A 251,393-nucleotide genomic window follows, 5' to 3' on the forward strand; every position below is an offset into this window, starting at 1 on the left:
CTCTGTTAAAAACATAAACTAAATTAAAACTTTTGCATTGATTATATCAATCAATTTAATTTGTGATATGATTTGAAAAAATTATTTCTCATTAGTTTTATTAAATTTGATTTAAAAATATTTATTTATCATATGTTAAAAAAATAATAATATATATAGTTTCTCAAAAATTAAAGAACTAAATATGTATTTAGGTTGGTGGTCGACATTAATATTTTAAACACGATAAGAATCATGTCATTGTCTTAGGGTAACACAATTAATCGACATACATTTATATTTAAGAATTTTTTTCAAAATTAGGGAAAAAATAGTTTCTTATTTTTTTTATAATTATATTTTTTTTACAATTTAAATATCTATTATTTTTTTATAATAATTACTTTTTAATAATATCATCCCGTGCATCGCACGGGTTAAATACTAGTATATATAGATACAAAAGATGTAGAATACAAAAATCACCATTTAGAAAACTGTAAGGTTGATATTTTTTAAAAATCATAAATTAAATTTTATATTTGATATATATATATGGTTGGTTCCCATATTCGTCTCTAAAATCTACGACCACGTAGCCTCCAACCTCATGTGAATTACTGAGTTGAAGTAGCCATACATATAACAGATTGAATTATCAAATTGATTACGTAATTTCAAGTCATAAAATAAGATGTATTTTTGGTTATCCCGAATATATAATTCAATTTTTTATATTTAATTATATTTTTCTTATTTTTTTAGTAATACATCGCTATTGAATAAATCTTGGAAATATGTGCAAGCATTTTATAGATGAATTAAATAAATATAAAATATAAATTGTTATCTAACGATATTCTTAATTTTATTAAAACAAAAACAAAAACAGACAAATACGTTGGAAATAAGAGTTGAAATTATTAAATGTTGAAAATAAGAGTGGTAAATATTAAAATTTAATGTGTGATGATGTATGTAATAATGTATTTATTTTTGGATTGTTTCCAAAAAAAATTCTATAAATAGGTCTATCAATTTGTGAAGAAAACATACAGTTGAATAAATTTTTTTTTATAAAATTTGTAATTTAATATATTTTGTGAGTTTGAGATTTTTACTTTTACCATAAATTTTTACTTTTAACACGTTATCAGCATGACATTCGAAGAACGATACTCGAAGGATCTCCATTTTTTTCCAAGCTCCAAAACACAAGAAAAAAGGTAACAATATTAAAAAGTAAAAATATTTATTTTACTGATTATTTATTTTTATTGTGTATATATTTAATATACAATATCATGTTATTATATAAAAGAAGTTTATGACACCTCATTATAATAACTTGATGTGATTATGTTCTTACACTGCTTATATATTTTTATTGTGTTACTGTTATTTATTGTATATATTTATCTGAATAATATCATTTTATTACATAAAAGGAGTCTATGACACGTCATTATAATAGCGTGGTTTTATTGTGCTATATATATATATATATATATATATATATTATATAATATCATAGTATTATATAAAAGGAGTTTATGATACCTCATTATAACAATGTGACGTGATATACATAATTATTTAAATATGATTAATATTATATACATAATATTATTACCATAAAATTTACGTATACATATATTTTTTTAAGATTTTGTAACGGTCATAAACGGTAGTTTTTACCCTATAAATATTATTTTACAAACACGTTCAATCACTTCAAACTTACTTTTCATTCCTAAAAATTTTCCTCATCAAAATTTTCAAAGAAGATAGTTCTTTCAAGGTTATTTTGTATAATTATTTTTGTTATTATACTCATTAGTTTAATATTTATTGGAAAATAAATGAAAAATGAGAAATATGTGTCTTATCACATATAAATCATGAAAAAAATATGTAGTTGAAAAACTATCAATGCTTCATAATGGATTGCATTATACACATATATGTCCAATTGAACCAAACATGGTAGTTGATATGATCAATTAGGACATCTTGATTCAATAATTATACGAATAATTATAGAAAATACAAATGGTCATCCGCTGAAAGACCAGAAGATCTTTCAAAATTATAAGTTTCAATGCAAAACATGTTCTATTGAAAAAATTATTATAAGATTATCACCAGGTAAAATCCAAACTGAATCACATATGTTTCTTGAACTGTATTCATGGTGATATTTGTGGGCCAATTCATCCACCATGTGGACCATTTAGATATTTTATGATATTGATCGATGCCTCCAGTAGATGGTCACATGTAAGTTTATTATCCATGCAGAATGTGGCATTTGCAATATTACATGCTCAAAAAATAAAATTATGAAATCAATTTTCCCATCATACAATCAAGAAAATTAGACTTGATAATGCTGTTGAATTTACTTCTCAGACTTTCAATTATTATTGTATATTAATATGAATCACTTTTGAGTATAATGTTGCTCATGTACATACACAAAATGAATTAGCTGAATCATTAATTAAATGTCTACAATTGATTGCTAGATCAATGATTATGAAAACAAAACTCTCTGTTTTTATATGGGAACATGCAATTTTACATGCTGCTGCAATTCACATCAGACCAAATGCATATCATAAATACTCCTATTGCAGCTTGCTTTTGGTAAAGAACCAGACATTTCTTATCTGATAATTTTTGGATGTATGATATACGTGCCTATTGTACCACCTCAACGGAAAAAATGAGACCTCAAAGAAAGATCGTAATTTATAGGAGTTTACGTGACTACACTCTTTTTCTCTTACTATAGTTTTTATCTCAATAAGTTTTTCCTAGTAGGTATTTAACGAGACAATATAAAAACACATAATGAAGGCAATCATTGCATCATGATCATCATCACAAGAGGAGAGTTGAAAATAAGAATTGAAATTATCGAAGGTTGAAAATAAGAGTTGTAAATATTAAAATTTAGTACTGTGTGATTGTGTATGTAATAATGTATTTATATTTTGATTATTTCAAAAAAAAAAATCTATAAATATGTCTCTCAATTAATGAAGAAAACACACAATTGAGGAGACAAAATTTTATAAAATGTGCAATGTAATATATTTTTTGAGTTTAAAATTTTTATTTTTTTATCATTAAATTTTACTTTTAACAAAATCTATATATTTCAAACAAAACGATTGTTTTTTTGGAAGCTTGGATATTTTGACGGTTGGGGTGGTTGTCCGTTAAGTGGACTAATAAATACTTAGGCCCTCTTTTTCATGAATATCATGGCCAACAAGTAACAGCTTTCTTTTCAATTATTTATTTAAATAAATTAGAAGGTCGTAAATTTGAACATGATTTCTTACACATTCCATAAATTTAAATATAATATCAGGTTAAGCATAAAATTTATTTATTTTCTTATATATATATATATATATCTCTCTCTCTCTCTCTCTAAAATTAAATTTGTAGGTTACAGATATAATGAATATTGGGAATTATTTATTTGTTTTTTTTTTAAGTAAATCTGAAAAATTATTTGATTAGTTCATTAATTAAAAGAGGCCACGCTAGCTAGGTTCTGCATCCACTAACCTATCCTTCCCACAACTAATTGAACGTTATTAATTCCCTTTTTGTTGGAAGCTAAGTACCATTTACTTATCTACAACCAAAACTTGTATTGAGAGGGATTGATAATTAAATTTAATTATTAGCTTCACATAATAATTGTTGAATTAAATAGTACTCCAATTTGTTTAATTTTTATATTTATTTTTTTAAAAAAAAATTGTGGTCCGGGAAACTATACATACACCAAAAGATATGTTAGATGACGAAGTGTTCGAGTTGGTGGAATATGTGAATATTTAGTCAATAGTTATGAGTTTGATTCACACTACCAACATTTTATCGGACGATCCCGTAGCACAAGGCTTTTTCATTATGGTTTACTTAACTAGCGTAGTTTGCATGTTATTGCATTAACTTAAGATTTATCTAATGTTTATCAGAGGACGGATGCTACGAGTTCTCACGTCATAAAAAAAACATATATATCATACCATTTTCCATCGGAATTGAATGTCAAAATATTTAATACACCGATTTATGTTGTTTCATTCATATATAGTTTGCCTATTTAAAATTGAAAAAAAATACATTAATTTTGAATGTTTGGTTTGGATTTGTGGAAAATAAGTGATCAGAGCCAACATTATGTTACGATTTAAATATAAATGCATTATTCATATAAGCAAATTAAATTCGGACTAACTACATACATTCAATATAGCAGTTTAGTTGAAACCAAAACGGAAGGATCGTCCATTTGCCGCTTTATCGAAAATTATATTTTGTGATAATGATGCAACTAAAATCTTTTAAATCGTATAGCAGCTCAAGCATCAAATTATCGACTGTTCTAACAAGTAAATAAAATTATTGCATCTCAATAATTTTTATCATAATAATCGCACTTCATGCGATCAATGAAAATCGAACACGTGACCTTGACAATGTTATCAATTGTAGGATCGAGTGCATATCGTTTTACCAAAATCTATAGATAGTGGTAATAGTACAAATTAAATCTTTTAAACGTACAATAGTTCAAATGATACGGTTCAATTGTTTTAACAAACATAGACAATTATTATACTCGACAAAAATTTTATGCATTCATCGATTATTTATAGTCTAGCTGACACCAAAGTTCAAAATTTGAAACGAAGTTTTGGGTTCGAGGCTCGGTTGGAACAAATCTTATCGGAGTAGAATAATTATTTCAACAACTCAAATTATCAATAATTTAATTTTATACCTCTGAATCTTGATTAATTGAGACTATATAAAAAATACTTAAACCCTGAGGTTTTTTAAAATAAAATAATATGATAAATTAACATTTAGACTTCTTAACTCACTAATTGAGAATGGAAACTTGTGTAGAATTAACAAATTTGAGTACTGTTTTTAAACAAAACATTAATACACCTTTCTTTTGTACATTACATTATTTTACACAATTTTGTGATTAGCTCACTTCCCTTGCATCACTATAATTTTTCACATGAAATTTTGTAATATTTTGCAAAAATTTAAATTCAATTAACTCTTATTTTTTTAGCTCTTATTTTTTAGCTTTTGTGTAATGTGTTGTCCCTATTGGTATAATATTATTAAAGGACCAAAACTAATTACCTCAATTAGGGGATTAAATATAATATTTTATTTTCCTCACATGAATAAAGTTATAATCATTTTTAAAATTCACAACAATAATAATTTACCTTTTATTCAGATTTAAATTCTCATCAGAAGTAATCTTGATGCATAATAAAGTAATTAATAATCTCAATAATTTTATAGGAAAATTGTTTTTTTGGTCATCTATGTTTTCTTCTTTGCGATTTTATTCATCTATGTTATCAAATTTCAGTTATTATATTATATTTTTGTGACGCTGAAACTAAAACTGAAACTGACAATATAACCGACTAAAATCACACACAATTAAGCAAACATAGCATGCATTTTACATTTTATTATGAGTTAAAAATTGAAATTATTTTTGTGACGTCGGATATAAAAATAAATTTATTGAATTATATTATATTTAAAATAAGATAAATAGTGTGTACACCGAGGGGGATTAAAGACAAAGACATCAAATCTGGCGAATGACCTAATACGGATGTGATTACTTATCCGCTGTTCAACTTCCAACCACTTTAGGCACTTAAATGAGATTATCAACAGCTGTGTTAGGATAATATTTATTATGATTTAAAATATTTGAGTTATATATATATAATAATTACATGTTTTGATTTAATAATTAATTTTTTAATACGAAATTTTTTAATGAAAGATGTCATGTGTATTAATTTTGTTAAATTATAGATTTTCATAATATAAAGTTAGTTAGTTTAATGGTATGTGCCGGTATTTTAATGTTTTAAAATTAAGATTATGTCTCTTGTTAGACGGTCTCACGAATCTTTATTTGTGAGACGGGTAATAAAAAATTCTTTTAACAAAAAAAGTAATATTTTTTTATAGATGATCCAAATAAGAGATCCGTCTCACAAAATACGATCCGTGAGATCGTCTCACACAAGTTTTTGTCATGTTTTAGAATGATTGAGTACATATCGGAAATATAAAAAAATCATGTTTATTTTTGAGATAACATTGAAGTTTATAATTTATATTTTTATTTATTTATTTTGCAAAAATATAAAAAAAAATTTAGTGGGGTAAAAAAAAGAAGATACCTATGTAGCCATTATTTGTACGAAATCGACCATTATTTCTTCACAAGTTGTCTATCCTAGAACAAATGACATCTGTGTTCTAAATTCTTCACATATTTATTTTATTGGTTACGGTTATAAGTCTCCACCATTTTTAAAATATTAGGTACATTTATTAATTTTGATTTTAACGATATCTAGTTATTTTCAAATTTCGAAATATATATAGTATAATTTATATTTTTATTTTATCAAACCTAATTACATGTGTTTAAATAGAATAAAATTATTTTGTCACTGTTTGGTTCGTGGTATGAAACAAATAGTATGGAGATAAATAATATGTTTTTAATAATAAAATATATAAAAATGACAGTTAATATAATGTTTGATTTGATTGATTAATTTGTTTAAATTTGAGATAATATGATATTACTGTTTTAGTTTTTTTGAAAATATTAACAAAATATTTATAATATTATTTATTAAGACTGTGTTTGGTTTAAATGATAGGATTACAGAATGATTAACACATAAATGATAAAAAGAATGATTGAAGTAGATAATGATAAAATAATATTATGTTTGTCATGATTATTAAGAATGTGATAAATAATAATATTTAGATGAATTGACGAAATTGCCCTTCCACTTTTGCGGCGGTGGTTGTCGGCCAGCGGTGTGATTGCCGGGCGGGAGGGAGTGGTCGGCCGCGGCGACGGCAGGTAGGGGTCGGAGGGGGTGGTCGGCGGCTGCCGGCGGGGGTGGTCGGCGGCTGCCGACGGGGGTGGGTCAGGGTGATCGGCGTCGGCGGAGTTGGCGACGTCTGGCGACAGTCGGCAGCGGGCGACGGCGACAGTCGGCAGCGGGCGGCGGGGGTGGTCGGTTGGCAGTCGGTGAGCGGTCGGTGGAAGGAAGTGGTGGTGAGTTTGGATTTAGGAGAAGAGTAAAATTGGAAAAATAGGATGGATTAAGAGTAGGATAAATAATCCTAAGAAGTGAGGATTGATTATTTTATCCCAGTTAATATAACATATTTATTCATAGGAGGGATTGACTTGGTTAAATATAATGTTTGATTTGATTGATTAATTTGTTTAAATTTGAGACAATGTGATATTATCTTCTTGTTCTTTTGAAAATATTAATAAAATATTTATAATATTATTTATTAAGGGTAATATCGTAATTTCAAGTTAATGATTTGATTGATGTGAGATAAATTATTGATAATTTGATTGATATAAGATAAATTATTGATAAATATATAAATAATATGGTACAATCAAATATGAGATTAGATTAGATAAAAATATAAATAAATAATCTAGCGAACGGACATGGTGCCATTGAGCTTTTCCTACGTATGCGCCGCATGATATCATAAAAAAGTTTTTGTCACATGGACAGGACTCACATTTTCAAGAAATCAAAACACATATACTCACACACACACATATATAGCTTATATATGATGAACGAATATCATGTACAGGGGCGAGGACCCACATTACTGTGACATCCGGGCTTGAGTCCGGGTGTTCTAATTTTTTTTAAAAAAATTTATGTGTAAATTTTTGGATTAATTTGATATTAGTCCGGGTAGATCAATTTAAAATATTAAAAAATTATAGAGTTTAAAATTCTAGCCCAAGTATAATCATATTCCTGACTCCGTCACTGACAACGTAGGCTTGTCATAAACATATATGTGAAAATCGCTGAAATAACTTGTCATAAACATATATGTGAAAATCGCTGAAATAACTTATCTACATCGAATAAATGGACGACATCTCTCTAAAAGTCGTCATAATAGTTGTAAATTAAGAAAGGGACAAGTACTAATGTATATACCAGATCATAAATCCATTTTCAGTACTTCTATATTGACTTACAAAAAAGACAAAACAACTATTTAGTTGTGGGTAAAAATAATAAATAATAAGGAGAGTGAATGATATTATTGTCGGTTTATTTGTGATTTGGTATTTTATGTTATTCGATTTTAATTTTAATAATATATTTTTAATTTTTGACAAATTTTTCATTAAAAATATTGATCTAGCACTGCATATATCAGCACAACGTCAAAACTACGTGCCACAGATTTGCCACATCAATGTCACGTTGGAAAAAAATTAAAAGTACAAAAAAAAAAAACAAAGATAATATATCAAGACTTAAATTTGATAATATCAAGGATTAAATTAGCATAGAAACACATATACATGACTATTATTGCAGTCCTTGAATAAAATGAGCTAGAGTTGATATTTCCACTCAATTTCTTGTTATTTGTACTCTATTTATCAACTTCCTAATAAAATAATACTAATAATTAAAATTTTGTACGACTTGTTTCCCGTCCGACGCTGAAAGGAGATAAATCAATAATTTTCATAAATTTATAAAATAATGTGTTTTCTTGAAAATCATAGCGTAAAATTTGGTGGCACCATGAACATCATAACTTGATAAAGAATATAAAAATAAATTAGATAATATTGCATATTTCTTATTCCACTTGTTTTCTTTTTGTCTGACATTCAAATGTGAAATTAATTAAAGTACAAAAGTGTAAATTCATATTCATTTGACTAACTCAATCAACTCATATATATGAATCTCCTTAAATACATTTCATTTGAATTTATTAGGATCGACACAAGCGTACAAGAAAATGGTACACATGAAGGTGTCAATTACCCAAAGTAGATGAAACACCCCATGTTTATCTACAGTTTAATACAAAGTTTTGGGCTACCACAAAAAAAAAAATTAAAAAATTATGATTTTGCTAAAAATTATAGTTTCCGACTCGATAATAAATGCTTGATGTTAATATAAATTTAAATCCATCGTGATAAATTATTGATTTTAAATGGATATAACAACGTATACTCGAATCGTCTTATAGAAGTTTATTTATGTTTTGAATGAAAAAGTGTAATTTCAATCTTATAAATTAAAATTTAATTATATTTAATCATGTAATTCGTCAAAAGTTTAACGTAAAACACGTACGTTAAATAAACAATAGTGAGAATCATGGACTCAATTGAACTACTAGATGTGGGGCACGTGTGGACCACTGCCAGCTTTATGGAGTAAATGTTATCAATCGACAAGGCAAATTAACATGGCAGTGTTTGTATGTCGATATTGTGAGCAGGTGAAGTGATATTTTCTATTTTGTTTTTCCCATTTTAGAAAAAAATATTATAGAAAATAAATAAAATTTGATAATAACATAAATATATATTTATTGTGATAATTAAAATATTATTAAAAATTTGAATATTAAATAATGGTTAAAAACAATTATAATATTATGGTTAAAATAATATAATAATAATTAAAATATGATAAAAAATAATTAAATTATTTATAATATTAGTAAAATTAAAAATTATATCTAAAAATTATTTGAATTTATAATTATTTTAAACTTTAGGATATAGAAAGAAAATTTAAACTAATGAAACATCATCCTTTCTCCCCCAAAGGACTATATAACCATCAACAAGAGGATAATAATGCATACAGTATGGGCCGGGTGCGGGCTGAACGTGTCTATCACAATTTTAATCATGCACACCAAACACATGATAAGTAAAATATTAAAAATCAATCACCCCTTATCATGCACACTAAACTATGGCTTAGACTTAAATATTTGTCTCGAGGATGAAGATATAGGATTCTTATAAATTAGAAATTACAATTGAATGTCTTTCTCCATACTATTCCAAAAAAAAAATTTCTAATTTATTTGGTGAAGTCTCCTTTAAAATGATAATTATACCTTCATTATCATTTTATTGGTGAATTTTTTTTCATAAAATAAAATTTGTTTTAAATTTTTAGTCATAGTCTTGGGGATGTAAGATAGTTAATTATTTCTGAAATTATAATTGAAATTTATTTAAGTTTTTTCTATGTATAAAAATACTTTATATTTGCGTGTGATAAAATGCTATGCATTAAAAGTGAATTATGGTTTAAAAATTACCTAATGCTTGTGAATAACTGAATAATGGTTTTAAGCAATTGAATTATTCTATAAAATATTTAAATAAATATCATATAAGCCTTGAGCCAAAATCAAATAGCTCATACTACGTCCATTGCTTTGAGCTCGAATATATAAATATCAAGAGAAAATATTATTTTTTATGTCAAGAGTATTTGTAAAATTTTATGTATCGTTTTTGTGAGACGAATATTTTATTTGGGTCATCCATGAAAATTATTATTTTTTTATGTCAAAAATATTATTTTTTATTGAAAATATGAACAAGATTGACTCGTTTACTAATAAAAATCTATGCGACCGTCTGATAAAAAACCTACTCAAAATTATGTTTGTTAATTCAATACGATTTTGATTGCTTTTGAAAACAAAAAAACAAAAAAAAAAAAACTCTGTGAAACCAGTAAATTGATTTTTTCAATAGAATTTACTTTTATTGGATTCAATTTTACATTAGATATTTTTAATATTAATATATTTACAAATGTATGTCTGAAAATTGTTTCTTCAATCTCATATTTTGACGTAGCTAATATCAAATCATTGTATTTTAAAATAATTTGATTAATTTCGTCATTGATGATAATTATTATTGAAATGCCGAAAAAAGGCTTTGACTGGTCAATTGCCAGCATGTCGCCATCACTGGCATGCCTCCAAATACCAAACTCCGCCTCGACCCACCACGTGTTTTGGGATAAGCAATGTTTTGGGGTTTGGGATATTACATTGTGGGTTGAACCTGAAATTTACCAATGGTTAACTTTTTACCAGTATTTTATGACACAAGGCACGAACCAATCCTCGTGTAACTATCCATAAGAACGCCTTGGAACTGTTCTTTTTTATTTATAATTTGTAATGTTACACTTCCTGGAATTTGCACAGGTTTGAATTCAATTTATCACGCAAAACATATCTCCAGCTGATTCATCGCGCGAGGAAAATGTGTACATGGCCATCTGACAGTAACTTTATGGGGAACATATAACGTTGAATTGTTGCTAAGCCTCGGTGAACATCTAACAGTAACTAGAAATTTCTGATTTATGGCCCTGATAGAAGTATATAATACACCAGCATCATTGACAAGTTCTATTTCTCACTTCAGACAAGAAAAGTAGTAGAAGATAAAAATAAAGTGAAATAAGAAGCTGGTATTGCAGGGTAAAAATGCATACTCAAGTAGAGAGCAGCTATACATATATTTTTATTAATATAACTACAAGATTACCTATACACAGTATCTACACTGCATTGAGCAGTAAAATCTTGGTTGTTTGTATCTTTACTCTATCAAATCGAGTGGAGGTTCGATGATGAAAAGCAGAGAGCTCAGCAGCAACATGAAGACGGAAAAATACACGAGTGATTTGCAAGGATCCACATACCGTCGAATGAGTATCATCCCATCTTCTTCACCAGTTCCTGATGATGCATCCTTCACTTGTAAACTAGGACAAGTCACATAACCATATGCTATACCTGTAAAAACTGCTGCGAAATGTGCCCTGTAAACCAAATTAAATGACAACTTAATCCGTTATGCATAACGTGAAGCATTTATATGCTTGATAAGAAGAGTTTTTGCAACAGCACTTCTCTTCTTCAGACTTCACAAACAATTTATAGTTATTTTCCTGTACAAAGTTGAGCCTGTGTGAACTCAACACGCTACAAAAGTAATATGTCCAATAAATCCTGAGGGAAAGAGCCGGGCTTACCAGTCATCAATAGGACCAAAACTGCTGACAACAAAGCTCAGAGCTGTAAAAATAATGGCTTTACGAAACATTCTTTCAAAAGAATCTCTTGCAATGAGATCTTTGTTTTGAACTTGATAAATAAGCCAAGCTCCGATCAAAGCAAACCCAGGTCCCTGAACAAGAACAGTCGCATTGGAGTTTACACAAGGTTTGATGGAAACAATAAGAGCAAATACGATGAACCCCTTCTCCTTACCATGATGTCTATTCATGGAAGCTACATTGAATTTGAAGCTGATTTAAATATTTGGGGGACTAATATTAAGTGGAAACAACAGCGATCAGTTAATCACCACTAATTTGAAACGATTAAACAATGTAGTAAGTACTAGCATACCGTCCCACCAACAGTTGGAGATGGCGTGTGCAGGAAGCTGATCAGATTTCCAGAAATTCCTCCAAGAAGATATATTAAGAGACAAGTAAATGAGCCATATTCTCGAGATACTTCAAGCCCAAAAGTGAAGAGAACCCAGCTACTTAGAGCTATATGAAAGATTCCAGAGTGCTGAAAGTAGCCAAAATATTAATTTCTAAACAAAATTTGGAACCATTTACGGTCATTTAGAAATCTCAAGAACTCAGACTCAGCAAAACCAACCAAAACTGTCACAGCACTGGCTTCCAAAAAACAAAACATTCTAATGAGAGGAAGTTTGGATTCTTGGAAGCTTCTATAAAAATAATTAGCCAATCACAAGTTTATTTTACTTCTCATACGAAACAGAGTGCTAAACTAATAACAGTATTGAAGCACGAACCAATCATCGATCTTGTACCAGAAATATTGGTGTCACTAGCCTCCACCATTCTCCCGTTAAAATCAAGTTATTGACTTTTGCTCCATAAACCGAGGGGATAGAAAATAGAGCAAATTCAGAGTTTTTCACGGGAGTGGCTATCTCGAACAGAAGAACCGCTATATTTATAGAAGCCAATACACCTCTGCGACATAAGCAAAAGTCAAATGAGAATTCAGATGGCCTTGCCTCAAAAAAAACTCATATAATGAAGAAGGGAATGTATATTACATTAAGTAGAAATCGGAGGCATGGTCTGCTGAATATCTGTCGCCCTTAGCATCATCAGATTTCAATTCCACAAAACTTTTCAGTGATAAGTCCCTTCGAAGTCCTTCAGCATTCTCAGCATCAGTGCTTAATGAGGCCTCTAAATTTTCCACGATGATCTCCGGTTCTTCATCTGAGGGAAAGGGGTTGTTATCAAATAGATTAACATTTTCAGTCAACAGGGGCACACCCAGGATATTTGGGGAGATTGAAACATGAGTTTTTAGAAAATTTAATCATAAGATTTTAATATTTGTGAAGGACTGCCCTTTTACACCCCCGACCCACCCCACCATTGAGTCCACTAAGGACAGTAATTAATTCTATGAAAGCATCAACTAATTATCATGCCATCCAAAACAGTGATACTGGCAGATTAAACTTATTACCACTTTTGACTTTGGTGAGATAATTCTCAAGTGACTTGAGACCATTTCGAAATATGAGCTTATCACTTCTATCAACTGCTTCTGTCCTCTGCTTCTCAATTTTCGAAGAAAGATACTTGGCATCGGTATGAAGCTTTCCGAGATAAGAATTCAAAGACTTCAGATGTTTCTCAGTCGTGCTCGATGCCTTCACAATCATGCATAAATTCCGACTCTGCGAATTTGAAGAACCAGTGTGATGACTAATGTCTTTGTGCTTTCCGAGAAAAAAAGATGCTTCAAGAAAGGTCTGCTGTGATATTGATCCAGATTCCAGCATTCTCATTTTTCCTTTTACAGGTGGAATGATGGGATAAGAATTTGTGTTCTCTCTCCTGCCTGAACCATTTGGTATTTAATCAAAACTCTCATTTATTTGGTGAAAGAAATAAAATTATGAACTAACAAGCCTTGTTCAAGTCTTCAACCTTTTACAATCAAAGGAGTATTGACCGTGTGGAACAGTTTATGGCTGCTAGTAATTGCCATCAGGTATAACTGAAAAAACAACAATAAGTAACATTAGTTCTTGTCAGCTCACATGCAGTGTATGCTATGAGTAAAAACATCATACCATAGTTTTTTAAATTAAAAACAAAAGGTTTTCCACCATAACCAATGTTCACTAAAGCAAGAAATCTACTCATTGCACAAAATTGTAACTACAAGTGTAGCGTTTCCCACATCGGTTTAACCACAAAAACTATAGTGACTAATAAGCTTAAAATACTCTCCCAACTAAACAAACAGGATTTTTGGTACCTGAATCAAAACAGCATGTCATTGATCGTTATAATATATATCGTGTTAACATTACATGCTGAACAGATTTGCAATATACTCTACGCTGAGTTGAGTAAAAACCATCTAGAATGGTGGCGGAGGCTTCGGTTTTGCTAAACAACGGGCAACGTTACTTACACCGTTTCTGTTTCACAAACAACATATTAGAATGGCTAATGAGCGTGAGGATTCTACCAGAAGTATAGTCTATGGGTTTAATACATACTCTAGCTCTTACAGTTCTATTCCACTTCCCTCCATAAACGGTGACATAAAAAGATTTCATTCGAACATTGCATCAAACAGTTTATCGTCCCCACATACATTCTCCACTGGAGAAAAATGTTCAGCTTCTAAACCACGCAAGAAAGTGTAAACAACCCCATTTCACACAGATATTCACGAGCAAATCCTCGTACCTTAATCTACTAACACTTGGCAAAACAAGTGCGTGTTTTCCAGATGCTCGCAGGGGCCGGAGATCGGGAGATTGCGCTTCCATTAATGAAGTTTCCTAGGTAACTGGAACTGACTTCATTGATCGCATCTAAGGACCGACCTGTACTTCGATAGTTGATGCTGGCCAGTTGTTATGCTGCGGAAGAGTCCAAAAGAAATTTTGTACCTTATCCACGTTGTCCCAATGATACCTAGCCACGTGTACGTGTCAGATACCGACCACAAATTTTGCTCTTATCATATATTTCTTTTAAAATGAAAATGATCGAAGATAAATTAAACATACAATATTTGTTATTTTATCAAAATTTATAAACAAATTTATTGAAAATCATAACATTTAAATTTGATTTTATTTTTTTAATAAAATTATCTATATAAAAAAATTGACTATATAAATACACAACACATAATTAAAAAAATTATCTTACATGGAGGCAATGTGTGTGTAAGCACTAATAATAATAATAATAATTCACCCATCAGTGCCCCTCATGTGTATTCGAATTGATAAAACATGTGAGTATTTAATCAATAGTCATGTGTTCGATTCTTTATATCAGTATTTTCTCAACTGAACTTGTTGCAAAAAGTTTATAGAATATGATTTACTTGAATATAATGATTCGCATGCTGAAAAAACAAGACGACGATTTATATCATCAGAAAAAAAGTAATAATAAAAATAATTCACCCACTAGCATTTACCAACTTTATTATTAAAAAAATTAAATAAAAAATCTAATAGAAAAGAATTAGAAACCCATTTCAAACAAGTCATCATCAACCGCCTATTGGCAGGAAACACGTTATGCCAATGTTGAGGCATAAAATATTTTGCTTTTAACTTTTGTCTTTTTTTTTCTTATTTTTGGGGTTTGTGGGCGGGCCGACAAATTGCTAATCTCCCAATAAAAATCAAAGTTTCCAAAAATATATAAAAGTCACATAGGGTTTGGTTACGTTAACGGGAAATTGGCCTTCAGTTCTCAACCGTCGATTTTTTTTATGTTCAGTCCCTGGATACTTTTTTAGTACCACATTTTCACATGAAGTGTACCACATTTTGTATGACATAGTACCACAATTTTGTGGGTAGGGAGTGAACCCAAAGAAATGTTTTGATTAGGGATTTTTCACCAACTTTCCCTTGTGTTAACCCCTGCCCAACCATCTGAATTTATGCATAATTTTAGTGGATTAACCTACATCTCATGGTAGGAATGGTATAAAACTCGATTTATCTTGCCTAATGCTCAATTTCGAGTCTATCCAATAACTTGTTCGCCATGACTCGACTATATTCGACTCGACTCGAGATTTTTTTGGACTTTATATATATACATATATACATAAGTGTACTATAGTATTATTTTATATTCTAATTAATGAGCACGGTCATGTATTATACTATCTTTTTTTTTTAGTGCAAAATCAAATGTGGTTGAAACTTGTATTGAAAATAAACATTTGTGCGACCGATTACCTGTCATAATTTTGGACACAACAATTTATATATTTAATTGAGTAGGTCTCTTGTGAGACGGTCTCACGAATTTTTATCTGTGAGACGGGTCAACCCTACCGATATTCACAATAAAAAACAATACTCTTAGCATAAAAATTAATAATTTTCATGGATGACCAAAATTAGAGATCCGTCTCACAAAATACGATCCGTGAGACCGTCTCACAAAATACGACCCGTGAGATCGTCTCACACAATTTTTTGTCTATTTACTTAAATGAGGTGAGGTCAATTATGTTATAAAACCAAATCAATAGGTTATAATTTTTTTTTATTTTTTTGAACGTGATCAATACCTTTTAAAAAATGGAAAAGTCCACCCTATAATTACCAATCAGTAACGAAACATATCAGTAATATTCATATAACTTTTTGATACAATGTCTATGAATCTGAGACACTTTGGTTTTGGATTTTTTTCGAATCTGGCTTAACCATTTGGGTAGGGGTCAACATTTTGGATAATTAAAATATTTCTTAAAAAATTATTAAAAATGTATTCTTTTTACAATTGTTTGTATTTTTAATGTAAAAAATATATTTTTACAAAATTAATAAAAATTAGATTATAATAAAAATATTTATATTTTTAAAATGTAAATAATATGTTTAAGTGATTATTCTCTTTTAGATAACGAAGAACTTGTTATTCTTTAATTCTTTGGATAAAAGATTCGTTATAATATAATGTAAGCGATACGGTCAAAGCTTTTGCGATTTAAAAAAAAATTCTAAAAATGAGATTATAATGATAAGGATAATATATATATTTTGAGTTGAAAATAATAATTATGTTTGAAGATACACTACATCTAATAATAAAACATACACCACTAATAATTTAAATAATTATTATCATCACTCATCAAACAATCAATTTGGTAGGGGCGAAAAGTTTATTCCACAGCCAAACACGCCCTAAACTCCCACACTCCCCTCTAATCACTGAAATTCGGAACAGTAGAGCCCGGCTCACAAGCTTTAGCAGCGGCGGTCGGTTCCACTTCAGGCGACGGAGGCACCGCCTCCCCCATCAACTCCGCCGGGAGATCAGGTATGCCCTTCAAGTGGAAAGTGTAGAACAGCTTGAAAGGATAGACGAGCTGTTGGAGCTTCACCTGACCGTACACCCCCTCAAACACGCCGGATCCGCCGGTCACGGCGAGATACGAGTCCTCGTGAGTTAGGTACGATCCTTGCACAGATATGCTGCCGTAATCTCCGAAGTAGAAACTGTAGATTGCTTCGAAGCGAATACCGTTCTTCTCAGGCTCGTTCTTGATCAGCACGCAGATTCCGGCTGTTATCCCAGCGCGTTTCTTCAGGTCCCCTGTATACACCTGAAGAAAGAAACGAATAATTGATTCAGTTATTTCTGATGGGTTTGATTTGGAATTGCAGATTTGATAGTTTTCCTGTATTTTTTTTTCACCTTGTTGCTGAAAGGGACGAGATCGCCGAGCGAAGTGACAGGCTTTCCGCTCAGCCGAAGAACAGCAGGGCTGCAACGGTCCCGCTCGTTGATCTCGTACACTTTCAGTTCTTGAACTTTACCAGAAACTGCAAGGAAATTAACCCAGAAAGTTGATTAATTCTCACAAAAACTACACAGTAATTTGAATTTTCCAATTTATTTTACCACAAAAGGACATGTACTTACCTGATCTTGACTCTGTTGGGTTGATCTCAGTCTGGATCTTGCATGAGAATGATCTTCTGGTGGGAACTGCTGTGAGTTTCTTGGAGATGATTAATGGATTAATGTTAGATGGGCTGAAAGAGACAAGCTTTTGGAGTGAGGAACCCGTGGCGGCGGGCGGCAGCTTGGTGGAAGATGGAAGGAGGTTGGCCTTGAGAACGACGGAAGCCGATGAAGCTGCCATTGCTATGTCGGATCGGAGAAGTGGTGAAATTATTCAAGATTCGTATGCGAATTTGATACTTGAGCATTGATGCAACTTCGTGCATTATATATAGAAGAATACAATGACACATTTTTTATGCGTGCGAGTGCTACGATTTGTTTGAATATTACATACAACAAATGTGTTGGTTGAGTGCGTGTCATGTTCGAATTCCTGAAAAACATTTGTCGTTCATCTGTGGTAGTTTTTATCTGAGAAGCTCTCTTGTGAGACGGTCTCATGAATCTTTATCTGTGAGACATGTCAACCTTACCGATATTTACAATAAAATTTAATACTCTTAGCATAAAAATTAATAATTTTTCATGAATGACCTAAATAAGATATTCGTCTTACAAAATACGAACCGTGAGACTGTCTCACACAAGTTTTTGCCTTCTTATTTTGTATAGTTTACGACTTACTGTATATGTACAAATGGAGGTTATATTTCTATATCCGTGAAACAGTTTGATCTGATTTATACATGCAATGAAAAATGATATATATTTATATAAAAATTAATATTTTTTTTTTGGATTGGGTCAGATATATATCATAGAATTAATCAATAAGACGGTCTAATATAAATTTTTATGATATATGAGATTAAACTCGTGCAAATGATATTAGTCAGGAATGCATCGTCATAAAAAAAATATTAAATATTTTGAATTCTAACTATGTCTTGAATGGGAAAGGATTATTAATTTCAATATATTATTATTTCAATGTATTGGGTGTGAAAGTGTGCTTGAAATGTGGGGATTATTGGGGACGGTGTTCTACTCTTTGCTTCATATGCCTAACAAGAGCATCCTAATATGGACACATAAATAATATATTATCAAAGAATTTATTATTCTATATATAATTGACTATAATAATCAGTTGTATTTATTATATTGATTTCGTCCACACCATCATTTACATCGTTATGAATTTATTTATTTAGTGGTCAAAAAATGGGTTGACTACTCCCTTTTCCTCCATCTTTCCTAGTCTTTTGTAGTTGAAATTTTTTCAGCAAAAATTTTGTGAAACGATCTAACAGGTCGTATTTTATGAGACACTTCTCTTATTTGAGTCATCCATGAAAAAATATTACTTTTTATGCTAAGAGTATTGCTTTTTATTGTGAATATCGGTAGAATTGACCGTATCATAGATAAAGATTCGTAAAACCATTTCACAAGATATCTACTCAACTTTAAAAATATATAAAAATCAACACTAAATTTATGTGAGATCGTTTCACGAGCTAATTTTATGATATGTGTCTCATTTCATATCATTGGATCCATCCATAGAACATATCCATAATTCATACATCTACAATAATAAAAAATTAGTTGTGTGAAATGGGTGAAATTTAGTTAGTGTTTGTAAATGATTAAAAAATGATTATGTATTTTTCTTTTACAAAGTTTTATACTTTTTTTTAAGAAAATCTATAATCATTTTTTAAAAATATTTAAATATGTTGTGAAAAAGTAAAAATTTATGGTAAAAAGTAAAAATCTCAAACTCTCAAAATTTACCAAACTACACACTTTATAATATTTTTCTCTCTACTCAATTGTGATTTTCTTCACAAATGAGAGATCTATTTATAGGAAATCTTTACAAATAATCCAAAAATAAAATACATCATTACCTACATCATCACACACTAATTTTCAATATTTACAACTCTTATTTTCAACATTCAAATATTCAACATTCAAATATTCAATACTCACATTTTAAATATATTTTTCAACACTCCCCCTTGTGATGATGATCATAATGATTGTCTTCATTACGTGTTTTTATACTGCCTCGTTAAAAACCTTACTAGGAAAAACCCATTGGGATAAAAACCATAGTAAGGGAAAAAGAGTGCAGTCACGTAAACTCCCCCTCATGTTGACACGAACAATTCTTCACAAATTTCGTAGATTGCGCATCCCAATATTATATATGTGCTTTCTGAATATTGACGTAGGAAGTGCCTTTGTGAAGAGATCTGATGAGTTTTCACTTGATTGAATGTGACGAACATCAATACATCTATTCTTTTCAAGCTCCTTGGTGAATGCGAAGAACTTAGGAGGAATATGTTTAGTTCTGTCGCTTTTTATGTATCCTTCTTTCATTTGAGCAACACATGCAGCATTATCTTCATATAGTATCACAGGCTTCTCATCAGATGATAATCCGCATGAAATTTGGATATGTTGGGTCATTGATTTTAACCACACACATTCACGACTTGCTTCATGTAGTGCAATAATCTCGGCATGATTTGATGAAGTTGTTACGAGCGTTTGTTTCTGAGAACGCCAAGATATTGCAGTGCCTCCACGAGTAAATACATATCCAGTTTGGGAACGTGCCTTGTGTGGATCAGATAAGTATCCAGCATCAGCATAACCAATTATACTTGGATTAGCATCTTTTGAATACAAAAGTCCCAAGTCTGTCGTTCCTCGTAGATAACGGAATATATGTTTAATTCCGTTCCAGTGTCTCTTTGTTGGATATGTGCTAAATCTTGCCAACAGATTCACGGCAAAAGATATATCAGGCCTTGTACAATTTGTAAGGTACATAAGGGCACCGATGGCACTTAGATATGGTACTTCTGGACCAAGAATATCTTCATCATCTTCACATGGACGGAATGGATCCTTTTCTATGTTTAATGATCTAACAACCATTGGAGTACTTAAAGGATTTGCTTTATCCATATTAAAACGTTTAAGGATCTTTTCTGTATAATTTGTCTGGTGAACAAACATTCCACATTCTTTTTGTTCAATTTGTAAACCCAGACAATACTTGGTTTTTCCAAGATCCTTCATTTCAAATTCTTCCTTCAAGTATGACACAACTTCTTGAATTTCTTTATTCGTTCCAATGATGTTTAAATCATCAACATATACAGCAATAATTACGCATCCGGATGTTGTTTTCTTAATGAAAACACAAGGGCATATTGAATTATTTACATATCCCTTTTTCATCAAGTGATCACTTAGTCGATTATACCACATTCGACCTGATTGCTTTAACCCATATAATGATCTTTGTAATTTCACAGAATAACATTCCCTGGGTTTTGAACTTTGTGCTTCAGGCATCTTAAATCCTTCAGGGATTTTCATATATATATTACTATCAAGTGATCCATATAAGTAAGCTGTAACAACATCCATAAGACGCATTTCTAAATTTTCAGATACCGCCAAGCTAATCAAATACCGAAACGTAATTGCATCCATCACAGGAGAATACGTTTCTTCATAATCAATTCCAGGCCTTTGAGAAAAACCTTGTGCAACAAGTCGAGCTTTATATCTTACTATTTCATTTTTCTCATTTCGCTTTCGAATAAAAACCCATTTGTATCCAACAGGTTTTACACCTTCAGGTGTAAGGACTATAGGTCCAAAAACATTACGTTTATTTAGCGAATTTAATTCAACCTGGATGGCATCTTTCCATTTTATCCAATCCTGCCGATTTTTACATTCACCAAAAGATTTTGGTTCTTGATCTTCGTTATCATTTATGATGTCGATTGCCACATTATAAGAAAATATATCATCAATTTCATCTATATCTTTTCGGTTCCATATTTTTCCAGTATTAATATAATTGATAGAGATTTCATGATTCTCGTCAGTTTGTGGTTCTGACAGAACATTTTCATCATCATGTGTTTCTTCAGGAACACCATTCTCTATTTTGTGATCATCATGTGTTTCTTCAGAAACGACATTCTTTATTTTGTGATCATCGTGTTTCTCTATGAATTTTCTTTTTCGAGGATTTTTATCCTTTGAACCGACTGGCCTTCCACGCTTCAGGCGTTTAATGACATCATGAGTATCTTCCATTTGTTTCTTTGGAATTTCAATTCGAGCAGGGGCATTTGCAGCATGTATATATGATTTAGTTACCCCTTTTGTGTCTGCAAATGCATCTGGTATTTGATTTGCTATTCTTTGCAAGTGTACAATTTGTTGTACATCTTTTTCACATTGTTTTGTTCTTGGATCCAGATGTAACAATGATGATACATACCATGTAATTTCTTTTTCGGTATGTTTCTGTTCTCCCCCTAACATTGGGAAGATTTCCTCATTAAAATGACAATCAGCAAAACGTGCTGTGAACACGTCGCCTGTCTGAGGTTCAAGATATCGAATGATTGATGGACTATCATAACCGATATAAATTCCAACCTTTCTTTGAGGTCCCATTTTCTTTCGTTGCGGTGGTGCAATAGGCACATACACCATACATCCAAAAATTCTCAGATGAGAAATGTCTGGTTCTTTACCAAATGCAAGCTGCAATGGGGAGTATTTATGATATGCACTTGGTCTGATGCGAATTAATGAAGCAGCGTGTAAAATTGCATGTCCCCATATAGAAATAGGGAGCTTTGTTTTCATTATCATTGGTCTAGCAATCATTTGCAGACGTTTAATCAATGATTCAGCCAATCCATTCTGTGTATGTACATGAGCAACAGGATGCTCAACAATGATTCCCATAGACATACAATAATCATTGAAAGTTTGGGAAGTAAATTCACCAGCATTATCAAGTCTAATTTTCTTGATTGTATAATCGGGAAATTGATTCCTCAATTTTATTATTTGAGCAAGTAATCTTGCAAATGCAACATTTCGAGTTGATAATAAACATACATGTGACCATCTGCTGGAGGCATCAATCAATACCATAAAGTATCTGAATGGTCCACATGGTGGATGGATTGGTCCACAAATATCACCCTGAATACGTTCAAGAAACATTGGTGATTCAGTTTGGATTTTGACTGGTGATGGTCTTATAATAAGTTTTCCAAGAGAACATGCTTTACATTGAAACTTATTATTCTGAAAGATCTTCTGGTCTTTCAGTGGATGACCATGTGTATTTTCTATAATTCTTCGCATCATTGTTGAACCAGGATGTCCCAATCGATCATGCCAATTGGTTAATATCGAAGAATTATCAACTACCATGTTTGATTCAATGGGACTTATATGTGTATAATGCAATCCAGTAGGGAGCATTGGTAGTTTTTCAATCACATATTTCTTTCCTGATTTATATGTGATAAGACACATATATTTCTCATTCCCTTCATTCATTGTTTGAGTATCATACCCATGGGAATATATATCATTAAAACTCAACAAATTTCTTTTCGATTGTGGTGAATATAAAGCATCATTGATCAAAAATTTTGTACCATTAGGTAACAAAAATTGTGCTTTACCACATCCTTTAATCAAGTCTACAGGACCTGATATTGTATTCACCGTTGTTTTTGTTGGTTTTAGTTCCAAGAAATATCTTTTATCTCGGAGGATAGTGTGCGTTGTACCACTATCGGGTATGCAAACTTCACCTTTGCTCATAGCATTTTCCATATTTCAACTTCAAAAAATATATGCAATGAAATAAAATTACTGACAATAAAATGCAAAAATATAGCACATAATAAAACATTATCATATGGGCACATAAAATATTTTACATATTTATTCCACCAGCAAATTGATCATTGTCTGAGAAATCAATCAGAAAATCTCCAGCATCAAAATGAGTTAAATCACTCAAAGATTCACTTTGTTCAGTGAAGTTGGTCTCCTTTTCTTTCCCCTTTAATGATTCTTTATAAAGTTTACAAAGATGCTCAGGGGCTCGACAAATATGGGACTAATGTCCTGGAGTACCACATCTGAAACAAGAACTTTCATATCTTTTTGAGTGATTCTCATTAACACTCATATTTTCATGATGCCTTTTCTGTGGATGGTTTGGGACGTTCTTTTGAGATGAGTTATAAAAGTAACTATCTCGATTATTTTCAAAACCACGGCCGCGTCCACGACCACTTCCACGTCCACATCCACGACCACGACCACGACCAAGATTTCGTCCACGACCAAAATCTTGTTTATAACTTTGATTTTGGTTTCCAGATTTAAATTCATTTTTGCTTACGATATTTACTTCAGGAAATGCCGTTGAACCAGTGGGTCGTGCCTGATGATTTCTCACTAAATTCATTTGTTCGAATCTTTCTTTTAATCCCTTCCACAAAGCCATGGGATGCCAACGCAAAAATATCATGGCTTTTGCCTTTTCTTGGGATGTCGATATGCCATTTTCTTTTATGGTCTCATTTAGACTCAATGACTCAAGATGCATTTATACATCGAGAGTCCATGGCATATAATTTTTTTTCCGTGATATCAAGAGGAATGAATTCGAGTTTTGCCAAGTTTGACATGGTGGTACTAAAAAAATTACGATGCATTTTATTAGTTAATGAATATTGCAATACAAAGTAATGGATAAACAACAAGTACAAGTATTTGTAAAAATAAAAAAAACACACGAGGAGGATATTCTCCGATAAATAAAATACTCGTGAGTATGATAACCAAAATAATTAAAAATAACTTTGAGAAAGTCATCTTCTTTTTTCTTCGAAAAATTTGATGAAGAATAATTTTAGAGAAGAAGAGAAAGTTGGAGTGATTGAATGTGTTTGTGAGATGATATTTGTAGGGCAAAAACTAGCTGTTTTGTTACCGTTTATGACCGTTGGTGTACAAAAAAATAAATGTATGTATTTGTATAATTTTATGGTAATAATATGGTGAATATAATATTAATCATGTTTAAATAATTATGTATATCACATTATTATAACGAGGTGTCGTAAGTTATTTTGTTTAAAAATCTTATAGGCTTTTATACTTGTCGTATCCCTTACCGGGAGTGTGGGATGTCGTCTTAACATCCTCCCAGGATTTATAACAAGTTTTTGAAAAATTTATTTTTATTATTTCTAATAATAACATTATATTGTATATTAAATAAATACACAATAAATAAATAACAGTAAAATAAATATAATTATTTTTGTTACCTTTTTCTTCTGTTTGGAGCTTGGAAAAGTATGTAGGACTTTTAGAGCTTCGTGCTGATAACGTGTTGTGAAAAAGTAAAAATTTATGGTAAAAAGTAAAAATCTCAAACTCTCAAAATTTACCAAACTACACACTTTATAATATTTTTCTCTCTACTCAATTGTGATTTTCTTCACAAATGAGAGATCTATTTATAGGAAATCTTTACAAATAATCCAAAAATAAAATACATCATTACCTACATCATCACACACTAATTTTCAATATTTACAACTCTTATTTTCAACATTCAAATATTCAACATTCAAATATTCAATACTCACATTTTAAATATATTTTTCAACAAAATACACTATCTTAGTAAGTTCGCTTTTATTGAATTAAAAGTCATAGTTCCGTCCATCCTAATACGCACGTGGTCCTGGACCTTGGTCTGAGAGTCATGTTAATTAGTAAGAAGATGACCGGCCACCGGCCAAACCCATACGTGGTTACATAAGCCCATTATTGTCATCGAGTAATGGCACACTGGGCCCCCTTTTTATTGCGAACGGAGCCCAATTAGATCTAATAATGGATCCAGTATCCAACCACAAGGGTTAACCTCTCTCTCAGGCCCAGTCGACTAACCCAATAAGAGCAATTTTGAGAATATTTATCTTACTTTCTATGTTAATTAATTAGTTTAGAACTCACATATTTCACTTATAGGATTAACATTGAACTCAATTATAAATAAAACGACAGAAAAATTTAATTTCGAAAATTATCAATTCTAGGACAAAAATTTGTGTGAGACGGTGTCGCATGTCGTATTTTGTGAGACAGATGTCTTAACTGGTCATCCATGAAAAATATTACTTTTTATGCTAAGAGTGTTATTTTTATTGTAAATATCGGTAGGATTGACCGATCTCACTGATAAAAACTTGTAAGACCATTTCACAGTATACTTGTTCCAATTCTAGATTTCTAGTGCCTGCATATCTCACTGTTATCAATAGGAATGGCCACGGGTGGGGTTTGGGGCGGGTTTTTCAAACTCGAGACATGAAACTAATGAAGCCTCCAATAGAATTCCAGTTTTATGCATGTGGATGTATTCCAAATGTTCCAGCCTTATTTCCCCACTCATCCCCTCCGAATCCAGGTCCGCAATCTGTCCCTCGGGGATTCCATTGAATCTGCCACAGCGACCCAATTCCCCCATCACACGGATAACTCTTTATGCCGGGGCATTTTTGGTAGCGGTGGTAACACGCTCGAACGCAAGCGCCAGAAGCACGTTGCCGGCTAAAATGGCTAGCGGAACACCGAATTTCTTGTGGTTGTTCGGCTTCCCTCGTCTCAAATCGCTTTGTCTATGCATAGCAAGTCGTCGTGATGGTGTGAATCATTTATAAGACGCAGTCTGCTGGCATGATCGCCGATTCATCCCCGCCTACTAGCTCGCATGCGGCGAGACAAAGCATTGGCCTGATCCTTTTGCCCCTGCAAGAAGCGATCGAGTACCTGATGGATTCACGGATTTTCGATGCCACCTGCAAGAAGCGAGTACCTTGTTTACTTGAATCGCCTTCTCGAGCATGTAGGATTCGAAATGAAACTCGTTTCGCTAGCCCTTTTGGTGTGGAGGGATGATATGGGAATGGGAGGAAAAAGCTGAGGAATTCTGAGTTGGTTTTGGGATCGGAAGATTGTTTTCGAGTTGATGAGGAAAGATAAAAGGATGTGATTCTGAACCAGAGATGTTTATTTAAAATAGTTAATAAGTTCTTTTAAAATAGTTAATAAGTAATAAGTTGTTTTAAGAATTTATAATTTGTGAGGTTTTATTTTAAAACTAAGTTGTTAAAATATTTGAATGAACTTATTTTAAACTTAAAAATGTTAATATATTTGATATTATAAGATCTTTTTATTGTCAAAATTATTAAAAAATATATATAATATTATGAGTTAATATTAATAGTTATATATATGTTAAAATAATTTTATAATTTTAATATTAGGATAATAAATCTATTTTATATCTATGTTTAAAAAATTGATGCTCTTTGAACAAAAAATCTAATATTATTTTAATATATATAAATAAAATGTTGATTAAAAAATTATATTTAATAATTTATCCAATAAAATCTTTAACACTTTTATTTTATATATATAATAATAAAATATAATATAACTATATTTTAAATTCAATAAAAAGCAAAATGATAAGTGGTGATTTAAGAAGTGGGGAAAAAGTGAAGATTTTAGAAGATATATAATTATATAATAGAGAATTGAAATATTAAAATAAAATTTTGTCAAAAAACTTATTTTGATAGTTTATAAGTTGTTTGTAACTTTTTTTATCAAACAAATTAGGAAAACTTACAAGCTCTAGATAAATTGTTGGCAAAAACCTGTGTGAGACAGTTTTACGGGTCGTATTTTGTGATACAGATATCTTATTTAGGTCATCTATGAAAAAATATTATTTTTTATGCTAAGAAAATTACTTTTTATTGTTAATATCGGTAAGATTGACTCGTCTTTTTATCTTGCAAATTAATTTCATTTACGTACATCTATCTACAAAAATGATTACTCTAAATTGTTTAGCGAGTTCTAATAATCTCTTCTTATCTTGCAAATTAGTTTCATGTACGTACGTCTGTCTACAAAAAATGATTACTCAAAATTAGGGATGACAATGGGTAGGGTATGTGTCGGATTTCATACATCCATCCCCATATCCATTTATTAAATTCATCCTCATACCCATTGGATATTGAATTTCATCCTCATCTCCATACCCATCGGATTATCGGATACTCATACCCTACCCAAATACCATATTATCATATACAATTGAATTTTTTCAAATTTAAATTGTTTCATTGAAGTCATGAATATTTAAAAAATTATTTAAATGAACAATAAGAAAAATTATTAATGATAAAAATTTGCAAAATAAACTTTATAGAAAAAATAACAAAATATTAAAAATAGTTTATATTAGTTGAACAAAATTACTTGGATTTGAGAAGATGAATATTTAATAAATATAATTTATATATATAGATATATATATATATATATATATATATATATATTAATTTAAACGGGTATTCGGGTCGGGTGTGGGTCGGATTATATCAAACTCGTCTCCATACCCAAACCCGAAAATCCCCATACCCAATTATCCAATTATTTAATCGGGTCTAAAAATTTCTCCATACCCTCTTCTATTCAGGTCGGATATCGGATCTTCCAACGGATTCGGAGGAAATTGCCATCCCTACTCAAAATTGTTTAATGAGTTCTAATAATCTCTTATAAATCGTTTGGAACATCCTTTCTCATTCTCGTTCATACGATGAATGAGAACGACTAGTGTTCGGATCACACAAGAATCCAAGCAACGCACTTTCCATTTCTTGCATACCCCATCAAATCAATCACGTTTTCACCGAATTAATTATTCCATCTTTTCGAGGGGCATCTCAGACATAAAGTCATACTATCAAAACACATAATAATCGTAGAGTCATTTATTTTTTATATCAAAATTATATAATTTCAAAACATACCAACAAATCAACCGATACATAATAATGAAATATGATTTGTGGGAATTGTTTTATTTGTAATTTTTAAACATGAGACTTAAAAAATAAAAATGATAAAAATTTTATTCTATTTTTAAATATAGATCGAAAAAAATTAAAATTTAAAAATAACAACTTAAAAAAAAAATAGATGGGGCTGGAGCCCACACTAACCCAAGGGTGGCTCCGCCCCTGACCAAACATATCTCGATAATATGCGAGAATAATTAATGATTACAATGATTTGGGTTTGGTTACGATTCTATATCTTTTTTCATCGTCTTCCTTTATTATATTATTCAATCATCCCTGTCCGATATTCGATATCATTTTCATTCCCATACCAGTAAAAGGATTTGAAATTCATATCTTATCCAAATATAATATCACCACATATAATTGCATTTTCTCAAATTTGAATTACTTTATGTGAACAATGAATATTTATTAAATTGTTGAGAACAATAAAAAAAATTATAAAAATTAACAAATTAAACATTATAGAAAAATAACAAAACATTGAAACAAGTAATGATAACATAATTATCCAACAAAAACTACACAAACTTTATACTAATAATTTTTTTCTTCTCACCCAATTAATATCATTCAACAAAACATATTAGAATTAACACGTAGGCGATATATTTATTCGAGTCAGATACAAGTAGGATTCTTTAATCCTATATCTGATTTTTCATCGAGTTGAGGAAGAAATCATCATCTAGTTAATCATAAATGGCGTTATTGGCAATCCCATCAATACCAAGACCCAAATCCAAGCATCTGGCTGTATAAATTGAAGTCATTCAATTCACTCTCTCATTTCCAAGGTCTTTTCAATATTCCTACTGCACAAAAACATACACACAAGAGATCAAAACGAGACAGGAAAATCAAAGGTGATGAACCCTCCAGAGTATGATCCTCGAATGCTACTCGACATTTCTCGGTTCTATTCATCTGAAACTTACCGCCGAATTCTACCAGAACAAGGTCAGGAAAATGCTTTTTTTTCACAAGTTTCAAGATATAGATCATCAGATATATGCATACATATTTTCTGTAGTTACATCATGTGTGTGCGCGTGTGTTTAGGGAAGGAAAATATGGTGAATGCGCGGCGGAGACGTAAGAAGAGCAAGAATATCGATGGAGAAAATGGTGGGGTGATGATGTTGAGGAAGACGAAGCTGAACCAAGAGCAAGTGAATGTTTTCGAGAAGAATTTTGGAAGTGAGCATAAACTGGACTCGGAGAGGAAGGATAGACTGGCGACGGAACTGGGGCTGCAGCCACGTCAGGTGGCGGTGTGGTTTCAGAACCGCCGGGCCAAGTGGAAGAGCCAAAAGCTGGAGGAGGAATATTCCAAGCTCAAGTCCCAACATGAGTCCGCCCTCGTAGAAAAATGCTGCCTTGAAACTGAGGTATTTTTCTCAGGAAAAAAAAGGAAAAGAAATTTCTTTAGTTCTTGAAATATAACATCGGCACCAAATTGCGGCGATATATATATATATATATATATATAACGTAAAACCCAGAAAAAGAAGTAGCATTTATTGGTTTGTTTGCACTCTCAATTATTTATAGAATTTCATCTACTAAATTTTCGATGAGGTCAATCAGGGAGACAAAAACTAAATATAATTTATATTTCACATAAATTTTAGACATGAGACGTTATCGACACATTTCGACACATTTTTGTAATATTGACGACGAATTGTGCGACGTGTGACAGCTTCTGAAGCTTAAAGAACAACTAAATGAAGCAGACAAGGAGATACAGAGGTTATCAAGCAATAGTCCAACTTCATCCTTCTCAGTGGAAGCCATGGATCCATCTTGTCTTGGGGAATTCGGAACACACGGATTAGAAAGCGTGTGTTACTTGCCAACCAACGATTGTGTGATGTAAGATTGTAAATTAAATATAATTAATGGAACTTACTTTGTACATTTTGTCGTGATTCTTAATCCGCAAAAACTTGAGTGATACGGTCTCACGAGTCGTATTTTGTAAGACGAATATCTTATTTGGGTCATCCATAAAAAAATATTACTTTTTTGCTAAGAGTATTATTTTTTGTTATGAATATTGGTAGGGTTCACCCGTCTCACATATAAAGATTTGTGAGACCGTTTTACAAGAAACTTACTATTTTTAATTAGAACGCTTTTATTAATTTCGAGTACTGCTCGAATAAAAAATATATAAACAAGCATGCATATAATTTGTCAATGATGTTACAAATTAAGCCCAAAAATGAGAAATCAGAGGTAGCTAATCAATATAATTAACACTAATTTAAATTTGGTTTTTTACTAGTACCCGCAAAACCACTATATTTTTCTGTGTTTATTGAATAAAAGCTTGAGCAAAATGCAAAGTCTATAAATCACGTCGATACAACGTACTCGACCGAGAAAGTTTTAGTAACGTGACCATTTAAAACTATGTTCACTTGCTATACTAATTCGGACAGATAAATTAGCACTTCATTTGAATGAACTCCACCAACGTGTAGAACAAAATGTTAACTTTTATATGTAAATGGTAATTTTAGTTACGTGAATTGGTCTATTTTCGGCCCCTATATTTGCAAAATGAACTAGAATTCTTGGTTCCCATCCAACATATACATGTTACAGAACGTGAAAAAAAAAAAAAAAAAAAAAAACAGAGAATCTGAGATCCATCTTTGTTCGGTGAGCCAAGTAATTCAACGCCACGTCACAAACAACCAAACCGGAAAACAAACTCATCCAAAATTTTCATATTACACACTAAGGAGTAAGGGCCTATGAATCATCCAAAGCAGCATCAACTTAGAAAAAATATGAAGGAACGAGTGGACTAACCTTTCGGGTTTCTCGGTGTACCAATTTCGAATAAAATCAGAGTGAATCAGGGGTCATCATTTCACTGCCGTAGCGTGCGAACCCAGATTCTTTGACTCCCCATGAGGGCTCGAATCTCACTCCTACAGCTGATCACAATATTGAACAGGCCATTTGAGAATTTCCCTTGTTTTTCTTTTGATTGGGTGGCTGCAGGACGACTTTTGTGATAACAGCAAATACTCCTTTGACATTTTGCAACAAGAATATCTTGCAAAATGAATATAAAAAAATGAGCCAAAATCAAAATAAAGAACACAATCCACCTGAAGTCCTCGTAAACAAGAAAAAAGTCTCATCTCATACAAACCTGTTGTGTTTTTGAACTACATTCAATATATGAAGGTGCCCCCAATCCTCTTTTTCAACCCCTCACCCTAAAATCTGATAGTTGGATGTCAAGAAATCAAAGGAAAACACATGTTATTCCCATACAAATATGAATATTGAAAAAACAGAATAAAAACACAAGATTGATAACAATATAATTGAGGTAGAGAGGAGAGAATCACCTGGGCTGTAGTAATTGGTACAACACATGGATGATCAATGAAGAATTGTTTGGCATCCCGGAGATCTAAGTCCTTCAATTATCGAGTTACAGAACATAAGCTATCTCACACTGCAATTACTCTTTATAGCATTTATTTTTGGTATTGTCTATGGAGCTGATGGTGGTAGAAGAGATTGAAATATACGAAAGGATAGAGCACAATGACTGGAAGCAACTTTTATTGATCTCAACGATAGAGACCACCAATTCAAAGAACTGGGAAGATTACTACAACCAACATCTTACCAAGTTTTGTGCCAACTAGAACTACTGGGACACCAGGGGCACAATGCTTCAATTCAAGAATCCACTGTAAAAAGAGAGTCCACGAAAATTCATCAACATAGAAAGACCGACGAAAGCACAAAGTAGGAAATTGAAAGGAGAAAAAAGAGATTCTTTAAAAGTCACCACTCCTTGCCTTTTTGGAAACATTCTTGAAGCTAGCTTTTGCTGATGAGAGAAAAGGCCAAAATGAAAACATCAGCTCCCAGAGAACTCAGAGGTCTCAATCTGTTATAATCCTCCTGTCCTGTTTCCAAAAACAAAAAGTAAACATTTGATTTCAGATATTATAGTACCAATTACATGCAGTATCCAACATGCCTAGATTAACAGTGGCACCATTCACAACCACGTTTGCACTGAAATTATCAATTATAGGCACATAATCTTGTTTCATCAAAAAATCAAACCAACATAAGGGGAAGCCAATATCATTCCAGGGGAAAAGAGAAGTAGCGTAACATCAAAAATCATATATTCTAGTTACCAGTGGCGGAGCCAGGTTTTTTTCCTACCCAGACTAGAATTTTCTAAACTATCATTGAGATAATAATGACAAATAGAGCCCGGACTACCGGAAAATAAGACAAAATTTTAAGTATAAAATACCGAAAAAAACAAGTCACTCGGACTATTGCCCGGATCATGATCCGAGACCGTAATTAGCACGGGCGGAGCCACACATGATTGTATCCACATGATAACTAGTCTTTTAGGAGCACATTCTAATCCTAAGCGATTCAACTTATTCAACCAAAACGATATGACGCAAACGATATCTTTGTAATGTCATTGATGAAAAAAATCTCAAATTATGACAATATCTTAAAAATAGTAGGTCCTATCTTTTTCAAATTGGGTTCATACAAACTTTTTTTTAATTATAATTGATACAAAAATTATAATATCAATATTTTTAAATTTTATTATCTTGTATTATTTTGCTAAGTAAAAAGAATATGTCAAATCAAGTTATTGTATAAAAAATAAATAAAAATAAAAATGCAGTTCTTAAATTTAGTATATAAGAGGCCAGACAGGCATGACACCTTAGAAATCATCAATTATTACAATTTCTGTTTCGCTATGCGGCGGATTCCAATAAGCACCCGCGCTTTTTCAAAACCTGGAGCGGAGAGTGTCACAAAATCGCTCGCCTAGGGTTTCAAAAATCCTCTAATGCTCCCTCCTTCCGATTTCGCAATCTCTTGTATTTTTCTTTGTTTCTATGAGTTTCCAAGTCGAAGGAAAGCTTAATTTATTTTTTTCCCTTCTGTAAACAGTATAATATTAAATTCGGAGTTGGTTTTTAATGGGCAAAGGAAAAAGGAAGCCAACAATTGTCATTTCATCATCCGATGACGATGAAGAAGACAAAAATGCCTTATTGAAAGCCAGTCTCAGATCTTCAGCTTCAACACCCACGCGGAAGAACTCGAAAAAGCTTAAGAGGGTTTCACTCTCCAGTTCGTGTCCGCGGTCGTTACGAAATCCAGAGTTAAATGGCTTCGATGAGGTAATTGATCATGCATTTAAATTGGGGAGGAACTTTTGTAATGTGTGTTATAATTATAACTTCAAAATGCAGTTTCATCAGCACGACCTTGTCGAGGCTTATCATAGTTTAAAATATGAATGCTAACTTTAATTATAAATATCAGAAGCTATCCATATTCCTTCTTTATCGTAATTTACAAGGTGTCGGTGATTCCGAAAGACTTCTGAGAAAGTGATAGCCTCGTGAAAGAAAACCATCTTGAAGATGATACAAAAATTCGACAATTAATGAAAGGCAAGGGGGACTGAAATTTTGCAAAGTTTCAGTTAGATTAGTGATTAAATATGCCACAAGGTTTGGTTGGAGTCAGTCAATGCATCAGATCCAGATAGGTTAGCGACTTTGTCTACCACAATGACTTGGTGGGAGCCAGCACATGACATTTAAATAAGAAATATACGATACAGTTTTGGCATTATGTATTGGATGCGCAAGCAATTGAGGCCGAAGCTAGTATTTTATGATGAGCTTTTCTCATGAGCTAAGGGCCTAATGTTGTTGCATTTGGTGAGGAATGACGATGCTATAGATGGGTATTATAGCAATTTCGGTAAAATGGTTCATGTTCTCATTAAAGGATGGATTAAGGTGCATGTACCTAACAATTATAATGGAGTGAAAACCGTCTAGAGTAGGTCGTTGTACGTGTCAGCTTTTTAAGGCCTGAGCAATATTGGATCTCACATCGATTTTGCAAGTAAATCTGAAGTGTCTAATAAGCTATAGGGGATAATCCACCTACAATGCTAGTGTTTTGGATTCTGGGCTTCACTGTTGGGTTATGACTGATTGCATAGCTGCGTGAAAAATTCTATCTTTTGTTTTTACTCATTCTTTCATCATCGAAACTATACTCCAGAGTTCAGTATTCACGTCGAGGTACTGTTAAATCAGGTCAAGCGCTTTTGCGAGGAATTTGACCAAGGGTTCGCACAGTTCAAGGTATCATCTGGTATGATATTTTTAAAGATTTTAATTTTGAGATATTCTTTCTTTGCCTTTAATAAAGCAAGAATGATTTTTATGCTTAAATATTTTTTTGGAGGTCTAAACCTTCCCCTGTTGTTTATAATTTTTGATACTATTTGTGTAATAAAATTTGATTAACCCTTGATTTAATTTGTTTGCTGTACAATTATTTCTTGTTCTTTATTTATTGTTTTACATGTTTCTTGTTGCGTGTTAACTGTACTGTCTGTACATTTCTTACTTCATGTAAATTTCTGCAAGATTGGCGTAATCACCTAAAATTCTTTCCTGGAAACTCTTAACTTGAAATATTTGAGTATGTTTGGAGATCATTTTCAAGACCTTATCATACCATTTTGTTCTGGTTCATATGTTAGATAGGCTCATTTCCTGCATTCTGTGGATGCAAAACTCCTGGCATTCATTTGTGGTTATTGGTCCATTTGAAATTGACACGACATAGGTTCTGGAAGGAACAAGGACCTGTGGGTTGACAAGTATAAGCCTATCTCTTTGAAGGAATTAGCAGTTCACAAGAAGAAGGTATTTACTCCTGAATCAAGTTTACCTTTACTCTTTCCATTGATAAATGATAGAATGCTTTATTTTTATTCCTTGCTTTTGCAGGTTGAAGAAGTTAAAGAGTGGTTCCAGGAGAGACTGAAAAATTCTATGGTATCTTTTTTTCCTCACTAAAAATACTAAAGCACATCACTTTGCCGATCCCTTCTTGGGTGCTGTCAGTTGACGGGTCTTTCATCCTAGTAACTTGGTGTGGATTTCGTCGATCATATAGAAGGTCTTATGCTAATTAGTTTATTGCTAATCACTTAATATACAGAAGCAAATAATTTAACAGAAAATTAATTTCATTGGAATTTTACTTAATGGTGGGTGATTATAGATAATGTCTTAACTTATTTCTCTGTACCATGTATTTGAGAGAGCAGTGAGCACGGTGAATGGCATGCGGTGATAAGAATGTTGAGTGTGTTGTGATTTCTTTTTACTGGAAAATGGAGGTGAAGATTACATGTTCTTCCTTGTAGTTGACCCATTATGCACGTAGATATCCCATCGAGCTGTTGACACTCGAGAAATGCTTAATTGAAACTGGCACATTTTCTTTTAGCCATTTTCCCTATTTGTTTCTGGCCAGTTTCTTAAAAGGTGGATATCCAAATGCCTGACAGATGCTACTGAGGATACTGTGTGATTTTTAGGTGTTCAGGACACAATAGTATTCCTTAAAATGTCTCAAAAGTATGAGAAATATCGAATGAGAGTTTTTATTCTGTGACCTGATGTTGATTAAACCCGTTGCCAATTACAACTTCTCAGAAAGTGGTTATTCACTTATTGATATTAATGTGTTACAATCTGAGTGTTTAGAAAGTGTAATCATTTCACATTCAAGGAACTATGGAGATAGGTATGACATAAAAAAACAGTATTGGCATTCTCTTGTGATAGTGCCTCATATAGTTGTTGAACAGCCTTATTTGTTCCTGTATTCCTAACGGCTGCACTCTCGGAATTATAAATTAAATTTAATCGATAACTTGACTACCAATTATGGAGCTTGCTGAACGCTGGATCATGCTTGAATCCTTAAACAGGAATCTTGTCAACTTAAATGTGTGTGGTTTTCTAGTTTTTTCCCGTGTCATTTCGTGATGTGTGGTGTCAATATGTGGACTGCTAATACACTATATTTTTAGTTACATACATTAGTGATTAGTGGTAATTATGTAATATGTCGCCCCGGTGACAATATCTAAGAATCTAACAAAAATCATGTTATATTATGATTTACATCTGGTAAATCATCAACTTAGGTTATTTTTCCCATTGTTATATTATTATATTAACTTTAACCTTGTCTCGACTCTTTGCAGAATAGTTTGCATAGTAATCTACTCCTCATATCAGGGCAAGCCGGAGTCGGAAAATCTGTATGTTACTGTTCTTCTACAATTTTTATGTTCAGCTACGAGGAGCACTATAAAATAATGATTTTTAATTTGTGCTATGTGACAGTTTTGATCGCATTAGATGACTGCTCAACAGTATTATGTACAACATATCCTACATTATTTTCCGTAATTGATTAATTGGATAATTTCTTCTTGTAGGCGACTATCTATGCAGTTGCATCTCATCTTGGAGCTGACGTTTGGGAATGGAATACACCAACCCCCACCATATGGCAGGAACATCTTTATATTTCTAATTCAGGTACATGGTACAATGAGAAGTTTTGGCATCTGTTGGAGCCACCTAAAGCACTTAACCTTGTACATTTTATTATTGATTAATTAAACAGTCATGATTCATCTCCTGACGAGTTAAATTAAGTTTTTTGCAGGGTTTGTTTTTATTACTTTTTTCTACCTTTTTTTTCTTATTCAACTTTGGGATTATGAACTAGGGATACGATATATGTCAAAGCTGGATGAGTTTGATAGTTTTGTTGAAAAGATAAGGAAATATGGATTGGTTTCATCACCATTGGACAGGGTCTCTCAGAGATTATCAATACTCTTGATTGATGATCTTCCTGTTGTAAATGGGAAGGTCTCTTATGGAAGACTTCATAGGTGCTTGCATCTTCTTTTGCGATCAGTTCATATACCAACGGCTATATTGATCAACGACTATGTCAAATCTGACTCTGCAGAGCACCACAGGTACTGGGAAGAGCTACAGTCTTCTCTACAAAATGCCGGGGCTTATAAGGTTGCCTCTCTTACCTTGTCCTGTCAGAAACTATCCCTTGTAATTTATGGATTCTTCGTAAATATTATATTATCTTTCAGGTTACATTTAATCCGATCACTGTCAATTCCATCAGAAAAACACTTTCCAAAATATGCAGAGTGGAACAATTAGAAGCTAGTGATGAACAAATTGATCTAATTGCAAAAGCCAGTGGAGGGGATATAAGACATGCGATTACATCCTTACAGTATTTCGCTCTGCAACCACATTTAGTGCGTTCTTTATGTATTACAGAGAGGCTTTCAAGTTATCCAGAAGAGAAAGAATACGGCGATACTCATTTGGATGATTGTTTTTCTTTACCATTTGGAAAGGATGCAAATCTATCATTATTCCATGCTTTGGGAAAATTTTTGCACAACAAACGAGAATCTGAAAGTTCAGTTGCATCAGATATATCTGCGTTTGTAGATGGAGATGTGTTTCTTTTAAAGGAGAAATATGTCAGATGTCCTCTCAAAATGGATGCTCCAGAGTTGGTTCTTTCCCAGGCCCATGGGCAAGCAAGGGTTGTTGCTGATTTTCTACAAGAAAACGGTAATGTTTTCATCTATGAGCATGCTATTTTTCTACAGTGTGCTATGTATGAAGAATAACCTTTATCTTTATTGTTTGTGTTACCCTCTGACAAGTTTGCTGGTTGACATTTGCCTGGGCCCATAATTAAATTTTTACTTGTAAACTTGATAGCTGAAGGTGGGTGCTAGAGTAGGAGTTTTTTTGCATGAGAATCTTAATTTTTAATTTGAATTTATGTTAGGTAAAAGTACGTCTTAGTAGAACCAACTGGAAAAACTGGCTATGCGTTAATTTGGTGACATGTTACAATTTATTGCTGTATTTGTTTCCTTGACAGTTTTAGATTTTGTGGATGAGGAAGCAATTGAGGATGCAGCAGTTGTTACCGGATATTTGAGTGATACTGACTTACTTCTTGCACCAGTAGGCGGAACTTTGAGTCGGAACTTTGAAGTTGAAAATGTTGTACAATCTGCAGCTGCTTCGGTTGCAGTGCGTGGGGTGTTATTTGGGAACACTCATCCGGTGTCTTCTAGGTATATTTTTTTGCCACAGATATGTGGTTTTTTAGTTAACAGTTAGCTGGTGATTTTTCCCTACTCTGTTTATCCAGGTGGCATGCTATTCGCCGTCCAAAACTCTGGCAGGTCCAGCAGTCTCAGTGGCAAAATAAGGTGTTTTTCCCCTCGAGAAAGCCTCGTGTATTTTGAAAATCTATGAAAATAAATTCTGATGCAAGCGCTCTTCCATGTTTTGTCAAAACTTTGGATTAACTATGCCATGCTACTGTATGTTGGAGAGCTCCTTCTACCCTAATATTACCAGTTATTGGCTTCCTTAGGAATTGCTGGAAAATTGTTCTCTTGTTTCAACAACCTTCAGTTCTAAATTGGCATTCTACATTTTTATGGTAGCATCATTTCTTTTCAATTTTATTTACATTATGTGATCATGTTCACCAATTGGCTATTGCATTGCCCATCTCAAATTCATACATTTTTGTAATAAACTCTTTAATGATGATCTCTAGACTTGAGTAATTGACATCTTATTTTCCACACTGATCTCCTCTGTTATAATGCATTTGCAGTGTCAAATGGCGAATCTACAAGATGATCATAATACTGCCTACATAAAAAATCTTAATCTCTCAGTTTTTGCGACAGAGTTTAAATATGCTCTTACTAGGCTTGGACGTAGAGCGCAAGAAGATAACGAAGGCCACCATTTATTCAATGAAGTTAACATGGCGGAAGATGAATACTTTGATGCATCTACTTTGGGTTACCAATATAATGAGAATGAGGACGATGAAATAGAGGATTGGTGAAGTTTGATTAGCCTAGTAATTAGCCCTCGTTATCTTTCCAGAATCTGTAAATAGCTGTAATATTTCTTGCTTGCTTTTTGTTCAATAATATTGGTACTGATATGTTACCATATTGTGTCATTGGAGAAGAGCCAACAAAATTTTCTACCTTCAGATTCATGCCAAACTCACTGGTAAATTTAATTTTTACTGATGGAGTGCGTTTAAAGTCTGGATTTTTATCTCGTTGTACTCAATTTTACAACTTGAACGAAATCTTTTATATTTTTTAAAAAATTGCCTGGAGATTTGAGATGGGATCTTGTTTTATTATCATAAAAGCTAGCCAAGTAGGCAAAAATTCAAATTATTTTACTCCAAGAGTAGAGTTGAGGAGAACAAGTTCATCTCCAACTTAACATAAATTAGACAATTAAATAAACAAATAAAGTCAAAACCGAGTGCTGTGTTCAGGCCCTTGGACTCAAAGATGGTGTGATTTCTTGGAAAACTTTCAGCCTCTTGTCAACCTTTTTCTGAAGTACACCAGTATCATCAGACTTGCTTTCATTCGCTGTTTTAGCTCCATATTCCAAACCCAAAACCGCTGCAATTATTGCCTCCTCAAAGTCCTCGCAATCTGGTAAAAAATCTGCCCATTTCTCACTGCTTGTCTGTGGTGGGATGGTTGGCTGCTGCTTTCCCGTTTTTACTTCTGGCTCGGTCAGGGGCAATGTTGTCTTTTTCAGTGGGTTCGCCATGTTCCCGGACCTTGTTCTTTTAAGGGTCTCTGAAATGGGATATTTTGATGAACAGAAAAATGGTGATGCGGCAACATTAAGCGAATTGGTTTCAGCAGATAAAACGCCACATTTCCTGAAACCTTTTTGCCCTTGGGAATGAACCGTAGAGCTGATATTTGAATGGGTATTTTCATCAGCAAATTCTTCTTCAAGTATCAAAGAATTCTCTGTGGTGCTGTTCTCTTTGCAAGGCTGAGGCTGCCAGATGGTGGAGGAACCCAAGAATGCATCAAAAAGCCTCCTTTGCTCGACTCGGTCACCACCTTTCTTCATCGTCTCCGATTCTAGATCCAGTAACATTTGTTGGGCTCTCTCGTATGCCTTAAGATGAGAATCGACACCTCTGGGGCCATTGGTTCCTGCTGGTTTCACTCTCTGAAGAGTTTCTTTTGCCTCCACTATCCTCCCTTGCTTCATCAAGCAAATACCAAGATTACACATCTTGTTATTGTCTGGTGCAAGCAAAAGGGCTCTCCTATAGGCCTCCTCTGCCTCTACATAATTGTTTTGCTGCATCAGTGCCCACCCTAAGTTCCCCTACAATATTTCAAGATTTCAACATTTTCTGGTCTATTATCGATCCTGCCGAATCTTAACCAGAGAAATAAACATGTAATATTCATAATAATTACCAGCAATCTTGTGGCTTCCTGCTCCACAGAAACCTGGAATTTCTTGCCTTGCGACCTTGCAGTCTTAGTGCGCTTCCCGTTGAAGGCCATACCTTGTTGAATCAGATACAATTTGTGCCTCAAAAGTCCTATTTGGTCATCTATTCTTCCACATCTCTAGACATGAACAATCCGAACATATGTCAGAGGATTTTTGTCATTTTATTTCAACACATGTTATTACAAGTAGTAAAGAAATGAGATATACCTTGTAGAGGTCTAATAAGATATTGTCAAGAGATTCTTGAGCCTGATCCGAACACCTACTGCGCAAGGATTTAATAGCTTCAATGGCTTCCCCTGCCCTATTTTGCTGCTTCATCACAATGGCCATATCTTTTAGAGCACTATCCACTCTATCTCCAGCATTAATGGCTGACCAAAACAAGGGAATCGCCCTCTCAGGATCCTTATCCACAAGCTTGACAAACAACACCATATCAATACAATTCATTAAAACAATTAAAAAGATCCCGAAAATTAGGAAACTGGAAATGAAAATTAGAACATACTTGAACATTCTTGGCTCGGACATAAGGAGTATCGCCAACTGGGACCTTGTGGGTAATGTGGAATGATGCAGAACTGGTTCGGGAGATTCCGAGTGGCTTAGCAGGTGAACATGGAGCCGATTTTGTGTGTCGGAAACCTGGCTGCCCATTCCACATTTCTTGTATAATTTTTTATGTATCTGTTATCTAACCGAAGTGATGGAAGTTTCGTGGTGGGATCCCAATTGGGAGACTAAGACCTAGCGGAAGTATGCAGGAGCTTAAGAGACGGAGAGAGGGCAGAAGAGACGAAGCGAAGATATTTGTTTTGAATTTTCGGACCGTTGGAGTTTACCGTTTATCATAGCCGTTAGAATTTACATTTCCTACCCAATATTTCTTGTTAATTAAATTTTTCGCCATTATATATTTTTTAGTTTTCCATGCCTTTATTCCAGGGGATTTTTTTTTTTGGGTAGTCCAGTCCTTTCTGATTTTCTCTAGTATTTGTGGAGCACCATCTGATATCCATAAAATATTTATTAAAAATTTATCTTTAACGATTAACGTTCGACACCTACTAAGGACTTTTTACAGACAGTCTGAGCAGTAAGTTCAACCATAAAATACTTTGGTCCAAAACTATCGATGATAAATCAAATTAAAGATCTTTTTATTGGAGCACGACTTTTTGGGATTTCATCACATGAGAAGACTTGCTAACCAGATTAACACATAAACTAGCTAGATTTGTTGCTTCAATTCTTCATGATGTAATCTCAAATCTCGATAAATTCTGGTTTTCCTTCTTGTTACAAGAAGTTGTATTAAATGATTCTCGAAAGTAATATAATACTCTTTTTCTCAACAACAAAAAAAAAAAAAACCTTGATCCATTTTTTTGCTTTTGTTTCCTAATTCCTAAATCTCAAATTTTTTCTAGCTTATTTATTTATTTATTTTTATTTGTTTATCCTCTTTTTTCTTTCCATATTTTTAGGGTTTTGATTCTATAAAAAAAAATTGTAAGACTGTTCACAATCATCATCATCTAAAAGTTTGAATCAATATATATATCACATAATATTTCTTCGTAACATAACTAACAAATTATCTTGAAAATTTTTAAATTATTTTTTGTAAAGATATTTTAAGATTAAAAATAATTTTTTTATACTTTATCTTAAGAATTGAAAAGACTAAAATATCCTAACAAATTTTATTATATCTCAAATTATCCTTATGGGTACGGAATTTATATCGTTCTTAAACTATACTCTCATACACATTTTATATTCAGTTAAAATAATATATCCATCAAACTTTGGTAATAAGTTTTTCATTGAGGATAAAAGATAGAGATGCAATTTTCTTCAAGGCATGAGAGAGCTCAACAGTGTTATTAGGCAAAAGGTATGTGACGATAAATTTCATCTTTTTTTACCACATAAAAAAGAGAGAAAATCATCTTCTTGGATTTTTATTTTTATTTTTTGAGAATATCTTCTTGGAATTCTATCAATCTAAAAAGTTCAAAAATTATGTCTCAAGGATAGTGCCATGTTTTTCTTGCCATAGATTGTATTTGATACCCCATGAATGACCTATCAAGATCAGACTCAAACCGGGCTTTGGACCCCCGGCTCATCCGTAACCAAGGTAGGAGGCCCATGATGAATCTCAGGTACTCCTATAAATATAAAGTTTGAGAGCCTAATTATGGATTCACTATATTGATTCTTAGCAGCGTCTTTAGTTGATCTCTAATTTTATTCTCAATACCTTACTTGAGCGTCGGAGGGACTACGCTGGAACACCCTTTCGGCCCTCTTCTAACGGTCTCATTTGTGATTTCAGGCCTAAAGTAAATTTGAGTTCTGCATTCGGGCTAATCTCACCTACTGGAACCGAACCCTATATTTCTAATGAGTATGTGAAAAGCTTGAAATATGTAGGGTGAGGGTTCATAGGGTTAATAATTTTCCAACTAAAGTTGGAGCCTAGTAAAAGAGTGAGGTTGTGAAGGTGAAGATTGGAGCCTAGTCGATGAGCTTGAGATGGTGAGGGTGAAGTTTGGACCCTAGGTAGAGGTGCTCGAGATTGAGGTGCTTGAAGTATGGAAGGTGAGTGAAGTACTTGTTTCTCCTACATAAAGCTTAGTAGATGACATTGAAGACGAGGACGAGATGGGCGAAGGCGAGGCTACGAGGGAGAAGGCGAGGCAATGAGCGAGGGGCAAGGAGGCGAGGCAATGAGCGAGGGGCAAGGAGGCGAGGCTGTGAGGTGCTGGAGCGAGGGTTGAGGAGGCGAGGCTACGCCGATGGGTGAGGGTTGGGCGAGGCTAAGGCCAGGGTGCTAGGTCGAGGGCGAGGTTGTGAACGGAGGTGAGGTGAGACGAGGCGTGTGAGAACCGAAAATCTTGCAATAATGTAATTAAAATTTAAAAGGAAATTTTATTAGCATAAGATTCTTTTTATTGTATTAGAATAAGATGGCCATGTTGAAATCTTTATTGCCAAGCAAATTTCGAATTTTGGGGTAGGAAATATTACAAATTAGTATATCATACAAGATGCAAGGAAACAAGATAAAGAAAATCTCGGATATTCATATAAATCAAGGATTTATATCTCACGAATTAGGAAGAGAAATCATCAGCAATGACAAGGATATTTGGAGTCAATATTAGGAGATTTGACATGAATTTTTGGTATGATTTTAGTGCCAAATTTAGCTCCACCCTCCTCCCCTATAAATAGTCCATCAACCCCACTCATTCAACACACATAATTTCGAAATCCTAGAGCTGAAAAACTCGAAAATTCAGCAACTCTCCCTAGCCAAAATACTGCACAAAAATCGTCCCGAAAATCGTCAAAGAAATCGAGCCGGAGCGCTACCCGGACGAGGAGCGCGAAGTGATCCAAACCAAGCCGTTCACTCCACGTTTTTTTAAGTACATCCAAACACTGTAAGTGGGCTGTTTTAAATTTTGTTTTATGCACATGAAAATTTCGGTTTTCTGGTTTAAAAATACGGTCGAGTACCGTCGTTTTGTCTATACGTTTTTACGAAAGTTATTACGTTTATGTTTGACACTGTGAGGATTCCCTGAAAATGGGTGGAATTCCAACATATGGCCCTTAACAGTGGGATATAACTGTTTTATGGCCTCGCCCCCTTAGAGGATTAAAACTTAGGGACTGACGTCAGTAAACCGTTAAAGGTGAAAAATCGCAGTGTTATTATGTTATGAAATTTACGTTACGTTTATGAAAAGCATGATGTACGTTTATGATATGTTTTGAAAATGTTATTAAATTGGTTATGTTGTGTTCAAAGTCCCCCATTTACTGAGTATTCCCAAAATACCCACCCCCCTTACAACCCTTCCCAGATAAGTCCGAAGAACAGGTTGAGGAAGAGGAGTCCGAACAGTTCTGGAGATGGTGATTCACGAGACCAGTAGTAGTTATGTTCGAATTTATGATTTAATAATTGTAAGACGCTTCCGCATTATTTACTATTTCGTTGGATTTCGTTATTGTAAAGACAATGTTTATTTCGTGAAAATTATGATATATAAACTGGTTCGGTTTATACTGTGCTACGAAAGACTTGTTGTTTCGATTGTGTGATTGTTAAACAATGCCGGTGTCAATCCCGAGTTTCGGGGCGTGACAAGGCGAGGCGAGACGAGGCGACACGTGGTCTCGGACGAGTGTGGAGTGAAGGCGAGGGCGAGGGCGAGGCGCGGATTGGAGGGAGGAGAAGCTGAAGGCCGAGACGAGAGGCAAGACAGGTGAGCGGGAGTGCGAGACAGGAGAGGGGAAGGCGAGAGGCGAGGCGTGTAGTGGGCGAGGGAGGAGCTGCGAGGTTGCATGAGGCAATATGTCGAACAAGTGGGGGGCAGGTGTGGGCGAGGCGAGGCGAGAGGTGAGGCTGCGATGGCATGGGTGAGGGGCTGGCGAGGGCAAGCGCGTTAGGGGCTAATTGATGGACGTCGTGTCTAGGGATATGGGAAGATAATTCAACTCATAACATTTTTTTTCCAAAGTTTTTTGAGACTGATGGACAGCAGAGGAAGAATGCATGACTCACATATGGTAAGCCAAAGTCAGTGCAATTAATCGAACTTCGAACCTGTGATTCAGTTAAACTTGGGAGGGGGAGACTCATGATACCCCATGAATGAGCTCATCAAGATCAGGCTCAAACTGGGCTTTGGACCTTTAGCCCATCCCTAACCAAGATAAGATGCTCATGATAGATTTCAAGTACTCTCCTATAAATACCAAGTTTGAGAGTCTAATTATAGATTCACTATATTGATTCTTAGTAGCGTCCTTAGCTGCTATCTCATTTTATTGTCAATACCTGACTTGAGCGTCAGAGAGGCTACTCCGAGACACCATCACAGCCCTTTTATAACGATCTCCTTTGTGATTTCAGACCTAGAGTAAATTCGAGGTCTGTATTCGGATTAGTCTCACTTACTAGAACCGAATCCTATATTTCTAGTGAAAATCAATATTCATTCAATCAATTGCATTTTGTTACACCAACTTTTCACACTTTACATGGAAATCCTCTTGTCCAAAAAGGTTATTAATCCTCTATATATGTATAAAAATTTACTCTTTAGATGGAATTCATTCCTCTTGTTCAAAAAGGCCATTGATCCTCAATATATTGTATAGCAATTCATTAGTACTCTATTTCATAATATCAGTTGTTTCTCATAAAATCTCATGCAAAGGACTAATCTAAATTCATCAAATGGTGTTCACTAATTTACTGTCCTCTTTAACCATAATCTTTATTGAGAGGTGAAGACATAAGCAACTCCCGAAGCGTATGATTGTGGAGAGATAATATTTCATTGGGTCTGAAGTGTTCCACCGGCGGATTCTGATCTGATTCCATGTGACCTTCACAACAAATCAAGGTATGATCATCATGATTTACTTCTTCGCCATCCACTATGGAGTCTAATGACGTGGTCAATGCTGTCCCTTTCAGCCCTCTCGAAGTTGATTCTTGTTTAGCTCTCACCCTTTTTCGCCAGCCATGAAGAGATCGCCTCACATTTTCAGAAACGATGGTTTTCTTGTATTTAGAGCCCATCTGTAGCCAAAAGCTGATAACTATTCTAGGATCTAGTGAATATTGTTATCCAAAAATTATAATTGATGATAACGATGTGCATAGCAAATGTCATGTTTGGATTGTTTGCTAGCTAGGGAACCCCACCTCTTCAACAATACAAAACAGAAATTGTAGCATAAATTACTATTAGAGGACATCTGTGTTTTATTTACCTGAGTAACAATGACGTAGAGTGGAAAAGTGACAAAGCTGCACCAGAACTGGGAGACAATCCTGCATACAAGTCGATTAAATCTATGAGTATTGTTTAAACTTGACAAAGTTCCTGACATGATATCCAACTCATGGTGGTATATGTTTCAGATTAAATGGTTGATACCCAAATGTCAGCTGAATTATCAAGAACATTTGACTTCCCGTGAAACACGATGCCCCTCTTATTTCCCACTGAAAAAAAGAAAACAGGATGAAGTTAGTAGTCAAGGGATTGAAGCCTCAGATCGCTAGCCATTATGGTTAATTCGGCAGTAGAATAAGGTAATCATGAGGGCGAAAATCACATTTTTACATAAGACGTGAAAATTGCCATTGTTGACAGAAAAGGGATCTAGTGAAGTTAGAAAGTTCTTACCAAAGACCATACAAAAGTTGCCATCTCGAATGCATTCTGCAACACCATAAAGAAATGAAGTGACTTTCTCTTTTTTCCATTTAAAGTAGGAAAAAATTATGCAAGTTCTTGTTGAACTGAAGATTTTAAGTCACCAAAAAGCCTTTTTAGGTGTAACCTGGAAGGATACAAACTGTATCAGGCGTAGCAGAAGCCGAGGTTTCCCAAACCAGAACAATTCATCCCTCAGGTTGAATTGATCAAATGATCCTGTCCGTTGACTCGAGTCCATGATTTCAACAGCCAACTTTACAACTATGCGGTGCAGTTTCGTTCCAATCAGGAGTATCAACTTGCCAAGAATAATTGAGACAATAGATAAACAGACAAATATATGTGGTAAAAGAAATTAAAAATATGTACAACAGACACAAAAAGTTGCTGCTTACAATTACTGGTATGAATGAAACCCAGAAATAGATATTAGTTCCTAAGGCCAAAAAGAGAAATACATATCATCGAGGTTTGTTTAAATAACAGAAGAGAAAGAAATAGAATTCAGTCTGATTTGACGGGAAATAAATGTTACCATGAAAACCAAGAATAATGCAGGAAATAGCAAATATCCAGAGAGGGACACTGCAATAAAAACATGGACGATCAGAAATTTAATTTCACACACATTACAACCATGGAGTTTTGCTAGAAACTAGAATGGAGCTCGGTGTACCATTTGACGAAGTTTCTTATGTATAAAAATAAATATAACCTTGAAAGAGTAGGTTTCCTTCTTTCTAAAAGAATCCATATATATCTTTCCTTCCACACATTATCTCCTCAGTTACAACTTAAACAACAATGTGTTACACTTTCTTAAGGAATTCAAAAATAAATCTTGATGTATATCGTACTTTTTCGGAGTTTTGAGAGCCACAGTGTTGCAGTACCTGATTCCAACAATATCTCGAAACTCTTCCTCCATACTTCGTAGCATGTAATTATGGAAATCATATGTTAAAGGTAGTTGATGAGTCTGCAATATGTACAGAAATAAAATAATGATTTCACACTTCATTCGAGGACTTTCATAGTAAAATTCTCAAAGTCAAGCAAACATTAGCAACAACCTGATCAGTATTTGTAAGAAGACAAAAGGAAGCAACGTACTCACAGTGATAAATCCTAGTCGCAAAGCCTTATAATCTGTTTGATTAATTGAACTCCAAAACTGGCGGCTGAAACAGAGCTAAATATAAAAAGGGCTTTGCCCGTGAATTCCAGAAGTTTAAAATTCATATCTGACACATGCATCTAGTTAAATAAAGGAAGCTAATTTATGTGCTATGATAATAGAAATGCTTGAGATGGACCCAATCGTTTCAATAATATTGACTATCAAAGTTGGGAAAACTTAATGAAACATATGCCTTACACTAGACTGAGGCGATTCTTTTGGACTATCCATTGTATTACGCGCATTTTTTTATCTTCGTTCAGCATTACGGAGTTAGTGGTACTAGCAATCAATAGGCGAGTTTCTTGAAAACCTTATAAGAGGTCTATGTAAAATGTATAGGGCAAGCAATCCTAATTTGTAATTCGAGCATGCTCTTGTAATTGGTTTATTTAAGAGATTTTAGTTTAGTATTATCCTTCACCAATAAACAGATACAGGTTCCACCTTAATCCACATCAGGTCACCAGAGACGTCGCTCCAGAAATGGTAATGGAAACACCAAGAAATTTTAAAAGCTTCAAATTTACTATTAGAATAGTCATCTACAAGGGTATACCAGCCAAACAAGAACACTTTGATGACTCCAACGGTGAGAAGCTCGGTGATAGATGAAACTTGATGGACGATTAATTTGCGCTCCATTTGATGCACAATTTTGAGACTCTATATGGAATTTTGCATGAAAATGACACATTTGTTAGCTAAAAATCAGCTGAATTTGTTCCAAGAGAGAGAAACAATGAGGACATATCATAGTAACTGAATAAATCACCACTAGAATCGTTTGCACGTAATAGGCCCCGAAAAGCCATTGTCTTGGCATTATTTTCCCATGCTCTCCAGCTATAGATCTGCATTAATCCTCCGGCTTTTAGCCCGATGAATTATGAAATAGCACATGTTTATTCAGATATATAACTTAAATACAATGATATATTGACCTTGATCATGGCAAGTGCAACGGCCAAAAAACTGTACGAGATGTGCATAACAACCAAAACAAATAAGAGACGGTGAAGCTGCTCAAGGCTCTCATGTGACGCAAATGGTTGATGATCCTAGAACAAAATATCGCACACAAGGAAAAATATTCTCAGATGTTAATTATTATTTTCATATCATAGAACTCGAATTATGTCAATAAAGGGGCTTATGCTTCCACATTCATAACTAAAGAATCATAAGATGTCATAATTCAGAAACCAACAAAAATACCTCGGGGCAAAAATCTTTATGCAAGTCATCCAATAAGCTCCGCGGGATCGAGAAGCTAAAATTATTAGGCCTTGTATCAAGAGCATGGTTTACAAATGCTTGACGCTCGAGGTTATATTGAGGTGCACATGGATAGAACCGGCTGCTCACTGCTGATGATTTTACACAAATTTTTGGCACAAAAACTAACCAATGGCCCATCAGCAACGATAGAAGACCAAACACCATTAGCTCTGGTTGAATCCAACAAAAAGCTCAAACATTCAAATCATTAAAGCATCAAACAACACAAATAAATCAAAATGCAAAAGCCAAAGTGAACATCCATTGACAAGCAGAAAACGAATATAACGGAAGCGACATAAAATCAAGCGTGAAATATAATTTTGGTGCAAGATATCATCGAAAGAATATAAGCATATCATCGTTCTTACCTTCAGTAATTTTGTTCAGCGCAGCGAGAAGATGCTTCCTTTTAGTCCTATCCAACCACTGTAACCAAGAAAAAGAAAAAGAAAACAAAAATTTCCAAGCTTCAAAATCCCAAATGGGTTTCAAGAAATACAAAATATAAAAAAATACATTTATAAATCAAGATTAACCTTTCCAAATTTCTTCAAACCTCCATGAATGAAAAACCCAGTACCAACCAAAAGTGTAGTGACAGTGGCAACGGTCCATGTGGGCGTTTCAGCCAAGGATCTTCCGTCCATTTCCTTTGTCAAATGCAATAAAGCATTAAGATTTTGTTTCCTAGTTAACCTTTGATGCTGGAGCTAGCTAGCTACTTGTTGCCTCACTTTCTTTTTCATTAAATTAAAATCTTTTTCTTAGCAAGTGAGAAAGATAGTTGCTCATTGATTCCTAGAAGCTAGGAATATTATATTTTATGTAGATGTATATGTATATATGTGTGTGTATATATAAGCATATATGTATCAATGTATATTATATTAAGAACAATAAAACAGCTTTCACCTGCCAACAAATAGTGGGTTACATTGGGGCTATGAAGTAGGCAAGGAGAATTTGAGGATGGCCAACTCAAGGAGTTCAATAATAATAATAATAATAATAAATGATAATAAGTGAGGCTTAAAAAAAATATATAGATCGATCATTGAGTTAAATGAGTGTTGATCTGATAAACCAAATTCCCTAACTTGAATATTTGGACTACGTGATTACCTAAAACAAAAAAATGAAAGTTATAAAAAGTCAAAGTATGCTCTGACATATCGCTCAGAAGATTAATACAAAGTATATTTATTCAAAACCAAGAACCAAACCTGATATTTAAAGTGAGGGCATAACACTATTCTTGACAAAACCTTTGGGTCAACGTCCTAGATCGAGGGTCATCCCCTTAATTCGAGTAAGTCCAGTGCCCTAGGGATACTCCTGTTAATTGATCGTCCTTGCTGGACTACGATCTAACAACCAATCTCAAGGGTGTTGGATAGGCCTTTTTCACTAATCGTTAGTTATTTGGATCACATATTGATAACTGATAATCACACAGAGTCTACCTCAACCAAGATCCTTATTTCCTACTAAAAGCATAGCAAGTACATTCATTCCATTTCCTAAATTGACACATCACAACTTTTAGTAATATCATTTGTTGGCTTGAGATGCACACATGATCTCCTTAAAAGGGATCAACCTTAGCCTCCTCTTGGCCAGCTCTGAGCCTCAATCCCTTGTCTTGGGCTTAGCTCGCTCTTCTGAGCTTGTTAATTAAAAGTATATACAAGCATACAACAAGTTAAGTTTATTTATTATACAAGATCAAATGTAAAGTCTACAACACATGATCAACTTGCAAATTTATTCTATTTACAAACCATCTAACTAGTGTTCGTTTTCCATCAATACACGTCTAGGAATAACCACCAGTTTCACATCTAGGCCCGGATCACCACGCTAATCATCACTCGTTCAAGCTCTTCTCGGTACTGATCCTGTCCCACTTGTTGCCATGCACACATACAAACACGACAACAGCCGGAAACTCCGGTGAGAAAAAATCCCAGTATAAAACATGTATACATGTAATGCATAAGATCATATACAAAACATAAACCATGTATCAAGAACATGAATCATGATTTTATAACACATTAGTGAATACAGATAAAACTCTTGACTCGACTCCCATCTAAGTCTAGGGATCCCGGTGTGAATAAGACGTAACAAATCTCCCACCTACTCTCCCAATCGAGGTGGCGGTACGTCTTATTCTTAGACTTCGGTCCTTTCTGTATCGAACATCTACAATAGGAATCGATCTTCTCCTATGCAATTCGATACTACCGAACATCTAGTAACTTGGCCGCTCTGCCAATGACTCATCTATCTCAAGTGCATTTCTATAATTCAATAGACAAATATATATACATCTCAAAGCATAAACAATCTAGTATGTGGTTTAGGGAAACTCCGGTCCAATCTGACTCGAGTCGTGTCTCCCGGTTCAACATTGATTTATACCTTTCTTTATTTGGTGTTTGGTTGGATTAAATCAATCCCAATATTCAAAACCTTCAATACTATGAGATCCCGAATATAAAATAGCATTGATGACATTTTCGTAAATAAGTTGAAAAATAATGAATTAATTTTAAGGCAAAATGGTAATTATGTTATGGATTTTAACATAATTGTCCGAATATTAGCCCAAATGATTTGAGATTTGGATATAACGTAGAAAACTCAAAGACAGAGAAGTTTCATGTTTTGAGTTTTGAAAAATTGGATCGTTTGACTGGTCAAAAAGAATATATCGTTGTTAAAATGTTAAATAGTATATATTATATTATATTATTTTATTAATATAATATAATATAATATTTAAAAAAATTAAAAAAAATAAAGAAAAATGTTGAGACGGTGAATGAATCTCACTTATCTCCTCCAAATCGAGAATGGCGAAAGGAGAGAAAATTCATTTTTATTTTCTTTTCGGTCTTGCGACGTAACGGTTTATCCAATCGACGAACCGACTTCAGTTCTGGGATCGTTGACACGAGGTCTTCGATTTGAGGTATAAATTTCATAGTTTTGATGATATTTGAAATTCGTCGATTTTTGGAATAAATCCGATAAATTGTGAAATCATACAGAAATTGAAGATTGTTGAGTAGTGTATGATTTTAACGGAGTAGAGAAGATTATAGTGATGTTATTTTGAATTATTCTCAATTTATTATAATTAGAGAATTTTAATCGTTGGATTGAGATTGAAGAAATATTTGTCAGTTATTATTAATTCTGATAAATATATGCGGTAGAATAACCGACAAGAAACTAAGTTTCGAAGTCGGAATTGAATTATATTATGATTTGGATTTGATATAAATTTTTGAAGTTTCAAATGCAAAATCATTAATATGAGTTTCAAATGATATTTGAAACTCATATTAATGATTTTGGAGTATGTTATTGATTGGAATGAGTATGTTATTGATGTAGATAAAGTGTAATATCAATATCTTCAGGCTACATCAACTGGAAACGAAGAATTGAGGTATGTTGCGACCGGGGTAACATACGACATGTATCTGTATTATATGATATATGTTGGATTGATTGGACTGATTGGATTGAGAATATGTGTCTATATGCCTTAATTGTTGAGTTTATGTGGCATACATGACATTGAGATTTGAATATCGATGTATAAAATAAATGTTTTGTTAAAACACATCGTTTGATGCATACATCGATACATGACATGCACGTTGAGCTATGATCCTTGGATACCCTGATATGATTTGATTGGATTCTGGGGTTTGTGAACACAATTCTATGTTTGGTATTATATGACCCTTAAAGCATAGACATTTGTGGCCTCGACGATTGATATGAGATTTGGGATTTGATGGCGCTTCGTCGACGCTATCATACGAGTATCCCTTATTGAGGCCGGTGTGCCAGCTCGAGCATTGATTTGATAGCGATTCGTTTGATTCTGACATATACTCAGTGGATGGGCATTTGACCTGATACCTCCACGACATACACGCATTGCATACCATATATCATTGTTTAGATATCTGTGGTATATATGATTGGTTGTTCCATACGGAGCTTTGCTCACCCCCAAGGGGGGCTGTTGTTGTCTTTGTGTGTGGACAATGGCAGGTACTCCAGGTTATCAGGAGACCGGAGAGGGTACTTCTGGAGGGAGTCACAGTTTGAGTTGAAGTTTATGCTTTGTTCCCAGTATATATGTATATGTATTTATATACCGGGGCATGTCCCGAGGATATGAGTTGTTTGTATATGATTGGTTTTGAATTCGTGTGGGCATGTTTATGATGTGAGACTAAATACTATTTTTAGTATTCAAATAAGATGTTTTGGGCTCATCGTAAAGAAATTTTAAACTCGTTTTCCGCTGTAATTAGTTAATCATAATCAGATTGTGTTGTAATAACGATTAGGAGCTAAGGGCCCCACACTAGATGGTATCAGAGCATAGCTGGGAATGCTCGATTGAGTCTTGTGTACACTTGAATAGGCACAAATGATTTGTGCAATTGTGTTTGATTTATTTGTATTACTTGCTCCTACTTGATTTGGTTTGAGTAAGTTATTGATGAGATTATTGATATGAGATGATGATGATGTGACATTGATATTGATTTGTGATATTCATCCTTTGATTTGTAGATGGATCCCACAAATGAAACTGCGAGTAGCAGTACTGAGAGAATAGTTGGGCAATTTGAAGGATTGTCCATGGATGTGGTGATGGCTCGATTCCAGGATCTAAAACCACCGAGGTTCTTTGGCACTGGGAGTGCTGAAAGAGCTGAATCCTGGTTGAAGGATATTGAGCATCTGTTTAATATTGTTGAGTATTCCAAGGCTCGGAGACTGAAACTTGCTCTTTATCAGTTGAAGGACCGAGCTAAATCTTGGTGAGAAGCCGCTGAGATTGGACTGAAAGAGGCCGGGATTGAAGTCACTTGGGATATCTTCAAGGCCCAGTTTTTGGAGCAGTACTCTCCTCCTTCCTATTATACTGCTCAAGAGAATTAATTTAATAAGCTGCAGCAGGGAACGATGTCTGTTGCGGAGTATGCTTCAAAATTTTCTACTCTATTGAAGTATGCACCTCACGTAGCTGGGAATGTGAGGGCAAAATATAACAGGTTTGTAAATGGATTACATCCTGCTTTATATACTTATGTTGTTTCTGGATTGCCTATCATCTACGCAGAGGCAGTTGAACGAGCCAAGGCAGCCGAGGCTGGACTTAGGCGAGGAGGTCCACAGTATACTCCTCCACCTCCAGTGTCAGCCCAGCAGCCTACTTTGCGGCCGAGAGGTAAGAAGTTCAAGAAGACTGGTTCTATTTCTTCGTCTTCTTCGAGTTCGAGTGGATCACAGCGAGGGAGTTATGTGATTGCTCCTTACTGTAGCCATTGTGGGGGTAAATATACTATCGAGCAGTGTCGAGGTATGTTTGGTACTTGTTATCAGTGTGGGCAAGGAAGGCCATTTCTCTCGAGTATGTCCGAACAGGGGTACGACTTCTTCCCAACCCCAGCCAGGATTTAGAGGTGGCCCCAGTATGATGAGACCTGATGTTCCTGTTCCATCCTTTCAGCAGTTGAGTGTCCCACGATATCGAGGACCGGGTGGTCAGAGTGTCCAAGTTTCTCCTCAAGTGAGAATGTACGCCATGACCGAGGATCAGGCGAGAGAAGCTCCTGGTGGCGTGATTGCAGGTATTTTCACGCTTTGCGATTATCTTGCACGTGTTTTATTTGATACAGGAGCATCTCATTCATTCATATCTCATGCATTTGTTGCATCTCACGATATTGAGTGTACCCCGTTGTATGATACTTTGTCGATAGCCACGCCAGCAGGGAAGATTATTTTGTCTGAGCAAGTTGTGCATAATTGTGTATTGATATATGAGGATAATGTGGTATTTCTGAATTTGATTGTCCTCCCAATGCACGACTTTGATTGTATTGTTGGCATGGATATCTTGATGACAAATCGAGCTACTGTTGATTGTTGTCATGGAGTGGTTCGATTTCGACCGATTGATGGACCCAAGTGGAATTTTTATGGCAAGGGTTCCCAAGCCAAAATTCCATTGGTATCTTCCTTGGAAATGTCCCGATTGTCGACTAGCGGAGATGAGGGTTATCTTATCTACGCTATTGATATTTCGAAGAAGGAGATTCCTGTTGCGAAAGAATTCCCGGATGTATTTCCCGATGAGATTCCTGATTTTCCTCCTCATCGAGAAGTTGAGTTTAGTATTGATCTTGTACCGGGAACTGCGCCTATTTCGAAAGCTCCTTATCGCATGGCACCATTGGAATTGAAAGAATTGAAAGAACAATTACAGGATCTTCTCGATAAGGGATATATTCGACCGAGTGTATCACCTTGGGGAGCTCCAGTTTTATTTGTTCGAAAGAAAGATGGTACTATGCGAATGTGTATCGACTATAGGCAACTGAATCGGGCTACTGGGAAAAACAAGCACCCACTTCCCCGTATTGATGACTTATTTGATCAGCTTCAGGGTACTTCTGTATACTCGAAGGTTGATCTTCGTTCCGGGTATCATCAAGTACGAGTTCGAGACGAGGATGTGCCCAAAACTGCTTTTCGTACGAGGTATGGCCACTATGAATTCTTGGTTATGCCTTTCGGTCTCACGAATGCTCCTGCTGTTTTTATGGATTTAATGAATCGTGTCTTCCGAGATTATCTTGACCGATTCGTTATCGTCTTTATTGATGATATTCTTGTATATTCGAAATCGAAAAAGAAGCATGCTGAACATTTGAGACAGGTGCTTCAAATTCTTCGTACTAGTCATTTATATGCTAAATTGTCCAAATGTGAATTTTGGATGGACAAAGTGGTATTTTTAGGCCACGTCATTTCGAGACATGGCATATCTGTTGATCCTGCGAAGGTCGAAGCTGTATTGAATTTGCCGAGACCTACGAATGTTCCTGAAATCCGTAGCTTCATGGGTTTAGCTGGATATTATTGTCGTTTTATTGAAGGATTTTCGAAAATAGCTAAACATATTACTCAACTGACACAGAAGAATCAGCGATTCATTTGGTCAGATGAATTTGAAGCTAGTTTTCTTGAATTAAAGACAAGATTGACTACAGCACCTGTGCTTACTATTCCCTCAGGTACCGGAGGATTTGTGGTGTGTACAGATGCGTCTGGTAAAGGTTTGGGCTGTGTTCTGATGCAACATGGCAAAGTGGTTGCTTATGCGTCTCGTCAATTGAAATCTCATGAAACTCGTTATCCTGTTCATGATCTTGAATTGGCCGCCATTGTGTCTGCACTGAAGATTTGGCGCCATTATTTGTACGGAGAAAAGTTTGTTATTTATTCGGACCATAAAAGTCTGAAATACCTCTTTTCTCAATCTGATTTGAATATGAGGCAACGCAGGTGGATGGATCTCCTGAAGAATTTTGATTGTGAGATTCAATATCACCTTGGATCGGTGAATGTTACCGCGGATGCCCTTAGTAGGAAAGTTTATGATTCTGTTCTAGCTTCTGTTTATGTCGCCAAAGTACACGAGGATATATGTACTTCTGGCTGGACTTTTCACTCGAATTGGAATTCTGTCACTGTCTCAACATTGCAAATTGAGCCGAATTTGATATCGAAAATACGAAAGGCCCAACGAAGCGATGCTCAGATCCAAAAGTCGAAAGAACTTGTATTTGCAGGACATCAGTCTGGATTTCAGATTTCTTCTGATGGTTCTTTACGACTTAATGGTCGGCTGGTAGTTCCTGATGATTCTGATTTGAAATCTGCCCTTCTTCGAGAAGCACATTGTAGCAAATACAGTATTCACCCTGGAGGTCGGAAGATGTATTTGACATTGAGACCTCAATTCTGGTGGAGACATATGAAGAAGGACATTGCTGAGTTTATTTCTAAATGTCTTGTCTGCCAGCAAGTGAAAGCCGAGAGAATGAAACCTGGAGGATTACTCCATAATCTCGAAATCCCAAAATGAAATTGGGAACATATTGCTATGGATTTTGTGACTCATTTACCTCGTTCGCCCAAGGGCTGTGATGCTATTTGGGTCATTATTGATCGGCTTTCGAAATTTGCACATTTTATTTCGTATGAGCGGACTTATCCTTATAAGATTATGGCCCGTTTATACATTGAGAATGTTGTGAGACTGCATGGTGTACCAGTCTCGATTGTATCTGATCGTGATCCCAGGTTTGCTTCTAAATTCTGGGGTAGTTTTCAAGAAGCGATGGGTACGCGTTTGGCTATGAGTACTGTGTATCATCCTCAAACCGATGGCCAGACTGAGCGTACTATTCAAACGTTAGAGGATATGTTACGTGCGATTGTGATTGATTTCAGAATGGGATGGCAAGATGCCTTACCATTGGTTGAATTTTCTTATAATAATAGCTTTCAAACGAGTATTGGTATGGCACCGTTTGAAGCTCTATATGGGAGACGATGTAGATCACCGTTATTCTGGGATGAGATTGGTGAGATTCAATTGACTGGACCTGAAATGATACAGGAAATGAACGATAAGGTTCAGTTAATTCTGCAGCGGATGAAAGCTGCTCAGGATCGTCAAACGAGTTATGGGAATAAACGAAGACGACCCTTGGAATTCCAGAAAGGTGACAAAGTATTTTTGAAAATATCTCCCTTTAGAGGCACTGTTTGATTTGACATGCGAGGGAAGTTATCTCCTCGATATGTTGGTCCATACGAGATACTTGATCGAGTTGGTGATCTTGCTTATCGGTTGGCATTGCCACCAGCTTTATCTGCCATTCATGATGTGTTTCATGTTTCTATGCTGAGGAAGTATAAACCAGATCCATCACATGTACTTGCACCTGATGAGGTTGAACTTGATCCTTCTCTTTCCTATGCCGAACAACCTGTTCGCATTATGGATCGAAAAGAAAAGATTTTGCGTAAGAAATCGATTCCTTTAGTTCGAGTGCAATGGACACGGCATGGTGTAGAGGAGTCAACGTGGGAATTGGAAAGCAAGATGCGAAAATCATATCCGCACTTGTTTGGTTATATTCCATCTGTTCCATTGTATTCAATGTATGATGATCCATTTACTGATTTTAGTTTTGATATGTACTATAACTGGTGACATATTATATGTTTGCCAATGTTATGTATATAGAGATGTTTGAGATTTCGAGGACGAAATCTTTTAAGTTGAGGAGAAATGTGAGACCCCGAATATAAAATAGCATTGATGACATTTTCGTAAATAAGTTGAAAAATAATGAATTAATTTTAAGGCAAAATGGTAATTATGTTATGGATTTTAACATAATTGTCCGAATATTAGCCCAAATGATTTGAGATTTGGATATAACGTAGAAAACTCAAAGATATAGAAGTTTCATGTTTTGAGTTTTGAAAAATTGGATCGTTTGACTGGTCAAAAGGAATATATCGATGTTAAAATGTTAAATAGTATATATTATATTATATTATTTTATTAATATAATATAATATAGTATTTAAAAAATAAAAAAAATAAAGAAAAATGTTGAGACGGTGGATTCATTTCAAATGAAATGAATCTCACTTATCTCCTCCAAATCGAGAATGGCGAAAGGAGAGAAAATTCATTTTTATTTTCTTTTCGGTCTTGCGACGTAACAGTTTATCCAATCGACGAACCGACTTCAGTTTTGGGATCATTGACACGAGGTCGTCTTCGATTTGAGGTATAAATTTCATAGTTTTGGTGATGTTTGAAATTCGTCGATTTTTGGAATAAATCCGATAAATTGTGAAATCATACAGAAATTGAAGATTGTTGAGTAGTGTATGATTTTAACGGAGTAGAGAAGATTATAGTGATGTTATTTTGAATTATTCTCAATTTATTATAATTAGAGAATTTTAATCGTTGGATTGAGATTGAAGAAATATTTGTCAGTTATTATTAATTCTGATAAATATATGCGGTAGAATAACCGACAAGAAACTAAGTTTCGAAGTCGGAATTGAATTATATTATGATTTGGATTTGATATAAATTTTTGAAGTTTCAAATGATATTTGAAACTCATATTAATGATTTTGGAGTATGTTATTGATTGGAATGAGTATGTTATTGATGTAGATAAAGTGTAATATCAATATCTTCAGGCTACATCAACTGGAAACGAAGAATTGAGGTATGTTGCGACCGGGGATAACATACGACAGGTATCTATATTATATGATATATGTTGGATTGATTGGACTGATTGGATTGAGAACATGTGTCTATATGCCTTAATTGTTGAGTTTATGTGGCATACATGACATTGAGATTTGAATATCGATGTATAAAATAAATGTTTTGTTAACACACATCGTTTGATGCATACATCGATACATGACATGCACGTTGAGCTATGATCCTTGGATACCCTGATATGATTTGATTGGATTCTGGGGTTTGTGAACACAATTCTATGTTTGGTATTATATGACCCTTAAAGCATAGACATTTGTGGCCTCGACGATTGATATGAGATTTGGGATTTGATGGCGCTTCGTCGACGCTATCATACGAGTATCCCTTATTGAGGCAGGTGTGCCAGCTCGAGCATTGATTTGATAGCGATTCGTTTGATTCTGACATATACTCAGTGGATGGGCATTTGACCTGATACCTCCACGACATACATGCATTGCATACCATATATCATTGTTTAGATATCTGTGGTATATATGATTGGTTGTTCCATACGGAGCTTTGCTCACCCCCAAGGGGGGCTGTTGTTGTCTTTGTGTGTGGACAATGGCAGGTACTCCAGGTTATCAGGAGACCGGAGAGGGTACTTCTGGAGGGAGTCACAGTTTGAGTTGAAGTTTATGCTTTGTTCCCAGTATATATGTATATGTATTTATATACCGGGGCATGTCCCGAGGATATGAGTTGTTTGTATATGATTGGTTTTGAGTTCGTGTGTGCATGTTTATGATGTGAGACTAAATACTATTTTTAGTATTCAAATAAGATGTTTTGGGTTCATCGTAAAGAAATTTTAAACTCGTTTTCCGCTGTAATTAGTTAACCCTAATCAGATTGTGTTGTAATAACGATTAGGAGCTAAGGGCCTCACAAATACCAATCTGAAATACATGTATAAGATGCACTATATCAATTTTCAACTCAACGTATGAATACCGATATGAATCTCGATGCATTTCTACGGCATAACGGTGTAGTCTTGATATACCGGCAATTTGCACATCATAAGATCAATATCACCAATTCATAACAACAATGATATGCATATCATAACCCCAAAATTCTGTACTACTCATACCATATAAGCTGGAAAATCGATAACAATCTTATACGATAACATTTCTTCGATCCGGTTTCGATTCTACGACGTCTAACATATCAATAACATCATATATGAATCATATCCGATTCTGACAATATCCTAATTTCAAGACATAACAAAACGTAATAAAACTTACGTCCAGTTGAAGTCTGCGTCGATAGAAACACAGTATCAAAGTCGGATTGCAAATCTAATGGACGGATTTCACACAATCACAAATCTAGACTCAAGGACTTTAACTTCTCTCGGTTGGTTTCGTTTCTCCTTGCTGGAAATCTGAAGGGAGGAATTGTACTTTGATATATATATATATATATATATTATACATGAAGAAGGGCAAGTGGCTTCACCCTAACACAACACGTCTCGCGCATATGCGCGAGACACTATGTCTCGGCGCGTGTATGTCTCGGCAGCTCGCGCATATGCGCGCCCTCATTCAGCGCATATGCGCGAGGTCCTTCACAATTCTTCACAACTCTCGGGTACCCTCGCGCACATGCGCGGATCCATGTCGCGCATATGCGCGAGGTGCTCTGCCTGCCTCGCGCATATGCGCCCTGCCCGGTCGCGCATATGCGCGAGGTGTTCTGTCCTCGTACATAATTCGGTCTTCTTTTTGTCTATCCCGGTCTGATCTGTTTCATCTATAATCACCTCAATTTATCCACAATTCATTTCAGATTACGATAATCAAATTCTCTGGCCTTACATTCGTAATGAAAAGTAATATTTTTTACGACAAGTTGAATATTCGTCTCAATAAATTAATTTATGAAACCATCTCATATAAGATTTTATTGTTATTATTTATTCAATAATATTCATCGGTTCTATTCAAATATTTTCCCAATCATCGTATTATTTATCTATGCATTCTCCATAGATATTAAGGCAGTGGCCCCACCAGTGGTAAGTGAACTAACACACTGACGTTTTAAATGTTTCATTGAATATAAGTTGGTAATGTTGTTCAGATTCAGCAGCGGCCTACCCCAAATAAATGCGGCCGAACAAATATTATATATACACGGAATGGAGAATGTGACATTTACATTATATATTTACCCACCACAACAATCGTTATTATGTTACATATTGCCTTTTTGGTTAACTAATTGTATCCCCAACATGAAATTTCTTATATATATTAGTTGATTTTCGAAACCTTTACATTGGTTTTTGCTTAATCAACTAATGATTTTATTTGAAAAATTAATCACAATTAGTCTAACAGTAATATTAATTGAGAGTTATATTCATCTCACATTTTTAATGGGGTGTACAAATTTGATTTTATTATAATAATCAATGGAGAATAGTTTGGTTTTTTCATTTTGATAAGTTGATTGCTAATTATAAAATTTTTGTGGCACCAACAGCAACAAAAAAGAGTTAGTTTTGTAGATTGTTCCACTTAATGAGATCATAAAAGAATCGTGTGACGGTTGTTTTTGATTTAATCGGCATGTCATCGACTGTTAACAAAGAATGTGGTTGGAACATGTTAGGCATGATCAGCACACACGCCCCGCATGAGCAGCAGACGTTTGCGACTTGGAAGGCATGTGTGCTGACCTCGTTGCAAAGATTTAAACATGGTTGGAGTTGTGCAGACTACGTGTTTTGATGCTGGAGCAAGCTCTCATAGCACACCATAAAGATTAATGTACTTATAATTTGATGCCGGGCAAGGGTTGGCGAAAAGAAAACGCCTTTGGGCTGGCTCTTTAGCCAACTCATTTGATCGTGTTTGTTTTTGGTAATATTTTCAAAGTTGGAAAGAAAAGAAACTACTTGGCCTTCAAAAAACATCCATTCAAAACATAAACCAGCACAACCTGAAGTACGAATCTGGGTCTTAATGAGATAAAAAAATATATGTACACTATGCAGCCCCAACCAAATCTGAGGTTTACATCCACTCAAGTATCCATGTTGAGGTCACCATCTTAGCAGTTAGCAGTAGAAGCAGCACTTTGATGGAAATGTTAAAAACAGACCGAAACAGGTGATTTTAACTATTAGCAGGCCAGAAAGCAAGAACGTTATAACAGATGAATCACAACTCAAACAAAACATTATACATTGCATCCCAGGGAGAAGTAACTTATGGTCCAGAAGATATCAAGTCTAAATTGGATAATGTAATATTGTATAAAGAGTTGTCACCTAGTAATAAGACTTGAATCATAAAATTAAGTGAAGTAGTCTCTTTAGATTCAAGTCCATCAATACCGAACATGGTCACTAATTATATACAGTTCTATTCAAAAACCAGGAGAAAAAGAAAATTAAATCGCAGTATTCGATTCTACTATATATGTACTTCTGCCCCACGTAGTTCAAAATAAACTTTAAAATTACTTAAAGATAAGTCTGAAAACAAATCAACGGGGAACAGAGCACAAATGAAAAAAATTCAGCAATACTAACAGGCAAGTAGAGGTGTTCCAACAAACTAAAATGCATAAGATAATACAAGATGCGAATTCGATCACAATTACAAATACGAATATTAATATTTTTCAAAATTCACAAATTAATACTCAAGAGGGCAGACGAACTCATTGCCCGGATACAGAAACTTAGCATTGGATGATATCAACCAAAGTTCTATTTCATTATATCTGCCTCTTGCTTTGCATTAGCCAATTTAACCCAAGTTGCATATCACCAAGATGCATAGGCAAAGAGAAAACACCGTTTAGACTTCAAAACATTAATAAATATTCGAAATAAGTAGAGCTTGCCAAATCTAGTGGCCTGATCAACAATCAGACTAAGACTCCATACAAGGAGTAGAAACACAAATTTGAGTCATCAAATCACCATATTTATAAAATTGTATACCACCGTTCAAAGGAAAGTTTTCCGGCACAAATCAGTTGATAGCATATCAAAACAATCATCAAAATCCATTCCAAGTTATGTAAATCACCAACTTACCATCCTATAAGCATAACCCACCAGATTATAGTGACAGCACATGAAAATATCCCAATGGAAATTACAAAAAGAGTAAAATAGAAAACTGAATAGCCAAATCGCCTCATCCACGAGGTGCTTCTGTGCATTCCTTGGCAAAGTGACCAGATTTCCCACAATTGAAGCACTTTCGTCCATCAGGGCCACCGCTAGACCTCCCAAAGCTGCCACCCCCTCTACTGTTCCCACCAACCACACATTCCCTTGATATATGCCCGGGCTCACCACAAGTAAAACAAACCCCATTACTTCCGTTCCCAAAGCCACCACCCCCTCTACTGTTCCCACCACCCACACACTCCCTTGCCATATGCCCGGGATCACCACAAGTAAAACAAACCCCGTTACTTCCGTTCCCAAAGCCGCCACCCCATCTACTGTTCCCACCACCCACACAATCCCTTGCCATATGCCCGGGATCACCACAAGTAAAACAAACCCCGTTACTTCCGTTCCCAAAGCCGCCACCCCCTCTACTGTTCCCACCACCCAAACACTCCCTTGCCATATGCCCGGGCTCACCACAAGTAAAACAAACCCCACTACTTCCGTTTCCCCGACGGTTCCCAGTAGGACACTCCCTCGCTATGTGCCCATACCCACCGCAGGTGTAACAACCACCATCATTCCCACCGATACTCCCGCCATTGCAATCCCTAGCCATATGCCCTAACTGTCCACAATTATAACACTCGCCACCGCCGCTTCGATATCCATAGTCATTCCCATTATTAGTCCTCCGACCATTATAACCATATCCACCACGGCTATCTCTGTCATTCCGCCTCCGGAAAGTGGAATCGACGGGGCCACCTCCAGGGGCCGTGACGTCAACAGCTTTGGTTTTGTCTCCATCCAGAATTATCGTGAACTCGACGGTTTGACCCTCGTACAGCGTGCGAAATCCCTCGGACTTGACGGCGGTGTGATGAACGAACAAATCTTCGCCACCTTCATCGGGTTGGATGAATCCGTACCCTTTTTGATCATTGAATCTCGCCACAACTCCTTTCGATCGAGTAACCTTCTCGTCCGCCATAACCAAAAGATGACCAGACCTCAAAACCCTAAAACCCTCTATAACGAATAATCCCCACCGTATATGGAGGCACAATTTTAGAGAACTTCAAGTAATTGCCAATAACCCCTCATATTATTCTCTAATTCTGGAAATGACCCCAACTGTTTTTAGATCAAAATATGTGTTATATTGGATTTCCATTTAATACTACTAGCAAAAAAGCACGTGGATCCGCACGTGAACCCATATTCTAAATAACTAAAAAATAAATTAATAGTAAAAATATTTTTAATCTTTGCATAACGAGATCAAATCCATGAAACAACATTTCGTTCGGAAAAAGATAGATCAAAACAAATTATAAGAATTTGGAATAATGATTTATCAGATTAAGTACTAAATTGAACTAAAATAACAATACAAATACAATGATGTGAAATGATTTGAATTGATTAAGCAATATAAGAGTGTAATAGAATTATATGAATATATTTTAATTAATTAAACAATATAAGAGTTGAAGAAAACATTTTAGTATATGATGTTGATATTTATCTACTCATTAAATAAATTAATTGGTAAATATGTTCCTAAAATGTAAAAATTACATCTTGAAAATCTAAAATAGTACTTGCTTATAATTTGGAATAATTAAGAACATATGACAACAATTTTTCATTTTAAGTTTTATTCTAAGAATATTAATTTTTATTGTGAATATCGGTACGGTTGACTCGCCTCACATATAAAAATCGTGAGACATTAATCCACACTTTTATAGGTTCTTTTTTTTCTTATTATCGTTTTCATTATATATTTCTATTTTAAGGTTCTTTTTTTTCTTATTATCGTTTAAAAAATAAAATCGTGTACTCTACTGATGAATTCTATATATATTGGACATTAAAAAGTTACTAAATTTGAATTAGAATAAAATATAATTACTTAAGTATAATAATATTTTCCAATTCAATTGATTATTATTAAAAGGCTATCAATACATTAGATTTATATTGTGCTTAACTTTTTCAAATTTTTCCTCTTTTTTTGTTAATTAAAAACAATAAAAAAACTAATGAAAAAATTGATTGATTTTCTACATATTTCTTTCTCATTTTATCAACTGTACAACAATATTTTTCTAGTATCATATCATCCAATGTATGTGGATGAACGATTCTTCGTCCTCACTTTTATATGCACTTCTGATTCAAATTTATTAACTCTTTTTATTAATATTATTTATATTCACAATTTAGGTTTATAAAATATTATATTTGTTAATGCATTTAAAAATTAATAGTTTGACAAAATAAATTTAAAATTTTGATTAAATATAATTTTATTTTCAATTCAATTCATTTTATTTAGTTTAAAAATAATACTGATTATTTTAATTTTTTTGTTTCTTCATTTATCAATATTAAATTTAGAACGAAAATTATTAAAATTTGAAAAAAATAATTGATATAAGTATTAAGTAAATTTAATAGTATGTTTATTTAAAATTAGCTCAAACATTTAAGAACATGGAGAATAAAGTCAAAAACACAAAATAATAATCATAAAATATGGTTAATTAGTATTAATTATTAATTAATGGAATAAATGTGAAATTACCAAATATGTTACCTAATAATGAAAATAAGTAAACATGTGAAGGGTAATAAAATACGTTCACAATGAGAAAACTTTTCTACTATCCACACTTTTATAGGTATATAGATTTGTGAATAAGCTCAAATTTTTATTTTTTTTTTTCAAATTAAGTGTTTGTTGATTTTTTTTATTTAATGTGTGCTTACCTTTTTGTCAATATAATTGTCATTATATACTTGTATGTAAATAACACTACAACTACAAATAAAATGTCATGACATTATTGTTATGATTGAGTACTATTTGATAATATATAAATATGAGGAGACTTAAATAAAATAGAATCTATGAGAGTAATTAAAACAATTAATCATTCAATTTATTTTATTTATTATCAAAATTAGTGGGAAAAAACTTATGAAAAAATTGATTGATTTTCTACATATTTCTTTCTCATTTTAGCAATTGTACAACAATATTTTTCTAGCATCACATCATCCGATGTATGTGGATGAACGATTCATTTGTCCACACTTTTATAGGTTCTTTTTTTTCTTATTATCGTTTTCATTATATATTTCTATTTTAAGGTTCTTTTTTTTCTTATTATCGTTTGAAAAATAAAATCATGTACTCTACTGATGAATTCTATATATATTGGACATTAAAAAGTTACTAAATTTGAATTAGAATAAAATATAATTACTTAAGTATAATAATATTTTCCAATTCAATTGATTATTATTAAAAGGCTATCAATACATTAGATTTATATTGTGCTTAACTTTTTCAAATTTTTCCTCTTTTGTTGTTAATTAAAAACAATAAAAAAACTAATGAAAAAATTGATTGATTTTCTACATATTTCTTTCTCATTTTATCAACTGTACAACAATATTTTTCTAGTATCATATCATCCAATGTATGTGGATGAACGATTATTCGTCCTCACTTTTATATGTACTTCTGATTCAAATTTATTAACTTTTTTTATTAATATTATTTATATTCACAATTTAGGTTTATAAAATATTATATTTGTTAATGCATTTAAAAATTAATAGTTTGACAAAATAAATTTAAAAATTTGATTAAATATAATTTTATTTTCAATTCAACTCATTTTATTTAGTTTAAAAATAATACTGATTATTTTAATTTTTTTGTTTCTTCATTTATCAATATTAAATTTAGAACGAAAATTATTAAAATTTGAAAAAAATAATTGATATTAATATTAAGTAAATTTAATAGTATGTTTATTTAAAATTAGCTCAAACATTTAAGAACATGGAGAATAAAGTCAAAAACACAAAATAATAATCATAAAATATGGTTAATTAGTATTAATTATTAATTAATGGAATAAATGTGAAATTACCATATATGTTACCTAATAATGAAAATAAGTAAAAATGTGAAGGGTATTAATGTTCGTTCACAATGAGAAAATTTTTCTACTATCCACAATTTTATAGGTATATAGATATATCATCAATTCATCATACCATATCGTTTACACTTTACAATATCATTGATACGAGTGAACATAATTTTTTCAAAACATAAAATTGATTTGAAACTTTGTGTAATATATAAAACAAAATGAAAGAATATATTTTATTTATTAAATCGATAAACAATTTACAAATTATTATTATCAACACACATCTTTTTTTAATATCGTAAGAACTCGCGGTCACTATCTTTCAGTGCACACCGGATAAACTCCGAATTTCACGTAATAATCTGCAAATCACGCTAGCTAGGTAAACTATAATGGGCAAGTCGATAAAATGTTAATTAAGATAATTGAAATCTATTATCATCGATCAAGCGTTCGTCTATTCCACACTTAAAACACTTTGTAAAAACTACTAGTCTTTGTTCATATTAAGTCTTGATACAATATTGAAACCCATTCAACCTAACACTTGCATAAATTATAGAATATAGTTTTAAACAAGAAAATCTTTGATGAGATAGTAGTATGAGAAAAAAACACATTCTTACATTTAATTATTTTTTTGAAAAATTAAATATGATAATATTAAAAGGATATTTAGAAAATAAAATTTATGAGTACAATCCCGTAAGTAATGAATATATTTTGGCAAAGAAAGCTCTTGAATCTCTATAAAATGATTGAAATTTGTTACAAAACAATTTTCCTATTTACACACTTCAGACAAAATTAAGCCAGAGACACGAGAATTGCTCATATCTGCACAAGAAAACCAAGAATCAGTAAACTTCCACATTCCACTGCTCTCCTTTCTTCAACTGCTTTTTATAATCGATCCAGTCGATACCTGGACATAAGATCAAATATATTAGATTAAACAGGGATACTATGCATGGAACACGGGCAGGGACGGATTCGAGGTTCTTAGGTGAACCCCTCAACCAAGAACGACATGAATAATTTTTTCAGAAATGTTGACACAGGCCTCCCTGTCCTTAAACAAAATTCAGGTCCTGTCCCTTACAGTGACAGGATCTGAGCAAAACGCGCCACAAAGATTTTCTGTAAAATTACCGTCTTTAGCAGCTAAAGAAACCATGATATCATCAATTCCCTTTTCCATGCCCTTGAGTCCACACATGTAGACATAGGTGTTGTCTTTCTTAAGTAGTTCCCATAGTTCTTCTGCGTATTCAGCCATGCGAGTTTGGATGTACATTTTCTCCCCCTGCGCATTCGCTTGTTCTCTGCTAACAGCAAAATCCAACCGGAAGTTATCTGAGAATTTCTCCTGCATTTTCTCGAATTCCTGCGCACCAGCAAAATGCTTGGTCTTTAGGAGTAACAAGAAGTTTATAACACAATCTGGGATACGTATTCGACTGACTTGTTCTCTATCAAATAGTTGGTTGCCACTTTAGATCGTTGATAGGGAACCTTTTTTCTTGGTCTACTCGGAAACACGAGAGAATACCAGACATAAAATTTTGAACTTCGTTTTCCATTTTAGAATCAATAATTTCGACTTGAAATCTAAACTTCGATCATTAACAACTAAGGCCATGTCCAGATGACCACCCTGGCTCTACTACTGACATGCATTATTTGTAGTCAAAAGATGTATTTTGGTACAGATCCAACGTAGAAAGTTCATTGGTATAAGTTAGTATAGATGTGAGTACAAATTTTATAAATTACCTCTTTGTAGAGCAATGAGCTGCTCGTGGGGACACCCAAAAACAACCACGCCAAACCATTGAACTGCAATAATAGAAGACAGGTGACTGTCAACATTGTGAAAGATCAGCTTTGCGATGCTTGTGATCAGAGATTGTTTGTTTTGATGTTCTTTTTTTATTTTTTTGTTTCAAGTCTGATGATATTCGAGGTTTTAAAAATGTAACAAGAATGTATCAAGAAAGATGAATCTTCAGGACTCAGAATATTGTGTACCTTGTAATCTTCGTGCTTCTCAAAGAACATTTTCCACAAGAATGCACGAAAAGGAGCAATCCCAGTTCCAGTTCCAAGCTACCAAAGAAATTAATGTCCAAGTTCAACAATTTTCAGCAAAAAGTTGACATGAAAAGAAGAACCTGGTATACAAAGAGCAGTAACGTGCAATATACCATGATTAAGTTAGCATTAGGATCTTTAGGCATGAGCATCTCTTTACCAACAGGTCCTGTTATCTTCACTTCAGATCCAGGTTTCAAGTCACCTAAGTCAAGAAGATTTTGATTTCATGCATCAAATGATCTGAAACTTAAAAATTCAAAACCATTGACAAAATTCTTTCTTAATCAAAGCCTTACACAAGAAGTTTGAGCAAACTCCTTTAACTACTTCCCCCTGTTCATTGGTATAAACAAGTCTTTTAACACACAAAGAGACCTGTATACCATTGAATTGAAACAACGATATCACTATAATGAAAGTATTTCCAAAGATCTAAATCATAATGGTCTCATAATTCATTTAGAGGAAAACCTACAGTCTTGGAATCTCCAAAGTCACCAAGGGCGCTACTTGCTATTGAATACAATCTTAACTTGTGAGGCTTCCCATTCTTGTCCACGCCTTCCGGAATCACGCCAATGGATTGGCCCTCACTATAGGGGACCTCCCCTGCTCAAAAAGACAAACTTCTTTGTTAGATCAGACCCAACAATCCCAATTGGATCAAAGAGGCACCAGCTCACACAAACGTTGAACCGAATGTTTGCCGAGGTACCAAATATTGTTCAGATGGTAACATTGTAACTCAAATATTTTAAGCAGTATAGCAACGCAAACATTACACTTAATCGTCATGTCATACAACTAGTCATGCAAGCGAACAACAATATTGATACTCTTCAACATTTTCTAGCAATAATGCGGTCAATTGCTAAAAATTGCAACATCGAAGATGCAAATAAATGATCTTGAATCTAATACAATTGTCATTATGACAAAACTCAAATTTTTTGTACCTTACAACTCTCCAAACACTATGTTGAAATTGCTGTGGTGCTTATCTAAAAGCACCAGATAGCTAGAGCAATTATCACTCCACAACATGATGCATACAAGTCCTGGTCAAGCATACGAAAGCCACCCTATACTCCAAGTTCATGGGCTCAACTTGATCCTATTAATCATCACATAATGAATAATTCCATATAGGGGAGAAATACCCTCAGTACTGAAAACCATGTGCCACGTTTCTCCGGGGGCGTCATCTCCCGTGATCTTGGTGTTGAAAAGGCACCGGCCAATATATGGTTCTTTAGGTTTAAACTTGTTTACAATCACTCCTTCTTCCTGCTTCTTGGAGATTTTCTCTGCTTTCGCAGGAGCCTCTGTGGTGACCTGAGCTCTGATGGGCACTATTTTTGCACCAGTAGGAACATTCCTGTGGTAAAAAGGAACCTGCATAAAAATAACCCAATTTTTTTTCTCAAAAATCGAATACTTCTTGTCATATTAAACATCGGATAAACTCAAAGATAACAAGGATCATCACCATACCTTTCTGAAATGAATTCTTTCTGAAGAAATAATGATGGAGGTCGCGGGAGGAAAAGAAACGGACTTCGAGGATGGCAAGGACACTGCAGAGCTCACCGCAGCAGCCATGGTAGAAATCCAATGAGTAGAGAAATTGATCTTGAAAAGTACAACAAGAAAAATGGCGAGGAGCTGTGAATTGGATTGTGTATTGAGTGGAAGTGAATGCAGTGGCAATAGTGAGGATAAGAAAACAATCTATAATGTATGACCGCCAATATTTCTGCCAAGCAAAATTCTCAGTTCGAGTGTGACACGAAAGTTTTTGTTGCATTTTGGCTTTTGACTCCCTAAATCAAATAATCGTTTTATCTTACATTCTTTGAAATAGAATTAATGTTGATAGCTTCATTTTTTATTTTTTTCCCAAAGCCCGAAAATCTATTTAAATTTTTTTTCCTTAATCTCTCGTGGCTGGCCATTTGTCAAGTCGTTGGTTTTTTCGAGAAATTTTGGAGAATAATTTTGTTGAACTTTTTTTAAAAGAAAATTTTGGTTTGACAGGATTGTTCGGTTCCATCCCATATTTGGTTCGAAAAAATCCAAACCCCATTCATCCAAGGTTACAAATCTATTAACCTCGATTGCAGAGCAGTTTTTTCCCATAATTATTGTTGTTGGCGCCATATAATATGTGGGGAAGATAAGAAACTAGCTGATATCGTGAAAAGTGCTCGGATCATTCTTGGATTCGGACGGAAAAAAACTTAAACGAGTCAAATTTTAATTTGTTCTTAGGAGTTGAGCATGTGTAAAATATGACCAGGATCCTCCTCTGGACAGGTTGCTCCAGCTCGACCAGGGTCCTTCAACCCGATCAAGGTTCGTCTGTCCGACCAAGTTCCTCAACCCGGCCAAGGTCCTCTCCCCTAGACAAAGTCCTTTTGCTCGACCAGGGTTCAGGTCACTGGGATAGAATGGGTCACCATATATCATTACCATGACAATCAGTATCCGTGACAAGACCAGAACAGTATGAGTCGTCATGTCTACTGACAGATGACAGGACATGGACAATCTTCACAAGATAGTGAATGATCATATGTCTAATCAGAAACAATGTACATGCACTATAATCGAGGTCATATTCTTCCATGTAAATACCTAGGTTTGCTCATTTGATAAACATTGAAATCTACTGCATTCAATAATTTTTTTCTTTATTTGGTGAATTTTGTATTAACTTGAGCGTAGAAATGGATACGCCGAAAAACCTTTCAACGCCGCACTTACATTATCTCGTTGAGTGTGTGTCAATTGTCTGAAGCCATACCAGCCGAGAGACCAAGACAGATCACCCAGAAAAACCAAGACGGATCATCAGAAAACCAGGTCAGACCACCCGAGGTCCCAGGATATACTGATCTCATCGTATCAAAATCTTTACTGCGAAAATACTCTGCTATGTTTGGTAGATTGTCCAAAGAAGCTCGCTCAATCTACCCGAGCTTCATCACTAACCTACCCAAGGTAATGGCTTACTGTTTTTTTTGGTAAACCCTTTATGTTTGTGTTAGAGCTGCTTCATCACTAACCTACCCAAGGTAATGGCTTACTGTTTTTTTTTTTTGGTAAACCCTTGGATGTTTGTGTTAGAGCTGCATCAAAGATTATTTTTTTGAAAGAATCTGTGTATATAATGAATGAATCGTTCTCAAATTTCGTCAAAAGATCAAGGAATGTCTCAGTTGAAAACTGAGATATCAATTGAATAATCTATTGAACAGAATTTTTTGGGGGAATTTCTCTCGCAAAAGACACTGCAAAATCGATTAACAGAGAGGTGGAAATGGAAGGTAGGATTTGATACAAGTTTACGAAAATTTATTGGTAAAACGTTGAAAAGTTTGATAGCTTTGAGATTGAGCTTAATTTTTTTAATTTTTTTTTCCAGTGACCCTTAATTGAAATGCTAGAATAATGGGTTTGCTCGTATTGCTATCTCGTGACATATCGAGTTAAGTGGCACAGATGTAACATTTTCGTCGGAATATTTTACCGGAAACGTCTAATTTGTGTGTGAATAGTTTTACATATTTGACACAAAATATAGGCAAGCATGTGTAAGATTCAACCATTTCCTGCAAATTGAAGGCACGTTTCCGAAACTTCGCTAATTGTTACTAATTTGCTGTGCTTCACTATTTTAATATTTGTTATGAAGTTCAGTTTTGTTTGCAGTACGTACGTGGGGACGTTTGTATGTGAAAATTGTGTATATTTGGGAGGTTTGTATATGAAAATCAGTGCAATGATGACGTCCAAAAATATAATGCACTTGAGATATTTGACAAATTGCTTGAATGAATTTTTTTCATTTTTGTATGATTTTTTTGCAATAATTTTACAAGACTTACAAATATTGATATATGTTGAATAGGAGGAGCTTCACGTCAAAGTTGATGTTGTACAATTTCTTACTTGATTGTTCATTTTCGATAAAATAAATTTCATTTTTTAAATGAAAATTGTTGTTCAATAACTACTGAACGCACATTGTGCCCATCATTTACAGTGTTCATGTTTCTTATCTGTGTTCACCTCCCAGGCATCTAATTACCTTACCTATTGTCGACGTAACAATGAGTTGTCATCACCAATAATAAGAATTGGACTAAATACTGCTGCATTAAATAAAAATGAGATGGTTGGAGATCACAACTATAAGTTTTAGTTTTGAGAAATATCAAATGACTAGAGGATGACATGCCTTGTACTTTTTAATGTAATGATAGTTGCTCATAGACAACTCATAGAATGGCTGTCGCCGAAGAATGCATAGAAGAATTTTGAATGTTTTGATATTTTTTCCCACTTTACTGAGCTGGAAGAATGGCTATCTTGTTTATGAGAAAATTAACTTCTGAAATCAGGCGCCATGCCTTGTTATTTTGATTTGATATGTGAGTAATCAATATTATATGAATTTTGCTTGCTTTAGTTCATGGGTATTCCTGTTAACCAAGGGATACTATTACTAGTTCTGAATTGAAATATTTAAGTGAGAGCCTGTTTCAGCCAAAAAAAAAAAACTTCAGTTTTTTTCAAACTTACGGTGATTTATTGTCATTTGGTTTCGTTTATACAGACGATACGTACGCATGCCAGCAAATGGCTTTGCTAGCTAGCAGATAGCAATTCCTTCTGGTGATGTACTTTAATAGGAGAGATTCAGTGTGTTATGTGGATGCTATGGATGTAGTGGCCCGAAAAGTTCGTCGCGTCTACACGGGTGTTGAAACATTCCCATCTTTAGTTAAGTTCCGCTCTCCTCTCCAACACCTTGAGAACATATCACAGGGAGCAAATGTGCCATCTGAAACTACCCCTGTGGCCCGAGAGTTACCTCAGAAAAGAAAGCATCATTGTCATGAATCTGTTATCAACTTGATAAAGCATGAAAAAGATCCACAACTAGCTCTACAATTTTTTAACGAAGTTACAAATCAGAAGGGCTTTAATCATAACCACAACACCTATGCTATCATTCTCCACAAGCTTGCTAGATGCAAGAAATATGAGCTCCTCGATGCCGTTCTTCATCAGATGACCTATGACACCTGCAAATTTCATGAAGGCATATTCCTCAATCTCATGATGCATTTCTCCAAATCATCTATGCATGAAAGAGTTCTTGAAATGTTTCACAGGATTCTGCCGATTGTACGTGCAAAGCCGTCTCTCAAAGCCATTAGCACGTGTCTTAATCTTCTGGTCGATGCAGATCAAATTGAAATGGCACGGGCTTTCCTTTTGACTACTCGAAAAGACTTTGACTTGGAGCCCAATACGTGTATTTTCAACATTTTGGTCAAACATCATTGCAAGAAAGGAGATTTAGGACATGCTTTTGAGGTAGCAAAAGAGATGGAGAAGTCTAAATTGTCTTGTCCGAACTTGATCACCTATTCAACTATGATAAACGGTCTTTGTGCAAGTGGCAGGCTAGAAGAAGCGATTGGTCTGTTTGAGGAAATGGTCTCCAAACATCAGATACTACCCGATGCCTTGACATACAATCTCTTAATTAATGGGTTTTGTCGTAGTGGGAAAACTGATGGAGCCTCGAAAATAATGAAATTCATGAAGAAAAATGGATGCAGCCCCAACTTGTTCAATTATTCAAGTTTGATGAATGGGTTTTGTCAGGAGGGAAGACTTGAGGAGGCCAAAGAAACTCTAGTTGAGATGAAAGGTGCTGGTCTGAAACCTGATATTGTTGTTTATACTACCTTAATTAACTACTTTTGCAGGGCCAGGAGAACTGATGAAGCTATTGAGCTGCTTGAAGAGATGAAAAGAAACGAATGCCGGCCAGATGTGGTTACAATGAATGTAATTCTCCGGGGACTATGTGAAGAAAGCAGATCGAATGAGGCTATCACCATGCTTATGAGATTACCTGTTGTCGGTATTTATCTAAATAAGGCTAGCTATCGAATTGTTCTAAATTGCTTGTGCAAGGAAGGTGAATCGGAGAAGGCGGTGAGGTTGTTGGATCTGATGTTGCGCAGAGGATTTCTGCCACACTTTTGTACGTCGAATGAGTTAATAGTTCATCTTTGTAAGGCTGGAAAAGTAAACGATGCTGCGATACAATTGTCTGGATTGGTGGAAATGGGGTTTGAGCCAGATCCTGATACATGGAGTGTGCTAATTGATTTGATTTTCCGCGAGAGAAAGCTATTACCTGCATTTAGGCTCCTTGATGAGCTGCTGATCAACCATGATTGATCTCAGATTAATACATATATACCATTTTGAAGTGTGAATTCTCATGTATATCTTTATCTAAATCACAAAGTTGTTTTCTTTCATGGCTTTTCTAGAAATTTTACATGCTCTATTTAATATATGACAATTAACATACATTGACTTTTATATGTTTACCATTGTATCTTCAAATCATATTATTATATTAATTTTAAAAAAAAACTCAAGTTAATATTTGACATAAAATAAATTGAAATTTTCTTTTATCTTCGTGTACTCAAATTATATTATTATATTAATAAAAAAAAAGCTCCAACTAATATTTGAATAAAATAAATTGAATTTTTCTTATTTATCTTGTATTCTCAAAACGGATTGTGTAATTTGTGTATTAGTATTTGAATGAGAAATTTTATGACAGTAATTTGTATAAAAGAATAAAGTGCTTACAAATGAAAATATGAGATAATTTTGGGTAAATTTCTAAATGGTTCGATTGGTCAACTCTTTAGAGTCTAGGATAAAGTAGAAGAATAAATTTTTAATCTTAAGAATAAATTGGGTGGGGTGGGGTGGGGTGGGGTGAAAACTGATCCATGTGAAGGGTAATAATGTCTATTCACAATGAAAAAACTTTTCTACTATCCACACTTTTATAGGTATATATAGATTTGTGAATAAGCTCAAATTTTTATTTTTTTTTTCAAATTAAGTGTTTGTTGATTTTTTTTATTTAATGTGTGCTTACCTTTTTGTCAATATAATTGTCATTATATACTTGTATGTAAATAACACTACAAATACAAATAAAATGTCATGACATTATTGTTATGATTGAGTACTATTTGATAATATATAAATATGAGGAGACTTAAATAAAATAGAATTTATGAGAGTAATTAAAACAATTAATCATTCAATTTATTTTATTTATTATTAAAATTAGTGGGAAAAAACTTATGAAAAAATTGATTGATTTTCTACATATTTCTTTCTCATTTTAGCAATTGTACAACAATATTTTTCTAGCATCACATCATCCGATGTATGTGGATGAACGATTCATTTGTCCACACTTTTATAGGTTCTTTTTTTTTAATTATCGTTTTCATTATATATTTCTATTTTAAGGTTATTTTTTTTCTTATTATCGTTTGAAAAATAAAATCGTGTACTCTACTGATGAATTCTATATATATTGGACATTAAAAAGTTACTAAATTTGAATTAGAATAAAATATAATTACTTAAGTATAATAATATTTTCCAATTCAATTGATTATTATTAAAAGGCTATCAATACATTAGATTTATATTGTGCTTAACTTTTTCAAATTTTTCCTCTTTTTTTGTTAATTAAAAACAATAAAAAAACTAATGAAAAAATTGATTGATTTTCTACATATTTTTTTCTTATTTTATCAACTGTACAACAATATTTTTCTAGTATCATATCATCCAATGTATGTGGATGAACGATTCTTCGTCCTCACTTTTATATGTACTTCTGATTCAAATTTATTAACTTTTTTTATTAATATTATTTATATTCACAATTTAGGTTTATAAAATATTATATTTGTTCATGCATTTAAAAATTAATAGTTTGACAAAATAAATTTAAAATTTTGATTAAATATAATTTTATTTTCAATTCAATTCATTTTATTTAGTTTAAAAATAATACTGATTATTTTAATTTTTTTGTTTCTTCATTTATCAATATTAAATTTAGAACGAAAATTATTAAAATTTGAAAAAAATAATTGATATTAGTATTAAGTAAATTTAATAGTATGTTTATTTAAAATTAGCTCAAACATTTAAGAACACGGATAATAAAGTCAAAAACACAAAATAATAATCATAAAATATGGTTAATTAGTATTAATTATTAATTAATGGAATAAATGTGAAATTACCACATATGTTATCTAATAATGAAAATAAGTAAACATGTGAAGGGTAATAATGTCCGTTCACAATGAGAAAATTTTTCTATTATCCACACTTTTATAGGTATATATAGATTTGTGAATAAGCTCAAATTTTTATTTTTTTTTTCAAATTAAGTGTTTGTTGATTTTTTTTATTTAATGTGTGCTTACCTTTTTGTCAATATAATTGTCATTATATACTTGTATGTAAATAACACTACAAATACAAATAAAATGTCATGAAATTATTGTTATGATTGAGTACTATTTGATAATATATAAATATGAGGAGACTTAAATAAAATAGAATCTATGAGAGTAATTAAAACAATTAATCATTCAATTTATTTTATTTATTATCAAAATTAGTGGGAAAAAACTTATAAAAAAATTGATTGATTTTCTACATATTTCTTTCTCATTTTAGCAATTGTACAACAATATTTTTCTAGCATCATATCATCCGATGTATGTGGATGAACGATTCATTTGTCCACACTTTTATAGGTTCTTTTTTTTCTTATTATCGTTTTCATTATATATTTCTATTTTAAGGTTATTTTTTTTCTTATTATCGTTTGAAAAATAAAATCGTGTACTCTACTGATGAATTCTATATATATTGGACATTAAAAAGTTACTAAATTTGAATTATAATAAAATATAATTACTTAAGTATAATAATATTTTCCAATTCAATTGATTATTATTAAAAGGCTATCAATACATTAGATTTATATTGTGCTTAACTTTTTCAAATTTTTCCTCTTTTTTTGTTAATTAAAAACAATAAAAAAACTAATGAAAAAATTGATTGATTTTCTACATATTTCTTTCTCATTTTATCAACTGTACAACAATATTTTTCTAGTATCATATCATCCAATGTATGTGGATGAACGATTCTTCGTCCTCACTTTTATATGTACTTCTGATTCAAATTTATTAACTTTTTTTATTAATATTATTTATATTCACAATTTAGGTTTATAAAATATTATATTTGTTCATGCATTTAAAAATTAATAGTTTGACAAAATAAATTTAAAATTTTGATTAAATATAATTTTATTTTCAATTCAATTCATTTTATTTAGTTTAAAAATAATACTGATTATTTTAATTTTTTTGTTTCTTCATTTATCAATATTAAATTTAGAACGAAAATTATTAAAATTTGAAAAAAATAATTGATATTAGTATTAAGTAAATTTAATAGTATGTTTATTTAAAATTAGCTCAAACATTTAAGAACATGGAGAATAAAGTCAAAAACACAAAATAATAATCATAAAATATGGTTAATTAGTATTAATTATTAATTAATGGAATAAATGTGAAATTACCACTGTTACCTAATAATGAAAATAAGTAAACATGTGAAGGGTAATAATGTCCGTTCACAATGAGAAAACTTTTCTACTATCCACAATTTTATAGGTATATAGATTTGTGAATAAGCTCAAATTTTTATTTTTTTTTTTCAAATTAAGTGTTTGTTTATTTTTTTTATTTAATGTGTGCTTACCTTTTTGTCAATATAATTGTCATTATATACTTGTATGTAAATAACACTACAAATACAAATAAAATGTCATGACATTATTGTTATGATTGAGTACTATTTGATAATATATAAATATGAGGAGACTTAAATAAAATAGAATCTATGAGAGTAATTAAAACAATTAATCATTCAATTTATTTTATTTATTATCAAAATTAGTGGGAAAAAACTTATGAAAAAATTGATTGATTTTCTACATATTTCTTTCTCATTTTAGCAATTGTAAAACATTATTTTTCTAGCATCACATCATCTGATGTATGTGGATGAACGATTCATTTATCCACACTTTTATAGGTTATTTTTTTTCTTATTATCGTTTTCATTATATATTTCTATTTTAAGGTTCTTTTTTTTCTTATTATCGTTTGAAAAATAAAATCATGTACTCTACTGATGAATTCTATATATATTGGACATTAAAAAGTTACTAAATTTGAATTAGAATAAAATATAATTACTTAAGTATAATAATATTTTCCAATTCAATTGATTATTATTAAAAGGCTATCAATACATTAGATTTATATTGTGCTTAACTTTTTCAAATTTTTCCTCTTTTTTTGTTAATTAAAAACAATAAAAAAACTAATGAAAAAATTGATTGATTTTCTACATATTTCTTTCTCATTTTATCAACTGTACAACAATATTTTTCTAGTATCATATCATCCAATGTATGTGGATGAACGATTCTTCGTCCTCACTTTTATATGTACTTCTGATTCAAATTTATTAACTTTTTTTATTAATATTATTTATATTCACAATTTAGGTTTATAAAATATTATATTTGTTAATGCATTTAAAAATTAATAGTTTGACAAAATAAATTTAAAATTTTGATTAAATATAATTTTATTTTCAATTCAACTCATTTTATTTAGTTTAAAAATAATACTGATTATTTTAATTTTTTTGTTTCTTCATTTATCAATATTAAATTTAGAACGAAAATTATTAAAATTTGAAAAAAATAATTGATATTAATATTAAGTAAATTTAATAGTATGTTTATTTAAAATTAGCTCAAACATTTAAGAACATAGAGAATAAAGTAAAAAACACAAAATAATCATCATAAAATATGGTTAATTAGTATTAATTATTAATTAATGGAATAAATGTGAAATTACCACGTATGTTACCTAATAATGAAAATAAGTAAACATGTGAAGGGTAATAATGTCCGTTCACAATGAGAAAACTTTTATACTATCCCCACTTTTATAGGTATATAGATATATCATCAATTCATCATACCATATCGTTTACACTTTACAATATCATTGATACGAGTGAACATAATTTTTTCAAAACATAAAATTGATTTGAAACTTTGTGTAATATATAAAACAAAATGAAAGAATATATTTTATTTATTAAATCGATAAACAATTTACAAATTATTATTATCAACACACATCTTTTTTTAATATCGTGAGAACTCGCAGTCACTATCTTTCAGTGCACACCGGATAAACTCCGAATTTCACGTAATAATCTGCAAATCACGCTAGCTAGGTAAACTATAATGGGCAAGTCGATAAAATGTTAATTAAGATAATTGAAATCTATTATCATCGATCAAGCGTTCGTCTATTCCACACTTAAAACACCTTGTAAAAACTACTAGTCTTTGTTCATATTAAGTCTTGATACAATATTGAAACCCATTCAACCCAACACTTGCATAAATTATAGAATATAGTTTTAAACAAGAAAATCTTTGATGAGACAGTAGTATGAGAAAAAAACACATTCTTACATTTAATTATTTTTTTGAAAAATTAAATATGATAATATTAAAAGGATATTTAGAAAATAAAATTTATGAGTACAATCCCGTAAGTAATGAATATATTTTGGCAAAGAAAGCTCTTGAATCTCTATAAAATGATTGAAATTTGTTACAAAACAATTTTCCTATTTACACACTTCAGACAAAATTAAGCCAGAGACACGAGAATTGCTCATATCTGCACAAGAAAACCAAGAATCAGTAAACTTCCACATTCCACTGCTCTCCTTTCTTCAACTGCTTTTTATAATCGATCCAGTCGATACCTGGACATAAGATCAAATATATTAGATTAAACAGGGATACTATGCATGGAACACGGGCAGGGACGGATTCGAGGTTCTTAGGTGAACCCCTCAACCAAGAACGACATGAATAATTTTTTCAGAAATGTTGACACAGGCCTCCCTGTCCTTAAACAAAATTCAGGTCCTGTCCCTTACAGTGACAGGATCTGAGCAAAACGCGCCACAAAGATTTTCTGTAAAATTACCGTCTTTAGCAGCTAAAGAAACCATGATATCATCAATTCCCTTTTCCATGCCCTTGAGTCCACACATGTAGACATAGGTGTTGTCTTTCTTAAGTAGTTCCCATAGTTCTTCTGCGTATTCAGCCATGCGAGTTTGGATGTACATTTTCTCCCCCTGCGCATTCGCTTGTTCTCTGCTAACAGCAAAATCCAACCGGAAGTTATCTGAGAATTTCTCCTGCATTTTCTCGAATTCCTGCGCACCAGCAAAATGCTTGGTCTTTAGGAGTAACAAGAAGTTTATAACACAATCTGGGATACGTATTCGACTGACTTGTTCTCTATCAAATAGTTGGTTGCCACTTTAGATCGTTGATAGGGAACCTTTTTTCTTGGTCTACTCGGAAACACGAGAGAATACCAGACATAAAATTTTGAACTTCGTTTTCCATTTTAGAATCAATAATTTCGACTTGAAATCTAAACTTCGATCATTAACAACTAAGGCCATGTCCAGATGACCACCCTGGCTCTACTACTGACATGCATTATTGTAGTCAAAAGATGTATTTTGGTACAGATCCAACGTAGAAAGTTCATTGGTATAAGTTAGTATAGATGTGAGTACAAATTTTATAAATTACCTCTTTGTAGAGCAATGAGCTGCTCGTGGGGACACCCAAAAACAACCACGCCAAACCATTGAACTGCAATAATAGAAGACAGGTGACTGTCAACATTGTGAAAGATCAGCTTTGCGATGCTTGTGATCAGAGATTGTTTGTTTTGATGTTCTTTTTTTATTTTTTGTTTCAAGTCTGATGATATTCGAGGTTTTAAAAATGTAACAAGAATGTATCAAGAAAGATGAATCTTCAGGACTCAGAATATTGTGTACCTTGTAATCTTCGTGCTTCTCAAAGAACATTTTCCACAAGAATGCACGAAAAGGAGCAATCCCAGTTCCAGTTCCAAGCTACCAAAGAAATTAATGTCCAAGTTCAACAATTTTCAGCAAAAAGTTGACATGAAAAGAAGAACCTGGTATACAAAGAGCAGTAACGTGCAATATACCATGATTAAGTTAGCATTAGGATCTTTAGGCATGAGCATCTCTTTACCAACAGGTCCTGTTATCTTCACTTCAGATCCAGGTTTCAAGTCACCTAAGTCAAGAAGATTTTGATTTCATGCATCAAATGATCTGAAACTTAAAAATTCAAAACCATTGACAAAATTCTTTCTTAATCAAAGCCTTACACAAGAAGTTTGAGCAAACTCCTTTAACTACTTCCCCCTGTTCATTGGTATAAACAAGTCTTTTAACACACAAAGAGACCTGTATACCATTGAATTGAAACAACGATATCACTATAATGAAAGTATTTCCAAAGATCTAAATCATAATGGTCTCATAATTCATTTAGAGGAAAACCTACAGTCTTGGAATCTCCAAAGTCACCAAGGGCGCTACTTGCTATTGAATACAATCTTAACTTGTGAGGCTTCCCATTCTTGTCCACGCCTTCCGGAATCACGCCAATGGATTGGCCCTCACTATAGGGGACCTCCCCTGCTCAAAAAGACAAACTTCTTTGTTAGATCAGACCCAACAATCCCAATTGGATCAAAGAGGCACCAGCTCACACAAACGTTGAACCGAATGTTTGCCGAGGTACCAAATATTGTTCAGATGGTAACATTGTAACTCAAATATTTTAAGCAGTATAGCAACGCAAACATTACATTTAATCGTCATGTCATACAACTAGTCATGCAAGCGAACAACAATATTGATACTCTTCAACATTTTCTAGCAATAATGCGGTCAATTGCTAAAAATTGCAACATCGAAGATGCAAATAAATGATCTTGAATCTAATACAATTGTCATTATGACAAAACTCAAATTTTTTGTACCTTACAACTCTCCAAACACTATGTTGAAATTGCTGTGGTGCTTATCTAAAAGCACCAGATAGCTAGAGCAATTATCACTCCACAACATGATGCATACAAGTCCTGGTCAAGCATACGAAAGCCACCCTATACTCCAAGTTCATGGGCTCAACTTGATCCTATTAATCATCACATAATGAATAATTCCATATAGGGGAGAAATACCCTCAGTACTGAAAACCATGTGCCACGTTTCTCCGGGGGCGTCATCTCCCGTGATCTTGGTGTTGAAAAGGCACCGGCCAATATATGGTTCTTTAGGTTTAAACTTGTTTACAATCACTCCTTCTTCCTGCTTCTTGGAGATTTTCTCTGCTTTCGCAGGAGCCTCTGTGGTGACCTGAGCTCTGATGGGCACTATTTTTGCACCAGTAGGAACATTCCTGTGGTAAAAAGGAACCTGCATAAAAATAACCCAATTTTTTTTCTCAAAAATCCAATACTTCTTGTCATATTAAACATCGGATAAACTCAAAGATAACAAGGATCATCACCATACCTTTCTGAAATGAATTCTTTCTGAAGAAATAATGATGGAGGTCGCGGGAGGAAAAGAAACGGACTTCGAGGATGGCAAGGACACTGCAGAGCTTACCGCAGCAGCCATGGTAGAAATCCAATGAGTAGAGAAATTGATCTTGAAAAGTACAACAAGAAAAATGGCGAGGAGCTGTGAATTGGATTGTGTATTGAGTGGAAGTGAACGCAGTGGCAATAGTGAGGATAAGAAAACAATCTATAATGTATGACTGCCAATATTTCTGCCAAGCAAAATTCTCAGTTCGAGTGTGACACGAAAGTTTTTGTTGCATTTTGGCTTTTGACTCCCTAAATCAAATAATCGTTTTATCTTACATTCTTTGAAATAGAATTAATGTTGATAGCTTCATTTTTTATTTTTTTCCCAAAGCCCGAAAATCTATTTAAATTTTTTTTTCTTAATCTCTCGTGGCTGGCCATTTGTCAAGTCGTTGGTTTTTTCGAGAAATTTTGGAGAATAATTTTGTTGAACTTTTTTTAAAAGAAAATTTTGGTTTGACAGGGTTGTTCGGTTCCATCCCATGTTTGGTTCGAAAAAATCCAAACCCCATTCATCCAAGGTTACAAATCTATTAACCTCGATTGCAGATCAGTTTTTTCCCATAATTATTGTTGTTGGCGCCATATAATATGTGGGGAAGAGAAGAAACTAGCTGATATCGTGAAAAGTGCTCGGATCATTCTTGGATTCGGACGGAAAAAAACTTAAACGAGTCAAATTTTAATTTGTTCTTAGGAGTTGAGCATGTGTAAAATATGACCAGGATCCTCCTCTGGACAGGTTGCTCCAGCTCGACCAGGGTCCTTCAACCCGATCAAGGTTCTTCTGTCCGACCAAGTTCCTCAACCCGGCCAAGGTCCTCTCCCCTAGACAAAGTCCTTTTGCTCGACCAGGGTTCAGGTCACTGGGATAGAATGGATCACCATATATCATTACCATGACAATCAGTATCCGTGACAAGACCAGAACAGTATGAGTCGTCATGCCTACTGACAGATGACAGGACATGGACAATCTTCACAAGATAGGGAATGAGCATATGTCTAATCAGAAACAATGTACATGCACTATAATCGAGGTCGTATTCTTCCCCGTAAATACCTAAGTTTGCTCATTTGATAAACATTGTAATCTACTGCATTCAATAATTTTTTCTTTATTTGGTGAATTTTGTATTAACTTGAGCGTAAAAATGGATACGCCGAAAACCCTTTCGACGCCCCACTTACATTATCTCGTTGAGTGTTAGTCAATTGTCTGAAGCCATACCAGCCGAGAGACCAAGACAGATCACCCAGAAAAACCAAGACGGATCATCAGAGAACCAGGTCAGACCACCCGAGGTCCCAGGATATACTGATCTCATCGTATCAAAATCTTTACTGCGAAAATACTCTGCTATGTTTGGTAGATTGTCCAAAGAAGCTCGCTCAATCTACCCGAGCTTCATCACTAACCTACCCAAGGTAATGGCTTACTGTTTTTTTTGGTAAACCCTTTATGTTTGTGTTAGAGCTGCTTCATCACTAACCTACCCAAGGTAATGGCTTACTGTTTTTTTTTTTGGTAAACCCTTGGATGTTTGTGTTAGAGCTGCATCAAAGATTATTTTTTTGAAAGAATCTGTGTATATAATGAATGAATCGTTCTCAAATTTCGTCAAAAGATCAAGGAATGTCTCAGTTGAAAACTGAGATATCAATTGAATAATCTATTGAACAGAATTTTTTGGGGGAATTTCTATCGCAAAAGACACTGCAAAATCGATTAACAGAGAGGTGGAAATGGAAGGTAGGATTTGATACAAGTTTACGAAAATTTATTGGTAAAACGTTGAAAGTTTGATAGCTTTGAGATTGAGCTTAATTTTTTTAATTTTTTTTTCCAGTGACCCTTAATTGAAATGCTAGAATAATGGGTTTGCTCGTATTGCTATCTCGTGACATATCGAGTTAAGTGGCACAGATGTAACATTTTCGTAGGAATATTTTACCGGAAACGTCTAATTTGTGTGTGAATAGTTTTACATATTTGACACAAAATATAGGCAAGCATGTGTAAGATTCAACCATTTCCTGCAAATTGAAGGCACGTTTCCGAAACTTCGCTAATTGTTACTAATTTGCTGTGCTTCACTATTTTAATATTTGTTATGAAGTTCAGTTTTGTTTGCAGTACGTACGTGGGGACGTTTGTATGTGAAAATTGTGTATATTTGGGAGGTTTGTATATGAAAATCAGTGCAATGATGACGTCCAAAAATATAATGCACTTGAGATATTTGACAAATTGCTTGAATGAATTTTTTTCATTTTTGTATGATTTTTTTGCAATAATTTTACAAGACTTACAAATATTGATATATGTTGAATAGGAGGAGCTTCACGTCAAAGTTGATGTTGTACAATTTCTTACTTGATTGTTCATTTTCGATAAAATAAATTTCATTTTTTAAATGAAAATTGTTGTTCAATAACTACTGAACGCACATTGTGCCCATCATTTACAGTGTTCATGTTTCTTATCTGTGTTCACCTCCCAGGCATCTAATTACCTTACCTATTGTCGACGTAACAATGAGTTGTCATCACCAATAATAAGAATTGGACTAAATACTGCTGCATTAAATAAAAATGAGATGGTTGGAGATCACAACTATAAGTTTTAGTTTTGAGAAATATCAAATGACTAGAGGATGACATGCCTTGTACTTTTTAATGTAATGATAGTTGCTCATAGACAACTCATAGAATGGCTGTCGCCGAAGAATGCATAGAAGAATTTTGAATGTTATGATATTTTTTCCCACTTTACTGAGCTGGAAGAATGGCTATCTTGTTTATGAGAAAATTAACTTCTGAAATCAGGCGCCATGCCTTGTTATTTTGATTTGATATGTGAGTAATCAATATTATATGAATTTTGCTTGCTTTAGTTCATGGGTATTCCTGTTAACCAAGGGATACTATTACTAGTTCTGAATTGAAATATTTAAGTGAGAGCCTGTTTCGGCCAAAAAAAAAAAACTTCAGAGAGCCTGTTTCAGCCAAAAAAAAAAACTTCAGTTTTTTTCTAACTTACGGTGATTTATTGTCATTTGGTTTCGTTTATACAGACGATACGTACGCATGCCAGCAAATGGCTTTGCTAGCTAGCAGATAGCAATTCCTTCTGGTGATGTACTTTAATAGGAGAGATTCAGTGTGTTATGTGGATGCTATGGATGTAGTGGCCCGAAAAGTTCGTCGCGTCTACACGGGTGTTGAAACATTCCCATCTTTAGTTAAGTTCCGCTCTCCTCTCCAACACCTTGAGAACATATCACAGGGAGCAAATGTGCCATCTGAAACTACCCCTGTGGCCCGAGAGTTACCTCAGAAAAGAAAGCATCATTGTCATGAATCTGTTATCAACTTGATAAAGCATGAAAAAGATCCACAACTAGCTCTACAATTTTTTAACGAAGTTACAAATCAGAAGGGCTTTAATCATAACCACAACACCTATGCTATCATTCTCCACAAGCTTGCTAGATGCAAGAAATATGAGCTCCTCGATGCCGTTCTTCATCAGATGACCTATGACACCTGCAAATTTCATGAAGGCATATTCCTCAATCTCATGATGCATTTCTCCAAATCATCTATGCATGAAAGAGTTCTTGAAATGTTTCACAGGATTCTGCCGATTGTACGTGCAAAGCCGTCTCTCAAAGCCATTAGCACGTGTCTTAATCTTCTGGTCGATGCAGATCAAATTGAAATGGCACGGGCTTTCCTTTTGACTACTCGAAAAGACTTTGACTTGGAGCCCAATACGTGTATTTTCAACATTTTGGTCAAACATCATTGCAAGAAAGGAGATTTAGGACATGCTTTTGAGGTAGCAAAAGAGATGGAGAAGTCTAAATTGTCTTGTCCGAACTTGATCACCTATTCAACTATGATAAACGGTCTTTGTGCAAGTGGCAGGCTAGAAGAAGCGATTGGTCTGTTTGAGGAAATGGTCTCCAAACATCAGATACTACCCGATGCCTTGACATACAATCTCTTAATTAATGGGTTTTGTCGTAGTGGGAAAACTGATGGAGCCTCGAAAATAATGAAATTCATGAAGAAAAATGGATGCAGCCCCAATTTGTTCAATTATTCAAGTTTGATGAATGGGTTTTGTCAGGAGGGAAGACTTGAGGAGGCCAAAGAAACTCTAGTTGAGATGAAAGGTGCTGGTCTGAAACCTGATATTGTTGTTTATACTACCTTAATTAACTACTTTTGCAGGGCCAGGAGAACTGATGAAGCTATTGAGCTGCTTGAAGAGATGAAAAGAAACGAATGCCGGCCAGATGTGGTTACAATGAATGTAATTCTCCGGGGACTATGTGAAGAAAGCAGATCGAATGAGGCTATCACCATGCTTATGAGATTACCTGTTGTCGGTATTTATCTAAATAAGGCTAGCTATCGAATTGTTCTAAATTGCTTGTGCAAGGAAGGTGAATCGGAGAAGGCGGTGAGGTTGTTGGATCTGATGTTGCGCAGAGGATTTCTGCCACACTTTTGTACGTCGAATGAGTTAATAGTTCATCTTTGTAAGGCTGGAAAAGTAAACGATGCTGCGATACAATTGTCTGGATTGGTGGAAATGGGGTTTGAGCCAGATCCTGATACATGGAGTGTGCTAATTGATTTGATTTTCCGAGAGAGAAAGCTATTACCTGCATTTAGGCTCCTTGATGAGCTGCTGATCAACCATGATTGATCTCAGATTAATACATATATACCATTTTGAAGTGTGAATTCTCATGTATATCTTTATCTAAATCACAAAGTTGTTTTCTTTCATGGCTTTTCTAGAAATTTTACATGCTCTATTTAATATATGACAATTAACATACATTGACTTTTATTTGTTTACCATTGTATCTTCAAATCATATTATTATATTAATTTTAAAAAAAAACTCAAATTAATATTTGACATAAAATAAATTGAAATTTTCTTTTATCTTCGTGTACTCAAATTATATTATTATATTAATAAAAAAAAAGCTCCAACTAATATTTGAATAAAATAAATTGAATTTTTCTTATTTATCTTGTATTCTCAAAACGGATTGTGTAATTTTTGTATTAGTATTTGAATGAGAAATTTTATGACAGTAATTTGTATAAAAAAATAAAGTGCTTACAAATGAAAATATGAGATAATTTTGGGTAAATTTCTAAATGGTTCGATTGGTCAACTCTTTAGAGTCTAGGATAAAGTAGAAGAATAAATTTTTAATCTTAAGAATAAATTGGGTGGGGTGGGGTGGGGTGGGGTGAAAACTGATCCATGTGAAGGGTAATAATGTCTATTCACAATGAAAAAACTTTTCTACTATCCACACTTTTATAGGTATATATAGATTTGTGAATAAGCTCAAATTTTTATTTTTTTTTTCAAATTAAGTGTTTGTTAATTTTTTTAATTTAATGTGTGCTTACTTTTTTGTCAATATAATTGTCATTATATACTTGTATGTAAATAACACTACAAATACAAATAAAATGTCATGACATTATTGTTATGATTGAGTACTATTTGATAATATATAAATATGAGGAGACTTAAATAAAATAGAATCTATGAGAGTAATTAAAACAATTAATCATTCAATTTATTTTATTTATTATCAAAATTAGTGGGAAAAAACTTATGAAAAAATTGATTGATTTTCTACATATTTCTTTCTCATTTTAGCAATTGTACAACAATATTTTTCTAGCATCACATCATCCGATGTATGTGGATGAACGATTCATTTGTCCACACTTTTATAGGTTCTTTTTTTTTAATTATCGTTTTCATTATATATTTCTATTTTAAGGTTCTTTTTTTTCTTATTATCGTTTGAAAAATAAAATCGTGTACTCTACTGATGAATTCTATATATATTGGACATTAAAAAGTTACTAAATTTGAATTATAATAAAATATAATTACTTAAGTATAATAATATTTTCCAATTCAATTGATTATTATTAAAAGGCTATCAATACATTAGATTTATATTGTGCTTAACTTTTTCAAATTTTTCCTCTTTTTTGTTAATTAAAAACAATAAAAAAACTAATGAAAAAATTGATTGATTTTCTACATATTTCTTTCTTATTTTATCAACTGTACAACAATATTTTTCTAGTATCATATCATCCAATGTATGTGGATGAACGATTCTTCGTCCTCACTTTTATATGTACTTCTGATTCAAATTTATTAACTTTTTTTATTAATATTATTTATATTCACAATTTAGGTTTATAAAATATTATATTTGTTCATGCATTTAAAAATTAATAGTTTGACAAAATAAATTTAAAATTTTGATTAAATATAATTTTATTTTCAATTCAATTCATTTTATTTAGTTTAAAAATAATACTGATTATTTTAATTTTTTTTGTTTCTTCATTTATCAATATTAAATTTAGAACGAAAATTATTAAAATTTGAAAAAAATAATTGATATTAGTATTAAGTAAATTTAATAGTATGTTTATTTAAAATTAGCTCAAACATTTAAGAACACGGAGAATAAAGTCAAAAACACAAAATAATAATCATAAAATATGGTTAATTAGTATTAATTATTAATTAATGGAATAAATGTGAAATTACCACATATGTTACCTAATAATGAAAATAAGTAAACATGTGAAGGGTAATAATGTCCGTTCACAATGAGAAAACTTTTCTACTATCCACACTTTTATAGGTATATATAGATTTGTGAATAAGCTCAAATTTTTATTTTTTTTTTCAAATTAAGTGTTTGTTGATTTTTTTTATTTAATGTGTGCTTACCTTTTTGTCAATATAATTGTCATTATATACTTGTATGTAAATAACACTACAAATACAAATAAAATGTCATGACATTATTGTTATAATTGAGTACTATTTGATAATATATAAATATGAGGAGACTTAAATAAAATAGAATCTATGAGAGTAATTAAAACAATTAATCATTCAATTTATTTTATTTATTATCAAAATTAGTGGGAAAAAACTTATGAAAAAATTGATTGATTTTCTACATATTTCTTTCTCATTTTAGCAATTGTAAAACAATATTTTTCTAGTATCACATCATCCGATGTATGTGGATGAACGATTCATTTGTCCACACTTTTATAGGTTCTTTTTTTTCTTATTATCGTTTTCATTATATATTTCTATTTTAAGGTTATTTTTTTTCTTATTATCGTTTGAAAAATAAAATCGTGTACTCTACTGATGAATTCTATATATATTGGACATTAAAAAGTTACTAAATTTGAATTATAATAAAATATAATTACTTAAGTATAATAATATTTTCCAATTCAATTGATTATTATTAAAAGGCTATCAATACATTAGATTTATATTGTGCTTAACTTTTTCAAATTTTTCCTCTTTTTTTGTTAATTAAAAACAATAAAAAAACTAATGAAAAAATTGATTGATTTTCTACATATTTCTTTCTCATTTTATCAAATGTACAACAATATTTTTCTAGTATCATATCATCCAATGTATGTAGATGAACGATTCTTCGTCCTCACTTTTATATGTACTTCTGATTCAAATTTATTAACTTTTTTATTAATATTATTTATATTCACAATTTAGGTTTATAAAATATTATATTTGTTCATGCATTTAAAAATTAATAGTTTGACAAAATAAATTTAAAATTTTGATTAAATATAATTTTATTTTCAATTCAATTCATTTTATTTAGTTTAAAAATAATACTGATTATTTTAATTTTTTTGTTTCTTCATTTATCAATATTAAATTTAGAACGAAAATTATTAAAATTTGAAAAAAATAATTGATATTAGTATTAAGTAAATTTAATAGTATGTTTATTTAAAATTAGCTCAAACATTTAAGAACACGGAGAATAAAGTCAAAAACACAAAATAATAATCATAAAATATGGTTAATTAGTATTAATTATTAATTAATGGAATAAATGTGAAATTACCACATGTGTTACCTAATAATGAAAATAAGTAAACATGTGAAGGGTAATAATGTCCGTTCACAATGAGAAAACTTTTCTACTATCCACAATTTTATAGGTATATAGATTTGTGAATAAGCTCAAATTTTTATTTTTTTTTTCAAATTAAGTGTTTGTTGATTTTTTTTATTTAATGTGTGCTTACCTTTTTGTCAATATAATTGTCATTATATACTTGTATGTAAATAACACTACAAATACAAATAAAATGTCATGACATTATTGTTATGATTGAGTACTATTTGATAATATATAAATATGAGGAGACTTAAATAAAATAGAATCTATGAGAGTAATTAAAAAAATTAATCATTCAATTTATTTTATTTATTATCAAAATTAGTGGGAAAAAACTTATGAAAAAATTGATTGATTTTCTACATATTTCTTTCTCATTTTAGCAATTGTAAAACAATATTTTTCTAGCATCACATCATCTGATGTATGTGGATGAACGATTCATTTATCCACACTTTTATAGGTTATTTTTTTTCTTATTATCGTTTTCATTATATATTTCTATTTTAAGGTTCTTTTTTTTCTTATTATCGTTTGAAAAATAAAATCATGTACTCTACTGATGAATTCTATATATATTGGACATTAAAAAGTTACTAAATTTGAATTAGAATAAAATATAATTACTTAAGTATAATAATATTTTCCAATTCAATTGATTATTATTAAAGGCTATCAATACATTAGATTTATATTGTGCTTAACTTTTTCAAATTTTTCCTCTTTTTTTGTTAATTAAAAACAATAAAAAAACTAATGAAAAAATTGATTGATTTTCTACATATTTCTTTCTCATTTTATCAACTGTACAACAATATTTTTCTAGTATCATATCATCCAATGTATGTGGATGAACGATTCTTCGTCCTCACTTTTATATGTACTTCTGATTCAAATTTATTAACTTTTTTTATTAATATTATTTATATTCACAATTTAGGTTTATAAAATATTATATTTGTTAATGCATTTAAAAATTAATAGTTTGACAAAATAAATTTAAAATTTTGATTAAATATAATTTTATTTTCAATTCAACTCATTTTATTTAGTTTAAAAATAATACTGATTATTTTAATTTTTTTGTTTCTTCATTTATCAATATTAAATTTAGAACGAAAATTATTAAAATTTGAAAAAAATAATTGATATTAATATTAAGTAAATTTAATAGTATGTTTATTTAAAATTAGCTCAAACATTTAAGAACATAGAGAATAAAGTCAAAAACACAAAATAATAATCATAAAATATGGTTAATTAGTATTAATTATTAATTAATGGAATAAATGTGAAATTACTACATATGTTACCTAATAATGAAAATAAGTAAACATGTGAAGGGTAATAATGTCCGTTCATAACGAGAAAACTTTTATACTATTCACACTTTTATAGGTATATAGATATATCATCAATTCATCATACCATATCGTTTACACTTTACAATATCATTGATACGAGTGAACATAATTTTTTCAAAACATAAAATTGATTTGAAACTTTGTGTAATATATAAAACAAAATGAAAAGAATATATTTTATTTATTAAATCGATAAACAATTTACAAATTATTATTATCAACACACATCTTTTTTTAATATCGTGAGAACTCGCAGTCACTATCTTTCAGTGCACACCGGATAAACTCCGAATTTCACGTAATAATCTGCAAATCACGCTAGCTAGGTAAACTATAATGGGCAAGTCGATAAAATGTTAATTAAGATAATTGAAATCTATTATCATCGATCAAGCGTTCGTCTATTCCACACTTAAAACACATTGTAAAAACTACTAGTCTTTGTTCATATTAAGTCTTGATACAATATTGAAACCCATTCAACCCAACACTTGCATAAATTATAGAATATAGTTTTAAACAAGAAAATCTTTGATGAGACAGTAGTATGAGAAAAAAACACATTCTTACATTTAATTATTTTTTTGAAAAATTAAATATGATAATATTAAAAGGATATTTAGAAAATAAAATTTATGAGTACAATCCCGTAAGTAATGAATATATTTTGGCAAAGAAAGCTCTTGAATCTCTATAAAATGATTGAAATTTGTTACAAAACAATTTTCCTATTTACACACTTCAGACAAAATTAAGCCAGAGACACGAGAATTGCTCATATCTGCACAAGAAAACCAAGAATCAGTAAACTTCCACATTCCACTGCTCTCCTTTCTTCAACTGCTTTTTATAATCGATCCAGTCGATACCTGGACATAAGATCAAATATATTAGATTAAACAGGGATACTATGCATGGAACACGGGCAGGGACGGATTCGAGGTTCTTAGGTGAACCCCTCAACCAAGAACGACATGAATAATTTTTTCAGAAATGTTGACACAGGCCTCCCTGTCCTTAAACAAAATTCAGGTCCTGTCCCTTACAGTGACAGGATCTGAGCAAAACGCGCCACAAAGATTTTCTGTAAAATTACCGTCTTTAGCAGCTAAAGAAACCATGATATCATCAATTCCCTTTTCCATGCCCTTGAGTCCACACATGTAGACATAGGTGTTGTCTTTCTTAAGTAGTTCCCATAGTTCTTCTGCGTATTCAGCCATGCGAGTTTGGATGTACATTTTCTCCCCCTGCGCATTCGCTTGTTCTCTGCTAACAGCAAAATCCAACCGGAAGTTATCTGAGAATTTCTCCTGCATTTTCTCGAATTCCTGCGCACCAGCAAAATGCTTGGTCTTTAGGAGTAACAAGAAGTTTATAACACAATCTGGGATACGTATTCGACTGACTTGTTCTCTATCAAATAGTTGGTTGCCACTTTAGATCGTTGATAGGGAACCTTTTTTCTTGGTCTACTCGGAAACACGAGAGAATACCAGACATAAAATTTTGAACTTCGTTTTCCATTTTAGAATCAATAATTTCGACTTGAAATCTAAACTTCGATCATTAACAACTAAGGCCATGTCCAGATGACCACCCTGGCTCTACTACTGACATGCATTATTTGTAGTCAAAAGATGTATTTTGGTACAGATCCAACGTAGAAAGTTCATTGGTATAAGTTAGTATAGATGTGAGTACAAATTTTATAAATTACCTCTTTGTAGAGCAATGAGCTGCTCGTGGGGACACCCAAAAACAACCACGCCAAACCATTGAACTGCAATAATAGAAGACAGGTGACTGTCAACATTGTGAAAGATCAGCTTTGCGATGCTTGTGATCAGAGATTGTTTGTTTTGATGTTCTTTTTTTATTTTTTTGTTTCAAGTCTGATGATATTCGAGGTTTTAAAATGTAACAAGAATGTATCAAGAAAGATGAATCTTCAGGACTCAGAATATTGTGTACCTTGTAATCTTCGTGCTTCTCAAAGAACATTTTCCACAAGAATGCACGAAAAGGAGCAATCCCAGTTCCAGTTCCAAGCTACCAAAGAAATTAATGTCCAAGTTCAACAATTTTCAGCAAAAAGTTGACATGAAAAGAAGAACCTGGTATACAAAGAGCAGTAACGTGCAATATACCATGATTAAGTTAGCATTAGGATCTTTAGGCATGAGCATCTCTTTACCAACAGGTCCTGTTATCTTCACTTCAGATCCAGGTTTCAAGTCACCTAAGTCAAGAAGATTTTGATTTCATGCATCAAATGATCTGAAACTTAAAAATTCAAAACCATTGACAAAATTCTTTCTTAATCAAAGCCTTACACAAGAAGTTTGAGCAAACTCCTTTAACTACTTCCCCCTGTTCATTGGTATAAACAAGTCTTTTAACACACAAAGAGACCTGTATACCATTGAATTGAAACAACGATATCACTATAATGAAAGTATTTCCAAAGATCTAAATCATAATGGTCTCATAATTCATTTAGAGGAAAACCTACAGTCTTGGAATCTCCAAAGTCACCAAGGGCGCTACTTGCTATTGAATACAATCTTAACTTGTGAGGCTTCCCATTCTTGTCCACGCCTTCCGGAATCACGCCAATGGATTGGCCCTCACTATAGGGGACCTCCCCTGCTCAAAAAGACAAACTTCTTTGTTAGATCAGACCCAACAATCCCAATTGGATCAAAGAGGCACCAGCTCACACAAACGTTGAACCGAATGTTTGCCGAGGTACCAAATATTGTTCAGATGGTAACATTGTAACTCAAATATTTTAAGCAGTATAGCAACGCAAACATTACATTTAATCGTCATGTCATACAACTAGTCATGCAAGCGAACAACAATATTGATACTCTTCAACATTTTCTAGCAATAATGCGGTCAATTGCTAAAAATTGCAACATCGAAGATGCAAATAAATGATCTTGAATCTAATACAATTGTCATTATGACAAAACTCAAATTTTTTGTACCTTACAACTCTCCAAACACTATGTTGAAATTGCTGTGGTGCTTATCTAAAAGCACCAGATAGCTAGAGCAATTATCACTCCACAACATGATGCATACAAGTCCTGGTCAAGCATACGAAAGCCACCCTATACTCCAAGTTCATGGGCTCAACTTGATCCTATTAATCATCACATAATGAATAATTCCATATAGGGGAGAAATACCCTCAGTACTGAAAACCATGTGCCACGTTTCTCCGGGGGCGTCATCTCCCGTGATCTTGGTGTTGAAAAGGCACCGGCCAATATATGGTTCTTTAGGTTTAAACTTGTTTACAATCACTCCTTCTTCCTGCTTCTTGGAGATTTTCTCTGCTTTCGCAGGAGCCTCTGTGGTGACCTGAGCTCTGATGGGCACTATTTTTGCACCAGTAGGAACATTCCTGTGGTAAAAGGAACCTGCATAAAAATAACCCGATTTTTTTTCTCAAAAATCCAATACTTCTTGTCATATTAAACATCGGATAAACTCAAAGATAACAAGGATCATCACCATACCTTTCTGAAATGAATTCTTTCTGAAGAAATAATGATGGAGGTCGCGGGAGGAAAAGAAACGGACTTCGAGGATGGCAAGGACACTGCAGAGCTTACCGCAGCAGCCATGGTAGAAATCCAATGAGTAGAGAAATTGATCTTGAAAAGTACAACAAGAAAAATGGCGAGGAGCTGTGAATTGGATTGTGTATTGAGTGGAAGTGAACGCAGTGGCAATAGTGAGGATAAGAAAACAATCTATAATGTATGACTGCCAATATTTCTGCCAAGCAAAATTCTCAGTTCGAGTGTGACACGAAAGTTTTTGTTGCATTTTGGCTTTTGACTCCCTAAATCAAATAATCGTTTTATCTTACATTCTTTGAAATAGAATTAATGTTGATAGCTTCATTTTTTATTTTTTTCCCAAAGCCCGAAAATCTATTTAAATTTTTTTTCTTAATCTCTCGTGGCTGGCCATTTGTCAAGTCGTTGGTTTTTTTCGAGAAATTTTGGAGAATAATTTTGTTGAACTTTTTTTAAAAGAAAATTTTGGTTTGACAGGGTTGTTCGGTTCCATCCCATGTTTGGTTCGAAAAATCCAAACCCCATTCATCCAAGGTTACAAATCTATTAACCTCGATTGCAGATCAGTTTTTTCCCATAATTATTGTTGTTGGCGCCATATAATATGTGGGGAAGAGAAGAAACTAGCTGATATCGTGAAAAGTGCTCGGATCATTCTTGGATTCGGACGGAAAAAAACTTAAACGAGTCAAATTTAATTTGTTCTTAGGAGTTGAGCATGTGTAAAATATGACCAGGATCCTCCTCTGGACAGGTTGCTCCAGCTCGACCAGGGTCCTTCAACCCGATCAAGGTTCTTCTGTCCGACCAAGTTCCTCAACCCGGCCAAGGTCCTCTCCCCTAGACAAAGTCCTTTTGCTCGACCAGGGTTCAGGTCACTGGGATAGAATGGATCACCATATATCATTACCATGACAATCAGTATCCGTGACAAGACCAGAACAGTATGAGTCGTCATGCCTACTGACAGATGACAGGACATGGACAATCTTCACAAGATAGGGAATGAGCATATGTCTAATCAGAAACAATGTACATGCACTATAATCGAGGTCGTATTCTTCCCCGTAAATACCTAAGTTTGCTCATTTGATAAACATTGTAATCTACTGCATTCAATAATTTTTTTCTTTATTTGGTGAATTTTGTATTAACTTGAGCGTAAAAATGGATACGCCGAAAACCCTTTCGACGCCCCACTTACATTATCTCGTTGAGTGTTAGTCAATTGTCTGAAGCCATACCAGCCGAGAGACCAAGACAGATCACCCAGAAAAACCAAGACGGATCATCAGAGAACCAGGTCAGACCACCCGAGGTCCCAGGATATACAGATCTCATCGTATCAAAATCTTTACTGCGAAAATACTCTGCTATGTTTGGTAGATTGTCCAAAGAAGCTCGCTCAATCTACCCGAGCTTCATCACTAACCTACCCAAGGTAATGGCTTACTGTTTTTTTTGGTAAACCCTTTATGTTTGTGTTAGAGCTGCTTCATCACTAACCTACCCAAGGTAATGGCTTACTGTTTTTTTTTTTGGTAAACCCTTGGATGTTTGTGTTAGAGCTGCATCAAAGATTATTTTTTTGAAAGAATCTGTGTATATAATGAATGAATCGTTCTCAAATTTCGTCAAAAGATCAAGGAATGTCTCAGTTGAAAACTGAGATATCAATTGAATAATCTATTGAACAGAATTTTTTGGGGGAATTTCTATCGCAAAAGACACTGCAAAATCGATTAACAGAGAGGTGGAAATGGAAGGTAGGATTTGATACAAGTTTACGAAAATTTATTGGTAAAACGTTGAAAGTTTGATAGCTTTGAGATTGAGCTTAATTTTTTTAATTTTTTTTTCCAGTGACCCTTAATTGAAATGCTAGAATAATGGGTTTGCTCGTATTGCTATCTCGTGACATATCGAGTTAAGTGGCACAGATGTAACATTTTCGTAGGAATATTTTACCGGAAACGTCTAATTTGTGTGTGAATAGTTTTACATATTTGACACAAAATATAGGCAAGCATGTGTAAGATTCAACCATTTCCTGCAAATTGAAGGCACGTTTCCGAAACTTCGCTAATTGTTACTAATTTGCTGTGCTTCACTATTTTAATATTTGTTATGAAGTTCAGTTTTGTTTGCAGTACGTACGTGGGGACGTTTGTATGTGAAAATTGTGTATATTTGGGAGGTTTGTATATGAAAATCAGTGCAATGATGACGTCCAAAATATAATGCACTTGAGATATTTGACAAATTGCTTGAATGAATTTTTTTCATTTTTGTATGATTTTTTTTGCAATAATTTTACAAGACTTACAAATATTGATATATGTTGAATAGGAGGAGCTTCACGTCAAAGTTGATGTTGTACAATTTCTTACTTGATTGTTCATTTTCGATAAAATAAATTTCATTTTTTAAATGAAAATTGTTGTTCAATAACTACTGAACGCACATTGTGCCCATCATTTACAGTGTTCATGTTTCTTATCTGTGTTCACCTCCCAGGCATCTAATTACCTTACCTATTGTCGACGTAACAATGAGTTGTCATCACCAATAATAAGAATTGGACTAAATACTGCTGCATTAAATAAAAATGAGATGGTTGGAGATCACAACTATAAGTTTTAGTTTTGAGAAATATCAAATGACTAGAGGATGACATGCCTTGTACTTTTTAATGTAATGATAGTTGCTCATAGACAACTCATAGAATGGCTGTCGCCGAAGAATGCATAGAAGAATTTTGAATGTTATGATATTTTTTCCCACTTTACTGAGCTGGAAGAATGGCTATCTTGTTTATGAGAAAATTAACTTCTGAAATCAGGCGCCATGCCTTGTTATTTTGATTTGATATGTGAGTAATCAATATTATATGAATTTTGCTTGCTTTAGTTCATGGGTATTCCTGTTAACCAAGGGATACTATTACTAGTTCTGAATTGAAATATTTAAGTGAGAGCCTGTTTCGGCCAAAAAAAAAACTTCAGAGAGCCTGTTTCAGCCAAAAAAAAAACTTCAGTTTTTTTCTAACTTACGGTGATTTATTGTCATTTGGTTTCGTTTATACAGACGATACGTACGCATGCCAGCAAATGGCTTTGCTAGCTAGCAGATAGCAATTCCTTCTGGTGATGTACTTTAATAGGAGAGATTCAGTGTGTTATGTGGATGCTATGGATGTAGTGGCCCGAAAAGTTCGTCGCGTCTACACGGGTGTTGAAACATTCCCATCTTTAGTTAAGTTCCGCTCTCCTCTCCAACACCTTGAGAACATATCACAGGGAGCAAATGTGCCATCTGAAACTACCCCTGTGGCCCGAGAGTTACCTCAGAAAAGAAAGCATCATTGTCATGAATCTGTTATCAACTTGATAAAGCATGAAAAAGATCCACAACTAGCTCTACAATTTTTTAACGAAGTTACAAATCAGAAGGGCTTTAATCATAACCACAACACCTATGCTATCATTCTCCACAAGCTTGCTAGATGCAAGAAATATGAGCTCCTCGATGCCGTTCTTCATCAGATGACCTATGACACCTGCAAATTTCATGAAGGCATATTCCTCAATCTCATGATGCATTTCTCCAAATCATCTATGCATGAAAGAGTTCTTGAAATGTTTCACAGGATTCTGCCGATTGTACGTGCAAAGCCGTCTCTCAAAGCCATTAGCACGTGTCTTAATCTTCTGGTCGATGCAGATCAAATTGAAATGGCACGGGCTTTCCTTTTGACTACTCGAAAAGACTTTGACTTGGAGCCCAATACGTGTATTTTCAACATTTTGGTCAAACATCATTGCAAGAAAGGAGATTTAGGACATGCTTTTGAGGTAGCAAAAGAGATGGAGAAGTCTAAATTGTCTTGTCCGAACTTGATCACCTATTCAACTATGATAAACGGTCTTTGTGCAAGTGGCAGGCTAGAAGAAGCGATTGGTCTGTTTGAGGAAATGGTCTCCAAACATCAGATACTACCCGATGCCTTGACATACAATCTCTTAATTAATGGGTTTTGTCGTAGTGGGAAAACTGATGGAGCCTCGAAAATAATGAAATTCATGAAGAAAAATGGATGCAGCCCCAATTTGTTCAATTATTCAAGTTTGATGAATGGGTTTTGTCAGGAGGGAAGACTTGAGGAGGCCAAAGAAACTCTAGTTGAGATGAAAGGTGCTGGTCTGAAACCTGATATTGTTGTTTATACTACCTTAATTAACTACTTTTGCAGGGCCAGGAGAACTGATGAAGCTATTGAGCTGCTTGAAGAGATGAAAAGAAACGAATGCCGGCCAGATGTGGTTACAATGAATGTAATTCTCCGGGGACTATGTGAAGAAAGCAGATCGAATGAGGCTATCACCATGCTTATGAGATTACCTGTTGTCGGTATTTATCTAAATAAGGCTAGCTATCGAATTGTTCTAAATTGCTTGTGCAAGGAAGGTGAATCGGAGAAGGCGGTGAGGTTGTTGGATCTGATGTTGCGCAGAGGATTTCTGCCACACTTTTGTACGTCGAATGAGTTAATAGTTCATCTTTGTAAGGCTGGAAAAGTAAACGATGCTGCGATACAATTGTCTGGATTGGTGGAAATGGGGTTTGAGCCAGATCCTGATACATGGAGTGTGCTAATTGATTTGATTTTCCGAGAGAGAAAGCTATTACCTGCATTTAGGCTCCTTGATGAGCTGCTGATCAACCATGATTGATCTCAGATTAATACATATATACCATTTTGAAGTGTGAATTCTCATGTATATCTTTATCTAAATCACAAAGTTGTTTTCTTTCATGGCTTTTCTAGAAATTTTACATGCTCTATTTAATATATGACAATTAACATACATTGACTTTTATTGTTTACCATTGTATCTTCAAATCATATTATTATATTAATTTTAAAAAAAACTCAAATTAATATTTGACATAAAATAAATTGAAATTTTCTTTTATCTTCGTGTACTCAAATTATATTATTATATTAATAAAAAAAAAGCTCCAACTAATATTTGAATAAAATAAATTGAATTTTTCTTATTTATCTTGTATTCTCAAAACGGATTGTGTAATTTTTGTATTAGTATTTGAATGAGAAATTTTATGACAGTAATTTGTATAAAAAATAAAGTGCTTACAAATGAAAATATGAGATAATTTTGGGTAAATTTCTAAATGGTTCGATTGGTCAACTCTTTAGAGTCTAGGATAAAGTAGAAGAATAAATTTTTAATCTTAAGAATAAATTGGGTGGGGTGGGGTGGGGTGGGGTGAAAACTGATCCATGTGAAGGGTAATAATGTCTATTCACAATGAAAAACTTTTCTACTATCCACACTTTTATAGGTATATATAGATTTGTGAATAAGCTCAAATTTTTATTTTTTTTTTCAAATTAAGTGTTTGTTAATTTTTTTAATTTAATGTGTGCTTACTTTTTTGTCAATATAATTGTCATTATATACTTGTATGTAAATAACACTACAAATACAAATAAAATGTCATGACATTATTGTTATGATTGAGTACTATTTGATAATATATAAATATGAGGAGACTTAAATAAAATAGAATCTATGAGAGTAATTAAAACAATTAATCATTCAATTTATTTTATTTATTATCAAAATTAGTGGGAAAAAACTTATGAAAAAATTGATTGATTTTCTACATATTTCTTTCTCATTTTAGCAATTGTACAACAATATTTTTCTAGCATCACATCATCCGATGTATGTGGATGAACGATTCATTTGTCCACACTTTTATAGGTTCTTTTTTTTAATTATCGTTTTCATTATATATTTCTATTTTAAGGTTCTTTTTTTTCTTATTATCGTTTTGAAAAATAAAATCGTGTACTCTACTGATGAATTCTATATATATTGGACATTAAAAAGTTACTAAATTTGAATTAGAATAAAATATAATTACTTAAGTATAATAATATTTTCCAATTCAATTGATTATTATTAAAAGGCTATCAATACATTAGATTTATATTGTGCTTAACTTTTTCAAATTTTTCCTCTTTTTTTGTTAATTAAAAACAATAAAAAAACTAATGAAAAAATTGATTGATTTTCTACATATTTCTTTCTTATTTTATCAACTGTACAACAATATTTTTCTAGTATCATATCATCCAATGTATGTGGATGAACGATTCTTCGTCCTCACTTTTATATGTACTTCTGATTCAAATTTATTAACTTTTTTTATTAATATTATTTATATTCACAATTTAGGTTTATAAAATATTATATTTGTTCATTCATTTAAAAATTAATAGTTTGACAAAATAAATTTAAAATTTTGATTAAATATAATTTTATTTTCAATTCAATTCATTTTATTTAGTTTAAAAATAATACTGATTATTTTAATTTTTTTTGTTTCTTCATTTATCAATATTAAATTTAGAACGAAAATTATTAAAATTTGAAAAAAATAATTGATATTAGTATTAAGTAAATTTAATAGTATGTTTATTTAAATTAGCTCAAACATTTAAGAACACGGAGAATAAAGTCAAAAACACAAAATAATAATCATAAATATGGTTAATTAGTATTAATTATTAATTAATGGAATAAATGTGAAATTACCACATATGTTACCTAATAATGAAAATAAGTAAACATGTGAAGGGTAATAATGTCCGTTCACAATGAGAAAACTTTTCTACTATCCACACTTTTATAGGTATATATAGATTTGTGAATAAGCTCAAATTTTTATTTTTTTTTTCAAATTAAGTGTTGTTGATTTTTTTTATTTAATGTGTGCTTACCTTTTTGTCAATATAATTGTCATTATATACTTGTATGTAAATAACACTACAAATACAAATAAAATGTCATGACATTATTGTTATGATTGAGTACTATTTGATAATATATAAATATGAGGAGACTTAAATAAAATAGAATCTATGAGAGTAATTAAAACAATTAATCATTCAATTTATTTTATTTATTATCAAAATTAGTGGGAAAAAACTTATGAAAAAATTGATTGATTTTCTACATATTTCTTTCTCATTTTAGCAATTGTAAAACAATATTTTTCTAGCATCACATCATCCGATGTATGTGGATGAACGATTCATTTGTCCACACTTTTATAGGTTCTTTTTTTTCTTATTATCGTTTTCATTATATATTTCTATTTTAAGGTTATTTTTTTTCTTATTATCGTTTGAAAAATAAAATCGTGTACTCTACTGATGAATTCTATATATATTGGACATTAAAAAGTTACTAAATTTGAATTATAATAAAATATAATTACTTAAGTATAATAATATTTTCCAATTCAATTGATTATTATTAAAAGGCTATCAATACATTAGATTTATATTGTGCTTAACTTTTTCAAATTTTTCCTCTTTTTTTGTTCATTAAAAACAATAAAAAAACTAATGAAAAAATTGATTGATTTTCTACATATTTCTTTCTCATTTTATCAAATGTACAACAATATTTTTCTAGTATCATATCATCCAATGTATGTAGATGAACGATTCTTCGTCCTCACTTTTATATGTACTTCTGATTCAAATTTATTAACTTTTTTTATTAATATTATTTATATTCACAATTTAGGTTTATAAAATATTATATTTGTTCATGCATTTAAAAATTAATAGTTTGACAAAATAAATTTAAAATTTTGATTAAATATAATTTTATTTTCAATTCAATTCATTTTATTTAGTTTAAAAATAATACTGATTATTTTAATTTTTTTGTTTCTTCATTTATCAATATTAATTTAGAACGAAAATTATTAAAATTTGAAAAAAATAATTGATATTAGTATTAAGTAAATTTAATAGTATGTTATTTAAAATTAGCTCAAACATTTAAGAACACGGAGAATAAAGTCAAAAACACAAAATAATAATCATAAAATATGGTTAATTAGTATTAATTATTAATTAATGGAATAAATGTGAAATTACCACTGTGTTACCTAATAATGAAAATAAGTAAACATGTGAAGGGTAATAATGTCCGTTCACAATGAGAAAACTTTTCTACTATCCACAATTTTATAGGTATATAGATTTGTGAATAAGCTCAAATTTTTATTTTTTTTTTCAAATTAAGTGTTTGTTGATTTTTTTTATTTAATGTGTGCTTACCTTTTTGTCAATATAATTGTCATTATATACTTGTATGTAAATAACACTACAAATACAAATAAAATGTCATGACATTATTGTTATGATTGAGTACTATTTGATAATATATAAATATGAGGAGACTTAAATAAAATAGAATCTATGAGAGTAATTAAAAAAATTAATCATTCAATTTATTTTATTTATTATCAAAATTAGTGGGAAAAAACTTATGAAAAAATTGATTGATTTTCTACATATTTCTTTCTCATTTTAGCAATTGTAAAACATTATTTTTCTAGCATCACATCATCTGATGTATGTGGATGAACGATTCATTTATCCACACTTTTATAGGTTATTTTTTTTCTTATTATCGTTTTCATTATATATTTCTATTTTAAGGTTCTTTTTTTTCTTATTATCGTTTGAAAAATAAAATCATGTACTCTACTGATGAATTCTATATATATTGGACATTAAAAAGTTACTAAATTTGAATTAGAATAAAATATAATTACTTAAGTATAATAATATTTTCCAATTCAATTGATTATTATTAAAGGCTATCAATACATTAGATTTATATTGTGCTTAACTTTTTCAAATTTTTTCCTCTTTTTTTGTTAATTAAAAACAATAAAAAAACTAATGAAAAAATTGATTGATTTTCTACATATTTCTTTCTCATTTTATCAACTGTACAACAATATTTTTCTAGTATCATATCATCCAATGTATGTGGATGAACGATTCTTCGTCCTCACTTTTATATGTACTTCTGATTCAAATTTATTAACTTTTTTATTAATATTATTTATATTCACAATTTAGGTTTATAAAATATTATATTTGTTAATGCATTTAAAAATTAATAGTTTGACAAAATAAATTTAAAATTTTGATTAAATATAATTTTATTTTCAATTCAACTCATTTATTTAGTTTAAAAATAATACTGATTATTTTAATTTTTTTGTTTCTTCATTTATCAATATTAAATTTAGAACGAAAATTATTAAAATTTGAAAAAAATAATTGATATTAATATTAAGTAAATTTAATAGTATGTTTATTTAAATTAGCTCAAACATTTAAGAACATAGAGAATAAAGTCAAAAACACAAAATAATAATCATAAAATATGGTTAATTAGTATTAATTATTAATTAATGGAATAAATGTGAAATTACCACGTATGTTACCTAATAATGAAAATAAGTAAACATGTGAAGGGTAATAATGTCCGTTCATAACTGAGAAAACTTTTATACTATCCCCACTTTTATAGGTATATAGATATATCATCAATTCATCATACCATATCGTTTACACTTTACAATATCATTGATACGAGTGAACATAATTTTTTCAAAACATAAAATTGATTTGAAACTTTGTGTAATATATAAAACAAAATGAAAGAATATATTTTATTTATTAAATCGATAAACAATTTACAAATTATTATTATCAACACACATCTTTTTTTAATATCGTGAGAACTCGCAGTCACTATCTTTCAGTGCACACCGGATAAACTCCGAATTTCACGTAATAATCTGCAAATCACGCTAGCTAGGTAAACTATAATGGGCAAGTCGATAAAATGTTAATTAAGATAATTGAAATCTATTATCATCGATCAAGCGTTCGTCTATTCCACACTTAAAACACCTTGTAAAAACTACTAGTCTTTGTTCATATTAAGTCTTGATACAATATTGAAACCCATTCAACCCAACACTTGCATAAATTATAGAATATAGTTTTAAACAAGAAAATCTTTGATGAGACAGTAGTATGAGAAAAAAACACATTCTTACATTTAATTATTTTTTTGAAAAATTAAATATGATAATATTAAAAGGATATTTAGAAAATAAAATTTATGAGTACAATCCCGTAAGTAATGAATATATTTTGGCAAAGAAAGCTCTTGAATCTCTATAAAATGATTGAAATTTGTTACAAAACAATTTTCCTATTTACACACTTCAGACAAAATTAAGCCAGAGACACGAGAATTGCTCATATCTGCACAAGAAAACCAAGAATCAGTAAACTTCCACATTCCACTGCTCTCCTTTCTTCAACTGCTTTTTATAATCGATCCAGTCGATACCTGGACATAAGATCAAATATATTAGATTAAACAGGGATACTATGCATGGAACACGGGCAGGGACGGATTCGAGGTTCTTAGGTGAACCCCTCAACCAAGAACGACATGAATAATTTTTTCAGAAATGTTGACACAGGCCTCCCTGTCCTTAAACAAAATTCAGGTCCTGTCCCTTACAGTGACAGGATCTGAGCAAAACGCGCCACAAAGATTTTCTGTAAAATTACCGTCTTTAGCAGCTAAAGAAACCATGATATCATCAATTCCCTTTTCCATGCCCTTGAGTCCACACATGTAGACATAGGTGTTGTCTTTCTTAAGTAGTTCCCATAGTTCTTCTGCGTATTCAGCCATGCGAGTTTGGATGTACATTTTCTCCCCCTGCGCATTCGCTTGTTCTCTGCTAACAGCAAAATCCAACCGGAAGTTATCTGAGAATTTCTCCTGCATTTTCTCGAATTCCTGCGCACCAGCAAAATGCTTGGTCTTTAGGAGTAACAAGAAGTTTATAACACAATCTGGGATACGTATTCGACTGACTTGTTCTCTATCAAATAGTTGGTTGCCACTTTAGATCGTTGATAGGGAACCTTTTTTCTTGGTCTACTCGGAAACACGAGAGAATACCAGACATAAAATTTTGAACTTCGTTTTCCATTTTAGAATCAATAATTTCGACTTGAAATCTAAACTTCGATCATTAACAACTAAGGCCATGTCCAGATGACCACCCTGGCTCTACTACTGACATGCATTATTTGTAGTCAAAAGATGTATTTTGGTACAGATCCAACGTAGAAAGTTCATTGGTATAAGTTAGTATAGATGTGAGTACAAATTTTATAAATTACCTCTTTGTAGAGCAATGAGCTGCTCGTGGGGACACCCAAAAACAACCACGCCAAACCATTGAACTGCAATAATAGAAGACAGGTGACTGTCAACATTGTGAAAGATCAGCTTTGCGATGCTTGTGATCAGAGATTGTTTGTTTTGATGTTCTTTTTTTATTTTTTTGTTTCAAGTCTGATGATATTCGAGGTTTTAAAAATGTAACAAGAATGTATCAAGAAAGATGAATCTTCAGGACTCAGAATATTGTGTACCTTGTAATCTTCGTGCTTCTCAAAGAACATTTTCCACAAGAATGCACGAAAAGGAGCAATCCCAGTTCCAGTTCCAAGCTACCAAAGAAATTAATGTCCAAGTTCAACAATTTTCAGCAAAAAGTTGACATGAAAAGAAGAACCTGGTATACAAAGAGCAGTAACGTGCAATATACCATGATTAAGTTAGCATTAGGATCTTTAGGCATGAGCATCTCTTTACCAACAGGTCCTGTTATCTTCACTTCAGATCCAGGTTTCAAGTCACCTAAGTCAAGAAGATTTTGATTTCATGCATCAAATGATCTGAAACTTAAAAATTCAAAACCATTGACAAAATTCTTTCTTAATCAAAGCCTTACACAAGAAGTTTGAGCAAACTCCTTTAACTACTTCCCCCTGTTCATTGGTATAAACAAGCCTTTTAACACACAAAGAGACCTGTATACCATTGAATTGAAACAACGATATCACTATAATGAAAGTATTTCCAAAGATCTAAATCATAATGGTCTCATAATTCATTTAGAGGAAAACCTACAGTCTTGGAATCTCCAAAGTCACCAAGGGCGCTACTTGCTATTGAATACAATCTTAACTTGTGAGGCTTCCCATTCTTGTCCACGCCTTCCGGAATCACGCCAATGGATTGGCCCTCACTATAGGGGACCTCCCCTGCTCAAAAAGACAAACTTCTTTGTTAGATCAGACCCAACAATCCCAATTGGATCAAAGAGGCACCAGCTCACACAAACGTTGAACCGAATGTTTGCCGAGGTACCAAATATTGTTCAGATGGTAACATTGTAACTCAAATATTTTAAGCAGTATAGCAACGCAAACATTACATTTAATCGTCATGTCATACAACTAGTCATGCAAGCGAACAACAATATTGATACTCTTCAACATTTTCTAGCAATAATGCGGTCAATTGCTAAAAATTGCAACATCGAAGATGCAAATAAATGATCTTGAATCTAATACAATTGTCATTATGACAAAACTCAAATTTTTTGTACCTTACAACTCTCCAAACACTATGTTGAAATTGCTGTGGTGCTTATCTAAAAGCACCAGATAGCTAGAGCAATTATCACTCCACAACATGATGCATACAAGTCCTGGTCAAGCATACGAAAGCCACCCTATACTCCAAGTTCATGGGCTCAACTTGATCCTATTAATCATCACATAATGAATAATTCCATATAGGGGAGAAATACCCTCAGTACTGAAAACCATGTGCCACGTTTCTCCGGGGGCGTCATCTCCCGTGATCTTGGTGTTGAAAAGGCACCGGCCAATATATGGTTCTTTAGGTTTAAACTTGTTTACAATCACTCCTTCTTCCTGCTTCTTGGAGATTTTCTCTGCTTTCGCAGGAGCCTCTGTGGTGACCTGAGCTCTGATGGGCACTATTTTTGCACCAGTAGGAACATTCCTGTGGTAAAAAGGAACCTGCATAAAAATAACCCAAGTTTTTTTCTCAAAAATCCAATACTTCTTGTCATATTAAACATCGGATAAACTCAAAGATAACAAGGATCATCACCATACCTTTCTGAAATGAATTCTTTCTGAAGAAATAATGATGGAGGTCGCGGGAGGAAAAGAAACGGACTTCGAGGATGGCAAGGACACTGCAGAGCTTACCGCAGCAGCCATGGTAGAAATCCAATGAGTAGAGAAATTGATCTTGAAAAGTACAACAAGAAAAATGGCGAGGAGCTGTGAATTGGATTGTGTATTGAGTGGAAGTGAACGCAGTGGCAATAGTGAGGATAAGAAAACAATCTATAATGTATGACTGCCAATATTTCTGCCAAGCAAAATTCTCAGTTCGAGTGTGACACGAAAGTTTTTGTTGCATTTTGGCTTTTGACTCCCTAAATCAAATAATCGTTTTATCTTACATTCTTTGAAATAGAATTAATGTTGATAGCTTCATTTTTTATTTTTTTCCCAAAGCCCGAAAATCTATTTAAATTTTTTTTTCTTAATCTCTCGTGGCTGGCCATTTGTCAAGTCGTTGGTTTTTTCGAGAAATTTTGGAGAATAATTTTGTTGAACTTTTTTTAAAAGAAAATTTTGGTTTGACAGGGTTGTTCGGTTCCATCCCATGTTTGGTTCGAAAAAAATCCAAACCCCATTCATCCAAGGTTACAAATCTATTAACCTCGATTGCAGATCAGTTTTTTCCCATAATTATTGTTGTCGGCGCCATATAATATGTGGGGAAGAGAAGAAACTAGCTGATATCGTGAAAAGTGCTCGGATCATTCTTGGATTCGGACGGAAAAAAACTTAAACGAGTCAAATTTTAATTTGTTCTTAGGAGTTGAGCATGTGTAAAATATGACCAGGATCCTCCTCTGGACAGGTTGCTCCAGCTCGACCAGGGTCCTTCAACCCGATCAAGGTTCTTCTGTCCGACCAAGCTCCTCAACCCGGCCAAGGTCCTCTCCCCTAGACAAAGTCCTTTTGCTCGACCAGGGTTCAGGTCACTGGGATAGAATGGATCACCATATATCATTACCATGACAATCAGTATCCGTGACAAGACCAGAACAGTATGAGTCGTCATGCCTACTGACAGATGACAGGACATGGACAATCTTCACAAGATAGGGAATGAGCATATGTCTAATCAGAAACAATGTACATGCACTATAATCGAGGTCGTATTCTTCCCCGTAAATACCTAAGTTTGCTCATTTGATAAACATTGTAATCTACTGCATTCAATAATTTTTTTCTTTATTTGGTGAATTTTGTATTAACTTGAGCGTAAAAATGGGTATGCCGAAAACCCTTTCGACGTCCCACTTACATTATCTCGTTGAGTGTTAGTCAATTGTCTGAAGCCATACCAGCCGAGAGACCAAGACAGATCACCCAGAAAAACCAAGACGGATCATCAGAGAACCAGGTCAGACCACCCGAGGTCCCAGGATATACTGATCTCATCGTATCAAAATCTTTACTGCGAAAATACTCTGCTATGTTTGGTAGATTGTCCAAAGAAGCTCGCTCAATCTACCCGAGCTTCATCACTAACCTACCCAAGGTAATGGCTTACTGTTTTTTTTGGTAAACCCTTTATCGTTTGTGTTAGAGCTGCTTCATCACTAACCTACCCAAGGTAATGGCTTACTGTTTTTTTTTTGGTAAACCCTTGGATGTTTGTGTTAGAGCTGCATCAAAGATTATTTTTTTGAAAGAATCTGTGTATATAATGAATGAATCGTTCTCAAATTTCGTCAAAAGATCAAGGAATGTCTCAGTTGAAAACTGAGATATCAATTGAATAATCTATTGAACAGAATTTTTTGGGGGAATTTCTATCGCAAAAGACACTGCAAAATCGATTAACAGAGAGGTGGAAATGGAAGGTAGGATTTGATACAAGTTTACGAAAATTTATTGGTAAAACGTTGAAAGTTTGATAGCTTTGAGATTGAGCTTAATTTTTTAATTTTTTTTTCCAGTGACCCTTAATTGAAATGCTAGAATAATGGGTTTGCTCGTATTGCTATCTCGTGACATATCGAGTTAAGTGGCACAGATGTAACATTTTCGTAGGAATATTTTACCGGAAACGTCTAATTTGTGTGTGAATAGTTTTACATATTTGACACAAAATATAGGCAAGCATGTGTAAGATTCAACCATTTCCTGCAAATTGAAGGCACGTTTCCGAAACTTCGCTAATTGTTACTAATTTGCTGTGCTTCACTATTTTAATATTTGTTATGAAGTTCAGTTTTGTTTGCAGTACGTACGTGGGGACGTTTGTATGTGAAAATTGTGTATATTTGGGAGGTTTGTATATGAAAATCAGTGCAATGATGACGTCCAAAAATATAATGCACTTGAGATATTTGACAAATTGCTTGAATGAATTTTTTTCATTTTTGTATGATTTTTTTGCAATAATTTTACAAGACTTACAAATATTGATATATGTTGAATAGGAGGAGCTTCACGTCAAAGTTGATGTTGTACAATTTCTTACTTGATTGTTCATTTTCGATAAAATAAATTTCATTTTTTAAATGAAAATTGTTGTTCAATAACTACTGAACGCACATTGTGCCCATCATTTACAGTGTTCATGTTTCTTATCTGTGTTCACCTCCCAGGCATCTAATTACCTTACCTATTGTCGACGTAACAATGAGTTGTCATCACCAATAATAAGAATTGGACTAAATACTGCTGCATTAAATAAAAATGAGATGGTTGGAGATCACAACTATAAGTTTTAGTTTTGAGAAATATCAAATGACTAGAGGATGACATGCCTTGTACTTTTTAATGTAATGATAGTTGCTCATAGACAACTCATAGAATGGCTGTCGCCGAAGAATGCATAGAAGAATTTTGAATGTTTTGATATTTTTTCCCACTTTACTGAGCTGGAAGAATGGCTATCTTGTTTATGAGAAAATTAACTTCTGAAATCAGGCGCCATGCCTTGTTATTTTGATTTGATATGTGAGTAATCAATATTATATGAATTTTGCTTGCTTTAGTTCATGGGTATTCCTGTTAACCAAGGGATACTATTACTAGTTCTGAATTGAAATATTTAAGTGAGAGCCTGTTTCGGCCAAAAAAAAAAACTTCAGAGAGCCTGTTTCAGCCAAAAAAAAAAACTTCAGTTTTTTTCAAACTTACGGTGATTTATTGTCATTTGGTTTCGTTTATACAGACGATACGTACGCATGCCAGCAAATGGCTTTGCTAGCTAGCAGATAGCAATTCCTTCTGGTGATGTACTTTAATAGGAGAGATTCAGTGTGTTATGTGGATGCTATGGATGTAGTGGCCCGAAAAGTTCGTCGCGTCTACACGGGTGTTGAAACATTCCCATCTTTAGTTAAGTTCCGCTCTCCTCTCCAACACCTTGAGAACATATCACAGGGAGCAAATGTGCCATCTGAAACTACCCCTGTGGCCCGAGAGTTACCTCAGAAAAGAAAGCATCATTGTCATGAATCTGTTATCAACTTGATAAAGCATGAAAAAGATCCACAACTAGCTCTACAATTTTTTAACGAAGTTACAAATCAGAAGGGCTTTAATCATAACCACAACACCTATGCTATCATTCTCCACAAGCTTGCTAGATGCAAGAAATATGAGCTCCTCGATGCCGTTCTTCATCAGATGACCTATGACACCTGCAAATTTCACGAAGGCATATTCCTCAATCTCATGATGCATTTCTCCAAATCATCTATGCATGAAAGAGTTCTTGAAATGTTTCACAGGATTCTGCCGATTGTACGTGCAAAGCCGTCTCTCAAAGCCATTAGCACGTGTCTTAATCTTCTGGTCGATGCAGATCAAATTGAAATGGCACGGGCTTTCCTTTTGACTACTCGAAAAGACTTTGACTTGGAGCCCAATACGTGTATTTTCAACATTTTGGTCAAACATCATTGCAAGAAAGGAGATTTAGGACATGCTTTTGAGGTAGCAAAAGAGATGGAGAAGTCTAAATTGTCTTGTCCGAACTTGATCACCTATTCAACTATGATAAAAGGTCTTTGTGCAAGTGGCAGGCTAGAAGAAGCGATTGGTCTGTTTGAGGAAATGGTCTCCAAACATCAGATACTACCCGATGCCTTGACATACAATCTCTTAATTAATGGGTTTTGTCGTAGTGGGAAAACTGATGGAGCCTCGAAAATAATGAAATTCATGAAGAAAAATGGATGCAGCCCCAATTTGTTCAATTATTCAAGTTTCATGAATGGGTTTTGTCAGGAGGGAAGACTTGAGGAGGCCAAAGAAACTCTAGTTGAGATGAAAGGTGCTGGTCTGAAACCTGATACTGTTGTTTATACTACCTTAATTAACTACTTTTGCAGGGCCAGGAGAACTGATGAAGCTATTGAGCTGCTTGAAGAGATGAAAAGAAACGAATGCCGGCCAGATGTGGTTACAATGAATGTAATTCTCCGGGGACTATGTGAAGAAAGCAGATCGAATGAGGCTATCACCATGCTTATGAGATTACCTGTTGTCGGTATTTATCTAAATAAGGCTAGCTATCGAATTGTTCTAAATTGCTTGTGCAAGGAAGGTGAATCGGAGAAGGCGGTGAGGTTGTTGGATCTGATGTTGCGCAGAGGATTTCTGCCACACTTTTGTACGTCGAATGAGTTAATAGTTCATCTTTGTAAGGCTGGAAAAGTAAACGATGCTGCGATACAATTGTCTGGATTGGTGGAAATGGGGTTTGAGCCAGATCCTGATACATGGAGTGTGCTAATTGATTTGATTTTCCGAGAGAGAAAGCTATTACCTGCATTTAGGCTCCTTGATGAGCTGCTGATCAACCATGATTGATCTCAGATTAATACATATATACCATTTTGAAGTGTGAATTCTCATGTATATCTTTATCTAAATCACAAAGTTGTTTTCTTTCATGGCTTTTCTAGAAATTTTACATGCTCTATTTAATATATGACAATTAACATACATTGACTTTTATATGTTTACCATTGTATCTTCAAATCATATTATTATATTAATTTTAAAAAAAAACTCAAATTAATATTTGACATAAAATAAATTGAAATTTTCTTTTATCTTCGTGTACTCAAATTATATTATTATATTAATAAAAAAAAAGCTCCAACTAATATTTGAATAAAATAAATTGAATTTTTCTTATTTATCTTGTATTCTCAAAACGGATTGTGTAATTTGTGTATTAGTATTTGAATGAGAAATTTTATGACAGTAATTTGTATAAAAGAATAAAGTGCTTACAAATGAAAATATGAGACTAATTTTGGGTAAATATCTAAATGGTTCGATTGGTCAACTCTTTAGAGTCTAGGATAAAGTAGAAGAATAAATTTTTAATCTTAAGAATAAATTGGGTGGGGTGGGGTGAAAACTGATCCATGTAGCTTCTGTTCGATCTTTCTTTCGGAAAATTTAAAGAATGATCGATCATACCCTTGGGACATCGGATCTTAGTCATGTAACCTACGATGATCGAATTTACCACAAAAAAATGGATATTTATTTACTACCCGAAGGACAAAACCCACGGTTTGTGATCTAGACCACAAATGAATCGATTAAGGGAGGCTATTTATATGGTAAAAGAGTACACCAACAAACAAATGTCATATACACTCCAGATTAATCAAAGCTGAAAACAAAAAATAAAAGCTAAAAAATAAAGAAATAATCAAGAAAACTTTATCATCGACACTATAAAAAAAAAAGTCTACAAACATATCGATTACACTTTATTGAATACCCTTGTTCCTCTTGACTGATAAAGTTCCAGCTTCCCAATGGCCTCCATTGACAACTCCTCAACGTGACCATCTTGCATCAAAACAGCTTGTTTTGACGCCCATTCAAGCACAGTCAACACCTCTGTTTGAGCAAATTCTTCACTGTCTGGCACATGCAATGCAATATAACTAAGCAGAATCAATGCCTGTTTCTGCACGATCTGTTCTCCTAAGTACACTAATTGAACCAGATGCTTGGCCCCTCCAGCCCCGATTATAGCTTTCGAATGATCAACATGTAGATAATTATCAGAACAAGCAAACTTCGTAAGCGAAACACAAGCTTCCTCTGAAACCTCGACTCCAGGATCATCGAGAAGACTCACTAAAGGACTTATCATTCTCGTTTCAGTGGCCTTGAAAGTCCTGGCCAAATTCCCAATAGATTTGATACATGGAACAAGTAGTTCAGATTCAGAATCTGCTTTCTCCATGATTCTGAACAGTTTATCGACCACAGCTTTACAAGCCGGCGAATTGGGCTTGAAAGCAGATTTTCTTAAGTCGGCATCTTCTTCCGCCACAGCTGTGATCTCCATCAACGCCATAGCTGAGTTGTACTGAACTTTTTTAGTCCCTTTATCCAAAAGAACCGCGAAGCACAACAAAGCTCTTGATTCTGTTATGATTCGACAAATCGGTGAGTTCCCTTTAGCCAGTTTCCAGAGGGCTCTTGCTGCCATTTCTTTCATGTCAGATTTAGTGTCAGGATTCTCCATTTCTCTAGCTTTGTTACTCGAAACCGAAACCGAATAAAGTGTCGGGGGAGGATGGTGGTTATTGTGCTTCCCATTGCCAGATTTAAGAGCCATCGTACTCGTAACCACATTATGCATTTGATTAGGATGCTTGTACCCTGGATGATGAGGAATCAAACTCTTTTCATCTTCCACGTGACTCCCCTTCAGTAAATCACCATCTTTGCCACCAAAATTAGTGCTGGTAACATTACTATTCTTGTTATTACTACTAGCAAGAACAACCGCCGCGTGGACTGACGTGGCCTTGCTGACGACAGCATACTTGCTATGCTCCTCCACGGTCTCGAAAGCTAGATGGCTGACGAGTAAACGTATTATATTGTGCTGCACGAAAAGATCCTGGCATTTGGGGTAATGGGATGCGAGTTCCGATGTAGCCCAGGCGACCACCGCCTGCACTTTCATGGAACCTTCTTTGAGGATTTTCACAAACACCGAGCAAACACCAGCGTGTATAAAGTGTTCCACGCTTTCTGAATCTTTTCCGAGGAGCCCAATGGCCCTTGCAGCATTCTCCTGGCCTTCTAATTTCCCGTCTTTCAGTAATTTCAACAAGGGTCCGATTCCTCCTTCCTCGATTATCAATTTTCCGTAGCGATCGTTGTCTCGGGCTAAGGAAACCAGTGAAGCTGCGGCGTCTGCTCGATCGTCGATTGTGCCTGTGTACAACATGGCGATCTGCTCCCATATGAGGTAGAGGATCGGTTCGTTGGCGGCGATAGGTGGTAGACCAAGGTACTCGTCGAGGCGATCGTCTGCCGGAGCGGAGACGCGGAGGAGCCAAGACACGTCTCCAATGGAGTTTTCCAGTTGGGCTGAAATCTTGCGGAAGGCGGCGGTGGGTATAATGGTGAAAACGCGTTTTATCAGGCCATTGCCGTTGCATTTCAGGACAAGGGACAAGGTCTTGTCCAGTGCCTGCTGGGTGTCCTCGATAATGCGGCGCGTGGGTCGGTCGTACAGTTCGTTGCTGGCACGCGCCACCTGGCGGAGGAGCCCGGCGAGCCTCTCGGTCTTAGACTTGAGTTCCGAGCATTCCTGCTTGAAGGACCCCGCATTTTCGGCAGCTTTAATCACTTGATCTGATAGCTGAATCGGTTTCGCTAAGATCTGCTTCACTAAATCCCCCATCAAACACCACAACCAAAATCTCAATATTTCGTGCAAATTCTTCAACGAAACCGACAGGAATCGAAACTTATTTCAAAACCTTTCTGAGTTTCAAGAATAACCTAATTCAAGATCGGAAATTCGGATCAAAATTAGATTTTGAGTGGCAAACCGAAGAACAATAACCCAATTTTTTGAGTTGTCAATGGGTTTGAAATTGAATCTGTAGACGTTTTAAAGACATCTCTCAATTCTTCGTAGATTAAAACTGAAGAAGTTTGACTGTTTACAAGGTCAAAGGAGTTCTTTCTATATTTTTATTGATTATATATATACATATTAATATATTATCTATTATTCGTGTTATTTTTATATTTTATTATTATTGAAATTACAACCTATCAAAATTATATATATAATTTCAAGCTTTTAAATATATTTTCAAAATGTATATTTAATAGTTTATCACAACTACTCTAATAAGTCTCACAAGTTGCACCATGTGATCAGGAATTCTATTGTTGGAATTGATTGTCATAAATAGCATGACATCAAAATTTTTGAAGAAAACTGAACAACAAACTCAATATATTATCCAAAAGTTTATAGACGGTGATTACGGTATACTTGAATATTTTAGATCGTGTAACTATTAATAAACGCAGTATTTCGGTCAAGGACGGACCTATGCTTGGTCTGTTCTAAGCTGTAGCCCAGTTCAATTTTTTTTTACAATGAGTTATAGAGATTCGTAGCCAATTCTAATTTTTTTTTGATAAATATATATAGAGATTTAAGCACCGTCTAATTTTTTTAAAAGATATCACGGTGCAAATAACTCATAAAAGTTAATATCTAGAATGTCCTATTTAACTCTCACAGTGAATAGATATAGATTTTCGATATTTCAAAGGGGGCTTGGTATAAATGACTCATAAAATGATAGATTATTTTATCAATTCTTTATTTAATAGAATTTAATTTTGAAAGTACATTTAAAATATATTAAAAGTAGTTTTAAAATGTAAATTTTGAATTTAAGTGAAACTTGTCTTATATTACACGAGTTACATATTAATTTAAATTATATATATATTTTGAAAAATGATATTGATTAAACTTATTTTTGAAAATTAAGTTTCCTATTTCCAATACGCTAGGTACAATAATTTTTTAAAAATATATATATATCAAGGTCATTTTGCTAATTATTTTCATATTAATATATCATATTTGATATATATACATTAACTTATTATATTAAGTTCAAGCACACCTCAACTTTAATTTCTGGATCCGGCCCTGATTTTGGTCTCAATGGAAACACATATTGTTCTATAAATAAATGCAATATTTCCATCTCAATAGAAGCATATATTGTTCTATAACAATCTTCATCCGTGTAACTATACAAGAAATCAAACAATTGACATAAATTATAACATCAACTATAAGATCGAACACATTGTTTTTCAATTAAATGTTATCGAAAACACGATATTTTAAAATTTTAATTTAATTCATAGAATGTTCAAAGATTATATATGAACACGTCACATCTGAAAATCATCAACTATCTATTTACCTCCATATAGATACAATCATTGTTTCGATCCAATCCATAACAACACGATTCCACGTGTCTTAATAGATATCATCATATTATGTTACGTTAATATGGTTAAATGTTAATATTTGTATCTTCGATATATATGTTAATTTTCATAAAATGTGAGGGATCTATATAATTTAATGTTATTGTAATATGAAAGAGTTTTTTTTTTAAATTAATGTAAAAAAAAAGAATTTCAAAAATAATTTAAAATTTTTTTTTTTGCATAACTACTGTAACTCCACGTGGACGAACGTCTGCGTTTTTTATATTATTATTTAATACTATTTATTATTATTTTATTATTATTCAATATTATTTATTATTATATTATTATTTAATATTATATATTATTATTTTGTGATTGTACACGTAAGTTTATTATTATTTTAAATAATTAATTTAATTCGAATATATTATTATTATTATTATTTATTATTATAATTTTTAATTATTAATTTAATTCAAATGAAAAATATAAAATATAAATATTTATAATATATGTTAATTATTAAATATTTTGTATTATTTGTTGGATGATTGAAAAATTAGAGATATTAGAGGATTGAAAGAAAATATACATAAAATCAATATTTTTAAAATGTTAGAGGATTGAAAAAATATTTATTGTTCTATTTTAAATTATTGTTTTATTTTAAAATATGAGAGATATGAGAGAATTGAAAAATATTTTTTATTTTTAAATTATTATTTCAAGAAAACATACATAAAATCAATTGGTCAAAAGGATATTTTAGGAAGATCCATTTCGAATTCTCTCAAAATTATATAAACACATATTTCATAAAAAAAAAAGTAATTGTAAAACATATAATTATATATAATCGGTTTATTATTATTAATAGATTTATTAAATAAATCAATCTATAAAAATGATAAGGCCAAAAGTGAAGGAAGCAAGCAAGCATTAATAATTACTTGTATAATATATTAATATTGTATTTTTATGTTGTGATTAATATTTTATTTTAATGTTGTGATTGAAATTCAATTAATAATTATAGCTTAAATAGAAAATAAACAATGTAAATTTACGAATAAAATGAAAATATTGTAATGCAATGTAAGTTTTATCGATAATATATGCTAAAGTTAAACATCTTATTCGTGTACTAATGAAAGACTACAATTTTTATTCTCCTTAATTTTCTTCATTCAATCCTCTCATATCTCTAATTTTTCAATCATCAAACCAAATAATACAAAATATTTAATAATTAACATATATTATAAATATTTATATATTTTTTTCATTCGAATTAAATTAATTATAAATAATAATAATAATAATAATATATTTATAAATATACTTTCAAGTCGTTTGAGTTTTTATGTTGTGATTGAAATTAAATTAATAATAATAATAGCTTAAATAGAAAAGAAACAATATAAATTTAATAATAGAATGAAAATATTATAATACAGCGTAAGTTTCATCGATACTATATGCTAAATTTAAACATCTTATTGGTGTACTAATGAAAGACTACAATTTTTATTCTCCTTAATTTTCTTCCTTCAATCATATCATATCTCTAATTTTTCAATCACCAAACCAAATAATACAAAATATTTAATAATTAACATATATTATAAATATTTATATATTTTTTTCATTCGAATTAAATTAATTATAAAAAATAATAATAATAATAAAAATAATAATATATTTATAAATATACTTTCAAGTCGTTTGAGTTTTTATGTTGCGAATGAAATTAAATTAATAATAATAGCTTAAATAGAAAATAAAAAATATAAATTTAATAATAGAATGAAAATATTATAATACAGCGTAAGTTTCATCGATAATACATGCTAAAGTTAAACCTCTTATTGATGTATTGGTGAAAGACTACTATTTTTATTCTCTTTAATTTTCTCTTTTCAATTCTCTAATATCTCTAATTTTTCAATCATCCAACCAAATAATACAAAATATTTAATAATTAACATATATTATAAATATTTATATTTTATATTTTTCATTCGAATTAAATTAATAATTAAAAATTATAATAAATAATAATAATAATAATATATATTAAATTAAATTAATTATTTAAAATAACAATAAACTTACGTGTACAATCACAAAATAATAATATATAATATTTAATAATAAATAATAATATAATAATAAATAATATTAAATAATAATATATATACGTGGATGAGCGTCCGCGCTTTGTTCACGTGGAGCGTCCGCGCTTTGTAAGTGCGGATTACAGTAGTTATGCAAAAGTTTTTTTTTAAAATTATTTTTGAAATTCTTTTTTTTACATTAATTTAAAAAAAAAAACCCAATATGAAAAGAAATACTCTTGATGTAGCATGTATTAACCTCACAAAGACAATGAGCTCGAGCCTGATTCATTAAATGTTGTTGATGTGATCCGGGTGAATCGGTATGAGATATGTGGACAATCCACCGGATAATAAGAATAATTCCGTGTTAGGAAATATGAGTAAGGATAACGGCTTCAGATAAAACCTGCAAATAAGGAAAATAACTCGTGAATGGGCGTCGGAGGGGTGTCAAGCGTGGCCACTCCGATGCTTAAGTCGGCAGGTTGAAGATGAAGAAAACAAGCGATATATGTGAGAATATATGTGAGTGCTTCAGAGTTCAAAATTCCAGAATCTGTATATGAGAAATGTACATGCTATTTATAGTAGCAAATCTCATAATTACCTTGTTTTCAGTGTCACATGTTAAATATGATAAGACGGCTGCCCATACTTTCTGATGACTTATACAACACGCCAAATACATGTTGTTCTGACAGATAATATTGTCCATATCAATATAGTCGAGTGTGGATCAATTCTCGAGTTAGTCCGGATGGTAAGGTACCCGAGAGCTTGTATGAGAGCCCGGGCTCTTGATTGCCTGGGAAGAGGATAAATACCCGGTTGATGAAGATAATACCCGGTGTATTAGCTCTGATTTGGACTATCCACTTAATACTACGGCTCGTCCATGATCCGGATCCTATCAGCTGTAGTCCGTTTGTCTTGGGAATCGGTCCCTTGTTCTGTTAACCAAAAAATTTGGAAATTGAAAAAAGTGCTCTATTGTGAAAATCGACCTTTGTTGGTATTTTTCTACGTTGTTTATGGAAAATCTTGAATTAGTTCGTTGACGTGGAATTTGCATTTTGAGCTTCAGCGGCAATTTTTTTATTATTACAATTAGTTGTTCCAATACTGAAATTTTTCATACCTAGCTTGAATTTCTCATTTTTCCTAAGCTTAATATCCTCCCCTTGAAGTATCGTATAGCTGAACTCTTGTATTATTGTATTACATCCCGCAGAATGGTACAATCAGTTCAATGGACTTTGATAGGACTTCAAATTATTTGGTAACTGCCAGTGACGATGAATCTATTCGTGTAGATCTCTTGTGAGACGGTCTTACGAATCTTTATCTGTGAGATATGTCAACTCTACCGATATTCACAATAAAAGTAATACTTTTAGCATAAAAAGTAATATTTTTTTATGGATGACCCAAATAAGAGACTCGTTTCACAAAATACGACTCGTGAGACCGTCTCACTCTAGTTTTTGTCATTCGGCCTGTATGATGTCTCCAGCGCAACGTAAGTATTTTATTTTGACTTATGTTTGCAGATCATTTGTAAGGACCGTGTATCGTATTATCGTAAATCTTATGTAATTATCGATAATCTATGAAATTGTCATGTGATTATGTATTTGATGTATATCGTGACAATGAAAATGAGAAAATAAGTATCGAATATGAATTGACGTTGTAAGAGCTCGAGTGGAGAAGCCGGACGCCAATATAGTACAAAAGTCAATATTTATACAAAACATGTGGCGCCCGGGCGGTAGAAAATGACCGCCCGAGCGCCAGGGTATGTAAAATTTGTGTTCGGGCAGAACACTCCGCGCCCTGAGCGGTAATGTTTGACCGTCCGAGCGCGTCACAACTCACACTCGGGGACAGAATGTCTCGCGCTCGGGCGCGAGAATTCTACCGCCCGAGCGCGAGAGCGGTGGGAAGATAAGAATAATTTTGCTGTTCGTTTTCTTCATTTTCATTTCAGAAGTTTCGAGAGAGAGAAAAAGATTTCGAATTCTTTCGTCCAAATCGACTTCGAAACGCTGTCTAAACGCGAAACAAATTATAGATTCGGAATCATCGCGTCGAGGGCTTCTGACTGAGGTAATTTTCTTCTAGTTCCAGCAGCTCTAAATATCAAAGTGCTGGAATAGCATATATTTGAAGTTGAAATTCTTGTATGTAGTAGAATAACCGACAAGAAACTCATATTCGAAGTCGGAATTAAATCATGATATGAATTTTTGAAGTTTCAAATGATATTTGAAACTCATATTAATGATTTTGGATTATGTTATTGATTGGAATGAGTATGTTATTGATGTAGATAAAGTATTATACCGATATCTTCAGGCTACATCAACTGGAAACGAAAAATTGAGGTATGTTGCGACCGGGTAACATACGACAGGTATCTGTATTATATGATATATGTTGGATTGGTTTGATTGATTGGAATGAGAATACATGTCTATATGCCTTATTTGTTGAGTTTATGTGGCATACATGACATTGTGATTTGAATATCGATATATAAAATAAATGTTTTGTTAACACACATCGTTTGATGCATACATCGATACATGATATGCACGTTGAGCTATGATTCTTGGATACCCTGATATGATTTGATTGGATTCTGGGGTTTGTGAATACAATGCTATGTTTGGTATTATATGACCCTTGAAACATAGACATTTGTGGCCCCGACGATTGATATGAGATTTGGGATGATGGCGCTTCGTCGCCGCTATCATACGAGTATCCCTTATTGAGGCCGGTGTGCCAGCTCGAGCATTGATTTGATAGCGATTCGTTTGATTCTGACATGTGCTCAGTGGATGTGCATTTGACCTGATACCTCCACGACATACATGCATTGCATATCATATATCATTGTTTAGATACTTGTGGTATATATGATGGTTGTTTCATACGGAGCTTTGCTCACCCCCAAGGGAGGCTGTTGTTGTCTTTGTGTGTGGACAATGGCAGGTACTCCAGGACATCATGAGACCGGAGAGGGTACTTCTGGAGAGAGTCACAGTTTGAGTTGAGGTTTATATTTTGTTCCCAGTATATATGTATATGTGTCCATATACCAGGGCATGTCCCGAGGATATGAGTTGGTTGTATATGATTGGTTTTGATTACGTGTGGCATGTTTATGATGTGAGACTAAATACTATTTTTAGTATTTAAATTGTAGAAGAAATATCTTGGGCTCATTGTAAAGAAATTTTAAACTCGTTTTTCGCTGTAATTAGTTAACCATAATCAAAGTGCATTGTAATAGCGATTAGGAGCTAAGAGCCCCACATCATTCTTTCTAGTGAATTTTGATTTTTTTTTTTATTTTTGTTTTTGAAAGATGGTGAATTTTGATTTGAGCATTAGTAGCAATATATTTTTTCTTTTTTAACTTTAGGAAATCCACAATTCTCTATCTTTTATTCGGTCTGTTGCGAACCATTGTAGCTCACAGTTTTACATTTTTCGTCTCAACACTCAAAGTTAGTCATATCGGAGAGAACTTAACCTGATTTACAATAACTAATGTTTCATCCATCACCCCTCGTTATCTGTTTGAGATGTTAATCCTGTTAGCTTTGATAAAAACACTAATTCGATCTAGCCTTTCAAACATCACTAGTTCATAGTAAGTGATGTGTCTTTCTGGAACTAGGCTCCTTCAGTCTGTGACGGCCTCAGGGTCACTGACTATTGCGTGTATTTGGAATCAATTGTAATGCCTAGTCATGTGTCCTGACAGAGCCTACTTGTTACTTTCAGTTGTCTGATGACAATCAACAGCTAAAAATATGGAGTTGATTTAGTTAGCTTCACCTCTCATCCAACTACTGTTATTTATTCCTCAAAGAATGGATGGGATGGTATGGCTATTTGTGCCTAACTGGATTGTTTAGAATCATATGCATTCATTCATATATTTGTTTAGTGATGGCAGAATCGCTGAGGCTTAAGGAAAAGGTGAACCCACGTGGTGAAATAAATTTTGGGACCTTAGATAATGTCAGTATGCTAGCATCTCATTAACCGCTAATAAGGTTTTCAATGGTAACTCTTCCATTATCTTTTCCTACTGCGGTCAATAGTTTATTTTCTCCCCCCCCCCCCCCCCCCCCGGGATATCGCTCTTGTAGCCTATTTTTCACCAGATTGTTTTTCTTCTATTCAGCTTTTTCTTGCTCGATTTGTTAGAGCATTTGATTGCAGATGAGATGATCACATAGGTGCTCCGTGTAGGTGCTGTATGTGCCATATGCAAGATTTTTTGGGCTTGATGGCTTGCCATTCATATGGTTTGCAATAACGAAAAGTGGTGGAAAACCAAAGTCTTCAAGCAAGATGTAAATGAGTTTCACTGATATATATAAAGAGAGGGTGTGGAAAATATGATATCTGGGAGAGGAACTATTGCCACAATTGCGATAAAATTATCATAAAACTCGCTGTCAAGGTTATGTAAGTTTTATGAAAAATCGTCTGACGTCCTTTTTTTTCACGTGAAACATGAAAGGTCTTTCGCTACATTGTGTTATGAGAGTGAGAAAACTTGAATTTAAGAATTGTGTTTTTATATGCTGTATTATATGTCCACTCCCATCGGTGGAAGACTTCAAACTACTTTATTTTTCAGATTCCTACGTCGGAAGTGAACTTCGTGTTTGTAGTCAGTGTTCTAAATTGCGATCGAGGCGCCCGTCTAAACGGTATGTGGCCCTTGTCCGCTCTGCATTTGTCTAATGAGGCTATCCGGCTGACGAGCAGGAGGTGGAGACAGTCTAGACGGTCAATAATTTTAAAATTTTAGTAAAATGTCAAAGTCTAATAATTTTAAAACTCAGTCAATTTAAAAAATCTTAGATATAAATTCATCACTTTATTTTGAATTTATTTTTGATTTCAAATGTCATCCACCATCAGCACCATCTGCTTTAAAACGTTTCCAGTTGCCATCGTCATCATTCATCATCTTAATTATCTTGTTAATTTGTATTTATATATTTCTTTGCACTTTTTCTAAATTGTATTATATTGTATGAATTTTTTATGTATAAACATTATTTAATTACATATATCACATAAAAAAATATGATTATTTTTAATTATATTACATTATTTTATAAAATTATTTATAAAAATTATTAAAAAAAATCAACCGCTTAGATGCCGAGATGATAATCGGTCTTTGATCGTTCCACCACCGCCTCCGCCTCTCCCATTTACAACATTGCTTGTGGTTACTGGTTAGTCATAGTCCTTTTAATGCAAATTTTGTATGCATTAAGATTTACTGATGAATTCTTTGAAGTGTTTTTAAAATTTATTATTATTTTAACCTTTTCAATAACAAACTTCTGATAAAACTTCCTTACTCTAAGGATTGAACTAATTTTTTTTTCGGTAATTTCTGAAAAAGAAAACGAAATTCATGGTATAAATTAAAAAGAAAAGAACAAGATAATTTTTTACAGGAAACAGCCCACTCTTTGATATGACTGACGGGGGCTTGTTTGATTTTTTTTTTTTTTTAAAAAAAAAAACTTATTATCCTCATTTCCCTCCCAAACCAAAAGATCCATTCTACACTTGTAAAACTATACGTTCTATCACGTTTCTCACTTTGCAGAAGTTTGATAAATGTAAATGTATATTTTGTAAAATTACTATACGTTCTATCCTCCAAATAACAAAGACCACCCTTGTAAAATTATACGTTCTAGCCTCCAAATTTCATCAGTTTTTTTCTGTTAAATAACAAAGACCACCCACCCACCCTACCTAGGTCCACTGCTGAAACCAATCTCACTAACATGAACTTCCCCAGATCATTTTCAACATAAAAACCACACACTTGAAGTTTAAAAACAAGCACAACTCATACGGCTGCTACAACTATATGCCAATCAAATGTTTTGCAGTGATGACCAAAGTGATACCTGATGATCTCTTGAGCGGATAACCAGTACATTTGGTACAACTAGGAAAGTGCACGTGCGTTACACGTGGTTGATTAACAATGAAAACATAATTACGAAATTTAGATATTGTTTAAAATCGTTTGAACAACATCATGTTTAAGACTATTTGTCAATCTAAACAGATCAAAACACAATAGATAAAAATACATGATGACGACAAATCGAATATATTAATTTATTTATATAACATTTTTCAATTCGTTTGATTATAACATAATGATAGCTTTATCAAATTAACAAAGATATTTTTCATCCAAATATTATTCACAATGAAAAACAATAAAAATAAAATTAATAGAATAATGAATATTACTAAAACCAAAATCACAAATATTTTTAAATGAAGTGCATATAGAGATTGTCAAATAAAATTCTCTTAATTAACTATATTATCATAATGATATTAAAATAAAACCCCTAAACTTGTTATTAAGTTAAATATCAATTTTGTTTTTGCTAACTTTTAACTCCTTGCGAATTTTGTTTAAGTTTCTCTTTTTTAAAAATATATATTATACATAGTTAATTTATATCATAATAGATCATTTGAAAATTAATAGTGATGATTAATAATTTCATATTAAATAAAAATTTAAAAGAATATCAATCAAATAAATATGTGTAGTAAAACACATATACGTGTTTAAAAATATCATATACAAAAAATTTAATTTCTAACAAATGATAATAAATTAGCACTATAATTCATATTTATTATAAAGATTATCTTAATTAAAAAATTATAAGGATTATCTCATAAATTTAATACAAAAATATAAAGTAACTTTCATTTTTTTAATTTCTCATTAATTTCTTTTTCTATGAATAAAATTGAAATAACTCAAAATTATCAAATTAATAACTCAAAATAATCAAATTATATTGTAAATAAAATATTAGAAAAATTTGCAAAAGAGCATATAGAATCTGCATGCTCTCAATATCCATTTTATTTGGAAAAAAACCATAAGAAAAATGACATTTTCTCGTATAATTTTTATAACACTTAGAAAAGTGTAAGCTTGAGATATATATTAAAACATTAATTAATATCATAATTTATTAAATTAAAAATATAAAAAAGTATCATACTAATGTATTTGTAATATTTTTCGTCAATTCAACTAAAATAATGAAATAAAGTTATTCTCATTTTCCATCTCAACTCTTAAATCAGAAAATTAAAAATTCACAAAAATTAATAAATGAAACATTAATTAAGCAATGTTGTATAAAAGTGTAAATACGAAAATTCACAAATTTAACTCATATATTTATAGGTGTATAGATCTGCTAACTTTTAACCCCTTACGATTTTGTTTAACTTTATCTGTTTTTTTTAGAATACATTTTATAGATAGTTAATTTTATATCAGAATGGATCATTTGTAAATTAATATTGATGATTAATATTTCATGGTAAATACATTTTTTAAATAATATCAATCAAATAAATATGTGTAGTAAAACACATATATAAATAAAATAATAAGTAATACAAAGTTAAAAAATATTATATTTAAAAAATTAATTTCTAATGAATAAAAATAAATTATCACTATAATTCATATTTATTAAAAAAATTATCTTCGTTAAAAAATTTTAAAGATTTCTAATAATTTAATACAAAAGTAGAAAGTAATTTTCGCTCTTTTTAATTTATCATTAATTTCTTTGTCTAATCGAAATAAATCAAACTAATCAAATTATACGAAAAATAAAATATAAGAAAAATTTGCGAAAGAACATATAGAATCTACATGGCCTCAATGTCTATTTTAATTGGAAAAGTACCATAAAGAATGACATTTTCTGAAGTTTGATATGTGTATTAAGACATTAATTAAATATCACAATTTATGAAATCAAAAATAAAATAAAATATCATATTAATGTGTTTGTAATATTTGTCATACATTCAACTAAAATAATGAAATAAAGTTATTTTTATTTTCAATATCAATCTTTAAATCAGAAAATTGAAAAATCACATAAATAAATAAATAAAACATTAATGAAGTAATGGTGAGTAAATGGTAACTAAGTAAATTAACAATTCAAACTCATATCTCACATAAATAAATAAAATATTAATGAATTAATGGTGAGTGAAAGAGTAACTAAATAAAATATTAATGAAATAATGGTGAGTGAAAGGGTAACTAAGTAAAACATTAATGAAGTAATTGTGAGTGAAAAGGTAACTAAGTAAATTCACAATTCAAAATCACATATTTATAGATAGTATAGATTGTATGCAAACTGCCTCCCTTTCTCACAAAAAAATGATAGAAGTCACTTGTTAGAGCTGTAATAATAATATTCACATTCATCAAATTTCCACATCTACTCAAAACTTTCGCCTACTGACTGAACCTCCTTGTTGGGTTTGATCTGATTGACTGACGAGCATCCAAATGTACACTATTTGATCCCCTACCTCTGTCTACCTGCTCTATTCCGCCAGCTGGCTTACTCAAAGAACTTCTGGATCTTGAAGCACTGTATTCCCTTGATTTATCCACGTGATCTGGCAGCGGTTGCAGCCCTTGCAGATCAGGTTCAGGGACATAATCGACGGGCCATTTAGATCTATCCATTTTCCTAAAGGTAATTGATATCCTGGCAGACGAACAAATAAGATTTAGCATGATTGGAAAAAAAATGAAAATAAAAGGTATATTTTCAAAGAATGGTACCTCTTTGTGGGAACTGCAGGCACAGAGTGTTTAGCCACATCAGCCCCATTTCCGTTGAGAACAAGAACCGACCTAGAGAGGTTTAAAACAGCTGATCAGTTGAGGACACAACCAAACACTTTAATTTATATAAAATAAAGGCTTACCCGACTGGTAGGGGGATAGAAAATGAACCAGCAAATTCACCAGGACCAAGTATTTTCAAGTTTGATCCAAATATTATTTTACACTCACTGAGAAATGAAACAGTACAAAATGGTCTGACAAAATCATGATTATCAATATGAGGTGGTATACAATCTCCTTCTTCATAAATATTGACGATACAGCTGTCAGGAACACAAGATGGAGGCATAACGTGCCACCTAACAAGCCTTTTTATCATAACCTTGAATAGATGAGGTAAAGGATCTACAATTTCATTCTTGAGGATGCCTGGTGGATTACCAACTTTATCCTGTCACCAGCGGAGTTAAATTGAGGACTGATGAAGTCAGTCGTATCACGTATGCGAAAACTAAAAAAAAAATCAACAGCCAAAGCAACGAGGAACTTACATAGGCATAATTGTAACAGCAACCAAATTGGAGTGTTACACGTCCCTTTCCCCTCATCCACTTTCGAGGCTGAGAGTAGGTGCGATCTAAAAATAGAAAGGAGAAAGCAGTATATCCGTTATAACTTTGAAAATAATGCATATAACTCCTTGGGTTGGGCCCACAATAAAAAACAAGAAAATAACAATTTAAGTGCCGAATTGCAACTTTAACATTACAACTTAATATCACAGTATTTGAAAGAATTTGATTACCTTACCTTAAAAGAATCACAAAATACAATCCAGGTTATACCTTTTAGATTGTGAGATCAATCTAGATCCTGACAATCATGAGTATCACTAACAACCAAAAGGCTAAGGTGCCTATTATTTTCATAACTCAAGGGCTAAATTGCAAGTTTGTGAAAACAAAGCAAATTGTGTTTCACCAAAGATGATTCATCCAATTCTTTGCATCTAGAAACATAAATTAAGTCCGTGCAACTAGATTGACTTTTCCTGATGGTAAAAACCAGCAAGTTAGCCACTCCTTCCGGACAAAAATAACATCAAAATTTATGCAGCTTAAACCAGACAAAACTGAAGCCATTAAACCAAACCCGCCATAAAAACCAAGCTAGCCAATCAAAAAACCACAAGGATGAAGTATACGAAAAGCATATACTATTTCATCACCAAACTTCTAGAATGTTGGAGAACTATATGTCAAGAACTTACCTTTCAACTTATCACTCCTCCCCATCTCTTGAAGCTGTTCAACATACCGAACAATCCGACTCTGTTCTGCAGCACTGAAAACACCAGTATGTAACTCCAGCCCATCTAGTACATTTACTATTCTCCCAGTAACCCTTTCCAGACATATGAAATCCTTCTTCCTCTTCACACTGCCAAAGCGAATGTATTCTCTCTGATCCCTGGACAATTTCACCTTCGGTTTTGCTTCCTTCGGTGACGTTCCATCCCCTGTAAAATCATTGGCATTGGCATTGGCATTGGCATTGGCATTGACAAACTTATTAATCTGTTCGTCCTCTTCGTCTTCCTCGAGCTCATCTTTCTGAGCCATATCAGCCCAAGACTTCTTCATCTGTGAGCTTTTAGCCACATCATCCCAAGACTGTTTCACCCCAGGGCTTTGAGCCACATTAACACAAGACTTCTTCACTGGAGTGCTCGTAAGATATGCTGACTGGATAAAGTCACTAGTTGATGACTCTTCAACTGGATGTTCTGACAACCCATCTGCCTCATCTTTCCAACTGCCCGATGAAAATGTTTCTGCGCAATCATTATCATCCACACTATCTTTCCTACTTCCAGTGGAATGGGTACTACAATTATCCTGATATTCCACGCAATGTTGATGATCCATGATAACAGGAGTCGAAACAGTGACATTAGCTTCTGTTTGTAAGAGTTCAAAATCAACAGATAATGCATTCATTGTCAGCATTCAATCCGATAATTCAAAATTAATAATTGAATGAAAGGAGATAAAAAGGATAATGATAAAAACTAGTTAATGAAAAGCACATTAACCAATGAACAAATCAAATTGTGAAGGGGGATTATGCAATGACAGGATAATAAAAAACAGGAATGTGGATAATTACTCAGCTGATAAGGTGGAGCAGCTATTACACCAGTGGCCACTCTGACGGATGATCTAGATTGATTCACCAGAACTGAGGTATCTAACCAGACCTTTATTTTTGTTGTCATTTTCGATTACACTTTCAAATTTTTATTTATTTAATCCTCCCATTTTATATTATAACATTATTTGTTGGTAAAAAATTCTAAAAGATAAGCTCTTGGATTTTGTTTTAAAGTCCATATCTATATCTCTGTTCAGTTGGCTTGTTAATTCATAAATCTACAAAAGAAAAGCTTAAAAGCAAATACATAATTGAAAATAAATTAAATCCTCATAAGCAACACGCCTACAAAGTGCACTGTACCAGTCCCGCAATTTTAAAGGGCAAAAAACAAATATATCTTAAATAACAGGAAGAAAAAACTAATTTTAACATTTATAGACCCTTGACACCAAAAACCCCGCATCGCAGATCTACTTTTGAAAACCAATTAAACCCCAAGATAAATACTCCCCTGATGATAGGAATAAAAACTGAAAAGAAACAACAATTATCCCAAAAGAAAAAGGGAAAAAAAAACCACTCGCAAATTTATTGTTTTTTTAAAAAAATTGATTCCGCGAAGGGGTCGCATAAAAAATCTTCCAATTTACATTAGTTGTGACCCAAAAAAACTCAACTTGCACAATTAAGGAAAAAAAAGACGCCATAAATTCAGTGAACGGGCAGAGAAAATAACAACTTAAAGGTGCGCATATACATAAGTTAGAAAGACTACAGAAATAGAGCACGCAAACCTGAATCAAGAGATCGGACGTGATCGGAAAGAGTTAGCGTGCAGGTCTTGCAGAGGCCCGGGGACAGAAAAGGCAGCCATTTGGACAAGAATTCAGCCGCAATTCGGAGTTCTTCAGCGTTGTATTTAAGCAGAAATTGGTCCATCTCTGAGGCCATTGATCGATGAAAAGCAAAAAAATTATGTCGGAGAAAAATCTAAAGGTGGTGAAGACTTCAATTTGAACTCCGATTTATTGTGAAATTTGACGCCGGGATTTTTGCCAATGTGGATTTAAGTATTTTCGATTTTACTGATTCCTGATTTGATGTATATATAAAGTTTATAAAGATGAATTTAAGATAACGTTATAAAATTTGATAAAAAAAATCTTTTTTTAAGTGAAAAGAAATAATGTATAGAATTTTTTAAATATAAAAATATGGTTGTTTGATTTTCTTAAAATATATGTATTATATAATAGTGTGGATTGATTATAATAAAGATTTTGGATAAATGATATCTTTTTAAAAAAAATAAAAAAACTTAAGATTTATAAGTAAATTATATTAATTTAATAATGAAATAATTTGATTGTTTTTAAAACTTAAATTTCATGAAATTCTATCAATTTTGTGAAGATTTCACTTAGTTAAATAAAAATATCATCAAATATCTATCTTATTTTGAAATAACAATTAATAAAACACTAAAATCGTATTTAAAATTCAATATCAAACCAAACACATTATTTACGAATCATAGTCGATCATATATATATATATATATATATATATATATATATGGAAGATTTCGCTTAAATAAAATATCATCAAATATCTATCTTTTTTGAAATAACAATTAATAAAACACTAAAATCGTATTTAAAATTCAAAATCAAACCAAACACATTATTTACGAATCATAGTTATATATATATATATATATATATTGAAGATTTCACTTAAATAAAATATCATCAAATATCTATCTTATTTTGAAATATCATTTTATAAAACACTAAAATCCTATTTAAAATTCAAAATCAAACCAAATTTCACGATGTCAAACACATTATTAACGAATCATAGTGGGTCATCTATATCTATGTCATATATATATATGTTTGTACATATTATTATTATTATTAATGGAAATTTTGAAGTTATATACCTAAATCAGAAAAGAATTATACCGTAATTAGAGAATTTAAATATGATTTTATTTCTTTTCTCCAAATCAAATCAAATCCATTTTGACGACTTCATTTAATAATCCTAACAAGTTGATTATTTAGTTAATCCAATACAAAACAGTTTTTTAATCAAAATCAAACAAACAAAAAAATGGTCTGAAATTTTTTACTTTCCGTGAATATTCCGATATTGCTTTGTGCAATTATCTTGAGTAAATCGGTTTCGTTTGGGAAAAGTCATTCTCTTAATGTAAAAACTACATACAAATCAACTACTTTTAAATAGATTTAATGGTATCAAGCTTTTAATTGCTATTTCGAAACCCATAATAAACTTACCTCCCTCGTTAAAGCGCAACTTTTTATGAAAGGAAAAAAAAAACCGTTCTATCAATCTATTGTCATAAATTTTCAACTATATATAAAAAAAAACCATATTTGATTTAGGAAAAAAACTTCAAAAAACAAAACGAAATTTAACGTACAACACACACCATCTTCCAAGAGTCCAAGTACGAACACTAACCAATGTCCAAGCTTCTAATTTCAAAACAATATAGTACAGAACTAATATTTAGCTCTTCACAACTTGTGAATTATGCAACACTCACTGCCTCAGCAATTGCATCATCTCTCTCAGTTTTGCACCTGCAAATTCAAAGCAAGAAATAATGGAGCTCATTTTACAGTATCACACTGAATCGAACGTAGCTATTATTTTTCTTGGCAAAATTATGAGTTTTCAATGCACAGAAGAAAAATGCCAAGAAATTTGAAAAACAACAGAAGCAAACCATGAGGAAAAGTTATCAATGCACAGAAATTTGAAAAAATATCATTGACTAGCGGTTGGGCGTCCCAGTTTCGTCATATTTTACACGATAATTTGTTGACTAAGTAGTTACCATGAGGAAAGTTACTAGTGAACCAAACTTTTTTCCTACTAATCCAAAATATGGATAAGTGCATGCAAAATTTACCATCCACGCTTTACTTTGCAACCAAAATGTAGCCTAATGATATTTCATCAGCGTGGAGTTCTTAGGTCATTCCATCATTTGACAAGTTGATGACCAAGTAAACATGCTAAGAAATAATCGGCTAGTGAAAATAAGTTTCAATTTCATCTCAATCGCTCACCTGTTGCACTGAGCTCGAGATGCATAATTGTGATTGTTACAATTTGAGCACATCCAATCCCCATTACGCCACTGCTTAGCTCTGCAGATACAACAGGCATATATCGTTAATACAGATTGATGGTGAATAATAAGTGGGATGGGGATATGTGCTTCTCTTCTCTATGAAACTTTCAGACGATGGATTTGATTAGAGTAAGATTTACTTTAATGGCAATACTATAGAGTTGAAATATTCCATGACCTAGTGATGTAACTTGCAAATCATACAAAACGAAAAAATAGTGGGAGAAGACAGACTCCATGTGGAAAAGAAGAGGAACAATAAGCACCAAAAAAAAAAAAAACTGGATGATGATCTCCTTTGAAAGTATACACAAATATGCTAGAAACAGTTACAATCTAATAGGATCCTGTTTTACCCTTTCCCAAGGAGCACGGGTGCTGCCGATACAGGCAACATTTGAAAATTGACTTGCAAATTTGAAGCCATCGCCGATGTTCCACTGGAAATGGTGGGGTAACCAGACACTTGGAATGGCTCCAGTGCAGAAGATGCTTGCTGCATCCCATATGCCTGAGAGTTCATCAAATAAAGCATGCAAGGGACCCACGTTAAAATTAAAGATTTCATCTTTCAGCGTGTGAAATGAATCCGGTGATCAAATCAGTCTCTTACTCGTCCTGCATTTAGTCTCTTGCTGTCCCAGTTGTGCGCAAATTCTTCAGATGCCACACGTTTTGTTCCAACAGCTTCAATAGAAGGAAAATGACATAAGATTGCATGCTTGCTTAGATGATAAGGCCCATCCAGATATGCAGTGGAAGAAGCACAGTTTTGAAATATTCAACACAATAGGTACAGAAGTGAGGAACTTGTGGTAAAGATAAGTTAAGGATAAATAAGATGTAGGATATTATATTTACTGTTTGGTATGATTTTAATAAGAGTGATTAAATTTATATATTAGATTGTAATGACAAAATTAACCTTATCATAATAAATTTTATAATTTCAAAGTTGTTGCTTGAGTTCATATTTTTTATCTGTTAATGCGCTGATAGTGCTTGCATGATTTATTTATTTTTACCTAATTTTATATATTATATAATATGATAATTGAGCCCTTGATTTTGTGAGTCAAGTCAAATATCAATTTTTAAGGTTAATCGAGTGATACTAATAATTTTATTGATATTTATAAAAATTATTTATATAATTATCTCGAATTCATTTATATAATTATCATATTATATAATATATAAAAATAAATAAAAATATTTATTTAATTTTAATTTCTACCTACTAGCATAGATTTATAAAAATCATTTATAAATTGAGGGCAATTAAGTCATTTGTAGTGTATTTTATCATTAAATTAAAATTATCACACCTAATAGAAGGGACATTTTATCCTTCTAAAAAATTATTTATCATGAGCCCATGATAATATCATGGGCTTTTTAAACAGTAAAGAGGATTATTTATCAATCCTTCCCTTATCCCATGTATCAAATTATGCCCAACAGTACAAGTGCAATGAAAAGTAGGCGAACATCACTGATTTTCCCTTACTTGTCTCCATCCCTACCCCCAACAAGAAAAACCTGACACACCCCATATCACGGATAAAATTGCCATTTACTCACTCGTTCTATAAAATGTAACCGCCACCTCCACGGCCTCAAACCACAAAAATATCATTCCTCCCTTAAAATCACACGGCCAAAAACCACCAATACCACAGCATACCTTTTTCAAAAGTTGCAAGAACTTCAGAAACCATATACATCTGACTCAAGAAAACTGAGGATAGGATTCCTAAATTGATTATTTTTTTGTTAAAAGTTAAAATAGTTGACCAATTGAGGATTATTGTTGACTATTCAGTTACTGACACATGTTGAAATCCCAGTAGTTTGTGAATAATCAAAATGTGTGTTGTCTATTCAAATGACCAACCAACTGATAATTTCAGTGAGGCAATATATACCTGCATCCCTATGAAGTGCAATGGCAAGATTTTAGAGGGAAGGAACTAGTAAACGGAATCAAACAACACTCAGCAAAAAAAAACATTTCAAATAGTTTCCGGGCAAGAAAAATTCACCACCAAACCCCCAAAAGCAAAAGAAAATAATTAAGGTTCTGATGTTAACAGGATATTCGAAACTAAATAATGTATCCAAAGCATCAATGACTTTACAAACCTCCTCAAGTATTACGTAACTATAAACAGACAAATTGAATAAACAAACCTGTAACCGCAGCATTCATGAGAGATGAAGGTGTCTCTGTTGGTGTAGGAGCATTGCACTTTTTGCACTAAAAATGACGGCAACCAATGCATATGAGAAATATAGTTTCATCAAATAAAGAACTTTTGCACAATAAGTAGATTAGTTAAATTAGTTTCACTCTCAGGAAACCAATCAAAAGTTCAAAAATGCAGCCTAGAAGGAGGCAAATTTAGGAATTGGAAATGCCTTCTTCAATACCTGTAGTAGCAACCTAGGCCACTAGTGACCATCAAATACAGTAGACTAAGATGAAATAAAATCTAATATCTGATCTAATAGAACAATGAGGATATTTGGTCCCACTCACAACTTTTGTTGGCCATAATCCTACCAAAATAGAACTAATCAAGTTTAATACTGGACTGGCGATTGCAACAGCAAAATGACTGAGACCCAAAAAGATGACAAGATGTTGATTATGGATCATCACACAGTAACAGTACTTTTTGGAATTTTGATCGCGGGTATGGTAAGAGAGTGTTTAACACTTGGAACTCAAACGCAGACAGCTGGTCTGAGTGCAGGGCATATTTATGCCACCCAATTCTCCAAATTCAGTAAGTTTAATGCCAAAAACCTTTTCTTAATGCTTCCCATTATCTTAAATGTTGAAACTCCTTATCATCATGGACCTATGATACCCAAACGGATCCCAAATCCTTAAAGATACGATATTTTAATGAGATTTAACGGACTAAAATTACACATCCTTTAAATTCTCCAAGCTATATACACTTGTAATTGGCAGCCTACATTAATCTCTTTAAACCGATAACCTTCCCTCCATCTTGACATCAATAATTAGCACATAATAATTTATATCTTCGTATATTGTCTGTCATTGTAGACTTTAGACTCTACATCATGAAAAATGATTTTCCGACACCACAACATATAACACTCTGCATACCTGTGCACGTGAAGAGTAATTGTGGTAGCCACAAGGGCACAACCAATCACCTGCACGCCATCCATTTGGAACATGATTCATGTTATCTGGTTGACTAGAAAATGGAACCATAGGCATGCCGTTCCCACCCAAAGACCACGTAGGCTGAAGACTATAGGGATCAGCAGAATGGATTCCATACTCATCAGTCCCTCCAAGAGGCCAACCAGAGCTCAAAGATTGTTGGAGAGATCCAACACCTAACATTTGTTCCACTCCTCTTTGAACCCTGGCAAAATAATTTGGATGAGTATGGACTGAAGCTCCAGGCATTGCAATAGCTGGCATTGCGGCTACCTCCTTTGGCTGTCCACACTTTTTGCAGTTTACTCTTGATGCATAATTGTTGTTAGTGCAACCTATCGATCCATAGTATACACACCCACACCAATTGTAGCCATGGAGAAGACACATGCGAAGAGATCACACGCCAAACCGCCATCCAATACCAAAATACACATTCAGAAAGCAGAAAACAACTCAACCAATTTGAAATCAAGTTTCTTGATTGACTGACTTGAATAGGTAACACGGATTGAAAAAGAGTTTCATCACATTTTCACACAGATTCTAAAAGAGATTCAAACCATTTACAGTCACACAGTTAAAAAATAACGTGATCACCAACAATATTTAGTAGCATGAAAGCAAGACATTTAAGTAGAGAAAAAAATACTGTGGTTTATATACCGTTATAAAGTTGAACTACTTCCACATATTTACTGATAAGCATGGAAAGGAGCAGTACTTCGGTGATTAATTGACGATCGTTTAAAGAAAACACACACACACAACTGACAGTAAATTAGCATATTACAAGCTTTTCCCAACAAAACAACGCTGCCGGACTAAAAGGCAACAAATTCGAAATGAAAGTACCAGTGCAGATCCAATCGCCGATTCGTGGAAGCCACTTGGAATCGGAGGGGGTTTTGGTATCAACGAGAAGGCGTGGCTGTTTGCACCGATTGCAAAATGATCTAAAGGCGTAGTTTCTGTTGCGGCAGCCATTGCACTCCCAGTCCCCGTCTCTTCCTCCTCCGCCGCCGCCCCCGCTTCCGCCTCCTGCTTCGCTACCCATCCTTTTGTTTCGTCTAACCTAAATTTTCCAACTCCTACCAAATTTTAAACAGCGGAAATTGATCGCTAACAACTGAGGTCTATATGTTTCCAATGTTTTTCAATCAGATCAGTGAAATCACTCTCTCATCTCGTTTTAAAATTAATGATTAATTATCTTCAGCAATTTGGAAAATAACCACTCATATAAAATAAACAGTTTTTATTTTAAAAATTTTTGTGTTATTTTTTTGTATTTTAAATTTTTTAAAATAAAGTTTACTTATTTATTTTGTGTTTTTTTAAAAAAAAAATAATGTGAATGGTTTTTTTATTTAAGAAAATTAGTATATTATAGTAATTTTTAAAATTGTTGATATTTTTATATACAGTGCCAATATATAGTCCATATTTTAGGTGGAGTATTTTTTTTTATCGCAAAACTTGTAGTATTATTGAGATTGAGAAATATCTTTGGTTACAAATTTTACAAACCAATAAGAAAAATCCCCAGGCTTCCAAGCAAAGGAAGTCGGGTGAGAAATACCAAAAGACGCTAGTAAATCTGCAATAGTGCTCGTCTTGCGCCGAATGTGATTTAAGGTGGCTCCGTTATGTTCACTCATATGTCAAAACCGACATGTCTTCCAGCAGCCTTTAACCACTGAGCAAGAGAATAATGCATGAGTTGTGTTATCATAACCGAAATGGCATAATGGACAGCTGCCAGTTACCGGGACGTGGTGAGCCATTAGATTGACTGATGTCGGAATAATATTGTGCAAAATGCGCCACCAAAATACTCGGACTTTTGGGGGTACCGACATAGTCCAAATGAATTTCCATCACTTCTTTGAGTGCATCTCCGAGCTATGGTCCGGTGGATCATAGAATCCAATTTCCCTCTTATAGCCTTCTCTGACTGAATATCTACCTTTTGTATCATAGGCCCAATATATGAAGTCCTCGTGGTTCGATTGGTATATCGGAATATCTAACACTTCTGCTGCCACATGAGGGGGGAAGGAGTCAAGCACAATATGTTCATTCCATTGTCCAATTCAAAAGAAGGGAGCTGACTTTGTCATAGGTACCACTGTACTGTGGAGGCTTTGGTTGCACACCCCTGCCAGGTATCCATCGACTCGCAAAAGTGTCAATTCGTTCCCCATTTCGTACGTGCCAATATAAGCCTTTTTCCAAGAGAGGCCGACTCCACAGTAGTGATCTCCATATATAAGAAGGGTTACTTCCAAGTGAGTCATGCAGGATATCTTGATGTTTATAATAACGTGCTTTAAGAACCCGGGCAACCAGCGACTCAGGGGATTGTAAGACCCGCCATATTTGTTTCGTTAACAGTGCTTTGTTGAACGTCTCGAGATGGCGGAAGCCCAGCCCACCTATACATTTTGGCTTGCAAAGAGCTTTCCAAGATTTCCAATGCATTCTATTTTTTCCGTCATCCACACCCCACCAGAAGTTAGCACAAGCTCTCTCGATCTCTTCACATATTGATGTCGAGATACGAAAGCAGGACATAGCATATGTTGGAATCGATTGGATAACTGACTTAATCAAGGTTTCTTTACCGCCACTTGAGAAGGTTTTGCTCCCCCAACCTTGTAATCTTGTCACTACCCTCTCCACAAGATATCGGAATTGTAGTTTCTTGTTACGACTAGAGAAGACAGGCAGGCCCAGATACACTTCATGTCCTTGCACAACGGGGATAGTTAACATTGATTTGATGGTTTCTTTCACTCTGTCATTCGTGTTTGGGCTGAAGGACAGCGAAGATTTCTCAAAATTGATTAGTTGTCCTGATGCTCGCTCATACATGTTAAGACAGTGCGGATCCCAGCACAGTTATCCATAGTAGCCTTGAAGAACATGAGGCTATCATCTGCAAAAAATAAGTGGGTTATAGAAGGACAAGAGGGTGCCATACGTACTCCAGTGATGAGTTTTCTGCTTTCAAAAGCAACAAGAGCAGATGATAAGCCATGAGCACAAATAACAAATAAGTATGGTGAGAGTGGGTCACCCTGTCTTATGCCTCTGCTTGGTATGACAGGGTTGCTTAATTCACCATTTATTGAAAAAGAATATTGGACCGTGCAGACACAGTGCATAATCTTCTCCACCCATGTATTTGCAAAGCCCAACCGATACATCATTCCCTCAATGAAATTCCATTATATCCTGTCATATGCTTTACTCATATCAAGTTTAAGCGTTGCAAATGATTTTTGTCCTCTTTTTTTGTTGCGTATCCAATGAAGTGCCTCGAAAGCCAGGACAATGTTGTCAGATATTAACCGGCCTGGGATGAAAGCACTCTGAAATTCATTAATGATATGTTGCATTATAGGTCTCAACCTGTTCGTCAAAGCTCTGGCCACTATTTTGTAACAGACGTTACATAGACTAATTGGACGAAAATCTTTCATTGTCATTGGTTGCTTGACTTTCGGTATGAGAGTTACAATAGTAGAGTTCCAGTCCTCCGTGATCGCCCCTGCATTGAGTATATGTAAAGAAGCCTCTGTGACCTCTGCGCCGACCACATCCCAGAATTTTTTATAGAAGAAAACTGATAGCCCATCAGGTCCGGGTGCTTTATTCGGATGCATGTCAAACACTGCTTTTCTTATATCTTCTGCCGTAAACGGGGCACAAATAAGAGCATTCATATCCCCGTCCACTTTTGGTTCAACACAGTCTAGAATCTGTCTTCTATCTGCTGCTGTCGGTGCATTAGTTGTAAACAAATTCGAGTAATAGTGTTCCACGATTTCAGACATGTTACGCGGCTCAGTACACCAATCTCCATGTGCTGTGAACAGTCCGCTAATATGGTTCTTCATTTTCCGGAGTGAGGCACATGCATGAAAATATTTCGAATTGCGGTCACCATTTGCGAGCCAGTTGACTCTACTTCGTTGCATCCAATACAGTTCTTCCTTGGTAGCTAGCTTCTCAATGTCACGTTCTAGCTCACTAATTTTTTGTACAGACAAATGCCATTGCTCATGAGTCCTGAGACGGTTTAGTTGCCCCCTCTTGGTTTTTATCTGTTTCGGAAGATCTTTAAATCGGTGTCCAGCCCAGTTCCTTAGAAATGTTTTAACACTCTGAATACGCTCTGATAATGTTAGAGTCTTGTCATCTTTTTTCCATCCTTGAACGACTATATCTTTACAATCGTTCTCTGTAACCCAATGAGGCTCGAATCGGAATAGAGGTCCGTGGCAAGTTATTTGTCTCTGTGGAGCGCCAATATTAATAAGGATGGGTCTATGGTCGGAATGAAAGAATTCCAAAGTTTGGGCTTATGCTGTTGGGTACAGTAGTCTCTTTAGGTAGAGTACTTTTGAAAATATATTTTGAGTACCAAAACCAAATAGTATAAAATATTTGATGTTTAATATATAACATGAAGATTTTGTAATGGTTTTAACCATGACTTATAGCTCATGTGATCTCAAATTTAGAATGAGTATTTAAATTTGAAACCAATTATAATAAACATTTCTTTCAACTCAAAAAAAAAAATGTATCTATACTATTACTATATTATTAAGTGTGATACCTTTAGAGTAACTAACTTTTAATGTGATGGTCTGTTTTAATAATTATATATATTAATAAAGTGTTAAAACTTTATTGCAAGACACATATAGCTTAGCGGATAGAGCTTTAATTTTCTAAACTTCAATTTGTAGTTCAATTTTATAAGTACATTTTGATCTTCATTTAAATATAAACCAAATGAATTATAAAAATATTGTATATAATATATCTACAGTGTAGTCAATAATGAATATATAAGAATGAGATTTCATTAATTAATATCTTAAATATTATATCAAAATTCAAATCGAAATTACTGTTTATACTTTTAAGTTCGTTAAGTGAGATTTTCAATTAACAATTTTAAACTCACATGCTTTTTTTAAAATGGGAATTTCGATTATCTTCGAAATATAATATCGATATCTGCCACTTTAATTGAGTTATTAAAGTAAATTAATTGAAACGTTTGTTTACCACAATTTAGAAAAAATATGAATAAAAAATACGGATACCCCCTTTGCATTTAGGCAAAAACATGTATGAGACGGTCTCACGGGTCGTATTTTGTGAGACGGATATCTTATTTGGGTCATTCATGAAAATATATTACTTTTTATTGTGAATATCGATAAAGTTGACCCGTCTCACATATAAATTTTCGTGATACTGTCTAACAAGTGTAATGCCTGAAGTAAATATCACAAGTAGTTGATTTAGTAATATGAGATTACTAAATAATTAACGATTTTTAAATAGAGAAATATGACATATTTTGGTCATATGAAGTCTAAATGATTTGAAATTTGGGTATAACATAGAAAACTGAAAGATATAGAAGTTCCATGTTTTGAGTTTTGAAAAATTTGATTGTTTGATTGGTCCAAAAGGATATACCGGTGTTGGGGTGCGACGTATCGTCGATGTTGTTATTCGTTCGACGATATTGCTGTCGCCGGTGTTGGGGTGCGACGTATCGTCGATGTTGTTATTCGTTCGACGATATTGATGTCGCCGGTGTTGGGGTGCGACGTATCGTCGATGTTGTTATTCGTTCGACGATATTGCTGTCGACGGAGTTGGGGTGCGACGTATCGTCAATGTTATTGTTGCAGTGTGATGTTGTTGAGGTTGTTGATGGCTGATTGTCCAGAAACGGCAAAGGGGGTATTTCTGTTATCATTTCAGTTATATCTTATGTTGTTGTTAATATAACTGTTATGTATTACGACGATGTTTGTTGTGTATGCTCACCCTTTGGGGGCTGTTTCTGTTGGACAGGTTACAGGATTATGCCGTGAGACATGATAGAGTGAAGGACTAGGTGTGTCTAGTCAAACAGTCCTGTAGTTGATAGTAGATAGAGACAGTATAGCTTATTGTCTTATTTGAGTTGTATGTGTGTATTTATTATACTGCTTCTACTATACTGACGTAGATAGTGTGATAATTGCACTATTTTGTCGTATATGCATTATATTATTACTTCGTCGAAAAGAAAATTTTTATGCATATGACGTCACATGTTGTATGATTACGTGGCGAGGTTTGGGGCGCCACAACAAGAGACCTACTCATGGATTTAATGCATAGAATATCATTCCGAAGCAATAGATAGTTTAACTTTCTTTCGAACTGGTTAATAACTTATTTTCATACGTAATTTTGGAAAATATTTCGAACACATGACGTCGTTCCAGAAAAATTAAATAGAAAATGGAACACGAACCCATATTCGTATGGGTTTTTTTATCAGATCATCGTTAGTGTATTCGAAATCAACCATAATTACATAATTCGAAACGAGTTGAATTTTTTCGATCCGAACAATTCAAATTAATTGAAATCCATTATCTCGAATACATTAATCCAAGTACGACACAAGTGAATTTCAATTTATTTCATATCAAGTAATATAATTTCGATAATAATTATGGTTTCGAATAAATCTATTAATCCAAACATAAGGTAATGTATTTTTGTATTTCCCACACACTTCAGAGTGAGATTGTTTTCATTTGCAAATTCTAAATAGCTTGTTTTTGTTTTTTGTTTTTTTTTCTCCCATTAACAACCAACTTATTAATTGAAGGAATTAATTATTAATAAATCTTTTATGTTTTCTATATATATCTAAATATATTATCAACAAAACTCTAAATTAGAATTTAAATAGAAGAATTTAAAATACACATACTTGTTCAAATATAATTTGACAACGAATTTTAAATCTTTAACCGGTTATTTCTCGACCTAGTGTGATAAGTTTTAAATTCATATCGAATTATTTCAAAGTCAAATCTAAATTCTAACTGTACAAAGTACAACATATAATTTTTATAAAACATTTTTTCTTAAAAAAAATATTTTATTTATACTTCCATTTTTATGATCTATGTATTTTACAAAAACTTGTGTGAAACGACGGTCGTATTTTGTAAGACAGATCTCTTATTTGGGTCATCCATGAAAAAATATTACTTTTAATACAAAGAGTATTATTTTTTATTGTGAATATCGATAGGGTTGACCTGTCTCACAGATAAAAATTCGTAAGACCATCTCACAAAAAACATACTCATATTTTATTTAATCGAATATATATTTTCGAAAGATATATCCTCCGAATCCAATCCCGATTCCGAATCCAATTCATCTCAAAGCTTGACTTGCACGCACCATTTACTAGATTTGCGGGCACGCACCGAAACACACTGGAAATACACACAACGGAAAATGGGGGTGACGAAGGAGCAGGTCGAATCAACCCTAAAGTCAAAGATGAATCCATCTCATCTTGTAATCGCTCTTATCTAGTATTACTTGTTGTCATACGTGATTTATGGATATTTGTTTTGTGGGTTTTGGATTTTAGCATTATTAAAACGTTGGAAATGTTCGCAGCAGATTGCATTCGATTGACATTATTAAATTGATTCTCCATTTTATTTTCAGTTTGCAAGCTTTTTTTTTTGTATTTTAATTTAATTATATTCTGTTTGGTTTGCGTTTTTTCCCCGTGTGCTGTGGGAAAGATTGGAATTATCTGAATCACTAGTCTACAGTGTAATTAATTAGCGAAGTGGGAGTTGTTAGTATTTTATTTGTGACAGATATCATAAAGTTGATTGCTTTGCTTGTATCCTTAAAAAATAAGCTTGTAGAAGAGCTTTATTTCTTTTGTCTGAGTTTTGTCTTGGCAGATTGTGGCTGAGCCTACCCACGCGCTTAACTCCACATTTTGGTTCTAATAACAATGGCTGAATCCGTCTGTTATGACAATCATAACCAAGATGACTTTACATAATAGAATTGAATGAAATATCAAGTGTTTTTCGGAGAAGAGGAGGCTTAAGATAACTGGCAATATCATGATTTTGTGTGACATTTCGATTAAGGAGTGCTGTGGCCATTCAGGGGTGAATTTTTATGGTGGATGAGGGCCATAATGCCACACATTTCTTGTGTTCTGTCTGTTAAAGAAGAAAATTGTATAATTCATTGTGTGGTCTAACGATTAATTCTAAAAGCAGCTTGTGTCGCATCGAGTGATTGCTAGAGCTATGTCTGACATTTGAGATGGATCGCCATCGAGTGCATGGGAGGTATTGAAGGCAATTGATTTGAACCACCCAAGTTTCTATTAGCTCATGCTTCTTAGATTATCTGGTCATGCTACAGAGTCCAAGTCTATGTTTTTTTATCGAAATTTAACGTGTTTCTAAGTGGAGTGCTAAAGCTTAAAGTGCTAGCTTAAATATGTCTCCTTTCCGTTGGAGATGTTTCTTCATTGAAATGTGGGGGATATGCAGGTGAAGGGGTTACAAGTGCGGATCCTGAAAAAAAAACAAGACATAAGGGAGTTTGGAGGGCGATTGCCCCAATCCTTTCCTTTTTTAGATGCAATTTGGAGTCCTAGTGATCTGGAGCAATGACTTGTATACCATGTGCATCACACCTATATTATGTGATAATACCATTTGTAACCAATATTTCAAATTTTCAGAATGCACTCCATCTTTTTCTACCACAATTTGCTGTAAACTCTTGTTGATCTGTTCTATCCTGGTTTTGTATCTCATTTTTTCACCCCTCGTTTCAGGAGGTCATCGACATATCTGGAGGGTACGTTCTCAGATGATTCACTTTTTAGGTTTACTCTGATTCTTCACAAGTTCATTGCATAAACAATCAACATCTGTTGTGCTCTCAGATGTGGTGCAAGCTTCACAGTCGAGATTGTTTCAGAACAATTTGTGGGCAAAAGATTGTTGGAGAGGCATCGAATGGTGAATGCTGCATTAGCGGAAGAGATGAAAGAAATTCACGCCCTTTCCATAACAAAAGCTCTGACTGATGAGCAGTGGAAACAAGAGACCCAAAAGTCCCAAGCAGCTGCTTGAATATGGTTTAACTGACTTGACAAAACAAAATGTGCTTTCGATTGCAAATGCTGAGCTGCAAATTCAAACAACTCGCCCTCTGTCATTTACTTGATAAAAATTAAAGTGCATTATTAGCTACCTAAAATAAAATAAATTACTGCTTGCAATATTGTCTGCTTATTATGAATCCTTGCTTTCCTATTATGGTTGAGTCAATATGAATGGGATGTGTTCATGGATATGGATGAAATATGTGAGATTGTGGCATGAAAATATTATCTAAGTAGACCTTTTTCCCCTTTTAAATGTTTATTTTTTAGAAAAAGACAGATACTCCCAATGCTCCCTAACACGATTTTCGTCTATATTCGATGCGGTAAATATAACTTAGAGCTTCAACTATGCATGTGTTTTAGTATTGGATTATCAATCCTATTCTTTTGCCTTTTAGCGACCTATTTTAGTGATTTTTAGTTTGAATTTTTATTTCTTCCACCAAAACGTCTATATTTAGTGTTTGGTTCATGGATTTCATGGAATATTTGTGAGATTTGGAATTGGAAATTCTATTTTGAGTGTTTGCTATAATAAGATTTTAAAACGAGATTGATATGTGGTAGGATTTGAAATAACTAAATGGAATGTTATCAAAAATAAACATGATTTCGTGAGATTTGAGTTATATGAAAAAAAAAAATTATTTTTTTGAAAATTAAGAGCATCCTTAAGCAATTTCATTGAAAAGACTAACAATTATAGAATTTATGTTGATTGTTCGAAGATCCTGTATTTTCTTACGCATTTGAAGTATTCAAATAACCAAATTAAGCATTTGAAACTCCAAAATAGATATTTTGTAGGTCAAAAGAAATATCTAATATTATTTCATGATGAGTGGTGAACTATGTTTTTTTAAAAAAATAAAATAAAATGACATGAATAAGTTATCATAATGTATTTTTCATAAAAGACCAACAATGATCGAATTTGTAGCGATAACTCGAAAATATAGTATTTTCTCATAAATTTGGAGTATTCAAAGAGCGAAATCAAGTATCTGAAATCCCATAATAGGTACTTTGTATGTCAAAATAAGTATTTATTCCTATTCCATGATAATTGAGAAATAAATTTTTTAAAAATTATATTTTAGATTAAGAAGACATGTGTATTTTTTGTGAATAAAATTATATATTTTAAAATAATAAAAGGGCAAAATTGTAAGTTTGGGTTTGTAGGGAGTTAAAATTAAAATTATATAATTGTTATGTACTAAATCTTAAATTTTTTTGGTGAAGTAATGAATTTTAATTCAAAGACGTGCATATAGATTTTTCACAAATTTATCGTACTTTTAAACTGAAAATAAATAACATTAAGCATTTTTTTTACATACTTTGACCAAAAAATTAAATATTTTTTCTTATTCCCAAATTTTAATTAAATATTTTATTAATTTTTATACGTATATCATATTTAAAAATATAATATCTAAAATAAATTATGGGCAAATTTCAAAAAAATACCTATGTACATCTTTTAGTTTAAGATTCAGTACATATATGATTTTTTTTACAAATCAATACCTGACAACTCTACAAACTTAGTTTTAGCTTACTATAAAGATAAATTTACATTTTTGCCCTTTTATTATTTAAATAAATATATAATTTTATCCACCAAATTAATTGTGTGTTTTTCATCTACCAAAATATTAGTACCTATTATGGGGTTTCAGATACTTGATTTTGTTATTTGAATACTCCAAATGTGTAAAAAAAATACTATATTTTCGAAAAATAACAAGAAATTCAGTCATTGTTGGTTTTTCATTAAAAATGCATTATGATGACTTATTCATGTCATTTTATTTTTAAAAAAATATAGTTGTTCACTCATCATGAAATAAGATTAAGTACTTATTTTGACATATAAAGTATATATTTTGAAGTTCAAGATACTTGATTTGACTCTTTAAATACTCCGAATGTGTAAGAAAATACGAAGATCACCATAAATTTAGTTATTGTTAGTCTTTTCATGAAATGTGTATTTGGATGATATATTCATCTCATTTAATATTTTTTTGTAAAAAAAAATTAAATTCCAAACTAAGCATGTAAATTTTAAAATATTTAGTTTTACTTGAGAAATACATATTTTTAAATTTTAAATATTTAGTTTTACTTGAGAAATACCTATTTTGAGTTTGCAAATACTTGATTTCGTAAATAAGATACTCACAATATGTATTAAAATACTGGATATTCGAATAGACATCGTAAATTCACCAAGTATTGATATTTCAATAGAAAATGCATCTGGATGACATATTCATCTCATTTAATATTTTTTTTTGTTAAAAAAACAAATTTTCAAATAAGTATGAAAATTTTAAAGTAATTAGTTTTACTTGAGAAGTACCTAATTTGAGTTGGCAAATACTTGATTTCGTAAATGAGATACTCACAATATGTATTAAAATATTATATATTTGAATAGACAACGTAATTTCTCAAAGTGTCGGTATTTCCATGGAATACGCATTTGGATGAGAAGTATCTAATTTGAGTTTGTAAATACTTGATTTGATATAGGAGATACTCATAATATGTCATAGAATACTGGATATTCAAATATGCAACGTAAGTTCACCAAGTGTTGACTTTTCATGGAAAATGCATTTGGATGACATATTCATCTCATTTAATATATTTTTTGTAAAAAAACAAAAAACAAATTCTAAAATAAGCATGAAAATTTTAAAGCACTTAATTTTACATGCGAAGTACCTAATTTGAGTTGCAAATACTTGATTTCGTAAATGAGATACTCACAATATGTAACAAAATACTGGATATTCGAATAGGCAATGTAAATTCTCCAAGTTTTGGTATTTTCATGGAATATGCATTTGGATGAAAAGTACCTAATTTGAGTTTGCAAATACTCGATTTGGTACAGGAGATACTCATAATATGTAATAGAATACTGGATATTCGAATATCCAACGTAAGTTCACCCAGTGTTTGCTTTCCACGGAAGATTCGTTTGGATGACATATTTATCTCATTTAATATATTTTTTGTAAAAAAAAAAAACAAATTCCCAAATAAGTATGAAAATTTTAAAGTATTTAGTTTTACTTGAGAAGTACATAATTTCATATTGCAAATACTTGATTTGGTACATGAGATACTCATAATATGTAATAGAATACCGGATATTCGAATATGAAACTTAAGTTCACAAAGTGTTGGTCTTTCTATGGAATATGCATTTGGATGACATATTCATCTCATTTAATATTTTTTTGTAAAAAAAAAAAACAAATTCTCAAATAAGCATGGATGTTTAAAAGTACTTAATTTTACTTGAGAAGTACCTAGTTTCATAATGCAAATACTTGATTTGGTACACAAGATACTCATAATATATAAATAGACTATTTGATATTCGAATATGCAAACGTAAGTTCATCAAGTATTGGTCTTTCCATTAAAATATGTATTTGGATTACATATTAATCTTATTTCATATTTTTTTGGTAAAAAAAATCTCAAATAATCTCAAATAAGCATGAAAATTTTAAAGTACTTAGTTTTACTTGAAAAGTATCTAATTTGAGTTTGCAAATACTTGATTTCATAAATAAGATACTCACAATATGCATTAAAATACTGGATATTCGAATATGCAATCTTTCCTTGGAAAATTCATTATGATACTTATTCATATCATTTAAATAAATAAACATAGTTCATTATTCATCGTGGACTAATTGAAATATGCATAATGAACATAGTTCGTAAATAAGCTTGAAGTTTGCATTTTAAGTATATCTGATCGATTTTTGAATTAATGATTTATAAAATACTCATCAATATTAATTGACAATACTTTTGATATTCATTGAATGACTTATTTGACAATTATTCTTATTTGAAATAATACTTATTGGTAATTATTCATTATACTTATTAGTATTATTTTCTTTATACTTATGAGTATTAATTTATAATATCATTAATATTCATTCACAGTACTTGTTGGTATTCATTAAATGACAAGGCAATATTTCATTTGATATCGTCCACATTAGTATTCATTCATAATATTTATTGGTAATCATTCATTATATGTATCAGTATTCTTTCATTATACTTATTATCAAATTTGAGTTAAATGATAAAATCAATTATCAGTTGAATCTAATTATGTAATACTTTTAACAATTTAGGTATCACATTTTTATTTCACGGATCTCATCATCAAAGGTCACTTAATATTGACTTCGAATTATATATTTTGACATTATCAAATAATCGAATTTGAGTATCTAATGGTAAAATCAAGTATTTGTGGACTCGTATTAGATATTATTTGCATGAATTTATGTATCACATTTTTACTTAACGAATGTCATCATCAAAGACCACACAATATTAACTTCAAATTATATATTTTGACATCCCAAAATAGTTGGATATAAGTATTTAGAGAGTAAAATCAAGTATTTGCGAACTCACATTAGATATTCTTTGTACCAATTTAGCTATCATATTTTTAACTTCACCAATTTAGATACTCTTCGTATCAATACATCTTCCATGAAAAGAACAACACTTGGTTAATTTACGTTGCCTATTCGAATATCCAGTATTTTAATACATATTGTGAGTATCTCATTCAATATATCAATTATTTACAAACTCAAATTAAATACTTCTCAAGTAAAACTAAATATTTTGAAATTTAAATACTTAGCTGTGAATTTTTTTTGTTTTTTCACAAAAAAATATTAAATGAGATGAATATGTCATCTAAATGCATCTTCCAAGGAAAGATAAACACTTGGTGAGCTTACGTTGTATATTCGAATATCCAATATTCTATTACATATTATGAGTATCTCATATACAAAATCAAATATTTGCAATCTCAAATTAGGTACTTCTCAAATAAAATAAGTACTTTAAAATTTACATGCTTAGTTGGAAATTTGTTTTTTCTTTTACAAAAAAATATTAATAAGATGAATATGTCATCCAAATGCTTATTCCATAGAAATATCAATACATGGTGAACTTACGCTGTTTATTCAAATATCCAGTATTTTAATATATATTGAGAGTATCTCATTTACGAAATCAAGTATTTGCAAATTCAAATTAGGTACATCTCAAGTAAAAATAAGTACTTTAAAATTTTCATGTTTAGTTGAGAATTTGTTTTTTTTAAAATATTAAATGAGATGAATATGTCATCCAAATGTATATTCTATAAAAATACCAACATTTGGTGAACTTACTTTTCTTATTCGAATATCCAGTATTTTAATACATATTGTGAGTATCTCATTTACGAAATCAAGTACTTTTCATTTAGGGAGTAAAATTAAGTATTGATATACTCGAATTAGATACTTTTTGTGCTAATTTAGGTATCATATTTTAACTTCACAAATGACACATCAAAAGTAACTCAATATTACTTGAAACTATATTTTTTTATATCCAAAAATAATCAAAATTGAGTCTTAAAAGAGTAAATCAAGTATATGTGAAATCAAATTAGGTACTATTTGTATCAATTTAGGTAGCACGTTTTTTATTCACAAATCTCATCATCAAATAACATTCAATATTATCTTTGAACTATGTATTTTGACATACTCAATCGAATTTGAGTATTTAGAAGGTAAAATCAAGTATTTGTGGACTTGAATTATGTATTATTTGTATTAATTTAAGTATCACATTTTTACTTCACGAATTTCATCATCGATGTCACTTAATATTAACTTCAAATTATATTTTGGCATTCTCAAATAATTGGATATTAGTATTTACGGGGTAAAATCATTTATTTATAGACTCTAATTAGATACTATTTGTACCAATTTAAGTATCACATTTTAACTTCACAAATGACACCATCAAACGTCACTTAATATTACTTGAAACTTAAGTATTTTTTTACAGATTTGAAGTATTCAAATAGCCAAATCAAATATTTGGAACACCAAAATAGGTATTTTATCGATCAAAATAAGTACTTTTTTCTAATTCAACAATGAGTGAGAAACTGTGTTTTTTCAAAAATTAGATGACATGAATAAGTCATCTTAATGCATTTCCAATTAAAAGACCAACAATTATTGAATTTATTGTGATAGCTCGAAGATCCAATATTTTCTTAAACATTTGGAGTATTTATAGAGTCAAATCAAACATTTGGAACTCCAAAATAGGTATTTTGTAGGTCAAAATAAATATTTAATCTTATTTCATGATGAGTGATGACCTATGTTTTTTTTTAAAAAATGAAATGACATGAATAAGTATCCTAATGTATTTTTCATTAAAAGACTAACAATGACTGAATTTATGATCGATGCTCGAAAATACAGTATTTTCTTATATATTTGGAGTATTCAAAGAGCGAAATCAAGTATCTGAAACCCCATAATAAGTACTCTGTATGTCAAAATAAGTATTTACTTTTATTACATGATAATTGAGAAACAATATTTTTTAAAAATTATATTTTAAATGGAAAAGACACATGTAATGTTTGTGAATAAAATAATATATTTATTTAAATAATACAAAGGGTAAAAATATAAATTTTGTACCAGGGTTAAAACTAAAAATATATATTTTTCAGTTATTGATACCTAAAAAAATATGTACAGGTGCTGAATTTTAATTGAAATGCATTTTTCTTAAATTTACGGATAAATTATTTAGAATCAAAAGAAATTTCCCCAGAAAATTAAAATTACAGACTAAACTGAAAAATTCGCAACTGAGTCTCGCCGGGGGCAGTCTAACGTCTGCGGCGGCGTGAGGAGGATAATGGCGGCGAAGAAGGGAACCAAGGGAGGAGCGGGAGGAGAAGATGATGCCGTGGAGGAGCTGACGCGTGTTCCCTTTCAGGCAATCTTACTGGCCGATAGCTTTGCCACGCTTTTTCGCCCCATCACTCTCGAGCGCCCCAAAGTATGTGCTTTGCTGTTTATCCTGCCATTAGATACATGACGAATTATTTGCTACCATCATATCTTACGGTGGGCCGTATTCCGCTGCATAATTAATTGGAGAACTGATTAGTTTATGCAAATCAGTGATTCACTGCAAATGCTGTGGAAAACTATAAGATGACTGTGCTTTATATTGCTCTCTTCTTTTTCGTTATAGCGCTAATAGAATGGTCAATGGTGATATCTCAACTCATTTTCAGTATATTATGCAAGCGTTCTGGTGTGGCTGTCAGCTGGAAGGTTAATCGACTTCTTTTGGCGTGAGTTGATACGTTTGTTATTTGAAGGTACTGCTGCCGCTCGTCAATGCTCCCATGATTGACTATACGTTAGCATGGCTTGAATCTGCTGGAGTTGAAGAAGTTTTTGTGTTCTGCTGTGCACATTCCAAGCAAGTGATCGAGTATTTGGAAAACTCTAATTGGTTTGGCAAACCAAACTTTTCAGTCACCACGATAGAATCACATAATGCCATCAGTGCAGGAGATGCTTTAAGATTGATATATGAAAGGCATGTGGTATGTTGTTATTATTGCTTCTATTTTTTATTTTTGGTTTATAGAGATATTTCGATTTCTGCTTCAGAAATGTTTCTCATGATATTGTGTATTTTCTTTCTATAGCATAACTTGCATGAAATTCTTTCTTCATTTTAGCCTTTACTTAGTACAGATAAGCATTTTGATCTATGTTTGAGACTTGAGTTTATTTAAAGAGGTGGAGTATTCGATCTGTGACCCATACTATTTTTCTTTCAATGAGCTTATAATCAGATTACTGATTATTTTTGTTTGTCTTGGCAGATACAAGGAGATTTTGTCCTTGTTACTGGCGATACAGTGAGCAACATGTCACTTGCACAGGTACTCAAAGAACACAAGGAAAGAAGAAGAAAGGATAGTAATGCCGTAATGACAATGGTGATTAAACAGTCGAAGCCTTCTGCAGTAACTCGTCAATCTCGTGTTGGAACCGAGGAGCTGTTTCTGGCAATTGATCCTGATACGAAGCAGCTCCTGCATTATGAGGAAAAGTCTGATAATATGAAAGGAACTGTCAATCTAGACAAGGGATTGCTGATTGATAACTCCTCTATATCTCTCCACAATGACAAACAGGTGCCAGATCCTTTAGTTTATTTTAAGCTTATGATTTATGGCTTTCTACATTTCAACCATTGGACCACTTACTGAAACACCTCTAACCCTCTAATAAAATGATTTTGTTGAATTACCTTAACCATTTGTGTGTCTAATAAATAATGAAATTACGCAAGCATTGTGGATTAATCCTGATCATGTACACAGTGCCATGTGAGTATCTGGCACTTAGTATTCAGAGTATTCACCTTACTTTCCTTATTACATGACGATCTCCTCCCTTTTTTATATGATATAGATATTAACAAAAGGGAGAAATATGTAAGCAGTAATAAATGTAACTTGCATTTGCTTTATCACTCCTCATTTTCTTATCACATCAACTTGTCTCATCATTTTAGGCATCTGATTGAACCTTTTTATGTGAGATGGTTTTTAGTGGATATTAGCATGTCTTGGATACCAACGCCATGTTTCGTGCATTAAACCAACATTTTTAGAGTTTTAGAGCTAAGCTCGTTTTCACTCACAAATTCAGGTCACTCGTATTGAACTAATGTAGGCTTAGTGGACACTTGTTGCTTGTGAAATCTCTTCTAAGATTGGTTCTCTTGATATTCCACTTTTTGAAATGATTTTTGCAGGATTGCTATATTGACATATGCTCTCCAGAAGTGCTGAGCCTTTTCACAGACAATTTTGATTATCAACATTTACGTCGTCACTTTGTGAAGGGGTTACTCGTTGATGATGTATGTATGATTGAGTAGCAAATCTTTTTAGGTTCTTTGGAGTTTGTTATTCTGGTGGACCGAAGTCAAACTTCGGATCAAGCTATTCCAGAACACTAAAATGCAATGATTTATCTTCTTCCTAAATGATCATGATAATCATTTGGAAACATTATTCATTCTTCAGCATGTATGTAAATGGGTCCATAAGAAAAATAGTTGGTCTGAGATTTTAGAAATGTTTAGATGCCCCTCTGTTGCTGGACCTGGGGTTTCAATGATGATCTTGAACTACTCTACAGATTTGTAGCATGTTTTTCTCCTTTAACCATTTGTACTGCACAACTAATCCTATTATTTTTCAGATAATGGGGTACAAAATCTTTACCCATGAAATTCATGCAAGTTATGCGACTAGGGTTGATAATTATCGGAGCTATGGCACCATTAGTAAAGATATAATCCAGAGATGGACCTATCCTTTTGTGCCCGATGTCCAGTTTTCCGGCAGTTGTGTGAACAGGCTTGAAAGACAAGGAATATATAGAGCATCAGGTGAAAAAAACTCAATTCTCTCAAATTTGTTATATGTTTGTACTATAAGTGCAGATCTATATGGTTTGCACCTGCTTTTGTACTAAAGTATGGTGGAGGACGGTTGCAATATTAATTTATTTTCTCGAAAAATAAATGCTGTTACAACGGTACAACCCTTTAATGGTGTTCCCCAACATGTTATTTGCATCCGAATTTGTCGGCTTTACGTTAAATATGTCAGTAACTGCTGTAAAATTGTGAGTTGGAGGATTCATAGAACTTCAAAATTTTCAGCAGTTCGATACTTGTACATAGTTCCAGTCTTGGGTGTCGGCATACTTATAACTAGTTTGGACCCTTTATTACTCTTTTTTTCTATAACAGAAAACTAGATAATATTTGATATTCCAAGTTTATGCTATCACAGTGTTGGGAAAAGTAAAGATGCGTCGAGGATTTTTTCCGGCTACAATCCTATATCCTTTTCTGAAGCTCGAAATAAGCTAGTGTTGTTTCTGGGATATGGCTAATTGATAGAGGCTCTTGTAGAAAAGGATTTAGATCTGGATGATTTTTTTCTGCAATCAAATAAGGATGTGCATGCTCATTTTCTAAGTTACTTTTTTTCCCTAGAAAACTTGCTCTTACACATGTATTCCCTTCATCCTTTTGTGAAGCTAAAAAATGCAAATATTCTTTCTGGAATCCGGCCAATCCATAGAGGATCTAACAGAAGATGCTTTTTATCTAGGGGAACAATCATACTGGTTTCTAACTTAAAAGTCATTCATCTACAAGTGTAACTTTTGTATGTTCTTCTTATAGTCTTTACTTTCTAATTCTAGATGTGATTCTTTTATGTTGGTGAAATACCTTTATCATTTTATTATTGAGCATTTTTGTTTCTCTTTGGCGGTGTTGGCTTAATTACACATGATCTTTATTTTATTTCCAGTACGATCTCAGTTGCACCAATGCCTTTGTACCATCTTGACATTGTGTTGAATATACTTCACAGATGTTGGGTTATCACATTCTGCACATATTGGCCCATTTGCTGTGATTGGAAATGGCACCACAATTGGAACCTACACTTACATATCAAATTCTGTGATTGGGGAAGGTTGTGTCATTGGATCAAATGTTTCAATTGATGGTTGTTATATTTGGGATAAAGTTACAATTGAAGATTGCTGTAAACTAAAACATGCGATAGTGTGTGATGGTGTGATAATGAGATCTGGGGCAGTTTTGGATCCTGGTGTTGTTTTGTCTTTCAAGGTATTCATTATCTAAGTGGCTAAAGAGCAGCAACCTTGACTTTATATTAATTTCCAAAATATTCCTTATTCAGTAGTACTGAATGGGTTTTCTTTTTTCACCTGCTTGGGAGTTTTGTTTACGATTATCTCTGATACTTGAGTTTTATTCCTAAAATATTCAAGCTCCACAAATTTGCTGCGAACCCAGTATGAAATAATTTCTTGGTTTATCAAAATTTGGTGTGAATCCAGAATGAACAAATTTATCATCTTATTTCCCTGTTGTAATTAATCGATTCAATTGCTGACAGTTCTTTTGTGCCTACAGTCGTAAAATAATAATGAGCAGAATATTAATGAAGATGTTATCACAGCTATTGCTTTTTCTCTTGGATTGAATTTTTTAGGTCACACTTTCAACTTGTGCAGGTCATAATTGGAGAACGATTTATTGTTCCTGCTTATTCAAATGTGTCTTTGCTTCAACAACCTGTCAAACAAGATAGTGATGAAGAGCTGGAATATGCTGATAATAGCAGTGTGAACATTGAAATATCATGTAATTTATTATCCTCTTAACTATCATATGCTTTGCCATTGGTATGAAATAATTATATTGAGTCTCATTGATCATTAGGAGGAAACTTTGCATTAAATTTGCTCTTTATTTCTCTTATGTATCAATTTGAATTATGGTTTCTGAAATGTATGTGCAATGAAATTATCAAATATCCCTCTTTTGTGTACTTTATGGGAAAAATACTGATTAGTTATGACTAGCTTGTTCTTTTTTATGTTTCTCTGCTTATGCTACTGTATTTAGCTTTCAGCAGTATGTATGTGCATTTGATTTGTGCAAGGCCATGAAAATTTTAAATCAAGCCAAGCATTGTTGTGGACAACTGATGTATAGATCTTAGTGAAATACATTTAGTCATATATTCTTTATCTGTAACATGATAATATGAAGCTATTCCTATGGATGAATAATCCCTTGCAAAGTCCTTATAAATTGTACTTGCTTGTCTTCAGTATAACATCATGTTTGATAGAATGGAAACTTATGGCAAGAGACAAGGGTGTGTTCATGCACATACCCGCCCATTTTGCAAGCCCTCCAAACTGTAATTTAAGTGACAAGGCCGTGCAGCATTCATATTGATCCAGAACTATATATTCTTTGATTATTTTTTTAAATGGACACTTATCATTTGTTCTTTGGTATTCAGCAATATCAAGTACACCTAAACAAATGGATGAGGAATTGAGGGAGAAGTCATCCGATTCACAATCAAACGCCGCATCGGAGGTCATTTTTTTCTTAGTCAATTTTCTTCTTCATTTACAAGTTGAACAAGCATCGGTAGTTGCTGGCTTAAGTTCTTCTCATCTTTTAGTCTTCAACAAATGGGAAGTTATTTTTTAAACTATTTTCTTTCTTTTTCTTTTCCTTTGTGAATATTATGTCGTGATATTCACTTGTGGCTTCAACCATTATGCCTTCAAATTTAAATGAAGGTGAAAAACTGCACTGCCCTATAAAATATAGACCGAGACTGTGTTCAAGTAAGACAACTTGATATCTATCCATTCAGTTACCTGGCTATCCACTGAAGTTATTGAAGTGTCCTATCTCATTAAGTCTTAGACAAGTAGCCTTCTCGGTCTCCCGATATGCAATATCTGGTGCTTTTGAACAGTAGACCTCTACATCCACTTCTTGGATTTATCTAGCTACCATTATCACAAGAAGTGGGAGACATTTTTTGGTGCTTCTTTCATAATAAGGCTGTTTCGATGTACTTTTTCATATCTATTGTGAGAGCTAACTATCGGAAATTCAGATCTTAACCCGTAGAGAAAGTGTAAGATGGTTCTGCAGAGTGTGGGCTAAAGAGTCTCAAAAGCCCACATGTCAGCTTTTCTGAATCGGCAACACTCACATTGTTCTAGAAAGTGTATCTGTAAATATAGAATAATAACAAAACTTTCATACTAATATCATCTGGGATGTGGTCTACAATGTCTCAAAATTGGGAACTAAATTTTATTTTTCTCAGCAAAAGCCTGGTATGCTTGGTGGTCTTGTGAACTGCATTATTTTATTTCTTGACATTTTTGGTTTATCTTTGGGAAACTGGTGGTACTCTACTCCGTTTGAGTATTTGGGACATTTTTTTATCCATTTGTAAATCTTTCGTGTGAATTACTTCTTCAGATGAATAGTTAATTTAAAGAGTTATCGTATCGTAATTTTCTGCAACAAGGTTCTCTGTAATACTATTTCCACCAATAATTTAATTTCCATGTTTGTAACATGTGGTAGAGCGAATCTGGTTATATTGGAATTCTGATGATAATTGATTTGCCAGGTTGGTAATGGTGGGGCTGGCTTCATTTGGTCGATTAGTGAGGCAGGGCATGAAGAAGAATGGAGGCATTCAGTTGCCCCAATACCTGCAGATAGACTAGTTGAAATGATCAAAAGTGCTACTGATGAACTGGAGGTATCCAATCAAGATGGCGATGTTCTTCCACCTTCAGGAGAGCTGGAGCGTGATTCAATTGACAGTGACTTTGATGGAGATGTCAGAGATGATTCTGCCCATTTTGAGAAAGAGGTACATGCTGGTGTTGTTTTTAAGGCATGGATTTGTTCGAATCTTTTGCCATTTTTGACAATATTTCTTGCAGGTTGAAGCGACTTTTTTAAGGGCTGTACATGAAAATGTCAAAGAAGATCATGTAATTTTAGAAGTAAACTCTCTGCGGTATGATGCGAAAATTACTCTTCCGCTTTTGCTTTCTAACATATTATATGCGCGAGCCTTTCTTGTAGTTGCTTCAACTGCAAGTTTTACTATTTTAAGCTCGCGATCGCGGAATATACATGTTTGTTTGTAAAGAAAAAGGTTCCTGGCCATGACAACAGGAAGACCGGACAGGAAAAAGATTGATAGTTCATAGGATTCATTACATTTCTAGACCTATATTCCACTGATCAGGGCGTGGATCTCAATTTCTTTATTTGTTTTCCTCAGTTGATTAGGATTTTCTCTTCGTGTATTTTGGTTAACAACAAATTCCTTCTCATGGACCACCTTAGCCTCTTTTGATTTTCTTTTGTCAGTCCAAATAATACCTTTTGCATTCAGATGGTATCCTCGCCACTTCTGACAATATTCTTGTTTTAGAAGCTCCACAAAACTACCTTATTTTCCTTACAGGTTTTGTGACCTTTGATGTGTGCTGGTATAAGGTCTTATGCTCTCCATCGTCTCTTTTATGATTCAGGTTGTCATACAATCTGACTTCAAGTGATTGTGCTGGGGCATTATTCTATGGGATGATGAAACTAGCATTGGATACACCTAACAATTCACCTGGTGAGTTTCTTCTCATTAGATTCATTTTCTCTTCCGCCTTTCGAAATATATTGACCATGTAGTTTTTGTTTACTTTGCTTCTCATTTTGTTTCACTGCAATAATGCAAGTGTGAACTTTTATTGAACTACACAGTGAATGCATTGAAATTGCTGTGAAACAAATTACTTTTTTTGCTCACTAAACAATGTTAAAGAACTCAACCGCGTATGCTTCGAGGTCAATTTCTTATAAACAAAAGCTTTCATCGTATACCAAAAGTAGAAGCTTAATCTTACAAACATCAGTTTTTGAATAATGCCTATCTGAGGTTGTAAGTACTCTGTTGAAAATGTGGAAACTCTCCCCCTATCATCATTTACTGTCAAGTATTCACTAGACTGTGAATTGGAGCTTGTGACAGTGAGAGCCATCATTGTAATACTACTTGTGAATATAACCTCCCTCCTCTCATACCATATCTGTCTTATTGATTTTCTACATAATGACGCTGCTCAAAGGAAAATCTAGACGTGCAATGGACTGATCGACTAGTTTTATGCAAGTCTTTGAGAATAATTGCTTGGATGAAAGCATTCACTACAAATCACTTGATACAAGTCTTCAAAAGATGATCTAGGACGGCATGTGCAATTTCCCTGCTCAATATTACATGTATAATATTGTATTATGTTTAAGGTTATATACACTCGGTCTTATTATTATTATTATTATTATTATTATGGGATCTAATTCTTTGTTGCAGGCGAACTTGTTAAAAACGTTGCTAATGTGATTACAAAATGGAGAAGGCTTTTGAAGTATTACCTAGCTAGCTTAGATGAAGAGGTTGGTTTATGGACATCTTGAAGTTTTGCTTACGGATCAATTGTGTGTGTTGCTTTTTCAATCAAATCCAATTTTTGCCCCACCGGTGGTGGTATAATTTTGTTTTGAGAACAAGACGGTTCACCATTTGAATCAATCTTTACTACATTTCCGGAAGCACTGGTTCAGTAGTCCATTAAGAAATTTGACTGTTCTTGCTTTAACTATGCCTAACAACTCCATAAACCTTGGTTTGTTTAGGTTTGTATCGAATTATTCCTTACTTGGTGTTGCACTTGTTTTGTCTCAAATGTCTACAGATTGAGGTGATTCTGAAATTTGAAGAAATGTGTTTAGAGTCCACAAAAGAGTTCGCTCCACTTTTTGAGCAGGTAACCTATTTCTATCAAAGCGTGTGCCTTTTGTAAGAAGTTGTATCATCAGTCCTTGTCAAATTACAGTGTATTGCTGATGTTGGAGATGCTATTTTCTTCTTCATTTTCTTGTCGTGGCACCATGATTCTCATGTATAATTTCTAGTGAACCTCTGCTCCTGTATGAATGTGTAGAAAAAAATGAAAAATGGTAATGAACAATGTCTAATTGCATGGTAACCTTGGCGTTGGCAGAAGCGGGAAAAAAAGATTATCTTGCTGGTGAGCTTGCTTTAATTGCCGCGTATTGTCTAAAAACGTTAAAAAAAAGAAGAAGAAGAAGATTTATCTTGCTTGTGAACTAGGAAAAATTGTTGTGTAATGTATAAATTACACAGCTCCCTGATAATCATAATTGTGCTCATCTCCCTCGAGGAAAAATAGATGTCAGGGTAAGTAGATGTTAAAGAAGACATACATTTTATAAATTTTAGGAAGTTATAAATTTTAGGAAGGTCCATCTGAGAATTACTTTCAAATGAGACGTGTAATCGGAACTTTCCTAAGTAGAGTTTTTACGCAATTCGACAATACATAAAGGAGATGATATTTCTTTCTTTTTTTTCCTTCTCGAAATCCATGTGCGCAATTGGACAAAATACATGAAGGAGATAGACATCTTTCTTTAGATATTTTTTCCCCCGTGAAATTCATATGAGGTGCTTGTATGTGTCATGTATGCACGATCTTCCTGATTTTCTCGATAAGTCCATGTGCTCTGGCTGATTATTTAAACAAAACTTGATAGATTTTGCCAATTTTATACGACAAAGATATATTGCAAGAGGAGGCTATACTTAATTGGGCAGCTGAAAAGGAAGAGGCGGACGAGTCGGATAAAGTTTTCCTGAAACAGGCTGAAAAATTCATCCAGGTAAGCAGCAATTAGCTTCTCTTTTTTCATTTTTTCTCCATTTCGAGAAGTGGGAATGTTGTTCGTTGTGCCATTTTTCATGGAAAATTTGTACAAATATGGGGTTACATCCTATGCAGTGGTTGAACGAAGCATCCGAAGAAGAGGAGTGAAAGAAGATTTAGTACAATCACGAATTCTGTTGTTATCTGCAGTGCACAATTGCGTGATTGTGATACTGATTTAAATTACTTGAATTTGTAGCCTATTCATCTGGTTTTCGTGCTGAGGAGCAGAAACCAAGTTAAATATTTGAACATGTTTCCTAATTTTTTTTTTTTTGGCTTTATCTTATTAGTTTAGTTGCATCACTGGTATTCTCGGGCACAAACACAATGAAATACACCTGCAATATAGAAGGACCCCCCATAAAAGCCTTTGCCCTCTGATCCTATCGGTTAGTGAAGAATTTAACTTCAAATCTTAGATCGACAACATAAATGTCTGCTAAGTTTGTGCTCTCATGGATTTTGCCGTTTTAACAATCGAAGAACCCAAAAATACCTTAAATATATCCCATAACTCCATTTGAGGCGAATGCATGTCAATCAGGATGTTAACACTCTTGAGGCAGACAGTTATGGTTCCAAACATTTTATAGTTCACGTATTCTAAAGTAGTATTAGCTTTTGTGTTTTATATTATCTAGACTGATGCTAAAATATGTGCTATAATATTGTAGTTTTCGAATCTGAATGACATGCAAAAACAAACTCGCTCTACCTTAATTTTATAGATAGATAATTAAAATAAATACAATAACTCCAATATAATTTAAAGTCAGTGCATTCTTCTGTAACACTCGATTTCGTTCGATACTCATCATCAATCGCACTTTATCGACTCTAATAACACACTAGAATTTAAACATCAAATTCTACTGCCCAACTGATCATTTTCTTCAATTTTTGGCCCTTGATAATTAATATAAAAAAATACAAAATTTTCCCTGCGTCAATGGGACCTTAAACAAACCCCTCTGTTACAGGACTAGAAAAGGCAGTCAAGAAAGGGGGAGAAAGATGAACACACATGGGGCAACATTAAAAAAAATATTACACGAGGAAACCTACATCCAAACGCATAGAAAAATCTTGTGCTAACTTTGTACAAACACACAGCTTTGCTTGCTGTTTCTTCGCAGTCAAAAAACGGCAGCTGAACAAAATCTTGAAAACCAAATATGAAATAAGAGAGGCGCAGAGGTAGATACCTAATTAAGGAAGCAACATAGAGCAAGTAAATGTGACACATACAACAGCATTTTCATGGTTATTATTCTAAAACTCCGCCATTTTTCTGACTTGTCCATGCTCGATCCTTCCAGTCAAACCATGATTGCCGGATCAAATAATAAGCTACAGTATTCTAAGAACCTCAAATATTAAACATCGTGCTCATGCTCCTTAGATTACTGGCTTTTTTAATCAATTTACAAACCAGTCTCAAATTCAGAGGATTTCAGGTCCATGTTAACTGCAGCTAAGGCTATCATAGGCATTATCACATTTGAATACCAATTTAGGAACTCGGTGATTATGCTACAATTGAGAATTTTCTTGTTTTTATTGGAAGAACCGTTTGAATTCAGATGATAAGGCTTCCATAAAATGATGAGGCTCAAGTACACTGAAACATAAAATATCCAGTTATATTGTCCTGAATCACTAAATCAAGAATCCTATCTAAGAAAGGACTACATTAAGATTCCAGTAGATTGCAATAGCATAGTGGCAAAAGATTGTCATACAACCTTGTTATATTGTTTATTGAGTAAAGACTGACTATTTTTGTCTTCCATTTTATTAAGAAAGCTACTCAATAGACAACAAATAAAACTTTGATGACAAGTTCATGAAAAAAGAAAAGAAAGAAAATGAATATAAAAACTGCCGGATCTAACCTGAAAAGATGGAAAAAAAATTCATGGTAGGGCCCCTCACGATCTGAAGGAAGATTCATTAGTTCAAGTATGCTTCTGAGACAGCTTGAGATGAAATAGCTGACGTGAGAACTGAGAAGTGTACCACGAAAACCTTCTTCTGTAACATGTACTTCCAAATTTGTGTTGGAAAGCTCATTGAATATAAGAAAACTGAAAGGTCATCAAAAGCACTCAACTTAAAAATTTTCAAATATATCAAACATATCTATCTATTATGCATCAGTTGCATAATATATCATTGTACTTTTATTTGACATATCATAACGATAAACAACTTGTGTCTCGTCGTGATCTTTTATTAAATTCTCCAAATTGATATCATTTAGTTTCGACAAAAACACAGTACTCATTATTGTTTTGGTTGTGCAATTAGAAGCTATGTGAGAATTGGAATAGGAGACCGCTCATCTTGGACGAGCTTATTACTTATATGTTTTTGAGATATGACGTTGTGTCACTTCTACAACGTGTTTCGAGATTTACAAACCGAATATAACCCCATTTGCAGTTGTTTTTAATCAAGATTACGGGTACCCTCGCTGACTGTTGATTCACCTAACAATAACATCCTTTTGTTTATTTCACTATATTTTCAAGAATTTTTGTGCTCTATTGGCTAAAAGCATAATTCGCTATTTTTCATCTTACGATTGCTTGCGAAACTCGACATACAGCTTGGGTCAACGTTAATTTCCCTTGGTTTGATCCATGCTGATGGATTGTTTATTCTATTTTCTTGTCGTGGATCAATTAACTAATCAATAATTTGATTTCGGAAATTAAGTGAAAGACATACACGAATGACACCCGAAAAAAGATGTTTAGATATTTATTCAAATACACTTCAAATGCATAATCGAATCGAGTCAGATACGAAAAAAAATTTGAGACTCAAATCAGTTATATTCGAGCTCGAGTTCGATTTGAAGCTCGAAAATTTAAATATACATAAGTCAATACGTTTAAATATATTCGAGAACTATTCGAAAATAAAGATTCGAAATATATTTATTTAATATATAATTATATTATTTTAATAAAAGCATCTCATAAATAAACCTATAAAATGGGGTAGAGATATAAGATTATTTTGAAATGACAAAAACTTATGTGAGACAGTCTTACAGATCATATTTTGTGAGACAGATCTCTTATTTGGGTCATCCTATGAAAAAATATTATTTTTTATGCTAAGAATATTACTTTTATTGTGAATATCAGTAGGGTTGACCCATCTCACATATAAAAATTTGTGAGACCGTTTCACAAGAGAAATACTCGTTTGAAATTCATGTCGATACAGTTTAACCGCTAGTAGTTTCGCCATTATTGGGGGTGTAAAAAATGTCCGAAATGTACAACTACACAAAGTACAACTGCGTGAAGCGGTAGCAGTGATCCTCAATCATCTCTGAGCTGATCATCTCCTCCGGATAAAAGGTGAACCAAAAAAACAAAACAATACAAAAAAAGAAAAAGAAAAGTATAACAATGTTCTCATCTCTCTATAGAAACCCAAGAAGCTGCGCCACGCATCTCTCTTCATCGTTCGTCTCCGGAAACTACGAAAGCCGCCAAATTTTGAAGTCATTGGGTAGTATTTATTGCAGAACTGTGAGTATGTGTGCCTGTCCTTGATTGATTACTGGACGCGCAGAAACCACAAACGCGGCAGAGCTAGATATAGTCGTGCAGAGACGAGAATACCCATTGGGATTTCGAATTTCTTTGATAGAATAGTCAACAGTCTGTGAGTTTTATCTTCGTCTTGTTTTCCGACCACCCTTTAGCAATTTCAAGCTTGCTTTCTACTCATGATCTGATTTTGAAGTTTTAGAAGATTTGGGTTCTTTAGAATTTTGGTTCTTATTGAGTATTTTGATTGCCAAAGTTCTTTTGTGTTTGTTTATTTTGATAGAATCTATGGCTACATATCATGGAAACTGTACCAATTCAGAACCCGCGAGAATGGAACAAATAATCACTGAATTCTTTGCTAAAAGCCTACACATAATACTGGAATCGCGGTGCCCATATGTTTCTTCACGGAATTACAGTGGTGAACAAGTTTTATCCTCCCCGTCACCTTCGTCATCATCCTCTTCAACATCGAGTTTTAGACCAAGGGATAAATGGTTTAATTTAGCCCTTCGGGATTGTCCTGCTGCATTAGAAAATATAGATTTTTGGCGGCAGAGTAATCTTGAGCCCATGATAGTTGATGTCTTTTTAGTGCAGAGACCAAGAGACTGTGACTTCTTGAATTGTTCCCCTAAAAGAATGCTTGTGCAGAATATATGGGGGAAAGAGAGGTATTATTATGGTTCTGATAATGATGAATTTGGGTGTGAGACAAAAAATGAAAAGATCGTTGAGAGGTGGGTTTTGCAGTATGAGAGTAAGAAGACTGATGCTAACAGGGGTGGCTCATCGAGTAGTAAGAGAACAACTTGTACGAGCTCTCATGCTCTATACAAGAAGTCAATATTGTTGTTACGGTCTCTGTATGTAACCGTTAGGCTCTTGCCAGCTTACAAGTTGTTTCGCGATCTTATTTCATCAGCACAAATTCGATTGTATAATCTAGGCCACCGGGTTTCATCTTTTGTGGAGCCATTTACCCCTAAGGAGGAGGAAGATATGCAACATTTTGTGTTCTCTCCAGTTGATACTTCTTGTGGTAGGCTTTTCCTCTCAGTTGCATATCGATCATCAGTATTGGATGTAAGTTCCGAGCCATCAACTCCTATGTCCCCACAATTCATACCTGAATATGTTGGAAGCCCAATGGCAGAACCACTTAAAAGGTTTCCATCATATCTTAAATCACAAAGCTCCCCATCTCAATCCCCATTTTGTAGGCGGCATAGCTGGAGTTATGACATATGTAGAGCATCACCACCTTCAGTAAACCCTACACCTTCACCCACATTTTCTGAATCTCATGCTTCAACGTCAAGAAAGCATACCTGCCGTCTTCCTCCTGCAAGCTTACCTCGTAATTTGCCCAGTGAAACAACTGCCATTCATGTGAAAAATCCAAGTTATGACGAATATTGGCCTTCCCTCGTATTTTCACCATCTCCATCTCCATCACCACCAACCTACATTCCTGGCAGCCATTCATCAAAAGCTCTTTTACGGTGTGAAAGTGCCCCAGTTGGTATACCTGCATCAAGGCTTTCTAGCTTCCCTTCAGTGCCCAGCAATCAATTGATGCCTCCTTCTCCTCCTATGAAAGCTACTCGAGTCACTGTTGTTAAGCAAGTTGCACATACAGGTCTTCATATGGCTAATTCAACAGTAGACAAGGTATACTTTAGTTTATTTGTCCTTTTAAAATATCACCAAACGGTTTAACCAGTAGAGCCGTTTTCTTATGCAGTTGTCTTCTTTCAGCAAGGATGGGCCCGGAAAAATGTCTGCAGTGAAACCATCGTCAAATAGCTCTCCTCCAAAATCTTTATCTAGAAGTTCCAGTAGGTTATCTTTTCAGGATGATTATGATGATTCTGAGATTTCTGGACCATTTTTTATAGACGACGACACGACAGATCCACTTTCCAGGTAATCATGAAACATTTGTGACTCGATTCTATTACTTCTACGTGCAAAAAAATATGTTCGTCTATCTTTTGATGATTCTACACGCACTTGTTCTATTCTCATGTCTTTGTTTATGATAGTGGACTCAAAATTGAGTGCAGAGATGATAAGTGATTTGAGCTTCAAACTTCAAAGCAGCTTCAGTTGAAATAAAATATTTTCGGAATTAAATGTAATGTTTTCACCTGACTGAAAAATGAATGTAATGTTCCCAGAGAAGAAATACTTCTGTGAAGATGTATGGAAATAATTTTAAACTAATCTCAATTTTCAGAGAATTTTATGTAGGAGGCAGAAACCCTTTTGAGTTCCTTTTACAAACAGTGCCGCACCGGTCTTTAGTAGCTCCTTCTAATGAGAACTGTTGGACAATGCTTCCAACGCCGCTATTAATGTTCCATGATGAAGTCCATTTTTTTATTTATTTTAATCATGTCAAGTCATTGTTGCGGTCAGCACCATACATCTATGTGAGTCTGCAACATATGAGTTATTACCTGGAAAGGGAAAAAGGACCCCATGAGATTTTATGCCATGCATTTATTGTTGACTGGAAAATATGGAATGATAATCGCGAGATACCCACATATAGCATATTGAAATCACTGCCGTGACTCCTATCTACTTGTATTTGCTTGTCTCCCACTCTTTGAGGTTTAAAGTTAGTCATTCACTTGGTTGATGCTATTTACGTGCAACATTTGGCTCTTTATCATGTTTTATTTGGACAACCTATCTTCCCATTTTGTTCGGCAACTGACTGGTGCATCTTTCTCATTATCTACGTGCTAACATCTGCCAGGCACCTTTTAAATTGTTATTGCCTTTGTCGTCACCACTTTGTGGTTGGATTGACTTCCGAATTTCTCTTAATTGAATGGAGATTGCGTCACTTGATGGTTTGATTGTTCTGTAGTTGGAACTACTTGTAGTGAACACAATCAAGTTACAATGTTTGCTTTGTTTTAAAGCTCCGTTGAAACCAGAAAGTTCTAGCGTTGTTCTTTTTTATAATTTTTATGATCTTATGATACAGCTTATCTGAGTGTCATGCTACAAGCATGGAGCGCCTCTATAGTTGTGATTTATTTCATGTCATATATAGGAGCTAGAGCTGTAATCAAATTTAGTTTGAATCACCCAACTATTTAAAAATAAACTGTATTGTGATGGTTTCAGGCCTGGTTCGTTTGATCAGCCGCACCATCCAATGGTGCCCCAGGAGCCTGGTGGGATTCTCTTGGTTAGAAAATCACAAGATGCTGCAGTCGGTGCTCTAGTTCAAATGCTGAAGAAAGCACCGCCTCTTTGCCAAGACATCTCTTTTTCAGCAGATTCCAAGCTCAAGACACCAGCGAACTGCAATCAAGATTCAAATGAAAATTCTGAAAAGTCCAATATACTGCAGTCTGGTTCTACAAATCTTGCATCTTCTGGACTTGCTTCATCAAAGACCACGTCTGATGCATTAGACGAGCTTCGTGGTTACAGAGAATTGAAAGACTCACTGTTGAAGAAAGGTAAAATTTCTCAGCAATAGGCAGCCTCTTTTACCAAAGAGGATAAAGGAAGTTCCAAGGTTCTCTTGCTATATATTGGACATCTCTGTAACATTTTCTTTGCGGTGTCAAGGTTCTCTGAAATTGCACAAGATTTCGTTTGTTCCAGCCCCATTTCTATTTGTACATTTTTTAGTAAAAATATGTGAAGCATGTTTGTTATCCTAATCTAATGAGTCGTTCTAAGGGTTTGAGTCGAGCAAATAAAAAATATGGTTGTATAAGGTGTACGGTACTCACCGATGTTGGCCGAGGCATCTGTAATACTCCGATGTACACTATAGTTGTATATACATATACAGTCACAGAGAACGACACTATGGTGATATTTGTTTACCATTTATTTGGTATGAAAAAAGTGCAGAAATGTGTGATAGGCTCGTGAAGGTGAGCATGATGGTAAACAACGACTTTCCTTGATCTAATTTTCTATTGTAAATGTTCCATCTGGCACACGTTGTGCTCGAAATAATTTGTTTACCATTTATCCGCTGAAAATAATAGAATAACCTGTTCTTGTCCTCTTCTTTTTTAGAGGCAACGAACAAATACTTAAGCACCACAATCTTGAAAGTTTCAAGTGAAAAAAACACCTTGGAAACTCTCCAGCTATCCATCGATTGGAAAATTTCACGTTTGTCATGTACTCAATCTTTTGTTGTTCTGGATGGATTATAGAATAGTAAGCGGCGGATCGGGAATTCGGGCGAGGGGCGAAATGTAACGATCCTATAAAATAGAATTGATGTGCAAAAAGATTCAACGTTTCTTAATTTGAAAGGGGTGATTGTCTTTCCTAGTCTCGCATGCAGTTGTATTTTCAGTATCCCTTGGTGATGAAATGGTATGTACAGACAAAAGACTCCAAATCTCGTTACGATATACATTTTCTCCCAATATTTATATCATTTGATTGCTCAGTTTTGCGACAATTTGGTACGTGAGAATCATTCAAAACCATATGTCACGAAACAAATCTATCAACCATAATTATTTGAAAACATGACAAAAGAATCTTTAAAACCAACTGTATGATTTATTTATTTTTACTGTGCATGAGCTACGGCCATATCTAGCCGGTGATCATCGTTCCAGCTCCTTCACCAGTGAGAATCTCAAATAGCAAAGAATGCTTCAACCGACCATCTCTGACGATTATTTAATGCCATGGAATCAAAATTGTGTTTCCTTTGCGATCAGGTTATGGGGGGTGAAAAGAAGACAAGTTTCAATAGGGTCTGGATCAAAATCGAGGGACAAGGTTGTGATTGTGGATGAGGTAACTTCATATAACATGTTAAATGCTCTAGATGGGTTTTAAAAGAGCCACTAGTAGGTAATGTTAACGTGACAAAACATGGATAATTAGATCAAATAATAAAATAATATTTTTAAAATAACTTGAATTCAACCTAATAATATTAACGTGACGAAAGATGAATAATCGGATCAAATATACGACAACAAATTCACACTTTTTAGTATCCTACGCAAGCACGCACGCACGCACGACATATCTGAACATCGACATATGAAATACCAAGAGGGGTCTAAGTTTGCACTCCTTTGCCAGCCAAGAAAGCTTTCAAAGCCAAATTCTTGTCTTTTTACATCTTCAAATGTTGCTCTCCTTCCGTGACCTACAATTGATGTCAAAACATTGTGGATGGGTTTTTACCCACATGGAGGAAGGTGCCTTATGCCAGCAAAACAATAAATATCCAAGTTGCAAACTAGAACTAGGAAAACTAAAGCTTGTGTTACCGATTCAAAATTGAATGAAAATGACAGCAGCTATTATATTATTGTTCAAGAGAAAAGAGAGAGAAACAGAGAGTTCAGAATAGTTCGCCTTCTCCATGCCGAGCTTACGTGTTTTAACCATCTATATCCACATCAAACATTGACAAATAACCAAGAAAATTCACCTGGCAGTATCCATTCAAAATCTAAGTCAAGCAACTTTTGAACACTGTTCGATTGTATGGGTACTGCAAAAAGTAACCAAGAGGCGAAAAAGGAGGTGATTAGTTTCTTTCTAAATAATATCTATGATGCATGAAAAAAAAAAACACTTTGTATGTTATCGCGTTCCTATATTATAAAAATAATTAGTGAAATCACATCTCTCTCATATCCGCCAATTTGGCTTGATTTTTTTCCCGAAATTGGTATAAAGTAGAGTGAATTTGAGAGGGTCTTAGTTACTAACTCTATTATTCATTCACATTCACAAACATACAGAGAGGCAGACAAGTCATATGAGTCATCGCAGGAGTAGTAGTAAATTATGGTACCTCTTCAGAATGAAGAATCCTCGGACAACCCAACTTCTCTAAGCCTTCTCATAATCTGCAACGTGATCCCTGAAATATCTAACAAAATAACTGCGCAAAAATCCATAGAAGTGAAGACACTCCCATACGTGTGTGTATATAAATGTGTAAGTACTTTTCTTGTCTGTGAGTAAGAAACGTGAAACGGGCTCCACCCATCTTTTTGATAATAGAAGAAAGTCTCTTCGTGTATCTAGAGCTGCAAATTAAAATCAACAATTAAGATCATATATTTATTTAACAAAAGCACCACAAAGTTTATCATTCTCCACATTCAAGGTGTTAAAAGCTGACAAACTCATTGAGAGCATAGATCAAGTGAGGAAATTCGAGCATTCTCACAGTCATACAGCATCAAAAAAATTATGCCCATGTAATTTGCATGTAATGCGCTTCGTTAAAAACGTTGGTGTGTACACTTGATCAAACATGCAGATTTTTCTTGAATGGATTAATAAAAAGTAGTACCAAAGTTAACATATGTCGAGACAAAAAAGTGGCCGAGTTTTCTGATCATCGATTGGAATAGGAAACGACATCTGAACATCTAAAATTTGAGGAGGTGGTTGTTCTGTGTGTATCGATTTTGTTGGACATGAAAGCAATGCCGCCTTCAAACACAGACAATAGACAGATATAGAGAAGACTTTTACATTAAACTTGCAAGTTGAATCTGTGTGATATTCCCTCCTTTCCGATTTGAAACGGCTCTACGTCTGTTCATTATAACAAGAAACATCAAGTTGTTGACGTTGATAAACGCTTTGTCAATGTCTATGATGTCGAGTCTTTCTATTTTAGATGATAAGTGCGATTTACTTTATTAGTGTGGTTTGAAGACTATTATATTAGTCCAAGAGTTTATCCATCGCACACCTAAAATATATCATATGTAAGTTTCATCGTCGTAAAAAAAACGCAGAGTTAGTGAATGTTTTACTTGAAGTAATTCTTTTTATATCTTAGCATCGTTAAATTACGTGCATCTTATATTATAATAAAAATTTACATTATTTATTAATGATTAAATAACTAAAATTTCATGATAACATGATAGTAGAAATACTACATGTGTACCCAAGCATGAAATATTTGGAAAGGGATGAACATGGGTGATCCGGATTTTAGAGAAAATCAAGAAACACCCCACTTGAACTTTAGTTACATTTGTTATGTAGCAATATATTAATAGATATTTACAAAATTGAATTTTAATAATTCATATTGTCTTAATTTAATAAAATATTAACCTATCAATACATACACAAAATTCTTATGAGATGATCTTACAAATCAATTTTGTGAGACATATATTTTATTTGAGTCACCAATGAAAATATATTATTTTCTATGTCAAAAATGTTACTTTTTATTGTAAATATAACAAGATTGACTCATCTCACGAATAAATATCAATAAAACTGATTCACAAAAGACATATGACAATATATAATAGATGTAATCGTTGAGACAAAAGTAGTTATTAATTTTGATTTTATTTTTCAAAAGAAAATGTTTATACATCGATACAAAATAAATGTAGCATACATGACACTAAGATCATTTGATTACAACATAAATTTAATATTCAATGCAATATTAGATAAAATCAAATAAAACAGACTAAAATTTGGTATCAAGAGTGTTGGGATGATTAAATCTGCAAATGATTTTAAAACCAACCATTATCATGAGATAATGTTATTCGAAATATGGATGTAAATTTTAGAAATCTAGAGTTATCTCATATAAATATTTGATAAAATTGACAAGATCTCCTTCTTTAATAGCAGTATATGCATGGATATGAACGACAGCCCCATTTTCATGGCAATTATCGAGCAAGCACGCACATTTTTCTGACCGTACCAATAATTCAGATTTCTCAAAATTCACACTTCTAGAAGCTATAAATGTCTTGTTCAATTGCATTTATAATTAGGCAAAATATCCCAGAGCCAAGAAAGGTATAATCTTACAATACCAAATCAAACACAAGAAACACAAAACTGTAAGATCTGGTTTTCTTGCATGCCTCTAAAATGTTACAGCTCAATCATCACTTTTCTTCTTCTTCTTCTTCTCCTTCTTGCTCGGGGTTTCGACTTCTTCAAGATCCTTGTGCTTTCTCTTCTTTTTCTTCTTGTCTCCCGCACTTTTCTGTTCATTTTGGTCAGAATCATCAGATAAATGCTTCCTCTTTTTCTTCTTTTCCTTCTTCCCAACTCCATCTTCAGGTTCAACATCTTCAACTCCATTTGGAGCCACGGTTTCTTCAGCGTCTGCCTTCTTTTTCTTCCTTTTCTTCTTCTTTTGTTCTCCATCGGTAACATGAAGGTCGTTGGCAGCTTGCTCTGTGGGAGATGCTACCGCTTCCACCTCTTTCTTGGATAATGGCTCGAGTAGACCAAGAATTGAATCTGCTGCAGTATTGTAAGTCTGCAGAAAAACAAAATTAGAATTTAGACATGAAAGCACAAAATAACAAGGAAACATAGTAAGAGATTGGAATTTGTTGTCAACCTTAGCTGGTGTAATTAGTCCACCAGAACCCTTCTTCCTGTCCTTGTCATAAAATTCAATCTTCGGTTTTCCTTTCACCGATCCAGCAGAACGACTGAGTTCTTTGCCTTCTAAGTTCCTCAACCGAGCTTCAAGCTGTAAGATTGAGAGGTCGACAAATCATGAACACAATTAGTATAAAACCACAGACATAAAGCACGTATCAACTGAAATGCGGTACCTTCGCTCTGTTTTCCAGTCCCATGGAATTATCTTGCCCCTCTCCAAGAGCATCATATCGAATAGCCAAAGCAGCTTTTGCAGCGAGAGATCGTGAAATTTTACCTTTATGCTTTGGTGCTGCTTGACCAATTAAAGATGCATGGTAAATGAGCCCATATTTAGGAGTTGCATGCTTTGTTTTCAAAGCTCTAAATAGGGCCTTTTCTGCTCCAAGTATTTGAACTGTACTTCCAGGCTGCTTAGCAAGATTTATTAAGCTTCCTCCATGAGCAATCAAACGAGCACCGACGAGTTCTCCAACAAGGGCAGTAAGATTCGGGGCGATTGTGTTCATTCTGCTCTTCAAGTAGTCGTACAATTGAGCTCTGTACTCGGAAAGTGAAAGAACTTGGTTGCACAAATCCTTGATGTTCTCTAGATCAAGATCACTGACTTCAGTTCCCATAGATATCACAGCAGCCTCTTTCAGTTCTGCCTCAACCTCTTCTGCGAGGATCTGTGATCAATGTAGAGTGTTACGCGTGTATAAGCAGCAACAAATTAATAGGAGTATACTTCCAGGAAATGCAATGCAATTCAGTCGAGTAATAAATTTTGATGCATCAAAGTTCAAACACCACCACATAAAAAGAATTCACCAAAATATTTGTTCTCTTTGCTTGGGGTGCAATGCTGCCACATGACAAATTAAGATAATCATGCAACTATAAAACCATGTTAAAAATTAAAAGGCAGCAAGCATTTAGCCATTAGCTAATCAATAGCCTTGATATCTATTTATGGTGCAGAAAATTCTCATTAGGTTCTAAGCTTAGAAACTGAAAGAAAGTCAAGTATCATCAAACAGGTAAGCAAACGAAAAACCAGAATCCTAGCAAGTATAGCTCCTGCGGCATTTCACAAAAAATAAATGCACCTTGGTAGAGTTTCACAAAGGATTTTTATATACAAAAAAAAAGAGAACTGCACATTCTTGCATCAATTTATTTTTATTTGCACAAAAATACAAAGGGACGTAGCATTTTGTGAGTCTTCGTACTTGTTATTCCTATTCATTAATTCCATATTACATATATATAGTTATAACATATTTAACATTATTGCATTAACATAATTATTTATTTACTAGCTGGGATGGTGCGTGGGAGGAACAGAATCTAGAACCTCTACCTCAGAGAAATCAAGCTTGGCGGCATTCGTTCGGTTACCCATCAACTTCACTGCCTTTGCATAAAGGATATTGTCCTGAACAATCTTTGCAAGTTCTGGAAAATGCCAACCATACCATTCCCTAACCCTCATGGCATATGTATTTAGCTCTTTGTCCAGATCATCCAGCAAGCTAATGGCTTGTATTATCATTGTATCAACCTAAAATGCAACAGCCAAAAACTATCAGAAGCATAAACTTTGGGAGTTATGATAACATGATCGATTGATGCCCACGGTTTTTCACTTTTCACAAACATTAAAATGATATAAAACCATTTCCACTCCCCAGGAAGTGGGATTCATTTCAAATTGTGGTTCCAATAGAGGGAAAAATATACTTTACTTGAGAAAATTAATTATCAAATTTATGCTATCATAAAGCTCGGAACAGTAGTTTCTGAAGTTCCTTCCTCCAGTATTTAGAGCAATTTAATTGCTTAATGTCATAAACATTTTGAATTTTCGCGAGGTATGCATCCTTGGAAAAATAATACAACCATACTGGTTAAATCAATACTGTCATTGAATCATCATCAGATAAAATATTCAAAACAAGCAGTTATCTACACAGAACTGTTGTCATAGCCAAAGTTGTAAAAAGCGTCCTGGCTGCGCCCAATAGCCAAAGTTGAAATAAACGCCGACCTTGCAAGAGACGAGCCCTTGCACGCCGCGCACCTTATACGCCTGGGTGGTTACCCAGGTGCAGACCTTGCAAGAGACGAGCCCTTGCAAGGTCGAGCCCACACGCGCCTCTTGCAAGGCACAAGGGCTTTCCTGAGGCGACAAAAAGCCCGCTTCTGTATTTCACTGGCACAGTTTCACTATTTTTTAACAAAAAATGGGCTGGAAAGCATAGAGCCCAAAGCTGGTTTAGAAAAAAGTCAAAGCATAAACCCTAAAAAATAAGCAGGGCAACAACGATCAAAGCCATGTTAGCTTCTATTCTGTTTTTGAAAAACTAAAATAACGATCAAAGCCCCAAGATCAGCAAGCATCATGAAGAAGAAGAAGAAGAAACACAACAACGAACGGTTTCCAAATCATCAAACAAACAAATAATCACTTTTATTGATGAATTAGACCTCTGAATAGCTTAATTATTTCAATAATAACATTTTTGTCATATCATGATCATAATATATAAAATTGTTTTTTTTTTTAATTAATAGTGCGCCAGGCTCCAATGTCCCTTTGCGCCTTGGTGTGCCTCTAATAACTATGGTCATAGCTCACTACTCCAGTTCTTCAAACAAAGGCATCGAACTTTTGAAGCAGAAATTTTCTGATATTAAACATCATGAGATTAGGTTCTGTTTGCCAATCACAAGCCTAGTTCAACTTTCATGAATCGAGCTTTATTGTCATCAGCATAAGAGAAACCATAAGATTAGCAGCTGTGTGGCAGCAAAAACAATATACAGCTTCGAATTTAGATATCGCATACATAATGCTAAAAATCAACATCATAGAACGTATAATATCGTATGAATTGTGAGAATTATAAACGATTCCAACGCAAGTATCAACAACAGAAATTAACTAGTTAACAGTTCACCTTATCTGGACTGAATTTCAATTTGTATCTGGACAGGCTGTGAGATAAGCCCAGACTCATTGGAGCTAAATCTTGCACAGCTAGACCAGATATGAGTTCAGTCAATTGACTTCTTACTCCCCTCATCAGTTCCATGACAGCATTGTTGTGGACACATTCAATATGCTGAGGCATAAAATTGAACCATGAATAGCCAAAAATACACATTTTGATATAAGTTATTGGTAACATGCAAAACAGTATATCTAGTATGGTATAGTGATGGCTCACCATTTTCTCTTTAATGGTATTCCCAAGTTTGGAATCAGCTACAGCTAAAATGTCACCTTCACAATGGCTACGCAAAAAATTGCGAAGACCTTTGCTGGGCTTACTGTCTATCAACAAAGTAGCTGCTGATAGAGCCTCTGATGTGTTCTCAAACTTAGAAAAGGCTTTAAGCTTGACAACCTGATTTTGAAAATCAAAGAAACTGTTAGATATATAGGATTTTGAAATCGAAGATCAATATGAAGCGCAATGTAGAATACAGAAATTAACATGAGAATCACAAAAACACACAAAAGAATCACCATGGAGCATTTCTCGTCAACTATTGCATCCCTTCCAATGAGCATCACAAACTATTAGCATAAAGGGAGTTCTAACTCGTAACCCACTTTTCAGGTGTAGTGAATGATTAGAGGTGTATTATCTTTATGCTAACATACAGATTTAAGTAGCTACACCTACTTCATGCCACAAAAAATGATGAGCTCCATTTCTATTACCATTCCACATAACAATCCAAAACTAAACCAAGTTAACGTTCCTGCATATTGTGGAACACCGGAACCCAACAAGTATCCAACATCAATCTGAGGTGAATAAAACGAGATCTAACGCAAATGCAGCAAAAAGAAAAAACCACAAGCTTAGAATCACGACCTTTCTAGCAGACTCAGAAGTGGAGAAATCCTTCCCTAAATCCTGAAATACCCAAAAAAAGGAAGGGAATATCAAGTGAACAAACATAAACATCAAAAGAATGTAAAACATTAGCAAGTAAACAAAGATAGAAGAAAATAAACCTCGACTTTGGAGAGCTTGCCTTCATCCAAAACTTTGAAAAGAGCAAAACCCGCCGGGGTTTCAAACAAAAGCAACATTTTACTCGACCACCGTCAAATAAATGTGTCTCCAAAATAAACAAAAACACCTAGCCAAAACAACATAAGTTTACACTTCGTGACAACGAAATTAACGGCCTTCCGACAACAAATATATTTTTTAATAAAAAAAATTGCATGATTTTACTACAAAGTTGACATTTCCGGAGACACTATACTGCAGCGTTCTAAATTTACCAGAAATTCGCTCGCCGAGCTTAAGACGCGGCGGGTAGTTGATGAGGGTTTTTGAGGAGACGCTCGTTGGGTTTTTGGAAGACTGGTGCTTGAGGGAGCGCCACCACCTATTTAACCCTAGAAAGGATGTTTTGGTCATTATCAAGTATTTATTTATTATTATTATTTTAATTTAATTTTAAATTTTATATATATTGAAGTATTTATTTATTATTATTTTTATTTGTATCGAACCATATGATGTGTGTTTGATTCACATTTTCGATGCTTGTAATTGTCATTTTTTTATATAATTGTATTAAAAAATTATTTATTTCAATTTTATGTTTTAAAATAAAATATTTTTTACAGTAAAAACCACGTTGGAAAATAATACATTGAGCTATCCGAAAATTAAAATATAATCTATAAAATTGAGTATATTTTGATAAATAAGTAAAAAAAACACATTGGATTTTATATAAAATATAATTCTCTCTTATTCAAAATATATTGAACTTTCATCATATCTAAATTCTTTATTTTATTTTATTTTTTTTGAAAAAAATCATATGAAAATTATTGGGAGCTTCAATATTTGATCATATACTGTGTCATTGTGTGTTATTGCATGAAGCAAGCTAGTAGACGGGCTAGTTTCAGGGTTGGGCTTGTTTGGGTTTGGGCTTAAATGAAATTGGTCTTGGGCCTTGTGTATAAACCGGATCGTTGATCTTAACATATGTTCATTTTGTTATCTGTTACTAGATTTGTTTTATTTAACATTGATCCAGTGAACAACTTGTAGGGTTTTTTGTTTTGGGCTTTGGGTTCTGAATCTCTCCTCCCAAGCCCAACTCATGCTCGGTCTTAATTGATCATAGAAGTGTAAACAAACCGAATCTAACGGAATATTAATAAAATTTAAGTCTTGAATTAATTATATTCGAGTTAGGTTCTTAGCTTGAAATTTTTAAATTTTGTTGTCGGGTTCGGCTCGAAATTTTTGAATCTATTCGTGAGCTATTCAAAATATTTTTCGAATAGTAAGGTTTGAAAGGTTGAAATGCATAGATGTTTAATATAAAATTATATTATATTAATAAAACATTGAGGTTCGCAAACTATAAAAAAGTAATTTTGACTTGAATTCAGCTCGAAAAATTCGCGAACCAGCTCGATTTGTTTTTGGTTCTACCTAAGCTTTTCAATTCTAACTTGGTTATCTATTGACACTTTATTCAAAATTCAAAATATGATTATATCACACATGAAAAATACAAATAATTTTTTTTTTGAAAGAAATAATTATGTTAGAAAAAGGGCATATATCCGAAAGCTATAGATCCGTAAAAGATAAAATGAAAAAACTTGTGTGAGACGGACTCACGGGTCATATTTTGTGAGACAGATCTCTTATTTGGGTCATCCATGAAAAAATATTAATTTTTATGCTAAAAATATTACTTTTTATTGTAAATATCGGTTGGATTGATCCGTCTAACATATAAAAATTCGTAGATTGTCTCATAAAAGATCTACTCAAGATAAAATTATACTGAATATGAAAAGTGAACTATTGATTAAAAAAGACACGTGGTCTTTATATTTGAGATAAATAAAATATTTTTTATATTAAATTATTATTTTTTAACTATAAATATGAATCATGTCTCGTATGATATCTGTTCAAAAAACTTTTCAGTTGCTCACCCTTAAGTGGAAATGATACTTTTATGTGATTGAAATATGTCCACGGTTTTACTCGGAGCAAGGTAAAAGGGCAATATGGTCCAATTGGTCAACCACAAACTTACAGGATAATATAATATATGATTAATAATATGACAAAAACTTTTATAAAATAGTTTCACATGTTTTTATTTAGATTACTCATTAAAAAAAATTATTTTTTGTGCTAAAAATAATATTTTTTATTGTAAATATGAACATAATTGACATGTCTCACGAATAAAGATCCGTGAGACCGTGCACTACTAAATAACATTACAAACCAACCTAATCTATTAATTTAATGTTATTTACAATTATCTAGGATATATATATTTAGAAAACGAATGAGATAAACCCAAAAAAATATAGATCAATTGAAGATATTGCATTAAATTAATTCTGTAGATATGTATTTATTTATATTGTTGGAAATTGTGAAAATAAATATATTTATTTGGGAATTTATTGCAGATTTAAAAATGACTTTCTCTTACTATTCTTGCCCATATATTTCTAACAAAGTATATATTTTATAGAAAGAAAAATATGAACTGCAGTGTGCCACGATCACTCTTTCTTAGACATCTATTAAATAAAATTATCCATCAAGTCATATAATTTATTTATTTTTCAATTTTTTTAGCAAAATAAATTTTTCATATATTTAGAGTGGTCCAAAGTCGAGCGTTTAAAAAAAAAAACAAACAAACTTAATTGATTTAATCTAAGTAGTGGTCAAATTACACATGCATTTTTTTTTGCGATAAAATATTAACGTTACGTAACCGAACTATGGTACATCAGTTGTTAAACGGTCGAACTGTTACTATCAGTTATATCTTTTGATAAAACAACAAACATTAGGTTCTACATTGACCATATGCGCACCGTTGAAGTGACACTCATATGTTAAATATACAATATTGATATGCTTCATCATATGTAAAGGTGAGCGGTACTTACATATTTACATACACAGGCACAAACATGTGTCCTAAAATTTGATTAATTAACGTTTTTGAGCGTGTCACGCCATTGCTTAGTTTATTTGGTTGAAGATAACGACAATTGAACAATAAAAGGTTCCACAAGCTCTGAAATAATTATGATTAACAACGTAATTAATGATTGTTTAATCAATAAACCCTTGCAATCAATATTATTTTAATAAATAATATATCCAGCAAATCTAGCATCACATGGGTTGGAGATTTTATTAGTCTAACCTCCTTAATTTTAATAATAAAAAAAGATAATAATTTACACCTTTTGACTATAAAATTGGATCATTTCCCAAGTAATTAATTCATTAATCGTGCCAACTAGTGTAGATTATTATTATTGAAAAAAGGCGATAAGATCTCAATTGACATATTTTCAGTATTTTGTGAGACAGTCTCATAGATTTTTATTTATAAGATAAGCCAATTTTGTTCATATATACAATAATAAATAATATTTTTAACATAAAAATTGATATTAAATGAATAATTCAAATAAAAAACATATCTTATAAAATTTGTATTTAAAAAATCAGATCAAGTATGATTTGAAATTAAATATTATAATATCACAAAAAGACATCGTTGGACCGATATTTGGTGATTAGGTACAAGTATGTCAATGTCAAAAGTGCAAGTGATTGGACTTAATCTTGTTTGGTTGAAAGTTTATAAGTTTTCATATATACAATTATTGCCAATAATTAATAAAATATAAATTTCAAAAATTAATACATAACTAATATTATATTACTAAATGTGAGACTCTTAAAATAACTATCTTAGAAAACACCAAAATATTTAATTCTATAATTATCCTTCTTACTCTACTAAAAACATCATCAAATCACTTCATATTTTTACATAGAAAAAAATATAAACAAAACTTCTTTTTTAAATTGAACAATTATTCAAAATTGAAAATAATTTAATGTTAATTGTTTAGTATTATTTGATCAAATTAAAAAATATAATAACAAATGCAACGTGTGTGCATCTTTTACTAGCATTGAGAAAAAATAAAAGATTATCTGATTTCTTTATTTCCCCCAAAAAACATAAATATAGAGCACCACATTTTTTTTTATTCAGACAATTTAATTTATTTTCTAAAAAAATAAGATATATTTGTATTAATTTTATTTTATTGATAAGAGTGATTCTATGAACGTTTTGTGTGTCTAATTATTATTTGAATAACAACGATGGATGTAATTATATTAATTATGTGATTTGCGTAAATACTGAGTGAATATTTGAAATTTAACTTAAATGAACTCGTCGATAACTTTTAAAGATGTATATATTGTTGGATTGTTAGAATGTGTTTTGGTAATTATAAAAACGTTTCACCGCCGGTTAGTAAATAGAGTTTAACTTTAATAAACAGTGTAAATAAGAGTAGGCTTAGATGGAATAATTCCGAGCCACTGATTTCAAATTCATTTGGTTTATCAGATTAATTACTGTTGGATGAATTCGAATCCGTGTTGATATAATGTTAATTATAATGGATTTAAAATACATACAAGATGAATGTTAGTTCAATTTTTTTTAAGTTCTCGATTTAAACTCAAGGTTCGTGTCTTTTAATTCAATTTTTTTTTCCGTTTCTATATTTATCAAACATAAAGTTTCAAGAAAATAACGCATAGACCACAAGTCAAAAGAGTGAAACTAGCAATACACAACAAATTGCTAGCTCTGACATCATCGCACATTGTCGTCACTTAATATGCACACCCAAAAAAAAACATATAATCTTGGATCCGTCCTTGCATGCATTAAAAATTAATATCATAAAAATTATTACTTTTCATGGGTACAGTTGAAAACTCATATCACAAAATTAACACAAAAGACGATCTCACATGAGTTTTTATGTGTTATCAAATCTCAACCTTATTTATATATATTTCGAGTTCTGACAATTTTAGTATTTTCATCGAGAATGTTGACGTAACATTGTCCAAAATCAACGGCACATCACATAAGTACTAGAATTGCCAAAAAATAATATATTGAAATTGAAATTTCACAACATATATGACCAAAATTATTAGAAAACAAACATACGTGAACAAAAATGAAATTTTCTCTTATTTTAATTCAACTTGTGACTAATATTCATGTAAAACTACTCTATAACTACTTTTTTTTTATGCCTCAATAAAATATCTACAAATCTATTATAATAACTAAATATATAGTAAACGACATCAGTAATTTTAATAATTATATTTCTTCATGCCATGAAATCGAAAGCAAAAATTCTATGCATAAGAGAATTAAATAAAATATAACCTAGCCGAGTCTATTTTTTGTTTTTGTTTTTTTAAAAAAAAACAACTACACACAAATTTCCCAATACACAAAACATAAAGATCACGTCTTTATTTCTATCTCGTCGTTCTCTTGTCGTGATCGTTAAATTAAAAAGAAAACACACAAAAAGGAGAATATATAAGATTTATAAAGACAAAAGTTTATATGAGACATTTTCACGAGTTAGTTTTGTGTGACAGATCGATCTTCGATTCAACCCATTATATGAAAAAAATAATTTTTATGTGAAAAAATAATATATTTCACTGCAAATATATACTGGATCGACTCATCTCATTAATATAAATTAGTGATACCATTTCACATGATATCTACTTCTATTTTTTTTCATTTACCACAAATAGTATAAAAAGTAATTACATTCTCAATGCTTATATCACAGATTCAATAAAAAAAATTCCAACATGTTTTATGGTTTAGAGTTTATGATACAATACAATGAAAAACAATCTCAACCTTTTTGGAGGGGCATCCCCATTAGTTCCTAACATAATATGGATTCCCATACGCATCTGTCCTATTAATTTGATTTCTTTTATAAATAAATAAATAAATATATATATACACATTTTTAATATATTGTACATTTATCATCTATACTTATATAATCATCGATGACGTAACATTCACTTATTTGATTTGCAGTAATTACATGTTTCAACACATGCAATTGTTGAATGTTTACATCACCAATATTCATATAAATATACACGATAAATGTGTGTGTATATATCATACGTGACCTGGATCGTGTAATTACAAAACTATCGACATAGAAAGGGGACATTGTGAACTGTGAAGTCTGCATGAAAAGGTTGTTTCAAGTTCCCAAGAGATTATATATTTTACGTTATCAAAACTGAAAAAGTATGATTTTGTTTGTATTTCATTCAAATGATATATATTCTCTACACACACACATACATACATACATATATATATATATATATTCGTTGAAACACCTTTATGGTTTTAATGAGAAGAAATCAAGAAAAGATATGTTCCCATATGCGCCTCCACCATCGTATATTTCTTGGCACTCGTGAATGCCTTTACAACCTAGTTATCCACACAAACAATTTATGTCTCATTGTTTGCCTTCCTTGACCCGAAGATCCAATGTGAATGTGGGAGAGGGATTGAATAAACTTTCGAAAAGTTCGAAACATCTCATAATTTTAAGGGAAAATAATTACGAATAATTTTCATCCGAAGCACTCAATCCAACGCAAAAGCGTATCGAAATTTCCAGAATCTATAACTTTAACTCGAATACTCAACAAGATATTCAAACCCGATCCATATTCGAGTATACGATATACTGAAGATGGAAGTTAAAACCTAGTAATAACTAGATAGATATATGATCAGAGTGTAGCTCAAATATAATGCGCCATTAACTATAAGTTTTCAAATACGTACAAATCTTCAACCAAAAAATCAAGTCGATTTTAATGAAAAAATCCAATTTTTTTTGAAAGGAATCGAAAGTGGAACGACGTGGAATAATGTAATCAATATATGGTTCCCTTCGAAATACGTCCAAATTAAATGTAACCTACATATACAGATTGTATGGTATAGTATAAAAAAGAAAGATCACGATTCCTATTAAATTATAGTAAAATACAGCTGTGCCAAAAAGGCAACTTTCATCTCTTTATGCCGATCAACAAATACTCCGATTTGAGGTTTTTTGGATTAAAAAATTATGGGAAAATAGAGATATTATTATTATGTAAATGGGTTTTTTTTAACGAAATAATAATTAATGTATTTTGACAACAATTTTTTTAGTAAATTTATATTTAAAAACAATATGAAATATCTCACAAAAATAAATGAAAATACAAGTGGGAAATTAATCGTCTTTTTGCATTAATTGAAGGCTGGGGAAATCAAGATTGAGCTGGGCAGAGATATGCTTCGTAGAACAACTACAAAAACCGAGTAAATATCTAAAAAGTGTTGGGGTTTTTTTTAGAATAATACTTTATAAATATTATAAAATTTAAAAAAATCATATCCATATGTTTAATATAATATAAAAATAAAGGTATCCCATACCAATATATATATAGACGTGTAGCCCTTATATTTTCTCATTCTAATGCATGTGTCGATTCAAGAATCAGAATCAGGCAAGCCATAATCGGGTGAGGTTAGTTCAAATTCCAACACTTTTTAATTGGTTTTCTACGTAAATTTTATGTGTGTGTTTGCATTAATGGATTTGATTTGTTCATCCGAATATCTACATATTTTTGTTTTAGAGTTAATACATATGTATCTAGAGCTTTAATTGCATCGAATCGTTGAGCTGAGGTATAAAAGTTTGTATAATTTTTTTTGCGATACAGTCTCACGAGTCAATTTTATAATACAAATCTTTTATTTAGATTATTAACGAAAAAATACTACTTATTATTGTAAATACAGACATAGTTAATTCATCTAATGCATAAAGAACCGGGATAAAGTCTTACATGATACCCACGGAATCTTATATTAATATGAAAAAATGATATTTCTTTTCACGACTTCGCTCTACATTAATATTAATTTCCTTTATTCTTACTCTCCACACTTATGTCAATTGGACCACCAATAAATTAATTAAATAAATTCATTGAAAACGCAAATAATTTATTTTTAAAAAGACAATAAATAATTTCAGACAGAATCAGAATCAAAATGTGGTTGCCCGGTCACATACTATTATGTTTCCTAGTATTTTGGAGAAGAAGAAGAGCACAACTAATAAATTTTAAAAAAATATAATTACTAAAAAAATATAATCAAAACGCAAATTTTATTTTCCACACACTCTATAAAGGAAAAAAATAATTAAATAAATTTTTTTAAAAAAAATTGTTATGTAAATTTCACAAAAAAATTAGTTCATTCGATGGTAAATATATATTTAATTATTTTACTTCTCTCACTTTCAAACTTTAATGAATCTGTAATCTTTCCTGGACCACTCTATTTTATTATCCAATTTCGAATGTAATTTTATATTTGTCAAATCGTGACCCATTTTTTAAATATGACGAGTAAGATCATATAAAATATTTTCGAGATAAAACTGATAATTTTTAAAATTATATATAATTTTTAAAAATATTACAAATGGCAGTTCTTTAATTAAAATATTTAAAGGCAATTTAACTTGTTTGCCTAATGACATAGGGACAACTAATTCGACAAACCCAGTTGATAATTATATTACAATTAATTAATAAAAAAAGGTACTATTAGATTTGGTAGTTGGTACGTTCTTATAACTTGGAAAGGGATAACTATTAACTATTACATTCCATTTTCTTTTAATTTAATTTAATATTTTTATCCGAAAATAATAATTTAATATATAGTTAATTAATTAATTAATTGTTTTTTTTTTAAAAAAAAAACACGTTGTTTACAGGTTGTCTCAGGGAATTAGTCAAATACAAGTATTCATATTTAAATTGTTCACCGTGTTATGTGTGTTAATTTTTTAAAAATACCTTTTATTTTGTTCGAAATCTTGTATATTTTTATTTTTGTGTATAATTGAAAAACATAAATTCTTAGTGGAATGCATTTATCGAATATCGAAGTATAATAATAATAATACAAAAACTTAAGTGAAATTGTTTCACATATCATTTTTATGAGACATATATATCTTATCAACCCGATTCATAGAAAATAATAATTTAATACCAAAGTTATTAATTTTTCTCTAAATATTGATCAGATTGATTAATATCACGAAAACATATATCTGATATCGTCTTATAATAAATCTACTCAATAATAAATGAATTCTAATTTATAAATAATAAATAAATTTTTCGTCTTGAAGTGTGAAATAATTTGGAAAACATGATGTTGTCCACCCACAAAGAATCACGAGCCTTATCCTCTCTATAAGATGAAGATATATCACACTAAGCAAGAATTTATTGAACTTTTGGAGACGTGCAATCGATTTGAAGATATGTGGGGCTTCCATTGTGACATTTAAATGTACAAATTTCAACTACATATGTTCTCTTGATAAAATAATGTTTACATCACAAACTTTACATGCTAATCACAATCGAAGTACCAACGTCAAATCGCAAAATCTCGTCATCAATAATATGTTTTTCCAGAGATAATCTCACGGATTTTTATATATTAGATGGGTCGATCATGTCCATATTTATCATTAATAAATAATATTGTTAGTATTAAAAATAATAAATTTTATTGGGATACCCAAATAAGAGATTTATTTCACAAAATTGATTTTTGAATATAGAATAGGTCTCTTGTGAGACGGTCTCACAGATCTTTATATGTGAAACAGGTCAACCCTACCGATATTCACAATAAAAAGTAATACTGTATTACCCAAATAAGAGATCTGTCTCATAAAATACGACTCGTGAGATCGTCTCACATAAATTTTTGTCACAAATATAAATCCGTGAGACGGATTATTATTTGATGGTTTAATTTATTTACAAAGCATTGACATAAATGTGTGCATCAAATATAATTGTACATCAATCTCTGTGTAGTGTTTAAATTTCTGCAAAAGAGAAAAAGTAATAATTTAATAAAGGGATGGGGTATGTGAAAGCTATATATGCTCCTAAGTGGTCAAATTAAATTCCCACTTTCCCATTGTCATATCAAGCTGTTGTACTATCCTATCATTATTACCATTGATAGGTATATATGCATTGCATGTAAACTATTTATTATATATTAATACATATGTCACTCATTCATAATAAATTTTGTATGTTCTCAAAAAAATTAATAATACAATAACAAATTTTTTATCTTAAAGAAAAAAAAACAAAAAATTACTTGACACAAGATTATATTAAAATTAAGAATAGATCTTTTGTGAGACGATCTCACGAATTTTTATCTGTAAGACGGGTCAACCGTATCGATATCACAATAAAAAGTAATACTCATACATAAAAAACAATATTTTTCATAGATGATCCAAATAAGAAATCCGTCTCACAAAATACGACTAGTGAGATCGTCTCACACAAATTATTGTCTAAAATTAAATACTTCAAATATGATTTTTAATGCTTTTTTGGTAGAATAAATTTTTTTCTTTTAAAAAACTCTAAGGCCTTTTATAATTTTTATTTTTTTAAAACAGAATTTAATGTTAAATGATTATTTTGTGAAACAAATCATCATACTAAAATAGTTACTCGATATAATTTATTTATTGCGATTTGGTAGAGATCAAAGAAATCAAGTAAATGCGTGAAAATAGAACAAAAAATATAAATCCACAATTAAAATATTTACTTGCAATGGGATTTCCACATGTGTGCATTCATGTCTCCTTGATCTCCCTATTACACGCCAATAATAATGGGTAATAATATTAAGCATCAAATTAAATAAACCCGTCAATAAAGATTTAGGAAAATTTAAATTTTAATTGTTAAAATTGGACTCATAATTAGTTTAAGAATTATAATTACAAGATTATTTTAAAATATAAATTATGGCATGATCTATAATTTAATAATGCATTTTTAAGTTTTAATTTAATTTTTTATCACTTAAATGACATTATAACCAATACCAAATTTACATACTAAAATAATTATCTTAATTTAAAGTTAGATTCGAGATGATCAACATGTCTAATTATATAACAAGATTTCTTATCCCGATTATTCTTCGTATTATGATAAGGAAATTTCTTACTATTTTACGAAAAATATTTGGTTTTTAAATGTAAATATTATTATACACACACAAAACAAGAAAAATTTTGAGTGTATGCACTCATGCTTACATTTTGTATTATAAATTACAAAAATACATTTAAATTCAATCAAATTTCTTTTATTTTTTCACAATAACTCTTCTTATTTACAATAAAGATCAATTTGTGAGACATATATTTTATTTGAATCACCGATGAAAAATGATTACTTTTTATTGTAAATATGAAAGAATTGACTTGTCTTACGAAAAATTGTGAGACTGTCTCATAAAAAACGTACTTTTATTTTATTCTCAATTATGGAAAAACGTTACCACCATCATGTATCAATCAAAACATACATATAACATGACTATCGGTTAAATATCAAAAAAATGTCAAACTTGTGCGAGACGGTCTCACAAGTCGTATTTTGTAAGACATATATTTTATTTGGGTCATCCATGAAAAAATATTACTTTTTATGCTAAAAGTATTACTTTTTATTGTGAATATCGATAGGATTGATGCGTCTCACAGATAAAGATTCGTGAGACCGTCTCACAAGATACTTACTCCAAAAAAATATTGTTTTTCTACGTGTTAAGAGACAATGGTTGTTGGGATGAACACAAACACAACTATTTCACCGCCCCCGGTGTTGAATCAATCCACGCCCATGCCTACTCTAAAATACTACTCCATATATTTCACATTATTATTATTGTATGATAATCTTCAAACCACCAATAATTACGCAGAGAATATCAAATCCCATTGCTTTAAAAAGGTAATCTTTGCACAAATATGATGCTGCATGCGATATATTATATATACGGCTCTCTATTCTTGTCCAAAAGTCAAACCCCATTCTTTTGTTTAAAAAGAAAAAAATATTGGGTCGCTACTGTTTTAGATAAATAAATTATCGCAAATCTTGCGAAAAGTGAGTTTTTATTTCCCCTCATTTCTTCTGTACTGCACAGTGTTTATTTTTATCAGCTTGTTGCTGAAGTGGTGTGAAGTCTTGGACTTTGTGTGGAAATTGACTTTGGATGGTGTTGTTTGGAGGTGTTGCCTTCTGAGGGTACAAAAAGGGTACGAGCTTTTGCAAAAAAAGAGAAGCAAATTGCAGAAGACACAAGCCTATACATACATACGCATATATGTGTATCTATATCTATCTGTACACATACACACTGTATAGGCATCTGTAATCGCCTGTTGCTATTCTGCGCTGCGCCGCTCGTGCACCGCCGAAATTCCCGAGAACTCGTCTCTGAAATTCGCAGATCTCGTGACCCATTAATGAAGATCAAGAGTTGGTTGGTTGTTTATCGTCGAGATTGTTCCTTATTTAAAACAAAAGATTGGATTTTTACCTTTGCTTCGGTTTCAAGGGAAGGAGGTTTTGTGATGTAGTTGGGATTTATTGTTTGCTTTTGAAGGGATTTTAAGGTACATTATAATAATTTCAAGTTTCAACCACTTGAGGACTCTGGGTTCCTGGATTTACAATCGGAGTTACTGGCATTATTTTATAATTTTCTTGTGTTCTGGGATCGCAAATTATCTTGATTTATTCCCTTGTTTCTCATCGTTAGGGGGAAAACTTTGTTAATTTTTCGGTAATATAAAAAGCTTAATTGTGTAGATCTTTTCTGTTGGAATCTGAAACAGGTACTGATATGAGATATCTACTGTTTTGATGTGGAATTCTGATGCAAAGTGCATTTCAAGAAATGCCGAGTGTCGTTGAAGGAGAAGAGGTTTTCTTTGACACCAAAGATCGATTGACGTGCGACGAGTTTTTCATTGTGAAAGGAGATTCGGTTTGTAGCCGTATGGAGTATGATATGTGGTTGAGCAAGCCACTTAGTGTCAAGGAAAGGAGGGAGATTTTTTTGAGCAAATTCTTCGAGGATCCAACTAATGGTGAGTTTGAAAGAATGGATATAGAAAGGGCTGCGGAATCTAGTGCATCATCTAGTGCCAGTGTGGATGAAACTTTTCTATGTGAAAGACGGCAATCTAATAGCGAAGCACGGAGTTCGGTTGATTATTCGGATCAGGATTGGCTGGATGAAATATGCATCAATCGGGAGCCAGAGATTGAAGAAAGTCTTGAAAATGGTCGGGTCTCTGCAGGTGAAAGCCTCGACTTGGACAAGAAAAACAAGAACGTGGTTCGATGGTGGAAACACTTGGTGGAGAAGATGAAAAGGCAAAGATCCCATATCCCGACTTCCAACACGGGGAAGATGGCTCGAGTGAGGATAGAACAGAATAGGAAGAAGTGTATGGAATGTTCCGCAGTCTATACCGGACAACAGATCAATGCTCATAATGGCCTTATTTGGACTATGAAGTTTAGTTCCGATGGTCAATTTCTTGCAAGTGGTGGTGAAGATGGGGTCATCTGCATATGGCGTGTGAGCACGGTGGATTCCTCTTGCAAGACTGTGAAATGCGATTTTGGCCGCCAAGGATCGGTAGATAAGTCCGGTCATAAAAAAAACATAGCGTGCCACACTCCTGTCATCCCTGAAAAGATATTCCATATCGAGGAAGAGCCATTGCACAAGTTGAAGGGACATTCTGGCAAAATTTTGGATCTTGCATGGTCCTCTTCTAATGTTAGTCGATTTACCTAAACTTAAGCTATAGTTATCCCATCTAACCGTTTATATATGCCTGAATTCTGAAGTGGATTTTTTTGTTGTAGCATCTTCTATCAGCATCCACAGACAAAACCGTGCGTTTATGGCAAGTAGGATCGGAAAAATGCCTTGGTGTTTTCCATCACTGCAACTATGGTTAGCATCAGAAAACTTACCGTTGATTTCTTTGGCATTTTGAAATGTTTTGTGTTCTTCACAAAATAAAATAGAAACTAAACTTATCTTGGTTTGCTGGCGGGTTCAGTTACGTGTGTTCAATTCAATCCTGTGGACGAGACCTACTTCATCAGTGGCTCCATTGATGGCAAAGTTCGAATTTGGGGAGTCCACAAGAAGAGAGTAGAGGACTGGGCGAACATTCGAGATTTAGTTACAGCAGTATGCTACCAGCCAAATGGAGAAGTACGATTTACAATGATATTTTTATTGAGTTGAAATTGATTCGACCAAATATGAAGTTTCCTAATATCTTTCCCTTTCAAATAATCCCAGGGTTTTGTCGTTGGTTCTGTTTCCGGCACTTGTCGTTTCTTTGAAAGATCAGGTGCACATTTCTTCCCTGCTAATAGATTTTTGTATAATGTTAGCATATGCTGTAACGAGAAGATTTCAAACCCGATTTTTTTGTTTTACAGAAGGCGAACTACTGTTAAAAGCAATGATAAAATTTCGGGGAAAGAAGTCATCTGGCAACAAAATTACTGGTATTCAGGTATATCACGTTCCCAAACCGCTGAAATTGTAGCATTTTATTCTTGTCAAACGTCGATGAAGTCTGAACAGATTTTTTTCTCTTCCAGTTTCTCAAAAACAATACTCGAAGGGTGATGATAACTTCTGAGGATTCGAAAATCCGAGTACTTGATGGGCTAGAGGTTGTCCGCAAATACAGAGGTGCACAAATGAATTGATGCTATTTCTTGAAACAATGCCAGTCAAGATTTGTAACCTTACCTTTCTGAACCTGTTTTCCACAAACAACAGGTCGGGCAAAATCAGGTTGTCAAATGTCGGCTTCGTTTACTTCAAACGGAAGGCACATTGTATCAGTCGGGGACAATTCTCGTGTTTACCTGTGGAACTACGATGATCCATCCATCCAAAAAATAAAACACACCAAATCTATACGTTCTTGCGAGCATTTGTTCATCGAGGGTGTGTCAGTAGCCATACCTTGGAAAGATTTAGATACGGACTGCAATATGTTTCCGTTGCAGAACTGTCTAAAGGCCTCACCAAGGTCCTGGGATTTGGAACGCTTCTCACTAGCGAACTGGTTTTCAATGGACAGTTCATCTAGGGGTTCTGTAACATGGCCGGAAGAGAAACTTCCTTTATGGGATCCACTCTCTTCAGAAAATGATTGTCATCCCTGTAAAGAATGTGGTGATCATATTCATCAAGAACTGCTGCACAAGAACAACTCCAGGATTGTATCAGCAACATGGGGCCTCGTGTTCGTGACTGCTGGTTGGGACGGAACAATCAGAACGTTTCATAATTATGGATTGCCTGTTCAAAATTAGAATGTCAGGTTACGTAAATTGTTCGCTCGACAAAGTTGTAACACGGCAGAAGTGCCTGCATTCAAGCTTCAAAAGCACGCGTCTGTTTTCCATGGTGAAAGTTGTTGGAATAGACGCCTGAGTTTGGTTTCTATTTCAGCAAGAATTTCAAGAATCTTGGCTTTCATTCAAGGCCAGAGTAATCTGTTAGGCTTAGTTTAGGTCAGCAACAAACTATTTTATGTGGTTCAATTCATTGGTTCAACATATCGCAAAGTCTTTCGAATGTAAGTTACATCATTTGCAGAAATGACACTTACCCTGTTAAAGTTAACGACAAGTACTGATATAATAACCATTGAGAAAATGAGCATCAGCGGACATTTTTCCAGTCTTCTATACTTCGCATTTTGAGCAAGGACACAGCAGATTCAAATTATTAATCCATGCATATATGGAAAACTTCAAGCCGGTTGATGAAATGCTACTCTTAAGAGTTAGCTTCAGGATGCATCCAATGGTTCACATCTATATTGAACAAATATATTCAAAATATCATGACAAAATATTATTTTAAAAAAAATTAGTGACAAATTTATTGGATGACACAATTTGTCTAAAAAATTAATCATAAAAATGAATAATTATATTAAAAATGTCAAATAAATATTTGATGTTATAACAGACCAATCTATATTCCTATAAAAGTGTGGATCATTGATGTGTTTTCCGATTGTGAAAAGACACAAATGTCCTCCTTAAGGATATATATGCACAATTCTAACAAATGCTACTAAATTATCACTTATATATGCACAATTCTAACAAATGCTGATAAATTATCACTCATATATCTAAAATTCTAATAAATTATCATTACACCATATAAGGATATATATGCACAATTTTAACAAATGCTACTAAATTATCACTTATATATGCACAATTCTAACAAATGCTAATAAATTATCACTCATATATCTAAAATTCTAACAAATGCTAATAAATTATCATTACACCATACAAAATTATCATTACACCATACATTGATTGTTGTAGAACAAAATTAATTATATGTGCAATAGTATAATAACATGATAGATATAAAATAATATAATATTTAATACCAACATATTTTATTGGTTTTTTAACAAAGAATTGAAAGCAAAGAGTTTAATAAATTTATTATAAGAATTTATCTATATCTATATCTATATATCTATATTCCTATAAAAGTGTGGATCATTGATGTGTTTTCCGATTGTGAAAAAACACAAATGTCCTCCTTAAGGATATATATGCACAATTCTAACAAATGCTAATAATGATCACTCATATATCTAAAATTCTAACAAATGCTAATAAATTATCATTACACCATACAAAATTATCATTACACCATACATTGATTGTTGTAGAACAAAATTAATTATATGTGCAATAGTATAATAACATGATAGATATAAAATAATATAATATTTAATACCAACATATTTTATTGGTTTTTTAACAAAGAATTGAAAGCAAAGAGTTTAATAAATTTATTATAAGAATTTATCTATATCTATATCTATATACTTATAAAAGTATGGATGATGGACAAAGTTTTTGTATCGTGATTTTACTACATTGCCCAAAAATTATGCATTATTTGTATTAATTACATAGGCATTGGTGAAAAGAGTATATAAAATTTAGGGACAAATTTGAGATATTGAATTTGTAATGTATTGATTATTTATTTAATTGATGCATTTATTTTTTTGAACTCATTAAACACATGAAGATCATAGTGTTTTTATTTTTTTAATAGAAAATTGTAAAATAAGAAATTCTGAAAAAATATTACAAAAATAGATTTTGTAATAAAAATATTTTTAATTAAAAATATTAAAAGAATATGTTTTTAACTATTATACTTATAATATAAAAATGTAAAAAGAATAATAAAGTTTTTCATTGTAAATTTTCTACTATTCTCATAAATTGTGTATTGTTAAATTAATTGCATGAAAATTTTCTACAAAATCATTAAATACATGAGGATCATAATAGTGCTTTTATTTTTTAATAGAAAATTAAAACATAAGAAACTTTGAAAATAATGTTATATAAAAATTAAATAGATATTTGGTAATAAAAATATATTGGAGAAATAACATTCTCTTGATACATGATTCTTAGAAAAAATATTAAAAGAATATATATTTTTTAATTAAAAAAAATCATTAAAAATATTAAAAGAATATATATTTAACTATTATACTTGTAAAAGTGTAAAAAGAATAACAAAGTTTTTCATTGTAAATTTTATAATATTCCCTTAAATTTGTGTGTTGTTAGATTAATTGCATTGAAATTTTCTACATAATTTATGGGAAATATATGAATTAAAAATGAATATATTTTTGATAATAAAAATATTTTTTATCTATATACCTATAAAGTTGTTGATCATTGGCCATGTTTTTCAATTGTCAAAAGATAAAAATGACATCCTCATCAACACAAATCCAAATATTCAATAAATATATATTTGTAAATTTCTAATTGTTGTAAGTGTAAAAATGAAATATCAACATTTTTTATTTATTCCACCTAATATATAATTAATTAGTAGCCTAATTATTCCACATAATATATAATTAATAGTAATAATTTATATCACTTCAAGAATAAAATATAACTCCTATACTCTTATATTAATTTTCTCAGATAATCTGTCTTTACACTAACTTTAAATATTTTATCATTTTAATTTTCTTTCTACATGTTATTTTATGATTTTAATACAATTTTGTAATTATATTTTAGTGTAGTTTCTAATTAAGTAATAAATTATAGCATCACAAGAAGATATAAAAAAATTATATTTACAATAGTACAATAATATGATAAGTATATAATAATATGAAATTTAATATTAATATATTTTATGATTTTTTAACTAAGAATTGAAAGTAGAGAATTTAATAAATTATTTAGTAGAATTTATAGCAATAATTATGAATGTCAATATACTAATAATGTCAAAAAATAAGAATCTGATAGAAAAATTAAAAAAGTTAGTTATAATAAGAAATTTAAATATTTTATTAGCACTTTAAAATAAAAAGTATATATCAGAAAAAGTTTTTTAGTGGAATCCTTCCTAGAGAGGAAGAGGGGGTGACGTTTGAATGTTATTCTCCGAACATTCATAAAATTTCCGTGTCTTTATTTTTCACAAGTTTTTACATTTTAAACTTATCTTGTTGTTTAGATTGCGAACCGGTTGAAAATATCATTAGAAATATTGAACCGTCTTCCATACTTTTCACGTTATTTATATTTCTAACCGTATGAGAAAATCTTTCAACCGCCTAAAAACGATTGAAAACAAATTTTAAAAACAAATATTTTTTAAAGAGTTTATTCATCATAATCTAAATTATTTCCTGATCCCAACAATATACAATCACTACAGACATATAAATATAATATATATATATATATATATATATATATATATATAAAATTCGTAATTGATGCCTTAATGAAAAATATAAATTATATACTTTTTAAAAAATTATTCATTAACTAATGTATATGCAAATTAATTTATCTATGATATATAATTCTAAAGCAAAAGATAAAAAAGTTCTTTAGGAGGTTAAATAATATTTAAATTGAATATTATATGTTATATTTTATTATCAATATTATTATTTCATTAGTTTTGATAATATTTTGATGAGTTATTAACAAATATTTTAAATTGATAATTATTTGTCATTGATGTACTTCACTATTTATACGTGGTGCTTAGATATATATTTTTTCAAAATTTGTTTCAGTTCAATTCGTTCTATATATTATGCTCATTATAATTTATTATATAACATAAAATCAACGGCTTGAATTTTAATTTGAGAAACAATTTTGAAAGTAAGGCATATAAGTTCTTAATTAATTTATTCGTCTAATATAACAAAAGACTAAACCAATATAAATGAAAAAATGATTCAAATTAGTTTTTTAAAAAATCAAATTTTAATTTTTATTAAATAATTAATATTTACGTGCATCGCACGTGCTTCTTGCTAGTATAAGAAAAATGTTCTTTGTTTTTTTTTTTTGAAAAAAATACCAATTCTTAACGGCACAGTCATTTCACTTTAATCCATTTTTCTAAAAATAATGGTCACTCAACCAATCAATCCATTGGTTTAATCGATCATTTCTTTTTAATCGAAATTTTGATCACTCTTCCTGCATCTTAACTCCCAAGGTAGAATATCAAATGTTTCAGTACCAAGATGTGCACATAAATCCGGATATTTTTAATGCTTACCAAAGCTGTTTATTGCACGTTTCTTCGAAATAATTCTGCGCTTATAAGTTGACATTTGACAAACAATCTTGTGATATCCCTTTTTCATCTCAAGGCACTGAAAAACATTGAAGAAGACTACTGCTACAAAGTTGATCATCTTCTGTGTTTAGATCCCGTCCCTGTTCTGGGAATTTTTCTGTCAATTCAAGCAAAGTACATTTGTACTTGTAGCTCAGGAAAATATATTCTATTTTGTTCTCTCGTTCTTGACTTACTGAGTACAAATTATTGGTCCATTGTTTCTAAAGTTTATGGATACCAGAAAACGAATATTTGTTTGAGAAAAATGTTACATGGGAATCCTTGTACCCTGAATGGATTGATGAAGAACAAGAATTGGATGTTAATTGCCCTTCTCCCTGTGCATTTGCTTTTTTTTTTGTCGACCAGCTTTCCAGTGCCAAATCTGTTTATATGCAAAGATCTTGTCGCACATGAAGGAAAATCATGGTTATACACACCAAAGCTGAATGCACTGAGAGAAAAGATTCGGCTTCCAATAGGATCATGTGAAATTGCAGCACCTCCTGGAGCCATAGGTAAAACTCAAACCAAGCTTTCTCATTTCTCGGTAAGCAAGAAGTATAGAATGATGTCTATCCTAACTGAAATTTAAATTTATTTGGTTCATGACTAGTGCTTGAGAAGCTGCTAATGCAACCTTATGAAAACAAAACAAGATTAATCTGGGAAAAGGCAACGAGAGGCATATGCCACCATCTTGCATTCAGATCATATCTATGTTTGTGGGGCCATAGTTGCAGCTCAGCGCATTAGAATGGCAGGATCCAGCAAAGATTTCGTGATTCTTGTTGATGATAAGATCAGTGATCTTCATAGACATTGATTTGCTTATTCCCAAAAACATTGCTAGAACCCTCATTCAACTCAGGAGTAATGGTGATAGAACCTTGAAATACCACATTCCAGCTTTTAATGGATCACATAAACGAAATAGAATCCTATAATGGTGGAGACCAGGATTATTAAAAAATAGTACTTCACACTAAGATTATTTTTCAGCACAACAAGATTAGAAGAATAAAATACTCGAGTATTTACTTCTTCAGCATATCAAATGCACAAAAACATTAATAATAAAGTCGAGAAATTAAGCGGCAGGCTCGAGACTAAATTCCTGGAGCAATCAAGATTGTATAGCTGAAAGACCAAATTCTTTGATCGATCAAGATTTTATATGTCCACAACTGTGAATACCTACCGATATTCATAACAAAAATAATATTTTTAACATAAAAAATAATACTTTTTCATAGATGACTCAAATAAGAGATCCGTCTCACAAAATATGATATGTGAGATCGTCTCACACAAGTTTGTACATCTGTTAAGTTGTTACTAAACTTCTGAGCATGCTTTTACACACAAGTCAAGTCGGTAGTCTTTAAAAGTAGGAGGGGCTCTCTTACATGAAATGAGACAGAAATGTTAGCTAGTGCTGAGTTGGATAGTGGGTAACAGAATAAAGTGACAAGAAGTGACAAGCAGTCCCTTCAACGTAAACCCACCCATTTTTTGAATGACAATGCTGCTTCTCTCTTCTTCAATTTGCCTTAATGGTACTTCAAGAAAAGAGTGCGATATTTGTATTTGTGTATAACCATATTTCCTTTCTCCATAATTTCCGCTGCTTCATTTGCTCGAACAAAGAATCCACCTCTCACAACTGTGTAAAGTACAGCATCCAAGAGTTTCAGATCAAATCTCATTCCACTGGAAAATGCAAAAGCTTTCATCTCACCCCATAATTTGGTTACCTCAATATATTTCCCACCTATAGCAGAATACCCAGTTACTAGGGAATGGAAAGTCTGTGCATTGGGGGCATGTCCTAAACTCATCTTCTTCTTCAGAGCCTTCTCGGCGTCTTGCATTGGCTGTTTCTTGCAGAAAAAGTGAATCAAATCATTCCATTCGTGAACTCCAGATTCCACCATCTACCCTTCCTTTATTTCCTGTAATAGCTTTCCCATTAAAGCAGTTTCTCTTTTCTCCGTAGAACCTTTGACTAACTCATCAAATGTTGCCTCTGGGTATTTTATACCCTTTCACTTCCTCCGAATCATTGCTTCATAAGAACTGGCATCTAGCTGCACACCAGCCTTACGAGATGCTACTTCACCCATTCGATTTTCCTTAACAGATAAAAATAGTTAGCAAAATGACCGTGTCATTTTTTTTTTAAAAAAAAACATATTGTTCCTGGCATATTCGAAATATAAGAGTTAATTTTCAAAAAAAAAATTTAATCAATATCATTTTCAAATTTTATATATTATTTAAATTATTATGTAACCCATGTAATATAAGACAAGTTTCACTTAGATTCAAAATTTACCTTTTAAAACTATTTTTAATATATTTTAAATGTACTTTCAAAATTAAATTCTATTAAATAAAAGAATTGATAACATAAATTTATCACTTTTATGAGTTATTTGCACCAAATCCCTTTTGAAATATCAAAAATCTACATTTATTCACTTGTGAAAGTTAAATATGTATTCTAAATATTAACTTTTATGAGTTATTTGTACCGTGATATCTTTTAAAAAAATTAGACTGTTCTTAAATTTCTATAGATATTTACCAAAAAAAAAAAAATTAGAAGTGGCTCGAATCTCTACGACTCATTGTAAAAGAAAAAAATTGGGTCCGTCCCTGCTGTTAGAAGGGATCCATACACAGAGGAACCAGTGCCAGCCAATGCGCCTGATCTAGCCATCCAAGGCATATAAAAACTATGTAATTTACTAGTTTCATATAAAAACTATGTTAGTTTAGTTGATTGAATTAAAAACAAATCAGCTAAATACAAATATACAGAAATAGAAATCGTTTTTACTCCATATTTAAATATTGTTCATAAATGAGTGGTTATCATCATAGATTCGAGTCTTTTTTGATCAAACAGAGAAAATATATACTATATTTCAAATAATTTACTTCAATTTCAAATATTAACTATCTTTGTCTTTTGATGTAATCATTTTTAAATGACAACACTAACATTATCCATCTAAACAAATTAGTTTTCAAATTAATATATTCTCCTATCAAAAGAAAACACATGTCATACAAAAAAAATAAAAAAAACCCACATTATTTATATAAATTACAACTTTCTTTAAGTATAAATGCATCATTATTTAAAAAATCACAAATTTCTCAGACAAAAATTGAAAACTAAAAAAAACATTACAAATATAAGTGATATGATTGTTCATTGTTGTGTGTGTGTGTATATATATATATATATATATATATATACTAGTATCTCGCACATGCATGTGTCATGCCATGAAATCTTATTTTACACAAGAGTAAGTTTATTGTGAAATGATTTCACATATCTAAATATGTGAGATAGATGCATCCGATTTATATTTACAATTAAAAAATAATACTTTTGAAATGAAATGTAAGAGTTATTTGCACCAAAAACCCATGTTAAATATAAAAAATGCATATTTCACTCTTATGAAAATTAAATGTGAAAATTGCACGATTTATCCTTATTAAATTGGTTTTTTGAACACGCATCGAAGTTGTGGCTAAAAATCCAACATGAAGCCTAGTTTTGAGCTGTGAATAATATGACTTTTGAAAACAAACGACGTGAGTTCCAAATCGTTTTAACTCATCCGATTAGCCATAACACCATGAAATTAAATTTGGAAATCGAAAAAAATTACAGATCGAGGAAATTCATAAATAGCAACTAAATTAATTATGATTTTTAAAACTTGAATAAACATTTTTACAGAAGTTGTAAAACTAAAACTTGAATGAAAAAAGTATAATTTGAGCGATGAAATTGATAAACTTAAATTAAATACGCAAATAGTTTTTGTATTCTGAGTTGTTGATCGATAAATTGTGACGATATTTTATTGAGGTTTATATCTGTTTTTGTTCATATTCTTCCAAGCAGTTTCTCCTTCTTCCGACTATTATCACAACTTTCCCCCGTTCAGCCGTGAGTTTGGACCACAAATTGCCAAAAATATTCCAACATAATGGGCTATTGATGCTTGGATTTCGGCTTTTTGGTTTTGCCCCATTTTTGAGTCCAACAAATTGATTGATACGAGAACATGGAATTTTTTTTGAATGTAACGCGTCAATTAACCAATGGGAAGGGAAGCGTGTCTTCCCAAACAAGCTTCACTCAAAAAATGCTAAACCCTATTCCCTCTCACTTTGCACTCACCCACAACTTGCATTTTTCTATAAAACTCCTACTCCCTTCAAGATTTCCGCCTCCATTTCACTCTCTACAATTCATCTTTCTCTCTCTTTAAGTCGCTCTCCTCCTCCTCCAGGTTGGTGCTTTCCTTTTAAGGTGTGTGGGTTTGCCTTTTTTGGGTGCGATGAATTGGATTTGTGGGTGGTTTTTTCTTGGATCGGTTGTCGGATGAACTGGGATTTTTTTGTTTCTTGCTTTTGATTCATGGGTTGCTTTCTTTTCCTGGTTTCTTGGGTGTTCTGGTGTTTGATGCTGCTTTGATATATGAAAAATGATTAATTTTCTTCTTCTGTCATAGGTTCTGATCCGTGGATTGATTGTAGGGTTTAGATGGGGTTTTTTGTTTGTTCTGGATTATAGGGTTTTATTTTCGGTTTCCTGAGTAGTTTTGTGTTCAATATTTGCTAAAAATATAAGAAAATCGGAGTACTGTGGGCTTTTGGTTCAAGTTTATGATTGTATTAGATTGTTCAATCCGTTGTGGTCTGCTTCAAACCTTTTTATCTGGTTTTATATGTTCCATTGATGTTGAAGTTTGTTACAGATTGCTATTCTGTCTGAAACTTTCGAAATTCGAACTTGTCTGCGGAAAGGACTAAGAAAGATTCTTTGGGATCTCGAGCGGATTATTACTTCCATTTTTTGTCGTGTGTTGTGTTTTCTCTGTAAAGCCGTACTTTGCGGTCAGGGATTGTCTTGATACATAACTTTATGTGGTGAACATGCCAGGTTCTGTATTGCCACCAGATGTCTTTTGGTTCTAGCAAGAAGTATCATTGGCTTGTCTGGTGTACTTTCTGTTTGATGAACCTGGGGAGGCTTTGGTGCTCTCGAAAAGCTTTGTTTCGGCATTGGACTTGACAACATTTGCTTGTAGCATTGAGTGGGAGGTGGTGTATAAACGTGCTGTCATAAATTTTCTTCTTTATTTTTTATATCTGCTGGCTGTTGCTTTTGGGAGTAGGGTTTGGTCGGCTGGAGTAACATTGTTCACGAACATTGTTGGCGGGTCTTTCAATACTTGAACTTGGGGCGTTCTGTTGTCATCCTTTGATGGGGAGGACGTCCCTCCTTCCGGGATTTCGATTTCATCCTACTGATGTGGAGCTGGTTATGTATTTTCTGAAGAGAAAGGTAATGGGAAAGAGGCTTCATGTTGAAGCTATTGCAGAGGTCAACATCTACAAATTCTCTCCATGGGATCTCCCTGGTTGGTATTTCCGTATTTATGCATGGTTTTTTTAATTTATTTATCTGCGGCATTTGCTAGCTATTTGTTAACTATAGGCTAACTGATGTGTTAGAACCACTGGCCTTATCTTGAGTGGAATCTTCGAGTTTTGTTCTCTCTTTTGGATCGTTATCCTTACTTATTACAAGGGTATTAAGTATTCTTTGTTTAATTTTAGATAAATCTTGCTTGAAAACTAAGGATTTGGAGTGGTTCTTCTTTTGCCCAAGAGAAAAGAAGTATTCAAGTGGAGTTCGAGTGAAACGTGCCACTGAAAATGGATACTGGAAAACCACAGGAAGAGACAGGCCTGTCCATTATGATAGCAGAACCGTCGGAATGGTGAAAACCCTGGTTTTCCACATGGGACATGCGCCTCAGGGGGAGAGAACAGACTGGGTCATACACGAATATAGAATTCTAAATGAGCAGTTGGCTGCTGCAGGGGTTCAGGTATATTCACGGATACATTTTTCCCCATTTGGATTATGTTTTTGAACTTTCATGTGATATCTGAGCCTTTGAAATAGTAGGTTAAATTCATTTATGATCAAGTTACCTCTAGATTTCTATACCTTTGATTATACGATGGACACATGATCTTGGCTTAGTTGTTCATATGATGTGAACTAATATAGATAGTACAATTATTCAACCTTGTTCTTTAGGTATGCTTTGGTTGATAAAGAGTCTTTAAGATAGTGTTGGTACTTAATACATTTAACACATTTTTTTGAATGAACACAGATGTTCTATCTTGTATTTATTTTCTTGATTGTTTTGGCAGGATCTGTATGTCTTATGTAAAGTCTTTCAGAAGAGTGGTCTAGGGCCTAAAAATGGTGCCCAGTATGGAGCACCATTTGATGAGGATGATTGGGCTGATGATGATCTTGACTATGCTCAAAATCAAGGGATAACCTTTCCATCTGTCATTGCCTTGGGTACTGCATCAGTTTTACCTGATGTGCAGAGTAGGTCTGCCATAACTGGCTTGCTTGATCTTGGAAGTACACCTGGGTTGCCTTCCACCGAAGCAGGTCCATCGTTCTCATCTGGCCCATCAAATAACGACGTGCCTATTAATGACTCCATGGATGAAGTTGTTCCATTGTTGGCACCATTTACTGATGAGCATTCGTTAACTTTCAATGAGGATGGAAGTCACATGGTAGGTGTCCTCAATAGTGAATTCTCTTTGTCTATGCTGAGTATGCCTTTAATGTGGATGAAATCATGAAACAAACCCAATGATGAAACCGTATCGATATTAATAACCACTTTTATTTGCTTTTTATCCAATTCCTCTGCCTACAACCAACATCCCAACTTGCTTAAGAGTCTGAAGTGCCTCATGCGTTGAGAGATTCTTCTCTCCTGTTCAAAATTGTTCTAGTCTTGTATATTAATGATAGAGAAATGCCGGTGAAGAAAACGAGATTTTTCATATGATTTGGTTATTCATTTTAATAATATATGACTGCTAAAATTATTCAGAGGTCTATCACTTTTAATGCGGTAGTGTGATTCTCTTATCAATCGGTTCCAGTAAGCCATCATTTATAAGCTTGCCAATTTTTAACAATTACCAATGTAAGGGCTCTCCATTGTTTTCCTGTGTCTAATGGTAATGTTCTCCATTATTATTTGTTGCATCAGGCACTCTCCCTGTATTGAAAATATGATGCTTGCTTATTCCTCTTTATCACAGATTTATGTTTTTTTGTCTAATCATCTGTGTTACACCACCACTTGATTGAGAGAATGTTAAGATGAGGCAACCTTGCCTTGAATTTTTGCTCGCATTTTAATATTTGGTCTATGTCCCATTGTTTTGGAACTGAGAATATTCGAAAAATTACGTGTAGAGATGCATATTATTTTTGCAATCCACTTGATTTATATATTGTTATCTATTATTTATTTTGAATTAGTCTAACTAGGTTTTTGGGATTGGTTGATGCAAACATCTAAGTTGTGTTACTGTCTTTCATAATTTTCTTTGCCATGTTTTAACTCGAGCACGTTCTTTCTTGATTTGTGCTTGGCAGGATGATCTTATTGGCAATGCAAAGGATATAGCTTTACCGAACTCTGATGGGAATGAGATGTATAACAGTCCTGGTGACTTGGATTGTTGGGCTATAATCAATGAAGGCAATTTCGATTCATTGGTCGGAATGGATAGCTTCCCTCTGAATAGCATGCCACCGCCAGATGATTTATCCTACATAGAACTTGATGATTTTACGGTCCCATTGAATTGCTCTGCTGATCCTAATGTATCTGAACTGTTGATTTGTCCGGACATATTTGGATCTTTCAACCATGAAAATATGCCTGAAGGCACTTCTGCGGTTATGGCTCATTATGATTCTTGTGCAAGTCATCTCCCTGTGCTAACAGAAGGAGCTAGTGTGGAATATTTAAGTTCAGATGGACATCAAATGGTGAGCCCTGTGATTTGTTTTTCTCAAAATTTCAAGTATGATATATGTTTTTTTAATTGATCTTCTCATGTTTTTCTGTATCAGTTATTGTTAAAACTTGGAATTGCAGGTACATGAACAGTTTTATGGAGGGTATACTTCAATAGGTTTCAACTCCACTAATGGGCAACCAGAGATCGTGGGAGATTTCACTTAAGATTTGGGACGTGGTATATGTGATGGTACCTAATCATGGTGTTGACCCTCGGAAGTTTGGAAATCATCTGTGTTTTTTTAAATGGTTGGAACTTGGACGATGCGGAAGGAATAAACTGCTTCTTGCAAATATTTTCCAGAACAAAGAATGACTTTGCTAAAAATGGGATTCTGCTTCGCAAAATGCATGGGATGACCATTTTTCTTCGTATTAATCTCATTTCGTGATAGTCAAGAAATGGAAAAAAACATGAAAAAAAAAACGAAAATCGAATTTGCTTTCCTCTTGTTTGAAGTGAATCTGTAGACTCATTTCTGGTGAGGCTGGCTCTCCTTTTTATCCGGTGAGTACTTATGCTATACCTTTTCGTGGTATTTTCCTACCACCAATCTGCTCTTACGTTTATTGTGCCGGATCGATGCCAGGAATGCAGAAGAAAATATTTCATGTGTCCTTTTGGTGTACTGGTGGAGTCCATCCAATTTGAACGCTGTCGACTGCAGTCACCTCTTGTCGTTGGTTCTCTTTGTGCCGTTCTTTATATACCAATTTCAAGTCGACACATGATTAGATTTTTGGACAGATTTTAAGAGGAGCTGGTCGTGGGCTGAGAATCCTCGGATTTATCTGTTGTACTGTTATGTTTGTTTTATCATGGGGTGAGTTGCAAGTATAACTTGGTAATTCTCAACATTATAGAGTCATTTGCCAACTCCAGATTCGTTGTGTTGAAAATTTGGACCATGATTGGAACGTGGTAGGATTCTTTTTCTACTTTATAATAAACGATCTGATTATCTTGATCTAGTTGTTTGCTGGGTTTCAAATTTACTTTGTTGATTAAAGTAAAGGGCAAAAGCGAATCCGAGACCCCTTCTCTTCATCTTCTTTCTTTCAACTCCAAAATTCTTCTGAAGAAGGTTCTTTTTGCATTTACTTTAGGTTTTTAAATATTTAAAAAATAAGCTTTTTTGTTACAATTATTCCTATCTTGTGGACAGGGTACCTCAGTATGTATACCCAGCTGCTACTATAAATAGATCATCATTCTTGGTTGACATTTAAAAGTTGTCTACAAACCAACCATTATATAGACACGAGCATGGATGCGCATAATTTTCTAGGAGACGATTACTGTTAAAAATGAATGTGCATCCCCTTGCCTCGAGAAAAGCTTTTTTGCTTCAATTTGCCCGATTCTCATATGCAAATTGTTTATTGGCATAACCTTCAGTTAGATATTTATCTCAAGCGATTTGTGCTAAAGTCTTCCAGAATTATGAGACACAAAACAATTCCTTCAGTACTAACAACTTGACAGAAGTCAAGTGTCAAATACCATAACATGGTGAAATTATACCATGTGCCCAGTAAATTTGAGGGCGAGTTTCCTCGTGACAACATTTTCAATATTCACTTATCTTGATACAATCAAATGTTGCATCGTCAGGTGTCGTATCCACCTCAAAAATGGTGTTACAGACTTGCAGATTAAAGTAATGATATGGTTTATATATTTACCTAGACTTGATGGAGATACATTTGAGGCTATATCATTTGTGCTTCTTTCCACCAGCCAAAATACGTTGAATCTGTAGCCCCCTGCTGAAGGCCTGGTTGAAAAGCAGCCTCGTTTGGAATTCGGATACAAAGGGGAACCAAGCCAAGACAGCCACAGGAGTAAATATTACTAATCCCATTAGATATTCATACCCTCTTGCTAGAGCTTTAACAGAAACCCACATTCCTAATCCCTTCACTAAAGGCCTGCAAGCTTGCGATAACTGCAGAAGAGCCCAGCCTGTTGGCAAAAACGCTACGAAACTGGCAAATATATCTCCTAGTGTGAGCTCAAGGAATTTTATCATTATCACAAGTGCGGCAACTAAACCGAAGAATAGGAATAGCTTTAGTAGTCTGAACATAAGCTGGAAATCGGCACTGAATTTCTTCCTCCCCAACGACACAATCTGAACAAGGAAAACGTTTCCCGTTACGTTAGTACCGAGCTGAAAGAAAAGACGAATTACAAAGATTGATTGTCTGTTTCGTCACTGACCTTTAGGATGAGCATAGCAGCAACAATGACTAGCCAAGATAAACCATAAACCTGCAACCATGACATTAAGTTAGAAGACAATAAATGCATTAGCTTTATGCGGATGTGATGGTTAAAATGTTTATTTTAAAGCGAAGCCGAAGCCTTAAAAGTTTCTTTTTTGACTTCTTGACTTCAGCTTCTATAAGTGATTTTAAAACGATCAAAGCACAACCATATATTTTCTTTAAGAAAACATTTTTTTTGAACAAAATACAATAATGGCATAATTACAGCTTTCATATATTCAAAACTTTGATATTCAATCATGTTGGTAAAGAAATTTGTAATTCAACAAGTTGAACAACCTGGCGAAAATGGTAAATGAAGAAACGTTATCAGTCAAATGTTAAGCAATTTCAAATGCTCACCATAAAACTTTTGTTATGTTGGGTAACATTCAACTGATAAACGATCCCATATTGGTATATGAGAAAGCGGAGAGTAAGAATGATTTCCCAGAACCGTCCTGACAGACCCGTGCATTGGAGATGCTCTTGTTCCTCTTCCCACCAGGATTCCCAACTCTTGTTTGCTGGAACACCTATACCACCTCTGTTACTCATCCACTTGGTCCAATCGTCAAAATCATCCACTATCTTCTGCCATTCAAATCCAGAGGGATTGAAAAGAAAAGGAGCAAACAACCAAGAACCAACGAGAAACCACATCGAGAAGGTGAGGACTAGGTAAAATTTTGAGTTAGGAGCTGCTGAGCCATAAGCTTGATAAGATACGAGCAAAATCAACAGTTCCAGAGCTTTAGTGAAATGACTTCGCGAGTACATTCGGTAGTTCTCAGCAAACTTCTCATGTCTCACGACAAAACCACGTCCTGTGGCTCTGTACTTGGCTCCACCATGCAATATTGTTCTCCCAAAGTAATGAAGCTTTGTCCCAAGAGAAAAAGTAAAGAAAACAGATGCCAGTTGGAGCTGCATGATTATTATGTCTCCAGCCGCAGTTCTGAAACCCCTCTCAAGTCCAATTTCCATGAGCATTGGCAATGTCATCAGTATACCAAGTTGCACAATAGATTGTGATGCAATGACAGCCTTCAGAGCATCATCTCCCTTGGATCTTGCAAATCTTACTAAGGTATTCTCGAGTCCACTCAGTGAAAGATATAGCTTGCCATACAAGTATGCATACACTGTAAGGACCACAAGCTGCATGGCGTAAAGAAATACTACAGTTTACTAAAAATTATTGCCAGAAGGAATCTTAACAGAACATATTCTCAACTATCGGTATTGTATGACGATCATCAAAATGTCACACAAAATTAATTAGTAACCTAACATGTACTCACATATACTGTTCTTTCTAGCTGTATCAGAAGTCATAGAGGAAGATTTTCCCAAGGCATTTATCAATTGAACATTCAACTATCATCTGCCGTGCTAGTACAATTGTGCTGTTAGTGATGAACATTATTTAGTGTAAAAAAATTAATATTTAAGCCACCAAAAATCTTAGTAAACAATGAATCATAACAAGTTAAACGCCTTTTGGAATTGTCAGAATAAAATCCATTTGTTAACCATTATAAAAAGAGAACAAAGAAAATCAAAGTTCCAAGTTGAGCCCTTCTAGTCTCTAGAACAATTCAACAGATGTTTACTCCCAATGAGAGATTTAAAGAAATCGAGTTTGCTTTTCGTAAGTCACTTTCCCAAAAAAGTTCACGGAGTATGAGATATGAAAGAGAAAACTATTACCATGGAGCTCACATAAAACCCAGTGGTAGTATAGTAACATGACAACATACGGAAGAAATCAAAACGATGACCCAATCTGTAGAGATCACGGCTGAGTGTCTGCTCCCCATTACCACAAGCAACCTTGGCTTCAAAAAGTGAGATTTGGTTTAGGCCAACATCTCTCCCCTTGCCGACTTGGATATATTCATGATGAGTAACATTTCCACGTCTTAAAGCTGAATTAAAACCTTCAAAGAGAAAATTGTCAGAATGTACGGAAAAGCACAAGTATGATTGTGGTTTTAAAAACTCACCAGCAAATATATCCTCACTAAGATTAATGCCCTTGGAAGCCTTACTGATCCCCCCACGAGTAAGGTGAAAAATTCTGTCAAAAACATCTGGATGTCCATAATGGAATCTTACCCTACATAAAACCGATTAGAGAAAAGGATATCATGTAAAGCCAACCTCAAGAAGAATCCCAGAACAATATGATACATGGCTGTATTTGAAGTGAAGTACAAGAGCAAGAACTGATGTTTACGGAAGCAACAGGTATCTGATGTAAGTGATGTGTTGTCACAGAAGTTAACAGAAGCATTAGTGGGAAGGGGGCAATGAATTTTTTCTCACATAACAGAAGGAACTCACACTTTCCTTTATGATGAAAGTTGTTAATATCAGGATGTGCCAATAAATTAACACAGTGAATTCAAAAAACTTTCGGCAGCAGTCGTAAGATATTTAAACCACTAAGTTGCAGACGACGAATGATGTCCCCCTTTGAAATGACACAAGGTACATAATTTCTTAGCCTATCTGCAGGACCATATACAAAAATATATTTTCACATTTGCTGAACAGTGCAAAAAGATCACGTACTTCAAAGGTCTTGCAAGAACTCTCTGACCAATGGTGACAAAGCTTGTTTCTTGATTCGACATAAACCAAGCCAGAGATGAAACACTGAATCAAATGTGTGAAAGATCTTAGAGAGCAAAACCTGAAACAGAACCAAAATTGATAGGAACTTTTATTTAATATCCAACCTTCCTGTGAATATATGCTCGCGAACACCCAGGATAGTTGGCGGTCGCACTCCGTGGTCCTCATTAAATTCCTCAAGCAAGTTGCGCATCTTGAAGGCTTCTTCCAAGTAGTTGTCCTAAAAATGAAGGCAATAAATAGTTTTAGAATGGGAAGACCTGTTGGTAAATTACTCAATTTAAACTTTAAATTACCTGGTTCATATCAATGGTCTGAAGAGCTTCTCCACGAGTGAAAATGATAGCATGATTTTGATTTTCAGGCTTCCCTTCTCCTACCTTTGCCGACCCAGGCAACTTTATACGATAGATTTCCTTCAGAAGGGAATAACTTACACTGAATCAGATCTAAAGCCTAAACTAAATCAACGGGGTTAAATTTGGAGTTGAAAATAATACTCACCTGATCAAGATTCTCAACAGCTTTTACCAATACAGAATAGTAAACCTTCTGGTTTTTTCCACCTTCTCTTTCTTCAACTTCATCTATATATGCTACACGGAGAGATGGATTACTGCACAGATAGAGAACAAGCTTGCAATCAAATGAGCTCGTAATCTTAGTATAGTGAAATTTTTTAACAATGAACTTTCCTTTCTACCACTTACTTAACCATGAGATTTAAAATATCAGTTGCACGACGATCTCCACTTCGCTTCTGGTTTCCGTAGTTCTGGCATGTGGCAACATAAGTAAATTTCATGTCAGCAACAGCCTCTAATTGAGTGTACACTGATCTTTGACTCTTCTTATCTTCCTCCGATGGTTCTGTGATAGTTTTATAGCCTTCAAGTATCTCTGTTGATTTTAGGAAAGAACAGTCAGAAACTGGCCTGAAATACCAATACCATAGGACTGACTGCAATAGATAAAATTAAACTGGAGACCTTTATTATCAAAGAAAATTCAAAAAGGAAAAAAAAACAAAGAACCGAATCCTGCTGACGCTATTTGTTTCTTGAAAAGTATAAATTAGAAGTAGTCACTTTAAGTACTCAGACTCAGACAAATAATAAGAATAAATTTTTACAATTTTCAGCTTTCTATGAATTATAATTCTACAGTGTGATCCCCTTGCAAATATGATGAGAACTTCATCTTACCATCTTCTGTTGCCATGTCAAGAAATGCCTGAAGTTTCAAGGCCCTTCTATAATACATCATTCCTCTAACTGCGTAAAAATAATTATTGTCAACCTAAACTTGAAGCAAAAAAGAAGACCAGCGAGAGGGAGGGAAACTAACTTGTTCGGCAAAGAGTTTGTCCTCTCAACGAAGCCCAATGGCGTAATTGAAGAACATTTTCTTCATTTTCCCAAATTTCATATCCTTTGCAATTTATACGCTCCATGAAATTATTCCATTCATCTAAATGAAATGTTAAGATGATTAATAATTGATAATAAAAAACTGGAACACAGGATTGGAATAACATCGTCAATAGTTAATTTTGTGTCAGAGTCAGGTCTAGAAAAATTGTAAACCTGGATAAATTTTTTGAAGGTAATATATGATCGACACACCATCTTCATTATCCATATCAAGGTCACTCTTGGAATAGACAGTCTCCTCACTGTAGTATGGAGTCATAACACTGCCATGTAAATCGATATGGTTAACAACAAGCAGAAGACATTTCATTGACTCAACAGAAGATTCTTTGACGCCTAACAACCATAAAGAGACTCAAATATGTTCCTTCATCAATCTAAACAGCAAAAATATAATACCCAATATTTCTTGACAAAATATTGTCTCGCAAATATAAGTCCAAACTCCCTTTAAGATGATGACAATGATATAATGACATTGTTGAGATCAACCATGCATTGATATTCTTAACTAGTAGTCACTACTTTTTACAATGCTAAACCTTTACTTGCTCCCTGACACCGGATTAATTGTGATTTTCAAAAGAAAAGACAATCATAACAGAAAAAAATAAGGTAACTCAGAGAAGTTTGTAGCCGGTGCTCAACAACAGTAATCAACAATCATATGCATACCCACCCACCCAAAAAGGAGCAAAATGAATAGGTCATGAACAAACTATGTGTGCATGCATACACCAAGGATATTAAATTGGACCTGAATGACAACATTTTGCGAACTCGAGGCGCACGAGGCATGTTCATAAAAAGTGAATTTGAGAAAAATGCTATCCTCCGGCGTGCTTCAAGGTTTGTTGGCACATCCATTGCAGATTCTTTTACAGTTAGGAGAAGATAGAGACGTCGAATCTATTAAAGAAACACATGTGACAGTTCTCGATTTCTGTATAAGAACTAGAAGTTGGTATAACTTAATTTATGCGTACCTGTTCTTCCCATTGAGCTGTATTTGGGGGAGGGAACACAATGTTGGCAAAAAGTTGTTTTCCTGTATCCTTGCTGTTATGAACAAGTTCGGCCAATTCGCTGCATCCGACAAAGATAATAAATCTCACAAGGCGTCACGAGATAACGATACAACAAAACTCTCTATCTTTAAAAGTAGCAAGTCATGATGCCAAAATATCATAAAGTCTACCAACCGGATCTCATTCACTATCATGTCACGGGTTGCTACTTCTAACATATCTTGAAGCAACAAAACAACACTATCTTTCTTGGATGGATCACCATCTTTCTGCAAAATATGCCATAAGATAGGAATTTAAAAACTTACTCGTGACAAGTGTGATTTTTGCTACTATATCATGAACTTCTTACCAATATATTGACAAGTTCCACGAATTTTTTACAAAGATCTGGTAAAGGTTTCATTCTAAAATTTGCAAGGAATGTGCTCTTTGAAATGTTACTTTCGACTTCTTTTATGATAACTCCGATTATCCTGTTACAAAGACATAGAAGTTAAAACTCTGAAGCCAACAACGATCTAAAATCAAACAATACATTGAACACCTAATTTGTCAGGTAATCCCAGTAGTAAAAAAGCTATGCTAAATAGGAAAACAAACCATGTATACAAAACAAAGATTATAAGTTGGATACCTCGGTACATATTTTAGCAACAATAACATCATGTATGGAATAAGGGGAAGGAAAGACTCTTTGAAAGAATTTAAATAGAAAGGGATTGAACATAAATCCTCAAGAAGAGCGATAAAACCATATATTATTAACCATTCGGAAGATTCTCATTTAACCCACGCATGGGATTGATAGGAAACAAAGGCAAATAAGACATGCTGAAAACTGGCATCCAGCATTCTCCTAGTGACAAACAATTCACGTGCATAACATGAATATTTGAGAGGACAAAATAATACGAATTGAGCCTATAAGATCCATGAATAAAACTAAATACAACCTTTTCTCAGTTTCTCCAACGATCAAGGCATTAAGAATGAGTTTAAATGACTCATAGCACTCTATGACAGCACATTTCATATACTCATCGGCACAAATACGCTTCCAAAGGTCAGCATCCTTTGACCGAAATTGAGCTGCCATATCTAATGCAATTGGAATCTGCAAATGCATGGAGTAAAAGGACAGCTCAGAAAATTATAGAACTCAATTGTGAGGTACCTTGCTAGCAAGTAAAAAAGGGGGCCACTGAATCAATTTCAGGCTTGGATCTGAGGAATAAGGAACTAGCAGCAGATCCATCTCCCTGGAAGTAAATAAAAACATGTTCAGATCGTTCTGTTATAACAGAAAAGTTGAACTAGCGAAATAGAAATATGATAGGACGAAATAATCAACTTATCTATGAGATTTACCTGTCACTTATGAGATCTTCTTCGCGGAAGCTACATATGATTTCATTCCACAGCTGAGCAAATTTAGCAGCTTCACATCTTCTACTTGCAGTAACCTACATAAATCAGGAAATGCATCAGTCAAAGATTGGGGATGAAACTCACCACTTGGGCTATAACAAATTTAATCTATTGCTAAATGGTGAAAAAACCTCAGTAAAGCGCTTAGAGAGGGAAAACCCTCTTTTCCTAGTTTTATCAGAAGGCACCAAGTAAGTGTTGAATGCACCGGGTAAGGACTGGAAACGTGACCTGAGCATGCTGAGAGTTCGAATCTGTGGAGACAATGTGGTAATTTATTGACCCGAAATAGTGAGTGTGTGTGAATAAATACTAAAATTATCAACATCGTTAAATTAAATCAACGTCGTCTCCAGGGAGTGTTTCCATTACCAAATAATTGATACACCCGCAACAATCAAAAAGAAAAAGAAAAGAGCTTGACTTTGATAAGTGTTCAAGAACTCTCAAGTCATCAAGATATATGTATAAATTAGTTACCGAATGATCTTGTACGACAACACAAAATAATGAATAACAAAAGAATTTTATAATTTTGACGATATAATTAACCATGGCTTGTGCCTCCCAATTGTCAAATAATAAAATTGTTTTTTTCCAGAAGTTTATTCCTCAGCCTGTTTTGCAGCTGAAAAACATTGCGTCAATATGAGCTCATGATATTTCACTTTGGGTATGGTGATAAAAGAGAATCAATTACAAAAGTTGAAAAAAGTTTATTGGATACGATTATAAAGACAGAGAAATGCCCAAATAAAAATGGAGATCTGAAACAACCATGAACTAAGCGAGTTCACTATTGGAAATTACCTCTCCAAGTCGATCAAAGGCACCAATGAAACCTCCATACAAGGTGGAGTATATAGCATACCATATTTGGAGGTCCATGAAGTAAACCTTCATGAAAGTAACGACAATCATGCAACATTTTGATACAAAAAGTATAAAATCGAATGAAGATAATAGAAGAAAAAATTTGATAAAAAACAATAATGGGAAATATTACAAGAAATCAGAAAACCATACCATGATGACAGGTACCCATAGGGCAACAATAGCTCCATAGTTGTGCTTGGCTGTATTTTAGGACATATTGTCACATGTTCAAACAAAAAAATGGCAAAGAATTTATGGAAACACACACATACCATTTGGGAAAAACTCGTGCCAAGCATATTCAACTCGGTGAATGTCCATTATATCTTTGGTGGGCTTCACCAAAGGTTTAATCTGGAACAAATGACAAAATGAATATATGGAAAAACCACCACAACATCTACTAGTTTATAAATCAGTGAAAGAGGATATGAAAGTACCATTAGAAAATAGCTAAAGGCAAACTTTGAACACAAAAGCAGCACCCAAAATAAAGTGTATCTGTTATTGTGGTGATAATATAGAGAAAGTTCAGTAAATATTAATGATGGAATAGAATGAAGAATAGAAAATTTGGTTTCAACATACTTGATGAGGGTAAGTTGACTTTCATGCATTCCCCTCCCGACATAGATTCTAGGCTGCAAAATGATAGCAAGCTCTTTATATAAATTATACGGTCAAAGTTCACGCAAGGGAGAATTCATATTATCAAGGACAGTTAGGTTCACGATAGAAAGATGGTTCTTCGTCAAAAAAAGAAAGAACGAAAGACGGTTGTCTCAAGCAACAGTTCGAATATCTGTCTTAATCAATCTCGCTTCCTCTAACTATCAGCTCTCTTTCCTACTGTTTTATAAGAATAGTTCCGCAAACTCCTTATATACATTAAACATTACCCGATTGCAAGACCAGCAATGGTAACTCATATGAAATTCTGAAAACTTCAATGCTAGGCTTGATGATTATTGAAAATAAATCTGATCAAAGTTGTTTCTCACTTGAGTATTTAATCACAATAATATCAATACAAAATATTGTGCCAGCATTTAATAAATTTGAAGAAGGAACTAAAAGGACAAGGAAAGTAAACGTAGGAAACTCGGTAGAGAGTCTGAAGAAGTTTTATAATCAAGATGCAGCAAGCACGTAAAAATATGAACTCTACACACATGCATGCGCAACCTCCTTCTTTCAGTTACTAGAATCACGGATTTAATGAGATCCGATGTTCTTCCCTCATATTTACAAGGAGAAAAGTACAGATGCTAACATTCAAGTTAACTGACGATGTGCTTATTGGAAATGGGAAGGCTTTTTGAGGATAAGTTTCTCATGCAAAAATCCGAGCTAAGCTTATAATAGATAGAATGGAGCTCACTTTAATCATGAGTTACTTGTTATCTGACGTTTCTTGTCATTTCTTTCAGTATCTTCTTATTGACATATCAAAAAATTTTGATAACTAAATAAATTAAATGTACTATTTTCCATCCAATGAATACCAAGTGTAGAAACTAATACGTGGTGTACTCACTTGATTGTCAAATATCAAATATTAGTTTCCTATACAAGACGATTAGCAGATAGGGAAAAATCAAGCTATTTTGAGTTTTGACAAAGAACACTTTTAACGGTAGTCATGGACAAAAAACTATGCTAGCTCAAAAGTAGAGGAGGAGGCAAAATATATACCTGTGACCACCATAGAAGAAACCTAACAATAAGCCAATCAGAGTTCTCGATCCAGCGACGCAACATTGGGAAAATAAAGAACATCGCTGCCAATAAATTTGGTAGCAGGTATACAGCCACCACCATGATGTATAAAGGAGGCACACCCTTAATTTTATCAAGGAACGAGAGGACATCCTTGATTTTTCCAAACGAAAATGAATTGTTTTGGTGCATATAGCACACTGGAAGGATTATGGACCACGCAAGACTGACAATTATCTTCAGAACATTCCTTGAGACATCAGTAAACTTCCATCTAAGATACCCCGGGAAGTTCAGAATGAAATCCAACATACCTAAAAACAATTTTATCAACTTTTTAATCAAATAATAAATAAATTTCTAGACCCTAATTTCAATGAGTTTGTTGATAACGTGAATGCAAAAATAATTTATTATTTAAAGTTTAATTTGGATATCACTATCTCCGCTAGAAAATATGAAATACAAACTCTGAAGGAAGCGAAGAAAGGCCGCGGTGATGAAAATACTGGACATTTTATATACGACATTTTTCTGGAAGATATCAAACACCGAGAGATCACTCCATGCAATGATTATCATGATCTGCATTTTAACCATTTCGAACTTTAGCGAAAACACCCAAAGTAGTGAAGAAAGCCATGATACATCAATTTTATCTTTTTTTATGAGATACCTGCAGACCAAGAATGAGAAATGTCCAGAGACGATCAAAACTTCGAAAAATATGCCAAAATGACCGGGTTTCAGCAAAGAAAGATTTTCCCAATTTTCCTGGCTTTTTCTGAGGAGCACGTTTTCCCTGAGATTCAAATAATGTAATGCTAAGAAATCAAGAAGGAATAAATTCATTCCAATGAGGTAAACAACCCAAATAAGCTTGATTTTACCTGCGGCATCTCTCGTATTGATTTGAAAAATTCACCATCATCACGCATAGGCCAACCCAAAGAAAAGCAATCGGACGACCTATAAAAGTTTACCATATCATACAAAGAGAAAGAAAAGAAATTGATTTGTATCATAAAATATTAATATTTCTTTCACTTTGTACCAGAAATACTCGTTCAGATCATCATAATTGCACCAAGCTGAGTGGGGGGCTTTCCCATTTTTTTCTTTCTTGGATTCCTATTAGACAATTAACACCATTACCTTCAAAGCAAAAACAATAAGCTATATTTATAATTTGGCTGTGCAATATGGTACCTTTTCAATCACTCGATAAATGGGGGTTATAACTTTTCGTAAAAAAGATTCGTCATCCCCACCATAAGAGGGCTTGATGTTTTCTCCAGTGACAATGCTAACATTTCCAGCCAAGAGTCCATGCAGTTCATATGCCATCTGAACACGAATTCATAAATTAAAACTGCACTGCTATAAAATCAAGTATATTTAACTCCTTCATTCAAAGGACGTGATATTCCTCTGATAAACATCTATTTAATTCTATGACACTGATTCATAGACATTAAAAAGGAAAACAAACCACTCACATTATGAAAAATGTAGCATAGACACTCTGGCATGAATCGTAAGTTAGCTGCTTCACCCCAGATAAGAAGATAAAGGCCCATGTAAAGTATCTTCCTCTGTTGCACTTCCTGCTGCCCTTGAGGGAGCCTACGAATATTAAGGTGAAAATATTAATTATCAACCATCAGGCCAATTCTTAATTTTATCGGTTAAATTGATTGTATACCACAAAATCCCATCATCTCACCTTAAACTGTGTTTTCTCCCCAAATATTTACACCATGTCTTGTAGTTCTTGAAGAGCTTGTTGAGGAGAGCATCAACGGCTCGATTGTCAAGCTAAGGAAAAAATCGATACGGGTTACATATGCAGCCTAAATTTGATTACATTCGTCCACAAAATAAATATGGAAGTTACAACCCAATATTACATCCAGCTCATACACATTGAAACCAAATAAGGCTAGCAATAGGAATGAACTTCAATGGAGTTGATTTACAGCAGTAAACACGTGATATTTAGTTTTTCTACGACAACAGAGGTCCAGAGTGAACCAAATAGTTATTGAGATGCATCTTATAACATATGTGCCTGGTACATAAGACAAATACCCCAGATTCCAATGTATCCAAGAATAAATCAAAGGGAAGACATACTATGTTTTGTGGTTCGGCCTTGGGGATTAGCCTTATATGAATATTAGCGAGCAACAAAATCAAATGCTCCCTTTGGTTCCTGACATTGTCCCTCTGTAGATAGAATCCAGTGTTTGAAAATTGTTATGTAAAAGTATGAATTGACTATCTCATTCTTTGACATAGCAATCAACAAAACATGCCTGAAACCCAAACATGGCTCGCAGCCAATCAAGGAGGTCCAACTCCCCATTTTTTTGCTTTTGCTGCTCAAATGAGGATGACCAAGTTAAGCCATTGGTATTCCGTAAGGCAGCCACAGAAGCTTTAACCTGCCAGCATTAAAGAGTGAAATGTCTTAATAAATTTTGACTCGCTACATATGTTAAAAAATGTGTCTTTAAATACACATGTCAGCACTCAGACTGTAAGAACAAATCACCTCTTCCAGCTGCATTATGGATTGTGAAGCACCAGCAGAATCCAGGGGGAGAATGTTATATGGAGCATAAATTTCCTTCTTTGCCTGGACATCATTAGCTGCAGCCATAATCTGTTCAATTTGCGGTCAAATGAATAAATCGTCAAGAAGTTGTTGCTAAAATCAAATACATGTTAATTATCAACTTAAAAAACCAACCTCAGGAGCAACTTCCTCGACTTTTTCTGTCTTATTAACTGCACAAAGGACTTCAAATAGCACCCCTGCTGTCTGGTAAGCTTTTCCAAGCTGAGCTCTGCCAATCCAAAAGGCAAATGAAAAATCAGAGAGCCTGTACTACATAGATGTTCAAACATAACTCTCCACAGAAAAATGTGATACCTGTCAGCTTGCTCCCCCTTGTTAAGTGCCACAACATAGTGCTCATAGAATTGTTTGTAAAAGCTCTCAATTTCCCGAGCATCGGTCTTCTTGACCCGAGATGCAAGAGTTGATGCATTGTCCTGAATAACATGAACAAGGCAAATAGCATGTTCTATTAATTTCTGTTATAAATAGCATTAGCATATGGACAACTCGACGGTTTTCTCACCCACGTCTTGCAGGAAATGCCAACAAAAGTAAGGATCATAAAAAAATATTCATAATTCATTAATCGAGTTTCATATGGTGGTTTGATCAAACTTCTCTACACACATTCATCATACATTCAAATCCAAGAAAACCAATTACAGTACCGACTATTGATTCTCTATTCAGGGAAGATGGTTCTTTCCTCGCTAAAAGACACAAACATTCCATTCTTTTCAGCACAACCAGAGATGTCCTGGATTTCTTTGTGTAATCATAGAACACAGCCGAACTTATAACAAATGAAACTCGTTATATATCTTTTAATTAGGGGTTCCAGTTTTTTGTACACAATGTGGCAATATGGCTATGGAGATGGCATTTCCAATATCAGCTAGATAAAGTAAATAAATTTAAGTAACATCTCTTGATTTATAAATCTAATAAAATCATTTCATGCCAATCATAAACATATTTAATAATAGTTGTTGAATTTAAATTTATACACACACACATACACGTGCTTCGGAATTAATATTAATTAAATTTTCTGACAGTGGATCACCTAAAAGTTTTTTATGATGGAGAATTACATTTTAAGAAATTAAATTTTGTTCGAAGTTGAGAACAATCAATCAAGATGAAAATGTAGTGGTAGACAATTAGTGTCAAGGGTACTCTTACCCTTTCTAGCCTTTGATGGAGACTGGTTTTAAATTGTCGCACACCACGTCCACTAGAATTTGGGTCCAACCTGTGTGCCTTCTCGAACGCATAAAACCGACCTGGAAATTTATCAAAACAATTATAAAGAGTTTCAATGATATTTTTTTTGGGTTAAAATAAAAGTTCATAAATTTTTTTTGAATTAAATAAGTTCACAAAAAAGTTTTAGTTTTAAATTTAATAACACACATACACACTATTGTTACTTTACAAAATGTGGAACTTAGTAATAAATTTAATAGCACACATACACACTATTGTTACTTTACAAAATGTGGAACTTAGTAATTAATAGTAGAATGTAAAAATTTGTGTGAGACGGTCTCACGAGTCGTATTTTATGAGATATATATCTTATTTGGGTCATCCATGAAAAAGTATTATCTTTTATTCTAGGAAATATTATTTTTTATTGTGAATATCGGTAGAGTTGACCCGTCTCATAGATAAAGATTCGTGAGACTGTCTCACAAAAGACCTACTCATAGTAGAAAGTGTTATAGAAAAATAAATACATGAGAAATAAATTAAGGCCAGAGGGGCTCATTTTGCTAAACACATCTTCAAAATTTTGCAATGTTTAGAATGTTCTCAATTTAAAATTAAATTGTTAAAATAGTTAGATAAAATATGACACCCGAGAAATAACTTTAAATTTTTTTGAACAACCTATTTATAGAGACACTTGTAAGTTTCTATTCTAATAATATTATTATTATTTGTAAACAGTATCAATTAAGTCAAAATATATTTTAAGTAATTGTGTTATTTTTTTTGTCTCTCAATCAACCGGTCGCGGAACTCGGAAGTCACGAGTTAATCAAGTGATAGCTAATTAATACAAAAGAATTATCCTTTTTCAAATGACGTCATATGAAATTTAATTCTTTTTTCAGAAATAAATGTTGACTGATTGACTGTACGACCAAATTTATAACTGAAGAAATCTATTGATGTTCGTCTATGATAATAATTTTTTTTAAAAAAGAATTTACTTTAATTTTTTATAATATTTTTTTAAAAAAAATTGCATTCATTTTTTTAAAAAAATTATAATTCAAAATTATAATTCTGTAAAATGTTTTATTTGATGATCAGAATTTTAATCGAATGCAGATTATGATGAATAGGAAGGTAAAAAGCCAAAAAGCGCAAGAAACGAATGGGAACGTACAAAGGTAAGCAACACGGGGACGTTCGTTCTGGATTTCAGTGGCGACGCGGAGGATGGGGGCAATGGACGACTGTAGCGAGGAGGGAACCACCTCATTGTCAAACACCTCCATGGAGAACGTCGTGGTCGCAGCGCTGCGCGACGGCCGCCGAGTCAGCGCAGACTGATCATGATTCCCCGCCGCTGACGCCATCTTTTCCGCCTGCTCAGCTTAGCCGAGCCGCAACACTGCCTCGATTAGCTAGAAACCCTCCCTTTCCTCCACTCTCTATCTCTTCCACTCCTTCGTCTGATCCATCACCACGCACACCAATCAATCAATCAACAACAACAACAACATCGACATCATTAATCAAACCAATCCAACCAAATGTCAAAATAAAAAGGGTGAAAAATGCATGCATGAGGAATATTTAAGATCGGACGATACTTACATCGATCAAATGGAATTGGAGTTGAAATCGGAGAAAAATAGGAACTAAGCTACGCTCATGAACCTGGAATTCGAAGCATTTTCAGTAGTAAAAGGAAGAAATAAGGGAGGGAACATGTATTGCGCCATTTTTGAAGTTGGTTGGCTCTAATGGTGGCGTGAATTGACGGTTCGAAGAAGCTCAAAAATATGAATGGCAATCCGTTATTTATTGCTTCCCTCTCCATTTAGTCTATATATTTTCATTTTGACTATTTTTATTTTGTTTTAAACGATGTGAGATGATCTCACGAATCTTTATCTGTAAGACTTGTCAACCCTACCGATATTCACAATAAAAAGTAATACTCTTAGAATAAAAAATAATATTTTTTCATGAATGACCCAAATAAGAGATCCGTCTCACAAGATACGACCCGTGACGTCTCACACAGGTTTTTATCATATTTCTTTTCACCACACTGATTATAATAATATAACATAAATAAGGATTTTATTCTTTATATTGAATTTAGAGAACATTACTATTTTGTTCTAGTGTGTCATTCAATTTGTGATTTTTGACAATTTAAATCAATTCTCCACGAGATAGTCAATAATAACATTGCATACATCAATGTCATATCGACTTTATATCAACATTACATAGAGGTTATGCTAGAAAAAAACTAAAATTATGAAAAAACAAACATGACAAACCAAAACAAAATAGATGATCAAAATCACGAAAAAACAAATATATATAATAAAACACGACTTTTTCTCAAATTAATGGGGTAGAAGAACACATGCTCGTATACACTACTATTATATCATCTTCGAATATGATATTTAGATCGATATATACAATATCAAATTCATAAATCAATATGAAGGTGATTTTTTAACCGACTTATATATCTTTGACTTATACATATACGAAGTTATGCAAAAATCTATAGCTAAAACTATTGTGTTTGAAGAATTGAATTGATTGATTCCATTAAACTAAAAATTGTGTGATTTAGTTTTTTTTAAAAAAAATTGTGGACTTTATAGTATGATCTTTTTACAATTTTTTGTTATTTTTTTAAAATTTTCAAATCCTTTTGTCTATTACATGTGAACGGATATGGTGCTGAAATTAAATTAAATCCTCTACAACGTTTCTTGCATTTAATTTTATTAAGTTTGAGACAATTAGAGTAACTAACTTTGGTGTCATGATCTGTTTTAATAATTATATATATTAATAAAAAGTTAAAATTTTAATGGAATTTATATGTAGTTCAGCGGATAGAGTCATTGTTTCTTGAGGTTTATGTTATATGTTCAATTATAGGTTCAATTCTCACTTATGTCATTTTTTTATTCTTTTTTTTCAATTTATTTTTTAATTTATATATCAAAATTACAGTGTAGTCTGTCGCTATTTTTTGTAATTATATTTTGATCCTCATTTAAATATAAATCAAATGAATTATAAAAAATATTAAAAAAGCACGTAACATGTGCGTCGTTGCACTGATATATATATAATTTAAAATGATAATAAAAAACTGTCAATTGTTTTCACTTACTCTTGCAAACTGTGATGCGGTTTTTCTTTTCATTAAATTGCATCGACTTCCATTTTCACTTTTTGTTTTATTTTTTTATCCTTATTCTTTTTTGCTTGATTTTTAAATATTGAAATACGCGCAAAAAATTCAATTACATAATTTTGATTTTTTTTTTCAATTTATGGGTAAAATTTTGTATCCACGGGAATAAATAGGGGGAAAAAGAAAAGGAAAGAAAAATCACAATCGATATCGGGCCGAGCCAACATCTTACTTAGTCAATGGGCTTCGGCTGTCCATTTATACACCGGGCCTCGTGAAAAAACCCACCCGGGTAGAAGAAATTAGAATGACGTCAATACCCCTTCCACTTTTACAAATTGCAATCTGACACTAGGGTTTTTATTTTATTCGTTTCCGTATGAGTCGCGTTCACCTCCCATATCTTCTTTCTTCGTCGATTTGCCTCCACAGCTGAGAGCTCAATTACCGCGGGCAGAGGTAATTTTCTTGGAATTACGACTAGATGCATCAGTTTTCGTTTGAAATCCTGATTGATGATAGCATTCGTGTGAAGGGATGTTTAATTATGAAAATTTCAGCTTACTAGGTTTTGAACTTCATTGTCTTGGTCTACTTGTTTTTTGTTGATTTTTTTGGATATAAATCAGGTTATTTGTATTGTTAAGCCAAATTACAATTGATGGATTTCGTGTACTTTTCAGAAACATTGTTTTATTGTAATTTGCGGGAGCGTGCCTGATTGGTTTCTTGAGGATTTTTTTTCAGCGGACTGTAATTCTTGGTGTGCTATGACTGTGGTATGTGCTTATGCTCGTGCCAAGGTTTACAATTACAGAAAGTGTCATGAGTTTTTCTGTCGCAGCACACTGTGAAATTTGGGGCTGAGGGCTTTCTTTTGCTGTTGTAATTGTTTCTAGTAGGGTGTTAATATGACCAGTTTTATGTTAGCCAGTATTCAATATGGGTCACTCTTTAGTAGCTGCCTGCTAGTGCTGTAGGAAAGTTGCCTTCTTATGGGTGTATACCAGTTAAGATATTTCGAAGTATCTGTTTTCCTTAAGTAATTCTCATATCGGGAGGAAGCATCTCTGAAAGTCTTTGTAGCACTTCATAATTATTGGAGTTGCCATTCAACATTTAGTCCGGTTTCTTTTCAGATGAATGTGGATAAGTTAAAGAAGATGGCTGGTTCAGTCCGCACTGGTGGGAAGGGCACCGTGAGAAGGTATATCTCTTTTGTTGTATTTTAGACTGATGTTTTTAATGATGAGACAACTAAGTGTTGGTAAAAGAAGAGTTATTCTCATTGAACAGAACCACCTTATGTTGTATTACAGGGTGCGGACTTTAGAGTTTAGAATATTTTCTTCTGAGAGCAGAATGTAAGGAAAATTTTTAGTTTTAAGGTGTAATAAATGTTTATCTTCCATTGCAGAAAGAAGAAGGCAGTTCACAAAACAACCACAACAGATGATAAAAGACTTCAAAGCACCTTGAAGAGAATAGGAGTTAATGCAATACCTGCAATTGAGGAAGTCAATATCTTCAAGGAGGATGTAGTGATTCAGTTCACCAATCCTAAAGGTGTGAATCGCTTTACTGAATTTTCAATATAGTCCACTGTACATTTATCTCTCACTTCCCTTCTTTCTTTCTTAATATTGTTTCTTTGTTACTCAGTTCAAGCATCTATTGCTGCCAACACTTGGGTTGTTAGTGGTTCTCCTCAGACCAAGAGTATGTTTTCCTTTATGTTCTTCAAAAATTTGAAGTGGCTGTTTAGTTCCTTCCTTTTGACAGTGATTTTGTATATTTTTTTTGATGAATTTTTAAATTTTTCTTTCTAATATCTAAAGATTTTATCTGAATATTCCCTACTCCTACATGGATGTTGGCTGTTCCGTACCGATATTAGATTGTGTTTTTGGCGAGAACATGGGACTGCTTGATTGAATGGTGTTGCTTTTGTTTTAATTTTCGATGGTGCTGCTTTTGTTCAGAATTGCAAGACATTCTTCCACAGATAATCCACCAATTGGGTATGTGTTGCCTGTGGTATTTTGTTGTCCAATGTAATGTAAATGTCTCAGTCTCAGAAAATTGTTTACCTGAAAAACTTTCAGGTCCCGATAACTTGGAGAACTTGAAGAAATTGGCAGAGCAGTTTCAGAAGCAAGTTCCTGTAGCTGGCACAGGTGCAGCTGCTACCAGAACAATAGAGGACAACGACGATGACGTGCCTGACCTTGTTCCAGGTGAAACATTTGAGGCCGCGGCAGAGGAGAGCCATGCTTCTTAAGGAGGATTTTCTCCCAGATTTTGTGCCATTTGCCTGTATGTTCGACGTTTTCATATTCGTGTCATTTCCATAATGGGATGTTGGTATTTAAATGCTTCAGTTACTAACTCTTGCTTCGCTGATGTTTTATCTGCTATACGTGAATTATAAGCGATTATGGCAACTCACTGAAGCTTAGTGTGATTTTATTGATGTCCTTTACAAGTTGATAGCCTTCTACAGTCGCTGGGTTTTTCTTATTATTAATTTTTTTTAAATGAATTTCAAAACTAATTTGGCTTGTGGAGGTTTTGCAAGAGTACTGCAAAACGTCACTAGCAGTAGCGGACACTAGGAGCTGGCAGTGTCCGCTGCCAGCTCCTAGTGACTGCGGACACTGCACTTTGTTAGTGTTGTAGTTGCTCTCTCCGTTGTGCAGTGTCCGCTGCCAGCTCCTAGTGGCTGCGGGCACTGCACTTTGTTAGTGTTGTAGCTCTCTCGGTCTCCCTGCATTCAAAGTCGCGATTCGCGCAACTCTCCCAATTCCCTTGCATTCAAAGCCGTGATTCCGGCAAAGATTGCTTCGTTTTCAGCGTAATTTTCGCGTCGAATAAGCAGAATTCATGCCTTAAAGTTGTGTGAACTTTTTAAATCTATAAAACTGTGTGAATACGAAGTATTTTTTTCTCACAATTTCTAAATCTAACTTTCCTCACATTTGTTTTTTTCTTGCCCTTCTTCGGTCCAAAATTTTTCTATCAATTTTTTAAAATTTTTATCTATATCCGATTGGTCGAATATAGTATTTCTTATATTATATCAAAACGAGTATTACGATGTATTAGTGCTTGTTCAAGTTGTGCATTAAATGTTAGGAATCAATCTAATATAGTTCACTATCAAGTTGTTAACAAAATATTCACTCATTGAGAGATAATCTTGACATGTAATTCAAGTTATTCTCGTTGATGGCGAAACTTATGATTTATAATGCAATGTCCGAATATGCATATGTTGCATTTATATGTGAGAACAAATCCAATTAATCATCATGTTGGTTTTGATGAACTCGAATCATACTTTCCACACATCTCCGATTCAGGGTTCAATATATATATTTGGCTCATGAAAGTGGATCGTGAAATCAATATATCGTCGACTTGTTAGGATCAAATCGTGCTGCATGTTGGCTGAATACGACACTAGGTTGGGATCTATATGTTGGTGGAGCAAGTTGGAAACTAGAAAGACATAATTCGGCACCAAACAATGTTGGCTTAGATATGTAGGTTCGTTGTCCGAATCTGACTATTAATGATGATGTTTTCTAGAGTGATACTGAACCGGAGATGTCACATAGCGATTGTGAAGAAGAAAAAGAATTTGAGTGTCCACGAATATGTGAACACACATGAAAATCTCAGTGAGACGATTATTTCATTTTTTCAGTTTTTTTTAAAAAATATGTTTTGATGATTTTTGTTTTTTTTAAAGTTTTTTAAAAAATATGTTTTGATAGTTTTTTTTTTTTTTTTTTTTACAAAGAATGAAGATTTTTTAAAAAATGTGTATACATGTAATTTTATACTCTCAATATTTTTTTAAAAAATATCAAATTTTAGTTGTTGAAATACAAAAATATTGTATTTGAATATTTAAAAAGTAAATCCATATTTTAATATGGTATAAATTTCATAATACATAAATCTTAATTATGAAATTTTAGTAAAATATATAATTTAAATAATACAATGATACAAAACGATATATTATAGTATGATATAAATTACAAGAGTGTAAATATCAATCCTCTTTTTTAAATATTAAATTTTAGTTGTTGATATGCAAAAATATTGTATCTGAGTTTTTAAAAAGTAAAAAGGATACAAATGAGTTCCAGTTTCAAATGCACGAACACTTCTTTTTCCATTTTAATTCGATGTTTTTTAAAAGAAAAAGCTACGTTATCTCAATACATTTCCAGAATGTCTTCTAATTTGTAATCTTATATCGACTATTAGTTCAAATTTTACAAAATATTACATTACATATTTAGTTATGAATATATTGTTATTATATACTAATTTGACACTACTTAGATCTTTGTTCAACTTATTGTATGAAGAATTTTACTAATTTTATTTTTGAAAAAATATTTATCTCTAACTTGAAAATTACAATATGTTACACTTTTCAATTAAATTTTTAAAGATGCATTTGGAGCAATTATTTTTGTGAAAAATGATGGAAACATCTCCAAATAATAAAATTTTAAGTTTATTATAAATTTATTTTGATTTGAAAGAAAATTTTAATAAAAGATATGTAAAAGTTCAGTGATGTAAAATAATAAATAGTTGTAATAAATCTTAAATATCTTTTAAAAATATATCGAATTTTAAAAAAAGTAATTATATTTTGGTTTTTTGTCACCTATGACGGCAGCCATTGAGTCCATTGTCGGAGGAGCCGAGGCGGGGCTCGCGTGGCCTGCTACGGACGACCATTTGGGCCAACGGAACGAAGAAAATTTCGTCACTATGTGCGCAGTGTTTTGAAGTTGGAACTTTTTTGCCGGCCATTTCTTTGGTCCATCAATTGCTTCTTACTTCTATACCTTTCTCCGTCTCCGCCACTCATATTGGCTTGATTTGCCCCCAGCCTCCGGATATGTAAGCTTTCTTTCAAAGTCGCAGTTTAGGTGGAACGTTCAGTGCTTGATAATTTTTTGTGTTTTTGTTAACGTCCGGTTGTTCGTAGCTTTTGAAGCGCAATGATGCCTGCCTAATTTGATTCAATGCCATTTTCCAATTCATGTCAAGTTGGTCTGATTAGCTATCGCATGCTGCATTCAGATGATATTGTTATTGTCGTTATCATTATTATTTTGCGATGCGTTTGACACTCTGAATGTGTTAGCAGTTTTGTTTTTTCTTCTACGTTTTGGATTGGAATTAACTTTAACCTGTGCATTTCTGATTCATCGAATTAGTAGAATTTTGGCGAAATTAAATGTTTCTTAGTTGTCAAAGGATGAGGGAGAAGTAAATCCGTTCAAAGTGTGAGAAACTTTCGATTGCCTCCCAAAACTCGGTATTATTATCTACATTTGGATATATTTTTCTTTCTATGTAATATACGCTGCCGAGTTCAAGTGAAATTTTTGAAGAGTCTTGACAAAATATTTAATATGAAAATCATATTTGATTCAATTGGATAACTAATTGGCCGCCAAGAAACTGCTCTTACGTGCCAAACACACTCTGTTTACTAGTTGTTAGAAAAACATGAATATTTCTAGGGTGCTAAAATGCCAATGAATACTTTAATAGTTATATGAATGCACCATGTGTTCTCTTACAATTTCAATTAAAGGGAAGCATATTTTTGGACAGATTTTGGAGTAACCGGTGATGTGCGATTCCATTGTCCACGTGAATAGAGTATGTAAATTTTGTTGCTAAATATGATTTGTTAGGTTAATGTTAAGTTCTTTCATTCTACTTTGTGATAGTGTTTGCTTATTATTATGCTGTCACTGGAGCAGGTATCACTCTCCTTCAAACTGTAAGGTATTAGTAGGTTCACGGATTTTCAATAAGCAGATTAATTGTTTATCTGTTCAGTAAGAATGTCTTGATTTTCTGCCCACAAGTTTGCATTCCTGTATCTATAGGAGCTTCTAAATTGCAAAACTAAATTCAATCTTATTTGTGCTAAAAATTGGAATCATATTAAAAAAATTAGTTTCTCTAACCATCTATGCACCAAAGATATTATAATTGAGTCCGCTAGAAGCTTCATATAGTGATCTTAAAATCTTACAGTCCAAAAGCAGTTAAAATTTTCCCTTCACAATGTTAAGAGAATTAAAAAGCAACAAAAGCAAATGCATAATTTGACAGTTGTTAGATATAAGCAAGGTGGACATTATTTGACTTATTTCAATCCGCACTTTATTGTACATTTATCTGTGCAGAGGAGTGCGAAAGGACTTGGAAAATTTCATGGTTCGGCTAAATGCATTTACATTGTGTGCCCGTATTTGGTGAATGTAAGTAAGGATGTCAGTCGGACTGGAACGACTAAATCGGTTTCAGATTTAATGACTATTTTCCAGCTCTGCATGGAAGTCTGATAAGCTGGAAAGCCACTCTCCAGCCCATTGTTGCATTATCCACTACAGAAGTTGAGTATATTGCCATAACTGAAGTCACAAAAGAAGCTTTATGGTTGAAAGGATTGATTGGTGAATTACTAAGTGATCAGGTGGAGGTTGCTTTGTTCAGTGACAGCCAAAGTGCTTTGCACTTGACTAGAAATCCTATGCATCATGAACGTTCAAAGCATATTGTTGTGAGATCACATTTCATCAGAAACTTAGTTGAAGAAGGAAAGATTAAGATGAAGAAAGTCTCTACATATGAGAATCCAGCTGACATATTAACAAAAACCGGTGCCTAGTGCCAAGTTCCAACATTGTTTGAGATTGATCAATGTTGGAAGTATACCAACTATCTGTTGAAACGGGAGAACTGATCAAGGATCTTTTAGGCTAAACCAAGGTGGAGATTTGTGGTGTGGTTTAGGCTTTACCATCAGTAAGGCCCATTGGGCCAGCTTGTTCTGTTTGGGAGGCTTATCACTTGGTTGTTGGATTAAATGTAAATGGGCCCTGATTATCGTGTAGCCCATTCTGTTGAAGAAAGGTGATCGTCTTCTTAACTAAAAGCATCAAGGTGGTTGCTGGTTTTTTCAGTTAGAACACAACTGAAGCTGTGAGAGTGGAGCGATCTTTTTGTGTGGAATAATCTTTCTTCTCGTTATTAATTTCTTCGTGTAATCCTAACAAAAGGTATAAGGAGTAGCATGAGTATAATCACTGTAAACTTTTGTTCCCAGCCGTGTTTGTGAATTGATTCTTGATCGAGTGGATGTAGGACTGATTTATAGTCCGAACCACTATAATTCTTCCGTGCATATTTTCTTTATTGCTTGATTGATTGCTGGAACAATCGGCTTCCAGGTTGATCAAATACAACAGTACCTACCCAACAGGGCTGGTAAAAACAACTACCAGATATCAAAATTGGTCCTCCGTGTAATCAAAATTGGTCCTCCGTGTTAAGATCTTATCAATGTATTTAAAAATCAAATCATCCTTATATATATATATTTATTGGGAAAAACACAGATATCTTATTTGGGTCATCCATGCAAAAAGATTATTTTTATCCTAAAAGTATTACTTTTTATTGTGAATATCGGTAGGGTTGACCCATCTCACAGATAAAGATTCGTGAACTACTCATATTTATTTTATCTCAAATATATTCTTCTGTATTGTATTACACATTGGTTTGGTTTCTATAATAATAATACTATTAATTAGTAATATGATAGATACAACAAGAACAAAGGTAATACTAATAATAATAACTTTGGAATAAATTTTAAATTTAGTAATTATAATATTTTTATTACGTTTTAGTATAAGATTTGGTGGGAGGCAAAATAGCCGAAAATGAGGAAGTTATAGGAGCTCTATAAATTTGACTGAGCCACCAAAAGTGCGGTCACTTTATTCAAGAATCCCGGCACCATTATTCCTAATTAAAAGAGCCATCCTATCTTCACTTTACAGCTTTCTAATTTCCAAAATTCTTGCTTCTTTTTTTAAATAAAAAAACAAATTTATTTTTTCCTCGGTTTTTTTTGCTAACAGAGATATATGTTATCGGGACGTAACCAGAAAATAGAGGTTTGGAGCAAAAAAGTTCAAAAATTTAGGAGAGGCAAGAGCAAATATTATGAAAAAACGAAAAAAACGTATTTACTTTTTAGGCCCTTGGGCATGAGTCTTAAACCCGAAATATCATCTCAAACTTAAGGCCTTACTGATGTATATCAAGTTTATTATACGAAAAAGAACGTTAAAAAGGATGTGTTCATACGGAAAAATACGACATTTGTCCCTTTTTGAACGGGTATATATCTAATGATTTTTTAAAATTTTTACAAAATTAATTTTTTTAATATTATAATGTGATATATATAATGAGAAAACAATATGTTTTCCTGGTGTTTGGGTACTGAATTCTCCGTCCAAAAATTAGTTATAAAGCAAACATTTTATCATATCCCACTTTTAGGCCGAAAGCATCACGAGTAAAAGATGAACATGAGTTTGATTTTATTTATTTAATTTTTAAAGGGAATATAAATAATAATGGTATTTTAGATTGGCCTAACACATTTTCAAAATAAATAGAATAAAATATATTTAATATGTTTTAGAATAACATATTTTACATAAAATATCTGGATTTAAAAATGCAACACCTTAACATCACATATCGAACATATTTTATCCACATGCTACAGTGTATTTTCAATGTAACTTTTTTTTTTCAAAAAAAAAAAAAAACATTGTGACTAATTTAATATATTGGTTATTTGAAAAATTCTTACAAATTTTAGTTATTAATTAACGATATAGAATTTAATATATATTTTGAAAAATTAATATAAATCACCCTGATTTAGGATAGTTTCCCACTCGATTAAATAAATCCATGTAATTTATAATTATATGTTTAAATATGATATTTTATCTATAATATTATTATAATAAACATAAAGTCCTATGTTTGGAGTGGGCAATTGATTTTTCTACAACACTAGCCTGTGACTTTTTCAAGCAAATAAATACCAATTATGATTGAACCAAACTTAATTCCTCCTTCCCAATTTATACTTCTTTCTATTTTACACTATATCCTACCCCAAACATAAATTTTGCTCACCCCTAGCCACGGGGACATCTTTACAGCGTTGTCGATCCAATCATATTTAGGTCACGTATGATCTTTTATTCGAGATCAGAATCTAACAACATGAAAAATCAGATATTACCAGAAAATAATAACATAACGATATAAATCGAAAAAACTATGCTTGTAAAAATTTACAATAATCATTTACAAATAGAAAAAAGAAAATATTAACGAATACAAGGCCGCTTACTCCAACAGATGACTAGAGTCTTCGCTCCACATGGATCTAAACAACTTCAACAACATCCTGGCCTTGGTCTTAGTCCTCCCACTGCACTGGCTCTGCAGAAGCAGCAGCAACTGAGTTAAAACCCCATTAACAATGGCTTTTTCCCGACCAACTCTTGACTCGCAACATATAATCAGGAGCGAATTCACCGCGCTTTCGCTTCCTTCGTGGTTCGACACTCTGAAAACCATCTTCACCAGCGAATCGACGCCGGACGGATGGTTTAGCACAATCTCTTTTGCAGTGTCCACTGATAAAAGTCTTTCGATTGTTGACATTGTGATTGATGCTAAGTTCTTCTCGTGCTTGTCGAGGTTTGATATGTAGGATATCAGCGCTTGAAGCGCACCTTCTCGTACTAGATTTCCGCGGTTTGGTTCGAGGTTAGATAGTGCTGACATTGCCCTGATCCCAGATTCTACTTCCTCGGACTTGTAATGGATGAGATGGACGATTCCTTTCGAAATCTTGGTCGATTTACCGATCTTTTCGCAGAGGACTCGAGTCTCTGGTGTTGATGAAATTGCCTCCACTACTAGACATAAGCTTTTCTTGATGCAAGAGCTCCCTTGCTCGAATAAATGAATGAACCCTTCAAAATTGGAGTCTTTTTTCAGCATGTTGAGACCTTCTACCTCACTAAAAGACATCAATTTCAGGGCACAAATCAGTGATTTTTCAACAAGAACCAAACTTTCTTGAATATGCAAGGTCTTGGCATTTCTTAAAGCAAGTTCAAATAGTAACCCAAAGAAATCTAATCTGATCAGGCAAGAATTGCTGAAGGGCTGTTCTTGGAACAAAGAGTCGATCTTTTCCAGCACTTGTAGCCTGTTGTCCAATGTGGATTCATCTGACTCAATAACTTGCTTCATCAAATCAAAAGAAGGATTGGCATCAGTAAGCTCGACACATTCTTGCTGGTTTTGGGTGCTGGATTGGAGCCACTGGTTGATCAAATGACGAAGTGTGCGATTAGGCACAATCGAAAGGTCGTCGAGCTTTTGCATTGTAACGGGGCATGTCAAGTTCCCCGCGGCGAGCCATTTCTCAATATGATACCTGTCATATGTTAGTCCGGTGCAGAGAGTGACAGGATCTCTGAACAAGTCTAGACTTATGGGGCATGTGAATAAAGGAGGAACTGCCATTTCTGCACCACCCTTCATCCAAAAATCAAGAAACAATAAAAGAAAGATGAAATTTCAAAGTTTGAAAAAAAAAAAAAAACTTGATAAAAGATGGATGAAATGCATCAAGATTCAACAGTGCTGATAATACAAATAGAAATGTGATTGTGGGAAATTTGGTGACATAACATATATAAAAGAACAAGAACATATGGCAAAGGGATAAATGTTTATGTATGATTGCTTAGTGGATGAAAGGTGGGGTGTTTTAATAGCAACTTTTGTTCATAAATTTGCAGTTTTAATCTGACAAGAACACATGCAGGGCTTGACCCAATGGAACAGGGACAGTCCTTTTCCATAATTTTATTTGTATTTTTATTTTAAAAAAAGTTCTTTTCGACTCTTATCCGAAATTCGGGATCTTTAGTCCTAAATAGGACAGAAAGAGTTGATTTGTGGGAAAATTTTCTAGTATTTTGGATCCAGTCAGTAATTCTTTTGAAAAATCGATTTTTTTGTTTTCTTTTCGAAACCTATGACCGACCTACCTTGGGAGATAGGAGGGTATTTTGATGAAAAAAATCTTGGTGGAGGGAGTGAAGGAAAAACCAAAAGATAATACAACAAAATGGCCATAAATTTAGGGAGTTGTTTTCAGCAGTATCCCAATGGATTAGAAATAATAATAGAGCATAATTACAAAAGGGAGCTACTATTTGTTGGCCTACATTTGCCAGTCAAACTGACTTACCTAAGAGGCACTAATTGTTTGGTTTTGAAGTTTGAATGCACCAAATTCTATAGTTGAATTTGAATCAGGACAAGAATCAATGTTTTGGGGGTGCCCCACTAAACACCATGTGCAAAGTGGAATAAATTTTTTTAAAAGATAATCATATGAATTTGTAAGCCAAAATCAAAGAAACATGATTGTGTGAATTCATTTTTCCATTTTTTTACCTTCCGAATTTTGTCGAAAAATCGAGTTTATTTTTTTTTTCGATGAGATATTTGTTTTCTTTGATCAAATATTTCACTTTCGGCGATTCGTTAGGACTCGATTTATTTTATTTCGATAATTTTTAGTTTGGGGTCTTCTCACAAATTGGACGTGTTTAAAGCAGTGGGTTTTTTGCAGATTGGAGATGTAATAGTTTGCCCCTTTTTTCTAGCATATAAATATTCATCCACGTCCGCATGAATGGAAAAACAAATAATTTAGTCGAGCATAATAAGTAAGCACGACTGCTTTTCATTTTAGCACATAAATGTTCCTTCGTGTTGTGCTGAAAACTGGTTTATTTCATCCTATCCATGTGGACATTGCCCCCATGATAGGATGGATGGCTAAGATTTGCCCATGCATATGTAAGATCCACTTTTTTTTTTTGAAATTGTATATGTGGCAATATCTTACCCGTTGAAATGAAGTGAGAGTAGTGCCCACCTGAAAACTACTCGAATACAGGAGCTTATTGAGAGCATTATGGGATCAGCATGAGCCCGGATAAATCCACCTAGCAAAGGTCGAGTATTGTCCAGCGTATCGAGCCGGATGGGATCACATATACTTGGTATGGACCACATGCATACAACTCATACGCCTCCTTGGCCGGGGGCTTGGCATCCTAAAGCTAGACAAATAGAGAGGAGCTTGCCCATGCATGGGCCGAGAAAACAGTTAGGAGCATCACCCTTGTTAATTTAATTGACCATATACTTCACACTTCTAGCTTTTCGCTCATTCCCAACTCTTTTAGCACACCATGCTACTAGCATATCCAAAACTCCTTAGCACAATCCGCACTCCTTAGCTGATCCTTAGCTCCTTAGCATTATCACTGCAAAGTCTTCTTTAACTCATCTCTAACTCCTTAGAATATCCTCAACATCTCAACTCATCCAACACACCTTAGCACACCTCTCGGCTCCCTTCCTCGCTTACCACACTTCATTGCTCACCTCCCTACCTACCACTCCTCCTAGCTCGATGCCACCATGCGACAACTGATAGCTCTTTTTGACCCTGAACACCTCCCTTGGTTACAATTGACGCAACTCCAACTACTTCACCCACCATCCACATCTTAACTCTTTAGCACACATCTTAGTCCCTTGTCATCTAGCTCCTTAGCACACATTGTTAGCACGCCTCTTAACCCTTGTCATCTAGCTCCTTAGCACACCTACCATGGCTCGCTTCAACTACCCAACCTAATAGACCGGTTCTCCGACCTGGAGATGGGTCCGACACTGCCATCCGTGTATGGACCCATGTTGGGCTCGGACATATGATTAGTCCACTTGTGGGGTATCACAAACATACCTCTTGCATTTGAATTTTATGTTAATTTCTTTCAATTTAAGTGTGGTAGAAATGTTAGAAAAATCTGGTATGAATGGTTGAAATAAATCAGTTTCTTCAATGTTTGATATTGAAGTCGACAACCGTCAACCTTCGGGAGAAACATATAGCTAACTGAAAAATAAAAACATCACCCATCAAATCTAGCCATTGGGGTAAAATAAGAGGAAAATTTTGGCTGCAGTTACTCTGACATGCTCAACCATTGTAAAACACTGGCAAAAAAATGCACATGCAATGCATGTGTTATTATTATTTTAAATTTGATCAAATAATATTAAACAATTAACACGAAATTATTTTCAATTTAAAAGGAAAATTTTGTTTAGATTTTTTTTATGTAAAATATGGAGTGATTTGATATGGTTTTTGAGTAGGGTGAGAATGATAATTACGGAATTAAATATTTTGGTGTCCCATAAGTTAGTTACAGGACACCAAAATATAATATTAATAATAATATAATAATAATATAATAATGTGACATTTGTGGAAGACAAACCCAAGCTACGAGACAAATAAAATAATAATAATTAATTCATGTTAATAACTTACAATTGTGGAGCGACTTGATATATTTTAAGTGATATTTTATGTGAGTAAATAAGAAGCGATTGCATGGTGATCCAACTCCACAACCCAATTATTTAATGGGCTCAATTTATAGCCCGATTGATTAATGGGCTCCTTTTATTTTCTGAATCATACTGACGACCCGATTTTCTACACGCCCTCTTGACTTCGAATTTCGAAAATTCGGCTGGAAAAAGAAGAAAATACAGGAAGGATACAAGCATGAGTAGCTGAATCGCTGCGCTCTAGGTATCGGATCCAGGGAGGTACTGATTACTGTTTATGGAATCTAATTTATGTTAATTATGTACTACATTGTTGATTATTTATTTTCTGTGAAGAAATAGTGGGAAAATTAAGTCCTCTCTTGATGGTAAGTTAAATGTTCGTTGAAATGTCTATGTGGGGGAATACCCAGATTGTTTGTTTGGGCGAATTTCTGTTTGCCCAGTTAATGTTAATGTTGATTCGTTGGGGGTGGGGGAGTGAGAATTATCGTTTTTGTTTTTGTGGGTAACACGTGTTTTGCTGCGTCGCTGCACAGAAGGTGCAAAGGGCATTGTCGCAGTCTGATGTCCAATCAAAATCCGATAAAAGTCCTGTCACCGTGGCGGATTATGGTGTACTATCTCAATGCATAAGTTCATCTGGGATGTTGACTGCCTATCTAACAAGCATCGAGTCTAGTTTTCAAATGGTTTGACTCAATAACCGTCTTTCATATCAGATCAACTTAAATCAAGGCTTAATTTATTCTTATATCTATGCCTAAAATACATTTAAATTTTTTTTGAAGTTGTGCTCCGCATCAATTTAATTTCTACGTGGTAAACCCCTAAACCCATTAGGCTACAAGATTGAAAAGTTTCATCTTTCGCTGGGGTATTCTGTGGGTTACAATCCCTTTCTATAAAATAATAATAAGACAGCTCAATTTCTTTCTAAAAAGAGAAGGTTTTGGGATAGAATGAAATGAGGGAAGGGAGATCTTATTTATAGGGATCCCCATCTCATGTAAAAATGTATCACATGCTTTCTCTCCCCTTTGTGCAACCACTGTTTTTGACAAATAACAAAGAAAACTGCAAATGCAAATCAACTCACATATATTTAACTCATTACAAAAGCGTCCATATCTTATTCCTCTTCTAGGACTCAACTTGAGTTGATTGTTGTACATTGAGAACCTCTGACCTAATTGGTTCTTGTTCTACCTGCTTCAGAATAACATGTGACTTATCTTCCACCTGAACTGCAGTATTAACAGAATTTTTTTTTGTCTCTCTTTATTTTGTCATCTGCAGAAATACTATTGATATTAAGTTTATAAGCAGTGATGTATATGCATTGCTTTGTATAAATGTGAATGGATGTGAGTGGATTCACAATTATAGCTTTCCTTTTTCTTTGGTAAAAAAGAGTGGGTGCAAAATGGAAAAAGCAAATCTATTGTGGGTCCCTTCGATTCGTAATATCGTCATTAGCTTATACTTACGGTAGCGGAAATATGTATAATCCTTGATTTTACAACTTATAACCCAAATTCTATCAGTACAGTCTCGAACAAAAGACAAGAGTAAGTTCACGATCTTATTTTCATTTTCTCAATTCCATCCTATTTGGAGTCATGAAATCCTCTGGAATTTACAATAAATAAAAAATAATAGAGATTAAGTTTTTGGGGACTTAGTGAGGAAATAAAATTGGGTTATATATTTATAGATGGCTATTAATGCAGTAATTCAATATGAGATGACATATATCAGTAGTAACGTATCGTTATAGAAATATCTTGTCAAATGAAATTCAGTGACTGTTCAGGACTCTGAAGTGAATATTGCGGGCTAAAGATGTGGCTTTCACCAACATTGGGTGTAGCACTTTTCCCAACGTACTCAAGTAGAATCTGTACAATCGATCATTTATTTGCCTTTTGAATTCACGTTTCCGGATCGAAGTGACGTTGTTAAGATTAACCATATGTCAGGGTTTAAGCCTGTTGTTAATTGGACTCATTTTCCGGGCTGAAGCTGCGTTGTCCAGTTGTCTGGGCTCATGTCATTCATTCAGTCATTCTCAGTAATAGTCGATCGGTAACCAGTCAAGAAACGATAGATCCAGAAATTCAATATGAAGTGTAATATGACCAATAAATTAAGAAATGCACAATATGAAGCAATATATGAATAAATCAGTGGCTTATGAAACTTTACGGTAAATTCCAGGTCAAATATCATATATCATTGAAGAAACCGGTAAAAAAACCTCATGTTAGAGAAAACCTCATCTCGGTATGGGGAATTCTTTAAATATTTAAATTACTATTAGAAGCTGGAGCCATCGAGATTGTATCAGCTCATCAGAATAATCCAGCCTCAGATTTGGATGCAACGTAATGATTTTTAGCTTTGAAGTTGCCAGGCCACGATTCAAGAATCAGTATCTTCATTTTACTCATGCTTGCATTTATTATGCAGGTTCACAAGCTATTGTTAGCTTCATATTGGAAAAGGAGTTGCCATCGGTATCATTTTCTTTAGTTGTCGAAGAGGTAGTCCTAGAATTCTTGTCTTCCTGTTGATCTGTAAAAGTGTTTTGTTCTGGCTTCTCTTTGATCTTTTTAATATATAATAAATAAATTGGATTCTTTCTTCCTTTCATTTGTTCCCTTCTCCTTGGGGAGAATGTTAGGTATGAATTTTCTCCTATCAAATTGTCACTTATTGTGTTCTGCTTGATTGGGAGTTGTAAAGTTCAGCTTTTTTTAGGATTCAGGAGACCTCCGAAAAGAAGAAAGCAAGGAAACACTGCATCGCATTGCAGAGCTTGTGAATGAGACCCTTGCTACTGATGGAATGTCTGAAATATCACCTCTATCCGAGGAAGACGTACTTATTGCTATTGACAAAGGAAAATCTGAAGGGGGTCCCCATGGCCAGCATTGGGTTTTGGATCCTGTTGATGGTACCAAAGGGTAAGTAAGTAATTCAGGCATGCCATTATGACTCGATCCTTGAACATTTTCCTACTTTTCTTTGATATGTTGATATGTTAGAGACATGGCATCTGAGAGATTCAACTCTTGAGTAAATGCTTGTCACAATTTGTTTAGATCAAGAGCATCTTCAAGAGGCATGGGAGATCACAGCAATGAAAAATTCTTTATAGCCGGCAAAGTATTTTACCCTTATTCATAGGTGCTAATGTACGAGAACATGCTTAGTGTCCCACTCATAACTCGCGTCATTTATAAATATGGAAAAAGAAGTGAATATCTGAAAGCTTTATGAATTAGAGCTGGATGAAAGGGAAGAAAAGTACAAAAAAAAAAAAAGATTGTTGGGAGTTCCTGGAATCAAAATTTCGTTTACTTTCTGAAGTTGGAGTTTGAAAACTTGGTTCGATTTTATTTTTAAAGTCTTGTGAACCCTAGTTGGCAATAACTCACCAGTTTTGCCTGAAAATGCAGATTTTTGAGAGGAGATCAATATGCTATTGCATTAGCATTGCTAGATGAAGGGAAAGTTGTGCTTGGAGTACTAGCCTGCCCGAATCTTCCTTTGGGATCTGCTACTTGCCACTACCAACGCAACCCTGACAGTAAAGTTGGTTGCCTATTTTTTGCTCAGCTTGATGCTGGAACATATTTGCAGGGCCTTGATGGATCCTCGCCAACGAAGGTTTCTAGCCCTTAAGCATGTGGTGACGTGGTTTTATTGATGCTTCTCCTGATCCTTTCTAAGCTCGTTGCTGCAAATTACTATGAAAGCTAAAAAAACGAGCGTCGGAAAGGTGAAAATATTGGATATGATTTCTTGTTTACCCTGTAAAGTTTTGGTTAAGTGTCAAACCTTCGCTTTTAATTGTCGGGAATGTGGAATGTATATTTTCCATTTTGTTGACATCCTTCAAATTTGACAAAACACTGAACATTCAATTTGGATTATGGGGACTGACGTTTATGTCTGGTTTTCCTATTTGTTCAGGTGCATGTAAGTCCTACTGATAACCCTGAAGAAGCATCATTCTTCGAATCTTTTAAAGCTGCCCACTCAATGCATGAATTATCTAGCATGATTTCGACGGTACTAACTATTTTATTTATGTCCTTGCTTGTGAACATTTAGTATTATTGCTACGTGAAATCTTATGATGCAGAATTTATTGACAGAAACTTGGTGTTATAGCGCCACCTGTGAGGATAAATAGCCAAGCTAAATATGCTGCTTTGTCTAGAGGAGATGGAGCCATATATCTGTGATTCCCTCACAAAGGTTATCGAGAAAAGATATGGGATCATGCAGCTTGATATATTGTTGTCGCAGGTCGCTCAGGAATTCGTGTCACTTAATTTGTTATTTGCATGAAAGCAACATCATATTATTGATTATGTTGTTTATTTACTGTAACCACTTATTTGTCAAACATCATACGCAGATCAAAGGGTTGTGTTTAAATAAGTTTTGAAATAGATGAAATCAACCAAATGACTGTCTTTATATTATTGTGCAGAAGCTGGTGGGAACCCTTTGGACTTCTCCAGAGGAAGATATCTCGATCTGGACACAGGAATTATCGTTACCAATCAGAAGTTGATGCCGTCTCTGTTGAAGGCTGTTCAAGAATCCATCAAGGAGAAAGCTTTTGATCCATGTTAGAGTTTGATCATTACAATTGAACTAAACAAATCGAGCTCAAATAGCTCCAAATCGGATTTGACTTCAAGACAATCTACTTTTTAACTGTGTGTCCCATAAAAAATAAAATTTGAGCTTAAGGTTTAATATTTAATACTATCCTGTTCCTTTGGGAAAATGATATGCCACACCACTCTACGGCCACACATTTTGTGGAGAATTGGTGTTGTGTGGATATACCGATTCAAAATATACACGGTGAAATTCATACGATATAACATAGAATTCACATTCGTTACAAAATTCGCATTCCTAAGTCCCTTGTTTTTACTACATAAAATCGAAAGAAATATGGTAAACGACGAATTTGTGGTGTGGCACGGTATCTACATGTGAACATTAGTTACGGATGAATATGGTTCGTATTTGGTTAGTTTATCTGATTCACTACTTGTTCCGTAACTTTAATAAATATTTTATCATATAACAATTCTTTATATATATTAATATACCGACGGACGCATTTTTTATAATTCATTTGATTTATATTTAAATGAAGATCAAATATAATTATAAGAAATAATTAGGGACTATACTGTAATTTTGATATATAAATTAAAAAATAAATTGAAAAATAAAAAAATAAAAAAAAATGATCTCAATAACAATTGAACCTAAACCCCAAGAAACAATGAAGTCATCCGCTGAACTGCATATAACTTGCATTAAAATTTTTACATTTATTAATATATAAAATTATTAAAACAGACCATGACACCAAAGTTAGTTACTCTAAGTGGGGTGTATTCAATTCAGAGTTTTGATGATTTTTAATGACTTTTTCAAATGATAGACTTTTATGGATTTGATAGATTTTATTGACTTTTCCAGAATCTTACAGATTATAAACATATTTATGTGGATTTATGTAGACTTTTTTGCAAGATTTTTATAGACTTTTGTGGACTTTCTTTTATAGAATTTTATAAAACTTAATCATATCATATTATTTTTTTATTAATTTCTTTGAACAAATAATTAATTGACATATTCAATTTGAAATTATTTTTTCAATATTTATATTAATAAATAAATTTACTTATTTAAAAGTTAAATCATTTAATCTTTATATGTGTATATATGTGCGTTTGTATGGATGTTTGTAAATTTTTTAAAATACATCAATTGATTGATCTGTAACCTTGTTTTCAAATTGATAATATACATGTGAAAATAATATTATTTACTATTGTGTGAATAAATTTTGTATAAAAATATCATAGCTTACATATTAATTGAAAATGCTAAAATGAATTTAAAAAATCATGGTTGTTACGAGATTATTCAATTATTAAGAATTAAGCAACATTTTTTTGTATCATATTTTATTATTATTGAATATTACATTAATTTGTATAAATCATAATTTAAAAATCACAAAATCAATTCTAGAATTCAAAATTTCATGTGATATTAAAATAAAAAATTATTAAATGAACAATCAGCCAAAAAATGAAAAATTTGAAAATGAAATATGAAAATATATACAGAGACACTTCGAAAATTTGAGAGATTGATAGAGATAGATGAGAGGAGAAAAGATAAGAAGAAAAGTGATGTGAAGCGACAGATAGAAAAATAAATAGCTTGTGTATGAGTTAGAAATTTTAAAAATCCATCCAAATCTTTGGGTTGAACCAAATACAATTTTTTACAATTTATAGTTGTACCTTAGGCTTTAATGTTTGTATGTTAATGAATTATATGAAGTTATTAAAAGTCTATGGAAAATTTGAATACATATAGACTTTAATAGAGTTTTTAAAAGTCAATGTTGAATACTATTTGACTTTTTAAAACTCTATGAAAGTTTATTTTGAATTTCACTAGACTTCTATAGAGTATGTAAAAGTCTTAATTGAATACATTTAGACTTTGAAAATCTATAAAAGTAATTAAAAGTCAATAAATCTACTATATTGAATACACCTTCTTAAGTGTCTCAAACTTAATAAAATAGTATAGAAGTATATATATATATAAAGGGTGAGGGAAAATAAATTTGACAATTGTTAAATTTAAAAAATAAAATAAGTTTGATTTATGGATATATATCTATAAAATTATTACATACTGAAAAGTTTAAAAAAATTATCTGCCACAGAAACTGGTAGTGCAAAATGAGAGAAAAGTTCACGGGAGAAGCGTCACGGGTTGCACGAGGACAAAATAAATCTTTATTTTCATAAAAATTGTGTGGCTATGGTTTTAAATAAAGAAAAATTATGTCAAAATGATTGATATTTTATACTTTGATTGAAATATCATCCGTAAAACGACATCCTATATTCAAAAAAATCTTCCTCTTTAACTCTCCACCACATAAAAGATTCATTTGATATCACCATGGGGACCCAATCTCACTTGTTCATATCAACATATCATCGACCTTTGAAACGTGGCATGTCAATGTTACATGTTCAAAAGTTTTGGGGGTCGTTTATTTGGATGGATGAGATTGAATTCGATGAAAAATTACGTGATTATTAAAATATTTGAGTTAGATATGGAATAGTAATTAATAAATAATAAAGGGTTTCATTGCATTTATTGAATTTGATATCAGATGGTAAATTATAATTCTAACCTTTTATAACTATTAGAATGAGTAGTTTTGTAAACCCAAAAACGAAAGGCAAAAACTTGTGTGAAACGGTCACACGGGTCGTATTTTGAGATACGAACATCTTATTTGAGTCATCCATGAAAATTATTACTTTTTATACTAAAGTATTACTTTTTATTGTGATTATTGGTAGGGTTGACCCGTCTCATAGATAGAGATTTATGAGACCGTATCACAAGAGACCTACTAAAAAGAAAATTATGAAAAAATAAAGAAAGAAAGGATAATTCTCATACATACATATATATATATATATATGATTTAATAATGGTTTTTAGTGAGGGTAGTTAGGGTAGAAAGAATGGTAGGGGTGTGGTGGTGAAAAGAGGGAGTCCGTGAAAATAGTTTGTCATTTAGGGGTCAGTCTATACGTACATATGTGGCAAAAAACTAGACCATCTTTTTTGAACAGATATCTCCCTTTTAGCCATTGCAATTTGCATGTGACCTCTCCACTCTCCATCGCCACATATTGTCTTACCCTAATTGCCAAAGGGAATTAATAAAATAATTTTGTGATTTTCTCGTATTAGTTTTCTAGGCAAAAACTTATTTAAGACGATCTTACGGATCGTATTTTTTTGAGAAGATATATTTTATTTGGGTCATCCAATAAAAAATATTACTTTTTATGCTAAGAGTATTATTTTTTATCATGAATATCGGTAGGTTTGACCCGTCTCACAGATAAAGATTCGTGAGACCGTCTGACAAGAGACCCACTCAGTTTCTAAAACTATCCAATAAAATAATTTACATGGTTAACTGATATCAGTCATGATGTGATATTTATAGGTGATGAAAAGCCAAGCCAAATGTTAATTTGATATGTATATATAATGCATCGTTAGATGATTACGATATAATTTTTGACTGTCATATGATTTAAAATATTTGAATTAAATATCGTAATCGATTTTAGTTTTTTAAAACAACAAAAAGGGTTTCTCTGATGAACTTACACAAAAATATAAACTACATTTTCTATGGTTCATATTTCATATTTGGAATTAAATATCTGAATCAATTAGTTCACTCACCAAAAAACCTTCTGCTAAAGAATCCATTATACACAATAGCCACCATAAATTTGATGAGCATAATGTTAATAAATGTATTTTGGAGTGTATATCCTATAATTTGACAAGTGTCAGCCTTTATCCTTTACACCAGATTATTTCTGGTAATTAGGACATAGACTGGATAGTATATCTTAATATATAAGTAAGGTAAGTAATTACATTTGAAGTTAGAATAGTATCTTTTAAGGTATTTTGAACTCAAACTTACATATATCACATCAAATTATAATCCCTTTTAATCTCTATCTATGACTGAACTTTCCTTTTCTTATAAAAAAATCATCGTTGTTGATAGTAATACAACTTAATCGCAAAAGAGTTTCGAATTATTGTAAATGATTTAAATCAAATTATTATATATTCTATAATTAATAAACATTTTTTGAACATTTAAGAACTTCATCATGTATTAAACACCATTCACAAATTCACCCCTACACACAAGGAAAAAAGGCAAATCATCAAAGATTTTGAGAGGAGAAAGGATGTTCAGAAGAAAAAACCTCTGATCCCAGCCCCAGAGCATTTACACCTCAAAATAAAGTAAGAAATAAACCTATATACCAAAATAAAACCAACCATAATCACATAATTCCTCCATCTACTTTGCTCATTCCCAAATCCTTCTTCTTTAAGAACAACTTCATCGGTGATCACACACGCTCCGAACATTGAATCCAAGCACTTTTTCGAATTGGAGAACTCATTGATCAAGAACCCTTCGAAGGGATACTTAAACAATGAAATGTAATGCATGAAAATCCAGTAATCTGGTATCCCTTCCTTGGATATGAAGTATCCTGAAAACAAGAAGAATGATCCCATGACTGCTTGGATTACGGAGTTTCCGATTATGAAATTCGAGACCAATGCACTGAAACAGACCACTACGGAATTGGCTGTGTAGAGAATCAACCAGATTAGCAGCAAGAAATGCAAGAAAGCCATGAAACTGTGGTTTAATCCTACTAGCCAGTATACCGGTATGGCGAATAAGATTGCTAAAATCAGCAAAAATGGCAAGTAAACAAGGCCATTTGCTATTGCGTATGATGAAACTCTATAGCTTCCACTTGAGGTTTCTTTGGTTAGAATTTCCTTTTCTTGCAAGAAGATTGGCAAGGCTTCCGTTGTGCTTGACAGCAAAAATGTCAGGATGAATGCGAATAGCCCGATTCTTTCTTCTGCGCCGAATAAATCATCTTTAACGTTGTAAAATATTGATCCTAGAACAATCCCAGACACAAGCATCTGGATGGTTCTGCAGGCGAAAAGCTCTTTTGTTCTGTAAATGTTCTTCCAGAATCTGTGAGTTAGAATAAGGGTTTCCCGCATTCTTGAATTAGCGAAACCGTGATAAAAATCGAATCCAATTACATCAATGCATTCCTCATCTATCACCCTGGATTGTTGAAAGAGCTGCTGTAGAGTGGAACGTCCTGTTTTCTTCCGCCCTTCTTCAACTACTCCCTTGTTTGAATGCTGCTGTATGGGTGATGGCTCCTGATTCTGCTTCATTGTTTCAATGGATTCGATGGCGAATTCGATCACATTGACATGAAGTGGGATTTCTAATCCCATCAGACTCAGATTGAGTGACAACAGATCCACTGATCCATGATGCAAGACCGATCCATTTGCCAGCAACAGGATCGAATTAAACAGTTTCACTATCCTGAATCCAGGCTGATGAATGCTCAAGATTATAGTCCTCCCCCGAGTTTCCGCCATGGATTTCAACATGTCGATTATCTGAAGTGCTGAAATGCTGTCAAGCCCTGATGTTGGTTCATCAAGTATCAGCACTTTTGGATCATGTATCACTTCAACACCGATCGAGACTCGCCTTTTTTCCCCGCCAGATATCCCACGAACCCTGTCATCGCCCACTCGTGCTCCAGCAACATGATCCAGGCCGAGTTCTTGCAAAAGGGACTTGACCCTCGAGTTCAGTTCATGATCAGGGAGCCGTAACCGGAATTTCGCACTGAAACGGAGAGTTTCTTCGACGGTCAGGAGTGGGAACAATGTGTCCTTCTGTGTAACATAGCCGGAAACTTTCATGAATCGGGACTTTTCGAGTGGCTGTCGATTGATGTATATCGATGCAGATTGTAGCGTGATCTTCCCCGCAAGAATTTCGAGTAATGAGGATTTCCCAGCACCACTTGGCCCAACAATGGCAAGAATCTCCCAAGGCTTTGCTCTCAAGTTGACATCTTTGAGGACTCTTTTGATTTCTGGGCTTGATTTTTGTTCTACATTTTTATGAGGAAGTTCATGTAATTCTTGATCTCGAACATTTTGAGGGTGTTTGATTTGTTTTTTGTGTGTGTAGATTGTGTAGTTTATGCCTATAGCTTCAATCTCACAACCTTGTTTCTTCATCGAAGAAACTCGATTTTCTCTCCCTATTTTTTTGGCAACTTCTTGATTTTGCTAGCGATAGATAAAGTTTATATGCTTTCAACTTTGGCCAAATGTTAGAGATTTTTAAAAAAAAATTTAATATAGGGAAATTAATATTTCAAATATATTGAGAAAAAAAATAGAAATTAATTCTTAGGAACCAATATATATTCGAAGTTTCTGGTAGATCGAGGCACGTTTACTTGAAATGAAATTAAAATTTTATTTTGTTTAACAGCTTTACGATTCAAGAAATTACTGGCTGGAGTTGGTCGATGGCCCAATATTACAACTCACCACAATTTTTGTTTGATTGATAGATAGTTCACGTGCATGCACTAGAGTTTGTATATGGATAGCCATCAATTTTTTATAGCATGGAATTATTGGCAATAAATGTTCACATCACACATGTCATTTTAGATTTTACTTTTAAAAAAAATAAATCTTGAGAATTGTCTAAAAAAGCAATGGATTTTGAGTGGAAAAATTCATGACTACGAAATTTTGAAATTGGACACTTA

The 251,393-nt window shown here is 33.0% G+C and overlaps 30 protein-coding genes, 3 long non-coding RNA genes and 1 pseudogene across 50 annotated transcripts; 16 read left to right on the forward strand and 18 right to left on the reverse strand.

The window, feature by feature from the left end:
- Positions 1-11,332: 11,332 nt before the first annotated feature.
- LOC142539694 (RHOMBOID-like protein 9, chloroplastic) lies at positions 11,333-14,894 on the reverse strand. Its single transcript, XM_075645320.1, has 8 exons — positions 14,730-14,894; positions 13,956-14,025; positions 13,489-13,866; positions 13,061-13,232; positions 12,809-12,974; positions 12,367-12,537; positions 11,988-12,142; positions 11,333-11,774 (listed from the first exon to the last, which is right to left on the reverse strand). Exons 2-8 carry the CDS (start codon positions 14,014-14,016, stop codon positions 11,552-11,554), a joined length of 1,326 nt encoding a protein of 441 aa, XP_075501435.1. The 5' UTR covers positions 14,017-14,025; positions 14,730-14,894; the 3' UTR covers positions 11,333-11,551.
- A 2,141-nt stretch (positions 14,895-17,035) lies between these two features.
- Positions 17,036-18,256, reverse strand: LOC142539695 (allene oxide cyclase, chloroplastic-like). Its single transcript, XM_075645321.1, has 3 exons — positions 17,958-18,256; positions 17,730-17,857; positions 17,036-17,637 (listed from the first exon to the last, which is right to left on the reverse strand). The coding sequence occupies exons 1-3, from the start codon at positions 18,178-18,180 to the stop codon at positions 17,236-17,238; spliced, it is 753 nt and encodes a 250-aa protein (XP_075501436.1). The 5' UTR covers positions 18,181-18,256; the 3' UTR covers positions 17,036-17,235.
- Positions 18,257-29,652: 11,396 nt separating this feature from the next.
- Positions 29,653-30,665, forward strand: LOC142538339 (homeobox-leucine zipper protein ATHB-40-like). Its single transcript, XM_075643682.1, has 3 exons — positions 29,653-29,743; positions 29,846-30,174; positions 30,489-30,665. Exons 1-3 carry the CDS (start codon positions 29,653-29,655, stop codon positions 30,663-30,665), a joined length of 597 nt encoding a protein of 198 aa, XP_075499797.1.
- Positions 30,666-31,730: 1,065 nt separating this feature from the next.
- Positions 31,731-32,883, reverse strand: LOC142538340 (rac-like GTP-binding protein ARAC1; annotated as a pseudogene).
- Positions 32,884-33,547: 664 nt separating this feature from the next.
- LOC142539696 (cell cycle checkpoint protein RAD17) lies at positions 33,548-39,832 on the forward strand. Of its 2 annotated transcripts, none has more exons than XM_075645322.1 (12): positions 33,548-33,648; positions 33,770-34,002; positions 34,939-34,996; positions 35,477-35,556; positions 35,641-35,688; positions 36,912-36,968; positions 37,149-37,251; positions 37,445-37,752; positions 37,833-38,331; positions 38,651-38,849; positions 38,927-38,987; positions 39,404-39,832. In XM_075645322.1, the coding sequence occupies exons 2-12, from the start codon at positions 33,799-33,801 to the stop codon at positions 39,641-39,643; spliced, it is 1,857 nt and encodes a 618-aa protein (XP_075501437.1). In that variant the 5' UTR covers positions 33,548-33,648; positions 33,770-33,798; the 3' UTR covers positions 39,644-39,832. The 2 variants fall into 2 exon arrangements, with proteins under 2 accessions (XP_075501437.1, XP_075501439.1); XM_075645324.1 differs by having other exon boundaries at positions 33,554-34,002; positions 37,445-37,613; positions 37,704-37,752.
- A 236-nt stretch (positions 39,833-40,068) lies between these two features.
- LOC142538895 (protein POLLENLESS 3-LIKE 2-like) lies at positions 40,069-41,877 on the reverse strand. The gene is made up of 4 exons (XM_075644186.1): positions 41,609-41,877; positions 41,305-41,517; positions 41,058-41,213; positions 40,069-40,962 (listed from the first exon to the last, which is right to left on the reverse strand). The coding sequence occupies exons 1-4, from the start codon at positions 41,762-41,764 to the stop codon at positions 40,093-40,095; spliced, it is 1,395 nt and encodes a 464-aa protein (XP_075500301.1). The 5' UTR covers positions 41,765-41,877; the 3' UTR covers positions 40,069-40,092.
- A 4,371-nt stretch (positions 41,878-46,248) lies between these two features.
- Positions 46,249-50,628, reverse strand: LOC142539697 (MLO-like protein 4). Of its 4 annotated transcripts, none has more exons than XM_075645325.1 (15): positions 50,361-50,628; positions 50,193-50,250; positions 49,759-49,991; positions 49,485-49,601; positions 49,304-49,394; positions 49,100-49,206; positions 48,478-48,552; positions 48,254-48,339; positions 47,896-47,945; positions 47,756-47,796; positions 47,485-47,658; positions 47,328-47,363; positions 47,076-47,143; positions 46,909-46,969; positions 46,249-46,714 (listed from the first exon to the last, which is right to left on the reverse strand). In XM_075645325.1, the coding sequence occupies exons 1-15, from the start codon at positions 50,469-50,471 to the stop codon at positions 46,394-46,396; spliced, it is 1,629 nt and encodes a 542-aa protein (XP_075501440.1). In that variant the 5' UTR covers positions 50,472-50,628; the 3' UTR covers positions 46,249-46,393. The 4 variants fall into 4 exon arrangements, with proteins under 4 accessions (XP_075501440.1, XP_075501441.1, XP_075501442.1 ...); XM_075645326.1 differs by having other exon boundaries at positions 49,316-49,394; positions 50,361-50,627; XM_075645327.1 differs by lacking the exon at positions 48,478-48,552.
- A 13,337-nt stretch (positions 50,629-63,965) lies between these two features.
- Positions 63,966-65,229, reverse strand: LOC142539698 (uncharacterized). The gene has a single exon (XM_075645329.1). It carries the CDS (start codon positions 65,176-65,178, stop codon positions 64,204-64,206), a length of 975 nt encoding a protein of 324 aa, XP_075501444.1. The 5' UTR covers positions 65,179-65,229; the 3' UTR covers positions 63,966-64,203.
- Positions 65,230-68,773: 3,544 nt separating this feature from the next.
- Positions 68,774-71,997, reverse strand: LOC142539703 (ferredoxin--NADP reductase, leaf-type isozyme, chloroplastic-like). Its single transcript, XM_075645337.1, has 9 exons — positions 71,738-71,997; positions 71,404-71,638; positions 70,719-70,852; positions 70,540-70,618; positions 70,354-70,445; positions 70,178-70,255; positions 69,923-69,985; positions 69,299-69,533; positions 68,774-69,071 (listed from the first exon to the last, which is right to left on the reverse strand). The coding sequence occupies exons 1-9, from the start codon at positions 71,843-71,845 to the stop codon at positions 69,004-69,006; spliced, it is 1,092 nt and encodes a 363-aa protein (XP_075501452.1). The 5' UTR covers positions 71,846-71,997; the 3' UTR covers positions 68,774-69,003.
- Positions 71,998-73,019: 1,022 nt separating this feature from the next.
- Positions 73,020-76,593, forward strand: LOC142539701 (uncharacterized). 3 transcript variants are annotated; one of them, XM_075645332.1, is made up of 2 exons: positions 73,020-73,246; positions 74,865-76,593. In XM_075645332.1, the coding sequence occupies exon 2, from the start codon at positions 74,927-74,929 to the stop codon at positions 76,508-76,510; it is 1,584 nt and encodes a 527-aa protein (XP_075501447.1). In that variant the 5' UTR covers positions 73,020-73,246; positions 74,865-74,926; the 3' UTR covers positions 76,511-76,593. The 3 variants fall into 3 exon arrangements, with proteins under 3 accessions (XP_075501447.1, XP_075501448.1, XP_075501449.1); XM_075645333.1 differs by lacking the exon at positions 73,020-73,246 and adding an exon at positions 73,275-73,320; XM_075645334.1 differs by lacking the exon at positions 73,020-73,246 and adding an exon at positions 73,374-73,572.
- A 5,169-nt stretch (positions 76,594-81,762) lies between these two features.
- LOC142539702 (ferredoxin--NADP reductase, leaf-type isozyme, chloroplastic-like) lies at positions 81,763-84,993 on the reverse strand. The gene is made up of 9 exons (XM_075645335.1): positions 84,725-84,993; positions 84,391-84,625; positions 83,706-83,839; positions 83,527-83,605; positions 83,341-83,432; positions 83,165-83,242; positions 82,911-82,973; positions 82,288-82,522; positions 81,763-82,060 (listed from the first exon to the last, which is right to left on the reverse strand). Exons 1-9 carry the CDS (start codon positions 84,830-84,832, stop codon positions 81,993-81,995), a joined length of 1,092 nt encoding a protein of 363 aa, XP_075501450.1. The 5' UTR covers positions 84,833-84,993; the 3' UTR covers positions 81,763-81,992.
- Positions 84,994-86,034: 1,041 nt separating this feature from the next.
- Positions 86,035-89,610, forward strand: LOC142539699 (uncharacterized). Of its 2 annotated transcripts, none has more exons than XM_075645330.1 (2): positions 86,035-86,232; positions 87,882-89,610. In XM_075645330.1, the coding sequence occupies exon 2, from the start codon at positions 87,944-87,946 to the stop codon at positions 89,525-89,527; it is 1,584 nt and encodes a 527-aa protein (XP_075501445.1). In that variant the 5' UTR covers positions 86,035-86,232; positions 87,882-87,943; the 3' UTR covers positions 89,528-89,610. The 2 variants fall into 2 exon arrangements, with proteins under 2 accessions (XP_075501445.1, XP_075501446.1); XM_075645331.1 differs by lacking the exon at positions 86,035-86,232 and adding an exon at positions 86,271-86,306.
- A 5,170-nt stretch (positions 89,611-94,780) lies between these two features.
- On the reverse strand, positions 94,781-97,624 carry LOC142539704 (ferredoxin--NADP reductase, leaf isozyme 1, chloroplastic-like). Its single transcript, XM_075645338.1, has 8 exons — positions 97,410-97,624; positions 96,725-96,858; positions 96,546-96,624; positions 96,360-96,451; positions 96,184-96,261; positions 95,930-95,992; positions 95,306-95,540; positions 94,781-95,078 (listed from the first exon to the last, which is right to left on the reverse strand). The coding sequence occupies exons 1-8, from the start codon at positions 97,426-97,428 to the stop codon at positions 95,011-95,013; spliced, it is 768 nt and encodes a 255-aa protein (XP_075501453.1). The 5' UTR covers positions 97,429-97,624; the 3' UTR covers positions 94,781-95,010.
- A 1,468-nt stretch (positions 97,625-99,092) lies between these two features.
- On the forward strand, positions 99,093-102,624 carry LOC142539705 (uncharacterized). 2 transcript variants are annotated; one of them, XM_075645339.1, is made up of 2 exons: positions 99,093-99,249; positions 100,896-102,624. In XM_075645339.1, the coding sequence occupies exon 2, from the start codon at positions 100,958-100,960 to the stop codon at positions 102,539-102,541; it is 1,584 nt and encodes a 527-aa protein (XP_075501454.1). In that variant the 5' UTR covers positions 99,093-99,249; positions 100,896-100,957; the 3' UTR covers positions 102,542-102,624. The 2 variants fall into 2 exon arrangements, with proteins under 2 accessions (XP_075501454.1, XP_075501455.1); XM_075645340.1 differs by lacking the exon at positions 99,093-99,249 and adding an exon at positions 99,293-99,323.
- Positions 102,625-107,784: 5,160 nt separating this feature from the next.
- LOC142539707 (ferredoxin--NADP reductase, leaf-type isozyme, chloroplastic-like) lies at positions 107,785-111,018 on the reverse strand. The gene is made up of 9 exons (XM_075645343.1): positions 110,749-111,018; positions 110,415-110,649; positions 109,730-109,863; positions 109,551-109,629; positions 109,365-109,456; positions 109,189-109,266; positions 108,934-108,996; positions 108,310-108,544; positions 107,785-108,082 (listed from the first exon to the last, which is right to left on the reverse strand). The coding sequence occupies exons 1-9, from the start codon at positions 110,854-110,856 to the stop codon at positions 108,015-108,017; spliced, it is 1,092 nt and encodes a 363-aa protein (XP_075501458.1). The 5' UTR covers positions 110,857-111,018; the 3' UTR covers positions 107,785-108,014.
- Positions 111,019-112,055: 1,037 nt separating this feature from the next.
- LOC142539706 (uncharacterized) lies at positions 112,056-115,634 on the forward strand. Of its 2 annotated transcripts, none has more exons than XM_075645341.1 (2): positions 112,056-112,258; positions 113,906-115,634. In XM_075645341.1, the coding sequence occupies exon 2, from the start codon at positions 113,968-113,970 to the stop codon at positions 115,549-115,551; it is 1,584 nt and encodes a 527-aa protein (XP_075501456.1). In that variant the 5' UTR covers positions 112,056-112,258; positions 113,906-113,967; the 3' UTR covers positions 115,552-115,634. The 2 variants fall into 2 exon arrangements, with proteins under 2 accessions (XP_075501456.1, XP_075501457.1); XM_075645342.1 differs by lacking the exon at positions 112,056-112,258 and adding an exon at positions 112,307-112,333.
- Positions 115,635-116,343: 709 nt separating this feature from the next.
- Positions 116,344-118,692, reverse strand: LOC142539708 (uncharacterized). The gene has a single exon (XM_075645345.1). It carries the CDS (start codon positions 118,412-118,414, stop codon positions 116,465-116,467), a length of 1,950 nt encoding a protein of 649 aa, XP_075501460.1. The 5' UTR covers positions 118,415-118,692; the 3' UTR covers positions 116,344-116,464.
- A 4,913-nt stretch (positions 118,693-123,605) lies between these two features.
- LOC142538897 (uncharacterized) lies at positions 123,606-126,101 on the forward strand. The gene is made up of 3 exons (XR_012818762.1): positions 123,606-123,633; positions 125,913-126,013; positions 126,088-126,101. It is a non-coding gene; the product is annotated as an uncharacterized LOC142538897 (long non-coding RNA).
- On the forward strand, positions 126,099-126,767 carry LOC142538896 (uncharacterized). Its single transcript, XR_012818761.1, has 2 exons — positions 126,099-126,197; positions 126,319-126,767. It is a non-coding gene; the product is annotated as an uncharacterized LOC142538896 (long non-coding RNA).
- A 3,494-nt stretch (positions 126,768-130,261) lies between these two features.
- LOC142539709 (RNA demethylase ALKBH9B-like) lies at positions 130,262-134,061 on the reverse strand. The gene is made up of 6 exons (XM_075645346.1): positions 133,782-134,061; positions 132,101-132,790; positions 131,382-131,467; positions 130,971-131,281; positions 130,825-130,896; positions 130,262-130,747 (listed from the first exon to the last, which is right to left on the reverse strand). Exons 1-6 carry the CDS (start codon positions 133,936-133,938, stop codon positions 130,489-130,491), a joined length of 1,575 nt encoding a protein of 524 aa, XP_075501461.1. The 5' UTR covers positions 133,939-134,061; the 3' UTR covers positions 130,262-130,488.
- Positions 134,062-135,426: 1,365 nt separating this feature from the next.
- LOC142539710 (ranBP2-type zinc finger protein At1g67325) lies at positions 135,427-140,569 on the reverse strand. Its single transcript, XM_075645347.1, has 7 exons — positions 140,223-140,569; positions 139,305-139,702; positions 138,353-138,419; positions 136,773-136,846; positions 136,516-136,670; positions 136,095-136,175; positions 135,427-135,602 (listed from the first exon to the last, which is right to left on the reverse strand). Exons 1-7 carry the CDS (start codon positions 140,422-140,424, stop codon positions 135,551-135,553), a joined length of 1,029 nt encoding a protein of 342 aa, XP_075501462.1. The 5' UTR covers positions 140,425-140,569; the 3' UTR covers positions 135,427-135,550.
- An 877-nt stretch (positions 140,570-141,446) lies between these two features.
- LOC142538341 (putative mitochondrial protein AtMg00310) lies at positions 141,447-142,244 on the reverse strand. The gene has a single exon (XM_075643683.1). The coding sequence runs from the start codon at positions 142,242-142,244 to the stop codon at positions 141,447-141,449; it is 798 nt and encodes a 265-aa protein (XP_075499798.1).
- Positions 142,245-146,578: 4,334 nt separating this feature from the next.
- On the forward strand, positions 146,579-148,565 carry LOC142539711 (protein BOLA2). The gene is made up of 3 exons (XM_075645348.1): positions 146,579-146,777; positions 148,081-148,103; positions 148,192-148,565. Exons 1-3 carry the CDS (start codon positions 146,715-146,717, stop codon positions 148,379-148,381), a joined length of 276 nt encoding a protein of 91 aa, XP_075501463.1. The 5' UTR covers positions 146,579-146,714; the 3' UTR covers positions 148,382-148,565.
- Positions 148,566-155,130: 6,565 nt separating this feature from the next.
- LOC142539712 (uncharacterized) lies at positions 155,131-164,909 on the forward strand. Of its 3 annotated transcripts, none has more exons than XM_075645349.1 (15): positions 155,131-155,367; positions 155,696-155,926; positions 156,212-156,526; positions 157,153-157,260; positions 157,605-157,794; positions 158,795-159,057; positions 159,468-159,597; positions 160,268-160,347; positions 161,411-161,659; positions 161,733-161,809; positions 162,333-162,424; positions 163,169-163,251; positions 163,551-163,622; positions 164,413-164,538; positions 164,658-164,909. In XM_075645349.1, exons 1-15 carry the CDS (start codon positions 155,224-155,226, stop codon positions 164,688-164,690), a joined length of 2,193 nt encoding a protein of 730 aa, XP_075501464.1. In that variant the 5' UTR covers positions 155,131-155,223; the 3' UTR covers positions 164,691-164,909. The 3 variants fall into 3 exon arrangements, with proteins under 3 accessions (XP_075501464.1, XP_075501465.1, XP_075501466.1); XM_075645350.1 differs by having other exon boundaries at positions 155,228-155,367; positions 155,609-155,926; XM_075645351.1 differs by lacking the exon at positions 155,131-155,367 and having other exon boundaries at positions 155,775-155,919.
- A 3,023-nt stretch (positions 164,910-167,932) lies between these two features.
- Positions 167,933-172,033, forward strand: LOC142539713 (autophagy-related protein 13b-like). Of its 2 annotated transcripts, XM_075645354.1 has the most exons (4): positions 167,934-168,272; positions 168,441-169,834; positions 169,908-170,089; positions 171,308-172,033. In XM_075645354.1, the coding sequence occupies exons 2-4, from the start codon at positions 168,446-168,448 to the stop codon at positions 171,666-171,668; spliced, it is 1,932 nt and encodes a 643-aa protein (XP_075501469.1). In that variant the 5' UTR covers positions 167,934-168,272; positions 168,441-168,445; the 3' UTR covers positions 171,669-172,033. The 2 variants fall into 2 exon arrangements, with proteins under 2 accessions (XP_075501467.1, XP_075501469.1); XM_075645352.1 differs by having other exon boundaries at positions 167,933-169,834.
- Positions 172,034-175,928: 3,895 nt separating this feature from the next.
- Positions 175,929-180,736, reverse strand: LOC142539714 (putative nucleolar protein 5-2). The gene is made up of 8 exons (XM_075645355.1): positions 180,609-180,736; positions 180,466-180,507; positions 179,809-179,988; positions 179,539-179,703; positions 177,939-178,139; positions 176,767-177,264; positions 176,547-176,681; positions 175,929-176,462 (listed from the first exon to the last, which is right to left on the reverse strand). Exons 1-8 carry the CDS (start codon positions 180,684-180,686, stop codon positions 176,076-176,078), a joined length of 1,686 nt encoding a protein of 561 aa, XP_075501470.1. The 5' UTR covers positions 180,687-180,736; the 3' UTR covers positions 175,929-176,075.
- An 11,757-nt stretch (positions 180,737-192,493) lies between these two features.
- LOC142539715 (uncharacterized) lies at positions 192,494-196,187 on the forward strand. The gene is made up of 8 exons (XM_075645356.1): positions 192,494-193,130; positions 193,353-194,308; positions 194,398-194,488; positions 194,598-194,755; positions 194,846-194,897; positions 194,989-195,065; positions 195,154-195,247; positions 195,338-196,187. The coding sequence occupies exons 2-8, from the start codon at positions 193,394-193,396 to the stop codon at positions 195,877-195,879; spliced, it is 1,929 nt and encodes a 642-aa protein (XP_075501471.1). The 5' UTR covers positions 192,494-193,130; positions 193,353-193,393; the 3' UTR covers positions 195,880-196,187.
- An 8,229-nt stretch (positions 196,188-204,416) lies between these two features.
- Positions 204,417-209,183, forward strand: LOC142539716 (NAC domain-containing protein 82-like). Of its 3 annotated transcripts, XM_075645357.1 has the most exons (7): positions 204,417-204,579; positions 205,233-205,713; positions 205,913-206,187; positions 206,522-206,905; positions 207,786-208,184; positions 208,294-208,723; positions 208,806-209,183. In XM_075645357.1, exons 2-6 carry the CDS (start codon positions 205,557-205,559, stop codon positions 208,378-208,380), a joined length of 1,302 nt encoding a protein of 433 aa, XP_075501472.1. In that variant the 5' UTR covers positions 204,417-204,579; positions 205,233-205,556; the 3' UTR covers positions 208,381-208,723; positions 208,806-209,183. The 3 variants fall into 3 exon arrangements, with proteins under 3 accessions (XP_075501472.1, XP_075501474.1, XP_075501473.1); XM_075645359.1 differs by lacking the exon at positions 204,417-204,579 and having other exon boundaries at positions 205,477-205,713; positions 208,269-208,723; XM_075645358.1 differs by lacking the exon at positions 204,417-204,579 and having other exon boundaries at positions 205,477-205,713; positions 207,810-208,184.
- A 696-nt stretch (positions 209,184-209,879) lies between these two features.
- Positions 209,880-225,238, reverse strand: LOC142539717 (callose synthase 5-like). Of its 2 annotated transcripts, XM_075645360.1 has the most exons (42): positions 225,078-225,238; positions 224,644-224,932; positions 223,428-223,528; positions 222,555-222,676; positions 222,372-222,468; positions 222,174-222,284; positions 221,935-222,063; positions 221,753-221,845; positions 221,343-221,434; positions 221,116-221,242; positions 220,826-220,963; positions 220,671-220,747; positions 220,507-220,585; positions 220,293-220,418; positions 220,087-220,201; positions 219,593-219,930; positions 218,486-218,538; positions 218,338-218,398; positions 218,170-218,251; positions 218,048-218,097; positions 217,832-217,918; positions 217,153-217,275; positions 216,962-217,056; positions 216,768-216,852; positions 216,547-216,707; positions 215,943-216,066; positions 215,765-215,859; positions 215,549-215,648; positions 215,320-215,471; positions 214,716-214,825; positions 214,477-214,599; positions 214,335-214,403; positions 213,840-214,029; positions 213,634-213,745; positions 213,426-213,545; positions 213,234-213,349; positions 213,067-213,150; positions 212,496-212,608; positions 212,200-212,429; positions 210,850-211,647; positions 210,440-210,490; positions 209,880-210,350 (listed from the first exon to the last, which is right to left on the reverse strand). In XM_075645360.1, exons 2-42 carry the CDS (start codon positions 224,834-224,836, stop codon positions 209,934-209,936), a joined length of 5,739 nt encoding a protein of 1,912 aa, XP_075501475.1. In that variant the 5' UTR covers positions 224,837-224,932; positions 225,078-225,238; the 3' UTR covers positions 209,880-209,933. The 2 variants fall into 2 exon arrangements, with proteins under 2 accessions (XP_075501475.1, XP_075501476.1); XM_075645361.1 differs by lacking the exons at positions 223,428-223,528; positions 224,644-224,932; positions 225,078-225,238 and adding an exon at positions 222,911-223,061.
- A 1,723-nt stretch (positions 225,239-226,961) lies between these two features.
- On the forward strand, positions 226,962-229,161 carry LOC142539718 (nascent polypeptide-associated complex subunit beta-like). The gene is made up of 6 exons (XM_075645363.1): positions 226,962-227,118; positions 227,799-227,866; positions 228,077-228,225; positions 228,322-228,378; positions 228,642-228,680; positions 228,765-229,161. The coding sequence occupies exons 2-6, from the start codon at positions 227,799-227,801 to the stop codon at positions 228,938-228,940; spliced, it is 489 nt and encodes a 162-aa protein (XP_075501478.1). The 5' UTR covers positions 226,962-227,118; the 3' UTR covers positions 228,941-229,161.
- Positions 229,162-231,320: 2,159 nt separating this feature from the next.
- LOC142539719 (uncharacterized) lies at positions 231,321-233,887 on the forward strand. 3 transcript variants are annotated; one of them, XR_012818963.1, is made up of 3 exons: positions 231,329-231,591; positions 231,943-232,012; positions 232,315-233,887. It is a non-coding gene; the product is annotated as an uncharacterized LOC142539719 (long non-coding RNA). The 3 variants fall into 3 exon arrangements; XR_012818961.1 differs by having other exon boundaries at positions 231,321-232,012; XR_012818962.1 differs by lacking the exon at positions 231,943-232,012 and having other exon boundaries at positions 231,321-231,591.
- A 2,007-nt stretch (positions 233,888-235,894) lies between these two features.
- Positions 235,895-237,453, reverse strand: LOC142539720 (U-box domain-containing protein 26-like). The gene has a single exon (XM_075645364.1). The coding sequence runs from the start codon at positions 237,151-237,153 to the stop codon at positions 235,942-235,944; it is 1,212 nt and encodes a 403-aa protein (XP_075501479.1). The 5' UTR covers positions 237,154-237,453; the 3' UTR covers positions 235,895-235,941.
- Positions 237,454-240,580: 3,127 nt separating this feature from the next.
- On the forward strand, positions 240,581-244,533 carry LOC142539721 (3'(2'),5'-bisphosphate nucleotidase 1-like). Its single transcript, XM_075645365.1, has 6 exons — positions 240,581-240,675; positions 242,533-242,606; positions 242,824-243,029; positions 243,525-243,735; positions 244,042-244,140; positions 244,227-244,533. The coding sequence occupies exons 3-6, from the start codon at positions 242,911-242,913 to the stop codon at positions 244,314-244,316; spliced, it is 519 nt and encodes a 172-aa protein (XP_075501480.1). The 5' UTR covers positions 240,581-240,675; positions 242,533-242,606; positions 242,824-242,910; the 3' UTR covers positions 244,317-244,533.
- A 4,376-nt stretch (positions 244,534-248,909) lies between these two features.
- LOC142539722 (ABC transporter G family member 5) lies at positions 248,910-250,923 on the reverse strand. The gene has a single exon (XM_075645366.1). It carries the CDS (start codon positions 250,846-250,848, stop codon positions 248,950-248,952), a length of 1,899 nt encoding a protein of 632 aa, XP_075501481.1. The 5' UTR covers positions 250,849-250,923; the 3' UTR covers positions 248,910-248,949.
- Positions 250,924-251,393: the final 470 nt, after the last annotated feature.

This window comes from Primulina tabacum, chromosome 3 (genome assembly GCF_025594145.1).
Source record: "Primulina tabacum isolate GXHZ01 chromosome 3, ASM2559414v2, whole genome shotgun sequence".
Lineage (NCBI taxonomy): Eukaryota > Viridiplantae > Streptophyta > Magnoliopsida > Lamiales > Gesneriaceae > Primulina > Primulina tabacum.

What these genes read in the sequence shown, in the direction of transcription:
- LOC142539694 (XM_075645320.1), bottom strand. Translation starts at nt 14,016, where the DNA reads ATGGCAATTACTAGCAGCCATAAACTGTTCCACACGGTCAATACTCCT. An exon ending in TAGTGACACCAATATTTCTG is followed by an intron (nt 12,538 to 12,808) that starts GTACAAGATCGA and finishes GGCTACTTTCAG; the next exon opens with CACTCTGGAATCTTTCATAT. An exon ending in CTCCAACTGTTGGTGGGACG is followed by an intron (nt 12,143 to 12,366) that starts GTATGCTAGTAC and finishes GTTCTTGTTCAG; the next exon opens with GGACCTGGGTTTGCTTTGAT.
- LOC142539695 (XM_075645321.1), bottom strand. Translation starts at nt 18,180, where the DNA reads ATGGCAGCTTCATCGGCTTCCGTCGTTCTCAAGGCCAACCTCCTTCCA. An exon ending in CCCAACAGAGTCAAGATCAG is followed by an intron (nt 17,858 to 17,957) that starts GTAAGTACATGT and finishes ATTTCCTTGCAG; the next exon opens with TTTCTGGTAAAGTTCAAGAA. An exon ending in TCGTCCCTTTCAGCAACAAG is followed by an intron (nt 17,638 to 17,729) that starts GTGAAAAAAAAA and finishes TTCTTTCTTCAG; the next exon opens with GTGTATACAGGGGACCTGAA.
- LOC142538339 (XM_075643682.1), top strand. Translation starts at nt 29,653, where the DNA reads ATGAACCCTCCAGAGTATGATCCTCGAATGCTACTCGACATTTCTCGG. An exon ending in CCGAATTCTACCAGAACAAG is followed by an intron (nt 29,744 to 29,845) that starts GTCAGGAAAATG and finishes GCGTGTGTTTAG; the next exon opens with GGAAGGAAAATATGGTGAAT. An exon ending in AATGCTGCCTTGAAACTGAG is followed by an intron (nt 30,175 to 30,488) that starts GTATTTTTCTCA and finishes GACGTGTGACAG; the next exon opens with CTTCTGAAGCTTAAAGAACA.
- LOC142539696 (XM_075645322.1), top strand. Translation starts at nt 33,799, where the DNA reads ATGGGCAAAGGAAAAAGGAAGCCAACAATTGTCATTTCATCATCCGAT. An exon ending in AGAGACTGAAAAATTCTATG is followed by an intron (nt 35,689 to 36,911) that starts GTATCTTTTTTT and finishes GACTCTTTGCAG; the next exon opens with AATAGTTTGCATAGTAATCT. An exon ending in TCTTTATATTTCTAATTCAG is followed by an intron (nt 37,252 to 37,444) that starts GTACATGGTACA and finishes ATTATGAACTAG; the next exon opens with GGATACGATATATGTCAAAG.
- LOC142538895 (XM_075644186.1), bottom strand. Translation starts at nt 41,764, where the DNA reads ATGTGGAATGGGCAGCCAGGTTTCCGACACACAAAATCGGCTCCATGT. An exon ending in TCCGAGCCAAGAATGTTCAA is followed by an intron (nt 41,518 to 41,608) that starts GTATGTTCTAAT and finishes TTGTTTGTCAAG; the next exon opens with CTTGTGGATAAGGATCCTGA. An exon ending in AGGAAGCCACAAGATTGCTG is followed by an intron (nt 40,963 to 41,057) that starts GTAATTATTATG and finishes GAAATATTGTAG; the next exon opens with GGGAACTTAGGGTGGGCACT.
- LOC142539697 (XM_075645325.1), bottom strand. Translation starts at nt 50,471, where the DNA reads ATGGACGGAAGATCCTTGGCTGAAACGCCCACATGGACCGTTGCCACT. An exon ending in TGCGACTAGGATTTATCACT is followed by an intron (nt 48,340 to 48,477) that starts GTGAGTACGTTG and finishes TACATATTGCAG; the next exon opens with ACTCATCAACTACCTTTAAC. An exon ending in TACAGTTTGTATCCTTCCAG is followed by an intron (nt 47,364 to 47,484) that starts GTTACACCTAAA and finishes ATGGTGTTGCAG; the next exon opens with AATGCATTCGAGATGGCAAC.
- LOC142539698 (XM_075645329.1), bottom strand. Translation starts at nt 65,178, where the DNA reads ATGGCGGACGAGAAGGTTACTCGATCGAAAGGAGTTGTGGCGAGATTC.
- LOC142539703 (XM_075645337.1), bottom strand. Translation starts at nt 71,845, where the DNA reads ATGGCTGCTGCGGTGAGCTCTGCAGTGTCCTTGCCATCCTCGAAGTCC. An exon ending in AGAAGCACGAAGATTACAAG is followed by an intron (nt 69,986 to 70,177) that starts GTACACAATATT and finishes CTATTATTGCAG; the next exon opens with TTCAATGGTTTGGCGTGGTT. An exon ending in TTCTTTAGCTGCTAAAGACG is followed by an intron (nt 69,072 to 69,298) that starts GTAATTTTACAG and finishes TCTTATGTCCAG; the next exon opens with GTATCGACTGGATCGATTAT.
- LOC142539701 (XM_075645332.1), top strand. Translation starts at nt 74,927, where the DNA reads ATGTACTTTAATAGGAGAGATTCAGTGTGTTATGTGGATGCTATGGAT.
- LOC142539702 (XM_075645335.1), bottom strand. Translation starts at nt 84,832, where the DNA reads ATGGCTGCTGCGGTAAGCTCTGCAGTGTCCTTGCCATCCTCGAAGTCC. An exon ending in CATGGTTTTCAGTACTGAGG is followed by an intron (nt 83,840 to 84,390) that starts GTATTTCTCCCC and finishes CTTTTTGAGCAG; the next exon opens with GGGAGGTCCCCTATAGTGAG. An exon ending in AGTTTGCTCAAACTTCTTGT is followed by an intron (nt 83,433 to 83,526) that starts GTAAGGCTTTGA and finishes TTCTTGACTTAG; the next exon opens with GTGACTTGAAACCTGGATCT.
- LOC142539699 (XM_075645330.1), top strand. Translation starts at nt 87,944, where the DNA reads ATGTACTTTAATAGGAGAGATTCAGTGTGTTATGTGGATGCTATGGAT.
- LOC142539704 (XM_075645338.1), bottom strand. An exon ending in AGTTTGCTCAAACTTCTTGT is followed by an intron (nt 96,452 to 96,545) that starts GTAAGGCTTTGA and finishes TTCTTGACTTAG; the next exon opens with GTGACTTGAAACCTGGATCT. An exon ending in GCTCATTGCTCTACAAAGAG is followed by an intron (nt 95,541 to 95,929) that starts GTAATTTATAAA and finishes GCTGGTGCGCAG; the next exon opens with GAATTCGAGAAAATGCAGGA.
- LOC142539705 (XM_075645339.1), top strand. Translation starts at nt 100,958, where the DNA reads ATGTACTTTAATAGGAGAGATTCAGTGTGTTATGTGGATGCTATGGAT.
- LOC142539707 (XM_075645343.1), bottom strand. Translation starts at nt 110,856, where the DNA reads ATGGCTGCTGCGGTAAGCTCTGCAGTGTCCTTGCCATCCTCGAAGTCC. An exon ending in GCTCATTGCTCTACAAAGAG is followed by an intron (nt 108,545 to 108,933) that starts GTAATTTATAAA and finishes GCTGGTGCGCAG; the next exon opens with GAATTCGAGAAAATGCAGGA. An exon ending in TTCTTTAGCTGCTAAAGACG is followed by an intron (nt 108,083 to 108,309) that starts GTAATTTTACAG and finishes TCTTATGTCCAG; the next exon opens with GTATCGACTGGATCGATTAT.
- LOC142539706 (XM_075645341.1), top strand. Translation starts at nt 113,968, where the DNA reads ATGTACTTTAATAGGAGAGATTCAGTGTGTTATGTGGATGCTATGGAT.
- LOC142539708 (XM_075645345.1), bottom strand. Translation starts at nt 118,414, where the DNA reads ATGGGGGATTTAGTGAAGCAGATCTTAGCGAAACCGATTCAGCTATCA.
- LOC142539709 (XM_075645346.1), bottom strand. Translation starts at nt 133,938, where the DNA reads ATGGCCTCAGAGATGGACCAATTTCTGCTTAAATACAACGCTGAAGAA. An exon ending in GCTGTTACAATTATGCCTAT is followed by an intron (nt 131,282 to 131,381) that starts GTAAGTTCCTCG and finishes CGCTGGTGACAG; the next exon opens with GATAAAGTTGGTAATCCACC. An exon ending in TCTATCCCCCTACCAGTCGG is followed by an intron (nt 130,897 to 130,970) that starts GTAAGCCTTTAT and finishes AAACCTCTCTAG; the next exon opens with GTCGGTTCTTGTTCTCAACG.
- LOC142539710 (XM_075645347.1), bottom strand. Translation starts at nt 140,424, where the DNA reads ATGGGTAGCGAAGCAGGAGGCGGAAGCGGGGGCGGCGGCGGAGGAGGA. An exon ending in AGAGACTAAATGCAGGACGA is followed by an intron (nt 136,671 to 136,772) that starts GTAAGAGACTGA and finishes ATGAACTCTCAG; the next exon opens with GCATATGGGATGCAGCAAGC. An exon ending in TCTCGAGCTCAGTGCAACAG is followed by an intron (nt 135,603 to 136,094) that starts GTGAGCGATTGA and finishes TTGAATTTGCAG; the next exon opens with GTGCAAAACTGAGAGAGATG.
- LOC142538341 (XM_075643683.1), bottom strand. Translation starts at nt 142,244, where the DNA reads ATGTATGAGCGAGCATCAGGACAACTAATCAATTTTGAGAAATCTTCG.
- LOC142539711 (XM_075645348.1), top strand. Translation starts at nt 146,715, where the DNA reads ATGGGGGTGACGAAGGAGCAGGTCGAATCAACCCTAAAGTCAAAGATG. An exon ending in AGATGAATCCATCTCATCTT is followed by an intron (nt 146,778 to 148,080) that starts GTAATCGCTCTT and finishes CCCTCGTTTCAG; the next exon opens with GAGGTCATCGACATATCTGG. An exon ending in GTCATCGACATATCTGGAGG is followed by an intron (nt 148,104 to 148,191) that starts GTACGTTCTCAG and finishes TTGTGCTCTCAG; the next exon opens with ATGTGGTGCAAGCTTCACAG.
- LOC142539712 (XM_075645349.1), top strand. Translation starts at nt 155,224, where the DNA reads ATGGCGGCGAAGAAGGGAACCAAGGGAGGAGCGGGAGGAGAAGATGAT. An exon ending in TGATATATGAAAGGCATGTG is followed by an intron (nt 155,927 to 156,211) that starts GTATGTTGTTAT and finishes TTGTCTTGGCAG; the next exon opens with ATACAAGGAGATTTTGTCCT. An exon ending in AATCAAACGCCGCATCGGAG is followed by an intron (nt 160,348 to 161,410) that starts GTCATTTTTTTC and finishes TTGATTTGCCAG; the next exon opens with GTTGGTAATGGTGGGGCTGG.
- LOC142539713 (XM_075645352.1), top strand. Translation starts at nt 168,446, where the DNA reads ATGGCTACATATCATGGAAACTGTACCAATTCAGAACCCGCGAGAATG. An exon ending in CTAATTCAACAGTAGACAAG is followed by an intron (nt 169,835 to 169,907) that starts GTATACTTTAGT and finishes TTTCTTATGCAG; the next exon opens with TTGTCTTCTTTCAGCAAGGA. An exon ending in ACGACAGATCCACTTTCCAG is followed by an intron (nt 170,090 to 171,307) that starts GTAATCATGAAA and finishes TGATGGTTTCAG; the next exon opens with GCCTGGTTCGTTTGATCAGC.
- LOC142539714 (XM_075645355.1), bottom strand. Translation starts at nt 180,686, where the DNA reads ATGTTGCTTTTGTTTGAAACCCCGGCGGGTTTTGCTCTTTTCAAAGTT. An exon ending in TGAAATTCAGTCCAGATAAG is followed by an intron (nt 178,140 to 179,538) that starts GTGAACTGTTAA and finishes GTTGCATTTTAG; the next exon opens with GTTGATACAATGATAATACA. An exon ending in CCAAGCTTGATTTCTCTGAG is followed by an intron (nt 177,265 to 177,938) that starts GTAGAGGTTCTA and finishes CATTGATCACAG; the next exon opens with ATCCTCGCAGAAGAGGTTGA.
- LOC142539715 (XM_075645356.1), top strand. Translation starts at nt 193,394, where the DNA reads ATGCAAAGTGCATTTCAAGAAATGCCGAGTGTCGTTGAAGGAGAAGAG. An exon ending in GCTACCAGCCAAATGGAGAA is followed by an intron (nt 194,756 to 194,845) that starts GTACGATTTACA and finishes AAATAATCCCAG; the next exon opens with GGTTTTGTCGTTGGTTCTGT. An exon ending in ACAAAATTACTGGTATTCAG is followed by an intron (nt 195,066 to 195,153) that starts GTATATCACGTT and finishes TTTCTCTTCCAG; the next exon opens with TTTCTCAAAAACAATACTCG.
- LOC142539716 (XM_075645357.1), top strand. Translation starts at nt 205,557, where the DNA reads ATGGGGAGGACGTCCCTCCTTCCGGGATTTCGATTTCATCCTACTGAT. An exon ending in TGGCTGCTGCAGGGGTTCAG is followed by an intron (nt 206,188 to 206,521) that starts GTATATTCACGG and finishes TTGTTTTGGCAG; the next exon opens with GATCTGTATGTCTTATGTAA. An exon ending in GTTCAGATGGACATCAAATG is followed by an intron (nt 208,185 to 208,293) that starts GTGAGCCCTGTG and finishes TTGGAATTGCAG; the next exon opens with GTACATGAACAGTTTTATGG.
- LOC142539717 (XM_075645360.1), bottom strand. Translation starts at nt 224,836, where the DNA reads ATGGCGTCAGCGGCGGGGAATCATGATCAGTCTGCGCTGACTCGGCGG. An exon ending in TATGCTACATTTTTCATAAT is followed by an intron (nt 220,964 to 221,115) that starts GTGAGTGGTTTG and finishes ATTCGTGTTCAG; the next exon opens with ATGGCATATGAACTGCATGG. An exon ending in GAAGATCTCATAAGTGACAG is followed by an intron (nt 216,853 to 216,961) that starts GTAAATCTCATA and finishes ATTTACTTCCAG; the next exon opens with GGAGATGGATCTGCTGCTAG.
- LOC142539718 (XM_075645363.1), top strand. Translation starts at nt 227,799, where the DNA reads ATGAATGTGGATAAGTTAAAGAAGATGGCTGGTTCAGTCCGCACTGGT. An exon ending in GGGAAGGGCACCGTGAGAAG is followed by an intron (nt 227,867 to 228,076) that starts GTATATCTCTTT and finishes CTTCCATTGCAG; the next exon opens with AAAGAAGAAGGCAGTTCACA. An exon ending in TCAGTTCACCAATCCTAAAG is followed by an intron (nt 228,226 to 228,321) that starts GTGTGAATCGCT and finishes TTTGTTACTCAG; the next exon opens with TTCAAGCATCTATTGCTGCC.
- LOC142539720 (XM_075645364.1), bottom strand. Translation starts at nt 237,153, where the DNA reads ATGAAGGGTGGTGCAGAAATGGCAGTTCCTCCTTTATTCACATGCCCC.
- LOC142539721 (XM_075645365.1), top strand. Translation starts at nt 242,911, where the DNA reads ATGTCTGAAATATCACCTCTATCCGAGGAAGACGTACTTATTGCTATT. An exon ending in CCTGTTGATGGTACCAAAGG is followed by an intron (nt 243,030 to 243,524) that starts GTAAGTAAGTAA and finishes CTGAAAATGCAG; the next exon opens with ATTTTTGAGAGGAGATCAAT. An exon ending in TATCTAGCATGATTTCGACG is followed by an intron (nt 244,141 to 244,226) that starts GTACTAACTATT and finishes ATTTATTGACAG; the next exon opens with AAACTTGGTGTTATAGCGCC.
- LOC142539722 (XM_075645366.1), bottom strand. Translation starts at nt 250,848, where the DNA reads ATGAAGAAACAAGGTTGTGAGATTGAAGCTATAGGCATAAACTACACA.